Source organism: Mustela nivalis, assembly GCF_964662115.1.
Source record: "Mustela nivalis genome assembly, chromosome: 7".
NCBI lineage: Eukaryota > Metazoa > Chordata > Mammalia > Carnivora > Mustelidae > Mustela > Mustela nivalis.
Window position 1 is genome coordinate 73980199 of NC_139026.1, and position 288358 is coordinate 74268556.

At 38.6% G+C, this 288358-nt stretch overlaps 3 protein-coding genes across 4 annotated transcripts; 2 read left to right on the forward strand and 1 right to left on the reverse strand.

The window, feature by feature from the left end:
- The first annotated feature begins 32987 nt into the window (after positions 1-32987).
- Positions 32988-189132, forward strand: ST8SIA1 (ST8 alpha-N-acetyl-neuraminide alpha-2,8-sialyltransferase 1). Of its 2 annotated transcripts, XM_082738600.1 has the most exons (5): positions 32988-33224; positions 83807-83951; positions 124839-124948; positions 134800-134892; positions 180594-189132. In XM_082738600.1, the coding sequence occupies exons 1-5, from the start codon at positions 32989-32991 to the stop codon at positions 181078-181080; spliced, it is 1071 nt and encodes a 356-aa protein (XP_082594726.1). In that variant the 5' UTR covers position 32988; the 3' UTR covers positions 181081-189132. The 2 variants fall into 2 exon arrangements, with proteins under 2 accessions (XP_082594726.1, XP_082594727.1); XM_082738601.1 differs by lacking the exons at positions 32988-33224; positions 124839-124948 and having other exon boundaries at positions 83811-83951.
- A 26686-nt stretch (positions 189133-215818) lies between these two features.
- LOC309868612 (sulfotransferase 6B1-like) lies at positions 215819-231841 on the forward strand (the record flags this gene model as incomplete). Its single annotated transcript, XM_082738669.1, has 6 exons — positions 215819-215963; positions 218315-218499; positions 220899-221025; positions 226951-227045; positions 227190-227376; positions 231580-231841. The coding sequence occupies 6 exons, from the start codon at positions 215819-215821 to the stop codon at positions 231696-231698; spliced, it is 858 nt and encodes a 285-aa protein (XP_082594795.1). The 3' UTR covers positions 231699-231841.
- A 14082-nt stretch (positions 231842-245923) lies between these two features.
- On the reverse strand, positions 245924-264895 carry CMAS (cytidine monophosphate N-acetylneuraminic acid synthetase). Its single transcript, XM_082738603.1, has 8 exons — positions 264518-264895; positions 257191-257333; positions 256894-257049; positions 251816-251949; positions 251061-251155; positions 250512-250683; positions 249580-249733; positions 245924-246521 (listed from the first exon to the last, which is right to left on the reverse strand). The coding sequence occupies exons 1-8, from the start codon at positions 264775-264777 to the stop codon at positions 246331-246333; spliced, it is 1305 nt and encodes a 434-aa protein (XP_082594729.1). The 5' UTR covers positions 264778-264895; the 3' UTR covers positions 245924-246330.
- Between the last annotated feature and the right edge of the window lie 23463 nt (positions 264896-288358).

Consider the following 288358-nt stretch of genomic DNA (forward strand, 5'->3'; position numbering starts at 1 on the left):
TTCCATGTAAGATGTCAAACTAACCTAAGCCATATTATTTTTTTCCCTACTGCTTGAAATGTCAGGTCTAGGTATGATGCCAGTTTATTTGATCATAATTTATGAGAACCATCCTTAATAAAAAAGTAATAGAACTTAAATATTTAAAATAATGAGAGAGTAAAGTAATAGAGTCTTAATCCTCCAGTTGCTTTTTTTTAACAACATTTTCAAATTTAGTAAAATAGATTGCCTTGCAAATGGTAAAACTTATACATGTCTCAAAGACATTTAACCTGAATAGTATTCTATGTCTTTTGGCCTTGTATAAACAAAAATTTAAGAAGATATGATGTTATATATATTTTAGCAATGAAATTTTCAGGAATTGATTTAATATATAATTCAAATAAAGAAATATTTCTAAGGCTGTCTTTGAAGAACAGATTTTTCTTAGAATCTAATTTGTTTGTATAACTCTCAGTTACTCAGGCCAGGATTGTCACAAAGGAGAACAATTTTAATATACATTTAAAAAGATTTGTTGAAAATATGAATTTATGAACCAGCATTGGAAAGAAATGATTTCCCCCATAATTAGCCTTTTTCATGTATTTCATGTATTCTCAAATACATGATATATATTTATCGTTTAATATTTAAAAGTGGACAGACTAGAGACTGTTTTTATAGTAAGAGACAGTATGTCTCTTAGACACAGATTGCATGGTATGATCTGACCCTTTTCCTCACCTGCCATGTGTACCCCTTGGGTACGTCATTTAGCTTTCTTGTGTCTTGATTCCCTGTCAACAAATTGCGTTAAAGAACAGTAATCCATTTCATAGTATTAATGTGAATGTTAGGAAAGTTAATATATGTAAAGAATTTAGCACAGCCTTTTGTGCATAGTAAGCATTAAGTGTTACCTGTTACAATGATTGACATAAAGAACATTTTATTAAACTCATTGTTTCATATGAGCAAGTTATTATTACTGTAATAAAAGTAATTTTAAAGTTTTAAATTACTTTTAAAAAGTAATTTTAAAATGTTGTGTTCCTAGAACCATAGGTCTCAGGCTTTTTTATATAGTAACTTTTCTGCCACTCACCACCCCTCCCAACCTGGGTAAGCTACTAAACCTCTTACTGTATTATCTTTTCCATTCACAAAGATGGACATCACAGTAGTATGCACTTAGAAAGTTGCTTGGAGGACCAGTTGAATGGGTATGTCAAACTGCCAGAAAAGGGTGTGGTACACATATGTACATGACAAATGTGAACCATTCCCACATCTTTGTCACCACCTTTGTAAGAGTCAGTATGTCTCCTTTCATCTAAATCTTATCGCTCTTGGACCCATTTGAGTACTAAAAGGAACTCAGAGATATATCTTGTGTTTTATTTTCAACCCTGTAAATTTTTGTATTTATGAAATACAGAAATATAACAGAATATTTTACTAAAAGTAACTGCATTTTTTTTTTTCAGTTTGGTGAAGTCAATGATTAATTTCAAAAAATTTTGACCAGTATCCCTTCTGATATTCAGGACTGGGTCTCTATTATATTAAAACAAAAACAAAAACAAAAACATTGGCTATGGAGAACAAACTGATGGTTACCAGAGGGGAGGTAGTGGGGGGAATGGGTTAAATAGGTGATGGGGATTAAGGAGCATGGGGTGATGTATGGAAGTGTTGAGTCACTATATTGTACATGGGAATCTAATATAACACTGTATGTTAACTAACTGGGATTCAAATAAAAACTTTCGAAAATTTAAAAAGAAATGTAAAACAACCAAATCCAAACCAACAAACCAAAAACAAAACAAAACAAAACAAAAACCCCTGCCTATTCTAGAATATAGAGAGAATGGTTTCAGTGTTTAGAGTAATATAATAAATTTTCTGTCTTTCATATATTATGCCAAGTTGTTAAAAGTGTTGTATGTCTCACTTACTCCTTATAATTACGCTATAGGGTAGGTACTGTTGTTATTCCCATTTATTAATGGATATACTGAATCAGAAAATGATTAAGGAAGTTAAATAATTTGCCCGAGGTAACACCACTGTTAAATGGCTAAGGCACAGAAATTGAATCCAGGAAGTTTGGTTCTCAAACATGGACTCTTAAACAAAATGCTATGATTTGGAGGGAAAAGGATTTTATTTTATTTGTTTATTTTTAAAAGAATTCAACGTGGTGTGTGTGTGTGTGTGTGTGTGTGTGTATGCAAATATTTACATAAATTTTTAAAAAATTTAAATTGTTCTACCCAACACGGAGCTTGAATTAACAACCCAATGATCAAGAGTTGTGTGTTCTACCAACTGAACCAACTAAGGACCCTGGGAGAAGAATTTTATAATCCTACTTTGAACTTCTTTGACAATTGCTTTCTCTATGGATTCTTTCTTTTCTTAGGACAATATAATCAGATAGACCTAAAGTAGGCGCAGACTCTATCTGATATTCTGTAAAGCAAGCAGTTTTCTGGAGGTTTTTTTTTTTTTTTAAGATTTTATTTATTTACTTGACAGAGTGAGATCACAAGTAGGCAGAGAGGCCTGCAGAGAGAGAGGGGGAAGCAGACTCTTTGCTGAGAGCAGAGAGCCAGATGCAGGACTCGATCTCAGGACCCTGAGATCATAAACTGAGCTGAAGGCCGAGGCTTAAACCACTGAGCCACCCTGGTGCCCCTCTGGAGGGTTTTTTAATGTGTGTAGAGGAATCCTCATTTTTATTTGTATGTCAGTTCATATCTGTTTAAGCCTTAATACAAATTTATGAAAATATTCACAGATTCTTTATACAACCACAAATAAAAACTTATTTGTGTAGCCGATTAAAATTTCCAAATATTTAAACAGAGATTATAATCAGTTTCATGTCTAACAGAGCAAATTTTCTTAAATACTTTAGTGTTTTAAAAATGAACATAAACACAATTACAAATTTTTCTTTACTCTTATAAACAAACCAGTTTAAAAAATTTTTTAAAGATTTTATATATTTATTTGAGAAAGAGAGCTTGAACTGGGCATTGCACAAGTGGGGGGTGGGGAAGGGCAGAGGGAGAGGAAGAAGTGCTTGAGCAGGGAGCTGACGTGATGCTCTGTCCCTGGACACTGAGATCATGACCCGAGCCAAAGCCAGACACTCAATGAACTGACCCACCCAGGCGCCCCACAAACCAGTTTTTCAAGAATGAATATCATGACTCAAAATTGAGCATCATCTTTTTTCTGTTACAGAGAGGGCCGGGAGAATTTTTCACCTTCATTCTCCCTCATCTATTTGAATAACTTTTGTCAGAGTAAGATTTTCACTCATTTAGATTTCCTTAGCTTTAAAAAATAGTTTTCTGTTTTATTTCGTATATAAATTATCTATCCACTTAACAAGGTGAACCCAAGATTGTACGTTCTGTACCTCTCAAAGGTGAACAATATTACCTTAGTCTAGAGATCTATTAAAAATTAAATTCAACTTACTAACTTACTATTATTGCAGGTAAAGGATTACCAATTTTTTAGGTATTTGAAAATATAATTCTGTTGGTATTTCACACTTTGAACTGGTTCCCCCCTTTCTTTCTTACTTTTTTTTTTTTTAAGATTTTTATTTATTTGACAGAGATCACAAGTAGGCAGAAAAGCAGACAGAGAGAGAGGAGGAAGCAGGCTCCCCGCTGGGCAGAAAGCCTGACTCGGGACTCGATCCCAGGACCCTGAGATCATGACTTGAGCCGAAGGCAGAGGCTTAACCCACTGAGCCACCCAGGTGCCCCCCTTTCTTTTGCTATTATTTTTAATAAGTACCACAGGAATATTACTACTTCCCAGTGGAGACTGGTGTGCAATCCTTAGAGAACTGTGGAAGTTCCCATTCCTACTCACAGGGTCTATTCCTCTTCAGAGCTGATGTGGCTGCATAAACCAGGGTTCTGCAGCTGGAGTCAGAAACAGGCTGCAATGCTCAATATTACTAAAAACATCTTTCTTAGGTCTCTGAAGAATCTGCTAATGGAGTCTGTGGTCTCTTACACAGAAACAAGCATCCTTATCAGAAAACCCCAAATATCAAAACTTCAAAAAAACAAGCACAAACCTCAAATAAGTACTTGATATAAAAATAGGTACAGATAAGGAAGTGGATATTAAGAGTTACAGATACCAGTTTTCCAACTTTGGCACTCTTGATATTTTGGACTGGACAATTTGTTGTGGAAGGTGGTCTTTTGCATTGCCTGGCGCCTACCCACTAGATGCTAGTAGCAGCCTTCCACCAGTTATCATAGCCAAAAATGTCTCCAAGGGTCACCTGGAGAACAAAATCTCCTTGGTTGAAAACCCCTGATATGTCATACCATAATCCAAATTATGCTGCTATACAGAGAATCAGACCCAAGTAGAAGCTTTTTGAAAAGCTTCTCTTACTTTGATATTGCTGACTAGAGGTAGAGAGTGGCCTCTTTTTTGCCTCTTTCCCTACTTTTGCAATTAACTACCACATGTACTGGCCCTTCACTCTTAATTGCTTTTTTTTTTTTTAACAGTTTGATTGATTAATGTAGAGAATGACTAGCTTATAAATTTTATTAGCCTGGATGCTTTCCATTAGATTTGGCAGAATCCTTAACTCAAATGGTCTAATAAACATAGTGAATTTATTCACTCAAAAACTGAAAAGTTCAAAGGTAGATCTATAGAAATAGATCCAGAGACTTAATTAGGATACCATAAGGATGCAGTCTCTACACACATTTCTAAGCTCTGCATTCTCTGTGCGTCTTCTTTCTCGGCTCTGTCCAAGTGGTAGTAACACTAATATCTTTGATGTACACTCTACTAGTTCAACTTTGGTACAAAAATATTTTCCTTTTACTAATAATTTTTTAAAATCCTAAAATAGAATCTCATTGGCTCTGATTGGCCTGGGTTGGGTCAGGTGCCCATACCCGAATCAATCAGTGTAGTAAGGGAGCCACAGTGTTCTAATGGTCCATACTTATTTCACAGGATACTAATCCTGGAATGGGGTGGAGTCAACTTCATTTGCATTGTGTGGACAGATGCTAAAAAAGGGTTTGCTGTCACTGGGTTAGGCCCAAAAGAAGGGGATTAGAGTCTGGGACAGGAAAAACCTAAGATGTCCATTCTAGTGTGTTCATTGGGAAAGCCAGGAAGAAGACTCGGCCATGCATTGCTTCATAGGTTGGAAAATAAGATGTACAGTTCAAGACTCAGTAGACAATGAAATTCATGGAAATTCTCCAATTTTGATATAGTTTCTTCTCTTAGCTTTAATTTATAGTGTACTTGGAAGTCTCTGTGTATTTTCATTGGCATTTTAATAAATACAATTTGATTGGAAGGGTTTGGTGTTTTATTTTCACGAAAGAAGTTACTTCTTTATGTCATGAAGATCTCCATGCCACATTATACTGTTAGAAATGTTGAAGCACCCCATAGTTCCTGATAACTTTATGGTAACATTTCTCTGGCTGGTAAAGTTTATTTCAGTGTTATTTTATACTTAGCATCTACGGAAAAAGTAGTTTTGCTACATTTACAGGATATGAGAACCAGCATCAGACATACTCAGAAGAGAACATTGAGATAATTTCATTTTCTGAGATAGTTGGCGATGTTTTGTATGCCAGCTCTCCGGGGAAATAATTGACAGTATTTTGGTAAGGAAGAAGACTTTAAAAAAATCTGTTTCAGTGTGTGAGAAAGTTAACGTGGCTTTGTAAAAGGCAGTGACATTTAGTACCCAGTTGTACTGTATTTGTTTTTGCTTTTATATCTACATTATGGGAAATGAATGCTACATAAGAAACATATAAAAATTTTGTACACTCTCTTTCTTCCATTGTATTTTTTCTCTATCTTGTCTTTCCTTTACAACCCTCTTTCCTTTCCCTTTTTGCACTATATTCTTTTATCCTGTCTTTTACTATTCCTTTCTTTTCAATCTGGTCACTTTGGATTAGCGACCTTTAAGCTCTTATAGTTTAGACTTTTAGACCTTTAGCTCTTTGTAGTTTTTTGAACAACTTCAATGGTTTTATGTGGATGAGAGAGTGCTACAATTTTTAAAATTCTATCACTTGAAAATTTTTAATCTTTTCATCATTTCTCTGTATAGAAAGATTTTTTACTAGTGAATAATCCCATGCATCATAAACTTTCTATGGTGGTGACTAATGATTGTCTACAAGAGTCTGTTCTCTCACTTAAAACAATTATTGCTGGAGGCAAGGCTGAAGCACTCTGGCGTAATAAAAAGCATACAGACATAGATAGGATCTAAAATAAGATTTTATTTTAAAACTTACTTTTGTTAGAATATTTTAATTTTACATACACTTAATTTTAAACTTTTGGGTGTCCAGTTCTATGAGTTGTGAGACACGCATAGAGTCATATAATCACCATAGCCATAGTCAAGATATGTAACATTTTCATCATCTGAAAAAAGTTTCTCATGCTACCTGTTTGTAATCAACCCCTCTCCTGTCCCAACTTCTGGCAACCACTTCTGTGTTCTCTATTCCTATAGTTCTGGCTTTCCTATGATGCCATTTATTTGGAATGGCTTGGTATTAGCTTCTCGAATATGGCTTTTTAAACTTAACATGATACATTTGAGATACATTTCTGTTGTATATCTGTAGCTCTTTTTAAAAAAAAAATTTAAAAGATTTATTTATTTATTTGACAGAGAGAGAGAGAGCACAAGCAGGCAGAGAGGCAGGCGGAGAGATGAGGGGAGGCAGGCTCCCCACTGAGCAGAGAGCTGGGTGTGGGGCTCAATCCCCAAACCCTGAGACCATGACCCAAAGCAGAGGCTTAACCAACTGAGCCACTCAGGCACCCCTAGCTCTTTTTTTAAAAAAAATTACTGAGTAATATTTCTTTTTATGTATGTATCAGAATTTATCACACACCAGTTAAAAGAGATTTGGATTATTTCTAGTTTCTGGCAATTATAAGTTAATACTATAAACATCCAGGTACACATTTTGAATGAACATTAGTTTTCATTTGTCTTGAGTAAATACGTAGGAATGGGATTGCTGATTCATAGAGTGAGTGTATATTTAGTTTTATAAAAAATTGCAAACTGCTTTCCCAAGTGACAGTACCATTTCGTGTTCCCATTAGTCATGTATGAAAGTTTTAGTTGGTTTGCATCCTCATCAGCATTTAAGATTGTTAATGGCTTTAAATCTAATTATGCCATTTTAATTGTTGTCTAGTGATACTCACTGTAGTTTTAAATAATTATGCATTATTCATAATGAATAAAGATGAAAAGCATCTATTTAGGTGCTTATTTCTCATTTGCATATCTATTTTGTTAAAGTGTCCATTGATATATTTTTTTTTTACTGAGCTATTAATTTGCTTATTGCTGAGTTTTGAGAGTTCTTTATTCTAGATACAAGTTCTTTGTCGTTAACGTGATTTGTAAATATTTTCTCCAACTCTGTGGTTTCTATTTTTTTTTTCCAAGTCTGTGCTTCTAATTTCATTTTCTTTCTTCCTTTTTTTAATTCCATTTATTTATTTGACAGAGAAAGAGATCACAAGTAGGCAAAGAGGCAGGCAGAGAGAGAGGGGGAAGCAGGCTCCCTGCTGAGCAGAGAGCCTGATGTGGGGCTCAATCCAGGGACCCTGAGATCATGACTTGAGCCCAAGACAGAGGCTTTACCCACTGAGCCACACAGGCCCCCCTAATTTCATTTTCTTAACAGTGTCTTTCAAAGGCCAAAATATTTTAAACTCAATGAAATCCAGTTCATCAACGGAAATTTTTTTTTTTTTTTATGGCTTGTGCTTTTGATGTCACTTCTAAGAAATCTTTGCTTAACTTGAGGTCAGAAAGATTTTTTGCTGTATTTTGAAATTTGTATACTTTTATAATTCATATTTAGGCCTAACTTGAGCTAGTTTTTAAGTGTAAGTTATGTGCTGAGGTTCTTTTTTTTTTTTTTTAGCATATGGATGTTCAATTGTTCCAGTACTATTGTTGGAACTGCAGTTTTTGCTAAATTAAATTTTCATTATACCTTTGTAAAAAGTTATCATCTGTATTTTCTTTGGTCTACTTCTGAGCTCCCTATTCTCTTCCATTGATAGATATGTCTATTTTTTCATCAATACCACACAATTTTCATTACTGTAGCCTTGCATTAGATCTTGAAATCAGGTAGTATGAATCCCTAATTTTTTTTTTCAAAATCCTTTGTGTTTCCATATACATTTTAGAATCAATTTTTTATATTTATACAAAATGCTTCTGGAATTTTGGGGGGATTACTTTAAATTTGTAAATAACTTTTGGGGGAATTAGCAATTTAGCAATATTGATCCTTACAATCTAAGGACATAGAATATCTCTCCATTTATTTGGGTCTTTTTTTATTTCTTTGACCAATATTTAATATTTTTCAGAATACTGATCCTGCACATATCTCCTTAGGTTTGTATTTACTTCGTTTATTTTTTTGTGTTATTTTAAATGGTACTTTTTCCTCTTCAATTTTGATTTATAATTGTCTGTTGTTCATATATAGAAATATAATTACTTTTTATATATTGACCTTTTAGCTTATTACTATGCTACATTCATTTATTAATTCTAGAAACTTTTTTATTTTTATTTTTATTTTTTTTATTAAAGATTTTATTTATTTATTTGACAGACAGAGATCACAAGTAGGCAGAGAGGCAGGCAGAGAGAGAGAGAGGAGGAAGCAGACTCCCTGCTGAGCAGAGAGCCGATGCGGGACTCGATCCCAGGACCCTGAGATCATGACCTGAGCCGAAGGCAGCGGCTTAACCCACTGAGCCACCCAGGCGCCCTCTAGAAACTTTTTTAAACTTTCCTTTGGATTTTCTATATAGATAGTGATGTGGGAAACAGACAGAAGGAAAATTATTAAATTTCCTTACTGCCTACAGCCCACTGACAAGTCCTTGAAACAGGCAGAGTGACATTCCTCTAGGGACTCAACTGCCTCCATGTTAATACTTTACTTAAAGGACAAAAGGCAATCTTAGCCCAGCCCCCAGGGTCCTATAAGTCTGCTTTAACATATAAAAATTCCTTTAGAAATTTCCTTTATCTCTAAACCCCCCAAGATACCTGTTGACAAACATCCCCTAAGCATATGGCCTGTTGATATACACCTGAAGGATCTCATGACTAAGGTGTTACTAGACGGTAATAAATAACCTTTTCCTAACAATAACTAGTCCCCCTCAAGGTCCTGGAAACCTTTTTTCCAAAATTCCTTAGGACTTATGCTACCCTAAAGCTCCTTCCAATTTGTAGGTATATAATCACCACCCCTTATGACCCCACTGCTAGTTTTTTTACCCACAGGTCCTGTTCCCATGCTTTAATAAAACCACTTTTTTGCACTAAAGACATCTCAAGAATTCTTTCTTGGATGTTGGCTTCGAACCCTAATGTCTTTCCTACATAATCTGGAAATAGAGACAGTTTTATTCGTTCCTTTCCAATCTGTAGACTACTTATTCTTTTCTTCCTTTATTACACTAGCTAAGACTTCCAGTATGATACTGAGTAGGAGCGGTGGAAGCAGACACTCTGGCTTTATTATTGATCTTAGCAGCAAAGTCTTCAGTATTTTATTAGCAAGTCTTAGGTAGAATGTAGGGTTTGGGGAGCTATTTTGGTAGATTTCATTATGGGAAAAGCATTCAATCTTTCATTTTATTTCTAGTTTGCTAAAAATTTGTATCATGAATAGCTATTGAATTTTGTAAATTACTTTTTTTTTTGCATCTATTGAGATGACTAATCTAGTTTTTCTTCTGTTAGTATTGTGCGATCTGAAATACCCTGGAATTCCTAGGAAAATACCCACTTGGTCATGATTACTGTTGTTTTAACATGTTACAAATTCTATTTGTTAATGTTTTATTGAAAAAAAATTATGATCATATTCATGAAGGATAGTTTTCCATAGTTTTTATTTCTTGTAATATTTGTGTTCTGGTATTGGTGTCAGAGTAATGTTGGTCTCATAAAATAAGTTGAGAAGTGTTCCTTTCTATTCTATTTTTTGAAGAGATTATGTAGAATTGGTATTATTTCTTCTTTCAGTGTTGGTTGAATCTTGTTAGGGCATGGGGTTTTTAGTTTATCTGTTTCTTCTTAAGTGAATTTTGGTAATTCCTTCAAAGAATTATTCAGATTCATTTGAAGGATTATTCTATTTTATCCACACTTTTATATTATAGGCATAGAGAAATAAGTAGCATTCTCTTATTACCTTTTTTTTTCTTTTTAAAAGATTTTATTTATTTATTTGACAGAGACACCGAGAGAGGGAACACAAGTAGGGGGAGTAGCAGCCAGAGGGAGAAGCAGTCTTTCCACTGAGCAGGGAGCCTGATGCAGGGCTGGATCCAAGGACCCTGGGATCAGGACCTGAGCCAAAATCAAGAGCCAGCTGCTTAACCATCTGAGTCACCCAGGTACCCCTCTGACAAGGAATTCAGAGCAGCCATCATAAAAAGCCTTTAACAAACAAATATATTTGAAATAAATGAAAAAGTAGAAAGTCTCAGAGAAAATAGATAGCATAAATAAAAGCCTATTTTTCTGGTCCTCTAGCCAGAAAAAGAGGATTTCTCTTTGAGTTGTTGTTATCTGTGCCTACTGTGCAGTAGGCTATTTTCTGTTAAAGTCGGATGATAAAGGAGGGAAAAAATCAGAAAACTTACTGCATTACTGGTCATCATAAGTTTTAATTTCTTTTCCTAATCTGCCTGCTGTTATTTAATTTTCAGAGCTCTCAGGTAGTTGCTTTTTGTATCATTCAGAGTTGTAATTAGGTGATAGTAGATTTACTCTATCTTGGCCAGCATGGTATTTTTGAATTCCTAACATTTTGAAGTTAGGGTTGTTGCTGACCCACTCTGGGTTCAAAGTTGTGGAAGGTGGGTGACAAATTACCAGGAACAATTCTTTTTTTTTTTTTTTTTAATTTCTTTTCAGTGTAACAGTATTCCTTGTTTTTGCACCACACCCAGTGCTCCATGCAATCCGTGCCCTCTCTGATACCCACCACCTGGTTCCCCCAACCTCCCACGCCCCGCCACTTCAAACCCCTCAGATTGTTTTTCAGAGTCCATAGTCTCTCATGGTTCACCTCCCCTTCCAATTTCCCTCAACTCCCTCTCCTCTCCATCTCCCCTTGTCCTCAATGCTATTTGTTATGCTCCACAAATAAGTGAAACCATATGATAATTGACTCTCTCTGCTTGACTTATTTCACTCAGCATAATCTCTTCCAGTCCTGTCCATGTTGCTACAAAAGTTGGGTATTCATTCTTTCTGATGGAGGCATAATACTCCATAGTGTATATGGACCACATCTTCCTTATCCATTCGTCCGTTGAAGGGCATCTTGGTTCTTTCCACAGTTTGGCGACCGTGGCCATTGTTATAAACATTGGGGTACAGATGTCTCTTCTTTTCACGACATCTGTATCTTTGGGGTAAATACCCAGTAGTGCAATTGCAGGGTCATAGGGAAGCTCTATTTTTAATTTATTGAGGAAACTCCACACTGTTTTCCAAAGTGGCTGCACCATCTTGCATTCCCACCAACAGTGTAAGAGGGTTCCCCTTTCTCCACATCCTCTCCAACACATGTTGTTTCCTGTCTTGCTAATTTTGGCCATTCTAACTGGAGTAAAGTGGTATCTCAATGTGGTTTTAATTTGAATCTCCCTAATGGCTAGTGATGATGAACATTTTTTCATGTGTCTGATAGCCATTTGTATGTCTTCATTGGAGAAGTGTCTGTTAATATCTTCTGCCCATTTTTTTAATATGGTTGTCTGTTTTGTATGTGTTGAGTTTGAGAAGTTCTTTATAGATTTTAGATATCAACCTTTTGTCTGTATTGTCATTTGCAAATATCTTCTCCCATTCCGTGGGTTGCCTCTTTGTTTTATTGACTGTTTCCTTTGCTGTGCAGAAGCTTTTGATCTTGATGAATCAGTGGCTTTCTTAATCATTAACAATGAAAATACAGAAAGGGAAATTAGAGAATTTATTCCATTTACTATAGCACCAAGAACCATAAGATACCTGGGAATAAACCTAACCAAAGAGGTAAAGGAACTGTACTCGAGGAACTACAGAACACTCATGAAAGAAATTGAAGAAGACCCAAAAAGATGGAAGACCATTCCGTGCTCTTGGATCAGAAGAATAAACATTGTTAAAATGTCTATACTGCCTAGAGCAATCTATACTTTTAATGCCATTCCGATCAAATTTCCACCAGTATTTTTCAAAGAGCTGGAGCAAATAATCCAAAAATTTGTATGGAATCAGAAGAGACCCCGAATCGCTAAGGAAATGTTGAAAAACAAAAATAAAACTGGGGGCATCACGTTACCTGATTTCAAGCTTTACTACAAAGCTGTGATCACCAAGACAGCATGGTACTGGCATAAAAACGGACACATAGACCAGTGGAACAGAGTAGAGAGCCCAGATATGGACCCTCAACTCTATGGGCACATAATCTTTGACAAAACGGGAAAAAATATACAGTGGAAAAAAGACAGTCTCTTCAATAAATGGTGCTGGGAAAACTGGACAGCTATATGTAGAAGAATGAAACTCAACCATTCTCTTACACCGTACACAAAGATAAACTCAAAATGGATAAAAGACCTCAACGTGAGACAGGAATCCATCAGAATCCTAGAGGAGAACATAGGCAGTAACCTCTTCGATATCAGCCACAGCAACTTCTTTCAAGATATGTCTCCAAAAGCAAAGGAACAATTCTCATCAATGCGATTTGGATGTTAAAACTTTGACTCTTAAAGAATTGGGAAAATGCATGAAGAAGGAGAAACAAATGAGGAAGAAATGGCTAGAAATACAACCCCTGGGACACCTGGGTTGCTCAGTTGTTAGGCGTCTGCCTTGAGCTCAGGTCATGATCCCAGGAACCTGGGATCAAGCCCTGCACTGGGCTCCCTCTGCCACTCCCCCTGCTGGTATTCACTCTCTCACTGTCTTTTTCTCTCTGTGAAATAAATAAATAAAATCTTTAAAACAACAACAACAACAACAAAAAAACCACCTCAAAAAATACCCTGGTTATAACAAACTGCTTTAGTAAAAGTTTAATCACTGATGGGACTAGGGAAAAATTCAGGTGAGAAAACATGAAGTTAAAGCAGGTATTTGGAAACAAAAGAAAAAAAAAACATGTCAACTTTGCACATTGCTGGGTTGCACAGTATTGCTGGCTAGAAGAAAGAAGAACTACTTCAGCACACGTGAGCACCTGCCTAAAGGGTCTTGTTAAATTCGCTCTATTTACTGCAGCATGAATGAATTGAAAGTTCATAACACTGATAAGGAGGGGAAGAAGAATGTGGTAGAGCCCAGTGCTGAGTTTGCTCCATCTGTTAAGATGGTGAAAGCAAAGATGATTGACTTGAATCCCAACAGGGAGTTACAAGGCTGTATGCTGTGTTTAAATTGCATAGCCTTGGAGTGATGGAATTACAGCACACTGGTGGTGCACAATGGACTTCATTCAGTACCTGATACAGGGTAGTAGGAAACCGTCAGGAGGCTAAAGGCGAGTCTTTAGGGGTATGGTAAAGTGGTGTTATATACTAGACTTATGGCAAAAACCATTGTTTTGGAAAGTGAGAGAGTAAACAACAATCACAACAAAACTAATGAAAAAAAAAAAAAAAGTAAAAGCTTGCTGTGGCTTTCTCTATACCCAAGTGCACAAGTGGAATCATTGTGTTTGTGAATGGAGGCTTTGCTCTTGCCGGCAGTTCTCCTTTTTGCTTGATTTTAATTGGCCATGTTAAGTGGGAATTTTTAGATTTGCCTAAACCCTCCTTGGTCTCTGGTCTGTGAAAAAAAATGAGTGACTCCTGGAAACTAGCTGCTGTTTATTGTGCTTAAATCAAGTAGTTCTACTGGTAAGTTCCAGCATGTTAGACATGGGGAAAGTTGTTCAGGAAATCCAAGAGGCTAAGATGACTGGGATACTGTGGTTGTCTTGGTGAATTCTTTCTTCTCCCTCGCAGTCTTAGATGCAAGTCAGGCAAAGTCACTCTTTCATGAGAATGACTGATACATATTCACCATCCTTTCCTAAGGGTAGCTGAATTCGTCTATATGTTTTGACAACCTGGCAAGGTTAGGTTTAGATTCAGTCACAGTCAAATGCAAGTTAATAGCTGCATTAATGATAGCATGAAAGCCTCCCTCTCAGAGAAGGAAGCCCAGAGAGAAATACTTGAGAATAACACTGGTACACTGACTACTAGAAGATGACTAATCTGTTTGGCTAAAATACAAGGTTGAATTCAATTAGCTAAACATAGAGAATGACTTGGGTTAAAGGCTACAAGAGACAATTCACACAAGGCCGGGGTTACACTGATATATTTGTGAGGCCCTGCTAATAAGAAAGAGACTCAGTACTTTGTGGGGTATTTGACTGTGGGGAATACTATACACTATTCCTGGGCATCTTGCTAACCCTAATATATTGAGTGGCAAGAAAAAAAATGAATTTGAATGGGATCTAAATCAAACAAACAAACAAACAAAAAAAAAATCAGGCTTTGAGAAATTTGCAGAGGGCTTTAGCCCCAAACAGTACCATTTGGGTTGGCCTAATGCACAAATTGTTTTGGAGACTTTTACCATCTAGACACTTGCACACTGGAGTGACTTGCAGAAGTCTTTAACACTATCCATTCCTCCCCAAATAGCAACTTCTGGAATATTGGATTCATAGTTACGTGATGCCAAGAAGACATACGGCCCTTTTGAGTAACAATTACTGGCTTCTCACTGGGATTTAGTGGAGGTTGCTCCCACTAGTCAGGGATTCAAATGATTCTCAGATCCCAAACACCATTCTGTCTTGGCAACACCATTCTCAGATTCACTTGCCATAAGGAAGGAGCATCTCAGAGGAGCTCAGTGTTAAAGTGGAAATGGTATATGGATATAGGAGTACCCTATCACGTACTCATCCATATACCATATAGTCCCCACTGGCCGTGGCCCTGGGGATTATAGTGTATCTGTAACCATATTGCTGTCCTGCCCTTAGAACTAACAATAGGAGCTTCCAAAAGTGGCAGCTCTTAGTGCTGAATGGTTTGAATTATAGGTTTCTCTCCTTGTTTTTTTCTGTCTTGCTTTTTTTTTTTTAAGATTTTATTTAAATTCAAGTTGGTTAATATATAGTATATTATTAGTTTCAGAGGTAGAATTTAGTAATTCATCACTTGCATATAATACCCAGTGCTTATTACATCAAGTGCCCTTCTTAATGCCCATTACCTAATTACCTCATGCACCCATCCACCTCCCCTCCAGCATCTCTTATCGTTTTTCTCTCTTTTTACCTCATTTTAGTTTTCCTTCCTTCCCCTATACTCATCAGTTTTGTTTTTTAAACTCCACATATGAGTGAAATCATACAGTATTTGTCTTTGTCTGATTGATTTATTTCTCTTAACATAATACCCTCTAGTTCCAACCATGTCATTGCAAATGGCAAGATTTCATTCTTTTTGATGGCTGAGTAATATTCCATTGTATATATCTGTCTGTCTATCTATCTATCCACCACATATTCTTTACCAATTCATCAGTTGGTGGACATCTGTGCATATTTTGGCTATTGTAGACATTGCTACTAAAAGGCTTCTCTTCTTGTTAAAGCAAAGTGAATTTCCTGGTTTACTGATAAAAGTTATCAAATTGAGAATGAAGTACAATCTAGAAGTTTGCCCCATTTGATCACTGGCTCATAAAACCTTGGTTAAAGACGCAAAGATAAGTTTTAATAATGGGTCAAAATTGAGGGTGGTGTATACATAGTATTGCAAGAACTTGACCTTGCCAAGGTCTTGATGTATAGTCACTCAATGCTTTATGGAGAATTCAATTATAGAAATACCTGTAGGAATTCCATTGGTGAATTGAAGTGGGCAGTGGAGATGCCAACCAGAAAGGCCCAGCTGATGGCTCAGAAGGGGATTAGAATGTAGAGGTTGTCCTTATTCAGCCCCTGAAATTACTGCCTAGTTACTCAAACTGGGCAGCATGAAGATGCTCGTGTTATGAAATATTGGGTAGAAAAATGACAAAGTCCTTTGCTTCCTGCTGAAGCTTCTAATAATGTAAAAGATTGTATAAATGTCAATAAGTAAAGAATTGCCTGAAGATGGGTAAGTCTCTGGGGTGCCTGAATGGCTCAGTGGGTTAAACCTCTGCCTTCTGCTCAGGTCATGATCTGGCCCCACATTGGGCTCGCTGCTCCGCGGAGAGCTGCTTCTCTCTCTCTCTCTGCCTGCCTCTCTGCCTACTTGTGATCTCTGTCTGTCAAATAAATAAATAAAATCTTAAAAAAAAAAAAAAAGATGGGTAAGTCTCTGAAGAGCCAGCGTTTAGCCGGCAAGTGAATATATGGGTATCTCAGTAGTAGTCCCAGCTGGTTTCAAATGGGTCCTGCTTGGAGTAGACATGTAATCTACTTTGGTCGGTGCTCACCCAGTGGCCTAAACAGTGGCTGAGAATACCATTTATGGGTATGGTGCCAGGTTATACATTAATTGGTTCCCTAGACTTCACTGGATCAAGGTATGCATTTATCGACTGGCAACGTACAGAAATGGACTATAGAGATTAATAATGAATGGATGTATCATTGACTATACACAAAGTAAAAGTTTGTTTGAGATCTGGGATGAGTAATTAAAACACCTATTAGTAATCTGGGGGATAGTATGACAGGAAAAGATGCCTGACTAACTTTGATGAATGTATCTTTCATATGATTACTTGGGTAGTGAAGGGGAGATACTTTCGGACAGGTTTCTGGAATGTGGAATTGGGACAAAAGGAGTGGGCCTCAATGCAATCACAACGATCCTGCATTCTTCCTATCTCACAAAATTTTTCTTTCTTTTCCTGTATCCAGGTTTGCTGTCTGGGACTGCCCTTGTATGTCTGGAAGAAAGAGATAGTATTCAGAACACTATTTTAATTTCTCTGAATTTGACTCAGTGCTGTCTCACTGGTTAGTGGTAGAAATTCTCTCATCATTCTTAACCTTTCTTAGCCTAGTCCTGTTTTCCTGGGCAAACTCTGGCAAGGCTGTGCCTACTGCCTGTGCTGTGGTTGGGCACAGCCTCCTACCCAGGAAGGCTGAAACAAGGTAATAAATGGAAACTGTGGGAAAGGAGTATGTAACGGAGTAATGATGCTAGGAAAGGGCATCATCACTTTTTGAGAGAACATGTTAGAACCAGAGAATCCAGAAGTGGTGTTGAATCATAGGCAATGCTAGGCATGGCCCCCCAGATTTGTTTTCTCCTGAAAAAGAGAACTAGATTAAAGGCCATACTACAAGTGTGGAGGCCGAAAAAAATCAACGCCATCCCACCTCAGGTTTAGCCTTAGCATAAGTACAGCCATCTTAGCTCTGGCAGCCATCTCAGACCCCTGTGCCCAAGGGCTGAACTTTGCCCCGCCCTGCCTTAGTAAGCCCCACCCGGCTTTGGTTCCAGAGACCCCCACCCTGCTTTGGTTCCAGGAATCCCCACCCTGCTTTAGTAACAGGAACCCTGCCTTAACTAAGGTCGGGGTCCAAGTCCCTACTCAGCTGTGTCGAGTATACTTGGGCCTAAGCTTAAGCTTGTCAAATAAACCGTGGTGTGATTGCATCGGTGCTTGGCTCCTTGCTGGTTTCTTGGATGCGAAAACTCGGGCATAACCTGAGATTCACCCAAAGAATGTACTTGGGAAATTTAGAGAAAAGATATTAATCGGCGTCTCATGATGACTAATTTGAATAAGAGCAGTTTGCAATTGCCACTATGGGTAATGTTACGTCAGTTGTGTTTATTGTACCTGTTCTTTTGCAGTTTCTAGAGAAGACCTATCATTGAATGGGTGCATACGTTGCAGATTTGCCATCAGTAGCTTAATCGGTGCCTTGGTGAGCTGAGTTGATAGTGTGTTAAGGCAGTTGGGCATAATAGATTATTTGAGGCATCACTGCCTTCCTTGTGTGTCAGGGTCTCCTTTACTCTTTTTGACAATACCAGGTGTGAACACAAATAGAGTGCTATACAAGTTTGTTTTGATAGAATCAAGATGATGCCCCAAAAGGTGAATATTGGCTTGATAAGATTATCATATATCACTGATAGTTCATTCCTGGAACTTCAAGAAGAAAAATTGCACACAGTGGTGACATTTGTTGTGCCTTAAATAATATTGGCCAAGATGTACTAAGAGGGACTTGTGAGTTTTGAGAGGTGGACTTGGCATGTGAAGACAAGTGGAGATAGCTCTTGTGGAGGCTTATCATCAGGATAGGAACGACCTGTTAATTCAGATGAAGATAAGTAATGGGACCACTGCAGTCTTGACAGTTGATCTGAAAAGATGATGAAGCAATATGAGAATAGGCTTATTTATTACTAAATTGATGGAGGATCAGGTTTGCTAACATCTCTGTGGGAAGGCATGAACCTTGACACATCGTATCAGTAGCATCTGATATACTTAAAAGGGCAGTGGCCAGGAGTAATGGAAGCTCAGTCTGGAAGGGTCCATTAGTGGGAAAACTATGGCCAGCCTTAACTGGCAAGATGTCGCTAGGAAGTGTGATCTTTATTTTGGTTCCATCAAACCCACAGTGCCACCAATTTCAAAACGTATTTATATTCCCCATAATTGGCTGGGTTTTGACAAATTAAAGATCATTGCTTACCATACAGAATAGCCTAAATCTTCTGCACTTAACGACTGAGCCACCCAGGTGCCCCCAAATCTTCTGAATCAGAATCTGAATTTTAAGAGACACTTGCCCCCCGCCATGAATCACAAGTACATCAAAATTTGAGAAACACTGAAATAGGTTTTCTCTATCCTACTCATATTGTAGGATTTCCTCTATTTCTTTCAGTAGATTTGGAAGAGTCATTAGGAACCTTACCCAGTTTTTTATATTTTCCAAATATATTATCCTGCGTAAGAGAGATTTTTCAAATGCCATATACTTACCTAGAACTGCTAGGCTACATTTTTGTTGCTCCATTTGTACCCAAACATTTCTAACAGTATGTGGTAGGGCGTTGGTCTTAGTAGATATAATTGGAGTTACATCAAAATCCTTATTCTGGCATCTTTGACCTTACCATCCCCAATCTCATTGGTATTTTACAACTTATATTAGAGTTTTCCTGCAAAACAGAACCAGTAATGTGTACACACACACACACACACACACACACACATTATAAGAAATTGGCTCAAATCATTATGGAAGCTGAGAAGTCTTCCAACTGCAGGCTGGGGAGTTGGGAAAGTCAGTGGTATAATTCCAGTCCAAGCCGCAAGTCTTGAGACTAAAGAGAGGTGATGGTGTAAATTCCAGTCCAAGGGCAGGAGAAGACCAGTGTTTCAGCGTAAGCAGGCATACAGGAAGAAAAGGGGCACATTTCTTCTTCCTCTGCTTTTTGTTCTGTTCAGGCTCCAGGATTGCTGATACCTACCCACATGGGGGAGGGTTATTTACTGAGTCCACTGATTGAAATGCTAGTCTCGTCCTGAAACACCATCACAGACACACCCACAAATCACGTTTAATCTGGGCACCCTGTGATGCAGTCAAGCTGACAAATAAAATGAACCATTACACACCTAAAGAAATTTTTTCTTTGTTTCTTGTCCTTACTATTCTAATACTCTTATTACAAGTCTAGGTGGTATGTGTATAACTGTAGAATTCTGTAACTGGAAAGAACTTCAACATTCTCAAGCATAATTGTTTGATTTTAGAAGAGAGAAACCTGTGGCCTAGAAGGATGAGGTGACTTTGTGGTCACTATGGGTAGAATTTGATATGGTGTTCATGATGACATTTGGAAAGAAATGAATATATTATGCCAGGTAAAGTGGGCATTTAGTCTCCACCAGGTCCCATAAAATAGATTAGTTTATGAAGTGCACAAAGAGTTTTTTGAAGATGACCCTGTTCAAAGAATTTGTTTGAATGTGACCTTGCTTCTGTATATTCTTACTGTCAAGAACAAAGATATTTGGGTATGGAAGAGCAGGGAATTTCTTTGCTTTAGGCTATGAGTTTGGGAATACAGACTTGTGTTGATAATTTTTTTTTCATGTTCCATGGGCCCTCTGTATAATGTTAAAATCTGTTTCATGCTACACTAGTAGGAATCATGGGTAGGCATAGTCACCAATACAGCTTTATCTCCACTAAGACAGCTTTATCTGTGGAGCTGAAAGGGGTGAAGACTGCAAACGCTGTGTGAATAAAGATTGTCTGTCTTGTTTCATAGCTTCATTTTTATACCCACCACAGTGGTGTGGCTGTCAAAGATGGTCTTTTTTTTTTTTCTTTGTATTTGCTTGGTGCCCGCTCTTGAGAAGGCAAATCATGTAAATCTAATAGGCAGATAAGAAAAAGGGTGAACAGTCAAGCCAGCTTGCAAGAGCTCTTGGTGCAGTGCTACATGAAGTTTGTGGACACGGGCATAAAATCACGAGGGGAAAGATGACTGGCCTGGAATGTTGTGGAGGAAAAATAAACATTTATGAAAAGGTTGAGATTTTGAAGTTGGGCAGGATCTGGAGAGGCAAAGGCAGTGACAGAATTTCAAACTGTTGGAGCAGAAGGCAAGCTGAGGACAAGCTGAATTGACACCCCACAACCTCCCTGGCAACTCCTCCACCCCAACTCCTGGGCAGGTTATGTGGGACATTCCTTGGTATCTTAATACTTTGCTAAAATGAAAAACAAAGTTAGCTTGATAATTACAAGGCTTCCAGTATCCGGAGGGTCTTCTTTAACATACGAAAATCCTTTTGCACACCTCCCTCTTTACCTCCCCTAACCCCATTGTATATAATCAGTTGCTCCTCAGTACCGCAGTGCAGCTTTAATAAATCCACCTTTTTACACCAAAGATGTCTTAAGAATTCCTCTTGGCCTTCAGCTTTCAACCTTACCTACATTCAAAAACTACATCAAAACAAAGGGACTTAACATGAAGAAAGCAAGCACAAGAAAGTTAGGGGACACAAAGTAATAGGATGACTTAGGCAACAGATGTATGTAACCGGGAGTTCTTTTTTGATGCAATTACAAGTTTCTTTGGGGCACCTGGGTGGCTCAGTGGGCTAAAGCCTCTGCCTTCAGCTCGAGTCGTGATGCTGGGGTCTTGGGATAGAGCCCCTTGTCGGGCTCTCTGCTCAGCAGGGAGCCTGCTTCCCTCCCTCTCTCCTCCTGCCTCTGCCTACTTGTGATCTCTGTCTGTCAAATAAATAAAATCTTTTAAAAAAAAAAAGTTTCTTTGATTAATATTTCCATGGTACACGGGATGGATGAGTGAGACGATTGCAGGAAAAGGGAATGACGGGACCAAAAAAAAAAAAAAAAATCACAAGCAGAATTGACATGGTAACAGGATAGGAAATTGGATCCTGAAGACACACAGAGAAAAAATTGGCAGACTTTAGTACTAATTAGATGTTATAAATTCACTAATGCATCATGACAATGATGAATCCTAGAAGCTAGGATTTTCTTAAAGATGAATATTTTTGACGCATAACTTTATTTTTAAAAGATTTTATTTATTTATTTGACAAGACAGAGAGCAGAAGAAGGGGGAGCAGCAAAAGGAGAGCAAGAAGCAGGCTCCCTGATGAGCAGGGAGACTGATGTGGGGCTCCAACCCAGGACTCTGAACTCATGACCTGAGTGGAAGGCAGACTCAACTGACTGAGAGACCTAGGCACCCCTATCATGCATAAATTTAATAATTATTCTTTTCAGGGTAAAAATGTTAACCCACTTTTACCAAGCAATCTCTGAATGTATATGGGAAGTATAATACCTCAAGTCTCTCCAGTTTGGTTGCTTAGGCTTACACCTAACCATTTTTTAAAAAGTTTGTTAAGGTGTCTCTAGGCAGACTTTGAATAAAGACAAAATGATGTAAATTATTTAGCTTCTACATCTTCCAATTGCACCTTTGAAAAATGGGGATAGTAGTATGTAGTAAATCAGAGAACTGTTGTGAGGGTTAAATGAGTGAAAATGTATTTAAGTGCCATATTTAGTATCTCAGTAAATGTTACCCCTTTTCCTATTCTTTCTCCACCTTATATTTAACGCATCTGAAATACCTTGTTTTGAAATTATGGAAACTGTTCCTGTATACCAATATGACCATTTCTTTTCAAAATTATATTTTTATTTTATTTTGGTGTGGAGCAGAGGGAGAGAGAGAATCTCAAGCAGGTTCCACCTGCCCAACGTGTTATTCTGATGCAGGGCTCAATTTCACAACCCTGAGATCATGACATGAGCTGCTATCAGGAGTCAGAGGCTTAACCAACGGAGACTCCCAGGTGTTCCTAAAACTGTGTTTTTGAAATGATTTCATATCAACACCATCAGGCCTTGAGCAGCTCTCCTTGAATCAACTCCAAAATACATTCCAGTTGAATGGAGATACATTCTTTTTTCTTCTTTCCTTTTATTTATTTATTTATTTATTTATTTATTTATTTATTTATTTATTTATTTTAAAGATCTATTTATTTGAGAGAGAGCACGAACGAGTGCAGGGAGGGGCAGAGGGAGAGAGAGGCTTTGGCGGACTCCTCATTGAGCTCAGAGGCACCCCCCGCCCCCCGCCCAGGGTCTCTGCTCAGTCTCACCACCTGAGATCTCAACCTAGAGATCACCACCCTGAGATCTACCTGAGCCAAAACTAAGGGTCGGATGCTTAACCGACTGCGCCACCCAGGGGCGCCAAAGGGAGATACAGTCTTACGCACCATTGACCATGTCTTTATTCAATTCTTTATTCCTTTGCCTTCAGTGATACTCTTTAGATTTTCATTCCACCTATTAGGCCAAGCCTTTTCCAACTCTTTTACATACTCCTTCTCTTCTATCTGCCCCCTGCAGCCGGATAATCATAGCTCATTCCTATGCATTGTTCTCTCCTTCCTGTTTTTCTCCACTAAGCTATTTCATCTTTGTCACCATTTGTGACTTACAAATAAATACCATGCCCAAATCTCTCCAGTGCGTTTAAGATACAGATAGATAGGTCCCTGTCTAGATGATAACTCTATCTGGATGCCTCAAAGGCACCTTAAATCTACACATCTGAAACAAAACTCAGGTCCGCAGACCCAAATTGCTCTGCTTCTAGTGTTTGCTGTCTTTTTAAAAAAGATTTTGTTTTTTATTTATTTGGCAGACAGAGATCACAAGTAGGCAGAGAGGCAGGCAGAGAGAGAGAGAATGGAGGAAGCAGGCTCCCTGTTGAACAGAGAACCCGACTCGGGCCTTGATCCCAAGACCCTGAGACCAGGACCTGAGCCAAAGGCAGAGGCCTTAACCCACTGAGCCATCCAGTTGCCCCACTCCTATCTTTTTCAAATTAATCTCCAACTCCTGTAAATTGTATCCCCTAAATGTTTCTTTAATCGACTTTATTTCCTTAATCTCTACTGCAAGCATCCACACTTAATGATCTTTCTGAATAGACTTTGGCTCCCCCAATTTTCTTTCTTTTTAAAAGTTATTTTTCATTTTATAGATTGAATAAACATATTTCCAAAAGTCAGGTAGTAGCTTAAAACAGTAAGTAAATAAACAGATACATAAAACGTTCTCCCTGCTCCATCTTCTGTTCCCCATTCCACAGAAAGAGTCACTTTCAGTTCTTTCTGTTTTTTCTTTTGGTAGTTACCCCATCGTTGGGTCCGTTACCCAAGGAACGAGACTGAGACAAAGTTACGCAAAGCCTTATTCTATACCAAGTATTAGAAGTTAGACTGACCGGCCAGGGAAATGAGGCTGAGACAAAGGGAAAGTTATGTAAAGCTTTATTCTATGCCAAGCATTAGAAGTCAGACTCCAAAGAGAGCGATGCCCCTTGGTCTTACAGGCTAGTTTTTATAGGGCACAATCGCAGACATCTGCATTTGTTGACCATTTGTGGCTTTGGCTGATTGGATGTCTCTTACCTGTGTGTTTTAGTAATGGTTACCAATGGCCTTGTTTTAGGTATGTGTTTTAGTAATAGTTACCTGGAACTGGCCTTGTTTTAGGTGTGTGTTTTAGTAACAGTTACCTGGAACTGAGAGCAGTAACTTTTCTAGACAACAAAATGTCTACCTAGGCAACATGGAGTCACTATGGCTAAGTAGGCCCAGGCAGGCCCTAGGGGGTTAACATGTTTTAACGTGGAATCGACCCCAACACCATAATTCCAAATAATGTGCTCATGTTGCCTTTTCTTGATATTTAAAGATTTTATTTATGTATCTGACAGAGAGAACACAAGCAGGCAGAGCAGCAAGCAGAGACAGAGGGGGAAGCAGGCTCCCCGCTGAGCAGGGAGCCCAATTCGGGGCTCAATCTCAGGACCCTGGGATCATGACCTGAACTGAAGGCAGATGTTTAACCGACTGAGCCACCTAGGTGCCCCTACCTTTTCTTGATCTTTAAAAAAACATTGTGTATTTTATTCTTTCTAAGGAAAATGAAGATTTTGCTATCTTATACCCTCATCTTATCCCACCTTTACCCAATATAATTTATCCATTTTTAATTAAACTAGCATCTATTATTATTTTATTAAGAATATGGATTTTAATATATAAAATGTTTATTTTTAAAAAAGGTTTTATTTCTTTATTTGAGAGAGAGAGAGAGAAGAGGGGGGGAGGGGCAGAGGGAGACCGAGAGAGATCATCCTAAACAGACTCCACAGAGCGCATAACCTGAGCTGAAATTAGGAGTTGGATGCTTAACCAACTGAGCCATTCAAGTGCCCCAAAATGTTTCTTTTCTTGTACAGTGTTTTGTTTTATTTGGAGTTTATTATTGCCTCAGTTTTATATTGATTTACTCTTCTATACATTTACTAGTACTGCATTCCAACCTAACACAAGTGTCTATTCTCAACACACTCAAACATTCTGGATACAATATCTGTTCTTCCAATCCATAAGCATGAAATGTTTTTCCATTTTCTTCAGTTTCTTTCATATGTGTTCTATAGCTTCCAGTGTTCAAATCTTTCACCTCTTTGGTTAGGTTTATTCCTACGTGTCTCAAGAGTTTTTGGTGCAATTGTAAATGGGTTTCATTCCTTGATTTCTCTTTCAGCTGCTTCATTATTAGTGTATAGAAAGGCAACAGGTTTCTGGACGTTGATTTTGTATCCTGCAACTTTGCTGAATTCCTGTATCAGTTCTAGGAATTTTTTGGTGGAATCTTTTCAGGTTTTCTTTTTGAGTATCATATGTCATCTGAGAAGAGTGAAAGGTTTACTGCTTCCTTGACAATTTGGATGCCTTTTATTTCTTTTTGTTTGATTGCTGAGGCTAGGACTTCCAGTGCTGTGTTGACAACAGTGGTGAAAGTGGACATCTGTGTCATATTCCTGACTGTAGGGAATAATTCAATATCATTTATCTATTGAAATGTAATTTTTCATTTACTTGTTTTATTTGTTTTTTATCATTTAACCATTGAAATGTAGTTTTCATTTACTTGTTTTATTTATTTATTTAATTTATTTTTTTATCATTTAACCATTGAAATGTAGTTTTCCTCCCAATGAGGATGATATCATCAGCTATTATTACTTTAAATATTTTTTCTCTTCATTTCTCTCATTCTTTTCTTTCTGATATTCCAGTTACATGTATATTACCTTTTGAAATTGTCCCACACCTTAATTTGGGACATTTCTATTGACATATATTCAAGCATGCTGACATATCCCATCACTAGTGAACTCTTCACAGTGGTTCATTAACATTATAGTGAATTTTTTCTTAGTAATTTAAATTTGATTTTTTATTAGAACTCCCATCTCTCTGCTTATTAACAGTCTGTTCTTACACATTGTCCAGTTTTTTCATTAAAGCCTTTACATCCTAGTCATAGTGACTTTAAATTCCCTGTCTGATAATTCTAACACCTAGATCATATGGTCTATGCTGTGTCTGATTCTGATGCTTGCTTTGTCTCTTCAGACTTTTTCCCCCCCTTGTCTTGTAGTATGCCTTCCCATTTTTTGGTTGAAAGCCAGATGTGATGTATTTAACAATAGAAAAAGAAATAAGTAGGTTTTGATATGAATTTTTATGCTAATTTGGCTGGGAGTTCATCTGTGTTTTATGTTTGGTGTATCTAAAAGTGCTGGAGGCTTCAGATTTCTGTAATGTCATTGGTTTTGTCGTCTTATTGAATTTGGGCTTTCATAAGTACTTATGAAGGTAAGAGAGAGAATCTGTGTCTTTTAACTCATTTAGATGCAAACTACAGATGTTCTGTTGGAGCCCTCATAGTGTGGTGGTAAGGTGTGGGAGAGGAAAGGTGTTCTGTTCTATTTTCTTATGAAATTTCAGTCTTTCAGTAGGGCTGTGTCCCTGGGCAACGCACCTCACAAATATATCATAGTTTGTTTTTTTCTTTTTCCAGCTTAAGTGAAACAGGAAGGCTATTGGGGATTGAAGTGAGAGAAGTGGCATTCCTTCAGGTAGGATAAGGTTATGATAAGGTCTTTTTCCCTGGAAAGTAGGACTTTGTTATGGAGAATCCTTTGGGCATATTTCACAATGAGAGCCTGTTTTCTCTATCCCTGACAGAGCACCAAGAGGATCTTTCTCAGGTTTTCACCCTGAAAACCTAGTGGGATTCCTGGAGGTAAAACTCATAGTAGTGTGGAGGCCCACCTGACTCCCGAGAGTTTCTCATCCCTGTGCTAGTTCACCCTCAGCTTCTAGCAATTCCACTTTTACTAACTCCAAACTATTGTTGAGCTATTCCCACCAATGTATGACTCCAGGATTTCTTGCTCTAGACAAACAGACCTCAGTTCTGACATGGATTTGCCTGTTTCTCCAGACTGGAGCTGGTAGTTTGCTTTATGACCTCAGTTCTTTGATGAATACAAGAAAAGCTGTTGATTTTCAGCTTGTTCAGCTTTCTTGTAAGGATGGGAGTTACAACTTCCAAGTTATGTCTGAGTTGAAACGGAAAGTAATTAATTGCTCTTTTGATCAGAGGCACAGCTATCTCTCTAAGGATTGCCTTTGTCTCTCCCGCATGAGAGCCCTGGATCTCTGAATCCTAGCTCCCTCTTTTTGGTAAACCTGTTATTTTACCGGAGGATCTCCAATATCTTCCCAGTGGATGGGAGTGAAGTTCGTCAGACTTTGCATTTAAAAAAATGTCTTTACGTGCTCGCTTCGGCAGCACATATACTAAAAAACTGTCTTTACAATTATCATATGGTTTCACTCATATGTGGAATATAAGAAATAGCACAGAGGATCATAGGGGAGGGGAGGGAAAACTGAATGGGAAGAAATCAGAGAGAATGACAAATTGTGAGAGACTCCTATTAATCATAGGAAACAAACTGAGGGTTGTTGGAGGGAGAAGGGTGGAGAGATGGGGTAACTGGGTGATGGGATTAAGGAGGGTGGGTGATGTGATGAGCACTAGGGGTTACATACAACTAATGAATCATTGAATACTATTATCAAAAATTAATGATGAGCTATATGTTGGCTAATTGAACTTAAATAAATAAAAATATTTTTTTAAAAGTATTTTACCTTCATATTTGAGTCATACTTGGGCTGGGTATAGAATTCAGGTTTGGGAAGAATTTTCGCTAAAAATTTTGATGGCCTAACCCTATTTTCTTCTAGTTTCCAATGTTGCTTTTGATGAGGCCCAACATCATTAGGGGTGTGTGTGTGTTTAAAAAAAAAACTTCCACAATGTTTTTTTCTAAAATCTCATCACTATATTATTGTTAGTGGCCTTCTGAATTCATTTTATTGAATCCTTAGTGGACTCTTTAATTTTAGGATTTTTTTTTTTAAAGTATGACTTTGAAAATTTTCCCCTTTCTGTCTTTTTCCCTTATTGGATTCCTTTTAATTGGATTTTTATTTTTCTGTTTGAGTCTATAATTTATTATCTTTAAAAAACCCTCTTTTAGGGGAACCCTCCTCCACTGTTGGTGGGAATGCAAGCTGGTGCAGCCACTCTGGAAAACAGCATGGAGGTTCCTCAAAATGTTGAAAATAGAACTGCCCTATGACCCAGCAATTGCACTACTGGGTATTTACCCTAAAGATACAAACGTAGTGATCCAAAGGGGCACATGCACCCGAATGTTTATAGCAGCAATGTCCACAATAGCCAAACTATGGAAAGAACCTAGATGTCCATCAACAGATGAATGGATCAAGAAGATGTGGTATATATACACAATGGAATACTATGCAGCCATCAAAAGAAATGAAATCTTGCCATTTGCGACAACATGGATGGAACTAGAGCGTATCATGCTTAGCAAAATAAGTCAAGCAGAGAAAGACAACTATCATATGATCTCCCTGATATGAGGAAGTGGTGATGCAACACGGGGGCTTAAGTGGGAGAAGAAAAATCAATGAAACAAGATGGAATTGGGAGGGAGACAAACCATAAGTGACTCTTAATCTCACAAAACAAACTGAGGGTTGCTGGGGGGAGGGGGTTTGGGAGAAGGGGGTGGGACTATGGACATTGGGGAGGGTATGTGCTTTGGTGAGTGCTGTGAAGTGTGTAAATCTGGTGATTCACAGACCTGTACCCCTGGGGATAAAATATATATGTTTATAAAAAATAAAAAATTAAAAAAAAAACCCTCTTTTATCTTATTCGCCTGCTTTCTGGGATACTTCTTCAATTTTGTATTTCGACTCTTCCATGAATTGTGTATTTGTGTGTTTACCATTTTTTTAATTTTAAAGGACTTTATTTTTGGTTATCTGAGTATTCTTTTTGTTCTTCATGGATTGTCTCTTATTTCTGTTAAAGTATTAATTACAGCTTTTATTGAAGATTCCTTCTGTATTCTGCATAATCTTTCTCTCTTCTGGGTTATCTTGTGTGTGTTTCTTATTTATTTTGTCTCTCTGGTCATGTTGGAGATTCCCTTCAAATGTCTGGAGATCCTGGCTGTCCTCTCATGTCTAAGAATGAAGCTCAGAAAAGAGGGTAGAAGTTCTGTGAATAGAGCTTATCTCTAAGTGGTGGGCTTCCCCATTGGGTGTTGGTCAGGGATATAGCTGTCCGATTAGAGAGCTGCACATAGCAGAATCTGTAGGTCTCCTTACTGGTGCTGTTCAATTTCTCTAGAGAGGTAACCTTGTGTTTTAAGCTAATTTGGAGAACAAGATCGAGAGGCTTCACTGCTCCTTTTAAAGACCTTCTAACAAATCTCTTATTTGGTTTCATCTATCACGTCTGCCTCAGGAGTACTAGGTTCCTCTAACTTCTAAGCCTTTCAAGATTACTATATAGCAAATTAGCTTGATTCTTGTTAACTTCTGTCCATACCCCCCCACCCCCATTCTGTGCCAGCATACAAACACACACACACACACACACCATCACTTGAAGGCTCAGAGCTTTCTATATGTTTTTCTTTCTTTCTTTTTTTTTTTTTAGATTTCATTTATTTATTTGACAGAGAGAGAGAGCACACACAAGTAGGGGGAGCAGTGGGCAGAGGGAGAGGGAGAAGCAGGTCCCCTCTAAGCAGGGAGCCCTATGTGGGGCTCGATCCCAAGACCCTGAGATCATGACCTGAGCCAAAGGCAGATGCTTAACCAAATAGGCCATGCAGGGGCCGCATTTTACTTAGTCTTTTAATGAAAGATTTCTATGTGACTATTAATATTTGTCTTCACACCCATTAGCATCACGCTGCCTTGTAAATTGTGTCCCATTTACTCTGATCATCTTTCTACATCTTGTTCTCTCTTGATTTCTCAATGAGAGTTTCTCTTTTTCCTCTTTTCTCCACAGCTTCAATTCTGTAGTGGTTTTGTCCCTTATACTGGCTTCTACTATAATGCTGATGTCACAAAATTGTCCCCCATCAAGTTTACTTATGGCATAAAATAGCTTTGCATATCAGGTTTACTGGTTCAATAAACAAACATTTATAGAATTTTAAAAGTTGTTTAGTTCCTGAGCAAAAACCCTATTGTGTACTCAGATGCAGACATAGAAAATAATACATAAGCTACCTACTAAAAGTTGTTTGGATCAAAAGCCCAGGCTTACCATTTGATATACAAGACCAAATACTCCTATTGCCCAGTTGCTATGACAAAGTTACATATGAAAAATGCCAACAAAACAACACAACACATCTGAGTGTCTTATTTGTTGGAGTCAGCAAATACTGTAGACATTCAGAGCAGGAAGTCAAAGGGAATAGGAGGAAAACCCACAAACATTTATTGAATTCCTATCCCTGTATTTTAGGTGGTTTGGGAATACATTGAAGGAGGAATTTCTAGACACTTGGGTTGGCCTTTAATGATGCATTGGATTTGTATGGAGGGAGAAAAAAATACATCCCATGCAAGATGAAGGTGGACCCCAAAAATACAGTGCCAAAATGATGCCTGTGTGACTTGGAAAGGTGAGGACAAAGACTGTCTAGATTTGATGTGCATCCTAAGGAAAAGCAGGGAATGAGGTTGGATTGTAGGGTGAGGCAAGAGCCAAAAAAAGTAAAAGAGCCTTAGTTTTCAGAAGAAGAAAAAACAGCACATTGAATTTGAGAAGTCTCTCAATATAAGATACGACTTTGATGCATTTTTATGATGTTATATGTGGATACATTTACATAGCCCCTTCAGAACTGCAGTGTCTTATTTTCGGTTGATGGTTTATTTATTTGCTATTTGCTCTGCAAGTATCTCTTTTACTTGGGGAAGAAAAGAGAAATTGGAATGGTTTTTGTTCTATTTATATTGTAAGGAAAAGGATGGCAGGTGATTTATTCACTGCTCTGGCAACTATGGGAGAGATCCCTGGCCTTTCCACAACAGGAGAGGGTGGGTTGGTTACTTTGCAGGGCTTCAGGTGATCTTCATTTCAAACATCTTTACTAGGCTCAACTGTGCTAAGATATAACTTTGGAATTTCACAGTTCCTGTTTCCAAGGATTTACCTAAATAGGAGAGATTTCTGGGGCATGACTGGTCATGGAGTGCAGTGGGTCATTCTCCTAAGAGGTCTTAACAGTGTTGGAGCATTGAGACTATGGTGGTCCTTCCAGTCATTTGGTAAATAACTTTCCATCAAGTTCTCAAGTTTCACCTGTCAGTGAAGAAAGATGCTGGAGAAAGATACCAGGCCTCTTAGCAGTCCGCAGAGATGGCGCTGGGACGCTGCAGACTGGTCAGCTGAGCAGATGGAGCTATGGCTCTGGATCTTGGTTTCGTGATGACTAAGCTAACCCGGTTAGTAGGCTGCTGGGTTTCTTTGTCCCTGCACACTTTCTGCTTGATGAGATGCTTAAGCACATGGAAGAGGCAACCGCTAGGAGGTACCCGAGCTTTGCGTCGACCGCGGGGCGAGCAGAAATGGCTAACTGTGGGTCCCTCAGCTCCGCGGGTACAGGCTGGTGGCGCTTTTCCAAGGTCGGGGTTGCGATTAGCTTGTGTGTGTAGCGAGGAAGAGGTATAAGAACAAACGGCCCTTTAATTGGAAGGGCGGAGGAGGTGAAGGCGCCTCCAAGCCATTATCTCGTCCGGAGGTCTGGGAGCTTGGGCACCAGCTGGCTGCACATCTGGATGCAGCGGCGTCTTTCCCCGCAGGGCGGAGTCGAAGCGGACGATCCCGGTGTGCACGCACCTTCTCGTGCGCGCGCGTGCGGGTCCGTGAGCTTCCGAATGTGTGTATCTGTGTGCGCGTGCGCGCTCACGAGTGTCGGCTGGAGCCGCGGCTCCGGGATCGGGTAATGGGGGTGGGGGCCCAGGAAAGAATAAATCTCCGCTGGCCTCCTCGCGCCTCATTGCGGGTTAATAACCAACCAGTTATAGAGAGGCGGGGGTGACGGCGGCAGGGTGACAGTCCCGGCACGCCGGTTGCGTGTGGAAGGCTCAGGTTATCAAGCCGGTCTCTGCCACACTCCAATATATACAACCATTGGGAGTGGGAGGTTATTTTTTATTGTTTGCCTCTATCTCCAGAGAACAAGGGCGGGAGGGAGAGGCGCGCGCTCCAGGCGAGCGTCGCGGATCTGAACGGGTCGAAGGAGGCAAATTTGCGGGTGGGGGAGGGCGGGGGAGACCTTGATTTCCACCAATCCCCGGGCGTTTGTCTGCGAAGTCCGGGGCGCAGCGGAAGGCTGCGGCGCGCCGCTGAATTAACTGATGAGAGCGAGTTCTTTTCTTCTCCGGGAGGGGTGGGGAGCGAGGGTCCTGGCGGGCAAGGAGGAGAAGCCCGGGGCAGGATAGCGGTCCCGGGCCGCTGTGGAAATTTCCAAGGACTTGGCGCGGCGCGGAGAGCGCGTCTGGGGGTGCCTGGCGGTGCAGCAGCGCGGGAGGCGGGGAGAGGCGGCGAAGGGCGCAGGAGCATCTCTCGGAAGGGGACGCCGCGGACCAGTTGTCTGGGAGGGAGCCGAGCCTCTCCCCGGACCGTGCGGAGGGCGACAGTGATGCTGCAGAACCGGCGGGAGCGACTCGCCGCGGCCGCTCTCTGCGCTCTCGGAGACCCCAGCGCCTGCCCTCTGCAGGGGAAGCGACCATGACCAGAGCCCGTGACTTGCCCCCCGGCCACTTCCCCTAGAAAGAAACCCTTGAAAAAGTTGCATTAAAAAAAACATCCTTGCGCTGACCTTTGGGGCCGTAGGGGCTGAAGAAACGTGCGTGCCAGTGCAAACAAGAAAGCGAAAGGTGTGTGTGCATGGGGGGCCGGCGGTGGGGGGACCCTCCGCTGCCACTCTGCCTAACGCTGTGCTGAGGCCGCCCCCCGGGACTCCGGGGCTGTGATGAGCCCCTGCAGGCGGGCCCGGCGACACACGTCCAGAGGGGCCATGGCAGTCCTGGCGTGGAAGTTCCCGCGGACCCGGCTACCAGTGGGAGCCAGTGCCCTTTGCGTCGTGGTCCTCTGTTGGCTCTACATCTTCCCGGTCTACCGGCTACCCAACGAGAAGGAGATCGTGCAAGGGGTGCTGCAACAGGGCACGGCGTGGAGAAGGAACCAGACAGCGGCGAGAGTCTTCAGGTACTCCTCCCCTCGCGGCTCCTCCCAGCTCGTGTCCTTTACTCCCGGTGCGCCGAGGACAGGGTCACTGGCTAGGTCCGCCTTGCAGAGACATCTCTTTCTTGCAGTGCTTCTTGTCCTGCTTCCTTTCTCTGCCATTTCTAAACCTGAAGACTTTAGTCGGGGGTCCTTCCCCACCCCTTACACCAAGAGATGTGCAGACACCTGCTTTACCCACCTAAAGCCTGTAAGCATTTCTTCCCCAGCCTGAGTGACAGTCCGTGATTCGTTAATAACTGGTGGGAAGGAGAATCCAGGCTAACTTTGTCCTTTTCACAGAATGAGAATTTATCTCTTGGGCTCTGCAGATGTTTGAAGCTATAGAGAACTAGAAGAAGGTCAGAGGCATCTTCCTGAGGTTAGGTGAGTGGTTGGTAACATAAATCACTAGTGATGGAGTGATGGGCTAATCTTGGGCAGGAAAAACATGGACACCTAGCTAGGACCCCGCTGCTTTGTGCAGTGTGTCCATGACAAAACACAGAGCACTTAACTGGTCCCCTCAGAGCTGGGTACTGTGTGATTTTTATTGAAGACTCGACAACTTTCCAATAACAGATATTATTCCCATCTTACCAACCACAAACTGAGTCTCCAGAAGGAGGAATTATTTTCCTGAGGTCATGACATGTCCCTTTGAAGTGTGGGAGCTGACACTGTCATCATGTAAAGCTCCCAGCTTTTTTTTTTTTTTTTTTTTTGCTTAGACTGTGGATGCCTTCTGGAGGATGGGAGATGGGCTTTAGGTAGAGACTTGAAATCGGAAAACAAACAAACAAACGAAAACTCAAGTCAGGTTGGATATTAGAATGCTGAGGATAGCTCAGAGATTGTAGTTTCCTTTCCTTTCCGGGAATTTCAGCTTAAGTGTCTAAAAATAAGTTCTTGGCAGCAGGGGTTGTGTAGTTAGATTGGAGGGAATGCAGTGCTGCTTCCCCTTCCTCTCCACTTTCCTGGGCATGTTCAGGGGGGACACACGTTCAGGGCTTCCATGAGGGCCAGGTGTCCTTTTCCCCTTCAGTCCCTGGGGCTAAAGATGCTGCATTTGGCCCTTCCTGAGATTGTAGTGTTTTCCTTTGCTCTGCTAGGATCTTTCCAAGCAGTATATATGGGCAGCTGAGACCCAGCCTAAACATTTTCACTACTGTTGGTTACAGATGTTCAGATGTATAGATGTTCATCTGTAAATTTCAAAAAACTTTTTAAACATATGTGTTCCTTCTCCTCCCTGGGCCTGCTTTTGGGAAGATGGTCAAAGAGAGATAATACCAGTTCTTGCAGGGGAGAGCAGATGAATTCTTTGAACTAGGAGGGGAGACTTTCCTTCTCTCTTTTTCTTTCAAATTCAGCTATCATTAAGTTTAAAAATAATCCCACACCCCTTAAAAGTATATAAGGGCTAATTTTCTCTCACCTTCATAGTATTGATTATTGGACTCAAAAGCACTCAAAAGGCATAGCATCCAGCAATTCTTTTCTCTAAAGGCAGAAAGCACTTTTATCCCAAGTAATATAAGGAAATGAGTTAAGAACGTCTCTTTGGTTATGATGAAAGAGTCCCCCCCCCCCTTTTTTTTTTTTTGTATAGGAGGAGGACTAAGAAAGTTCCTTTAGAGCATCAATTTCTTTTGCAGGACATAATCAAGTGGAAAATGCTTCATATTCAGAGAAACACAGGCTGATCATTTCTGAGACACATTTGTCCCTTGCTATCTGTAGCATGGAGTAATCTTCAGTTTGTTTGGCTGTTGCTTGGTTTAGTCTCTATGTGTAGAGAATTACCACTTAAAATCCACACACTATAAAAAACTGCCTACACACATATCCCTCAAAGTTAGTGTCTGTATAATTGTGTAAGATGAACTTGTTGAAGAGTTTGGACTTTGGAGTAGAATTTTAGACTAGTAGACTTTCTAGGCTGTGTGCGTCATGACTAGATAGATAAGCAGCAGAATATCTTTGGCAATCCATGCTATCTCTTTGAGTTTTAGTTTGCTTATTTCTCTCTCTCTCTCTCTCTCTCTCTATATATATATATATATATACACACATACATATATATAATATATATTTATTTTTAATCTAAATTCAATTAATATATAATATATTATTTGTTTTACGGGTACATGTCTGTGACTCACCAGTCTTATATAATACCCAGCGCTCATTATAACACAGACCCTCCCCAGTGTCTATCACCCAGTTGCCCATCCCCCTACCCCTCTCCCCTCCAGCAACCCTCAGTTTTTATCCTGAGATTAAGAGTCTCTTATGGTTTGTCTCCCTCTCTGATTTCACCTTATTTCACTTTTCCCTCTTTTCTTAGGGATAATAGTATTTACCTTGCAAGGTTGGTATAGATTTAAATTAAAAAAAAATGATGCCAGGTGTTTGACACATTTATTCAGTCAATGGTGTTATTATAATTGTCATGAATTATAATTTCCTGTATGTGTTACAGCTTAAATAAGGACTTCGAGCCAGCCCATAAGAATTTGGAACATTTTGCCTGCCAAATTTGCAGAGCAACATGACTGGTCAATATACTAGTCCCCCACCTCCCAGCTTCTTATACTGTACCTGATAAATAAGGATGAGGAGTTTTAAAAGACGAAAGTATCATGCTTTATTGAGTCTGCAGGTGTAATAAAATCTGTTGTTTTACACATGTGGATTGTTAGTATGTGGGTAGTACTGTATGTTTTAAAAATATTAGACAGGTCAGCCAGAGGTCTATATTATGTTAAGAAGGCACAACTTTTGCAAACAGATGGCTGTGTTTTCCATTATTAAATATCTTCTGCACAAATAGAAATATATGTACACTAATATACAATATGCACTTATGGGTGGAGATAAGTGTACATTTATTCATAAACTGTGGAATGATGCCATGTATATGTGTAAATTTATACACATATTAATATATACACACATACAAATTACAATCAGTTAATCAATTTTTTAATAATCCTATTTATTTTAGTGTTCCAAGATTCATTGTTTATACACCACACCCAGTGCTCCATGCAATACCTGCCCTCTTTAATACTCACAACCAGGCTCATCTAACCCCCCACTCCCATCCTCTCCACAACCCTCAGTTTGTTTCTCAGAGTCCACAGTCTCTCATGTTTCAACTCCCCCTCTGATTTCCCCCAGTTCACTTTTTCTTTCCTTCTCCTAATGTCTTCCATGTTATTCCTTATGCTCCACAAGTAAATGAAACCATATGATAAGTAACTCTCTTTGCTTGACTTTCACTCAGCATAATTTCCTCCAGTCCCGTCTATGCTGATACAAAAGTTGGGTATTCATCCTTTCTGATGGTGGCATAATATTCCATAGTATATATGGACTATATCTTCTTTATCCATTTGTCTGTTGAAGGGCATCTTGGCTCTTTCCACAGTTTGGCTATTGTGGACAATGTGGCTATGAACATTGGGGTACAGATGGCCCTTCTTTTCACTACATCTGTATCTTTGGGGTAAATACCCAGTAGTGCAATTGCAGGGTTATAGGGTAACTCTATTTTTAATTTCTTAAGGAATCTCCACACTGTTTTTCAGAGTGGCTGCACCAACTTGCATTCCCACCAGCAGTGTAAGAGGGTTCCCCTTTCTCCACATCCTCTCTAACACTTGTTGTTTCTTGTCTTGTTAATTTGGGCCATTCTAATCGGTGTAAGGTGGTATCTCCATGTGGTTTTGATTTGAATTTCCCTGATGGCTAATGGTGATGAACATTTTTTTCATGTGTCTGTGCCTGACTTGGGTCTGGTGTATAATAGTCATTCATTAACCAATATTTAAAGACTAACTATTATACACTAGACACAAGTTAGGCCCTGGGAGATAGCAGTGAACGGTTCGGTTCGGACAGATTGCTTTCTCTGAGACAGCTTACCTCCTACTGGGGAGTGACTGACGAAAACAAAGGAGTAAAGCAATAAGAAGATTTAAATGCCGTTAAGTGCTATGAAGACAAAGGAAAGTGTTTCGTTATGTGGATAACCATTAGAATTTCAGATTACATTTTGCCCTCTGTGCTTTCATTTACTTTTGTGATTTTCTCCTTCTCTTGGCTCAGACCTAAAGACAACTTCTCAGAGGGGAACCTTGACCAATTGCATAGGAGAAGCAGCAAGAATGTCACAGAGCTGCAAGAGTTTTGAACTAGAGGAGGTTTTTGTAACATCCACATGGCAATAGGAAGATAAAAGAATCAATTGACCGTATCACAGAAGTACTGGAGAGTTTCTGTGCAACTCTTGTTCTTCTGAATGAGTAGTCAAGTAGTGTGGGAAAATGCCGAACCAGAGTGGTATGGGCCTTACTCTCTTCCACCAGGGCCTTAGCCAGTTCATTTGCTTCTTTGAAAGAAACTTCAGCTCCCAGTTTATGCTCAAGGCTTTATCCTTTGCAGCAGACATAGTAACAACGACAACAATAACAACAACAAAACTGACAAATGATTAGGAGCTTATAATGTGCGTGACACTGTGCTAAATGCTTTACATGTACTGTCTCATGTAATTCTCCTAACAACCTCGTATAAGTGGACACATTATCACCCACATTTGTAAAGAGGAACATACCCAGATCCCTGCCATCAAGGGATGTACTATAATCCCAGGGACAGGCATATGTGTGTATAATTAACTAATCACCTGGACCTCGGGCCATCAAAGAGAGGAGCATAGCAGAAAGAAGAACTTATGGACTCAGGATCTGTCAGAACATGGTTGGAATCCCAGCTGTATCCCTTTCTGGTTGTATGATCATTACTAAGTTCAACCCTCAGAGCTTTGGTCCCCCCATTTGTAAAACGGGGTGTGTAATAATTTCTTACAAGTTATAGTACAAAGTACATGCACTATACATTTCTGCATGTAGAAAGTACCTAGAACGATGCTTGCCACATACTTCTGTTTAAAGCATGTCATTATAACGAAAGAAACACAAGCAAAGTGCCAGGGAAGTTCCCAGAACATGGCTTTTAATTCTGCTGGAAGGAGAGAAATCAGAGAGGAGGTAGTATTTGCACTAAGCCTTGAAAGATGGTAAAATTGGGTGGTAATAAGAGGTAAGGGCAGAAGGATATTCTGCAGGGAGAATAGAAAAGGCAAAAACAGGGAGGTGTAGAAATTCTTGATGTGCCTCCTGTGTGGAAAGGTATTAATTCTCCCTTAGAGAAGGTAGTAGAAGGCAGACTGGGAGAGAGATGGAGGCCAGGTCACCATCTCTGAATGGGCTTGGGGTATTGTTTGTGAAAAATGAACAAACATCAAGTATCAAAGGGTACCGGCCATGTGTCAGTGGTTATCAGTGTTGGCACATCACTGTTAACTGAATTAGGGGGTAGAAGATAGCATACCAAAGTGCTTGGAAAATTCTCTTTATTCACTGGGTGCTAACCATTACTCTAAGCCATGATGTTCCTCCTTCCTTTCCCAAATTCTGAATGAAATACTACTCTAAGCATTGCTAGCTTTATGTGCCTTTGTTTCTGTCCATATTTTTGAATCTGTGGATCCCGGAAACTTCAGATATTTCCACAGTTGCCCTGGTAGCTGCAAAAGGGCTCTTAGAGGGGGTGGCAGGGAAGGCAGGTGCAGGCCCTCTGTATCTATGGAATGTAAGGCTTAATGTTTGGTGAGGTGGAGATTTATGGGATTCACTTTAAAAGTAGTTTGGGAAAAAGTTTAATACATTTTGGTGCTTAAGAAAATAAGCTTCAATTATGTTGTGTATTTACAAATGTGAAAAAACTTCATAAGCAATAATCACAGTAGCAAGAATAAATCATTAACACTGATTGGGTACATACAATGTACCAGTCCTCCTTCTCAGTGCTTCTGTTTCTTATCTCTTGTTCTCATAGCTACTTCACAAATTAGGTATTTGTATGTTCTTTGTTTTATGGATGAGGAAATGGAGATTCAGAGAGATCCATTAACGAAATGATGGGTCACTTTTCCAACCCAGAGCTCTTTGGGAATAAGCCTTATGCTTATTCCCTGATAATCTTAGATAAATGAGGTACAGCTGTCTAGATCCTTATGATCTGGCCATGAATACTTCTCCAACATCATCTTTCATCAGTATTCCTCTTTTGGTATAGTCATACTGTTCTAGTTGCTGAAACAAGCCAGGCTGTGTTGGTTTGGCTTGGGTCATTCCGTCTGCCTGAAATGCCTTTTCTTCAAGGCTGCAACCCCTTGCCATTCACCTGGCCAGTTCTTACTCATCTCTTGACAATGCATTTACTAGTTAAGAGCAAAGGTCCCAAAGTTAGTTGTGATTCTACCATTTGCTATGTTCTTGAGCAAGTCAGCCTTCACTGTCTGTTTCTTCATCTGTAAAATGTGACTGCTGTTTCTTTTTATTTTTAATGTGGCGTCTTGTAGGATTGTTGTGCGCATTAGAATAGATAATGCACTGAAAAATCTTCTGGCATATAATAGTGCTTAATCCATGTTATCTCTCTTCAAGGCAGCCTCCCTTACTCCTTTCTTCCTTCCCAGGCTGTGTTAGAAGCTTCTCCTCTCTCTCTCTCTCTCATGTGCATATTATTGCATTTCTTTAATTATCAAAAAACAATTACCTCTATGTGTCTACCACTATTACCATAGAAGATGCTAAAACTATAGCAGTTAACTTAAAATTTACTTTCTTGAAGTTCTTGGGCTAATGAATGGAGACATAATAAATAGATAAATATATAAATACAAATACCTGGTCGTGACAGGTGCATTTTTCATGATGCTGTATTAAAAATATCATTTTATTTGTCTGCCCTTTTTGCTGGCTCATTCATATTTGCATTCTCAGAGCTGAGCGCAATTCCTGGCACAGTCATTTTTGTTGAGTTATTGTGTGAGAGCGTTTTGGCAAGGTATGGGACCAGATAGCTAATCAGTCCGTCAACAAATACTTAATGAGGTCCAATATTCTGCTTGGCTGTGTGGGCATCAAAGGAGGAAATGACATCCTTTCTATTTTGAAAGAGTTCTAACTTTAGGGCAGAGTTTTTCATCTCAGCACTACTAACATTTCGGGTTGGAAAATTCTTTGTTGTGGAGGGCTGTCTGTACATTTTAGAATATTTAGCAATATCCATGGCCTCCATCCACTAAATGAAACAAATAGATATGTCTCCAGATTTAGCAAAATGTCTCCTAGGGGGCAAAATTGCTCCCCAGTAGAGAACCACTGCTTTAGAGAAACAAAACCAACCCAATTGATGGGGTTTAAGAAATAAAAAAATCCCAGAAAATATGCCATGAAGAGCTAAATCTGGAAACTACAAACCATAAATGCTTTGACTACTGGAAGAGGAGTGGATGAATTATACCTTGGTAGATGGCCAGGTCTTGGTTAAAGAGAAGTAGCAAGAGGAGATGCATTTGGGGAAATTTACTTTAAGCAACTGTCTCTGTTGAAAGCTTGTGTGAGAGCTGGCTAGGGTTCTCACCAGTGCCCCACTTAGACCTTGGCAAAAGGATCTAGGGGGCCCTCACTCTGTTTCTCCCTTGGTCTCAGCTCTTTGCAAAGGGACAGGGCACTACTGGGACCTTTGTAGACCCTGGAATTCCCTGCCCAAATGACCCCGCCCACTTCCACAGCCTGCCTGCCTGCATGGGGAGTTTGCCCCCAACCTCCATTCCCAGAGTGGCTTCTCCTATTGCTGTGTGCACTCCTCAGCCAAGGGATAGCCAGGGAACAGCTCTCTGTGGGAGACAGAGGCTGTGGAAAGAACTTGGATATGGGACTGAGGGTTCACATGGACACATGGGGGTGTTCTCTCCGTGTTGCCCTGTTCCTGTATCAAACTTCCTGAAGTTTGAGAAGCCTTAATTTGAACATGGCATCCCAGTTTGTTATGCAGATATATTTGTTCAGGGACAAGGGTAGGAGGTTGGAACATATTTTTTTTTTATCTGTTTGTTGATTTGATTGTAGCTTTTAAATATTTAGATACATTTCTGCTTTTGTCCTCTGCCTTGCAAATTGAGGTGGTTTTTTTGCAACTTGGAATTCTATTAGTCTTCATTTTGGAGAGAACTATTTAAGGAGCTCATTGGATTAGTTGAATAATTTTATACCTTTGTGTAGAATATGGCCAGTTTGTCTGTTGATAAAGTTGTGTTAGGAAGCCAGAGCTGGTGAATTAAGAACATACAGAGTATAACCCACTGAATGAGAAGGTACAAGCTGCTCACGCAGATGTGGGATGGTGGGTGGGTGGGGGGGAGCAGGTGGTTCCCTCAGCATTGGAGCTCTCACTTTGGGGAGGGAAACCATATGGGGTCATTTTGATTGAGGACGCTGTTTTCAGTAAACCCCCACAAAGGAAGTAGAGTCCCAAGATTTATCAGATCCTAGAATTGAGGGCATGCAATGAGCTGGAGGAAGGTCAGGCCTCTGCCTCAGAGTCAAGAATGAACAGGTGTTCGAGAGGAGGGTAGGAAGCACCTATTATTGTAAGGTGGTTGGAGCAGAGGTCACTAATGTTTTTTTGTGCTTGTCTGTAAGTGGTTATTTTAAAAGGTTTCCCGGGAAGAGTACAGCAGGAAGTTAAGGTGGAAATCCTAAACTTAAGTCCTTGTCTAAAATGTCCAGACTGTGGGTGTGAGCAGGGTTATCACACTGTAAAATGTTTAGGCAGCAACTCAGAAAAACAAAAGTAATTTTTTCTTAAAAATTGTTTTTCTCATCACAGTTATAAATCATCTTGGAACTGATGCTGACTATGTGTAATTAATACAGTTTCTTTGATGGAGTTAATAGATTTCTAGTAAAATATAGTACTTTTTAGCTTTTCATTCTACTTTGGCTCTGTTGGGAGTTGTGTGATCTTGTGCAAACTGTTTAACCTCTCTAGTCCTTTGTTTGGTTATCCGAAATATGGTCTATAGTATGCTAACCCACTTCATATGTTTGTGATGATAATTGAACTAAATATTGTAGAATCATAACCGTCCTCACCTGGCGTGAGATGACAGGATGCTTGTCTCCACCTAGAAAAAGTGTAGACTCTGGGGCCTCAGCGAGTCAGGTTTTGATTCTGGTTGTGTCATTTATTAACTTTGTGACCTTAAAAATTTTTCCTGGCCTCTCTGATCCTTAGCTGTGGGTGGCAGTACTTACCTTAAGAGGATTAGGTGTTGAATTATTGCTGATGATTAAGCCGTAATGATGGGAAAAGCCGCTTCTTGGGACACATCTGATGCCTATTACTCGTACTTTCAGTAATGGAATAGCTAATGAACTGTGACCTTATGACACACCCTCTTCTTCCCTAGTGCTAGTACTAAAGTTGGGTAAAATGGCCAGTGGAATTTTAAGGAAGAGGACAGAGCCCAGCCATAAGTCACCTGTTCATTCATTCACATTGACTAACTGCCTCTTTGCACCAGGGAGGAGCTGGGAAACAGCAGTGAAAGTTAAGACATGGCTCCTGATTTCATAAAATTTAGAGTCTGGTGTAGTGTCATTAGGTAACTTAGTAAGAAATTGAGTAATGTAGTGTTCCAAGGGCTACGGTTGGTCTGTTTCAGATAATTGTGCTGAGTTTCAGAGTGATTGATTTTCTCCTTCTCTGCTGGACTGTCTTCTCGCTATAGCATTGCATGCAAGGGAAGCAGCCAAGACCAGAGGAGCTGTGTCACTCTTTTAATTAGGTGTCAGGAGGAAGCTGAAGTGAATTCAGAGTTACACATTCTCTGTTATTCAGGGCTTAAGTAACAGGGTACGCTACCAGAGCTTTCTAAGTGAGTATAATGAGAACGGGCTTCTGGGAAAAAATTGCTTGTTTCAGTTACTGATACAATAAATATATGCATGATTTCATGTCCCTTGTACTTATTTTAAAAATCTATAGTGTTCATTATTTGTCTGATTTTGGAAGTAATAGATGCTGTAGAAAAAACTTAAGTGTAGTAAAAAGGAGAAAAAAAACATGCATAATTCTATCCCTCAGAAGTATTTCATTGTGAACACTGTTTCTTTTGTGCATATTGGTTTGCACCTGTGTATTCCTAAGTTGTGCATATTGGTATATTTAGTTTTATATTCTCTTTTATCCACTCAGTGTTATATCTTTAACATTTTTTCATATAAATAAATAATTTTTAACTGCCAAGCTTGTGATAAAATGCTTTACGATTTTCATTTTGGAAAAATGTGATTTACTGTGAATTTTTAAAATGTTATCACTTTGGAGCCAATTACTTTCTTCCAAAGGATCCTTATAAAGGATATCATATTTGCACATTAGATTTTTTCTTTAAATATTTCTTCATATATTTGGTAAATACTGAGCATGGGAAGTCAAAAAGCTTCTTGAAAGAGTTCTGCTTTCTCAAATTTGGCATTTAAATGGTAAGAGCAGTACTTTGTAAAAGTACTTGACGTTTAATCATCTAGAGACAAACATTGCTAATATTTTGGCATATAGTTTTCCAGAGCATTCAGTGCTTCCTCTATGTGTGTTTATAAAATAAAAATATAATGAATTTGACAGTATATTGTAAAATTTTTAGTAACGATACATGTAAACCTGTATCATCCCTACTTAATTTAATTTTTTAAAAATCCCTATTTAAATTCAGTGTCGTTAACATATACTGTGTTAGTAGTTTCAGGGGTAGTATTTTAGTGATTCATCACTTACATACAACACCCAGTGCTCATTACATCAGGTGCCCTCCCTAATGCCGATTGCCCCATGCTCTCACCCACCACCCCTCCAGCAACCCTCAGTTTGTTTCCTAGAGTTCAGTGTCTCTTATGGTTTGCCTCTGTCTCTATTTTCATCTTGTTTTATTTTTCCTTCCCTTCCCCTATGTTCATCTGTTTTGTTTATTAAATTCCACATGTAAGCGAAATGATACGCTCTTTGTCTTTATCCGACTTATTTCACTTAGCATAATACCCTCTAGCTCCATCCACATTGTTGTAAATGGCAAGTTTTCTTTTTTTGATGGTTGCATAATATTCCATTATATATATATATGCCACATCTTCTTTATCCATTCATCTGTCGATGGCTGTCTGGGCTCTTTCCTTAGTTTGGCTATTGTGAACATTGCTGCTATATACATTGGGGAGCAGGTGCCCCTTCAGATCACTACATTTGTATCTTTGGGGTAAATACCCAGTAGTGTGATTGCTGCGTTGTACGTAGGGTAGCTCTATTTTCAACTTTTTGAGGAACCTCCATGCTGTTTTCCAGAGTGACTGCACCAGCTTGCATTCCTATCAACAGTGTAGGAGGGTTCCCCTTTCTCCAGATCCTTTCCAACACCTGTTTTTTCTTGAGTTATTAATTATAGGCATTCTGACTGGTGTGAGGTGGTATCTCATTGTGGTTTTGATTTGTATTTCCCTGATGCTGAGTGATGTTGAGCATTTTTTCATGTGTCTTTTAGCCTTTTGTATACCTCAGCCCCTTTTAATGGCTATAGGGTTTTTCTTTGTTAAGATAGTTAATGATTCATTTAACTAATCCGCTATTATTCTGTATTCATGTTGTTGCAGTTTCTCACCTTTGTAAATGATGCTGTGATGAACATCTTTGTGTATACATCTTAAACATTTAATCTGTTTATTTTCTTAGTATAAATTTCTAAAAGTAGTTTCTTGACATTTTTTCCCCCTCTACCATCAATTCTTATAACTGGCTTCTTTGGTTGTTCATAGAAAATCTTCAACTTTGGCTAAGGGCAGATTTGAGTTTTTCTTCATTTCAGTGTAGAAAGTGATTGCATAAATAGAAAACATACAGTGATTGTTAACATTAAATGATAAAATTCTCCTTTGGGAATTTTCAAGAGGTGGAAGCAACTAGGAAAGATTCCCATACAATGGCATGTGTAAGGCAGGAGTCCCCTCATTGAGCATTGTGGAGACCTTTCTATGAGGAATTTATTTAGTTCCCTGGAAGATGTGCCTTTGTCTGTCATGATTATCCTCTTCATTACAGAACAGTTCATAATTGTTTCATTCTTATTTAAAAATGTAATCAAACACATTAAAAGTGTTTCTTTCTTATTTAAAAAGAAATGCCTTTTTGGGACCATTTGTACTATTTTCTAGGATTTAAGCAATTAAAAACTGTAATTTAAAAAGAAGTTTACTTTTCCTCATGACAGGGTCCTAAATTAAAAAAAAAATATGTGATGATTGTTATTTTAAGAGTCACTTTCCTATATACTAAAATTGAAAATCTTGGGGGATCATTCTGGGTGGCTCAGTCAGTTGAGCTTCTGCCTTCAACTTAGGTCTAGGTCTCAGGGTCCTGGTTTCGAGCCCCATCTTGGCTCTGGGCTCAGTGGGGAGTCTGCTTTTCCTTCTGCCCTTCCCCCCTGCTTGTGCTCTTTCTCTCTCCCTCTCTCAAATGGATGAATAAAATCTTTGAAAAAAAAATAGAATTGGAAATCTTGGGCTTGAAACTAGAACAGATCATGTCCACTTGTGTGGAGGATGAGAGTACAGCAGAAAGGCACAAAAATCCCATGATGATATTTTGTTGGGTTGGCTTTTTGGAAGTTGGGTGTTGGTGATTGATTGTGTTAACACTGGGTTAATCATCTCTATCCTGTGTCCTTCTCCTTTGCACCTGTTTGAAGCAGCCATACAAACTGTTGCTTGGGTGCTTTAGCGTTCGGCGTTGAGTCTTGTTTCTATTTGTCTGCCTCTGATCCTTCATCACAGTCTTACTAACAAGTACTTGTTTTACTAATGAAAACATTCCATTTTCTGCAAGGCCTGTAGAAAGTTGTCTGAGTACCTTTCAGGGATAGATTAATTTATTACCTAATATTGAGACTCCATGCTATTAATACTCACTACCAATTCATTTGTTCACTCCTTCACTCATTCCTTTTTTCAGCATCTAACTGTTCAGTGCCTTCTGTATGCTGGGCATCTTGCTTGGTGCTGAGAATCAAGTAGTTAGCCAAGAAGACTTGCCACCCCAAAAAGATTTTTATAGCCCACCACCTCCCCATCTCTTTCCATTTGTTTCTTTTTTCTAGCATTGCCCTTAAAAATAAAAGTTACTTTACTAGCAAAAAATGGAAAATTGCAAGGGATGGCTAATACCACAGGCTAGGCCAATGAAGGAGAGGAACATTATTTTATGGAGAAGAAGGAGGTGAGAGGGGTTGTTCTAAAGGAAAATCCATTGGAGAAAGGCAAGAGTTCAGGGTGATGATGGTTTCCCATTGGCTGAGTTGCAGGGGTAGTCAATTTTTTGTAAGAGATGCAATGTACATCTCACAGAACGGATAAGCACACAGCTTACATTATAAAAAGAACAGCAATATTCTCCAAGAAAATCTCTCAACTCCTTTTTGTGGAGGAAAACCAAGTCCAGGTTTAATTAATTTCACTTTTAGAATTTTGCTGTGTCTGTGTTTGGGCCAAAATCTATCCTCTGACCCTGTCTGGTTTTGTCCTGCATTGTGATCATGAGGCCAGAGGCATTTGTACAATTTAGTGGTGTGATATCTTTTGATTCTGGTTAACCTATGCAACATATGCAACATGTGAAATATTGAGGGAAAAGGCCTCCAAAAAATTGCTAAAAGATACACAAGTCCATGGGGGAAAGCAAAGCCCAATTACCGGTAGAATGAAAGAGACCTAGAGGCAGGCTGGCATGGATGGGGATTATTTACTTTGTATGCAGCCAATCTGTTTTAAAGATTTTTTTTTAAAAGATTGTATTTATTTATTTGAGAGAGAGAGCACAAGAGGGGGAAGGTCAGAGGGAGAAGCAGACTCCCTGCTGAGCAGGAAGCCCTGTGTGGGACTTGATCCTGGGACTCCAGGATCATGACCTGAGCCAAAGGCAGACCTGAGCCACCCAGGCGTCCTAAAGATTTTTATTTATTTATTTTTTTAAAAAATTGACAGAGAGAGAGCATGAGTGGTGGGGAGAGGCAAAGGGAGAGGGAGAAGCAGAATCCCTACTCAGCAAGGAGCCCAATGTGGAGCTTGATCTCATGACCCTGAGATCACGACCTGAGCTAAAATGCAGACGTGGGAGTTCAACCAACTGTGCCACCAGGTGCCCCTCAGATTTAGTTTATTTTAAAGCACAATGAAAACTCCTGTGGCTACCATCTCTGCCTGCTTTGGCTCTACCTGAACCTCTAGGAGCATGGAGGAAGGGCCTTTTCTGAGGTTCTTTCTCCCTCTAGGAACTACCTCTTACCCCCATGGGCAGGGAGGACATGAATATTCAGTCCTTTTTCTCTGTTAATGATTGTGGCTTCTCAGGTGAATCCTAATGGGCTGCCCAGCTCTTCTAAGGGCAAACTGGCCTGATGAGCAGCCTTCTTGGTTGGAATACTAGTAGGCAATCCATCCACAGGCAGCTCCCCATTCTTGCCACCCCAAAAAGATTTTTATAGCCCACCACCTCCCCATCTCTTTCCATTTGTTTCTTTTTTCTAGCATTGCCCTTAAAAATAAAAGTTACTTTACTAGCAAAAAATGGAAAATTGCAAGGGATGGCTAATACCACAGGCTAGGCCAATGAAGGAGAGGAACATTATTTTATGGAGAAGAAGGAGGTGAGAGGGGTTGTTCTAAAGGAAAATCCATTGGAGAAAGGCAAGAGTTCAGGGTGATGATGGTTTCCCATTGGCTGAGTTGCAGGGGTAGTCAATTTTTTGTAAGAGATGCAATGTACATCTACTCTTGTTGGGAACTGTAACTGATGACTCTTCCCTGTTGGTTCTTCTGTTGGGGGAGGGGGGTAGTCTATAATTAAATTTCTTGAGGTAGAGTGGTACAGTGTGAGGGCTCCCCCTTCTGGCCTCCCAACTCCATCGTAGTGAGGTTTTCCTTGGTTCATTTTCACAGGAGACAGCACAGGCCCTCACAGCAAACAGCCCAAGCAAAAAAATGCCCATTTCTCTTTACTGTGGACCCTCATTGTCTTTACAAGTGATTATATCGGAACATCCCCCAACCCTCTTCTTCCTTTGTTGGCAGGGAGGGCAGGGACTCGCTCTACAGGGGTGGAGAGGTAAGAACCTCGTGAGAAAACATGGCACTCTCAAGTCTGTGCCTATCTCCTGGTCCTGCTCCATGTGGATCAGCTGTATGGAGATGGGACTGCGTCACCACTTACAGAACCTGTGGAGACGTGGCTGGCTCCAACCCTGACAGCTCTCTGAACCTAAGAAATAGGGTAATTTGCATATATTGGTCTTAGTTTTGGCTTCCGACCATAACTCCCAGATAAGAGAGAAAAACTTCTTATTTTGTTATCTTTATTTCCTGGGTACATTTGTGTACTCTCACAAAATTCAGTCATACTGTTTCTTTCTTTCTTTTTTTTTTTTTTAAGATTTTATTTATTTATTTGACAGAGAGAGATCACAAGTAGGCAGAGAGGCAGGCAGAGAGAGAGAGAGAGAGAGGAGGAAGCAGGCTCCCTGCTGAGGAGAGAGCCCGATGCGGGACTGGATCCCAGAACCCTGAGATCATGACCTGAGCCGAAGGCAGCGGCCTAACCCACTGAGCCACCCAGGCGCCCCAGTCATACTGTTTCTTAAACGATCACTGTGGGCCCCAGAAATAGAGAAATGTTCAACTCGGTCAGTTCACTTTCATATTGAGCAGGTTGATCAAGGTTTCTTATCACAAACAAGGCGTTCAAGACCCTCATGCCCTCATTTTAGGGGGCTTACCACAAATGTCTCCAATTGTCACCATGCCTTTTAGAGTCACTCTTATACTGCCAGTTGTTCCTCATTTCCTTTCCTTTCTGCTCAGGAAGCTTGGGGGCAGACCGCCAAGTATGCTGGCTAAGCAGACTGCAACTGGGGAATATTATCCCCTTGGGCACACGCTCCCAGTCTTGGTTTTCTTGGGTGATCCCTCTTCAGGAAAGGGAGGAAAGGCCACTCCTCAACAGGTTCCTTTCACTCCTAATTTCCGTTTATGTTGACCACAGTTGGGGGGTGGTTGTGTGGTGGGGCTGGATTCAGAGCACCCCCCCACCAAACTCAGCTAAGGGGCTTGCTACATAGCCAGTTGCCTGCTCAACTCCATAAAGGGTACTTAGCAGCTGTGTCTCCAGCTTTGGACTTAAACCATGACTCCAGCATAAATTCCCACTGAACATCCGGTTACAAGAGGAAAGCACCAATAAAGAAGCCAGAATATTGCTCCTAGAGTATCACATTTCAGGATTGAAAACTTCTAAGCCGTCAAAGAAAAAAATTCTCTTTGGGCTTTTAGAGTAGAGATGATCTGTGGAAACCTAAGTTTATATATAGTGAATATTTGAACACCAGTTGTGTGCAAGTACTATGCTAGATGCTTTCATGTGCAAAATATAAGTCCATCTAACTCTTGGTTTTAAAATCAGCTCCATTTTTAAGGCAATAATGATGATATTTTTAGTAGTATAGTTGTTATTTATTTTGTATCTGCCATATGCCAGGCACTATTTTAAGCACTTTACACAGTGTTATCATTTGGCATTCACAAATACTCTGTGAGGGAGATATTATTATCCCTGTTTTACAAAGAATCAGGCTGTGAGTAATTATTTCTTTAAGGCCATTTAGATTGTAGGTGGTGCTGACAGCTAGCATTTAGTGAGTGCTTACTATGTGTCAGCCCTCTTTTAAATACTTTATGTATGTTAATGTCATGATAACAGCCCTATAAGATAATGTCTCCCCTTCCCCCATGCCTGCTGAAACCACGCAAATTTATTATTTTATCTTTTTGTAGGATAGAAGTTTAACACGAGTCTCAGTGGGTGAAAAATCAGTGTCAGCAAGCTGCATTTCTTTCTGGAGGCTCTAGAAGAGGATCCATTTTCTTCCTCATCCCGCTTGTTGGCAGAATTTACTTCCTTGTGGTTGTACAATGGATGTGACCATCTTCTGGTTGGCTGCTAACTGAAGGCTGGTCTCAGCTTCTAGAGGCCATCCTATTCTCTTGGCTCATGAATCCTTTCCTCCTTCTAAAAAGCCTTCAAAGGCAAGTAGGGTCTTTTTTTTTAAAGACCTAGTTTTTCTAGAGCAGGTTTAGGTTCACAGCAAAACTAAGAGGTACAGGGATTTCCTGTATACCCCCAGCCTCACATATGCATAGCCACCCCTCGAAAGCTAACTCAATTGATGAACCTACATTGACATAGTACAATCACCCAAAGTCTATAGTTCATCTGTTTGCTCTCGTTGTCGGTCATTCTGAGGGTTTGGACAAATATGTAAGGACATGTATCTGTCATTATAGTAGCATACAAAATGGTTGCATTGCCCTGAAAATCCACTGTGTTTCACCTATTCATTCCCTCCTTTCTTCCCCAACCCTGGGCAATCACTGATCTTGTTAGTGTTTCCAGGGTTTTGCCTTTTCCAGAATGCCATATATTTGGAATCATATAGTAGGTAGCCTTTTCAGATTGGCCTTTTTTCTCTCAGTAATAAGCATTTATGTTTCTTCTGTGTCTTTTCATGGCTTGATGACTCACTTCTTTTTAGAGTGGAAGAGTAACCCACAGTCTCCTTATCCATTCACCTACTGAAGGATGTCTTGGTTGCTTCCAAAGTCGGCCTCACAGACTTAAGGCATTGCACATACTGTCTCAATAAATGTTTGAGAGCTGGATGTCTATCTAAGTAAATATATAAGTAAATAACCTCCTGTAAGTAAATACTGAGAAGCATGGTCATGGGTTGTATGTAATGGTGTCTTTAAGTTTGTAAGCAGCTGCCCAACTGTCTTCCATAGTGACTGTACCATTTTGCATTTCCACCAGCAATGAATGAGAGTTCCTGTTGCTCCCCATCCTTGCCAGTATTTGGTGTCAGTGTTCTTGATTCTGGTCACTCTAATAGATATGTAGTGGTATCTTAGTGTTTTAATTTGCATTTCCCTGATGGCATATGATGTGGAGCATGTTTTCACAGCTGATTTGCTTTCTGGTGAGGTATCTGTTAAAGTCTTTAGCCCGTTAAAAAATTTGAGATGTAATTGTCATATAAATGTTATCTTATTTTCAGATGTACAACATAATGACTTGATATTTACATATCTTGCAAAATGATCACGACAGTAAGTCCAGTTATTATCCATCACCACACAGTTATAATTTTTTTTTACTTGTGATGAAAACCTTTCAGATTTACTCTTTAAGCAACTATAATATACAATGCATTATTATGAACTACAGTTACGGTGTTGTACATTACATCCCCAGGATTAATTTATTTGATGACTGGAAGATTGTTCCTTTTTATCATCCCCACCCATTTTTCATACCCCTCACTTCTGGCAACCACCAGCCTGTTCTCTATATGTATGTTTAGGGGCTTTTTTGGAGGGGGACATTTTTAAATTGGGTTGTTTTCTTATTATGGGATCTCGAGTGTTCTTTTTCTGTTTTTTGGTTTTTTTTTTTTTTCCAGATCTTATTTTTTTATTTGACAGAGAGAGAACAAGCAGGGGGAGCGGCAGGCAGAGGCAGAGGGAGAAGCAGACTCCCCACTGAGCAGGGAGCCTGGGACAGAGCTTGAACCCCGGACCCTGGGATCATGACCTGAGCCAAAGTCAGACACTCAGCTGACTGAGTCACCTAGGAGCCCCTTCTTTGTAGATTTTGAAAAACAATTCTTTATCAGCTCTGTCTTTGCAGATATTTTCTCCCAGTCTGTGATTTGTCTTCTTGTTCTCTAGATAATGTCTTTCACAAAGCAGGAGTTTTAAATTTTAATGGAGTCTAGTATAGCTATATAACTTAGATTATGCCTTTGGTGTTGTATCTAAAATATCATTGCCATACCCAAGGTCATTTAGGTTTTCTCCTATGTTATCATTTGGGAGTTTTGTAGTTCTGCATTTTACCTTAGGTCTGTGATCCATTTTGAGTTAATTTTTGTGAAGGTGTAAGGTCTATGTCTAGATTAATTTTTTTTTTTTTTTTTTTTTTTGCATGTGGATATCCAGTTGTTTTAACACTATTTATTGAAAAGACTAAGATAGTCCTATTTTATTGATGGAGAAACTAAAACAAAAGGAGCTTTAGGACCTCACTCAAAGTTATGCAGTTAGGAAATGGGTTTTAGAGCTCTAGGGCCCCTTACTATGCCAGACTGCTCCTTTGAAGTAAGGTCAACATTGACATTCAGGGCTTCAAGTTAAATCCTGACACCTCCTTATATTGTGTTATTACAGAGGAAGGACTCTCAAATGGAAAAATTTAAGTCTATGAAGGTGAATTAATTCTTGTGGTATTTGACTATTGTTAATATCCAAGACTGTTTTTGCTATTTACTCCTCAAGGATTCTACAAATAAAGCAGTGGGCTCAAGTCGTGGGCAAGGTGTCTCTTTCCTTGTTCTTTTTGCCCGATATCTTGGATTCATCCCAGTAGCTTAATTTTAGGTAGGTTTTTTTTTTTTTTTTTTTTTTTTTGGTGCTCTCCTATCTAGCTGTCATAGCCCACTTGGTTATTTCCCATTTATATCTATGAGATGGATGCCAAGAAATCATACAAACTATGCTGTAGTCAGGGGGACTAAAAACTTACACAACTGTGAGAAACAGAAGTGGAACAGCCACTGTTTAGAAACTTTTTCTGTGTTACCTAAAAGAGGAAATTATTCTTTGTCTTCTCTCCATTGTTGAAATCCCCGGAAACTTTTCTTTCGAACTCAGTCACTGTCTCTGAAATGGAATGTATGTGACAATATTTTAAGTTATTCCGAAAGAGAATCTAGAGGTCTAATTTCTGTGAGAAGTGCAATTTTTGTCTTTTGAAAATTCTTTATAAGGTAATGTATTTTTATTGTAAACATTAAAACTTTATACAGGTATATATTAAGCAAGCATAAAAGTCTTCTCAGTCTCTTTCCCAAGAAGTGAACAGTGTTAATGTTTGATACTATCATTATTCCAGGACAGTAGATGTAAACTAGGACTATTTCAGTCTAACCAGGATATATAATTCCCCTCCTGTATATATGAGTTCTTAAAAATCCCTATCTATAGAAACATCTAGTTATACTCCATATATATATTACATATAGTGATAGCTTCTAAAATGGCTCCTAATGATACCCACCTTCTGGTGTTCATGTGTCTTCCCTTCTTTTGAGTGTGGGCTTGATTCATTGTCTTACTTCTAGAATGGAATGGAATACTGTGGAAGTGATGGTTTGGCAGTTCTGAGATTAGTTATATAAAGATGGTGGCTTCTATTTTGCATGCTCGCTTTCTCTGTTGAGTCACTTGTTCTGGGAGAAGCCAGCTGCCATGTTGTGAGGACACTCAGGCAATTTGGAGCTGAGGTAAGGCACTGGTCTAGAACATGTGGTAAGAAACTAATGTATTTGGTCAAGAGCCAGCAAGGAACCAAGGCCACCAATAGCCACATGAATGAACTGAGAGGTAGACCCTCCAGCTTTCGTTGACTGCAGCTGCCAGCCTATAGCCTCACTGCAAGTTCACGAGAGATCCTGAGCTAGAACTAGCTAAGACATTCCTGACCCTCAGCAACTGTTAGAAAGTAAATCTTTGTTGTTTGAAGCTGCTGAGTTTTGGAGTAATTTGTTGTATAGCAATGGATAACTGACATATTAAGTAATAATTAAATCATATAAAATCGTTTTTGACAATATCCTCTTTTTGCTATCCACAACATATGGGTCAGTGGATACCTCATTTAGTATGTGTGGCACAAAGCAACATTATCTCATTTTTTAAAAAAAGATGGAGAGAATACGAAATTCCATTTTAGGGTTGACTGTGGTATTTTTCTTTCTTTCCTTTTTTTTTTGTAAATGAGAAATGGCTTTACAAACATCCTGTAATATGTTTTTCTGCTTCTGTAATTATCTCTATAGGATAGCTTCTTAAAGCGAAGATGGGTCATGAAACAACACATTTAATTTTAAAATTCATGCTTAATGAATTATCTTCCAGTTGAAGTCATCTGTTTTGTGACCAAGAGCTGTTGGTCATTCCAATATGGAAAATAATTAACCTTAAAATGTTTTGCTAATATATTGGTGAAAAATTATAATTTTAATTAATGAGACTGAGCCTCATTTTACTTTTTTATGATTATTCTTGAAGAGTTCCTTTCCTGTGGAGGGAGGGCACTTTTAGGTCTTTTGACTATTTCCTTCTCAAGCTGTTCATCTCTTCCTTTTTGATACCCAAAGTGTTCTTTGTTAAAGGACTATAGCTCTTTGTTATATCTGTGGTATATATTTTTCCCAGTTTGTTTTTTGTCCTATGTTTATGTTTTAATTTTTTGTGTGTGAAGACTTTAAAAATAATTAGCAATCAACTTCATCAGTTTTTTCTTTTATGACTTTTGAACCTTTGTGTCATCATTCCTGCAGCCCAGGATATTTTCATCTAGTTTTTTAATGATTTAATTTTTTACATTAAAATTTCTGACCTATGATTTATTTTAGTGTAATGAGGAAGATATGTTTTGCCTATGTTTTCCACCATTATTACCCAACAAGAAAAACAAAAATTTTACCTCCTTCCACTCATCTGAAATGCCAGGTTCATCCATGCTAGATAATCTAATCTGTGTGGGTGATTTTGGAAGCCCTACTTTTCTTCCATAGCTTTATCTGATTAGTTCTATTCTACAGCCATAGTGTATCAATTACTGTAGCTTTACCATATATTTTAATATCTCATAAGGCCAGCCACTGTTTTTTTTTTTTTCCTAGAATTTTCTTTGTAATTCTTTCATATTTTTCTCCTAGGTAGAGTTGAGATTGCTTTCCAAGTTCAAATGATTTCTGTTGATATTTTTATTTGAGTTTCATTATTTGATACATCATTACAAAATTGAGACTTTCTATTCAAGAATAGATATATTTACTTATATATCCAATCCTTATTTTATTTCCCTAAGTAGAGTATATAATTTTTTTTTAGATCTGCTCATTTCTCATTGAGATTATTCCGAGATACTTTGTTTCTTATGCTTCTACTTTCATACTAAGAAATATCTTGTTTTTATAATTATTTCTGCGATTATATATAAGAAAGTTACTAAAATTTATTTATGGGAAGCCACCTTATTTAAGTTTCTTAGTTTGGTTTTTTTTCAGTTTATCCTCTTGGGTTTTCCAAATATGTACTTCTATTTTTATCTAACTTATATATAATGATAATCTGTTCTCTTTTCTAGTATTTACTTCTTGTGTCTTGTGTTATTTAATGCACATGCTTTCAGCATTTTTTTCAACGAATTCAGTATTGCATTTCTTTTGCCTTCCTCTTCTCTGTCTCTCTTTTTTTGACTCTTACTTCTCATCAGTTTCTAGTTCTGTGACTTAGACAAGTTACTGACATGATGTAAAGTGGAGCTTAGAGAACTAGGGAGTGGCTGAGCCAGGATGCAAACTCAGGAGTCTCTGGCTTCAGAGCTCATACTCATCCACTTTGTTTATTCCCTTCCTCCTTCCTTCCCCTCCCCCTTCCTTTCTCTCCCTCTTCCTTCCCCTCCTCTCCCCTCTCCCTCCCCCCCCTCCTGCCCTTTCCTTTCCCCCCACTTCCCTCCTCTTCTTCCTTCTGTTTCTCTTTCTCCTTCCCTCCTTACCCCTTCCCTGTCTCTCCTCCTTTCTCTGCTTATTGTTTATGGATCCTCTAAATCTAGTCACCAAATCTCATCCCAGACTGCATCCTGTTTTAGTAGTTGTGTTGGAAATTTGCTTCTAGATATACCATTATGGTGACTGGAAGCACGGCATGATGTATGTCTGACCTTCAGAACAGAAGATATTATCATATAACATTGCCTATCTATGAGAGGGTTTAGTTTTTGGAGGTGAAGGGGCTTCCTGAATTGATTTATTTGTTTGCCCTAGCCACTTTCATCTTTTCCAAATTGTTCACACTTCATAATTTCTTCCCTATTTCAAGAATTCTTGCTGCACGTTTCTTATCCTTCACTACCATGAGGTCCTCAGTTTGACAGGAAACACAGCTCACTGTGAGAGGCTTAAATCAAATGACTCTGGTTTCTGGAAATGTCATTACTTTAGCAAGGAGCACAGGAGGGAGGGAAGGAAAATAGTTTAAATTTCTGTGGAAAAAAGGAAAGCAAAATGCAAAATAGAAGTTCTCTTCAGAAGAGAGGAAATAGTGATAGGTTTAAAAAGTTGGTATGTGTTAAATTTTCTATATTTTCTTTGCATGAATCTTACTTCAGAGGAAGATTGGTTGCTCTAAACTAAGTCTCTTGTTAGTGAGGTACAGGTCTGTGTTGGGTGGTTGGGATGGGGATGGATAAGGAGTAGAAGAAATGACAAAAATAGGAACGTTTTACTTGTAAGTGATAGATTTACAACTCTACTTAGTACATATTTTTTATTCAACAGATCATTGTTGAATTTCTACTATGATGATAGCTTTGAGGGGAGGATACAAAGAAAAGATAAGACACTGTCCCTGATCTCTAGGTGCTTTTAGCCAGTGGGTCAGACAACTAAGTAATGGTACTTGTGAGTAAAGAAGAGTGCTGAACTTATTCCTGAAGGATGAATGGTGTTTGAATCAGCAGAGAAATAGTAACGGCACATTCTGAGCCTGGGAGAGACAGCATGAGAAATGGTTTTGTTTGTGGGTTAGTGCTGAATGGCTGGCTTCAGCAGAATTATGTGGGTGTGAGAATGAAAGAAAATCTTGAGCAGTTAGGATGAGGTTCAAGAAAAGTTTGTGAGCTACTGGAAGTTCTTTGGTATGAAAGTAACTGGATAACTGTGATTAGAAGCCCAGATCTGGTATGGTAGTGGCATGGGGCAGACCGGCAGAGCAGAGACAGGAGTTCAGAGGCAGTCATGCCAAGAGCCCATGGAGAGTGCAGACCATGGGACTAGCACAGAATGGGCAGATCTAAGAGACTTAGCAGAAAACCCTGTAGATTAAAAAATGATTTAGTAGAATTAATGGCAAAGAGGAAGATACACAATAAATATGGCTTGAGCCTCAACTGCTATTATTCAAAACTGGCCAGGCAAAGTTGACGTTATCTATATACTCTCATCCTGAATACATCCATCATTCATGGAATCTGGGCTTAAATTTTTTTTTTTTCCTGTCAGTTGAGACAGTTACCATTTTATTTTTTTATCCTTAAAGTTTTTCTCAGTTGTTAGGTGGGATTCTTGGTGTGTTCCCATAACACATTTGTCAGATATGTTGAGTTATCTTCAAGCAGTCCTCCAGTAGATGCTCCGGTGAGTGAAAAGCATGATGGCATAAATAGAGGAAGAAGTTAAAAGCCTGTTAGAAAAATACTGGCTGGCTTCCTTCTCTTTAACAGGAGATAACTCTATTTGAGATTTTTTTTTGGTGACTAAAGATCTGTAATGAATGCTGGTACTAATGAGCATGGTGGAGGGAAAGGGAGGGTGTAAAGCTAGGCTGCTTCGTCAGTTCCTCTGTTTTAGCCCATTTTGCAGTGAATGTTTGTGCACCTGCTAGGTCTGAACTAGCAGGGGTCTGGATAGCTGGGAGAGGCATACTCCTGGACATGCATATTCTCTTCATTTATTCTTCCTCAAATAAACCAACGCAATGCATTAAGGACCACAAAGGGCTTATTCCAGATGTCCCCCTTGCCCTGCAACACACCAAAACATAGACACAACACACATGGAGCAAATACAACCAAAATACTTTCTCAACAAACAAACATTTAAAAAATGAAAACCTCTAAATTTGCATTATGAGCAACTACCAAGGTGTAAACATAGCATATCTACTTGTGCCAGGTATCTGACCACCAACTGGTGAGCCCATATGGCCCAAGATACCTTCCCACTGGCACCACATGCCTTTGGCTCCATGGACATCCCAGCATATTCCAGATCTAAAAGCACCTGTGTGAGAAGTTTAAAGTGTACTTACCATAAAAATGAACAAATTGAGCTTATGCATCAACTAATCAATTAATTAATCAAGCTATACACAAAATCAATTTTGTGTATAGTCCAGTGATTCTGTTTTGTTGTCAAACATCAGGGGTGTTTGGCTTAGTTGTCCAGGCTCACTGAAATAGGGTGACATTTATGGGCAAGTGGTTACCCAAACCCTTTGGCACAGGCAAGAATTCTCTTGCTTCTTATTTTCAGCTCCCTTGGATATTATCCCATTGCTATCCCCGATGCTTTATGTGCAGAAATAACTCCTTCAGCATGTGTTCTGTGCTTTTCTTATTTTCTTTGTTGGCAAACTCAAGTGTGTTTATTTGGTGACTTTAATGCACTGAGTTTTGTTGTCCTTCTATATCACCTAGTATTACTTTATGTTGAAAGATGAATTCAAGCAATAATGATGATGATGGCTAACTTTGAGCAATGTGGCACATTCCATGCAAAGGGACTTAAATGCATGATCTTATTTAGTTTTCTCTGCTAACCTTGAGACAGATACTATTTTACTCTTATTTCCAGTTGAGAGAACTGAGGCTTAGAGAGTTTATGGGAATGTATCCAAGTTCTCTTATGTATTAAGAGGTAGCACCAGAATTTAAATTCAGGTTAGCTTGCTTTCAAATCTTACTAACCATGGGCTCTTACTATATGAACACATTTATGGGTGAGTCATATTGGAATTGTCATACAGATAAGATAGGTCTCAAATTAAATTTTTCAAAAATTATGGCATTAAAATATTGTCATGTAAATACTGATGTCTACCTGCCAACTGGTTTGTCCAAGAATGCAGTACAAACTAAAGTTGATTGCTAAATTAATCAAAAGTTCTGATTAAGACTTTAAGAGAACAGAAGCATTGCAAAGAATATGGAATGCTTAGTTTAGTCGAGTTTTTTGAATTTGCCCATATTGACTACAATGCTTTTGAGAAATTCAAATATCAAATTATTTTTTAAAAATGTGCTTCTTTTCCCCATTTCTGTGATCCCCTTACTTGTTTGGCATATGCCAAATACAAACGTAGTCTGCCTTTTGGTTAATTCTGCAATGACTAATTGCAGGTAATTTATATTTACAAACAAGAGCAGTGGCAATTGAAAATTACAGCCAATTCCCCACAACACTGATGATACACTGATAAAGCATGTCTTTTCTAACAATTGTGGGAATTTCAAAACTGCATGTGTCGGGCACAAAGGAAGCATTGTTACACGGCCAAGTGTTGCACAGCGGCCAGGCTTCTTTGTAGAATGTTGAGTGACATCCTTGGTAAACTCTAAAAATGTGATGATTCTAATTCTTGAATACTAATTTTTAATAACTGTTTAAAACTGAACTTTGTAGATTGTTCAGAGGTGGTCCTTTATCCCAAATCAAAATCAAAGTCTAAGAGATGTGCTGTTCATCTGTTATAACTCAAGAAGCATCATCCCTTCATGTCTCGTTAGTAGGACCTGTCTGTCGGTCCAGTATTCCTGCCCAGAAGCGATCAGGGAAATAGAGGAGGAGGGGAGATTTTAAAGTGGGTTGGTTTGTATTTAGAGGAAAGGGAGGATCTTATTAACATTAACCTTTGGAGTGTATAGTGTAATTTATGGAGTGTTTCAACTCATCTTGATTTTCATTTAAGTACTCAGAAGTAGATGTGGGGGTCTTTATCAGCATCAGCATTTTACGAACAAGTACCAGAGAAAGAGAGTAAGTGACTTGCCCAGCATCATACTGGGTAATTCCTCACTTTTTAAAATGTTACTCTCTGCCTTTTCGCCTATGGGATAAAGCCTAAACTTCTTCTTCTTCTTCTTCTTCTTTTTTTTTAAAATAGATTTTACTTATCTATTTGCGGGGGGGGGGGGGGGCGGCACACTCATACAAGCAGGGGAAGGGGCAGAGGGAGAAGCAGGCTCCCTGCTCCAGTGCAGGACTTGATCCTGGGATCCAGGGATCATGACCTGAGCTGAAGGCAGACACTTTAACCAACTGAACCACCCAGGTGACCCTAAAGTCTAAACTTCTTAACTAGCCACGTAAAGCCCTTCATAATCTGGTCCTTGCCTACTTTCCAAACTTAATCTCCTGTGTAAAATATGACATTTTTTTTTTGCCACATGTGTTCTGCCTTTCTAATCATGCCAAGTACTTGTGGTTCTGTTAATTGTGTTCAGGATTACCCAGATTCAGGATTTAATGGGTTAGAAAATCATCAATTAACTTAATAAATGGACAGTTCTGATCATTTTATATTTTGGCAAATAAAGAAATAAAATACCAACTTTTTACTGAAGATTTTCTATGTTCCCTTAAAATGTAGAAAGCACACAGGCTCACAGAAAAAAATGGGCTGCTAATTAAAAATAAAATATAAAGCCCTCATTCATTGCCTATATTTTCCTCATTTTGCCAGAGACTGTTGAAAAAATGGTTCTGGACTGGCACTGGCCTCTGGTGTTTGGGAACTTTGTGCCTTTGTACACACTGTTTTCTCTGTCAGGGTTTCTCTGCTTTTTCCCATGCCACTAGCCTTTGGCCTGTCTGCCTAAATCCTCTTAGGCCTTCAATTCTCAGTTTACATGTTGACCTTAGAAAATCTTTTCCCATCTCCCTCCACCTGTTCTCTCCCACCCTACTCATCCCTCTAGTTATCTCAGCGGCGTTCTGTACAGCTTCTTCCATGGCCTGATAAACTGTGCTGGGGTTTATTTACTGCGCCACAAGACCCAAGATTCTAGAAGACAGAAACTGCATCTTATTCGCCCCCTTTCCTAAAGTTTAGCACATGGTCTTTTGCATACAGTGTGTAATGAATATTTAACAGATGAATTAATGAGTAAGTGAGTGAATGAGTAATACCTGTGTACCCTTCATGGCATTTTTTGTGTTTCGTATAACTCCCATGACCTTCAGATTTAAACGCAGAGGATCCCTTCGAACAAACACAAACACTCATTGAATTGAATTAATTTATGGGTTTCGACCTCATCAGTCCTTTTATTTTTCTTTGTCAGGAAAACTAATTATGTTCTCCATTATCAGAGTGACTGGGAACAGCCTGCAGCTGTCGTCTGAAGTATCTTCAGGGGTGTTAACGCGTCTTTCTGCCCTTCCGGTCAGGTTGTGTTTTTCTTTCCATCTGTTCACTTTTGATTTACCGTGTGGATGATCACATTTTAATTTATTATTATGGCAAAAGCAATGTTGTGTCATGCTATAAAGTACGTATGGAGAATAGTCAGGAATTTTGTAGTCTGATCTAAATCTACAGAGGCTTAAAGCCCTCACATTTTTGTTATTGTTCTTTTTTTTAAGGTTTTATTTACTTATTTGAGAGACAGAGAGGGTGAGTGCACACAAGCAGCGGGGAGGTCAAAGAGGAGAGGAAGAAGCAGACTCCCTGCTGAGAAGGGAGCCCCATATGCCCCTCCCTTCCTAGGTCATGACCTGAGCTGAAGGTAGATGCTCAAATGAATAAGCCACCAAGGTGCCCCTTCTTCTTCTTCTTCTTCTTCTTCTTCTTTTTTTTAAGTAATCTCTACACCCAACGTGGGGCTCAAATTCACAAGCCCAAGATCAGGTGTCACATGCTCTACTGACTGAGCCGGCCAAGTGCCACTCTATTATTGTTCTTTTTAAACAGTTTTATCAAAACAACTTTTTTGGTACCTTTTTTAAAAAAAACGTATTTATTTGAGAGTGAGAGAGAGAGAGAGAGCACACAAGCAGGAGGGGTAGAAGGGGAGGGAGAGAGAATCTTAAGCAGACTCCATGCTAAGTTCAGAGCCCAGTGTAGGGTTCAGTCTCACGACCCTAAGATCATGACCCTGAGATTATGACCTGAACCAAAACCAAGAGTTGGACACTTAACTGACTGTACCACCCAGATACCCTACTTTTTTTTTTTCCCTTTTAAAAATTTTTGTCAAAACAACTTATCCAGAAAAGCTAGCCGTAGCTTCTCATAAGATTCAGTAGTGATACAAACACTTTCATTGGGGGACATATGATCTCTAGGCAATATAAGTTACTGGATTGAACATTATACCAGATCAAAAGATGACTGTGGGGGTGCCTGGGTGGCTCAGTGGGTTGGGCCACTACCTTTGGTTTGGGTCATGATCTCAGGGTCTTGGGATCAGGCCCCGTGTCAGGCTCTCTACTCAGCAGGGAGCCTGCTTCCCCCTGCCTCTCTGTCTACTTGTGATCTCTCTCTCTGTGAAATAAATAAATAAAATCTTTAAAAAAAAAAAAAGATGACTGTGATTTGCATTTTTCTCGCTGACTCTTACTCAGTCAGAGGGGTACTGGTTCTTTGCCTTTCTCGTAGACATACCTCCTGTAGATAGGAAATTGCTGGGATCTCTTCTCTAAGGTTGCACAGCCATGAGAAGCCCAGGCTTCAGTCTGAGCTTGGATCTATACCTTGGAAGAAACATTAGCTCCTTTTTTTGAAAACTTTTCCTTTGCCTTCCTTAGCATTCCCTTTTGTTATAAAAATAACTCATATTTATAGATTCATAATAATACGGACAAGTCCTTATGAGCACCTCCTGTTTATGAGGTACTCTATACACCTTATTTACGATTCTGTCAACTAATTTTGTCACCATTTAATATATGAGAAAGCTGAACAGCAGAAGGTTAAGTGGTTTGGCTGAAACCATGAAGCAGCAAATGGCAGAGTTAAAGCTGTATAACCTTAAAGTCTCTGTTCTTTTCATTTTGCCATGCTGCCTTCCTTGTCAGGTGACCTAGATCATAGTTATGTGGTTTTGTGCTGTTGCTTATTAACTCCTGTGAAGAGAAATAAAATAGCCAACTCTTGAAACTGTTTTGAGAACTAAATGGGGTAGCACACATATGAAAGGACCTGGGATAGTGTCTTGTGCATAGTAAGAACTGAGTATTTTTCCTAATTTCCTTTTTTCCCTCTGTGTTGTCCTTTCTCCATCACCAAACCCTATTCTCCAACCTCAAATTTAGACATCGCCTGATGGTCCATCCTACATCTATTCTCTTTTGTATTTCTTTAGGACATAATGTTAGTTCTCTAGGGTTGAGTATGTGGCTATGACTCAATCTTCCATTATTCTTAGAATAAAAAATGTTGGGAGCCAAAGTTTGAGCCTTGGGATATAACCACATTTAGGTGAGGAGAAGAAGTACTATTTTGTCAGGAAAAGAGAGAAAAAAAAAATAGGGGTTGTTGGATATATTGATAAACTGCTGTAGATATCCAGGGAAGAGGGGCTTGTTGGAAGAAAGGATTTGGCCAACAATGTAAAATGCCAGAGTGGTCAAGATGAATAAGAAGTAAGAAAAGACCATTTGATATGATTTGATCATTTGGATATATTTGAAGATCTTGGAGAGGGCAGTTTCAGGACAGGTGATGGGCAAGTGTAAAGGCTGATGAAGAAATAAAGGTAATAGTGCTTTGATGTGTTTGGTTTGTAAGAATTCTCAGAATTTAGCATATCTTAAAGATGTAGCATATTTCAGGGGATTTTTCCTTAACTTAGGACAAATATAAGTATTCTTTTTTTTTAAAAGATTTTATTTATTTATTTGACAGAGAGAAATCACAAGTAGATGGAGAGGCAGGCAGAGAGAGAGAGAGAGGGAAGCAGGCTCCCTGCTGAGCAGAGAGCCCAATGCGGGACTCGATCCCAGGACCCTGAGATCATGACCTGAGCCGAAGGCAGCGGCTTAACCCACTGGGCCACCCAGGCGCCCCGACAAATATAAGTATTCTTATGGACAGAAGTTAATTATTTACGAAGGAGACTTTGGGGTACCTGGGTGGCTCAGTCAGTTAAGCCTTCTCCGCTTTCAGCTCAGATCATGATTCCAGAGTCCTGGGATCGAGTCCTGCATCAGGCTCCCTGCTTGGCAGGGAGTCTGCTTCTCCCTCACCCTCTCCCCTCACCCTGCTTGTGCTTTCTCTCTCAGATAAATAACTAACATCTTAAAAAAAAGAGAATTTGAGGACTCCCTCTCTTCTTCTTCTGAGGCACTCTTCATAATTCCCTTAAACTCCCATCTCTGCTTCTAGGAAACCCAACTTAAGACAATTGATGCAAAAGGATCCATCTTTTCATTCTGATTTCTTGGTTTCCAAATATGGCAATGTAGGAACTTACCTTTTCAGTTTCCAAAGATGGCAGTGTAAGAACACACCAAATCTACAGCTATGTATGGATCATTTCTCCCTGAAAAAGATGATCTGAAAACAGGTGAACTGTTTATCCACAACAAAAGATAAAAAGACATCAAGACGGGTCCTGACACACCCTCAAAATGGGGACATATTAAGAATGTCAGGTGGTTTAGACTATCATAGAAGTTCGATGGACAACCAAGAGCTAGGGCAAGGTTAATAAGAAAGTTCATCACCTACCAAAAGTCACTTCAAGACTGAGAGAGGTGGCTGTTTCACTTAATACATAGAAATAAACACAGAGGGTCAAGCAAAATGAAGAAACAGAGAAATGCATTCTTAGAGAAAGAAGATCAAAACTTCAGAAGAAGACCTTAATGATGTGGAGGTAAGTAATCTACCTGATAAAGAATTCAAAGTAATGGTCATAAAGATGCTCACTGACCTCAGGAGAATGTATAAACACAGTGAAAATATCAACAAAGATAGGAAAATATAAGAAAATACCAAACGTAAGACTTAGAGCTTAGGAATAAAGTAACTAAAATGAAAAAATACCCTTGAGAGTTTCAACAGCAAACTGGACAAGCAGAAGAATGGGTTAGTGAGCTAGAAGACAAAACCATGGAACTCATCCAGACAGAGGAGCAAAAAGAAAAAGTATTTTATTTATTTAAATAAATTAAAAAAAAATTTTATTAACATATAATGTATTTTTAGCCCCAGGGGTACAGGTCTATGAATTGCCAGGTTTACACATTCATAGCACTCACCATAGCACAGTGCTATGTCCATAATCCCACCACCCTCTCCTTACCTGCCCCCCAGCAACCCTCAAGGAAAAAGAATTTTAAAAAATGAATCTAACTTAAGGGACATCAGGGATAATATCAAGTGGAATAATATTCACATTTTAGGGGTCCTGAAGGAGAAGAAAGAGAAAAAAGAACAGAAAACTTATTTGAAGAAATAATGGATGAAAACTTCTCTAGCCTACGAAAGGAAATAGATGTCTAGATCCAGGAATACCAGAGAATACCAAATAAGATGAAACCAAAGAAATCCACACCAAGACACATGATAATTAAAATGTCAAAAGTTAAAGATAAAAAGAGAACCTCAAAAGGAGCAAGAGAAAAATAAATTATTACTTATGAGGGGAGCCCCATAAGATTATAAGACATAAATTAGCCCCATAAGAGCTATTATTCAGCAGAAATTTTGCAGGCCAGAGGAAAGTGGCATGCCATTCAAATTGCTGCAATGAAGAAATGTCTAACCAAGAATACTCAATCCAGCAAAGTTATCATTCAGAATGGAAGTATAGATAAAGAGTTTTTCTGACAGGAAAAAGGAGTTTATAACCACTAGACCAACCTTATGAGAAATGTTGGCACACCCACAGCTAACATCATACTCAATGGTGAAAAGCCAAAAGATTTTCCTCTAAGATCAAAAACAAGACAAGGATGTTCATGTTTGTCACTTTTATTCAACATAGTTTTGGAAGTTCTGGCCAAAGTAATTAGGCAAGAAAAGAAAAAGGCAACTAAAACAAACAAACAAACAAACAAACCCAGGAAAATAAAAAGGTATTCAGTTTAGAAAGGAAGTAAAACTGTTGCTATTTGCAAATGACATGGTAGTATATTTAGAAAACCCTGAAGATTTCACCATAAAACTGTTAGAACTAATAAATGAATTCAGAAAAATCTCAGGATTAAAAAATTAATCTACAAAAATCTGTTGTATCTGTATCGCTAATAATAAACTACCAGAGAAATCAACAAAACAAACCTATTTCCAGTGACTTAAAAAAAATTAAATACCTAAGCATAAAATTTAACCAAAGAGGTGAAAGGCCTATATATTGAAAGCCCTAAGACATTGATGAAAGAAATTGAAGAAGGCACAAATAAATGGAAAGATATTTCATGCTCATTGATTAAAAGAATTACTATTATTAAAATATATATACTATTCAAAGCAAGCTACAGATTAAATGCAATCCATATCAAAATTCCAATGGCATTGTTTCTTCACAGAAATAGAACAGAATATTCTAAGTTTACATGGAACAACTAAAGACCCTAAACAGCCCCCGCAAAAAAAAAAAAATTGAGAGAGAAGAACAAAGCCAAAGTTACCATGCTCCCTGATTTCAAAGTGTATTGTAAAGCTCCAGTAATCAAAACAATATGGTATAGGCATAACAGACACAACAGACACATAAATCAGTGGAACAGAGTAGGGAACTCAAATAAACCACACATTTTTGTCCAACTAAATTTAAGACAAAGAAGGCAAGAATGTAGAATGGGGAAAGGACAGTCTCCAATAAGTGATGCTGGGAAAACTGGACAGCTACATGCAGAAGAATGAAACCGGACTACTATCTTACACCATATACAAAAATTAACTCAAAATGGATTAAAAATTTGAATGTAGGGCCTGAAACCATAAAATTCCTAGAAAAAAACATAGGTGGTAAGCTCCTTAACATGTCTTAACAGTGCTTTTTGGCTCTGACTTCAAAGGCAAGAGTAATAAGAGTAAAAATCACTAAATGGGACTACATCAAATTAAAAAGCTCTTGCACAGTGAAGGAAACCATCAACAAAATGAGAAGGCAGCCTACTGAATGGGAGAAGATATTTTCAAATCACATATCCAACACGTGATTAATATCTAAAATATGAAGAATGCATACAACATAGTAAAAAGAAGAAAAACAAAAACAAAAAAACTAACCCGATTTTAAAAAAGCAGAGGATCTGAATAGACATTTTCTCAAAGAATATATAGAGAGAACCAACAGGCACATGAAAAGATGCTCAACATCACTAATTATCAGGGAAATGCAAATCAAACTATAATGAGCTATCACCTTACACTTGTCAGAATGGCAATTGTCAATAAGACCAGAAATAACAAGTGTCAGTGAGGACATAGAGAAAAGGGAACCTTAATGCGTTGTTAGTGGGAATGTAAATTGGTATAGCTAGCTACTCTGGAAAACAGTCTGGAGGTTCCTCAAAAAATCAAAAATGGAACTATAATATGATCTAGCCATTTACAGAGTATCTTTTGGAAGAAATGCAAACATGAGTTCAAAATGCACTCCTTTGTTCATTGCAACATTATTCCCAATAACCAAGATATGGAAATAACCTAACTGTCCATTAATGGATGAGTGGATAAAGAAGATGTGGTATATATTTACATTGGAATACAACTCAGGCCATAAAAAAGGATGAAATCTTGCCATTTGTGACAACATGGATGGACCTTGAGGGTATATGCTAAGTGAAATGAGTCAGACAGAGAAAAGCAACTGCACGATTTCCCTAATATGTAGAAATAAAGAAACAAAACAAAACCTAGACTTGTAGATGCAGAGAACAGATTGGTGGTTGCCAGAGTGTGGGGTGGTTCGAGGTGGGGGTGTAAAATGGGTAAAGGGGATTCAGAAGTGCAAATTTCTGGATATAAAAAAAATAAGCCATAGGATATAATATACAGCATGGGGAATATAATCAATAATATTGTATTCCGCATGGTGACAGATGGTAACTAGACTTACTATGTTGATCATATCACAATGTATATGAATGTCAAATCCCTATGTTGTACAACTGAAGCTAATATAATATTGGATGTCAGTTATAACTCAGTAGAAGAGAAGAAGAAGGAGACTTGAAGATGCTGGAGAGCAGAAATAACTGGTTGGTTAATCTATGTAAATTTTGAAGAAATCCTGAGACAATAACATCAAGATAAGAGAGAAAAATCAAGTTAATCATATTTTCTCCATGTGGTTGTATTATTTCTTAACTTTCAATTTCTTCTTTACCCTTTTTAACATTTCCAGATTTTCTATATCAATCACCTGTTAGTTTTTATTTTTAATAGCTTCTAAAAATCAGATTTAAAATGATAAAGTAATATAAGTTCACAATGCTAAAAAGGTATAGAAACACATAAGATGAAAATTAGAAGGCCCCACATAAAATTCCATTTTTATTTTTTTAAAGCAACCACCATCAAAATTATTCTTGGTAACACACGTATGTTTTAGAATCAGAAAACAATATTGAAAAATCACAATTAAAGAAGTTAAACTTGAAAAGGATAATACAGCCTGGCTTCTGATTTCCTGACCCCTCTTGAAAGACTAATAAAATTATAAGAGAGGAATATAAATAGGAGTAAACTTTTAAAAATGAAGAGAATGGAAGAGGAGACAATAGCAAAGAAAAGACATCAACAAAATTTTAGGAGATGAAAAGCAGATGGCTCAGTGTTATCTGACCAAGAGAGGACAGAAATCTAAAATTTGAGGGCTCGCAGCTGGGAAGCCAGCAAGAAAAAAGCCTGTTCATGTTGCAGAATTCCCGAAAGTTTCAACAATTAGAGGTGAGTGCTGATGACACTAAAAACAGGAGGATTGGTTGGAAGTGTTCCAGATCTCCCCTTACGCACAAACATAAGAAGTTGCCCTTACACATGTGTTAGAAGACTGGGGGATGTAACAGAGACTCTGGATATGGGACATCAGATGAAAACAGAGGGATTAAGAGAAAGGTTGTGTTATGAAGAGTGAGATCTCAGCTCCACCTTTTTACCTAGGTCCTGGAATGTTATCAACTAGGCTTATATCTTATCAAGAAATTGGGAAGTTCCTCTCTGGGGAAACTGACTCACATAAGAGAAAAAGCTGTGGATACTGACATTTGGGGATGCTCCCATGAAATGCCTGGGTCCCTGCTGGATCACACTCTGATAAGGCCCAGCAGTTGGTAATCACTACCCAACATAAAGAACTTCCATTCAGTTGTTTGGTATCTCATTCTTAAATGTAAACAGGCAGCTCTGGATCTATAAATATTTCTCGAAAGCCTCTAACATAAAAGACAGAGAGCAAAATGAACCAATAGAAAAAACATACACCAAACAGACAATGCAGGAAGAAAAAGAACACATAAAAAATGTTCTGACTGTGACTCCCTCACACACTCAAAATAAATTGCATTCACAAAGACTAAAAAGCTACGAAGTAAAACTTTCTGAAGATAAAAAAGAACTCTTTGATATTAAAAATGTGGTATTGGAAATTAAAAGGTCAGTAGATGGATTTGTTCGATAAGTTTAGGAAATCATTTCCCCAAAAGTAGAAAAGAAAAAGAAGTGAAAAATGGCGGGGCGGGGGGAGAAAAGATGAGAAGTCTGGCTAATAGGAATGAATTCCAGGAAGAGAAATTATAAAAGAAAGGGAGGGTAGAAGTTATTAAAGAAATAGTAGAAAGCTGTTCCAGATTGGAAGGACCTATTTCCTGGTTGCAAAAGACCAATAAGTGTCCAGCAAAAGGAATGCAAAAAGACCCACATAATGCATATTATTGGTAAAATTTCAGAATCCCTTGTTTAAGATTTAAGAATTTTCAAAGCTGAAAAATGATTACAGTATAATCTTTAGATGTGAATGATGCTAGATTTCTCAACTAAAACATTGGAAGCTAGGAAACAATGGGTAACGACCTTCAAGTCTGGAAAAAGAATTATTTCAAGATTAGGATTTTGTACCCAGCCAAACTAAGAAGCATTTTCAATATTCAAAGACGTACAAGATGTATTTTGCTTTCACTCTTTCTCAAGAAGGAAATAGAGTGTATGTTACACCTCGGTGAGGAAGTAACAACAAAGGGGGACAAATGGATGGAGGAGACCAGGTAATCCGAGGCAGGAAAGAGGTGAAAGCAATTCCCAAGGTGACAGGTGTTTATTGAAGTTGGAGAGGAAATAGCCCAAATTAGAGCAGACCAGAGGCTTGAGAAGACATGTTTCCAGGAAAAAAAAAAAAAAATTGAGCAGAATGATTTTCTGATATATTTGTCCACATCAACAAAATGTTTTAGTTCTTTGAAGAATTAAAAGAAGAATTATTGAAAGGTACATAATACATGAAGCAAATGAAAAAAGTTAGGCAATAACTAACTCCAGGAGAGCAGATTTTAAAAAGCCTACAAAAAAGAAAATAGAGTGATAATATACACTGCATGACTCAGCTCTTAAATTATACTTAGAGACTCATGACACTGTAATAATCATGCTTTAACTAAACATTTTTAAAAAGATTTTATTTATTTGAGAGAGAGAATGAGCAAGAGGAGGAGCAGAGGGAGAAGTAGACTCCCCACTGAGTGGGGAGCCTGATGTGCGGCCCAGTCCCAGGACTCCAGGATTATGACCCAAGCCAAAGGTAGATGCTTAACTGAGCCACCCAGATACCCCTTAACTAAACATTTTAATATAATTCTATAGAGAATGTGAGTGAAGAAAGTCTGTGTATGTCTGTTTGGGGTAAGATTAGAAAATGATATCTTTATCTTCCGTAGTAGTAAGTCAATAGATAGTATAAAAAAATGGAAAATAAAAACAGCAGTATTTGATAATCAAAATATGAAAACTATTGCCTTTTTGATCCAGATGCAGTAGTAGGGACTATGAAAGAGATCTCTTATTTTTGTTGATTTAGGATACTTTAAACACTGTGCATACTTTGCTTTGCTAAAAATAAAAAAAAAATTACTTATTTTTAAAATTTAAAAAATTTTTAAAATTATGTTTTTTAAAGATTTTAATTATTTATTTGTCAGAGAGAGAGCTCACAAGTTGGCAGAGAAGCAGGTAGAGAGAACAGGGGAAACAGGCTCCCTGTTGAGCAAAGCCCAATGCAGGGCTCGATTCCATGACCCTGAGATCATGACCTGAGCCGAAGGCAGAGGCTTAACCCACTGAGCCACCCAGGTGCCCCTAAATTACTTTATTTTATTTTATTTATTTGTCAGAAAGAGAGAGTGAGCACAAGCAGGAGAGCAGCAGGCAGAGGGGGAGAAGCAGGCTTTCCACAGAGTGGGAAGCCTGATGCAGGGCTTGATCTCAGGACTCTGGGATCATGACCTGAGCCAAAGTCAGATGCTTAACTGAGCCACCCAGGCACCCTAAAAATAAAAAATTTTTAAAAGATTATATAACATCTTATTTGAGGCAAGGGGTACCTTAGTACATAGACTTTAGTTCAGGAAATACTTTTAAAAAACTTATCCTAGGAAAATAATTTTGGGTGTGTTCACAAATCTAAGCACGAGAATGTGTACCACAGAGTTGTTTGTAGCATCAGTAAACTGTAAATATCAAATTCCCATTTCAAGAGGGCATGCACTGATCTCATCTTGCTTAGTGCTATATCTTATTTAGTATCTTGGGTCTCTGGAATTGTATCTGACACATACTAGATACTCAATAAGTATTTGTTGAATATTTACTCAGAGAATATTTGAATTAATTCATTGGAAAAAATGCACAAAAAACAATCCATTGACGGTGGTTTTCTCTGTCTGGAGGGATTATCTGTGATAAATTAATTTTGCCTACTTTTCTAATTTTATTTTTGAAAATTTCTAAAATTAACAGTTTGAAGTTATAAATTTCTAAAATTTAGGAAGTGGTACATTAAAAATTTAAAAGCAACCAGTAATAAAGAGAAGAGAGTTGGCCATCCATGGAGGTGAGGCTGAGATTATCTTATAATTATACTGTATTTTCTTCTGAACTTTCTGATAACTCAGACCAAAGGACCAGTAAGATAGCTCTCATTGTTTGATAAGTGGAAGCATACATTTTTATGTAATCAGAAAAAAATCTTCCTGACAAATTCAAGGAAGAAGTTATATAGAAAACAAGACCACAGAAACATAATAGACATTATCTACAACTTCAGTTTTATAGGAAATTAAATGCTATTCCTGATGTAGCTCCTATACTGACCCTCAAAAAAAAAAAGCACATATTTGCAATGTAGCTTGGTGAAGGCATTTAGACCGGATAATTAGTTAATTCAGAGACTTCTCAATTTTTATATAGGTTACAGTTCCAAACGATTTTTTAAAGTCCAAAATGACCAATTTTTAACCTTTTGTACCTCAGTACATTTCTACCAAATAGAGTGTGGGTTTGTCCTTCTACTTTTTGTTGTATATAGCTGATTTGGTACATTTTCTCCAAATGGTTAGGTAGGTGCTGTATTCATTGAAGGATTTTGGGGCAACTAAACCATTTCCTTCATGATCTCATGTCCAGGATTTTTTAGCAGGTCATCCCTCAACACTTGCCACGAACCCTCTGATGGGTGGGTCTGCAGTGGTCTTCAACACAGGCAAGCATCTGGCTCATAGCTCTTTTGCATCAGTAGTAGTTAAACCATCGCCTTCGAGTTTTTTCAGAATGCCCTATCATTACCCTAAACTGTCACTGGGTTAACAGACATTTGGCATATGTGCTGCTTCTTTAGCAATAAATGTCATCATTTCTCACTTCTCCAGTTGTATGCAGTCTTGTTAACCCCTGAGCCCTGAATACATCATAGTACGTTTATATGGTCTCTAATTTTCAGCCTCTGCTTATCCTTTATATACAAAAAAAAAGTCCATTTTATCTATTATTTCTTTCTCTTCTGCCAATTGTTGTTTCTTTATTCGCTCTTTGTCAAATGACTCATTTCATCTATACTTGTAATATCCTGTATTTTTTCAATGTTTCAGTTTTAAAAAAAATCATCTCTACTCTTGTTTCCATTTCCAAGCCTACGCTTCTCCTGACCTGTTGCCATCAACTCTCTCAATACTTCTGTACTTTTCTGTCATGATGGAGGTCAATGATATTCACAAAACCATTCAAAACTAAGTACAAGTGCAGTGAATGTAGCATCGAGGTGAGGGAAAATGGGTGGGTGTGATGAGAATGCCTGCTTGATTGTTTTCACAGTATGTTGGTGGTAGGCTAAGTTGACACGTTTGACCTGGAAAATATTTGGCTCCATTTGTGACAGGTTATAGGATGGATATTTGAAAATAGTTGCCATATATTTTTAAAAAGATTTTATTCATTTATTTGAGAGAGAGATAGAGAGAGCACAATCAGGGTAAGGGAAAGGAGAGGGAGAAACAGGCTCCCTACTCAGCAGGGAGCCCAGTGTGGGACTCGATCCCAGGACCCTGGGATCATGATCTGAGCTGAAGGTGGTTGCTTAACCAACTGAGCCACCCAGACGCCCTGAAAATAGTTGCTTTATATAATGTGAATAGCTGACTTGCTCATTGCTTGACTTGATGTAAAGAATCTAGCTCCAAGTAGCAAATGAGTTAACAAACACATCCTTTCATCTCTCTCAAATACCTGTTTCTTAACCACACATTTAATGGGAACTAGATGACAGTCAAAGGTTGTTGGCAACCTGAAATGCTGATCCTGTGTGCTGAGTAAAGAGAGACCCATATGTTTTAGAGATGCAGGTGGCACAGTTAATATTCTGTTTAGAAAATTGAGAATCCCTGGCTGTGTTGTGTTGTGACACAAACTTCCATCCTGTGGAAATGGGTCATAGAGCAAAGCCAGAATTTTTCTCAGAAAAATAACTTTGAGGGGCACCTGGGTGCCTCAGGGGGTTAAGCCTCTGCCTTCGGCTCAGGCCATGATCTCAGGGTCCTGGGATCGAGCCCCACATGGGGCTCTCTGCTCAGCGAGGAGCCTGCTTCCCCATGCCCTCCCCCACCTCTCTCTGCCTGCCCCTCTGCCTACTTGTGATCTCATTCTCTGTCAAATAAATAAATAAATAAAAATTTGAATCTCTTCCAATACCGGAACCGTTACTCACAGAAATAAAAGAAGCGTGAGCCCTAAATCATAGAAAAGATAATTGGGGTCTTGAAAACTTTCAGGACAAGTGCTCCTGTCCTGCATCTAATAGGCAACAGACCTGAGGTGAATTCAGGGAACTTGACTCCTGAACTTCACCCTCTAGAATTCACCACTCCCCTGGTTATCTTAATACTTGTTGATGGAGTTCCCATCTTTTAGAAAGGTCTGTGTAATTTGGAAAACCCACAATGCTTTTCTCGTACTTTCATCTCCTCCTTTCCATTTGCTTTGCCTTCCTATAGCGTCTGCTCATCTTTCACAGAAATAATCTCAGACTTAAGTGTCATTACAAAAAGAAAGGATGTTTCTGAAGAGAATTTTTATATATAATACATCATGTCTCGCTTCCTAGCACAATTGAGGAGCTCCATGGGCCATGATTACATAAAGAAATCCCTGCTGCTTCCATCCTGCTGTGTAAACCTGTACATTGGAGAAATAACCCAATTTTAAATCAGTGTAATTTGTAATTTGGAGCATTTGCCACTTGCACAAGTTTAAAACTCAGTGGAGTATGGGGGTTTATTTGTGGACTGGTGGCTCTGATCCTAACCTTATTTTCAGAGCCCCATGTTCTCCTGGACAGCTGGTCAGCTGCCATCCGGAGTGGACACACCTGCCCTTTCCTATGCTTCTACCCAAACCTGCCCAAGTGAATTCACTGCATTCCTCCTTTTAGATTTCAGGCCACTGAAAACGTACTCTCCAAATTTGGTGCATATCTGTTTAGCTGTTTTGCCACAATCCTGCTAATAGACTAAGAGAGAAACCATTTTATTTTTAAAGATTAAACATATATAACAGGAAAATTTTATTTGTCTTTCCAATCTCTATTTTTTTCAAAAGGGGGGAAAATCCAAAAACAGTATGTGTAATGGTTTTCCCATACCTAAGTATGATGGTAAGTAATTAGAGGGGAGTGCAGCTTGGAGAGCTGAGGTGTGAAATTGCTCTGGATAAGCGAGAGGAGATGTGATGGAGAGGGGATGGCTGGGGCTGATGAGAAGAAAGGATAGGCTTGTGTCTGGGCAGAGACAGGCATCCACCAGAAGATTTATGACGTTTTGGTGGTGTGCTGACCCTGCCCCCTCCACGACAACTGCTATAAAATCCAGCTGTGTTTGTTCGATTTTGGAATTGGATTTATTCTGGAGGATCTGTGTTTGATGCCACAAGAAGTTTGGTGGTGCAGGTAAAAACCACATTTACACTGCCCTGCATGATCCCCTCCAGCTGACGTGGCTCCCCCATGCTCTCTTTACTAGAACTTCACTGGTTTCCTCCATGGTTTTGAACACACCAGGTAGACTCCTGCCTGAGGGACTTCACACTTGCTGGTGACTCTACCTGAACGCTCTTCTCCTGTAGAACCACGTAGCTTACATCCTCCCCTCCTTCTGGTCTTCACTCAGTTGTCCACTAACACCATGAGGACTTACTTAGCCCCCTGTTGAAAACTACACCCCTTGCCCCCAAACCTCATCTTTTATCTTGTTTGTCTGGCTTCTCCATTAGAATTTAAGAGGGCAAGGTATTCCCCGTCCCCTTTCCCCAGTCTTTCTCTAGTGCCTAGAATAATATGGGACACATAGAAAGTGTTCAATGAATATTTATTGAGCGAATCAAATAATAACTGCTGTTCAAAGGAACCCAGTTACTTCCTGCTACCAAAACAGCCAACGGGCGATTCTCAAAGGATAATATTAGACTCCTTCTATCTATATAGACAGGTAAGCATAGATAGGAAGATTGAAGACAAGCATTCATTGAAATCCTTCCTAGAAAAAAATTTGGTGTTTTAATTCAAATAATGATGTGTAAATGTAGTGCATTACAAAGCAAACATGTACTAGGCAAAACTGCATCATCCTTGAAATATTTATGTTCTAAAAGTTCCTCCTTTAAGTCTGTTCTTCCTGTTTTAGAGAAATGCAAATTACACATGACAGTAATCTACCTTTCTTTGGAACACTTTTCTTAGGCAGTTATTTCAAATGGGAAGAATAAAATGCTGCTAAATAAAAGATTATTTGCTGTCTTGAGTAGTACACAAGAGCTGTTTTTCTCTGTTTTTGTCATCCTGGCAAATTGTCTAGAAGATTAATCTTTGAAGAGACTTTTTATTATATCCATAGAAAACATTATTTTAAGCAATAATCTAATGAAAGTACTTCTCCACACCATTCAAGACAATTTTATAGAAAAATAAGATGAATACAAATCTCTAAGTATTGAACTGTGTATTTTGAATCTCTTGGGTCAATGATGTCAGCTCTTACAGGGGCCCACACTGTGAACAGAAGGTATTGCCTTTGTCCCAGAGAAGGGCCTGTCACTGCTTGTTTTCCCTCTCCTGCTGTGGGTAGAGCTATGTTGCTGGTTCACAGCGACTGCTGCAAGTTCTCGTTCTATATCCTGGACACTGAGTCACAGTAACTCCCGACTTTTAAGCTTGCTTCAAAACCCATCATTTAAGGTCAAGATTCCTTTAAGTTAGGAGGAGAAATCACTATGTTGGCTCAAACCCTACCTCCCATAATCTTGGTGAACTCTTCCATAAGAAATATCTCTGATTTCTCTGTAGGCCGCCAAATTCTTCACTTAAAGAAAAGCCCTCTTTGATTTGAAGCTATCTATTTAGCTTCTAGTCTTTTTTTTTTTTTAAAGATTTTATTTATTTATTTGACAGAGATCACAAGCAGGTGGAGAGGCAGGCAGAGAGAGAGGGGAGGAAGCAGCCCTCCCCGCCCCCCGCTAAGCAGAGAGCCCGATGTGGGGCTCGATCCCAGGGCCCTGAGATCATGACCTGAGTCGAAGGCAGAGACTTTAACTCACTGAGCTACCCAGGCACCTCTAGCTTCTTAATAGAGTGAACGTGTATAGTTTATTACCCAAATAGTGACATGTTTAGAAATGAAAGGGAGGTGACTATTAATATATCTGGAAAACAATCATAGCCTAGGATTGTATGAGGCAAGCTGAGCATTGTGGTTCCTAACTATGAGGGAAAGTGAAATGAATACTTACTGCAACCATGATATGTGCTAAGTGCCCTTGCACATGTGCGTGCTCTCTCTCTATATATATATACATGTGAGATATATATATATATATATATCTCCATATATATATGTGAGATATTATACATATCTATACATGTATATATGCATATTTAATATACATATATGTATAATACCTGTAATATACATATATTACATATACATATACACATGTATAGATATGTATAATATCTCACTTTCTTTTTTTTTTAAAGATTTTATTTATTTATTTGACAGAGAGATCACAAGTAGGCAGAGAGGCAGGCAGAGAGAGAGAGAGAGAGAGAGAGAGGAGGAAGCAGGCTCCCCGCTGAGCAGAGAGCCCGACGTGGAACTCGATCCCAGGACCTTGAGATCATGACCTGAGCCAAAGGCAGCGGCTTAACCCACTGAGCCACCCAGGCACCCCTAATATCTCACTTTCAAAGCTATCCTCTGATGTGCATCTTGGGCACATTTTCAACTGTGGATCTGAGGCTCTGTGACATTAACTCAAAGAGTTAACATATAATAGTGTACAAGGAATTTTAGGAACTCGATTCAGGAGAGTTTCCAATAAGGACTATTGATTTAGTTGTCTGGAGGAGATGCATTAGATATATTTTTGGCCACAAGCCAGATGTTGAAATCAATAATTGACTGAAGTCAGATATCGCTAGAATAGAAAGAACTTTTCGAAGACAAGATTAAATCTGAAACCTTATCAAATATTTTAAAAGTCAGATTTTGAAAGTTTGATGCTATGGTGGAGGAAACAGACTCTATCAGCACCATCAACTGGTGGGCCACCCCTGTGGTGTCCATGCAGCGGATCAGTGATCACAAAGGGACACTTACTATAATCAGACTAACGTTTAGTGCACAGTATAAGGAACCTGGGATTCACCACTCAGCAAGTCTCTGAAATCTTGGACCTGTTGTTACTGAGAAATGTTTACCAGTCTACAGCAGTTATTTTGACAAGCTTTTGTGTTTGGGGTCTCCGTAGACTAAAACCATAAGGAATTGACTTCAGTTTGAATTTTGGTTAGTGAGAACAAAATGCACTTTGAGATTTTCTTTTTCTCTAACATTTTCTTCTTTTCTTCCTACTTGCTAATTTTTCATTCAGTCAATGTTTATTAAGCACCTGTTCAGTGTATCAGCCATTGTTTCAGGAGATGGAGACGCAGTAGTGACGAGAAGACAAAAGTCTCTCTCCTCATGGGGTTTACATTCTGGGACTTCAGGAGACAGACAATAAGCAAGACTTGAAACATACAGCATATAAATAGTGTTAAGTACTGTAGAGAAGCATAAAGCAGGTAAGGGAGATGTGAAGAATTCTCTACTATGACTGGGTCAGGATGATTTCTCATGATGTTAGTTTTGGGAATTTTTCTTTCTTATGGATTTTTTAAGGGGCAAATTTGGCATATAATTCCTCATGATAAGATATGAAGAGTTTCCAACTAAGACTTTTTTTCTTGAGCAACTCATTGTCTTAATGGAATTAAGTAACTGAAAATTATATGTAGTTCCCAAAGTTCAGCTTGTTTAATATTTCGAATGTTAACACATCAACTAATTCTACAAAGATTTAAATTATCATGTAATCTCAACCCTGTTATTCTGCCTTACATTATTATTTAAAACTTAATCAATATTTGTTGGCAGAAAAATGATATAGTATTTTTCCCAAAGTTGTCTTCCAAACTCACTCTTCTCTTAACATAGCCTTTTGCTGACAATTTGTTCTCCTATGCAGTCAATAATTCTTCATAATTCAAAAGTACATAAAATTAATAAATTTCACAATAAATTTATTATCAGCATTTTATTCTTCCAGAGATACATTTAAACTCCCTCTGACTGACAGAATTTCAATATATAAAACAGAAAATAAAGAGATTTTCACTCTGGTTATTTCTAAATTGCTCATCAGAATTTTATTTTGTTTTTACATTTTTATTTGAGTATAGTTGACATGCAGTGTTACATCAGATTGGTTTCAGGTGTACAAAATAGTGATTCAGCAACTCTAGAGTTAGGCTGTCCCCGTCACAAGTAGCTCTCCTCTGTCTCCATACAGTGTTGTTATGATACCATTGATTCTGTTCTCTGTGCTGTACCTTTTGCTTACAAGATTTTAAAGTTGCATATTTAGTTAAAACCCTAAACTCTGACGACATTCCCTGTGTGTGTTGCTCACAACAATACCCTGTTTAGATATGATGGTGATGTGAATTTTTACACAAGCTCTTGTCACGCACCCATTCAGGGACACCGAAGTGACATTGAATTGGCCGTTTGGCTATTCGACTCCTTAGCCTTCCAGTAGCTGGGTATGAAGCTGAAGTAGAATAGCAGCTTTTGGCCAAAGGTGAAACAGCAGTAGAGCTCCCCATCACCCCTGCTTTCCCAAATAGTCATTCCTTGGAAGCGGCCCAGTAGGCACAGCTATTGGAGCAACAGCTTCCCAGCCTTCTTCATCTCTGGTAACTAAAATGTTGAGCATGGAATCTGAGAGAGTCTCAGAAGGTTCATTTTGATACGGGACATTATTAACTGAATGGGTGGATTTTCATCCTTATTTGCCTGCTTAGTTTCCCAGAACCTTAGTCTTCCTTGTCGGTGGACACCATCAGTGCAGGTGGTTCTCTTGGCTTAGTTGGTATGCATGGCTTTCATTAGAAGGGGGTGATAACCTGAGTGAGTTTTTAGTAAGTAACTCCCAGGCTTCGTATTTACCTTTTCTGTGCAACTGTGGCATCATTTGATAGGAACTCTGCTGAAGCTTGAATTTGAATAATAAAAAGTATTTAAATTTTGGCTCCACTACTCAATTTACATTCATCTGAAACGTCATAATCTGCAAATTTAAACTTGAATAGAAAGGGATTTACTTTTGCTTTTTTGACTCTGCGATTTTATTGTCTGCTGCAAAGAAGCAAATAATAGGCGACATCAGGGTAAAGCATGAGAAAGGGGAGGGGGACCAAACTGACAAAAATGCTAAGAGCTGGTATATGTCATCTCTCCGGGATCCCCGACAGGTTGGATGGAGGTAATGTTCAATAGTCAGCTGTCAACAATTTCTTAGTATTTGTGTTGTGTATTCTGATGAAGGGATGAGTCTTCCTGTCTCATACCCCTGTAGCAGCTTCCCTGCCTCAGATGGCTTGTGTCCTTCTCTTTCCTGCCAGCTCCTCCCAGGCTGCAGACCTTAGAGCAGGAAACCCTTCCTGAAACCCGGAGTGTGACTTCATGCCCTCCTCTTTCTGAGCAACTGCAGCTGTCTGTGCACATCTGTCATGGCGCTGGCCCCACCCTCCAGCCTTCCTAAGTAGTGACTTGCTTGTTGGTTGCCCACCTCTTGAGCACGTTTTCTGAAGACAGGTCTGTTTAATTCAGTTTTCTATCCCAAGCACCTCACATAGTGTTCGGTGAGAACTCTGTGAAAATCATGACTGCTGCTTCTACTGTGGCTACTATGACTACTGCTGGTGGTACTATTCCTACCGCTGTTGTTCCTGTGGCCAGTGTAGCGGGTGAGCTAGCGGCACCCTCCCAGGTACTCCTCCTGAAAGGAGTGCACACATTTCACACTGTGATTCCTTTCTGATCCTCTTCTGGAGAAGGGCATGGCAAGAGATGAGGAGGAGACATTCTGGGAGGAGGGAAAGGTTTGAGAGTTATGATAGGAAAAGTACTCTCATCTTGCAAATGGTGATAAGATTATTACAAATTTGCTATAGTTCTTGGATTTAAAAAAAAATATTTGTACACATGGGACACTTTCATTTTCCGTTGAGTATTTGGCTTTCCCACTAAAGTCTGATTGCTCTGACCATGGTGATGCCATAGGAAGAGATGTAGATTTGAGTCCATCTAACACACATTTTATTAATAATTATACAAACACTTATTAACCTAATGAACTTGAGCAAGTCTCTTGGCCTGAGCTTCAGTTGCATTATAGGTTTATAATGTAATGAACTCAGTTTTTTGAGGATGAAAAGAAGAAATGAATGTGAAAGGATATATAAGCAGCCAGGCTCTATACAAAAGGAGGTGTCATTATATGGCCATGGCCAGTTTTTCCTCTGAATTTCCAGTAGCACTTTGTACTGAATGGCAAATTTAGCTTGGTTTGGAGGTGAGAGCTATGGTCTGGTTGGAAGTACCGACGTGAGATTTTTTTTAAAAAAGGCAAAAAACTGGGAGCAAAGCCATGCCCCACCACTTCAATAGCTATGTGACCCATGATAAGTTTCTGAAAAAAGAATCTTAAAGCAATTTAGCTCTAAGGTCTTTCACTGTGAAGATCAAGTGGAAAAATATCTCTAAAGGCACTGGGTACAGTGCAAGTGCTTGGCTATTGTTTAGAAAGCATTCCTTCAGGGCAGAGAATGGTAAAGGTGAATCAAAAAGGTTCTGAACAGGCAGCACGCAGAGGAAAAAGCCTAACTCGAACTGGTGTGACCTGAGTAAGTCCTGGAATGACCCTAATTCCATTTCCTCAGATACAAATCAGGGATAATAATAATAATTGTTTCTTAATTATATCTTAGGGTTATTGTAAAAACGAAAAGTGGTAAAATATCACCAGGCCTGTAATAGTGACTCAAAAATTTATTCATACCTATGATAATTCTCTTTATTTCTAAAGATAGTCTTTTTTAAATAATAGGTTTTATTTATTTATTTGACTGGCAGGGGGTGCATAAGCAGATGGAAGGGCAGAGGGAGAACCAGACTCCTTGCTGAGCAGGGAGCCCAATGCAGGACTTGATCTCCAGACTCCAGGATCATGACGTGAATGGAAGGTTGACGCTTAATGGACTGAACCACCCAAGCGCCTGCCCAGAGTGGTCTTAAGCCGTGTCTAATTTTATGTTATGGACTATAGTGTCTAGGATACTCTTTTGACAAAATGCAGGCAAGTCACTGTGTAACTTGACTGCCTCCATTTCAGGCCACCTATTAGGTGATGAAACACTGATGATTAACGAAGATGGAGGAGTAGAGGAAAGAGGCACAGCTGGTAAGAGATGGAATGAGGATGTCAGAGCAAGAAGTGATGAAAATTCTAAATTCTAGTAACTTCTTTTTTTTTTTGTAAGTAGGCTCCATGTCCAGCACAGAGCCCAATGCAGAGCTTGTACTCACAACCCTGAGATCAAGACCTGAGCTGAGATCCATAGTCAGATGCTTAACCAACTGAACCGTTTAGGCAACCCACAAATTCTAGAAAATTTGATAAGATGAAGGCTTTCTTCCTGAGCCCCTCTCCCCCGTCCTTTCTATGGAAACCCTTGTAAAGAGGAAGTGAACTAGAGCATGCTGGGAAAAGCACCGCGTGGTGGGGAGAGTGTCAGGGCCCTTGGCTGAGGGGGGGACCCCCGACACTGACACAGTGTATTCACTTCTACAGCAAAGTGGGACTATGTAGTAATGACATGTATTGAAATTGTACTGTGTGTGCCACCTGAACATTTTTAGTGAATTCTCAAAGACAATCTCTGAGGCCGGTTGTGAAGCTGGGATGTTCCCCAGTTATGGAGTTAGTAGGTGGCAGAGCCAGGATTTGAACTGAAGTACTCCCATCACCTTCCCCTTTCAGCTTTAAGCTTCTACACTATGGTGGCCAAAGATGTCTGAGCAAGCATGCTGGTCTGTGGGGGCACCACTCAGAAGTGGTTTACGTTAGCAGTGTATTTCATTGGTCCTTCTAAAGGTGGGGCTGGGGAATAAGCTCTTTTACTCCTGAGAGCACAGGGAATAAACAGAGTTGGTTTATGACAGATTTTTAAATTGAGAAGAATGTAAATATTGGCTTGTAGACTAGTGACAGGGCTTCCACTGAGGGTCAAGCAGAAGAGCCAGCTGCCTGCGAACTAGCCCAGAGGAGTGAGGTGACCCAGGAGACCCTGGTATGTCAGACGCTAAAGGACTGGGGATCCCTTCTCAGGGGTCATGGTGCTGAACTGTGCCCAGTACTGCTAAGAGGTCAGACCAAGTAAGAACCAAAAGCCCCATGAGATTTACCACTTAGAACACAGAAGGCTTCGCTGGTGTTTGAAATCACATCGCTCATCTCATTCTATTTCTATTTAGAAGGATTTTCCCCAGGTGTTGTTCCTTAATTTTGTCCCCAGTTTTGGGAGGCATGTCTTCTTTTGGGTCACTCTGTGCATCCCCTACTTCCTACATGTAAAAGTGCCTGGTCATTGAACTTATCCCCCTGATTGTTAAATCACCATAAAGATACATTTCTGCTGCAGCTGCATAGCTCAACGTCTCCAGAAGACTCTCCAATCTTTTCTGGGCCTGGCGGTTTCAGTCAATCAACAAATCTGCAATTATAATGATCATGTTTGCCTTCAGACACATTTTAGCTGCATCTGAGAGCTAAAGTATTTTTTTTAACTTTTTTTTTTTTATTATTAAAAAAGATTCTAGTCATGCATTTTGAGGAAGAGTGAATTAATAGTAGTTTAATAACCGTGGAGACACAGATGCTTGTGTGAGCCGGCACTGAGGTAAGGCTGCACATCTCGGTAGGAATGACAAGTGAATGAGTCTGCCGCTCCCTTAACCTGCTGTTCTTTTCTCTCTCTATTTTCTCTCCTAGGAAACAGATGGAAGACTGCTGTGACCCCGCCCATCTCTTTGCTATGACTAAAATGAATTCCCCCATGGGGAAGAGCATGTGGTATGACGGGGAGTTTTTATACTCATTCACCATTGACAATTCAACTTATTCTCTCTTCCCCCAGGTTAGTAGAGTTTGTTGTTGCCTTGCTGTATAGTTTCCCATGTATCTTGACATCATAGGGAAAAGATAATTGAGTTTGCCTAACAATTCAGATCTCCTCCTTTTCATCTCCTTTCTTCTCTTCTTCATTATAAATGTTTTTCTTTATAGCTGTCACCTTTTTTGAAGAAATCACATAATGTTTCCATGCAGGGGCCAAAGTAATAGTTTTCTTAGCACTTCTGATTATGAGACTGAAGGAAGCAAGGTCAGGAATTGTGGAATTCTAGTGTTTCAAGGTTGGCTATGGAATGATCTTGAAGATTTGCAGTACTGGAATGTTTTCTTAGGACGGGTGTTCTCGAGGATTGGGAACCATATGGTTAGAAGTTTGCTTCTTAGAGCTCTTGGATCTTAATCCTGTGGTCAGACACTGCTCTTAAGTTGTGGAGTGGCGAATATGGAGGGAATGAATTCCATCATTTTTGAAATGGTCTAAATGAAGCCTTGGTTACTTATAGTTTTTCTTCTGGGTTTCCTGAGCAATGAAATAAAATGTTTTACTAAAATATATGCAGTGAAAGGGAAAAATAGAGAAATTGTTATTTCTAGGGAGCCCAGGTTGGAGAGGGGGGTGGTTCTTAGGTGAAACTGCCCTTAGGAAGAAATGGAGAAATGAAGATTAGCCTCCCCAAGTCTTCAAGCCACTCCTGGTTTGGCCAGATGATTGGGCAGAAAGGGAATTCACAGTTAAGAGTTGGAAAACAGAGCCGGGCCTTTCGTGTGTCAGTGTTAATAGGCAGGGGGCTTCAAAGGAGGGACCTAATCAAGCTGAGGCACAGGCTCTGCCAAATCCAAAGACACACTCTGTGAACTAGCCCATCTCTGCTAGTTCATCTCTAGATATTTTAGTTGAACTTCATGATCTTAGTGTGTAATGATTTTTAAAAAAATTTATTTTATTTTTTAAAAAAGATTTTATTTATTTATTCGACAGAGAGAGAGAGATCACAAGTAGGCATTGAGGCAGGCAGAGAGAGAGGGGGAAGCAGGCTCCCCCCTGAGCAGAGAGCCCGATGCGGGGCTTGATCCCAGGACCCTGAGATTATGACCTGAGCCGAAGGCAGAGGCTTAACCCACTGAGCCACCCAAGCGCCCTCCAAAATTTTTTATTTTAAAGTAGTGAAATAGAAGGTTGAATTCCTGGCCATCATCCATGTGTTTTCTCTCTCTTCTCCATTTGCCCCTGAGAGGCTTCTCAGTGTCAAAGGAAATGACTAAGAGCCATAAAATGTGAGACTGAATTTCTTTTTCATTTCTTACTAACTGAATGCTAAGTCACCCAGCTCTTTTGAGACTCGGCTTTCTCATCTGTACAGTGGCAAGAGCAGTACTTGTCCTTCCACCTCACGGAGCAGTGGTCAGGATGGATGTGAATAATGCATGTCCATGGACTTTGAAGACATGAAGCATGTTGTAAATGTCGTGGTTCGTATATTGCATCTTCAGACTGAGGAATGAAGGAGATAATTGCAATAGGCAGGGTTTAAGGCAGGGAACAGAAATCTTCCTAGGTATTTTTAGAAGAAAGATACTTCTTATTGGGAATTAGGTACTTAAAAGAGCCTTAGAAGAATGGAGAAGTGAGAGTCAAGAGTGGCTCCTGGAATTACTAAGTTCAAGACTTTACTGCCATAACTGTGGTTAAGAGATTAGAAAGCCCCAGCTGCCACTGCCATTAACATGGTCACAACTGCCTGTGACAGGAACAGGGTTGGGAAGATGGGTTCCAATTTATCTTCTTCTAAATCACCCTCAAGTGCATCTAACGGCTAAGATTAATTTGCGTCTGGAACATTAGTTGCAGAGAAGTCCAGGAGAGGCAGTTTTTAAAACAATCAGGCTTCAGCAGGAAGCTAGAAAAGAGATGGAATGGAGGGTAAATAAGCCAATCCCCAGTATCCTTTATGTACAAAACCTGATGTCAACTTGCTATGAATGAAGAAGAGATAAGGAAGCAATCTTCTTTAAAGCTCATCAAATAGAAAAATTTTAAAAGAAATCCAAAATAGTCTTTTTATACATGAGGGTTTTCAGTCATCCCAACTGACTTCTAACGTCGTGCTAGCAAATAGATTTGAAGAAAAGAGATGATTAAAGAAATACAAACTAGCCTCCCATCTTATCTGTCAGTTGCAGCAGTAAGATAGCAGGAAACATTTCCTTTTTAAAGTGTGTGCACATGAATTCTGTACTTCTTTGTGCTGGTTGTAAGACCAAGGAACCATCCCTGAATAATAAGGAAAAATGGTTTTTCTTAGGAAGCAGAAGTCATTACATCATTGTGTGTGTGCACAGTCATGACAAAGAGCTAAACCAATTCAACGAATAGATTTTTTTTTTAAAGTTACACGTGTATTTTTCTGCTGAGATTCTGAAATGACTAATTTGTAGAAATCCCAGAAAACCAGTGTGCAATAAAAAGGATGGTATATATCCCTGTGCCCTCACTCCATTATTATTCCTTTGTGCAATATTCCTATTTTGATATCAGGAAGCTAAGTTTCCAGTTAATTGATATGCTTCGTTCAGATTCCTGTGGGAAGAAAGTTGTATGTGCTAGTGAGGCAGAAATGCAGCTGAATGGGTTAGGCTCAATGCTGTTGGTTGAACAAAGCATCCCTTCTTTCCCTGAATTTTAGCAAAATAATGCCAAATCACTCATGCTCTAACTCAGATGTATAATTCTATGCCCCATTTTAAATTATGTATTCTAACATCTTAATCTTGATTTTTATTACACGTTCCCCCTACATGCTCAATATATGTTAGCTATCATCATTATTGTTACTCCGTACCTTTATCCACTGTTTTTTTCTTGCTCCTGGAGTCGTTGCCAAGAAGCAATAAAAGATCCTCTATGTATTGTGGAAATGTAGCAGGCCCTGAATCAGGGCTGGAGGGTCCAAGGAGGGTCCTAACTGCATATCCACAGGTTACAGTTTTCCAAGAGTCATTATCTGCTGATCTCAATACCATCTTGTGAGCTTTTGAGGAACAAGGGTATTTTTTCTGTGTTGGGCCTAACGCAGGGCTTCCCACTTGATAGAGATACTAATTTTTAGCTGCTGGTGTTTGCCTAGGGCTTCCTATCTTTGTCCTCCCCAGGGGAATCCCCTGATGTGCCCTTGCTTGAACAGTTGGAGACCAAGCAGGATGTTTTGATGCAGCTATTTCCAAGTGGTGCTATACATATATTTTCGTTAAGTATTGGTTGAATATTATGAGGCTTAAAGGGCTGAAGTTTCACCTTTACATAGATTTTTCTAGAATATACAGTGTGTGTGTGTGTGTGAGTATGTGTGTGGAGGGGGTGTGACGGTGAGTGTTCCTGCTTTGAGAACACTCCCATCCTCTGCGTCCCCACTTCCTTCCTGCTTCGCCAAAGACTGTCCCTTTTAAGCTTGCCTGGTCCCATGTGTGCAGCTATTACCTAAATAAATACTATTTTGACCTAAAACATATCCGTGCCCAGAAAAAGCATAAATTTCCTTGGAAATGAGCAAGGGAGCAGCAGGAATGTTAGAAACCACAACTGTGCAGTTATAATCTGAAAAATATTTCCTTTTGGTGTAATAAAAACACGGTCAGCTCACTATTCACTTATGTTGTGCTGAATAGTCATGTGATATAAATCAGAAGCCAGACTAGCCCTTTTTTCTCCGAATATTCACCCAAGGCCATTTGTAAAGAATCACAAAGCATCATTAATGCACCGCAGACATATTTCCAGCTCCTCTGTTTGCCATAAGCTCTCTGACGTGTTCCACTTGGCCTAGACTCGCATTGCCCTTGGCCTGTGGGAAACCCAGAAAGACATTCTGAAGTAGTTTTGTCTAAATGGCTTTGTTAAAATGAAAATACACATTTTTTTTCCTTTCACAGTCATGTGCTTAATAGAATCTTCTGAGCCTCTGGATATCCCTGAGTCTCACAGCAATTTTTTTCTCCTTGCTAATGAAATTTGGATTATACTATATAATCTACAGCATTTGGTAACTTGTTTTTCTGCTTATCAATATTATTATGATAATTTTTCCAATCTTGTACCTTTTTGACTAGGAAGAAACTAAGGGGATGTTTGGTGGACATAGATCTTTGCCAAATCTGTGTTAGGTTCATGTTGTCAGGCTTATGTTTACCTCCTTTATAACAGAAACTTGGCACAGAGGCTTAATGGAATAGGCAGTTATTTATCTCCCAAAAGGGAGAACTAGCAGGTGGGTAGTTGAGGGTCAGGTGATGGCTACACAGTGCCATCAAGCTCCCAGGCTCCTATCTTGATGCTTGAATGCCCTTAGTTGATGGCCACAGGACCTTCCAGGTTCTGTCCAGGATCCCGTTGGGAGGAAGGAGGAAAGAGAAGAGGGAATATGGAATATATCCTGCTGATGTGTCAGTGGTCAGGATTCAGTCATATGGGCATGTCTAGGTGCAAAAGGAAGTTGTGAATTGCGGTATTTCAGCTCTCAGCAAATGCCCTCTATGTGCTGACCTGTCGATCTCAGCTTCTTCTCATGTTATCTTATGCTATCATTACAGCAACTCCATATGGATGTTCTTATTGTCTTCATTTCATGAATGAAACAGACCAAGAAGATTTAATAATCTTACTCAAGGTTCTAGAGCTGGCAACTGGAAGGGCTGTTATCTGAAACCTGGCCTGTCTGATATCAAAGCTTCCATTGTTTATTATCTTGCTTTTTTAAAAAATATTTTATTTATTTATTTGACAGAGAGAGAGATCACAAGTAGGCAGAGGCAGGCAGAGGGATGGGGGGGGAGGCAGGCTCCCTGCTGAGCAGAGAGCCTGATACCGGGCTAATCCGAAGGCAGAGGATTAACCCACTGAGTCACCCAGGTGCCCCTGTTTTTATTTTCTTAAAAAGACATTGGTTCTGGTGGAGTAGTTGTTCATTCTTATCACTCAGTCACCTTGAAAGGCATTTCACTTCCATTATAGGAGTATCCCTAGAAGAAATGGAGAAGTTTCGTTCACAGATATTTTGGAGAAAAAAAATGAAGTGTAGTTATGCAAGTTGTAAGATCCCATACCATACTGTAGCTTCCCTTTGAAACTGGTTTCCAGTATGGCGCTGTAGTTTCCCTTTGACTTTGAGCTCCCTAGCAGTCCATAATGAAAGAAGAAGTAAGACCAGTTACATTATATTGATTTCTATTAACTGGGTTCCTGGGCGCAATTTCAACTTGTGTGTGGAGGCTTCCCCACTTTACCAAGCAATTCTTAGACACCAGCTGGATGTCCTCCGATTCAACTCCATTCTGACGCTCTACCTGGTGATAGCATCATGTTCCATAGACAAAAGTCTCAGTCCCACAAGACCACCCTCTACTTCAGACCCTAGTTGCTAAGTCCAAGTTGTTAATCTGTGCTTCTGATTGAATCGCTACAGATCAGAGTGTCCCATGACCTCTCCTTCAGTTTGATTAATTTGTTAGAACAGTTCACAGAATTCAGAAAATCCACTTACTCATTATAGTACTGATTTACTACGAAGGATATTAAAGGGTACAATCAACTGCCACATGAAAACAGGGCGGTGTCCCAGACAAAGGGTCTTCTGTTCTTCTGACACTTGGGGCCCAACATGGTGGCAGGTGGAAGTGTTCGAGTCCATCAACATGAAAGCTCTCTGAACCCAATCCTTTTGGGGTTTCATGGAGGCTTCATTACACAGGCACGATGAGATGAAATGATTGACCACTGGTGATTGATCCAACCTCCAGCCCCTTTCCGCTTCCGGGAAATCAGGGGGTGGGACTGAAAGTTCCAGTCCTCTATTCATGGTTTGTTGTCTGGCAGCCACCCCCACCCTTAGGTGCTTTCCAAAAGTCACCTTATTAACACAAACCTCGTTGTGGTGGAAAGGGCCTTGTTATGAATAACAAGACTTCCATTTCATCTTTATAATTCTGAAGGGTTTTCAGGAACTGAGGGCAAGAGACCAAATATGATAATAGGGGCTATCAGGGCTCTTAGCGTTCAGGGGATTCCAAGGATTTGGGGAGGTGTGAGACAGGAACTGTGGACGAAGACCAGATATATGTGAGAAATGTTTTTTGGTCATCTGAATGATGAAATATATATATTTCTTATAAGTCACAATATTGCATCTCTAATAGAGAACTCCACATTCTCAAAGGGAAGCAAGTTATACTTTGCACATTGCTGCTTTATTATAGGAATCCAGAACATGATCCCACTACCATTAAATAATTCAGGTCATTTACTCTATTGCTCTTGGCCAAGTGCCAATGTTAGAGAACTGCGTAGGGAATGGAATTTAAAGATCGAGGTTTTAGACCTGTCCTTCGTATGATGACATTTGTGATTTCAGACAAGTCATATACCAGTTATCAGCCTGAATTTTATTCGAGTCAGGATTAACAATCCCTGGTCTGTGTATTTCAGTGTTATGATGAGAAACAGTTAAAATGAGATTATGGAAGTAAAAGTGCTTTGTAACGAAGGCGCTATATAGACATCTAATACTCTCACTGTTATTATCTGCTAAAGCTTTTATGGCATGCAAACGTCTCTTTCACATTTTGGTAGTACTAGAAACCAGTGGGGGGAAAACACTACTAGAAAAGGAATGAAGTTAATTTTCCAGTCCGTTGAGTAGTAAGAAGAGATAAATCTGTTGAGTCGGGGACTTAGGGAAACATAAAGCAGTAATGGAGAATGCTACAGACTCTGCCACTTGTACTTCATGTCATTATAGCTGGGTAATAATTATGATAAACTGAAAGTGTGAGAGAAGTTATTAATTTTTAGGGAATTAAGATCGTGTATCTAAATGAATTCATATCTGGTGTTCTTCAAATTGCTGTGTAACTGAGGAGATGAGGAGAGTGATGGCCACAGGATGTCACAGTATCTGTTACCTTCATAGGAAAGGAAAGCAAATGTTTAGAAGTGGGGTAGTACATGGAACTGCCCCACAGTGGAGCTGAAGGTAAATGCTAAGGTTTCTTCTTTTGCAAATAGAGAAATAATTACAAATTAAGACCTTTCTTTAATGAACATTCACAGGTTTTCTATGGTTGAGAACAAAATGAAAATTAAATGTAAGGAATGCTCTATTGTACCAAGATGCAGACCTTTCTAAAATATTTGACAGTGTGTAAAATTTAGTACAAAGACTGATTATGGCTCAGCCTTCTGGATTCCTGGGAACAATTGAAAAGGATGCATGATGCCAATTACCACTGAGTCCAATCTCATTCTGTAGTGTGATGGGAATGATAACTTTCTTCAGGAGGTGTTAATGTTCCATATAACATTTTCTTCTTAGGTTTGGTGACATGACAAGGTTTTCCTGTAGAAAAAGTTTGTATTTATTTTTTCTTTCTTTCTTTCTTTCTTTCTTTCTTTCTTTCTTTCTTTCTTTCTTTCTTTCTTTCTTTCTTTCCAATTGGTTTCTTCATCTTTGTTCTTATTATAGGCAAAGCTCCAGCTGTAGAAGGGAATTTCCAACGATTTTGCTTTAGTTTTGAGCATTTGCATGCCTGTAGGCTTCTGTTTCATTTCTGCTATTGATATGTTTATTTGCACTTCTTAATTATATTAGACGTCTTTTTTTCTTAGATTTTATTTACTTCTTTGAAAGAGAGAGAGAGCAAGCACAAGGAGGGGGAGTAGCAGAGGGAGAGGGAGAAGCAGGCTCCCCACTGAGCAGGGAGCCTGACTTGGGACTTGATCCCAGGACCCCAGGATCATGACCTGAGCCAAAGTCAGATGCTTAACCAACTTAGCTACCCAGACACCCTATATTAGACAGCTCTTAAATGCATAAAGATTTATTTGATTAACTTATGGGGAGGTATCGTATCAACACTGACTTTCTCTGACTTAATTAATGTGGTCAGGGAATGAGAAGATACAAGTGAGTACATTTGTATTTGTTTAGTTCACTGTCTCCTCTACTAATTGGCCTGTAATTTCCACACAGGAGATAGCACAGTATGCTTGCCATCCCTCATGGCCTGACTACTCATATCCTGTGATCTGCAGGGTTCTGAACTTCTGGGTCGACATGCCCAACAGGATGGGGGAATTAGTAGGGTGAAAATAGCAGTGGACTTCAAGTTCCCAGTCACCAGGCTGGAGATTTTAGTAACTGGCAGCTTCGAAGAGGTAATGGCCAGAAGAAGGCAGGACCACCCTTCTAGAGGCTTGGGAATGGATCATTTGGTCAAGGCAGCCACTCAAGGGAACAAGGTGGGAGTCCCCAGCATTGGGCTCATAATTAGGGACTGTTTTTGAGAACAGGCTGAAGCATAGTTTTAGGACTGCATGTGAGCTGGTCACTGATAATTTGGAAGGGCACCCTGGGGCTGTGTTTTAAAAATAAGATGGAAGACAAGTTCCCAGAGCCACACCTCAAAGTCTAGGCTAGAAGACCGCAGGCATAACTTGATGATGATTTCCACAGCTATGGCTGACCACTCGCCAAACCTTATTCCCCTAATAGCCAGGATTGATCCACATTTCCTGGACTCAGGCTGAGTGAATCTGCAGTGGCCCCAAATGTGGGTTTAGGATTGTGTATAGAGGCTGAGAATGAAGACTCAGAAAGCAGAATTTTTCAGACAGAAACATAAGGTTCTCTCCTAGGCCTAGCTCTGTGGAGCCTGACAGAATGGAGGGAGCAGCAGCTAAGTAAAGGAGAGAATCTGGGTGGATTGTTAATTAAGACATTGTATTGGCAGCTTGTCAGAAAAATAGAAGAGTGGATAAATGTGGTGGGGAAATGTAGGTAGTGAGAGGATGGGGGTGTGGGTCACTTCTGCTGACTTAAAAGGAAACTGTGCTTTTGGCGGATAATCAACATTTTATTTTATTTTAAAAGATTTTATTTATTTGTTTGACAGAGAAAGAGATCACAAGTAGAGAGACAGGTAGAGAGAGAGGGGAAGCAGGCTCCCTGCTGAGCAGAGAGCCCGATGCGGGGCTCAATCCCAGGACCCTGAGATCATGACCTGAGCCGAAGGCAGAGGCGTAACCCACTGAGCCACTCAGGCGTCCAGATAATCAACATTTTATATTCTGAAAACCCCTTTGCGGGGGGGGGGGGATTTATTTATTTTAGAGAGAGAGCATGTGTGAGTTGGGGAGAGAGGGAGAGAGAATCTCAGGCAGACTCCCACTGAGCACGAAGCCCCATGTGGGGTTTGCTGTCACGACCCCGAGATCATGACCACAGCTGAAATCAAGAGTCAAACGCTTAGCTGGCTGAGCCACCCAGGTGCCCCTATTCTGAAAACTCTTATGCATAGGATTTTTTTCCCCAAAATTTGTTTCTATCTACCCAGCCTCAGAGTTTTAGCTCTTTGCTAAGAAAAAAGAAAAGGTGCTGAGGAAAAGGCAATTGCATATCAAATTTATTCAGTAATCTTTTTGTCCGAGGTGTTCTGTTACTGGTTAACAGCTTCTTGTAAAATATACAAAATCTAATAATTTTGCTTAAATTTTCTTTTCTTAGGGTTCAGTCTATTCTGATATTATATACATTTTTGGGTCTAATCAACTATCCAGATAATAGCCTATATTCACAAAGTGTTGTTAATTCCAAAACCCTAACTTAAATTTGCAAATTACTGCTTTTTGTTAGAGCCTGATGTAGACTTTGACAGCAGCACAAAAGGTCAGCAAGAACCGAAAGGACTATGGTTCACAGGTCTTCTAGATGACTGACATGGGGGCTGTTGGAAGATTTCTTGAAATCCAAAGGCCTGTGATATTAGTGGACTCAGGAAAAAATCTAGTGCTTATCTATGGCCCATGAAATTTAGAGCAAGTCAGGAATCTACAAAATAAAGTCAGAGTTGGAACGAAATGTAAACTAGGGCTTTGAGGCATCCGAAATTCCCTTTCACATTTGCTAGACTTACTACCTACAGGGATATGCCCTGCTACCAGCAAAACTATGTTTTCCTAAAATTTTGATGATTCTATATAAAAGGAAAGTTTCACCATTCCTTCAGGTATTTATTGGACAACTAGTAGTAGGTGCTAGGTACTATGCTAGTTTCTGGGGAAATAATGGTAAAATGGAGTAAAAACAGACTCAGTCCCTTCTCCCATTGGGTACTATCTTTAGTGGCCTATAGGTTCCCTACCTTTCACATGTTCAGAATTTAACTCCTGCCCTCCCCGTCCTACTTCTTTTCTTTATTCTCTGTCCCAGATCATGACCCACTCAATCACCTAATCTGGACACCTGGATCTTAATGTTTGAACCCATCGGCCCTACTAACCACTATCCAAATCCAGTTTTATTTTGTAACTATCTCTTGAATTTATCCCCTCTTTTCTTACTTCTCTACCACTGTTAGTTCAACACTTACCAGCATGAGGTGGACTAATTCAAGAACTCTCTAATAATTTCACGACCATCACCTTGCCTCCCTGCAGATCCTTCAGCCTGCTGCCAGTGTTGCTGTTATAGAATGTAAATCTGTTTTCTTGTCTCCTCTCTGCCCACCCTGGAAGCAAGAGGAAATGGCCACACAGCACACTCACCAAGCTTGTGGGAGCAGTTTTCACTGGAGAAGACTCAGGGAGAAGGGCAAGTAGCAGTTAGTAGACACCCTGTTATCTGATACATCAGATACTCTCTGCCTTTTTGTCATTAGAAATAATGAAATTCTAGATGTTCTAGATCCTAGGAAAGGGAACCTGAAACTGAGCTGGGCTGTTTAGTTGTCTAATGAGGAATAGATGCACTAGTGCCTTTACTGATGTGATTCAAAGACTGATGTGATATAATAGTACTGGAATAGAATAGAACCTTGTCCTGGCCTGACTTACCAGCTCAGTGTCCATAAGTAATGGAAAGCCCTCGGTAGCCATGATTGGTAGCTAGGGGACAAGCCTTGCAGATGCAGGTGAATGACCCACCTTGACCAGTCAGCTCATGGTTAGACAAGAACTATCCTCTTTCTTGGCATGAAGTGCTGGGATCCCAGCCTTGCCACTGGGCAGGACTGGGGGCCATCAGCACTGGGCCACTGCTGGTTTCCATAGAACTTTACTGGAGGCCACTTCCTTTTTTGGACTACAGCCAATCAGTCTTAGACAAGTTAGCCCTTCTTCTTTACCATGTAGAGGATAAAGTTCAAACTTTGTAGGACAGCACATTGGGCCTTCATGAGGCAGGCTAAAGCATCTTATGTCTGTAAAACTTTCCCGGTTCCCTCTCCTAAATCTCTGCTGTCCTGCTGTCTTAATTTAATTTAAAATCTTTCTTTTTCACCCCCATAATTTGTATATCTGTTACTGTCCTGTTGAATAACAACTATTTGTTCACATGCTTTCTGCTTAGCAGACTGTGAGGCCCTCAAGAGCAGAACCTTGACAGGGCCTGGCACATAGCATAGCAGGTGGTAATTGAAAAGTATGCTGAGTGAGCAATAGGAGGGATGTCCAATCTTTCAAAACCTTTGCAACCACATGCGTGAACCTTATTCTTTTGGAAGGAGGTGTTCCTCACTAAAATGACCCAGGATCAGTTGTTCATAGACAACAGCATTGGAAGAAGGGGAGGGTCTGGTGATAACAGTAATGCAGAGTGTTGGATGGTGTGTCCACAGTCACCCTGTTGGTGCTCAGAACTTCATCTTAGGGGAACCTGGGTGGCTCAGTGGGTTAAAGCCTCTGCCTTCGGCTCAGGTCATGATCCCATGGTCCTGTGATCGAGCCCTGCATCGGGCTCTCTGCTCGGCAGGGAGCCTGCTTCCACCTCTCTCTCTGCCTGCCTCTGCCTACTTATGATCTCTGCCTCTCAAATAAATAAATAAAATCTTAAAAAAAAAAAAGAACTTCATCTTACTCTTAAGCTGATGTATTCATACAACTTTAAAGTTAAGCCACAGCTTTGGTGCTGGATGGGTAGTTACTTTGCTTTTGTTTTGCTGTTCTTACTCACTTTTTTTTTTTTTTTAAGAGACTCTTAATTTTTTATTTTTTATAAACATATATTTTTATCCCCAGGGGTACAGTTCTGTGAATCACCAGGTTTACACACTTCACAGCACTCACCAAAGCACATACCCTCCCCAATGTCCATAATCCCACCCCCTTCTCCCAAACCCCCTCCCCCCAGCAACCCTCAGTTTGTTTTGTGAGATTAAGAGTCACTTATGGTTTGTCTCCCTCCCAATCCCATCTTGTTTCATTTATTCTTCTCCTACCCACTTAAGCCTCCATGTTGCATCACCACTTCCTCATATCAGGGAGATCATATGATAGTTGTCTTTCTCTGCTTGACTTATTTCACTAAGCATGATACGCTCTAGTTCCATCCATGTTGTTGCAAATGGCAAGATTTCATTTCTTTTGATGGCTGCATAGTATTCCATTGTGTATATATACCACATCTTCTTGATCCATTCATCTGTTGATGGACATCTAGGTTCTTTCCATAGTTTGGCTATTGTGGACATTGCTGCTATAAACATTCGGGTGCATGTGCCCCTTTGGATCACTACGTTTGTATCTTTAGGGTAAATACCCAATAGTGCAATTGCTGGGTCATAGGGCAGTTCTATTTTCAACATTTTGAGGAACCTCCATGCTGTTTTCCAGTGTGGCTGCACCAGCTTGCATTCCCACCAACAGTGTAGGAGGGTTCCCCTTTCTCCGCATCCTCGCCAGCATCTGTCATTTCCTGACTTGTTGATTTTAGCCATTCTGACTGGTGTGAGGTGATATCGCATTGTGGTTTTGATTTGTATTTCCCTGATGCCGAGTGATATGGAGCACTTTTTCATGTGTCTGTTCGCCATCTGGATGTCTTCTTTGCAGAAATGTCTGTTCATGTCCTCTGCCCATTTCTTGATTGGATTATTTGTTCTTTGGGTGTTGAGTTTGCTAAGTTCTTTATAGATTCTGGACACTAGTCCTTTATCTAATATGTCGTTTGCAAATATCTTCTCTCATTCTGTCAGTTGTCTTTTGATTTTGTTAACTGTTTCCTTTGCTGTGCAAAAGCTTTTGATCTTGATGAAATCCCAATAGTTCATACTCACTTTTAAAACATATTTTTTAAAATTTTTTATTTTATTTACTTATTTTTTTGATGTGGGTTTAAAATTTTTTTTATTATTTGTATTCTAAGTTTTTATTTAAATTCCAATTAGTTAACACATAGTGTAATATTGGTTTTAGGAGTAGGATTTAGTGATACCCGGTACTCAATCACAAGTTCCCTCCTTAATCCCCATCACTCATTTAACCCATTCCCCTGCCCACCTCCCTCCAGCAACCCTCAGTTTCTTCTCTATAGTTAGGAGTGTCTTATGGTTTGCCTCTTTCTTTTCTTGTTTCCCTGTGTTTATCCATTTCATTTCTTGAATTTCACATATGAGTGAAATCATATGGTATTTGTCTTTCTCTCACTGACTTATTTTGCTTAACGTAATACACTCTAGCTCCATCCATGTTATTGCAAATGGCAAGATTTCATTATTTTTTAGGGTTGAATAATATTCCATTCTTCTTTATTCATCAGTTGATGGACATTTGGGCTCTTCTCATAATTTGGCTATTGTTGATAATGCTGCTATAAACACTGGGGTGCATGTGTCCCTTCAAATCAGTATTTTTGTATCCTTTGGGTAAATACCTAGTAGTGCAATTGCAGGATCGTGTATTATTAAGAAGTTGTTATTGAGGGACGCCTGAGTTGCTCAGTCAGTTAAGTGTCTGCCTTCAGCTCAGGTCATGATCCTGGGATGCTGGGTTTGAGTCCTGCATCAGGTTACTTGCTCAGCAGGAGCCTGCTCCTCCCTCTGCCTGCCTGCTCTCCCTGCTTGTGTTCTCCCTCTTTCTCTCTCTGTCTCTAATAAATAAATAAAATCTTAAAAAAAAAAAGTTGTTATTGAATAGAGCTGAAGGGCATTTTGAAGTTTGTGAAGATCATTTTTCCCTCTTTCTTGTGTCTATTTCTTATTTCCCCCATTGCCTCTACCATCCTATTCTAGATAACAATGACTTCTTGCTTGGAATTTTGCAATAGTTTCTTATTGGCCTCCTTGTATCTAATCTGGCTTCTGCTCCAGTCCATTTCTACACTGTAGCCCGAGTTATTGTTTTAAAATGCAAATCAGTCAATGCCATCACTTTGTTTAAAACCCTTGATTAGCTTCGCATTGATTTCAGCATAAGACTAACTCCTTACCGCCCACAAGGCTCTTACTGATCTGGGTTCCTCCAGCATGCAATTCTACAACATTCCCTCCCACCTTGTACACTTCGTCTTACTTGCCTTCTCTCAGCTCCTCATAAACTCTAGACTCTCTCTTTCTCTAGAGGTTTTCAACACACCGTCTCTTTTTCTGGGAGACTCTTGTCTCCTTTTGCCTTGTTCACTTATGTTAATCCAGTAGATCCTGTTTGAGTATCATTTCCTCTGAGGGGTCTTCCTCCCAAGCACTAGGTACCTCTCGTTTGCAACTTTGTAGTCAGTTGTCTAAGTATTTGATTCAAGGTTCTGTCTCTTTCTCTCTCAGTAGCTGGAAAGCTCCCCAGGAACAGTATTTAATCTGGGAGCGTAGGGAGCTGTGGTATCTCAGTTATTAACATAATACCTGGGATATACAGAGATTCAGTAAATATTAGTGGAATGAATGAATGAATGAGTGAAAGGAAGGGAGGAAGAAAGAAGAGAAGGAAGGAAAAGGAATAGGAAAAGGAAAGAAAAGGAGAAAGAAAGGGAAAGGAAAGGAAGGAAAAAAAAGAAAGAAAAAGGAAAGACTGCTCGGTTTTGCTACAAAATCACTGGCTGTAAATCTGGTAGACCCCACAGCCTACGTTTTGGTATAAATAAAGAGAGACTTGGAGTGGAGGGGAAAACCCCCACAGTGGAAGCAGTCTGCTCGGGGAAACTTGAGAAGGACTGTCTCAGCCTGGGCCTTAAGAGAAGACGGTGGAGACGATCAAAAAGGGTTGCAGTGAGCTCCCGCTGTTCCTACAGCTGTGTTTTGCCCATTTGTGATTATTTATCAATACCAGTCCCAGGTACAGCAATGAAATCAGTCTTAGGAGACACTGCAGTGGAGAAATTGTTGCTCTTTCTGAAGACTTAGAATCACTATCCGAGATGTCAGCTTGGCCAGTCTCTGCCTTCTGTCCAACGAGAACTAAATGGCAGAAGCAGGCATGGAGCCAAGAGTGGGGCTGACTCCTAGGTCTCCCTCCTCCCTGTCGGGAGCTGGTTTCCCCAGGCTCCAGGCCCCTGTGTGGAGGCCAAGGTGCTCTCTGTTCTCCTCAGTCTTTCAACCATCAGCTACTCCTGCACCAATTTCCCCACAAAATGAATGTGTGGGATTTGTATTTTGAAATCATGGATATTATAATACTCCATCTTTTAAATTAACATACTGCTTTCCTGCTTGTTTTCAAGTTATCTTGGCTCAGCTACTGAAGGAAAACATTCTTTAGTCTGTAGCGCTGTGAGCCAATAGGCTTAGGAAACAAGCCAATCAATATGGCTTCCAAACAACCTCTTGCCAGAGGCAGTAATAATTTTTTAACCTCTTGGAAATTTAGAGAGGAAAAAAAATTTCAGCCAGATTATAGACAGTAGATTATAGTGTAGGGCAGTTGGAACAATCATCCTTTGATCTGAAAACTTCATGACTGTTCTTGAAATTAGTAAAGAACATAAATTAATCCTCTAAAACTTTTCTTTTTTTACATTGTACTCACATTTCATAGAAATGGTCTTGTAACAGAAGGAGTGAAATGGTCTGCAGTATTCAGAAGGAAGAATGGAACAGGTCAAAAATTAAAAGTAAATGACAATCATTAAATTCTTAAGGCATTTTATAATGTTCTTGACCTTTTCTATAATGAACAATTAGAGGCAAGGAAAGATTTAGAAGATGAAGATTTATGTTTAGGGAAATAAATAGTGGTAAGGATTTATAAGATGTGAGGTAGATAAAGTAAGGGCTAGGAAACTTTGTTGGAAAAAGGCAAACTATTATCCTTTAAATAAAAATAGTGGCAACAAAATGTCATGGATAATGTCATGTACTTAAAAAGAGAGTGTCTGAAGGAAACACAAATTTTGTGTTTTAGGTTGTATTATACCGTGGGAATCTTGGTGAATCACGTTTCTAGATGGTTCAGAGCCGCTGTAAGGAGAACAGTAGATGGGGGTACATAGTGAATGGGGGACAGGAGGGGCAGATGTGGGGAAGAGGGCACTGAAAAAATTATAGAAAACCAGGAAAGAGATCGAGCAGTATGGTTGTTGAAGCTTTCATACTTTAAAGTTATTAATAGCTAATATTAAGTACCCGGCTTAGCACTTTTTATAATTATCCCTTATTTAATTCTCTTAATGTTTCCATGGAGGTAGTTTCTTTTATTTACCCTCATTTTAGAAGATGAGAAAGCTGAGACTGTGGAAGGTTCAGTAACCATCGTAAGGTCACTTGGTCGGTAAGGACAGAATCTCTGACTATCTAATTTGTGTGCTTAAGCATACGGCCTCCATGACTTGAGAGCTGTTTTTATGACCCGGGTACTTAGAAGATGACTGACAAATGATTTGATATGTTATGTGTATAAATATGGAGTCCATATTGTTATTGTTCCATTTGCAAATTGTTCTTCAATTAAGATGTGCTTGAGAAGTGCTGAGGATTAGATTGGCCAACCCCGAACTTTCTATTGCCAGTGCTTCCTTGGGGCTTGGCATTATGTTTAGCACACTTGAAAGGAAATCATTCTAGTCTCGAAAATCACCCTGTGAATGTACATTTTTTTCTCACTGAGTCACTTAGGGAATATGTGAGCCAAATGGTCCATCAAAGCCACTGCTGTCGGAACAATGAAAGCTTCATTTACTTGAGAATCCTACTGGTATGTGTAAAAAAGAAAAAAGAAATCTCTGTATGCTTGGGAAATGTAGACATCATGGACTTACCCTATCCGTGAAAGATTGCCAAAATTCCAAGAGGGACAGGGTGACTAGGAAGAATGGATACAAGTGAATATGGCCAAATAAATTTGAAAAAGATATTTAAATTTTTTTTATTGAGTTTTTAATTCCAGTATAGTTACCATACAGTGTTATATTAGTTTCAGGTATATAATATAGTGATTCAGCAATTCTGTACATGACTCAGTGCTCATTATGTTAAGTCTACTTTTAATCCCATTCAGTTACTTCACTCATCCCCAACCCAGCCCCCCTTTGGTACCCATCTGTTTGTTCTCTAGAGTTAAGTCTGGTTTTTGATTTGTTTCTTTTTTACTTTTTTTAAAAAAGATTTTATTTATTTATTTGAGAGAGAGAGAGAGAGAATGAGAGAGAGAGCATGAGAAGGGGGAGGGTCAGAGGGAGAAGCAGACTCCCTGCCGAGCAGGGAGCCTGATGTGGGACTTGATCCTGGGACTCCAGGATCATGACCTGAACCAAAGGCAGTCTCTTAACCAACTGAGCCACCCAGGCACCTGACTTTTTTTTTTTTTTTTTTTTTAATATTGTGGGGAAAAAAAACAAATGCTAAAGGCTAGCACTGCTACAGAGGGGGGCTGTAACACCTGGGGGGGAGCTGGGCCCACCCTCCGAAGAGAGCAGGGTAGAGGGGGGCTGATCCACCCTCCCCACTGGCCTTCCCAGCTATCCTGGAATGAGTCATGGCACACTGCCGTCTTTTTTACTTTTTTTCCTTTGTTTCTTTAATTTGTTTCTTAAATTCCACATAAGAGTGAAATCATATGGTATTTGTCTTTCTCTAACTGACTCATTTCACTCAGCATTATACTCTCTAGCTCCATCAGTGTTGTTGCAAATAGCAAGATTTCATTCTTTTTTATGGCTGAGTAATATTCCATGATGTACTTATACCATATCTTCTCTATCCATTCATCTATCGATGGACACTTGGACTGCTTCCATAATTTGGCTACTGTAAACAATGCTACAATAAATACAGGGAGGCCTATATCCTTTCGAATTAGTGTTTTTTTTTTTTTTTTTTCTGTGTCCTCTTTTTTTTTTTTTTTTTTTTTAACTTTTTATTTTTTATAAACATATATTTTTATCCCCAGGGGTACAGGTCTGTGAATCACCAGGTTTACACACTTCACAGCACTCACCAAAGCACATACCCTCCCCAATGTCCATAATCCCACCCCCTTCTCCCAAACCCCCTCCCCCCAGCAAACCTCAGTTTGTTTTGTGAGATCAAGAGTCACTTATGGTTTGTCTCCCAATCCCATCCTGTTTCATTTATTCTTCTCCTACCCACTTAAGCCTCCATGTGGCATCACCACTTCCTCATATCAGGGAGATCATATGATAGTTGTCTTTCTCTGCTTGACTTATTTCACTAAGCATGATACGCTCTAGTTCCATCCATGTTGTTGCAAATGGCAAGATTTCATTTCTTTTGATGGCTGCATAGTATTCCATTGTGTATATATACCACATCTTCCCGATCCATTCATCTGTGGATGGACATCTAGGTTCTTTCCATAGTTTGGCCATTGTGGACATTGCTGCTATAAACATTTGGGTGCATGTGCCCCTTTGGATCACTACATTTGTATCTTTAGGGTAAATACCCAATAGTGCAATTGCTGGGTCATAGGGCAGTTCTATTTTCAACATTCTGAGGAACCTCCATGCTGTTTTCCAGAGTGGCTGCACCAGCTTGCATTCCCACCAACAGTGTGGGAGGGTTCCCCTTTCTCCACATCCTCGCCAGCATCTGTCATTTCCTGACTTGTTGATTTTAGCCATTCTGACTGGTGTGAGATGATATCTCATTGTGGTTTTGATTTGTATTTCCCTGATGCCGAGTGATATGGAGCACTTTTTCATGTGTCTGTTGGCCATCTGGATGTCTTCTTTGCAGAAATGTCTGTTCATGTCCTCTGCCCATTTCTTGATTGGATTATTTGTTCTTTGGGTGTTGAGTTTGCTAAGTTCTTTATAGATTCTGGACACTAGTCCTTTATCTGATATGTCATTTGCAAATATCTTCTCCCATTCTGTCAGTTGTCTTTTGATTTTGTTAACTGTTTCCTTTGCTGTGCAAAAGCTTTTGATCTTGATGAAATCCCAATAGTTCATTTTTTCCCTTGCTTCCCTTGCCTTTTGCGTTGTTCCTAGGAAGATGTTGCTGCGGCAGAGGTCGAAGAGGTTGCTGCCTGTGTTCTCCTCAAGGATTTTGATGGATTCCTTTCGCACATTGAGGTCCTTCATCCATTTTGAGTCTATTTTTGTGTGTGGTGTAAGGAAATGGTCCAATTTCATTTTTCTACATGTGGCTGTCCAATTTTCCCAGCACCATTTATTGAAGAGGCTGTCTTTTTTCCATTGGACATTCTTTCCTGCTTTGTCGAAGATGAGTTGACCATAGATTTGAGGGTCTATTTCTGGGCTCTCTATTCTGTTCCATTGATCTATGTGTCTGTTTTTGTGCCAGTACCATGCTGTCTTGATGATGACAGCTTTGTAATAGAGCTTGAAGTCCGGAATTGTGATGCCACCAACGTTGGCTTTCTTTTTCAATATCCCTTTGGCTATTCGAGGTCTTTTCTGGTTCCATATAAATTTTAGCATTATTTGTTCCATTTCTTTGAAAAAGATGGATGGTACTTTGATAGGAATTGCATTAAATGTGTAGATTGCTTTAGGTAGCATAGACATTTTCACAATATTTATTCTTCCAATCCAGGAGCATGGAACATTTTTCCATTTCTTTGTGTCTTCCTCAATTTCTTTCATGAGTACTTTATAGTTTTCTGAGTATAGATTCTGTGTCTCTTTGGTTAGGTTTATTCCTAGGTATCTTATGGTTTTGGATGCAATTGTAAATGGGATTGACTCCTTAATATCTCTTTCTTCTGTCTTGCTGTTGGTGTAGAGAAATGCAACTGATTTCTGTGCATTGATTTTATATCCTGACACTTTACTGAATTCCTGTATAAGTTCTAGCAGTTTTGGAGTGGAGTCTTTTGGGTTTTCCACATATAGTATCATATCATCTGCGAAGAGTGATAATTTGACTTCTTCTTTGCCGATTTGGATGCCTTTAATTTCCTTTTGTTGTCTGATTGCTGAGGCTAGGACCTCTAGTACTATGTTGAATAGCAGTGGTGATAATGGACATCCCTGCCGTGTTCCTGACCTTAGTGGAAAAGCTTTCAGTTTTTCTCCATTGAGAATGATATTTGCGGTGGGTTTTTCATAGATGGCTTTGATGATATTGAGGTATGTGCCCTCTATCCCTACACTTTGAAGAGTTTTGATCAGGAAGGGATGCTGTACTTTGTCAAATGCTTTTTCAGCATCTATTGAGAGTATCATATGGTTCTTGTTCTTTCTTTTATTGATGTGTTGTATCACATTGACTGATTTGCGGATGTTGAACCAACCTTGCAGCCCTGGAATAAATCCCACTTGGTCGTGGTGAATAATCTTTTTAATGTACTGTTGAATCCTATTGGCTAGTATTTTGTTGAGTATTTTCGCATCTGTGTTCATCAAGGATATCGGTCTATAGCTCTCTTTTTTGGTGGGATCCTTGTCTGGTTTTGGGATCAAGGTGATGCTGGCCTCATAAAATGAGTTTGGAAGTTTTCCTTCCATTTCTATTTTTTGGAACAGTTTCAGGAGAATAGGAATTAGTTCTTCTTTAAATGTTTGGTAGAATTCCCCCGGGAAGCCATCTGGCCCTGGGCTTTTGTTTGTTTGGAGATTTTTAATGACTGTTTCAATCTCCTTACTGGTTATGGGTCTGTTCAGGCTTTCTATTTCTTCCTGGTTCAGTTGTGGTAGTTTATATGTTTCTAGGAATGCATCCATTTCTTCCAGATTGTCAAATTTATTGCCGTAGAGTTGCTCATAGTATGTTCTTATAATAGTTTGTATTTCTTTGGTGTTAGTTGTGATCTCTCCTCTTTCATTCATGATTTTATTTATTTGGGTCCTTTCTCTTTTCTTTTTGATAAGTCGGGCCAGGGGTTTATCAATTTTATTAATTCTTTCAAAGAACCAGCTCCTACTTTCGTTGATTTTTTCTATTGTTTTTTTGGTTTCTATTTCATTGATTTCTGCTCTGATCTTTATGATTTCTCTTCTCCTGCTGGGCTTAGGGTTTCTTTCTTGTTCTTTCTCCAGCTCCTTTAGGTGTAGGGTTAGGTTGTGTACCTGAGACCTTTCTTGTTTCTTGAGAAAGGCTTGTACCGCTATATATTTTCCTCTCAGGACTGCCTTTATTGTGTCCCACAGATTTTGAACCGTTGTATTTTCATTATCATTTGTTTCCATGATTTTTTTCAATTCTTCTTTAATTTCCCGGTTGACCCATTCATTCTTTAGAAGGATACTGTTTAGTCTCCATGTATTTGGGTTCTTTCCAAACTTCCTTTTGTGGTTGAGTTCTAGCTTTAGAGCATTGTGGTCTGAAAATATGCAGGGAATGATCCCAATCTTTTGATACCGGTTGAGTCCTGATTTAGGACCGAGGATGTGATCTATTCTGGAGAATGTTCCATGTGCACTAGAGAAGAATGTGTATTCTGTTGCTTTGGGATGAAATATTCTGAATATATCTGTGATGTCCATCTGGTCCAGTGTGTCGTTTAAGGCCTTTATTTCCTTGCTGATCTTTTGCTTGGATGACCTGTCCATTTCAGTGAGGGGAGTGTTAAAGTCCCCTACTATTATTGTATTGTTGTTGATGTGTTTCTTTGATTTTGTTATTAATTGGTTTATATAGTTGGCTGCTCCCACGTTGGGGGCATAGATATTTAAAATTGTTAAATCTTCTTGTTGGACAGACCCTTTGAGTATGATATAGTGTCCTTCCTCATCTCTTATTATAGTCTTTGGCTTAAAATCTAATTGATCTGATATAAGGATTGCCACTCCTGCTTTCTTCTGATGTCCATTAGCATGGTAAATTCTTTTCCACCCCCTCACTTTAAATCTGGAGGTGTCTTCGGGCTTAAAATGAGTTTCTTGGAGGCAACATATAGATGGGTTTTGTTTTTTTATCCATTCTGATACCCTGTGTCTTTTGACAGGGGCATTTAGCCCATTCACATTCAGGGTAACTATTGAGAGATATGAATTTAGTGCCATTGTATTGCCTGTAAGGTGACTGTTATTGTATATGGTCTCTGTTCCTTTCTGATCTACCACTTGTAGGCTCTCTCTTTGCTTAGAGGACCCCTTTCAATATTTCCTGTAGAGCTGGTTTGGTATTTGCAAATTCTTTTAGTTGTTGTTTGTCCTGGAAGCTTTTAATCTCTCCTTCTATTTTCAATGATAGCCTAGCTGGATATAGTATTCTGGGCTGCATGTTTTTCTCGTTTAGTGCTCTAAAAATATCATGCCAGCTCTTTCTGGCCTGCCAGGTCTCTGTGGATAAGTCAGCTGCCAATCTAATATTTTTACCATTGTATGTTACAGACTTCTTTTCCCGGGCTGCTCTCAGGATTTTCTCTTTGTCACTGAGACTTGTAAATTTTACTATTAGGTGACGGGGTGTGGGCCTATTCTTATTGATTTTGAGGGGCGTTCTCTGAACCTCCTGAATTTTGATGCTCGTTCCCTTTGCCATATTGGGGAAATTCTCCCCAATAATTCTCTCCAGTATACCTTCTGCTCCCCTCTCTCTTTCTTCTTCTTCTGGAATCCCAATTATTCTAATGTTGTTTCTTCTTATGGTGTCACTTAATTCTCGAATTCTCCCCTCGTGGTCCAGTAGCTGTTTGTCCCTCTTTTGCTCAGCTTCTTTATTCTCTGTCATTTGGTCTTCTATATCACTAATTCTTTCTTCTGCCTCATTTATCCTAGCAGTTAGAGCCTCCATTTTTGATTGCACCTCATTAATAGCTTTTTTGATTTCAACTTGGTTAGATTTTAGTTCTTTTATTTCTCCAGAAAGGGCTTTTATATCTCTCGAGAGGGTTTCTCTAATATCTTCCATGCCTTTTTCGAGCCCGGCTAGAACCTTGAGAATTGTCATTCTGAACTCTAGATCTGACATATTACCGATGTCTGTATTGATTAGGTCCCTAGCCTTCGGTACTGCCTCTTGTTCTTTTTTTTGCGTTGAATTTTTACGTCTTGTCATTTTGTCTAGATAAGAGTAAATGAAGGGGCAAGTAAAATACTAAAAGGGTGGCAACAACCCCAGAAAAATATGCTTTAACTAAATTAGAAGAGATCCAAAATCGTGAGTGGGGAGAAAGGGGATAAAAAGAGGTTCAAAAAGAAAGAAAGAAAAAAAAAAGAAAAGAAAAAAAAATTTTTTAAAAAAAGAAAACACCTGAGAAAAATGTAAAAAAGAAAAAATATATATATTAGATAAACTAGTAAAAAATCATTAAAAAAGAAAAAGGTAACAGTTAAAAAAAAAAATTTTACCCGAAGGCGAGAAGAAAAAGAAAAAAAAAAAATGAAAAAGAAAAAATTAAATTAACTGCAAGACTAAAAAAAAATCACAGGAAAAAAGCCATGAGTTCCGTGCTTGGCTTTCTCCTCCTCTGGAATTCTGCTGCTCTCCTTGGTCTTGAAACCGCACTCCTTGGTAGGTGAACTTGGTCTCGGCTGGATTTCTTGTTGATCTTCTGGGGGAGGGGCCTGTTGTAGTGATTCTCAAGTGTCTTTGCCCTAGGCGGAATTACACCTCCCTTACCCGGGGCCGGGGTGAGTAATCCGCTCGGGTTTGCTTTCAGGAGCTTTTGTTCCCTGAGCGCTTTCCGTAGAGTTCCGGAGGATGGGAACACAAATGGCGGCCTCCTGGTCTCCGGCCGGAGGAGCCGAGAGCCCAGGGCCCCACTCCTCAGTGCGCCCTCAGAGAACAGCGCCCAGTTATGTGTTTTTGTGTTCTTGGTAAACACCTGGTAATGGGAGTCCTGGATTTAGGGTAGTTCTATTTCTATTTTTTTGAGAACCCTCCATACTGTTTTCCAGTGAGGCTGCCCCATTTTGCATTCCCACCAATAGTGCATGAGGATTCATATTCTCCACATCCTCACCAACACTTGTTTCTTGTGTTTTTGATTTTGCCATTCTGGCAGGTATAAGGTGATATCTCATTGTGGTTTTAATTTGTATTTCCCTGATAATGAGTGATGATGAGCATCTTTTCATGTGTCTATTGGCCAAATGAATGTCTTCTTTGGAAATATGTCTAATCATGTCTTCTGCCCATTTTTCAACTGGACTATTTGTTTTTTGGTGTTCAGTTGTATAAGTTCTTTACATATTTTGGATTCTGACCTTTTATTGGATATGTGATTTGTAAATATCTTCCCCTATTCAGTAGATTATATTTTAGTTTTGTTGAGTGTTTCCTTCACTGTGCAGAGGCTGTTTATTTTGATGTAGTCCCAATAGTTTATTTTTGCTTCTATTTCCCTTGCCTCAGGAGACATATTTAGAGAAATGTTGCTATGGTTGATGTCAGAGAAATTACTGCCTGTCCTCTCTTCCAGGGTTTTTATGGCTTCAGGTCTCACATTTAGGTCCTTAATCCATTTTGAGTTTATTTTTGTGTATGGTGTAAGAGAGTGGTCCAGTTTCATTCTTTTGCATGTAGCTGTCCAGTTTCTAGCTCTGTTTGTCAAAGAGACTGTCTTTTTTTCCATTGCATATTCCTGCCTCTTTTGTCAAAGGAAAAGAGTTAATTTAATGACCTCTCAGAGATGTTTCAATTCATTAATTATTATCCTATGACAAACACACATGCAAATAAAGCAATAAATATAAACTGCTTAAAACTATTATGCTCTGCGAAGTCAGTCAGAGAAAGACAAATGCCATATGACTTCATTCATGGAATTCAAGAAAAAAGCATTTTTATTTTGAAGTGGAAATAATGAAGTTTGTTTAATTAATTAAGTCTCAAAATATGTAACATTATAGGTACAATGTCTAAGCAATATTAATGAAAATCAAATATAGTAGAGAAGATAAAATATTAAAGATTGGGTTCATTATATTTTTGTAATTTGATAAGGTTTTGTGGGTACATTCTAAAGCTATTGTTCGCTAAGATCTTACTGTGTACCAGACTTCTTGCTATGTGTTTTGTATGTATTATCATACAAAGCTTATTTTATTGTCTCCATTTTACATGTAGAAACTGAGGCTATGACATGTTAAGTGGTCTGTTCAGATCACCCAGCTAGCAGCTGGTTCCAAGCTGAGATTCCAAACTGAGTCTGAATTTGCACTCGAACCTGTTGAACCAAACTCTGAATTTACTCACTTAAGCCAAACTGCCTTTCCTCTTGGATTAAGTACAACATCATAGAATGATTACAGCACAATAAAGTTTCTCCTCTGCTATGTCTGAAATAGCTGTCATAGTACCTAAGGAGATTCCCATTGTGTTTGTCTTATGAAAATGGATGAATGTGTTCTCAGCTGCTTTTATTGAGGGGACCTAAGTTGTTTCAAGGTCGCTAGATAGGGAGGTTGAGACATAGGTGCTCTTAGGCACAAGTGGTGCCTGAACTGGGTACAGTTTTCTGGTAAGTAATTTAGCAATGTGGACCAAAGGCCTTAAGTATATCCTTATTATCTGACCTGGCAATTCCACATCTAAGGGTTAACTGTAAGGATATAACTGGACAAGTGCTCAAGATTACAGGTGGTGGGCCAATGACAGCATGAGGAATACTATGTGGATGGATTAGGGACAGCAATCTTGTTGAGAGGCGGTCTTTTTTTAAAAAAATATTTTGTTTATTTGGGAGAGAGAGCACAAGCAGGGGAAGCAGTAGGCAGAAGGAGAAGGGGAAACAGGCTCCCCACTGAGTTGGGAGTCTGATGCCGGACTCTATCCCAGGACCCTGGGATCATAACCTGAACTGAAGGCAGACGCTTAACCCACTGAGCCTCCCAGGTGCCTGAGAGGTGGTCTTGAAGAGGCTCTCGCATGGTGCTTTACATAAAATTAAGCAAGCTCTATTGTCAGCCAAAGGGAAAAATAGAATGTGTTGGTCCTTCCTTCTCTATTCACCTTCCTGGATTTGCCACAATTCAAAGATGTTTATAGCAGCTTTGTTTAACATAGTGAAAAATTGGGAACAACCTAAAATATTAACAGTAGGGAATTAGTTAAATTTTGAATCACCTATCCATGAAATATACATTGGTTTAAATCATGAGGGAAAGATGCCCATAATATCTTGTTTAAAAGTATAGTAAGATGATCTCATTTTGGTCAGAAACTAACAAACAGCTGTTTAGGATGAGAGGTCTCAGTCATCAAGGGCTGAGAAATCACTGTCGGGAATATCTGAGTATCTCTCTATGTTATTTTGAGCTGAGATTAGGGAGACTTCAGAAATCCTGTGGTCTGTATTCTGTTTCTTAGAATCATGAATTTTTACAAACTGTCTTAAAAAAAAATGGTCTATTATTTCATCTGGACCTGGCAAGAAGAAGAGACTCTTTCCCATCTTTGGCTAAAAATTCCTTTAAGCATGTATTTTCCTGAATAAGATGTATATTTCTCTTTAACCTCCCACCCTGAATAAATAGAAGATGGCTAGGACCCTTTCTGGGCTCTGGAGTTTAAAATGGAAACTGGCTACCAGCAAGCCAAGTGTGGCCCTCAAATGTATTTTATTCAGCCTTTACAATTAAAACAATTATTTGAAGTAATATTGTCAATGTTAAAAACTAGGAGATTTCACATGGAATTTATTATCAGTTGGACAAAAAATTAGAATATATGGCAGCACCTGGGCCCTATGCCCACCAGCATGGTCTGAATAGCTCCTGATCTTTTGGGTTTTGTCATGTGTCCCTTGTTTACCACAGTCCTTAGTACTCCCTATTGCCTTCCGTCCACTCCTCTTATGTTCCTTGCCTGGATTCTGTAGGCATTCGATTATGGAACTCCTGTGTGCTAGACTGGGTTAGCTCATCAGTGTATCCTTAACCTTTATACCAGTAGTCTGAAATTGTTAACAGTTTTGCTGTATTTGCTTATATTCCTGGCATTTCTGGATCAATCAATCAATTAATCAAAACATCTCTGTGCTTACTGAGGCTACTACATAATGTCAGAGGTTAATATTTACAAGACATGATTTATAACTTTGAACAACGTATTCTCCACCTGTGGAGGAATGAGTGTATATACACAAAATGGGTAGCAAATAGTACTAAATGCTAAGAGTCTAGAGTGTCAGTTAAAGGGAGTGATGTTGCTGTAGGATTCTTTTTGTGACAGCGGGTAGGATTGTGGATGCTGATAATTGAAGATAAGGTTGGTCAGGGAAAGTTCTGAAGAAGAAAGGCATTAGGTTGTACTTGAGAGTTGGTGGGATCAGGGCAGGTCACAGACTTTATTGTGCACATGAATCGTGTAGGGGAACTTCGGCTTCTCCAACTCTACCCAGAGCTGAAGTGAGACCAAGAATATGTATCTTCACTGTGCATTTCTGGGTGATTCTGGTATATGTGGGCCACACTATAAAAAAAAAGAGGGAGAAGCCAAGAGGGTTAAATAAGCAGAGGTAAGAGTGTGAGTGAAGGATTTAGAAGCTATAAAATTCAGTTGATCCGAGGCTTGTATGTGTGAGCACTGGGAGATGATTAATGGGAAAATGGTGGGAAGAAAGGAATGCTCTAGAAACAACTTCTTTTTCTTTTTCTCATAAGAAAGAATGACATACTTTTTGTTTCTGAGGGAGAGAGAGATAGAGACAGAGTGTACACATGAGTGGAGATGGGGGAAGGGGCACAGAGAGAGACCAACCCAGGCTTGATCTTACCACCCTGAGATCATGACCTGTGCAGAAATCAAAAGTGAGTTATGTAACAGACTGAGCCACCCAGGCGCCCTGACAGATACTTTCTTTATAAAAGGGGTGTGAGGGGGAGGGGCGTGGGGAGAAAGCAGAAGGAGCCAGTTAGTCTCAAAGAAAATATTCTCTGCTTGATTTCTTCATTTTGTCATGGAATAGTTGTATGTGAGACAATACTAGGCTTGCTTTTTAAAGAAATTAATAATTTAATAGTTAATTAGCCAGCGATTGATCCTGGTATTATTGTTAAGGTGCTTAATCAGTTAAATTGGATTAACAGTTTAACAGTCTGCTGCATTACTGTGTAATTGCACACTCTATGGTTAAAAGCAAAATAGATATTAATTCACACCACATTTTAGTGCAGGAGACATTAAGCTGGAGGTCAGGGGTTTTGCCCCAGTACTTCATTAAAGGGCTAGGATATGGTTGGTTAGAACTCAATAAATACCTGCCAAACATCTTTAACTGAAATGTGCTTGATATTTGTAGTTCTTAATTTCCAGGTGGGCGGAAGTCTGATTAGGTTAGTAGTTTTCTGCACCATCAAATTCCTTGGGGTGTCTAAGTGTCACTTTCAGAAATAAGAGAGACCAGGAGAGGTGCCTACCTGCTCTCAAACAGCATCTTCTGTTTTTCTATTTTTGTTTTTTAATGGAGATTTTCTACATAAGATCTTATTTGAAAAACAACAGAAGACTTCCATTGTGAAACAAACAAAATAACGTCATCAACAATAATAAGTTTGAAAGTCTCTAAAGTATTGGAGAAATGATTTGATTCAATTTCACATATATTTACAAGCTCCTGTGCACAGATTTAACACATAATACTCACGACTCATTGAGCATAAATGAATTCTAATGTTTCTCTAATCTATTTCAATTTTTGAGCAATCCTTGAACTTGTAGAGGATCTTTTTTTAATTTTATTTTATTTAAAAATTATTTTTATTTTTTTTTTTACTTGTAGAGGATCTTATTAGACATAATACCTGCAGACATTTCATGGGTCTTAATGGTGAAAAATGACTTGGTAGGTAGATAATAGGGTAGGGAGTGTGGGAGTAGGTAAGAGAGGAAGCATTATAGCAGCCTCAGCAAATTTAGGGAAACAAGAAATTCAGGCTAGTTTTTTTTTCTTTTTTTAAGAATTTATTTATTTGACAGACACAGCAAGAGAGGGAACACAAGCAGAGGGGTGGGAGAGGGAGAAGCAGATTCCCTGCTGAGCAGGGAGCCCCATGTGGGACTCTGTCCCAGGACCCTGGGATCATGACCTGAGCCAAGGGCAGATGCTTAACGACTGAGCCAGCCAGGCACCCAAATTCAGACTGTTTTGGAGGAGAAGCCCAGTAAGTAAAATGGTATGGAGGGAATATGGAGCGTGAGCATAGATGATGTGGTGTGAAACAAGAAAGAACAGGGAGTTTGGGGTACTGGGTTCTGAGTGCTACAATGAAGATCTTAAATGTTTTTGTCTATGGATGATGGGACAAAAATGGTACATTTTGTACATTCTTTGTAGGGGAGTGACTTGCACTAGATTGAAAAATTTACTGATAGATAAGCAATATAGAAAGAACTGTGAATTTTGAATGTGCATAATTTTATGTGTTTGGACATAATGCAAACAGTTGTGATAACATCACTTTTGTTTTGGAAGAAAACCAAGTACGTCAGAGTGAAGGTTAGATGGTGGGCAAGAACTAGAAGCTGACTAATAGTAGTAAGCCATTATAAAGTTTTTGCAATGAGGTGAGGCACCAGGGTGGCTCAGTGGGTTAGGAGTCTGACTCTTGGTTTTGGCTAAGGTCATGATCTCATGGGTCATGACCTCATAGGTCATGGGATCAAGCCCTGCTCAACAGGGAGTCTGCCCCCATGTATGCAGGAGCTCTCTCAGTGTCTCTCTAAAATAAAATAAATCTTTAAAAAAAATTTGCAATGAAGATGGAAAGAGGAGACTCGGCAGAGGTAGGTGATAGGGTGATATTGAGAGAAAATGACTCCAAGGTTTCCAGGCCATGTTGCTGAGAAAATGTCGGTCCATTAAAAGTAAGATAACAGTATTGATCATTTACTTTGTACAAGATGGAACTCATTTAATCCTTACAACAGCTGTCTGAGGTGGGTACTATTATTACAGAGGAGAACACTAAGGCCCTGAGATTAAATAAGTAGCCTGTGGTCATAGAAGAAACGTTCAGTCAGGACTCAGATAGGGTCAGGCAGGGCTGGAGGGCAGCGGTCCTCAATTGGAAGACGCACTGTGTTTGCAGAGAAGGGTTCTTGCAGTGGTACTTCTACCTCAGGAGTTGAGAATGCAGAGTCTAGCAATGAATGGCATGAAGCTTGGTTCCTGCTGCTGCCGCCGCCATTTTGTGCTCAACTTCTAAGAATCACTGGACACTACTTTGAAATGTTGTACATGGCCTTCATACCCCTTTTCTTTCCACCATGAAAAATCTCCCCAGTCTGAGAACTTTTGAAATGTGCCATCCTCTGGCCTGAAATAGAGGTACGGCCTTCCTTATTGCTTTGGCATTTGTGGGTCAGAAGCAACGTCAGTAACTAATTTCAGTCAAACGGGAATTGATTATAAAACATCTAATGAATCTCTCAGTGGTGCCATGAACTGATGTCATATTTGGCTTCCAGGGGTTGCGTCCCGACTGTAGGTTATATACGAAAAATACATAATACTCCTTGGAATGCTTATGTACTATTTTTTATAATGGATTGAATCAAGCATTTTAATGGATAAATAGTACCCAACACATAAATATATCACATTATTCAATTTCCAGAGATGCATCCTGTGTAGAAAGAATATTAACACTGAGTTTGTCTTTTTTAAATCACAATTTTATTAGTGGAATGTGGAATACAAATCTTAGCAGCTGCTTTCTGGAAATTCACTTTCATATGATTGAAGGACAGTGAAACTTCTTTGAATCGTATGGATGGGCAAATATTCTTTAATTAATACTTGTATATCCCTAGGCAAAGTTTTGGGTAATGCTTTTTAAGGGTTCAATAATTAAATATCTGTAATGAGAAGCATTAGTCTCTGAAATAAATTAACTAACTACTAGATATTTTCATCATAAAAATGCTTACACATGCAAAGTAAGAAGACAGCAGAAATTTTAATTTGTATTTCCAAGGGGCTAGTTAAATAACTGAAAAAGCAAATACATATTTGCTTATTTACCGTAAAGGACCAAAGCTGCTTTTGATTCAGCTGCTTCTTGTCATCATTTTGCCTGTTAGCTGGATGCCATGCTTACTAGGAATTTGCTTGTGGGAAGTTGTCAATCCTTAGTGGAAATAATAAAGTGGGGTACAGAGATAAAGAGATGTGCATCTGAAGAATATTGTTGGAGGGTTGGGGGCTTAATTGATGCACTGGTTAGAATGTAATTAGGTCCTTGAGCGGGCAGTGCAATTAAATATGCCAAGGAGGGCATAATTAGATGGGTGGCTGAATGGTGTAATTACATTCATAAGAGGGGGGCTGTAATTAGATGTGAGACAGGGGGTGTATTTAGATGCCTAAGTTGAGGATATAATTAACATATGGGTGAGAAATTAAATTATGTGTGTGGGTGAAGCATAATTATGTGTGGGAGTGCATGTGGATATGTGGGTGAGGGTACATAGAAATGAATGGGTTGGGCTATAATTAGAAGTGCAAGTTCATATTCTTATGGACAAAAACTTGAGATTTTCATCAATAAGTGCAAGCATATGTTTTGACATCATGAGTAATAGCAGCTGGCATATAGTGACAGCCTTTCAAGCCCCTTCAAGGGTTGCAAATCAAAATCTGCTTTTCTATTAAGACTTGAGACCCACATCTAACGTTGATAGTGATTCCTCTTCTAAATAGTGGCACTTGGTAGTGTTCTGAATACTGAGTGGTTTGGTAATTTTTCTAGCTTTAAAACACAACTGCATAGCATGGAAGACTTGCTCCCCCTTCCTATCAAAGGGAAGAGTTTGGAGGGAGTAATAGAGTGAAACAGACAAAGAATTTTCCTTTGAATTGTGAAGTGTGAAATTAAAGTCCAACTCTTTTAGTGAAAAGAGTATCAGCATAAATTACATGTGTAACAAAATAAGGAAAATTTAGCTTGTTAGCTTCACTTATTTTTTTTTAGTTACAGAAAATATTTATTCAGAAATATTTATTGCATTCTCCCTTCCTTCCCCCGTTCCCCCAGTATGGACACCACCAAGCAGGAAATGTAGGTTACAGGAAGTGGTAGAAGGAGGCTAGAGAAAGAAGGATCTAGAACAAGATAGGTGCAAAAGCCATTTGGTGCATCTGGAAAATTACACTGAAGCAGTGAGAGTTATAATTGTCATTAACACTGAGTTTGTCTTTTTTTATCTGAGATATCCTGTATTAAGTTTAAACCAGTGGACTATTTTATCATCATCTTCAAAAGCAAGAGAATATTTTAAAATGCTACTTTGTTGCTTAGATAAAGTCTTGAAATTAAAGATATTTCATTGGTCGTTTAGTTTGCTTAACCTGACTCAGTCTGTTACATAGTTCTTACAAGTCTGGGCACTGGAGAGCCTCCTCCTGTTTGGTCAGAGCTCAGATCGTTTCTAGCCGTGCTCCACTATGGATAGAATTGTCAGCCTTAAAAATAAAGTAGCCAGTTATTTTACCAGCAAAATGAGTTTATTTGGGAATAGCAGAGCAATTGCAGTTTGGGACATGCAAACTATAATCAACCATAAACAAGTCTGGAGAGCAAAGGAGAGAGGTTTGCTTTTAGAGAGGAAAGGTAGGAGTTGAGAGGGGTGGTTTTAAATGAAAGTTCATTGGAGGAAAGCAAGAGTTCAGGGTTGTGGGGACTTCTTTTTGTCTGGGCTGTTGCTGGGCTAGGACAAAATCTCTTTCCTCCTGCTAGTGTGGTAAAAGAAGCTCCCTCCTGTCCAGGTAGGTAAAGTAAGCTGCAAGTAGTGGTACAGGCTTGCGAACTCCTTCCTCAGGACGTCTCAACTCCAATTTGAATGAGGTTTTCCTTTACTCATTTTCACAGAATACCAGGGGGGTCACTTCTGGGATTTTAAACTTTTTGGCTTCCTGATGCTCCCAAGAAGGCTAGATATAAGGTTAGTTATTTTTTATAACTTGGATGTAGGGACCTCACAGCCTGCCCCCGATATCTGGTTTTGCCCTGTGGTGGTTCTGTGGAACATTTTTTATTCTTCAATTTTTATTTCACGTCAATGCATGATGCTCATTTTTTACATTGTAGGCATACCTCAAAGACTTGTAAATTAATTTGTGTTAGAGGTGTTTTTACTAAAATGTTGTGTATTCCTGTAAAAATAGTTACTACAGCATTGCTTAATCCATTCTCTATCTACTAAGTAGTTGACATTTTTTCTTTCTCCATATACTCTTCCCTCCCCACAAGACAAGCTCAGACTCCAAAAGGGTTAGTGATTGATGGTGGTTAACTCACTTCCTCGTAGAGATAGTGTAATTATTCACTCAAGACATCTAGTTACATCTATGGGATAGAAGATGAGTGGGCACAGACTGTCCACATGTTAGTAATTGAAGTCACTGGTCCTTAGTGCTTTGTTGTCTTGTGTGGTTGCATATAAAGAGGAAGAAGTGAGGCATCTTGTTTTGGAAATGATTTTGGTAAATAATGCTTCATGCACTTAATTGTAAAAACCATTCTGGGATGCTCAAGAACTACTTACATAAGGCACAAAAATCATGGTTTAAATGTTTCAGATTTTAATAGCATTCTCCAGAAGTCATATTGTAAGCCAGGAATAATTCTATCAGGTGGCATTTGTAATTTGCTTCTGAAAAAGTCTTCTAGCCTGTAGTCTTTTCACCTTCATTTATGCCGTAAAACACTAAAAACCCTAATTTTGTCTTTTTTCTTTCAACTCTTCTAAGACTATTCAATAGACCAGAAATCTCAACTACTCTTCTTTTCTTTCTTTCCTTCCTTCCTTCTTTTCTTCCTTCCTCCCTTCCTTTCATTTTAAGAGATTTTATTTATTTGACAGAGAGACAGCCAGAGAGGGAACATTAGCAAGGGGAGTGGGAGAGGGAGAAGCAGGCTTCACGCTGCGCACAGAGCCTGATGTGGGGCTCAATCCCAGGATCATAACCTGAGCTGAAGGCAGACACTTAAAGACTGAGCCACCTAGTCACTCCTCAACTACTTTTCTTATGCCTAAAAATGTGAGATCTCAGGTCTCAGGGTTACTTCCTCATAAAGATGTCCTGTAACTATAGAGCACTCCACACTTTCCTATCATATTTATTAGATTCTGTTTTTCCTGTTAGCATGTTAGGTCCATGAATGGGGTACATGCCCATTTTGTTCACCAGCACATTCTCAGCATACACGACAGCTTCTGAATGATCAGAGATGCTCAACAAATAGTTGTTGAGTGAAAAGGTAAGTTGGACCTCAGGCTATTTAAGGAGAGGCCCAGGCAATGTAGGTTGTGAGCCATGTTAAGGATAAGGGATAACTCAAAAAACAAAATTGGCAATGGCTTCATTCACTGGCTATTATTTAGAGAAGGGTGAGGCTCATGTTTGTTCTTGCAGTTTGGAGATTAAATTATATATCAATTGTGACATTAAGAAAATTCCACTTTAGGTAAGGTACTGGCGAAAACAGATGAGATGTTCAACAAAAATCTGATTAAATAATTACATATTAAACAAATTGTTGATTATCCGCTCTGTGCTTACTTGGGATATAGAGTGTTGAGCAAAAAAAAGATAGGCTTCTTACAATGATTCACACAAAAAATGTACATTTAAAAATTCATTAAATCCGTTGATTTATAGAAGTAGTTAATATGTTCTCAAAGACCAATGATAAAAAATATTTTTCTCAAGACCTAAATAATTCTTTGAAGTTGGAAGTATCTCACCCAAAGATAAACTACATATTATACTAGTCTAAGCAATATACTGACACATTTTTTTCTCTAGAGAATTGAATTTTTTAGTATACAATAATGTACTAATACCATATATAGGACTTCAGAGTTTCTGATGATGTTCAATGGTTTACCTTATTTTAATTCTCATAATCATACTGGGAGACAGATGGGATAGTTATTATCATGCCTGACTTCCCATGGGGCACTGAGAGTTTGAGGGGATTGGCAATCCAGAATCTGAATTCCAGATGGTTAGTATAATATAGTCATTAAGAAGATTGCCATTAATAGATGGGACAGTGATAGGCAAAAAATTTGAACAAAGATCCATTAGGTGAATTAGTGGTCCAGCAATATTTTGAGCTCCTCCATATGGCTGATCTGCCTAATCCATTCTTTCATTTAGAGAATATTTGTTTTTGTTTTTTAATTGAAGTGCAGTTGACACACAGTGTTACATTAGTTTCAGGTGCACAAAACAGTGATTTCACAAGTTTGTCCATTGTGCTATAAGCCTACCACATGTGTAGCTACCATCTGTCTGTCCCTATATAATGCTATTACAATACCATACCAATATACAATACCAGTAGAACCACTGTTATATTCCCTATTTTGTACCTTTTATTCTCATGACTTAATCATTCCATTATTGGGAGCCTGTATCCCGATCCCTTTACCCATTTTACTTATTCCCCCAGCTTCCTTCCTTCTGGCAAACATCAGTTTGTTCTCTGTACTTAGGGATCTGTTTCTGCTTTCTGTTTGTTTGTTTATTCATTTGTTTTGTTGTGTTTTAGATTCCACATATAAGTGAAATCATAGGGTAATTGTCTTTCTCTGTCTAACGCATTTGCACTTAGCATAATACCCTCTAGGTCCATCCATGTCACAAATGACAAGATCTTATTCTTTTTTTATTATGGCTAAGTAATATTCTGTTGTGTATGTATATGTGTGCGTGTGTGTGTGTGCGCGCACGCGTGCACGCCATGATTTCTTTATCCATTCATAAACTGATGGACATAGAGTAGTATTTTTTAAGGTTAGCAGGAAGAGTTTTATGGTATACTGTATTCTCAGAATCATTAGACATTTTCTGGCAGGGATGCAAGGAGAGACATTTGAAAAGAAAGAATCCAATGCCTTAATTAAAAAAAAAAACTTTTGGCCAAAATAATAATATTCATGTGGAAACAGATGACCAAAAGTTCTGTCTAGGTACTGTACCCCAGAAGGAGAACTTTGTGTTCACATATCACTGACCATTGCTAAGTTGAGATATTCTGTGTTTAAAATACCACAATGATAGTATTATCTCAATTAGTTAAAATTCCACAGTATTTTCTCAGTTAAGTTTTTCCATTCTGTAAAGCTTTGATGAGCTGTTATTGTGCCCAGAACAGTGTGCATGTAGGCACTTGACAATTATTTATTGAAATGAAATTGCTTGTGTGAGGGCTAGCCATTGACCAAATGGAGAAGTAGCAAGAAAATATTAACAGCAAAAAAAGAAATGACTCCCCCATCCCTGACCTTTGGTTCAAGAGCTTCTAAAAAAATTTTATAGTATATGAAAATAATAGTTACATTTTACAATTGTTAAGGTAGAATTAGATAAATCACTGTTTTATCGTGTTTCCCCAAACCCATGGAATCTCAGTATTTTGTGGCTTGAACAAGTCAGTGAATTGTGCTAGAAGGAGGAAAGGGATGAAAGAAAAAGGAAAAGAAGAAAGAAGAAGGCAAGGAACACCATACCAGGCACCCAATGAGATGTATGTATATCAGCTCACATAATCTCATATAATCCTGTGATATTAGCCCTCTTTAGGGACAGAAAGTAGAACACTGAGGGGTTGGACAGCCTGTGCTATAATTCCACAGTCCTACAACCCAGAAGTTAGGAGGTAGGAGGCTCCTAGCTTTTTTTTTTCTTTTTTTAAGATTTTGATTTTGATTTTTGATTTTTTGATTTTGATTTTTCCTTTTTTAAGATTTTGATTTTGATTTTTTTAAGATTTTTAAGATTTATTTTAGAGAAAGAGTGCATGAGTGGAGGGAGGAGCAGAAGGAGAGGTAGAGGAAGGAAATCTCAAGCAGACTCCTTCCTGAGCGCAGAGCTTGACACTGGGCGTGATTCCACAACCTGGAGATCGTGACCTGACCGACATCAAGAGCCCGTTGCCCAACCGAGTGAGCCACCTTGGTGCCCCTGGAGATACCTGGCTTTACATTGCTGATGCTACTTCTGCCCTTTTCAGATACGTTGTTTCTGTGCCCAGATTTGTGCAGGAAGCCTGGGGTTGCCAGTCAACCTGGTTCAAGAACTCTCTCTCTCTCTTTTTTTTTTTTTTAAAGGTTTAAAAAACCTTAAAAAAGTGGGCGAGGGGCACAGGATGAGGGAGAGAATTCTCAAGTAGATTCTCTGCTGTGGATAGAGCCCAGTACAGGGCTCAGTCTAATGACCCTAAAATCATGATCTGAGCTGAAACCAAGAGTTGGATGCTTAACCAACTGAGCCACCCAGGCACCCCTCAAGGACTCAAACAGCAGTGAGGGAGGGTTTAAATTGGCTTTTACAATGCAAATTAATTATTATTACTATGAGTGTTATTATTTTATTACCTGGGGAGAGGCGGAGGGACAGGGAGAATCCCAAGCAGGCAGAGGTCAGTGTAGGGCTTGATCTCACAACCCTGAGACCATGACTTGAGCTGATCTCAAGAGTCCTATGCTAAACTGATGGAGCCACACAGGTGTCCCAAGACAAACTAAATATTAGTTGAACATGAATGAGCCCACACTTTTAAAATAAACGATGTAAAAATAGATATGCAACATTATAACTCACTGAGCTCAGATCAGGCTTCTGTCTATGCTGTGAACCACATCTATCCTTGTTAAGGTTACCAGGGGATCTTCATGTTGCTAAATCCAGGGGACAATTTTTAGCTGTTATTTTATTTATTAATCTATTATTGCAAATCTATTGCATTTGCTGCCATTTCCCCCCTTCTTTTTTGAGAAACTCTCATTCTCTCTCTCTCTCTCTCTCTCTCTTTTTTTTTTCAACTTATCTTCCAGGACTCCACACTTTTCTGTGTCTACTCCTAAGTCTCCTTAGTGTCCTGACTTCTTGTTCGAATGTCCCAGGATTCAAGTCTTTGACCTCTTCTCTTTTCTGTCAACACCCATTCACTATTGAGTCTCCTAACGTTAGTTACCTATTGTATGCTGATCACTCAGCATACTGATTACCTCAGTAAATGGCAGGTCCATCTTTGCAGCTATGTTAGCCAAAACCCTTGGTATCATTCTCAATACCTCTTTTTATTTTACTCTATTTCCATTACATCGGCAAATCCTTTCAGCTTTTCCTTCAAAGTATCTCCAGAATCTGCTCACTTCTCACCATCCTCACTACCATTGTCCTCGTCCAAGCCACTAGAATCTCTAGTCCCCTGTTATAGGAGACTCCTGACTGGTCACTTTCTTTCTACCCATGACATCTTGTAGCCTGTTCACACAGAGGCAGAGTGGTGGTTCCAAAATATGGCATAATGTCAGTCCTTTCCTCATCTTACCTTGACTTGATGTACATCTCAGAACAAAACCCAAAGTCTTTATCATACCCTTCAGGGCCCTACAGACTTTATTCTCTAATCTCTCCACAGGTTAACTCTGCTTTCCTCTTCTACGTCTCAGTCCCCTGTTTACTCATCTTCACACACAGTGGGGTCTTTTGCTCTTCCTTTCCTACCCCAGGGATATTCCTTCCTCAAGGTCAGTGAGAGCAGTTCCCCCCAGATGTCCATAATGTTCACCATCTCATGTTCAAGGATTTGCTCACATGTCTCCTTTGAGGTCCTCCCCAACCACCCTATTTGAATTGCAGTTCTTTAAAAGCCATTTCCTGATTGTCTCCTGCCAATGATTTATTTCTCTCCACAGCCCATATTGCCATCTGACATACTATTCATTTCACCCATTTGTCTTTACTCATGAGATTGTAAGCTCCACAAGAACAGGGATAATTACTTATGTCCCTGTCACCCAGAACAGTGCCTGGAACATAGTAGGCACTTAGTAAATACTTGTGGAATAAATTAATAACTAATTTGAGCATATAAACTTAAATATACATCTAACATATTATAGATCTAACCAATGTATTTCCTTTTTTGCACTTTTTTTATATACAAATATATTTTCCTTTTTAAATTTAAATTCAATTAATTAATATATAATATATTATTTGTTCCAGGGGTACAGGTCTGTGATTCATCAGTCTTATATAATACTCAGCGCTCATTGTAACACAGACCCTCCCCAGTGTCCATCACCCTGTTCCCCCATCCCCTCACCCCCGTCTCCTCCAGCAATCGTCAGTTTGTTTCCTAAGATTAAGAATCTCTTATGGTTTGTCTCCATCTCTGGTTTCATCTTACTTCATTTCTTCCTCTCTTCCCCTATTATCCTCTGCCTTGTTTCGGTAGATCTAATCTATGTATTTCTAATGCTGACTTCAAACCCTCCTTAGCACTGATTAAGGAAATTGCCACATGTCATCCTGGATCAATCTGGACATGTCAGAGTGCTGGCCTTTGCCTGTCTGTCTTCTCTGTATCCCACTCTGAAGTTCACTGGACTGTTCTCTGTTGCAGTCATGCAGGGAATTCTTAATTGTCTGCTGGCCAATGCTTAGACTTTACGGTTTAAGTACTGTATCTTTATCAATTATATTTTCTTAGCACTGTCTTTTTCTTGTGCTGCCTTAAGTGCCAACCTCAGCTACTAGTTATCACACAGACTCTTGGAATTTTATTTTTCTGGTTTCATTACTTTGTGCCTATGTGAATTTCTTATAGTATATATTCATATATTCCATTTATTCTGCTGGTAAAATCTGTCTTGCTTCAAACTCATGCAGAATGGCCTACTTAATATCAGAATAGTTATTTTATGTACCAGTTCTGTAGATGCAAATTCTTTCCCCGAAGAACTGCCACCAGTAAGCATTGTTTCAGCAAGCAGGAGATTCTGTACCTGGTGGTTCTTGCTGACCCAGCTAAAAGATACTGAATGACGTATTTCACTTCCAGCGCCTATTGCTAGGTTTTGATAGTCAGTCCCTGGTACTATAAATAGCAGTTCAGGGAACACTCGGGTACACTGAACATTTTCTTTGCAGTCCAGCTCAATGTTTGCAGAAAGAAAGTCACATGCTGTCTGGTTTGCACAAGTCACTTGCCTGTTAGCACCTCCCAGGTTCTAGACAGACCCACCCAGAGTGTACATTTTCTCATAAACACAGCATTTGCTTTCAGCATACTTTGTGCCTTTGTTTATACTGCTTCTCTGCCTGGCAATATCCTATTCATCCTTTAAGATTCATCTCAAGTGAGAAAGCGTTCCCTGAGTTGGCTTGGCAGAAATTTGCCCTTTTTCTCCTGCGTGGGATTCTCCACAGCATTTAGAGCATACCTCTTCTACAACAATTTCAGCATTACATTAGAGTTCTATGTTCACAGTCCCCCCTACATCTCAAACTGAGTCCTGAGGTCTGTGACTTTTTGTAACTTTTTGTATTTACCTCTAGCAGTTAGCATAGGAAACACTCAGCTACTGTTTGTTGAGTGAATTGCAGACTTTATGAATGAATGAAATTGCATTCAGATAGGGAGATAGAATTCATTTGCGCTTGTTTCCGTTTAATGCCTTTAAAACTAATCCAATGTTTAGTATGGAATTTTTCTCTTTTCTCTAGTAGGCGCTTTCTCCAATGTACGTGGTCAATTTGTTACAAAATATGTTATACTTAGATGCACTTCAGGGAGTTAATTTTTTTAATTTTTATTTGTTTATTCATTTATTTATTTTTAGTGTCAAAGAAGCAGTCTAGTTCATTCCTTATAAACTTCTTGGCATCTTTCTTTCTCCATGCGCTTTTGGTCTGCCCAGTCTTCAGTCAAATTCCTCCAAGGGGTCTGCTGTAAACAATGATTTTGTGAGTGGTTGTGTGTTCTCTGCAGTGAAAACCCGCCTTGTTTTCTGTTGCTAGGCAACCCCATTCCAGCTGCCCTTGAAGAAATGCGCGGTGGTGGGAAATGGTGGGATTCTGAAGAAGAGTGGCTGTGGCCGTCAAATAGATGAAGCAAATTTTGTCATGCGGTAAGAGAGAGCACCCACAGCATGGCCTCTGCCTTCTCTCCTTTCCCCCACCCCTTCACAAGCCCTGGGGCCTTTCAAAGCTAGTCACTTGGGATTAATCAGTTGTAACTGCTCTTTAGCTTCCCTTCAAGTTCAGATATAAGTGAATGCAGGAGAGGCCCAGGGAGCAAGGGAACATGCCCCAAGAAAGTACAAAGCCAAGGAGGGCTTAGAGGTCGTGGGGGGACCCAAAAGTAGAAACACTAAGATTTTGCTTTAGAGCATACAGTCGGGTGATAAAAACTTCAAAGATTGCCTCTAAATGAACGTTTTCATTTATTGATTTCTACTCTACACCCTTGTCATCTTTGTTTTTCACAAAAGCATTTGTGAGTAGCAAGTGGGATTTGAAGACGGGTCTGATCTGTGTATGGCTGGGACAGCTGGAAGGAGCGAGGGGGCATAACTTTGGAGCAGTGAGGAGGTTTGGTTAAGGGATTGAGCAGAGTGGTGACGTGTGTCCCTTGGACGGGAACACAGGAGGCTTCTGCAGGGGTGTGTAAAAACCTGCTAAGACGGATCCAGTCAGGGGTAGAGGCCTTCCACCTGTCAGGGCACCAGCCTGCACTGGTGGGTGATTTTCACCAGAAGTGAAGACAACAAGTGATTGGACTGACATGGGTTTGGGATTGTCTGGGTGAGAGGGAGGGAGGAGGAGGAGTAACGACACGGAGGGAAGATCCTGGCTAGAGAGAGTGTGAGGTGACATGCCTTGAGGTCTGGGCTGGACAGGAAGTAGGTGCTGAGACTCAAGAACAAGAGAGGAGGGTGCCCAAATGGGGCCCAAGGACAGGGTCATTCTGAGCCCACAGGCAGTGGGTGCTGGGAAAGATAAGAGAGAAATGGGATGATAAGAACTAATGTCAAAGATTGGCCCAGTGGAGTTTATGATTTCAGCCAAGTTCTTGCTCAGTATGTCTGGGGGCTGATCTGCCGTGTGACAGAAAAAGAAGACATGTGTAGCTGAAGAAGCATAGGAACTTTGAAGCTATGTTGTAGAGATTCTTTCAGATGGGCCCCAAAGCCTCACTGACATGGGGACGACGGAGATGTGGGTGGCAAAGGCTCCAGGGCCAGGAAGACTAAGGCCTGTAGCACCACAAAGGGAAGAAGCCTGAGCGTAGGAAGGGAGTTGGGGCTTGGGATTTGCATTTTGTGATCATTTTTAAGGATAAGTAGAATAGTCTAGAAGTGGTCAAAGGTGGCTAAGAGAGCACTAAACCACCTGGGAGCTCTGAGCGCAGTGGGGTAAGGAGGCTGAAGACACTAGGTGAGAGTGTTTTGGCGGAAGCCATGGACTTGAGGGAGAGCCAAGTTCTTGCTCAGAGAATGAGACCTGGGTTTCTTCAGCAGACTTTTTATCTTGCTCGTGAAGCCTGTAGCAGAGGGGGATGTCTTTCTATATCCATCTTTCCCTCATGGAAATGCCCTGCCATAGTATTTCCAGGATAGAAATGTGGTTTTCTCTCCATTGCAATTATTATTATTGCTGCAGTATATACAAAGAAAAGGAAAATGTAGAAAATAAAAATGTAGTTATTCTCTTACGTCAGTACAACATCTGTTTATTGAGTTGCTACTAGGTATTGGTGTTAGCTGGGCCAAGGAATGGTACGTGAACCATTTCTGTCTGTATGTTGTACCTGGAGTGCTCTGATAGAGGGAATTCAGAGACAGATGGTGAGGGGTCAGGGACCTTCTAAGAAGTGGTGTGTGGGGTGAGCCATCTCTACATTTCACTCTTGGCATAGGAATAGTCTTTCTGAGGCTCTGAAGTGGGAAAGACACCAAGTGCTGCCACAGTACATTGAGATGAGCCTGGAAAGGTAGTTCAGCTATGGGAGGGGCCACCATCACCTGTAGAGTTGAGGTAGATGGGAAGAACAAAGGCCCTGGACCAAATCCAAGCATCCATTCCAATACTGGCATTAGGTAGAGGCTGAAGAGCCAGCAGAGAACACAGAGGGACAGAAGACAAGCTATTGCCACAAACCAGCTCTGTGATCTACAGCATGTCGTTTTACCCTTGCTGGGGCTCAGCATGTGAGGGAGTGGGAGCAGACAGTTCCTCAGGCCTTTCCATTGTGGAAACTTCTATATAACTATATAATCATAACAGCTCATGTAGTCTACTTTATATTTGCAAGCTTGCATTCAAGGATGTTTATTTGATCTTTCCAAAAACTATGTAAGGAGGAAGGAGGTGTGATTATTATACTTATAAATTCAAGGAATTTAAGTGATTTTAAAAGGTCTTAATACAGTCTGGCAGGAGACAGGACAATGTATTTTTATATTATTCCTAAGTTTATATATCTATGTGTGTCACTATATTTAGGAAGGTACATGTTTTAAACTTAACATGTTGAAGACTAGGGCTAAGCATTTTTGAGGGGTTATCTATATTTATTTATTGCAAATAAAAAAGACTAAGTTTGTGTTATATACAATCAACATTGCTCTATTCAAATTCAGAATTAATGAGTAAACATAAATGTTCCCAGAATACTGAGAGAGGTGAAGATTGAAAATTCAGAGAACTAGAGTTATTTGTGCATGGACCATTAATTTAATTTCAAAAATAGCACCATTTTCTTTTTTTTTTAAATTGAAGTGTAACATTTCAACATAATTGAAATGTAACATTTTATTAGCTTCAGGGGTACAGCATCATGATTTGATATTTGTATACACTGACATGATCACAGTGAATCTCGTTTCCCCATTACCATAGAAGTTACATAATATGCAGTAGGGTATTTGCTGACGGTAGTCACGTGCTATATGTTACCCATGACTTACTTGTTTTATGACTGGAATTTTGTATTTCCCGACTCCCTGTTCACATTACTCTTGCTCCCACCTCATCCCTTCTGGCAACCACCAATCTTTGCTCTCTATCTATGCATTTTGTTCTGTTTGTTTTGTGTTTTAGATTCCACATATAAGTGAAATCACAGAGTATTTGTCTTTCTCTGTGATTTATTTCACTTACTCTAATACCCTCAAAGGCCATCTTTATTGTGCCAAATGGTGAGATTTCATTCTTTTTTATGACAGTAATATTCCATTGCCTATATACTTCATCTTCTTTATCCATTCATCCATTGATGGACATTCCATGTCATTTGATTGGAGAATTTAGCCCACTTATGTTTAAAGTAGTTCTAGCTAGGGATGTACTTTTGCCATTTAGTTCATTGTTCTCTGGCTGTTTTGTAGTTGCTCCTTGTTTCTTCTTCTTTTGCTCTCTTCCCTTATGGTTTGATGTCTTTCTTCAGTCTTATGTTTAGATGCCATTCTCATTATTTTTTTGTGTATCTACTGTAGGTTTTTGCTTTGTGGTTACCATGAGACTTACATGTCTCAGCCTATATATACACACTAGTCTATTTTAAGTTGATAGCAAGTTATGTTTGAACACTTACTAAAACCCTACATTTTAACTCTCCCATCCATGTTTTGTTTTTGATGTCATGTTTTATATCTTTTTATTTTGTGTATCCTCTAACTAATAATTGTAATTATAGTTATTTTTCCTATTTTTATATTTTAACCTTCATGTGAACTTTGTAAATGATTGGTCCATTACTTTTATTAGGTATTTTCCTTTATCGATGACATTTTTACTTTTATATATTTTCATGTTACTAATAAGTACCCTTTCCCTTCAGCTTAAGGAAGTCCCTTTAACAATTCTTGTAAGGCCAGTTTAGTGGAAGTCCTTTAGTTTTTGCTTGTCTGGAAAGCTCTCTTATCCTCTCCTTCAGTTAAATGATAACCTTGCTAAGTAGAGTCTTCTTGAATGGCAGTTTTTTGCTTTTAGCTCTTTGAATATATCATGCACTCCCTTCTGATCTTCAAGGTTTCTTTTGAAAATCTGTATGTGGTCTTATGGGGGTCCCCTTATATGTAACACATTGATTATCTCTTGCTGCTTTAAGATTCTATCTTTAACTTTTGACATTTTAATTATAACGTGTTTTAGTGTGGGTCTCATTAGGTGGGCTTCCTAAACTTGAATGTTTATTTCCTCCTTTTCCAGATTAGGGAAGTTTTCAGCAATTATTTCTTAAAATAAGTTTTCTGTCCCTTTTTATTCTCCTTCTGGTACCCCTATTATGCAGATGTTCATCTTTTGATACTGTCTCAGAGGTTCCTTAAGCTATCTTCACTTAAATGTTTGTTTGTTTTTCTTCCTGCTGCTCTGTTTTGGTGAGTTCCACTGTCCTGTCTTCCAAGTCAGTGATCCTTCCTTCTGTTTTATCTAGTCTGCTATTGAACACTTTTGGTATATTTTTCAGTTCAGTTAATATATTCTTCAGCTCTGTCACTTCTGTTTGGTACTTTCTTATATTTCATATCTCTTCATTGAAGTTCTTTCTGTGTTTATCCACTCTCCTGAGATTGGTGAGCATCTATTTGATCATTACTTTGAACTCTATCAGGAAAATTACTTATCTTTCATTAAGGTTTTTTGGGGGGGGGGTTGTATCTTGTTCTTTCAATTGAAGAACGTGCCTCTTTTCCTCATTTTGTTTGATTCTCTGTGTTTGTTTCTTTGTATTATGTCAAACAACTGTGTCTCCCAGTCTTGAAGGAATGGTCACAGGAAGATGGGTGAGTGTTTTAGTCTGCTGCCTACATTTGACCTGGGAGTGATAACCTGCCGGGAACTGTTTCTCTAATTCTTTCAGACCTGTGGGGCCCAGATATATAAGTTCCCCTTGGCTCAGAGACAGGGCATCCCTTGTATGCTCTGAATGCACCTACTGTGTTTGGCGGCATGGATCCACAGTAGAGTGCCAGACTGGGACATGCCCTTCCATAGGCTTTGGCAGGGAAGACAAGTGCTGGCATATTGGCACATACACCTGACCAGTTTGACATTTTACATCTTTTAAAGGGGGGAATGGGAGCACCATCCCAGGGCAAGCAGAAATGTAGGAGAGTGCAAAAATGACATGCACCAGCACCTCCATCCCTGGAGAGAGTGCCAGCAGACCCCTGCCCTTCTGGCAGATGCTTTAAGATTAGACAATGCATTTCTTTCACATATGGTCTACGTGCTTTTCAGCTTGCTGTTTTTGCACTGGTACCCAGGAGAATGAGCCTATGCATGAGCCCTTTTAAGATGGGAGTCCTCATTTTCTATAGTCCTTTGGGTCTTCTAGGTATAAGCCATGCTGGTTTTCAAAGCCAGATGTTTTGGGACCTCTCTGGTTCAGGTCCCAAGTGTTGGGATACATGATATGGAGATCAAATAGTTGCTCCTTAGGGATATGCTCTATATTTGTGAGATCCCTCTCACTTGTGGCTTACCATGCCAGGAGAGGGATTTTTGACAAGACCGTGTCTCTGCCTCTCCTACCTTTCCTGATTTGGTCCTTTTATCTTTTGTTGTGGAGTTGCCATTTAGCTTATTTTCAGGTCTTTTTCAGGGAGAATTATTCTAGAGGTAGCTGTAGATTTGGTGTACCAATGGGAGGAAGTCAGTTCAGGGTCTTCCAATGCCACCGTCTTGAACCCCTGTGAAGAAAAACGGCCATTTTCATAACATACTTGAATTTTCTAAAAGCCTAGTTTATGGTTTACAATATGGGAGTAATTGAGTGTTATAAATTGTTTATAAATTATTCTCATTTGACCACTAACAGATCTACTTATAAATGGTTGCTTCGCACACATTTTTTGAGACAATTGAGGTAGTGTCATAATTCAAAATTAAACATTTAGTGAGTACATATGATTAGAAAACACATAGTATGTCTGATCTTAGACTGTAGGATGCATGGAGAGTTACAGTGAGAGAAAAGATCCAAAAATAGCCTTACCTGCATACAGGGATACACCACATTACAGTTCAAAATGTTTTCCAGTATTAGGATAAAACAGTATTGTACTTTTCTTTGCTTAGACATTTTCAAATACATTTTCTTATCTTTTTTTTTTTTTTTTAAGATTTTATTTTCTTGAGAGAGAGAGAGAATGAGGGGGGAGGAAGAGGAGGGCAGAGGAAAAGGGAGAAGCAGACTCTGAGATGAGCAGGGAGCCCAACATGGGGCTCGATTCCAAGGACCCAGGATCGTGACCTGAGCTGAAGGCAAATGCTTAACCACCTAAGCCACCCAGGTGCCACTCAACTACACTTCCTAATGTTAAACATCTACTTCTTGTTTTTCTATTTTCTTGTTTTTCAAAGTAAACATTTGCTCTAACCCCCAAAACACTTAAAAAATAATATTATTGAATACAATTTATCTGGAAGGTCTGCAAGACAAAGGTAACATGATTGCATCTTGGAGATGATTTGGGTGGCTCAGGGATACAAGTGAGGGCAACATCATTTTGGTGCCATGGAATTATCATGTGTGTTTTGCATACTTAAATATGCATAACACTTTTAAAGTTTTTATTTAAATTCCAGTTAGTTAACATGCAGTGTAATACTAGTTTCAGGTGTACAATATAGAAATTCAACACTTCCACAAACACCTGCTGCTCATCACAACAAGTTCATCCTTTAGTCCCCATTACCTATTCAGTTCATCCCCCCACCTGCCTCCTCTCTGGTAACCATCAGTTTGTTCTCTGTACTTAGAATCTGTTTCCTGGTTTGCCTCACTCTCCTTCTCTCTTTTTTCCCCTATGCTCATTTGCTCTGTCTTCTAAATTCCATATAAGAGGAAATCATATGGTATTTCTCTTTCTTTAACTGATATATTTCACCTAGCACAATACTCTCTAGCTCCATTCATGTCACTACAAATGGCAAGATTTTATTCTTTTTGATGGGTGAGATATATATATATACATATATATATGTATATATATACATACACAAATATGTATGTATGTATGTATCTCACTATGGACAGTTGGTCTGCTCTCCTATTTTGGCTATTGTAAATAATGCTACTATAAACATCAGGGTGCATGTATTCCTTTGAATTTGTGTTCTTGTATTCTTTGGGTAAATACCTAGTAGTGAAATTGCTGGGTCATAGGGTAGTTCTATTTTTAACTTTTTTTTGCTTTGTTTTTTTAAAAAATTTTAAAAATATTTTATTTATTTATTTGAGAGGGGTGAGAGAGAGGACACAAACTGGGGTGGGGAGAGTGCTAAAGGGAGAGGGAGAAGCAGACTCCCTGCTGAGCAAGAAACCTGATGCAGGACTCAGTTCCAGGACCCTGGGATCATGACCTGAGCTGAAGGCTGATACTTTACCCACTGAGCCAACCCGGCATCCCAAAAGAATGCAGTTCTGTGACAACATCTTTTAGGGTCATGAGCACAGTTACTAAGACACATTAGCCATTAATATCTGTTAGTCGTGCCAATGAGCAATAATGCAAAGTTTGAAACACTTTTACAGAATTATGCCTTATTAGAAACAATTTGTATTAAATGTGCCTCTTATGTAAATCTATGTAATTATCAGTTTAGGAATTGAAGAGCTAAAATTACAGTGTGCTTTTTCTAAGAAAAGAACTACAAGGAAGTGTCATAGACATTTGCATTTGAAGAACTTAAGACAGATATTTACACCAAAATGCAGTGTCATTATTTTCCAGAAATGCATTTATAAAACATTATCTTGTTATAAACAATTTCCTTGTGTTGTAGGACTTAACAATCAGTATCCAAAAGTTTTTCTTGAGCTTTGTCTGTGCGATAGAAGGTATGAAGGAACCCAGACGAATGAGCCGTGGATCAACCTACAAGGAACACACAGAAAAACAGACTATTCATTAAAACTGACATGTTTCATTAATGACAAAATAGGTTAACTGTACTCTCCAGCAGTTTTTAGAGGTTATAGTTTTGATATAATGTGTTTGATTCTCAAAGTTATGAAGGACCATTAAGATCAAAGCTTCATAAGACATAAATGCTCAGGGGCACCTAGGTGGCTCAGTCAGTTAAGCGTCTGCCTTTGGCTCAGGTCATGATCCCAGGGTCCTGGGATCGAGCCCATGTTGGGCTTTCTGCGTGGTGGGAAGTCTACTTCTCCTCTCCCACTCTTTCTGTCCCCCTCCGCATCACTGTTCTCTCTCTGTCTCTCTAATAAATAATTAAAGCTTTAAAAAAAAGATGTAAATGCTCAAATTTTAGCTTATGTTTTACCCTGCAAGTCACCTTCATCAAGTGATCAAAGATCAGTTCAATCACACGACCATAGTCAGTACCCGTGCTGGATGAGCCTGGCTGGTAATGCTGAAGTTCACTCCCTCACAAGGGTCCTCAGAAACCACACTGGATATGGTGTGACCACTAAAGTATAGACACCTCAAGAGGAGGCCCTGTGACTTGGCTTCCCCCCATGCCCCTTACAATGACCACTGTGTTTTTCTCAATGGGCACTCAGCAAAAGTCATCAACTGGCTGGCTAAGTAATCTGTGGGTAGCTGCCTGAAGGGCCAGCATCTTTTTACTGTTGAGCAGATGAAAGGAAGATTCCAAATCAACTGAGACAAGTTCCGCCCAAGATGCCCTGATGTGGTAGGAGTCACAGGACAAATACAAGACAACATCAAGGAACTTGAGCTAATCAGCTGAGTGGCTGCCTGGACAATTCCATGTCCTGGGGAAATTTGTAGGGTAAATTTAATAGTTAGGGGAATGGCAGAGACTTTAATGTTTACATCTCTTTACCTGCAAATAAATGATGTTTTAGTTTGTTGAAGAGTCAAAGTTAGAGATGCTCTGATGTGGTAGGAGTCAAGTTGGAGCTAGGGGTGACTAGGAGAAATTAGGACAAAATAATAAAACCTAATGGAAACTATGGATTCATTTAGGGTCTTCAAAAAAATAAATATATTTAATTATAAATATATTTCTGATACACAATATTTTTGAGTTTTTACTATGGAGGAGGTATCAAGGTAGGGACCTCTTATACATTTCTTACTATAATCCTTACAACAAGCTCATTGGAGAAGAAAAGTCATTATCCTCATTTTGTGTAATGAGGTAACAAAGACCAGGCAGATGAATTAACTTGCCTGAAGTTCCACTGGCAGAAAGCCATGGGGTTGGGATTTGTAGTTGCCCTATTTTCCACTGTAAACATTCATAAGACATTGTGGCCAAGGAAAGCAATAAAGACTGGGGTGGTTGTGTGTGTATGTATTTGTGTGTGTGTGTGTGTATGTGTATATATGTGTGAGAGAGAGACCGGGGGGAGGGTATTTTTGTCGCTAAGAAAATATCACCTGTACGCTTTTCCTCGGCTGAACTGGGACAGTGGAAAATCATTGCATTTCTTTAGATAACAAATCACCCTGTTCCACCAGTAGTCAACCCATACATTGGTCATGTACACAGAAGTTGGACATGCATTGATTTAGGTGGCAGAGTTTGCTGTGAATGTACTGTTATAATTTAGGATTTGGAAATAGAAAGAAAATCACAAGCAAATACAATTCTTCCCTGTGTCTTGAGGTTTCTGGGTAGACAGAGAACACTGCCAGCCCTGTGTCGTAGTATACCACACCCTCCTGAGCTCTAGTTTCAAGCCCAATACTTCCTGTCCTACCAACTCAAAAATATTTTGAATGGAATAAATTCATCCTAGTTAATGTCTCTTTTTTAATAGACTACTTAACTCTCTAGCGGACATTTTCTTTTAAAACAGGACTCACTTTTATGACTGCATTTTGAAGATGGTAATAGTCATCTAATGACTGTTTAAAGGGAGAGGTGATAAAATTGATTATTTGTGGATGAGCTAGATCTAGGAAAATTCCCATTTGTCATGATAATTGATTTAAAAGTTTGTAAATCATTCTAAAATGTTTTGTTTCTCTAGGTGCAATCTTCCTCCTTTGTCAAGTGAATACACTAAAGATGTTGGATCCAAAAGTCATTTAGTGACCGCTAACCCCAGCATAATTCGGCAAAGGTAAGCGTTTATGACTTCTGTTTGTGAGGAACTGAAGAGGAAGGCCTTTGAAGTATGTAACATCTTAAGGCAGTGAACATAATTCCGTTTGAAAAACAAAGAAGAAAACCATCTGGACAAGCAGGAAGGATGAAGGAGGGAATTGTAAATAAACTAAGCAGGATTATGGGAATCCAAACACTATTTATGCCTCTTCTGGGATTCTGTTTCTTGCCTTTAGAGATGGTAGAAATACCATGCGATTCCGTTGTTTCACTCAGAGAAGCGATACAATCACCTGCTTACTCATTTCTACTTTCTAACTTGCTGGCTTTATTCCCAACTCCTTGATTGGCACTACTATTAATAGTAGTTTTGTTAAAGAATAGAAACAAAAATGGCCCATCCGCTGCATATATATGCTTGAAAATAGCAAAATTGTTCAGAATATACAGGAATATATAATCATGACAATATTACGTTACATTATATTGCGTTCAATCAGATTTGGGAGAGCAGATGGAAAATTCTTGCTCCCAGGTCAATTCTGGAGATCTTAGACAGCTGCTGTGGGAGCCTTTGGGGGTTGGTCTCTAGTTGACAGAGCCCATCAGTAAACTATGGGCTGTTTCTCCAAGGATTGCTCAGTGTAGAGAATGACTCAATCTCTGTGAAAAGAGAAGTCAAACGTTGCCTTAACACTCTCCTGCCTAGCTCGCAGTTAGGACTGCAATCTCAGATGTGGTGAGCTCAGGCTCTTGTCATCCCAGGGAGTCGTACCCAGGTGACTGCACATGTGTGTCACCTCATAAGCAATGCTGCACTGGTTTGGTTCACAAGTAAGCATTCCCATATAAAAGATGTCCAGAAATGCAACCAAAAATTTTTTTAATTTTGGGAGATACTATGAAATCACCTCTCCAAAATGTACCATTTACTTTCTCTTTTGTAAAGGATAGGACTGCCTGTTTCCCAGTCCTAAAAACAACATTGTATAGTATTCATTTTTTAAATTTTTGGCAATTTATTGGGTGAGAGATGATATATTATTTTTTATTTACTATACATTTTTTTCTGACTATAGCAAGGGTTGAGTGACTATTGACTGTTAATATTTTCTCTGTGAATTGCCTTCTTGTATTTTTTGCTCATTTTGTGCTATTTTTCTTTTTAAAAAATATCTTCCTGTTGGTTTATAAGAACTCTTTATATTATAGGTGTTAACTGTTTATGTTATAGATATGTTTGCTGTATTTGTAGCAAATATTTTCTTCCAGCCTATCATTGATGTTTTAACTGCTGTCCTTTCCAAATTTAATGTGTTTTATGTAATGAAATTTGTTAATATTTTCCTCTATGGCTTCTTTTTAAAAAAATCTTTCTTTGATCTTACTAACCCACATCCCTTCCATTGAAAAAAATGTTGTCCTGTATTTTTCTAGTGCATTTATAGTTTCAATTTTCTTATTTAAGAAATTTAATCCAGGGGTGCCTGGGTGGCTCAGTCAGTTGAACGTCCAATTCTTGATTTTGGCTCAGGTCATGATTTTGAGGTTGTGAGGTAGAGCCCTGCACATCAGACTCTGCACTCATCATGGGGCCTGCTTGAGATTCTCTCTCTCTCCCTCTGCTCCATCCCCTGCTTGCACACTCTTTCTCTCAAAATAAAGAAATAAAATCTTTAAAAAAATTTTTTTAAATCCATCATTATTTCCTTGACCATTTTTAAGTTATCTAAATCTTTTGGCATAAGCTTAAATTGTCACCAAGTATGTACTTTCAGTGTATTCTGTGTTGTGCATATGCTTTAAATATATATTGCCAAAATCTCAAAAGTGCAGATTTAGCTCTTTGGATGTTACATGTCCTCAGTGTACATTGTCGGAATAATTCATAAGTTGAGCTTTCTGTCAGAAAAAAGGCTGATCACTTTTTAATTCAAGTATAAGTATTAAAATCTAACCCATATAATCATCTTACCTCTGAATTCTAATTATCCAACATATAAACAAAGTATGGGAATTGCCAAGAGTTTATCCCCCGGATAAAATGAGGTATGACCTCTTGTAGTTCTTATAAGGATCTTTTTGCTTTTTCTCAAGGGACACTCCTTCAGACACTGTGTATCTTGGAAAAATTTTTTTTTTTTTCTGGCCTGAGTGGTTTTTATACTCTGGGACAATGTGTCATTATAACATTTGGGTGGTAGGAGGTATGCCTTTTGTGAAGTGGAGGAGGGAAAATTATGGACATAGAGTCTGGGTAAGAGATAGTCGCCTAGATTGTCAGGTTAGGCTTGAGCAAGTAAGTTTTAGAAAAGTATGTAAGTCGAAGTTGAGGATTTGGAAGTTTGGGGGGAAGAGGGAGATGATCATGGAGGCTTCTCGAGGACAGTGTTGCCAAGGTACTCACTCAACAGTATTTTTTGAAATCTGCTCGGGGACAAGAAGTACTAACTTGAATGAGACGTGACTGAATTTGCACCCCGAGGTTGCTCACAGTCAGCAGACATTACCATGGTTCTATTGAATGGTCTGTAGCAGGACCTAAGGGGTGCCCTGAACCACTTCTGAAATGTATACAAAAATTTCATACATGTGCATTTTTTCATCCGATTTTCTATGGGTTCCATTACTCACAAATGTTTAAAACTTACTGGCCAAAGTATAGGGATAGAGGGCATATACCTCAATATTATCAAAGCTATCTATGAAAAACCCACCACAAATATCATTCTCAATGGAGAAAAACTGAAAAGCTAAGGTCAGGAACATGGCAGGGATGTCCATTATCACCACTGCTATTCAACATAGTACTAGAGGTCCTAGCCTCAGCAATCAGACAACAAAAGGAAATTAAAGGCATCCAAATCGGCAAAGAAGTCAAACTATCACTCTTCGCAGATGATATGACACTATATGTGGAAAACCCAAAAGACTCCACTCCAAAACTGTTAGAACTTGTACAGGAATTCAGTAAAGTGTCAGGATATAAAATAAATACACAGAAATCAGTTGCATTTCTCTACATAAACAACAAGACAGAAGAAAGAGAAATTAAGGAGTCAATCCCATTTACAATTGCACCCCAAACCATAAGATACCTAGGAATAAACCTAACCAAAGAGGCAAAAAATCTATACTCAGAAAACTATAAAGTACTCATGAAAGAAATTGAGGAAGACACAAAGAAATGGAAAAATGTTCCATGCTCCTGGATTGGAAGAATAAATATTGTGAAAATGTCTATGCTATCTAAAGCAATCTACACATTTAATGCAATTCCTATCAAAGTACCATCCATCTTTTTCAAAGAAATGGAACAAATAATCCTAAAATTTATATGGAACCAGAAAAGACCTCGAATAGCCAAAGGAATATTGAAAAAGAAAGCCAAAGTTGGTAGCATCACAATTCCGGACTTCAAGCTCTATTACAAAGCTGTCATCATCAAGACAGCATGGTACTAGCACAAAAGCAGACACATAGATCAATAGAACAGAATAGAGAGCCCAGAAATAGACCCTCAACTCTACAGTCAACTAATCTTCGACAAAGCAGGAAAGAATGTCCAATGGAAAAAAGACAGCCTCTTCAATAAATGGTGCTGGGAAAATTGGACAGCCACATGCAGAAAAATGAAATTGGACCATTTCCTTACACCACACACGAAAATAGACTCAAAATGGATGAAGGACCTCAATGTGAGAAAGGAATCCATCAAAATCCTTGAGGAGGGCACCTGGGTGGCTCAGTGGGTTAAGCCGCTGCCTTCAGCTCAGGTCATGATCTCAGGGTCCTGGGATCGATTTCCGCATCGGGCTCTCTGCTCATCAGGGAGCCTGCTTCCTCCTCTCTCTCTCTGCCTGCCTCTCTGCCCACTTGTGATCTCTCTCTGTCAAATAAATAAATAAAACCTTAAAAAAAAAAAACCTTGCGAACACAGGCAGCAACCTCTTCGACCTCAGCCGCAGCAACATCTTCCTAGGAACATCGCCAATGGCAAGGGAAGCAAGGGCAAAAATAAACTATTGGGATTTTATCAAGATCAAAAGCTTTTCCACAGCAAAGGAAACAGTTAACAAAACCAAAAGACAACTGACAGAATGGAAGAATATATTTGCAAACGACATATCAAATAAAGGGCCAGTGTCCAAAATCTATAAAGAACTTAGCAAACTCAACACCCAAAGAACAAATAATCCAATCAAGAAATGGGCAGAGGACATGAACAGACATTTCTGCAAAGAAGACATCCAGATGGCTAATAGACACAGGAAAAAGTGCTCTGTATCACTCGGCATCAGGGAAATACAAATTAAAACCACAATGCGATATCACCTTTCACCAGTCAGAATGGCTAAAATTAATAAGTCAGGAAATGACAGATGCTGGCGAGGATGTGGAGAAAGGGGAACCCTCCTACACTGTTGGTGGGAATGCAAGCTGGTACAGCCACTCTGGAAAACAGCATGGAGGTTCCTCAAAATGTTGAAAATAGAACTGCCCTATGACCCAGCAATTGCACTACTGGGTATTTACCCTAAAGATACAAACGTAGTGATCCGAAGGGGCACATGCACCCGAATGTTTATAGCAGCAGTGTCCACAATAGCCAAACTATGGAAAGAACCTAGATGTCCATCAACAGATGAATGGATAAAGAAGAGGTGGTATATATATATACAATGGAATACTATGCAGCCATGAAAAGAAATGAAATCTTGCCATTTGCAATGACGTGGATAGAACTAGAGGGTATCATGCTTAGTGAAATAAGTCAAGCGGAGAATGACAACTATCATATAATCTCCCTGATAGGAGGAAGTGGAGATGCAACAGGGGGGGTTAAGGGGGTAGGAGAAGAATAAATGAAACAAGATGGGATTGGCAGGGAGACAAACCATAAGTGACTCTTAATCTCACAAAACAAACTGAGGGTTGCTGGGGGGAGGGGGGTTGGGGGAAGGGAGGTTGGGTTATGGACATTGGGGAGGGTATGTGCTATGGTGAGTGCTGTGACGTGTGTAAACCTGGCAATTTACAGACCTGTACCCCAGGGGATGAAAATATATTATATGTTTATAAAAAATAAAAAATACAAAAACAAAAACCAAAAAACAAAAAAACCTTCCTGGCCGAGCCTGAGTCATTCTACAGTAGCATGATGTAAAAATAGAGATGAGAGTTCTCAAAGCTTTTTTTAAAATGGTTTTTCAGTAGAGCTGAAAATTCAGTTAGCCATTTGTCCATAGCAGGAGTCCAGTATATATTGTTAAAGATAAAAACTGAAACTTAATAGATTGTCCGATTATGAAATTAAGAATTCATTTTTAAACTCTGAAGCTCCAACTTAGGAAATGATTATTTGCTACAACTAGCAAAGAGCAGCAGGATCTGTGTGTGTTTCCATGTAAGCGTATCAGCGTGCTATTAGAACAGGTGTGAGTAGCTTGGGGTCAGAAATCTTTCATCTGTGTTCCCGAGCCCCCGGCATGTTGTTTGGCATACAAGATATGCAGATCAAATATGTATGGAATGAATGAATAGTGAATAAATAGCCAAATTTTACAAACCAAATTTGAATGATGTAGTTTGAATTGTCTCATAAAAGGAGATTTTTTTTTTCCTTTGGTGTAAGTTAAAATATTTATGGTCTTAGAATGAGGAGATGACTTTTTTCGTAACAGATATTTCAAAACTGTATTAATGGAATATTTAGGTGGGAAGATTTATTTACTCTTTTTTTTTTAAGCTGACATGAATTAGGAAACCAAGTTTTCAGAATAAATGGAGTCTAAGTCAGTGGTGGAGTTAACATTTTAAAATTTGCAAAGGCATAACTTTTAATTCATTAGCAGGACTTGATATGAGACCCCAGTATTTATGTTGAGGTTCCTAATATCAAATATCAAATATGGGTGATCTCTTCCCATACAACTGGAACAGACTTCATCCAATGTAGTGATATTAGCAGGGAGAACAATTATTTATTTTATTTATGTATTTTAAAAAATAGTTCGAGAATTGAGGAAAGTATTTGCTCTAAAGAAGATTATAGCAGTTTCTCTTTAAAATTCTATATGACTCACATCTCAGACTATGTTCCTAAACTTCCATATCTGTTCTGCTGGATGACTTCTTTTTCCTTTTCTCTCCAAAATCGGAGCAGCTTATCAGTGTTTGCATCAAGGCTTGGCAGCCACCGATAGCCGTTCAGTCTAACGTCTGTCATGATAGAAGAGAATTAAAAAGCAGATACTAAAATTGGAACTGGAGAGAGCAAGTAGAAGACAGGGAAGAGATGCCTCTGGAAAGGTACAGATCTTCATGAATTTATGTCTGAGAGACAATATTACGTAGCGGTGAGGAACCCAAGTCTGGCTGTAGATGGATTGGTGTTCAAGTTCTGGTGCCAGTACTAATGTGTGCTTCTACTTACTGGCTATGTAACGTTAGTTTCTTAACTTCCCGTCTCTCAAGTAAGAATGAAGTTGTCTTGAGGATTGCTGAGTGGTGTAAATGAGATCATGTTAGTGTGTCCAGTAGATTCTGACTGATACCCAGCAGAGCTACTCAAGAGGACTCTCCTTTTGGAATACATTTTGTTCTTGGATAAAACACATTTTCAAATATATTATTGGGCTCACCAAATTTAGGAGCTCTCCCCTCTACACAATTCTCCCCCAAACTAAAAAGCTCTACAAAACAGAAAATCGAGAACTAAAGCCAACCATGAGATGCAAAACTCTGATGTCAATGCTAAGAGCTGGAAACCAAGCCCAGGACCTACCATACTAATGTGTGTCCCACTTTAAGCCCTGATAAGGGACCTAATGTGGTCCCATGTCATTAGCAGCCCCTGGTTTCCAACAGAAGCACAGATTGCTTCTGAGGAATACTCTCAGAATTCCCATGTATCACTTTCAAACAAATTCTAAGCTGATAAGCAAACACCGAAATGCACACAAACCATTAACCCCGAGAGTCCTTGGAGTCAAAAAGCAAATGAAAAATTACAGATATAAATGCCTGAGAATGTACTGGAAATGTGCGATGCAGTACCTAAGTAAGTATGAAATCTTTATAGAAAAAAGTAAGTAGAATAAGTCAATAAGAGAGTATCAAAATCAACTAGGTAACCTTGAACAAGAACCAAGTAGAACTTTTAGAAATGAAAAAGATGTGATTGTTGAAATGAACACACATCAGATTCGATATAGCTGAAGGAGAATTGGTGAGCTGGAATAGAAGATACAGAAAATATGGAAGCAAGATAACAAACATGGGTGATAGGATGAGAAGGACTACATTAAAGTAGAATTGTGGAATTATAAAATAGAGGTAAAAGTTGGGACTTTTTACAATTAAATAATGACAGAATCCATAGATACAGGAAACATGAAGCATCAAACATTGTCAGCTAAATTTAAAAAAATGCAAACCTAAAGATAATAAGAAGCTGTAAAAAGCAGCCAGATAGAAAAGACAGATCACTTGCAAAAGAATAATTAATTGAAAAGCAGACTTCCTCCAACAGTAAAAGTGGAAGTCCGAAAGCAGTGGAAAAGTACCTTCAAAGTACTGAGAGAAAAAATGATCAACACAGAGAGGTGTACTCAGCAAACTGTTTTTCAAAATAAAAAACCTTTTTGAAAAACAGATGTGGAGAGTATTTACCACCAATAGATGTTCACTGAAAGAAATCCCGAAGAGTGTATTTCAGGAGAAAAAAAAAATGTTACTTCAGAAGGAAAAGCTGGAAGCAAAGAAATTGGTAAGCATGTAAGCAAATCTAAACATACCTCACGTGCATGAAATAATAGTTCCTTATCTTTACATATGATTTTGACTTGTAGTGTCAGAACAAGAGCCACAACTGAAGTACTGGAAAACATCATCACATAAATTGAGAGCGTTGAAGTGTTTTACACATAGCTGAAGTGTTTTAGTAAATAGATAGTGTTTAGTAAATAGATATCAGAGTAGCCTAAATTCTCCTGGTTATTTCATGCTGGCCCATTGAGAATGGGTAGCATCCCAGTGTTAAAAAACTAGGGCATGGACTCAGCAAGAGGACCAGTTTAGGAATCGTTATACAGGACTTATATTGGCACCACCGTACTTAAAATCTCTAACCACTCCTCTTCAACCTTCTTTTTAATATGTACTTCAGTGGTACAGTTTTCAAAATCAGCAGAATGTCAGGGAGTTTCAGTTAGAGGGGAAGGAAAGGAAAAAGTGAAGGCAGATTTCTGGAAGCCAGTAGGTTGGCATTGGCTGTGTGCTCTCAGATAGGTTACTCAACCACTCTCTGCACAGAGCATGGCAGGAAAAATGTTGTTAACAGTTGGCACCAGAATTTTGTTTAGCAATTATGCTGTCTGCATGTGGAACTCTTTCCTGCTGCGAGTTAGCGAGAGACTTGGGGGCATGGTGCTGATTCCAGAATTGAATGTGAGTAGCAGAAAAGTAGAAAACCACTGGGATGAGCCAAATGAGAGGAGATAAGGAATGGATACTGAAGGGCTGGAGGAGGGAGAGGTGGTGCAGGAGCAGGAGAGACATCTTTGGGAACCTTAGGCAGATTGGTAGAAAAGAACTGAAATGTCTAAAATCAGTTGTAAATGGTTTTCCGGAAACTACATGTTCTAATATTATTTCCCATGACCTCTCTCTCACTTTCTCTTACTACTCAGATTTCTAATCTGTCCAGACATTTTTATGTATGTGTGTGTATGTGTGTAAATGGTGGAGGGACTGTTTCATCTGGGATCCATATGGCCTGTGCTCTGAATCATGGTACTTAAGGGCAGAGAGGGCCTTGGAAATGTAATTCTACCAGGAATATTCAATTGAAATCCTGGCAGGTACTACCCTTGTACTGACTGCATGCCCCTTTGGAAAGTGGAGACACCCTCTCAGCTCACAAAGACACTTCATTAGAGCCCAGGCATTTGTGCTCAAGCTTAACTGTGGGAGGCAACCTTAAATGTGAAGTCTGAAACTGGCTAATTATCTTACCAAACTCCACATGTGCTAAGAGCTTCTTTGGGCAAGATGGTGGGGGTCCATCTGTGAACAGTTCCATTTTGTGGAGTTCATTATGTGTGCAGTAATTTCAGATTGTTCAGCTATTCACGAACTTCATTAATTATCCTCACAAAAAAGGGTAAGATGGTAGTAATTATGAGTATGTATATGAATATTTCTATACTCTCTGTGAAAATTACTTTATTGTGAAATTTATATTTGTAATTAATCTTACTAGAGCACATGAACCATTGTGGATTAAATAGAATATAGTTTTGAAATTATTAATTTTACTTGTATTTGATTATATATTGCTTAAAATAATGTTATATATTCTTATTGAAAAAATGTTTGCTTTTCAACTTGAATTATAAGAACACACCTCTAGAAGTTTCTATTAGTAAATTGCCTTAATTTGTTTGACTGAAGGATTTTTCCTTAAATCAGAGTTTTAGCGTTTGGCTGTTCTCTGAATCGTGATCTGCATTTTGACGTAAGTTTCCATTATTAGCTCTCATATCTGGATCTCTGTGTGACACCTGCACACACAGCAACAACCGAGAAGGAAAGCGTCTGAAAAACCAGAGCTGTGGTGTAAATGATGGACATGGGCAGAATATAAATTGATAGGGTAGATGGCATATTTAATAAATGACTCTTACAGGTGCTAGTGAAGGGGAAAGCAAAGGAGGGATGCCCACAAAATAAAACACTGCATTTTATTGATTTTGAGATGTACCCTTTTTTTTAAAATATATTTTAGTATCTGTGAGACTGAGCTGCCTTTTAGAGCTTTTGTTGAGCTCCTAGGAACTGAAGCAGAGTTGACACTGCCTAAGTGAGGAGGACCTTGGCCAGAGCCGCTCCTGTCCTGTCATCTTCATTGATATTTGTATGTCATTGGTACTGCACAGATCAAGTTTGATTGGCATTTAAAATATCCCTGAAAAGTTGGAATATCTATTGGGTATTAAAAAAGACATGGAAACAGAACAGTAAGGGTGGCCAGCTTGATTTATAGGCAGACGATTATTTCAGGGAAATGATGGAAACCATTCTGTATTTTCTTGAAAAGCAGCAAAATGAGAAGGAATAAAATTACCCATAAAGGGGGGCAACTGTTTTTATCAGAAGTGGTTGCAAAGCTGGATGCGTAGCGATGCTCTATATCACGTGCCAAAGGCTGCAAGTGAAAGAAGACAAAAATCTCTCAGTTCCTCCGCGTGGATGAAGGAGGTGCAAACAAGTGGAGGGTTCTGCAGGGCAATCCAGAGTACTTCTGTGAAAACACCAAGTCCCAGTTTCTCCGGCTGTGTTCTTTGTTGTTGTATTACTGGAAGATAATATGGTAGCATCTTCTATGTGATGAAATATAATGTCTTTTAAATAAACGATACCTGCTAGTTACTCAGAAATTTAAATAATCAGACAGAAGAGAAAGGAGCCAGCCTTTGGAGGAAGAGAGCCCTGTAAGAGAGAGGATGGGAAGCCGCACGTTATCTGTGAGGCACGGGGGACTAGCTCGAGGAAAGCCAAGTGGGGCAGGGGTTCACGTCGTCTTGATCTTTCAGGGAGAGCTTTGGTGACAGACAGTTGAAAGATTCACTTCAGTCAGACATGAAGTGGCTGACTTGGCCTGAATCAAGGCCTTTGGACTCTCTTTTCTTGGGAAGTAGTGGGAGATGCCACCTAGGGGCAACTCAGAGAGTTCTGAAGAGGAAGGAGAGAAGAGAAAACTCTAAGAGGCCTGTAAATGACTTGACCGTTTATTAAAAGGGAAAGGGAGGATTTATTGATTTAAAAATAATTGGGTGAAACTCCGTGGGAGGCAAAAAAAAAAAAGTGATTTCTGACTTTGTGACATTATGTTACGATATTCTGCTGGCAACAGGAGATACAAAAGAGTAGAAGAATACACGTTCAATAAATATAAAAAAAACACCACAGGAAGCCACAAGATTACTACTTACACATGATGAACCAGCAGGAAAAAGACCACAGGCCACTCTAAGTTAATACAAGAAGCCTTTTTATGAAGATGTAATTCACAGTATCTCTTATTTCCAGTTGTTTTTCAGAGCTGTGCAAAACAGAAGCAGCCCATCACAAAATAATTGCTTGTAGTGGTAGCTTTAACTAACCCCTAACCAATTCCCATCTGGATAAAAAAGCAATTACTTCTTTTCAAGATAAATTGTGATTACCCCTTACCAGGTTCTCTGCTTCTGTTTTCTTCTATGCTTTTTACAGTCAATTCTCACAACTAAATTATCTCATATTTTAACTGTGAGGTATTCTTCCTTAAATTCTTCCAATTACTTTCGTTCAAATGAGGCCAACTCATTGCCCTCTGTTTCAAGCCACCTCTCCAGCACCAGGGGTCCCCTCCTCTGGCCCCCTTCTGCCATTTCTCTGCTAGCGTGGACCTTCTCTTCATAGTGACCACGCGAGACTCATGAGCCACACTCTCTGCTTGGTGTCCTTTTTTCTCATATTGGAATAGTTCCTGGTCTTCACTGCTTTCATCACCTCCTGTTAGATGTATTTAGAATCCAAAGAGGGGGCAGTTAGTTAGTTCTTTCACACACGTCCAAGAATTGCCCATCAGTAGATGGGCTCTCCCACAGCATTTCTCAAGTGCCTTCACTTGCCCGCTTCCAGATGACTGTACCATATCTTCCCCTTCATCAAACCCCAACACCTCCTCCTCCTTCATCTCCTTCAGGTAATAACCTTGCTTTCTACTTACCTGAGAAAACAGAAATGATAAGAAGGAAGCCTGCTCTCACCTTAGAATCCAAGGCTCCCTTTGAATACAAGTTCGCGTCTTGTTTCTTCTTTTCCTTGTCTTTAAAATGTATCTCTTCGTATTAAAACTTTCCAAACCTTAGCCAGCTGTTTAAATGGCATTCAGCAGTATCAACAATGAATTTAAGTCCTGGAATCTTATATGTTCTAAGAATTACCTGATGCAAGGTTGTTAACCTAGAATCCTCCTTCACCATCATTTTAAGAATTCCCTTTACCTTTTATCTTTATTGGATTTCCTAATTCACATAACCTGTATCGTCTTTTTTGGATTATTTTTTCATGTTGGTGGTGCTCATTCTCCCATAGCTTCCCAGGTACAAGGAACTAAAAGTTTTGGGACCTTGCATGTCTGGAATTATATTTATTCTTCTCTCATACTTGATTGGTATTTTTGCTAGGATTTTATTTCTACTTTGGAAATCCTTTTCCTTTAGCATTTTGAAGGCATTCCTCCAGTGTTTTCTAGAACCAGTGTGGATGTCCTTTTCATTCCTGGTCTTTCATATATGACTTGGATTTCTATTTCTTCCTGCATTCCAAACTGGCCTTCTCTTTATTCCCGCTCCCATACCCTTTCCCCCAGGCCCCCACCTCAGAAATTTGAAATTTCATAAGGGTGTGCCTTATGATTGGCCTGATTTATTCACTGTGCTGGTACTCAGTAGATCTTTTCAGTCTGCAAGTTCATGTCCTTCTACTTTGGAAAAAGTACTTAAGCTATTTATTTAACTCCACATTGTCAACTGCAGTGTCAACTGTCTATTCTCACCTCACTTTGCCTTTTAGTCCCACATGATAGATCTGATCCTTCTTTCTTTCTGAATTCACGTTGCTCACTTCGCTCCCAAGTCAATACTTTTGATTCTCCTGCTATTTCAAAAACCACTACTTCTTCATAGATTTGCTGACTTCTTCTCATCTGTAATCCTGTAAACATTGGAGTGAAGGAATTGATCCGTTAACTTCTCTTTTTCTCTCTTATTCATTCCCTACAGGATTTCTTCCAGTCTCACGGCTTTAAATGCTATCCATACTCTAACGACTCCTAAATGCCTACGGCACCTAGGATCTATTTCTTGATCTCCAGACTCCCAGCTTGGCTATCCTATTTGGATATCTAGCATGAGTATCAAACTTAATGAGTACAGAACTCCTAATTTCCCTCCTCTAAAGCCCATGTAGTCTACCGTTTTTCCCATCTCAAAAATGGAAACTTGATTTTTCCAGTTGCTCAGTTCAAAAACCTTGGAGTCTTCCTTGGCTTATCTCTTTCTCTCACACCTCACTTTGATTAAATCCAAGACCAAATTACGAGGAACCTCCTTTCAAGCATTGTAACTGTTTCCCACTTTCTCCACTGCCTCCACCCTGGTCCCAGCCACCATGATTTCTCTTCTGAATTATGGCAGTAGGCTCCCAACAATTTTTTTTTTTCTTCCACCCTTACCACTTGTGCCATTTAATAGCTTATTATTTCTCGGCTACAACCCACTTTCCTATACCCCATTTTGTGATGCTAGACCAAGACTCTACAAAATCACATTTTTCCTTTGCCAGCTCATTCCCCATGAGGCTTTCCAGTAGTGCCGGTGGAGCACTAGACAAAGACTGGAGAAGGAAGAGGGGCCTTTTATCTTCCTGTTGGCATCCTGTAGGTTTCCTGTCTCTTTGTGGTTCGTGTGTCTAGCCCTAGCAGCAGCTCCTTTCCATAGCAGTAGCTTATTCCAATAAGCAGATTTTTTCACTGCTTTCAAACCAGTCAACACTGACAAAAGATTCTTATTCCTGACTTTTAATCATTTGACATTTGGAATACCACAACAAACCAGTCGGAACACTGTAGCCCATTACACTGGCATAAAGTAGAAGAATTAATTTCAATGTGGCCATCCCAGATTTTTACGCTTCCTTCCTCTCTTTTCAGGCATTTTCTTCCTACATGGGCTTATTTTTCTACCTTGAATTTCTGTTTCAGTCTGTAACAACTATTTTTTGGTGATGCTCTTTCAGCTCAGGGGGGAAAAAATGGCTTATATTAATTAATTTGATCAGTTGTTTGCCTCTTACCTGTTCTGGTGTGAAGGTGTTCGTGAAAGTGGTGATGATGGTGAAGCAGTTGGAATGTCAGGGCAGGATATCCAGCACGGCCTGTGGTCTTTGGGAAAGCATATGCAGTATTATAATCTAATTATATATTTAAATATTTATATTTGGGAAAATTTAAGGAATTTTCCTATTATGTTCACCATTCAAATTATAGGAAGCCAAGCTCAGCAATCTTTTTGTTTGTTTGTTCTTTTTTTTTTTGTATTTTGGGGTTGTTTAGGATTTGTGGGAGATCTGTGATTCTTAGAGAAGGTCACACCCACCTTGACAAGAACATCAGAATCTGGAAAGGCAATGACCCAAGAGATCTTAATGGTTGCTAAAGAGGTTAAAGGGTTTAAAAAAAAAAAAAGAAGTCTGAGAAATTCTGCTTTACATTGGCCTTTTTACCCATTTTGGTATCCTCCTCCTCCTGTTTTGGGTGATATGATGTTTCTTGGTTCCTAGGCCCTCCAGATTCATACTCTTCAATCCCCAGTGTTTATCTTTTCTTCTTAAGATGGTAGTAAGTCATTTGATGAGCAGTTCTTTGTTGAAGTATTCATGGTTGATAGTGTGGTAATGTGCCCCCCTCAACAGTGGTTTTACTGGTATTACCTGAAGGAAATGAAGTCCTTTGGCAAATTAGGATAATTTTTGAAGTGCTTAGCATATTAAAATAATTCTCTACCTAAGGAACTGCAGACACCTTGACTATCTTGGTGGTGTTGGGGAGGCATTTTAAGCAAAGGATTAGAAAGGAATCTTTATTTTTTTTAAAGATTTTATTTATTTGAGAGAGAGAGAGAGTGAGAGAGAAAACAAGCACGAGCAGCGGGGAGGGAGAGAGGGAGAAGCAGATCCTCCCACTGAGCAGGGAGCCCATGTGGGGCTTGATCCCAGCACCCTGGGATCATGACCTGAGCTGAAGCCTGACACTTAACCGACGGAGCCACCCAGGCACTCCTAAAAAGCAATCTTTCGTATTGTTTCTGTCACACCATTTGTATGCCTAGATGCCACAATAATGACAGTTTTTGCAAAACTAATGGGAAACAGACTCTATTTTTCTGAATTGCAAAGCCCTAACTCCTTCTGTCCTCTAAGACCAGAGGCTCTTAGGAAGTTGTCTCCTTCTGGGGTTCCATCTCAGCTCATCATTGCAGCAAATTTTGTGAAATGAAAAAAACTGCACTTTTTCAAATATTTGCTAGATAATACCTGTGCCTGATAGCAGTAAAAAGCCCAGAAGGCAAAGGTTTCATAATACAATTTCTCATTAGATGAAAAAGTTTTCTGATTAGAAGCATTGTGCTACCGTGCAAGGGCTTTCCGTTATTATTTGTTCGAACATAATTCTTAAAAGAAATGTTTGCACATAGAGGCTTAAAGCCCTAGAATTGAAACTAGTGGTTATTAGTATTTATATTACTTGACCTCTGCTGCACTTAATCCTGGCCTGTGGTTTTCTGCTTCCCTGAAATTCTTTTCTCCCTTGTGTCCCAATCTTTGTTACGAGCTTCCTTTGGTGGTTTTCCTTTCATCTATCCCCTTAATGTTGGTGTTCCCCACTGTTGCCTCTCGGCTCTCTTTATTCTTGCTTTGGCCTTCCCTTGGGGAAAAACAAGCATGGTTTTTGGCATTTGTAATACCAGAACAACCCAGTCTGAACAATGTAGCCTGCTACATTAGCATAAAGTAGAAGATTCAGTTTCTATATGGCCATGCCAAGTTTTTATACTTCACCCTCAGCTGGAACAACCTCTAGTACAGATCTGTCCTGGGCCTTGGTCCTCTTCTGTGCTTCAGACAACCAGGTGTCTACTGGCTGTCTCTAGAAGCTCCTCACATTCAATATGTCCCCAAAGCGAATTAATCAGATCTTCCTTGTCCCTGTAGCAGTGATTAGCACCACCCATGCAGGCAGGGGCTACTGACCTTTAAGTCACCCTCGCGCCCCCTCAGCTGTCGCTATTACTTTCACGTTATTCATGAACTCTGTCTTGTTTCATTATTTCCACTGTCACTGGGCCTCACTCAGGCCCTGATGTAACAGTTCCTTGCCAGAGCTCAAATGGGGTCCCAAGATCTTCCTTCAATCCATTTTCTCCCCTACCATACATATTTGTCTTCAAAAATCCAACATTAGAATTTTGTCTGGCTCCTTATTACTTTCTTAATAAGTAACGGCTAAGCACCACCGCCCCACTGCTCCCCCCCCATTTGCCTCAAACTCCACCATCACTTCCCAAAGACCGTGCTCACCACGGCCTCTGCATACATGTGATGCCTTCTGCCTAAATTGTCCTCCTCATAGTTTCTTACAAGGCTTAGCTTTCAAAAGGCTGGACTCTGCTTTTTTTTTTTTTCTCTTTTTGTTTGACACAGAGTCAGTCTTCAGCAAGTAACTGGGTTCTTATGTGCCATTCTGGTAAAATGCTCTATTATAACTTAAATTAAATCACCATAAATTAAAAAAAATAGACCAAAGATTCATAAGAGAACTGAAAAATAAGGATAAGAGAAAATCAGATGCTAGAATCTGCAGGGAATTTCCACTAACTGCAGTGAGGAGGGAATTGCGTCGAGAGTCATAATCCTAAACTAAGACTGCTGAACCAGAATAGCACAGAAATCTGGGAAGAAGATGGGAAAAGACTATGAGTCAACCCCACTCTATCTACGAGCAAAGAAACACAGAAAATCCCAAAGTCATGTGACCCCTTCTTGGCTCGATAGTGTCATGCCAGCCCTTCTCCCCAGCACTTCTTTTCTTCCTTCATCCACTTGGGAGCCATACTCCACAAGATACACAACTGCCATGCGTAGAGAGTGACAGGGAGATGCAGTGGTACTTTGCACACTGTGATGTGTAAGAGTTTTAGGAAGATGTTCAAGCAGGAAGGATATAAGGAAGAAGCAGGAAGGATATAAGGAAGAAGTCTAAGAATAGTCCAGCCGGAGATGTCATTTTTACCTCCATCATTGGCTGGAGAAGAACTGAAGCCTGTGTATGACTCCCTAGCAGTCAGAACAGTTGGGAGTAAAAGATCCTTCCCTGATCCAGCAGAACCATGCGGTGAATGCTTGCAAGACACTGAAAACCAGGCTCAAAGCTCACCAGCCAGGCTCAGAACTCAACAGTTTGGTGTTCTCTGTAAGTCTCGATCCAAGAAAGAAAATGTAGAAATACCTGAATGATCAGTAACTGTGGGTTAGAAGACACCATGCACCCATTCTGTAGTCAGATATTGCTCTGGGTCAGGTTTTATGATTCTCTCTCTCTCTGTTTACTGTTTAAGAAAAATAAGTTTGAATGTTAAAAAAGTTTGGTCTAGATCTCCCTGAAACATTCTGCAACATGAGGGAAAGCAATTTAAAGACCTAGAGGGGAAAAAAACAAATTTTCCAAAGGGAATAAAAGAAGAACTTCCAAAGTCTTAGCTTGATATACTCAATATGAATTTACCTACTCAGGGCAAGGAGCATTTAGGAGAACTGAGAATGAACTGAAAAGGGAAATAGCTGGGAGCAGGCAGAATTGCAAAGAAAGCAATAAATTTCACATTGGACACAGCAAAGAGCAGAGTTACAGTGCGGAAAGTAAAGTTTATAATATTTCAACTTTAAGAATGTAGAGAAAAAAAAAACCCAAAGATGAATATAATAAAACAAAAGATGGAGGAAAAAGAAAGGAGACCCAACAGGTAGGTTACAGGTTTTCCTAAGAAAAATCAAGAAAGAAAAAAATGAAGCCCCCATCAGACCCAATTTATTTATTTATTTTAAGGATTTTATTTATTTGAGAGAGTGGTGAGAGAGCATGGGGAGAGGGAGGTGCAGGCAGAGAAGCAGACTTCCTGCTGAGCAGGGAGCCTGAAGTGGGGCTCGATCCCTTGTCCCTGCAATGATGACTGGGCCAAAGGCAGCTGCTTAACTGACGGAGCCACCCAGGTGCTCCTGTCAAATACCCTTCTGGAATTACTTGGATATTAACATGTTATATGTGTATCTGTACTGCAGTTAAACGGCAACTACAAAAGAATAAGAAATTTGTAGTATAAAGAATAATAATTCAAAAGTAATTAAAAATGCAGAGAGTTTGAAGCAGTACATGTTTTAAAACCAGCTCTAGGGGTAGAGAGGAAAGACCTGAGTTGTAGTTCGATGACTTCTGTGGTATGAGTACTGCCGTCGTGGCTAATTTTGGACTACCAATGTGATGTCAAATGTGCAGTCGGAAAGAAAGGTGTGCATTTGACTCTGACATGCCTTTAGGGGCTGGCTTTGGTTGGACCAGTTAGTTCACAATCTGGGGGAAAAAAGACTGTTAAATTTCATCTCAGACCATGTACCAAAATGAAATCTATACTCTTTTTATTAGCTTCTTAGGGCTACCACAACAAAGTATGCAATCTGGGTGGCTTAAATCAAGAGAAATTTACTCTTACAACTCTGGAGGCTAGCAGATGGGGAACAAGGTATGGGCAAGGCTATGCTCTTTCTGTGTTTCTAGAGAAGGGTTTTTCCTTGCCTCTTCCTCGCATCTGGTGGGGGCCCGCAATCCTTGGCATTTCTTGGTTTGTACACTCATCACTTCTATCTCCGTCTCCATTGTTATGTGGCATTCCCCCTGTGTGTGTCTGTATGTGTTTCTGTTTTCTCTTCTTATAAGGGTAACAGTCATCAGATTAGGCCACATCCTGATCTACTGTGACCTAATTTCAATTTAATTAATTACATCACAAAAACCCTATTTTCAAATAAGGTCGCTCTCTGAGGTTGTGGGTAGACATGGATTTGGGGGAGGGGTCAACATTATTCAACCCAGTATAAGGATTAACATAAAACATAACAAGCAAACCACACAAAAAATAGCATTGATGTGAATACTTAGTTTTTTCTGAGGGTGCATGCAGTACTTTCTGCTGGAAGAAATCATACAAGGATGTTTTATACATTTGAATCCAAAAATTTTTAATTTCTTCTGGTCAAAACATGAACAAAATTGAAAACCCGACAATAATTTGGTAAAATACTCATCAGGTATAAAAATAAAAAGGGTAAATCTCTTTCATATATAAAGATAGTGTGTAACTAGAAAAAGCACAGTCTCAGGAGATTATTGGATTTGAAGGTGGAAAAGTCACAGAGGAGTAAATACAGATAGATGGCTTACGAAGTTAGAAGTGTTCAACCATATTAATAATGAAGTACATTTACATTAAAACAGCAGCACGCTATTTTTAACTCTTGAAGTAGCAAAAATAAAGAGAAAAGGTAACAGTGATGGTGTATCTTCATGTGGGAGAATAATGGGAGAGTGAATTAGTCAACCTTTCTTCTAGGAAAACAAAAGAATTGACATGTATCAAGAACCTTAATGATGTTCCTCCCTTTTGAATTCGTAATAACACTTCTAAAAGTCAATCCCAAAGTAATAATCTTCAAATGTATAAAGCATAAAGAAGTAGAAATCAAAAAAAGTATCAAAGAATTAAGTATTATCTTGAGCAATTAGAAGCGCTCTATTGTTGAGGATTTATTGCCGAGAATGTAATCCATTCTAGCTCGTTTAAGCATAAAGGGATTTATTTCAAAAGATTTTTGAGTTGTCAGGAGGATGGTGAGACACAAGGGAGTGAAGAAGAGCTCCAAAGCCCCGTGGTTGAACTTGCTGTGCTCAGGCAGAGTGCAGAGTCAGGAAGCCTCCTGCCACAGCTCCAGCAGCCCCAGCGCCAGCGGCTGGCTCCAGACTCCTGCTACTTGAGCCACAACCTCACTTGAAACACGGACCCCCATCTCTGTCCTCCCTGAACTCCGTTCAGAATTCAAGACCCACAGGTGCCTCCTTGGCTGAGCCTACATCACAACTAGAACCCTGGCTGTAAGGAAGTCCGGGAAATGAATTTTAGCTTTCCAGCTGCTGAGTAGAGGAAGATACCCAGAAGGAGGCTGGAATGGATACTCTGTGACCCAGTCTGTACATTTGCCACACTCTAAACACCAAAATACATGAAATGCATCCAGTGACTTTAAATGACTTTGGAGGGTCACTTAAATGAACCTGGGTGGTTCAGTCGGTTGAGTGTCTGCCTTCCATTCGGGTCAGGATCCCAGGATTCTGGGATCGAGCCCCGCTCCTCGCTAGGTGGAAGGCCTACTTCTCTCTCTACTACTCCCCCTTCTGTTCCTCTTTCTCAGTCTGTCAAATAAATAAATAAATAATAACATATTTAAATGACTTTGGAAATATTTCTACTTATTTTTTTTATTTAAAAAAGCATGAAATAGAAGCATATTTAATGTATCATCTCAATTATGTAAAAAATATTTGGGGACAAAGCACTCTAGAGAAATACATCAATGCCTTAAAACTTGTGTGAGACAATGGGCGATTTTTACTTAAGTATACATTTTAAGTTTTCTACAGTGATCTTAAAGTAATTTTATAGGCCTCATTCTCCATTAAAACAAGCAAACAAATGTTTAACTAAGTGTAGGAGTCAGTGACATGAATGGACAGAAAATAAATTTCTATTGTTATTTATTATGTGGTCTTAAGGTTTAAGGAAATCCAGAAAAAGATTGTTATGTTCCCTTTAGACTTGACTGTTTTACAGCAGTCATGAGTTGTGGTGCTGGTAGGACAGTACAGATAGCACAGTTTAAATATAAATTTAGATATAAATTTAGGTGTGTATGTGTTTGTCTATGTAATAAATAAATAAGTAAATAGATAAACATATATTTTATATATATAGTATGTCAGTATTTATGTTCAAGTACATAACTTCTGTATTTGAGTTCTCTAGAGGAACAGAACCAGTAGAAATTATAGATATATTTTTATAATTTTTATTTGAAGAGATTTATTATAAAGAATTGGCGCTTGCAGTTATGGGAGGTAGAAAGTCCCAGCATCTGCCATCTGCAAACTGGAGACCCAGGCAAGCTGGTGGTGTAGTTCTAGTTCAAGTCGGAAGGACTAAGAACCAGGAAAGCTGATGGTGTAAGATCAAATTCAAACCCGAGGGCCTGAGAACTAATGGAGTAGTACATCATAGTGTGAGAGCAGAAGACTGATGTCTGTGCTCAGGTAGTCAGGCAGAGCCATGTTCTCCCTTCCTCTGACTTTTTTATTCTATTCAGGCCCTTGACAGGTGCCCACCCACACTGGAGCTGGCAACCCGCTTTACTCAGTGTACCATTTCAGATGCTGAGCTCATCTGGAAACACCTCCACAGACACACCAGAAATAATTATTTTATTATATATATATTTTTTTAGAAATAATATTTTATAAATACCTGGGCATCCTGTGACCCAGTCAAGTTGACATATAAAATAAATTACCATAACTATATAGAATCTTTTTTCATATTAATATAGAAAGAAACTAATTTTATTTATCAATAATAAGTAAATCAGTAAGTATAACAATTGCTTGCAAAAAAAAGTAAGACTTGGACATGCAGTACATATGGTCTTTTCCTAGGTAACCAGCAATAATACTACTTTTCTTTCACATTAAGAGCTACTTTAAGTTAAAATTCCATTGGCATTTTGAATGAATAACTTTTACTGTTCATCAAGTGTAACAAAAATCATTTAAGTTTTTCAATGTCTTTTCTTTCTTTTCCTTAAATATTAGAGGTTTGTTTTGTTTTGTTTTGTTTTAGAGAACTAAAGCTTTTCTAATGTAAATCCGTTTCTGAAATAAAACTACCCAAGTAGAACAAAAAGGTTTTTTTGGTACAAGTTTCCCTTGTGAGGAAGCGTCTCTTAATGAAATATCTATTTAGACCCTGCTTTCCAGCTCAGCATATGACCTAGCACAAGACTTTCCTCAGAGATTATGACTTAGCTGCCTCCCCTCGTTACAGGACACATCTTTCCGGGTGATGCTAAAAGATACAGACTAACATGTGAAAATAAAATTTACCCAGTTACAGATGTATACTAAACTAACTTTTTCCTCCAAATTAGTTGACACATCTTTCCAGGTGATGCTAAAAGATACAGACTAACATGTGAAAATAAAATTAACTCAGTTACAGATGTATACTAAACTAACTTTTTCCTCCAAATTAGTCCTTATTGTAAATATATTTGGTCTCATATCCTAACACATTGTGATTATAAGACCTGCTATTAATGATTCCACTTTACACACTGTTCTGTTTTTGTTTTTGTTTTTTTACTTTCTTTCCCATTTTTTAATGGTGGATGAAGAATGATGGTATTAGCTATATTTTAGAGAGGTAGGAGAACGGCTGCTAAAAATTTTTTACTCAGAATACTTTGTTAGCACAGGCAGTGACTGAAGACAGAACTGGAAGAAATTGCTCTTCGTCCTGCATCTAATATAGGTGTAAGTAGGGGGAATGGTTTACTTTAAAAGCTGATGCAATTCACTAACACGAGAATCACAACATAAAATGAAAATAGATGTTCTCTTTTCAACAACTTGTAATATAATTAACTCTTAGGCTCTGTTTTTACCTAGCCACAGAATCAACTGTTTTTGCAATGTACTGAGAGGTTTTGTTTAGGGCTGTTTGCGGTTCATGACTTGAAAGAATTTGGAGGTGAGATGTGATGAGTGTATAATTAGGTCTTGAAGTTGGGGAGAGCATGTGAGGCACACCTTCTCACCTCCTCTTCTTTCTTATTTTCTTCACCTTGCTATTTCTCTCTCCATCTCTGTTTAACATGAGCAGATAAATAATGGGATCGGTACTAGGGAGGGAAGAGATTTTTGTTCCTTTTCTCCTTTTGTATCTCAAACACTATGTCACACTAGCTCTTGATTACCTGATCTTATCTTTCCATTTGTTTTTGGAAATATTTTTTATTCCCCTCCTTCTCTTGTCTGGTTGTTTCCCATTCTTCTCTTCACTGTTTTTTTTCTTTATTCCACATCTGCCCTCTTGCCTCATCTTCTCTTTTCCCAGCGATGGTATAAATTTCAGAGCATAGTAGCAAGGATGAGCAGGGTGTGTGTCTGAAAGGACTGTGTGCTTCTCCAGGAAGACTGGCATCCCGAGCGAAGTCCAGCTTGATGCTAGGAGGTAAATTTAAAAATGGCTGAATATAGTTGTACCTGCATGTGATATTTTGGGAATCATGCCATTTCCATATTTCCAGTAGGAAGATCCAGTACACTAAAGGTACTAAGAGAAGAAGGGGTCCAAGGTTGGGAAAAGGCTATTATTAATAACTGGGACATGAGAAGGAATCACAGACTTGAGTATTGGTGGCCAGCTTGGTGTCCAAAAAACCAGAAATACCAGACTGAACCCCAAGAACCAGACAAAGATCAACCATACCACCTTAGAGACAGCTGAAGGACCCATCACTTCTGTGAGGATCCAGAAGGGAGAGGCCTTCTGAAAGGGCAGAAACCAGCTCTGAAGGAATTTTGCATTTTAAATGGGTGGAATACTTACCCCCAAAGACTGTTTTACTTCCAAAGATACTTAATTACTTTTAATGATAAATATAAGGTTTTCTCTTGTCATTAATAAGAGTGGGAGCCTCAGAATAAGGTGAAGGCAAGATGAGGGTGGGTTGGGGGATGGGAGGGAAGCCAGACCTTCTGCATTGTGTGCAGATTTTATCCTGCTGTTAGAGGTGTATGTGGAAGATGGAAATCGTTATGTTAATACAGCTCAACTCAGAATGGTGAAATGATTGTGAGATTATTGTTTTATTTTTTCTTCTCTATCATTTAACGTGTATGTACTGAACATGTACTTTATATCAAACACATACTGCTCATCTTTTTGTTCATCTGTATTTCCTAATTTATCTAGATTACACAATTATACAGTTTTGCTTTTGTAAAGAGAAAAAAATAATTAAACACTATTGTAAAATAAGTCTATCTGATTGACCCGTTATGGCACTTGAATGATATACATCCCACCATGTGAGTTGTAAATCAGGTCTTGGAGTTGACTCTTCTGTTTCTGAATATACGCTTTGAGGTTGGTTAATTGTAAATTCCAGGCTTTTCACAACTCATCTTGTAGAGCTTATGCAGAGCTTAATTCCCATGCAGATCTTTCATTCACAATTTTAAATCTACCATGCTTTGATTAGATACAAGTCAGCATTCTGTTTTGATCTTCAGAGGTAGAACAAGTTTGCGAATAGCATGATACCCTAGTACTCAAATGATCATACCCAATCTGGTTGTTGATTCTGTTTTTGAGATGATAATCTCTCTATATACGATGGATGTTCACCACCCAAAAACAGTGGGTGTTCTTTGCAAATGAATGATGCACATATTGACATGACTCTGGCAGCCTGCAAAGGTAGCCTTTGCAAGGTACAAGGAACAAGTGATGCATTAATAGTGAGATACTTTCATTTGCTTTCCCAGAACTATCAGAGTCCAGAGTGCTAACCATTACACCATGGAACCCGCTCCCAGAACTATCAAATACACTGTCTAGCAGCTCTTGGAATTTGTAAATGATTAGTTAGTGATTATTTCATTTTTTAAAATTCTCATTAAGAAGACTGCCCGGAGATGCCTGGGTGGCTCAGGTGGTTGGGCTTCTGCCTTCAGCTCAGGTCGTGATCCCAAAGTCCTGGTAGCAAGTCCCACACTGGGCTCCTTGCTCAGCAGGGAGTCTGCTTGTCTCTCTGCCTTCTGTTCCCCCTGCTTCTGCGTTCTCTCTTTATCTCTCTCTCTTTCCCTGACAAATAAATAAATAAAATCTTAAAAAAAAAAAAAAGATACCCCGAATTAGTTGCATTATTTGGCTTGGGATAGCCAAATATTCAATCTGCCAGATCACCCACCTAAAGACTGGGTGGGTGAAACACTAAGCCATCTTTTGTTTCTTCAGACTTAGTCATGGCTGTACAGTGATATCAAATGTCTGTCCTGGCTGTTAAGTGTAGCTGACCACCCCCTCACTCCCACAGATCCTGTGGGAGAAGGATCTGCACCTTCATACCCTTCTTGCATTTTCGGTTTAGTTTATTGTCAGAAAAGAGAAATTTGATTTATTTTCTAATATTTGAATTAAGAAATAATCAAAGAAATAGACTTTAACTCTAGAAATACAGTAAAATTAGTACATGATTTAGATTTATGATGATTTTATAGGCAAAAATTTTTTAATTAAATAATAATTGAATAATGGAATCTACCATTAATTAAATGTGATAGCTGGAACAAATGTGTAGTATATTAAAAATGTTTATGCAAATGTATTAGTTCTATTAATTGCTTTAAAATTACATTATGGAGGACCTAAATTCTTTATGATTAAACAGAGATGATGCATTTTATAATATTTTGGAGAAATCTCATTCTCTTATATTTAGCTTTTTTCTTTTTGACTATAGAAAAAAGATATTCTTTTATATTCTTTCTACTCTAAATAGATCTCTGATAAACTACATGAAAGGGATCATTTTTACTGACTTGACGTTTATTCTTTCCTTATTTCTGAGTGTTTACTGACATTTTGGAATATCAGTAACATTTAGATTTTCTTCACAAAATAATGACAAATGACAAGTGAATATACAATTACATGCACCTCAGTATTCCAGAAATGTCTGGGCAAATGCATGTGAGGCATATCCTGCCTAGCAAGTAGCTAACTTGCTTCCCTGGAGATCGTGTTCATTTTTCTAGAGGTTCTTTAGGAACTGGTTTCTCATCACTTGTTCTTGCAAAGAGAGGAAGAAGGATGATGATGATTATATGATGATGGTGGTGGTGATGATGAGAATGATGGTGATGGTGATGTTGGTCACCATGATGGTGACAGTGCTTGTGATGATGATGAAGATAACAATAAGGGTGACGATGGTGATGATCTTGGTGATAACGATGATGATGGTAATGATGAAGATGATGATGATGGTGTGGTGATGGGGATCATGGTATTGATGGTGTTGATGATAGTGGTAATAATGATGATAGTAGGGATGGTGAAAGCTAAAAATTTTAAGAATTTTTATGTGCCAGCTACTCTTCTAAGTGTATCACACGTATGAACTCACATGGTCCTCACTGTGATCCTGTAACTATGTGCTCTTATTTTCTCCATTTTTTTTTCAGATGAGAAAATTGAGGCACATAGGGATGAAGTAACTTGTTTAAGATTATAAAGTTTACCTGTGGAAGAGACTGAACATGCAGTCTTCTCAAAGTACCTTCTCTATAATTGGAAGTCACATTTGAGACTATCATCTATATCAGAGATTTTTGTAAGATACAATTATAGCAAAATCAGTGGGCTTCTAAAATGCAATCTTTTTTTTTAAAATACAAGATTATTGCTTTGTGCCAATGTTGCCATAATTTTTTTACTTAAATGTATGATATTCCACAAACTAGAATGTAACTCAGTTAATTTTATATGTCTCAAAATGAGTCAATATCTGTTTTTAAAGTTCAGTGTAGCTTTAACTTGACACTAAAATTTAGAGAAATAAATATAATTGCTATTTAAGAACTACAAAAGGGAGAAATCATAAAAGGACACATGGTCCGGAAAATGAGTATAATTTTATTTTTCTGGAAAAAATGAGATTTTTCTAAATGATTCCTGAGATTAAAAATGATTATATGATTTTTGGAGGGTTGAAGCTTGTCAGAAATTACCATATTCTATTTACAAGAGAATGAACTAGTGTCTAATGAGGGATGTATAGTTAAGAATGTTATTCAGTTCCTAATTATCCATTTTCTGATCTAAGGCAGGGTAATAGTTTGCATAAAAACCAGTGAAAGAAAATGTTAATGAATATAAACACAATCAGAAGTTTCTTTTATATTATCTTAGGATTCTTGAAAGAAAAAGCATTTTGTGTTTTTTTTTTTCTATAGTGTGTTTTAGAGTGAATTAAATGCATTTTGTGACAGAGATGCAAAAATGCTTAGAAATTTACTCATCCCTTTATGTATTTATTCATTAAACAATGAATGCCTACACTTGTCAGGCATAATATTAGGGAACCCAAAGATAAAGGGCATTTGCCTTTTTTGAAAGAATTCAGTTAAAGGAGCCATGAAAATTAAAGAGATAATTTCATGACAAGTTGATAAGTACCTTGATAAAAATGAAGTGCTTAAAGAATGTAAGTTAAGTACCTAATCCAGGCTTGGTGCCACAGAAAGCTTTCTATAGCAGATGCCTTGAGTTGAGTACCAGAAGATTAATGAATTAGGGTAAAGGGGTGTTCACATCAAACAGAGAAAGTAGCATGTGGAATGCTTTAGAAGCATGGGTGGGCATGACCTGTTTGAGGAACATGAAGTGGTTAGGTGGAAAAAGGGTAGAGAATAACGATGAGCAATAGCAAAAAGAGAAGCTGGGGTTGTAGGACCAGGATTCTATCACAAGCTGAGGACAGGCCATTGAAGAACGGCCCTTTGATGTGTAGTAACATTATCAAATTGGGGCTTGAAACAGTTATGTGGGAGTCTTGAGAAGAATGTTTTGGAAATTAAGAGATCAGTTTGGATGCTGTTGGTATGATCAGAGGAAAGATGATGATCTGAAATAAAACTGTGGCACTGAAGATATGTAGTAGGGTGGGCTAACTGTTGTAACAAACTATGAAGTATTCTCACTCAAGTACAATGAGGGTGTACAGGGAAGGCGAAGAGTTTGCTCCACGCTGTCTTCCATCCTGTGGTTCCACCACTCTTCTAGAACCAAAGAATCCTGGACTGTACCCTCTTTATTTTCTGTTACTGTCAGGGTAATGACTAGAGCAAATTTGGATTTGGGGAAGAGATTGTAAGGTCCAGGCTGAAAGTGTCCTACTGAGGTTCTGCCCAGAATTTAGTCACATGAGAGAGTCTGGGAAGTAGTCCTTCTGCATGCCCTGGAAGAAAACAGACTGGGTTTGGTAAGCACACGCCAATAGTTAACTCTTTCTGACCTGTAGAATGGCTATTTCGTGTAGCTTAACCTATAAGTAATAGGGTTAGAGAAATGGGAAAGTAGAGTCAAGATGTTATAAAAGGGTAAGTAATGAACTGGGTATAGAAGCAGCAAGAAAGGGAAGACTTGTAGCTGGGTTGAGTCATTGGTGGAGGGTTGTCCTATTTGTTCAGATAAGGAATGTGGTTGTTACAAAAGGTACTGGAGGGAGATGCTTCCCACAGTTCTCCACAGTCCTTGCTCCCTTGTTTTCATAAGACTTCTGCTAAAATGTAACTATAAGTAGCAATATCACAACCCTCTTATTTCCTGTTACTCTACTTTATCTCTTCATGACCTTCCCCATATATTGTCCTTTTCTGTTTGTTTGCTTATTGGCTGTCTCTTCTCCCCTGCATGAAAGCTCTAAGAGGACACAGACTCCGTCTATATTGTTCTCTTGCTACATCCCACAGTGCGTAGAGCAATGCCTGTCACGTAACAGGTACTCAGTAAATAGTTGTTGAGTGTGTAAATGAATCAAAATGGAAGTTGCCAGCAATCTGTTGGTTATAGTAAGTGTTAATATTTATTGCATGCTTACAGTGGAACAGACACTGTTCTGAATACTTTTTAAAAAATATTTATTTATTTGAGAGAGAGAGTGGGAGGCGGGGCACCGGGAGAGGGACACTGAGTCTGAAGCACACCGTGTGCTGTGCACGGAGCCCTCCTTGGGGCTTGAGCTCATGACCCTGCGATCAAATACAACACAATCAAAATGGAATGAGCCATTTTGACCTGAGCCAAAACCAAGAGTTGGAGGCTTAACCAACTATGCTACCCAAGTGCCCCTTGAATACTTTTCAAGTATTAATTATATAATAAAACATTCCCATGAACTAGATACAACTAATAACTCCATTTTACAGATGAGGAAATTGAGTACACACAACTTAAAAAACTTGACCAAACGCACATCAGTAAATTAGAGGTGATATTCAAATCTAGGTATTAAAAGGCTTCAGTTTTAACTGTGGTGCTTTTCTGCCATGTAATTTTGGTGTTTTTTTTTTTTTTTTGTTAAGATTTTATTTATTTACTTGACAGACAGAGATCACAGGTAGTCTGCCATGGAATTTTGGGATGTGAAACAGCTAGACTGGACATGGAGACTAGGAAGTCATCAATATGAATTTAGTTGTGAACAGAGGTTAGCCTGCCTCTTAAATTAATTTGGAACTCCTATTCTGTATCTGCCATAGAGTATAGTGTTCTTTACACTCTTTTGGGAATTTCCGTTAGCTTAAGTTTATTTATTTAACAGAGATCACAAGCAGACAGAGAGGCAGGCAGAGGAGAGAGGGAGAAGCATGCTCCCCGCTGAGCAGAGGACCCCCCCACCGCACCCCTGATGCAGGGCTCCATCCCAAGACCCTGAGATCATGACCTGAGCTGAAGGCAGAGGCTTAACCCACCGAGCCACCCAGGTGCCCCCAGAATACCAATTTCTAAAGGCATTATGTATAGGTAGCAAAATTTATAGAAGGTTTGAAGTGGGAGGAGAGTGCCTAAAAACCATCAAGCAAAGAGCATAAATACTACATATCAGGCATATCTTTTCTTTCTTTCTTTCTTTCTTTCTTTCTTTCTTTCTTTCTTTCTTTCTTTCTTTCTTTCTTTCTTTCTCCTTTCTTTCTTTTTTAAGAGTCTACGTATTTGAGAGAAAGAGAGAGAGTACTAAGCAGGGGCAGAGGGAGAGGGAGAAGCAGGGCTCAATCCCAGGACCCTGAGATCATGACCTGAGCTAAAAGCAGACACTTAACCGGCTGAGCCCCCCAGGCACCCTTAGGCATCTGTTTTCTTAAAAATGTTTTCACTGCCCCATCACCAAGAATCACCGAGTCCCACCTGTGTTCGTCTAGTTTCTAACCTCCCAGGACGTCATTACCCCTTCTCCCTTCATCCCACCCTTCCCTGCTCCCTGCCCTCAAATTCCTCTTAACTACTTACGCAGAAGAACTTGGTTATCACTCACTTCCTTTTCTGCTATTGGGACATGCTCTTGGGACTCCCCAGCCCACACCCAAAGCAACCACTATACCTAAACAAAGAGAATTCTTTTTCCACAAGGGATTCTAGTGTGTGTCATTAAAATATTTTCTACCCATTACCAGTTTGAGTCCTAGTTTAGGTAATGAACGTGACAAATCTCCCAGAATGTATGGGAGATTTAAGAAGAGTCCAACTGTGGATGGAAAGAAAGAGATCAGAAAGTAGCTATAGAAAGATGGAATTTTTGAGGGAATTTTTGCTTGTTGTTAGTTTTTTGTTTCCAGTTAAGGAGACTCAGGCAAGAGCCTGAGGGAAGGGCCAGTGAAAAAGAATGAATGAAGGTAAAGGTGATAAAAGAAGGATAATGTGGGACACCTGGGTGGTTCAGTTGGTTAAGCAGCTGCCTTCAGCTCAGGTCATGATACCAGCATCTGGGGATCGAGTCCCACATCGGTCTCCATGCTCAGCAGGGAGCTTGCTTCTCCCTCTGCCTCTGCCTGCCTTTCTGTCTGCCTGTGCTCACTCTCTCTCCCTCTCTCTCTCTGATAAATAAATAAAATCTTAAAAAAAAAAAAAAAAAAGGTATGTGTTTCGGTGAGTGCTGTGAAGTGTGTAAACCTGGTGATTCGCAGACCTGTACCCCTGGGGATAAAAATATATGTTTAGAAAAAATAAAAAATTATATTAAAAAAAATAATTATAAGCTTTGAACATGTATAACTCAAATATAAAAGGCTGGTTTACTGGTAAAAAAAAAAAAAAAAAAAAAAAAAGAAGAAGGATATTGTGGCCAGAGAAGGTGCAAAGGGTCAGAACCCAGATCACAGGTAAATTAATTTATATAAGACAGGAGAGATCTGTCTCCCCCTCATTGTGCTGAGCTGGAATCCAGAATCTGCATTCAGCATCGTAACTGTGAAACTTCACTTGAGTGCAGATCCACTCTTACCCTCCGTTTCCTCAACGTCAGAAAAGGCATAACACCCTCTTCACAGAGTTACTACAAGGCTTAAATAAGATAACCTGTGTTAAGCAAGAATCTTATAATAGAATGTATTGATTATTCCTGTGATTTGATTATAGGTTTTCTGGGTTTTATCTCCCACTCTCACTAGTGTCATAAATAAACATATCTACTACATATTTTTTCTTTATCTGCTTCGAAGGGATTTGTGATTCCATGGTCTCATCTTCACTTGGAGTTTGGAGTAAGTCTGACATCAGACTTTTGCCAGTAGGCCAAACCTGGCTAGAATTGTTTTGCTTGGCTATTACCTTGTTTCATTTTTACTCTGAAATTCTTTAGATGAGACATGTACATTCCATTTTCAGATCCACACTCTCTCGTCTTAGGCCTGGTCCCTTCACATATTATCCCAATCTGCTGGGCCCCTGTGCACAACTGAGTTTTTAACCCATGATCTAGACCAATTTCCACAGAAGTAGCACATGCCACTGAAAATTTCCATGTTACTAAATGTTCCAGGAGTATCTTCTGTCTTCACTTCCCTTGTTCTCTCCTCATGATTTCTCACTATTGATAAACTTTGGTAACTCTTTACTCCTGTTATTGAAGATTCTTCTGGTTTTTCTCTCACCTCTCTGCCAACCTACCCTTTGCTACAACTCTGCCTCCTTTGCCCACCATTTCAATGCTATAATTTGTCAATAGTTTGCATGTTGGCACATGGCTTTTCTGGGTGATCTCATGTCTGGGGTTCAGCATGTCCAAAACTGGGTAATAATATTTCCTTCAAACTACCTTCTCCTATTGTATTACACATCATCATGAAAGAAGCCACCAGAAGTCCAAGCCACCTGGGCCCCCAAACTAAAATCACTTTCACACCTAGATGGGATACATATTTAACAACTAGTACAGAATTCACAGCAAACCAGAATGGACACTGCCCTATATTCCTCACCATTGCTTTCCAGCTAAAGATCAGCCCTGCTTATCCCCATCACCATAGTCCGTTTTTTCTTCCTCCCCAATAGCCTGAGTGGTGAGACACTCCCTAACCGTTTCTTTCAAGGACTAATGAATGTTAATTAGTTTCCCTTTTCCCATGTGGGTAAAATATCAACCTTGATTAGCAGTAGATCATTCTTTTATCCTGTCTTGTCCCTCATCTCTAACTATTCCCAAGGCTCTAAATCTTCACAGTATTAAATTGTTTACATTTCCCCGAATACCACCTTTCTCACCTCCGTGCCTTTGCCTACAATACTCTGTCAGACAAGCATACTTTCCCCCTCAACTCTGTTTACACAGCTAATTCTACTCATTCTTCAAAATTCAGTTCAGATTATATCCATCTCTGAAAGGCCTGTCTTAATTTCTCTCCTCTTAGCAATGTACTCAATCTTGGTTTGGAAACCCCACTCTGAAAATATTTTAAAACTTTGCATTCTTAGGGCATATTTTAATATGTACTATGTACAAATGGAATAGCTTGGTATAATGTGTTGTTTGCAATCTGGTAAAGTATTTTCCTGTAGAAGAGCCACCCCCATAGGATGAGAAGGTACAGGGGAGGAAGGTACTGTGGACCAACACAAAATTTTCATTGACAAAGGAAAAGGAAGCAACAGCTGGGTAAACAAACAGCTGCACAAAGGGACAGAAAAATGACAGTAAGTGACCATGAATATGGCAAATGGTCCAAAATTTTAGAAAAGCAAGTAAATAACATGCGGAAATGAGTTGACATACTGGAAAATTGCTGAAACATTTGAACAGGAAATAAATAATAAGGAAAGTGTTCAAATAAAATTATTATAGAGGAAAAACATTAGAACAAATATTCTATGTAAGAGAAATGAACTTTTAATGAAATAAACTTAACAGAAATTAATTTGACATTTGTGCCTTTATTAATAAATGTGTTTTATACTGCAAAGAGTATATTATAATATTATTTAAACTTAATGAATTAAGTAACCCACTCCTAACTTTTTGTTGTGTTGGAAAGAGTGAACTAGAAATTCACGATTGTTTTATTTCGCATTTATGTGAAAACTAAGGAGACTGACCTTTCAAAAGGAAATATTTAATAACTCAAGTAGCAACATAAATATATCACCCTCTAAAGAATGAGAGCATTCCAGACACGGTTCAAGTTTTCCTTGACCCTCTACATGCACCCCCATACCCAGTGCTCTGCCTAGAGATAACCATTGTTTTCAGCTTAATGTGTATCCTTCCAATATTTTCCCTTGCATTTACACACGTACATGTAAGTATAGAAAATATATATCTTTATCTTGAGTGATAATACACTATGTAATTTCAGTATTAATTCCAAAACTTTTTTGTTTTTTATATAACATTTTGTTTTGGAAATATTTCCATGTCAATACAAATGAAACTGTGTTGTTAAAAGAATTGCCATAAATTATAGTATAGATGTAACACTACTGGTGATGGACATTGAGGTTGTTTTGAATTTTCTGTACATTTCAGCAAACATTCATGAGTATTTACTTAGTGCCGTGTTCCAGGCACCATTCTTGATGTTGTGGATCTATCAATAAACAAAGTCTTCCTTGTAGACATTCAAAAAGATACAAGCAATTAAAAAAAAGACATGCATGTATGATAAAATGTCATGTAGTGATAGGTAGGATGAAAAAATGCAACAAAGGTGAGAGATGGGGTGGTCAGAAAAGGCTTATCTGAAGTCAAATATAGTAGCCAAGATCAATGAGAAGTGAGAGGTTATTCTGTAAATATCCAAGAGACCTGCTAAGAAACGGAAGTGCTGAGTCAATCAGTGTTCATATTGAAAATGCCAAAATATCTTCTGAGCTGTTTGAAATAATTCCTGCTCCAATTTGAAGCATAAAAGTACTTACTTCTTACACTCTACTATGTATTTTCATGTTCTTTAATTTCTACCAATTGGATATGTGGAAAACTGTAATTTTCCTGTAGCTTTAATTGGTATGATTTAAAAAACTATTATAAATTTATAATGTTAATGCTGGTGATATTGTACACATTTTAATATGTACGTTTGCCTTTTAAATTTCTTCATCTCAGACTTGACAATTCTATGTCATTGTCTATTTTTCTCTTTCGTTATTTGCTTTTATTTTTAAAAAATATTTATTCATTTGAGAGAGAGAGAAAAAATAGAGAGCATGAGCAGGGGGTAGGGGTAGAAGGAGAGGGAAAAGCAGACTCCCCACTGAGCAGGGAGCCCGATGTGGGGCTCTATCTCAAGACCCTGAATCAAAGACAGACGCTTAACCGACTGAGCCACCCAGGCTCTTATGTTATTTGTATATTACTATTTTTTGGTGGTATTATTTACTTTAATCATGCTAGAAAAGAGAATGGTACTTAATAACCACCTCGCTTTCTTTTGTGTGTGAGTGTCTGTGCTGTATGTTTTAGACATAATTGACTTTTTAAAACATTTTTCTTTACTTTTACTGTTGTCCAAACGTTTTATTTAAATTCCAGTTAGTAAACATGCAGTGTAACATCAGTTTCTGGTGTAGAATTTAGTGACTGGTTACTTCCAACACCCAGTACTCATCACAATAAGTGCACTCCTTAATGCCCACTCCTTCCAACTAGCCCGTCCTCTACTCATCTCCCCATCTCACTTTCCGTATTTGTACCTACTTTACATTGGATCTATCAATATACATTTGTTCTCTGAATATTGCTTTTCTCCCATTCACTCTGTTTTCTTCTTTGGGAACTCTTCCTACACATGTTTTGGATCTTTTTAGTCTATCTTCTCTGTCTCTTAATAACTCTTATGTTTTCTACCCAGGTGTCATTCTGAATAATGTCTTTAGATTTATCTTTCAGTGCATTAATTCTCTTTTTTATTCTATCAAATCTACTGTTTAATCTTTTTGTAAAATATTTATTTTTAAAGGCTGTCTTTTTCAGTTTCAGAATTTCCTCTTGGTTCTTTACCAAATCTGCCTGGTCTTTTTGTATGGTGTTTTGTTTTATGATTCTGATTTATTTATGTTGTCAGTTTTAAAACATTTTTATTCAACTTCCTTAAAATAAAAACAAACAAACCAGCAAACAAAACACTTCTTCCATCCCTGACCACTCCCCTCTTGCAACCACCAATCTGTTCTCTGTATCTATGAGCTTGAGTTTTTTGCTTTTCCTTAGATTCCACATATAAGATCATACGATATTTGTCTTTCTTTGTCTGACTTATTTCACTTAGTGTAATGCCCTCGGGTCTCTCCTTGTCTCAAATAGCAAGATCTTATTTTTTTTAATGGCTGAATTTATATACATTATTATATGTAATATGATTACACAATAATTTTATCCATTTATCCATTGATGGACACTTAGGTTATTTTCATATCTTGGCTACTCTAAATAATGCCACAGTGGTCATGGGTGCACATATATCTTTTTAATAGGTTGGTCGTTCTATTTTTTTTTTTTTTTTTTAGGAACCTCCATACACTCTTCCATAGTGGTTTCACCAATTTATACTCCCACCAACAGTGCACAAGAATTTTATTTCCTCCACATTCTTACCAACACTTGTTATCTCTTGTATTTTTGATAATGGTCATTCTAAGTGTGAAGTGATATCTCATTCTTGTTTTGATTTCATTTCCCTAATGATTAATGTTGTTGAATATCTTTTCAGGTACCTGTTGGCCATCTGTAAGTCTACTTTGAAAAATGTATATTCGGATCTTCTGCATATTTTAAAATCAGATTTTGGTTTTTTTCTACCGAAGTTATAAGTTCTTTATATATTTTGGATATTAGCCCATATCAGATAAATGATTTGCAAATATGCTCTCCCGTTCAGTAGATTGCTTTTCATTTTGTTGATGGCTTCTTTTGTTGTGCAGAACCTTTTTAGTTTGATGTAGTTCCGCTAGTTTATTTTTGCTTTTGTTGATTTTGCTTTAGGTGACAGATTCAAAAAATCATCAACTAGACCTATGTCAAAGAGCTTATTTCATGTGTTCTTTTAGGAGTTTTATGGATTCAGGTTTTAAGTTCAAGTCTTTATTTCATTATCTTACTAATTTTATGTATGATGGAAGATAGTGGTCCAGTTTTATTCTTTTGCATGTAGCTATCCAGTTTTCCCAATAGCATTTATTGTAGAGACTGTTCTTTCCCTATTATATGTTCTTGAGTCCTTTGTTGTAAATTAATTGACCATGTATGCATGGGTTTATTTTGAGGCTCTTTATTCTGCTTCATTGATCTCTGTGTCTGTTTTTTTGCCAGTACTATATTGTTTTAATTGCTGTGGCTTTTCTTTGAAATCAGAGCATGATGCATCCAGCCTTATTTTTCTTCCTCAAGATTACATGGCTATTTGGGGTCTTTGATGCTTCTGTACAAATTTTAGGATTACTTGTTCTTTTCCTGTAAAAAATACCATTAGAATTTGATAGAGATTGCATTGAATCTGTATGTTGTTTTGGATAGTGTAGATATTTAAACAATATTAATTCTTCCAGTCCATGGGCATGGAATATTTTTCCAGTTATTTGTGTCTTCTTCAGTTTCCCTCATAAATGTCTTGTAGTTTTCCATAGATCAGTCTTCCACTTTTTTGGATAAATTTATGCCTAGGTATTTTCTTCTTTTTGATGTGCTTGTAAATAGGATTGTTTTTAATATTTTTCTTTTAAATGGTTTTTGTTAGTGTAAGGAAATGCAATGGATTGTTGTATATGGATTTTGTATCCTGCAACTTCACTGAATTTATTTGTTTCTAACAGTTATTTGGTGGAATATTTAGGGTTTATGTAGTTTCATGTCATTTCAAATAGTAATAGTTTTTCTTCTTTCTTTCCAATTTTGATGCCTTTAATTTCTTTTTCTTACCTAATTGCTCTGGCCAGGACTTCCAATGCTAATTTGAACAAAAATGGTGAGACTGGGCATCCAGTCTTGTTCCTGGTTTTAGAGATCAGGATTATTGGATTATTGAGAATGACATTGGCAGGGAGTGTCTCATAATGGCCTTTATTATGTTGAAGTACACTCCCTCTATACCTTCCTTTTTGAGTTTTTATCATAAATGGATGTTGAATTTTGTCAAATGCTTTTTCCTTCATCTATTGAGATGATCATCATATGATTTTTATTATTCATTTTATTAATCTGATATATCATATTGATTGACTTGCAAATGTTGAACCATCCTTGCATCTTCCACTCAGTGATATGCATTTAAGGTTCCTCTGTGTCTTTTCATGGCTTGATAAGTCATTTCTTTTTAGTGCTGAATAATATTCCATTATATGGATATAATACATTTTCTTTATCCATTCACCTTAGCAAATCATCTTGGTTTCTTCCAAGTTTTGGCAGTTTTGAATACAGCAGCTATAAACATGTTTGTGCAGGTTTCTGCGTGGATGTAAGTTTTTGATGCCTTTGGGAAGATACAAAGGAGCAGGATTGCTAGATCACAGGAGTGTTTAATTTTGTGAGAACCACTAAACTGTCTCCCATAGTGACTGTACCATTTTGCGTTCCCACCAGCAATGAATGAGAGTTTCTGTTGCTCCACTTCCTTACAGGCATTCAGTTTTGGCAGAGCTCTAGATTTTGGCCATTGTCATAGATGTCTAGTAATGGCACCTCATTGTTGTTTTAATTTGCATTTCCCTGATGATATACAATGTGAAGCATCTTTCATAGACTTACTTGACATCTGGTGAGGTGTCTGTTGAAGTCTTTAGCCCATTTTTAAATTGAGTTATTTGTTTTCTTATCATTGAATTTAAAGAGTTCTTTGTATAGTTTGGATAATAGTTCTTTATCAGCTGTGTCTTTTGGGTACATAATTCTCCCAGGATGCAGTTTGCCTTCTTGTTCTCTTGATATTGTCTTTCACAGAAATGTTTTTAATTTTAATGGATTTCAGTTTATCAATTGTATAGTTCATGGATTATACCTTTGATTGTATATATAAAATATTATTGCCACAGTCAAGGTCACCTAGGTTCTCTCATTATTTATATTATGGGAGTTTTATAGTTTTGCATTTTACATTTATGATCCATTTTGAGTTAATTTTTGTGAAGGCTATCAATTCTCTGCCTAGATTCAACTTTTTTCCTGTGGATATCCACTTGTTTCAACACCCATTTTTTAAAAACATTATCTTTGTTCCATTGTATTGCCTTTGCTCCTTGGTCAAAGATGAACTGACTATATTTATGTGGGTCATTTCTGGGTTTTCTATTCTCTTCCACTGATGTGTCTATTCTCTTGCCAATACCACATTATCTTGATTACTCTAGCTTTATAGTAAATCTTAAAGTTGGGTAGAGCCAGTCCTTCAAGTTTGTTCTTCTCCTTCAATATTATATTGGCCATTCTACATCTTTTTCTTCTCCACGTGAATTTCAGAATTAGTTTGTTGACATACATAAAATAAACTTCTATGATTTTGAATGGGGTTGCATTGAATCTATAGATCATGTTGGGAAGACCTAGCATCTTAACAATATTGAGGTTTTCTGTCCATGAACATGTAGTATCTCTCAAAATCTCATTTATTTAGTTCCTTGATTTCATTCTTCAGAGTTTTCTAATGTTCCTCACATAGGTCTTGTACATATTTTGTTAGATTTATAGCTAAGTATTTCATATTTGAGGTTTGCTAATATAAATGACATTTTATTTATTTTCTTTTTTTTAAAAGATTTTATTTATTTGACACAGAGAGAGTGTGCACACAAGCAGGGGAAGAAGCAGAAGGAGAGGGAGAAGCAGGTTCCCCCACTGAGCATGGAGCCCAATGTGGGATTCGATCCCAGGACCTGGGATCATGACCTGAGCCAAAGGCAGATGCTTAACCAACTGAGCCACCCAAGCACCTTGTATTTTTTATTTCAAAATCTACTTGCTTATTGCTTATATTTAGGAAAGCAATTGACTTGATATAGTAATCTTATATCCTACCACCTTGCTGTAATTGCTTACTAGTTCCAGAAAACTTTTTTTAAAATTCTTTCAGATTTTCTACATAGATATTGTGTGACAATGACTATATTTGCAAAGACAGTTTTATGTATTCCTTTCCAAACTTTATTTCATTTTCTTGTCTAGTTGTATTAGCAGTGACTTCCAGTATAATGTTGAAAAGTAGTTGTGAGAGGGAATATCCTTGACTTATTACTGATCATAATAGGTAAGTTTCAAGTTTCTCACCATAAAGTATGATGCTTGGTGTAGATTTTTTGGTAACTATTCTTTATCAAGTTGAGGAAGTTCTTATCTATGTCTGGTTTAGCTATGGATTTTTAAAAACTATGCTTTTCTATGTCATTATTAGTTCCAACAAATCATTTTCCAATTGCTTCTCTTATACATATTCTAGACAGGTAATTATATCATCTGCAAATACTGAGAGATTCCCCCTTAACAACGTACTTGAAATACACTTAAAATATTTTTTTTCAGGACACCTGGGTGGCTCAGTTGGTTAAGCATCTGCCTTCTAGTCAGGTCACGATCCCAGGGTCCTGGGATTGAGTCCCACATTGGGCTTCCTGGTCAGCAGGGAGTCTGCTTCTCCCTCTGCTCTCTCTCTCTTCTCTCTCTCTCCCCCCGCTCTCTTTCCTTCAAAAATAAAGAAGTAAAATCTTTAAAAAAAATTTTCATTGCCACGTGTGTATCTTTGGGTTGTTGACTTTTCATTTTAGATCAGGTGTTATGACCTGTATAATTGTTCTAATACATTATTTATATATATACATATATATTTATAAATAATATATATATGTATTTTGTGATGTGTGACCCTTTTTAGAAATTTTTGTGTTTAAAAATAATAAACTTTTTATTTGAAGACTCTCTATGACTATGGATTTATGAATATCTAAATTTTAATCAGTTTTTGCTATATATACTTTGAAAATCAAGTAGTTTGGCAAAGCTTAAAATGGCAAGAAGCAAACTCTTATCTCACATTCCCCCAAGTAATGTTCCAAAATGTTCAAATTCTCTAGATGACTTTTCTCTTGTTGCATTGTAAAGCAGCATGCTTAATTACAGTTTTAAACTTTTCAGTTTATCTATTGATTTCTTACAGAAATATAAAGGTTTTTTTCTCTTAAAGTGCCACTCAGCACTCCTCCATACACACTTACCCTTTCGTAGCTTCTCAATTAAGATATATCACAATTAAATTAATAGTTCTTACCTTATTGTCTACATAATAATTCACATCTAAGACAAAAAAAATCTATTTTTGAGTATTTGATATCCTGTTCAAACTCAATTTTTTCCCCTCTTCATTTTTGCCCAGAGCAAATACAGGCTTTCCATGCAATAGTCACTAATTCATCTCCAGACTCCAGTTAGAGCTGTGAATTTTCTTTCATTGCTGTCAACATCTATCAGAGGCGTCTATCAGAGGCACTTTTTGTTGTTGTTGAGACAACTCTCCAGGAAGCGCCCTTGCCCTTTCACTAAAATCTGCTTGATAGGTTTCTAGGCATGTTTTGCAGCTCTTTTCCTGGAGATTTCCTTTACCAGAATCCATCAATTATCTTAAATCGCCAAGAGCTGTTTCTTGTTACCTAAATGTTCTTTTTCTTTTTATGGCATCCTAGTTTTATCAATGGATCCAGTAAACTATTAATATTTCTAAACAAGCTAATTACAGAATTTAAGAGTTTTCTTCTGGCCCTTGAATAACATTGAGTTCTTTATTCTTCAATTTTGTTCTCTGACTCTCCTGGTAGAGGCTTTCCTTTGGTATCTTCTGATCTTGGCTCTCTGTTCTTGTTTACCAACTGGAAGCTCTGTGCAGACTAGGCTTTAATTTTGGTTGAGAAGGTAACAAGTGGCTTTCTTTTGGGTGGCCCCCAAATGTCATTATCTATATGGTGTCTTTTCTCTTGGGCCAGTGTCAGTATTGTACTTGGGAATTATAAGCTTGGCTCCCAATATTGTGCAAGTTGAAAAGAATCTCAGTTTCCCTACAGCTGGGCCACTTCTGGGCACACAGTCACTGTTCCTTTGTAGAAGCTGATACTCTCTCCCTGCTAACCAGAGTGATAATTGACAAGTGCAGGATTTTAGGGTTCAGTCCACTTGGATGTCTCTCCTGACGCATAATGTAAGCAATTGCCTTGTTGATAGTTACAAGACGACTAGCTTCTCAGTATCCTCTGCCTTTAGGCATACGGCACTGCTACATTCTAGAGCAGTGCTCAGCAAATTAGCTTATATTCTGGTTTCTTTCTGAAAGCATTCAGTTTTTCAGAGGTAAACAGAGTTGGGGATTCATTGAGGGTTTCCCTTCTTTTCTTTTTTTTAGGGTAGATGTAGATCTTTAAAAATATTTTTTCTTTCACTTCTAGACATTTGCTGGAAGAGGGGAGAACTGAACTGTTACCTTTCTTTTTTCTGTTCCATTTGCATCTTGAATGGCATTCTGAAAACAAACATTTAACATTTTTTATTACTTGCATCTGTTTTTGTCCCTTATCTGTGTCTTTTGTCCATTTTCATATCATTATATCAATATATTTAGACTCTTTAATGTTATCAGTATTGAGCTTCTATTTTTATATTTGTTGAGAATACTTTTCAGAGTCATTCCCTTTTTATTTTAGTTTTCTTATTTTCATGGCAATGAAATTTTGTATCTTCATGTAATCAATTTTGGCAGTATTTTCCTTTATAGAAAGACAATTTGCAAGTGACTGATAAATTTGCAGTTGTTTTCTTTAGTTTTTCTTGTAATATAGACTATAAGTATTTATCTTATTTATCTTGAAATTATTTTGAAATTTTCTTGTTAAATATAAATTTATTCCCCTTCCAATTTTCAAATTGTTAGTTAGCTTGATAGTAACTGTTTAAAATTTCAATGATTTTCCCTTTATTATCATGTATGTAATTTGTAGTGTGCTTTATTTCTGTGATTTCTATTTTTATTGGTATATTTTCCTATTTCATGCCCATATTCATTATGTATTAATCGTTTCTATTTTTAATAATTCATTGGCTGATCTCATTTCATTTTTTTTTCAGTTGAATAAAGTTTTCCATTTGTATAGCATACAACTATTCTGAGCTAAGTTGTAAAAATCAGAAGACAAATAAGACTTGTCCCTTGTCTTCAAGGAAGACACAGTCTTGGAGGGTAGAATCAGTTCATCCCAAGAAGTTCCAAGAAGCCTCCTTTGAAAGGTTAAGTTGAAAGGAAGGAATGAGCTTTAGAAGGAGAAGCTTGAGTCTTGATGTTTAGGCAGAATTTCACCAGGGCCATGAATAGATAAGCCAAAAAGAAACCACCAGTGCAAAAAGATGTGGACAGATGCACATACAGAGGTGGCTGGAATAGTGGGTGAGAGTATAAGGAGTATCTGGGAATGAGGCAGGAGAGATAAGGGGGGGAGCACTACTCTTATAGTTCTAGTTGAATTCAAACCACCTCTAGTAAGCTCTTGATCAGACTAACATTAGATCTATCAGGGGTGCCATAAATAAGCACCGAATTGATTAAAGTTCTTAAACAATGTCATTTGGTGAAAAATGGGGTAGGTAAAAATAATAAAATGTTATACACAGGCTGGTTCAAAAAATCAAGGCTATGGTAAATCCAAGGTGTATGTTCCTTTTCAAAGTTAAAACTCAAGGAAGAAAGACTGCCCTCTTCAAGGATAATCAGTCAGCTTTAAGACAGGGAACATAAAATCAATTTCCTTGATTTTACTGGAACTGTCTTTAATTCTCATTAGTATGTAGTCCACTACAAAAATCGGAGTAAGTTCCATTAACCAGCAGAGTGCTGTGGAATAGGAGCCATTCTGCACAGCAGTGAGAAGGAAATGGAAACAAGAAAGGGAACAGATAGAAGTAGACCAGTTGCTCTAGAATGTTGATAGTGAAATGAAAAAACTAGAATGTAGCTCAGGGACTGGTATGAGCATGTAAAGAATTGCATCATACCAAGTTCTAACCGTGCTTAGAAGACAGAAGGGAGAAATTTGGTATAGAGGGAGAGGTCAAATGTTTGTGTTTTTAAAAAGATTTTATTTATTTTTGTGGGAAAGAAAAAAACACATAAGCAGGAGCTGGGGAGGGGCAGAGAGAGAGGGAGAAGCAGACTCCCCACTGAGCAGAGATTCCCAGTGTGGGACTTAATCCCAGGATCCTGGGATCACTGAGCCAACCAGGCACCCTGCGGTTAAGTGTTTGATAGAAGCAAGATCCACTTTAGAACATGAATTTTTTTTAGAAAATATGAAATGATTTGTTCCAAAACACAGAGGGGAAGAGGGAGCACTTCTTCCTACTAGAATTACAACAAAGATAAAATAAGAAGATGTAAAGAAAGAGATGTTGAGGGATAGATGGTAGAGAGCTAGACAACTTACATGGATGGCTTTGATCTTCTAAATAAGTCTATCCACAGGACCCCTGCACCAGAATCACCAGGGAGTACTGGATTACGCATTCAGCAGGATTACTCATTGAAACCCAGGAAGCTGTAATATCAGGATTTCTAACTGGAGTTTGAGACCCATGGTTTAAAAGAAGTAGGAGGTTACCTGCAGGGTATGTTCATATTATTGGGAAAGTATTCATGTTTTAAGGAGGACAGCAGAAGATCGGGATGGGCAACAGAGAGACTAGAATTATTAAGCATGGGCTAGTGGAGTTAGAGGGAGAAGTTTGTGTTGGCGAGGCTGGTCTAGCCCCGGAATATGGTTAAATGTGTTTCCATGACTTCTTCTAGAATAAAGTGATCCCACTTACAAACCCTGTCAAACCCTGTTATCTTTTTTTTTTTTTTTTTTTTTTTTTTTTGTCAGGGCCCAGAGAAAATTGCTAAAGTAGGCTTTTGAGTCAAGGACATGAAGAAACCTGGAGCAGTTTTCCCTCTGTGGGGCTTAAGGACCATACCTTTCTTGGCAGGCAGAATTAAGGACTCTAATTGCTACAGAAAACCCTGCGGATTTGTTTATTCAGAGTTTGAGTTTCACATATTTATGATGAATGATGCCAACGTGTCAGGCCACACTTTCCCCTGCAAGTTTTGGCTCCGTTCCATTCTTCTATGCATTATTCTCCATCTGTACGTAACATGAGACAGGTGACAGCCCGGTGTGAAAGAGAATAAAAGTTGCTAGAGCCTAAATGTAGTTCCTTGGGTTTTTTTTTTCCTTTTTATACTTGATCTGTCTCAGCAACCTCCTCACTGGTCTCCAAGCTACCAGCCTCTTCCTTCCCCAGATCACCAGTTACCTTTTCGACACAGACTGACCACTAAACAGATGAGGAAATATTTGTAATGCAAATAGCGTCTGTGAGTTTCCCCTATCACCGCTGACTGAAGCCCACAAACAAATTAGAGAAACTCTACCCTTTTTGCAACATGTCACTGCCTCCACCCATCCTGCCTCCCGTGGCCCAGGAAAACAGGCTCTTCTTCGCGAATGTTCCAGGACACCGTGCACGCCAGCCTGTGACCAGTGTTTCTTCTCATTTAGTTGCTGTGTGTCCCCCCAGAGGAGCTGTATTTAAATGTCATCCCCTCTCTGAAGCTTTTTCAGGCTCCACTCTTCTCCTAAGGCAGGGTTATTTTTTCATCTGTATTCCCACAATACTGTATACAGATATCAACTGTTGCGTTTAGAACATTATGTGGTACTCATTTACAATTTTGTTTCCACACTTGGACCTGAATTTCTTCAGAACAAAAATTGGGTCATTACATTTTTAATTCCCCTGTGCCTGACACGGAGGATGTATACCACAAATTTCAGTTGAATACATTGAAGCGGAGATCCTCTTTTTATGGAATCCAAACTGCAAGAACATAGGGAAGTAGAGTTCTTTGGAGCGAGCAAAGTGGGCAACTCTGTCAGCGTCATTTTATAATAGTAACAAGTGCTTCTTTTTCCATGTAATATTATAGTTAGAATATAGTATCAGATAATCTGAATACTTCTAGGATCATACAATTTCAATGGGAAGAAGTGTTTTCCAGGTGGTTCCTTTGATTTGCAGATGAAGAAACCAGTCCTGTGCTTATATCAGACTGCACAAAGTTTTTTTTTTTTTTAGATTTTATTTATTTATTTGATAGACAGAGATCACAATTAGGGAGAGAGGCAGGCAGAGAGAGAGGAGGAAGCAGGCTCCCTGTTGAGCAGAGAGCCTGATGCGGGACTCAATCCCAGGACCCTGAGATCATGACCTGAGCTGAAGGCAGAGGCTTTAACCCACTGAGCCACCCAGGTGCCCCTGCACAAGTAGTTTTTAACAAAATACTCTCCAATGGGGCATCTGGATAGCTCAGTCAGTTAAGGGTCTGCCTTCAGCTCAGGTCATGATCCTGGGGTCCAGTGATCAAGCCCCACATTGAGCTCCCAGCTCCGTGGAGAGCCTGCTTCTCCCTCTCCCTCTGCTACTAGCCCCCCTGCTCATGCTCTCACTGTCTCAGATGAATAAATTTTTAAAAATCTTTAAAAAAAAAATCCAAACCAACAATCAGCAACCTTTGTGAATTCATGAGTATTAAACCATTTTTACATTCCAGGCAAATAATTCTGGGAGAATAAAATGTACAGTACATTTTAGTTCAAAGGGAATTTCATTAAGGACTCTTAACCTGAATTTAAGACTGTTGGGGTTGGGGAAAGCCAAGCTACTTGATGAGAAATAATTGGTAAGTTCAAGGAAGATTTTAAATATAAGTGAAGCATCTTTCACATTTTTTCCCCCTGACATAATGTGAACTATCAGGGCCATCAGACGAACAAAGGAGTGGAATGTGATGAGTTCCTTTTCTCAGGGTTTAGCTGAGCCTCTTCTTCTCTATAATAGGTTTCAGAATCTGCTGTGGTCCAGGAAGACTTTTGTGGACAACATGAAGATCTATAACCACAGTTACATCTACATGCCTGCCTTCTCTATGAAGACGGGAACAGAGCCATCTCTCCGGGTTTATTACACACTGTCAGATGTTGGTGCCAATCAAACAGTGCTCTTTGCCAACCCCAACTTTCTGCGTAGCATTGGAAAGTTCTGGAAAAGTAGGGGAATCCATGCCAAGCGCCTGTCCACAGGACTCTTTCTGGTGAGTGCGGCTCTGGGCCTCTGTGAAGAGGTCGCTATCTATGGTTTCTGGCCCTTCTCTGTGAATATGCATGAGCAGCCCATCAGCCACCACTATTACGATAACGTCTTGCCCTTCTCTGGCTTCCATGCCATGCCAGAGGAATTTCTCCAGCTCTGGTATCTTCATAAAATCGGTGCACTGAGAATGCAGCTAGACCCATGTGAAGACACTTCACTCCAGCCCACTTCCTAGGGACCATGGAAAAAGAAAGAACCGAGACAGGGTATTTTTGTTAGGTTTTCTACATGACTCCAAAAGGTCAAGTCATTCCATGGATTCACATGGGCCACTTGGAAAAATAAGACAAAACAAAAACAAAACAACTAGAAAAAACCCAAGAGAAACTCTACTTTGGATGTTGTCTTGGAGGACAAATAAGAAATGAAACATCCTGTGAAATATTTTGTAGCACATTGTGGATTTTCAACCAGTAACATGCTGATGAGGTGATGTTGGTGAAGCACATTTTGGTGGTTCAAATCTAGAAGATGCAGTTCACAAGACAGAGCTCTAATTGCTGCAGTTGAGGAATTAATCAAGGGAGAATAAAGGAAATGCCAGGCAAAGTGTTACTGATTATCAACACAATCTGGCTTTAGGGGAAACAAACAAACAATCAAACCTATCTTATATCTTAGAAGAATAGGTTTTTAAATAATGATTATTTATTTTTGCCCTATTTAGGGGCAGTGAGTGGGTGATGAGGTAGATTTAAAAAAATCCCTTACTGAGTAATAAAGATATAAAACACTACAGCTAATTATTGTGATTTGTTGAACCAAGTCTATGTTAACTCTAGTCTCCTTCCATTTAAAAAATGTTAAGAATTGCTTCCTCCCCTTCTGTCAAGTCTACTTAGACAATGTGAAACATTGTTGAATTTAGACTGTGTTGATTCATAGTCTGGATAACATGAGCCACTTTCCCTCCTCAGAATTGAGGGCATAAACTCAATTTTAGGTCTGCGCTACTTAATGCTGTTTGTATTATTATGTTATTTTAGTGCAAAAGGACTACAAATGTGAGTGCATTATTTATTTGCAAATTGGCATAATTGTCTTCATAATTTAATACTCAGATAAAGTAAAGCACAATGATGTAAAGTTTAGTCACAAAACAGACTGGAAGGCACATCCCTTTTCTGTCTACCATGGTATACTCACTCCAGGATACATGCACACAAATAAAACGTATATATTCATGTACACACATACTCACACATACACACAATTAAACAAAACTCATTCCTACGCAACTCCAAAAGCTGTACCCGCATGACTGAGTCTGGAAAAATCTGTCATCATTGTTGAAAAGCTACAGTTGAATTACCCACTACCCAATACTCACTACCCCTTGACATAGGACAAGCCAGCTCACCTGTTGTTGCATATAAAGCTCACAGCAGCATGACCCCCACATGCTTACCCCAAATGAATGGAATTGTTTTGCTCATTCTGACTCTCCCTAACATCTCAATGGACCTTGTGTTGAGCATGGTCACACACATGTGGTTCATACAAGTAAAGGGATGTGAATTCACAGATGTGGATTTCCTGGTAGTAGTAGGTAAGGCCACTTAGAAAGCTTTTATATAAGCTTCGACAAACTGCAAACAAACTCCCCTGACAGATTATAAACAGTTAAGTGTGTTTATGTGTGCAAGGAAGGTAAAGGATACCTTTCACTGTCTTTGTTCTTTGGAATGCCTTAATCTAAAAGGAGACACTAGAAATCACTATTTTTATTTGTTTAAATGTCACCAAAATGTAGGAAAACTATGCCAAAAAGTTCTGCTCATTTTTAATGGTAGAAACTTAGTCTACCACATCAATTAAAACAGGTGGCAGTTTTTGGTGGGTTCATTTAAAAGCATTGAGACAACAGAGCCCTTGGAAAAATTCTGTATCACCACCAGAATGAGCAATTTCTAAGTAAGACTAAATTTTGAGGTTCTTATAGAAATCAGCAGTTTAAAAATGACTGGTTGACATGACACATATTATACAGATGCTTGAAGAGTTAAGAATTTGAGAATACTGATTCTGTACAGGACTGATTTGTTATTTTGATCTATATGGCAGCAAAAATGTAATGAGAATGTACTAGGAGTGAACTCTGTTGAATACAGGATAGATATGAAACCCTAAACCTATTTCCTTTTTAAAGCCATTGTTATTAGTTAATAATTACCATAAAAAGGAATATATTTTTACCTATACACTTCATCAAAAATGTAAAAGTGCTAATGAAGAACATGTGTCCTGCAAAATAGCATTTTAACTGATGAAGTTGTTAAAATGTAACTAAAGAGCTCCATCAAGCCCATGCATCCCAGTTCCACTGAAGCTGCCCTTTGGAAATTGAACATCTTGTTATGATTTCTGGGATAGATTTACACAATGAATTGTGCAATTTTCAGACTATAAATTTGTGGCTTCCGAAAGGCAGAACAGAAATCGCCTAAGATGATAATATTGAATTAGACCAGTACTTCTCAGCTGGGGTGGTTCCCCTTCCCTATCCGGTGACATTCGGCAGTGTGTAGAGACATTTTTTATTTTTGTGATTTGGAGAATGCTCCTGGCATCTAGGGGACAGAGGCTAGGGATCCCACTAAACACCCTACACTGGAGAGGTCAGCCCCTCACAGGGAAGGAATATTTAATTAATATTAAAATATTAATAGAGTCAAGGTTGATAAACCCTGGATTAGACCAAAAGAATGCTTTGATTCCTCCAAATTGTCTTCACTTAGGGACACCTATACATGCTCACATCATTTGGAATATGACTACAGTTGAATGAGAATGGTTTCTTAGAGTAGATTACAGATGACATTATTTTATATTGACTCAAAGATATGCCATACATATTCCTTTTTCATGGTTAGATAGAGGTATCTAAACTAGGAGGGTGACTATCCTTGTGTGTGTATGTGTGTGTGTGTGTATGTGTGTGTTTACGCACATGTGTGTTGTAGCATAAAGTCATACATATCTATCCTTATTGAAATATATGTTTTCTAAGTGACACTCTCTCCAGGATTATCTTGCAGAAGAGACTGGAATACTCTGTTACTGTTAATTATTTGAACTCAAAGCACCTGTTATTTTATTCTGTTTATCTGGAATGGGGCCTCATACTTTGCCAAATTTGGTCAATGACATGTTAATACTAATGATCCATACGATTAGATCAGAAGATATTCAGGTGATGCTAGACATACTCAGTAAGAAAATTTTTCATTGTCTTCAATGCATCTGCCAAGAAAGTGTGTCACCCTCTAATATCGGTCTAATTTTGAAATTGCTTTTTATTGGCAAAAATTAGTTTGCTCCCTGGGGACAAAAGAGGGAGTGACGAAACTGGCATGGGTACCTGACTTGATTTTTACCTTTTATCAGTTCCCTCAGTCCCAGTTTGAGAATTGCTTTGACGCTCAGGACCATAAGTAAGGGTGACCTCTGTTTAATTTAGTTACATTAGAGTAAAATTAATATAGGTGAAGGATTAGGTCATTCTCTAAGACAGAAAAGTGATTTTTTGTATGAAAGATTTTTGTATGGAAGAGAACAATGGATACATATACTTTAAGTAGAGTATTTGATCAACAGTTTATATAAACATCTAAACTGCAACCAAGACATGAAGTTAAAGAGGGCCCATGGGATTTTGTTTCTATATAGTTCACTTCTAATTTAAAAAGGTAAATATTCCAAAATGATACAAAGGACCCCAAATGATAGATACCCAGACAACACCTGTTTGGCTTTGTGATGTCTGATGCCCTTGGCTACAAGACTAATTTTAGGTTATACGTAACTTGTACCTGAAGCAGTGGGCAACATAACTTCACAATCTATGTGGAAAACAATGGAAGAAATCCCAGGATTCTGAATTTGACAAATATATTCTTAAATTATTCAGAAGCTTTACAGAAGTGTTAGAGTTGATTCTGAAATAGAAAAAAATATCAAGAACATTTCTTCTGGTCAGCAACTGTCACAGTTTTTATAATGTATTATATACAGCTTTTTATTTCTTTGAAAAATAAGACTCCATAATTTTAATTTTTATGTTTAAAAATAGTGGCTTTGTGAAATTTTTAATGGACAAATCCTTGTTAGGAAGGACCTAATACGTAAAAAACAGCACAGTCCACCAAAAACTTTAGGGAATTCTGATTGTGTTGTACAAAAATGTTCCCACCAGAACCAGGTAATAGTTTCTGCTCCCTTTATAGAGTCCCAGGGATCAAGAGCTGTAAAGACTTTTGTGAGAACCCAAGGACAGATATGCAGAGGCATAAGAACTGAGAGCATCACTATGCTTTTTATATTTTTATCTTCCCAGTGTGGAGGTCAACTCTCAGTTGATGACTTTTAGTGAGCGCACATCAGGAAGTCAGTAAACAACTACAAGATACCTAGAACTTAGGTCGAGCCTCTGGCAAAATCTGTAGTAACTAACTAAATATAGTCAGCCACTTGGGTCTCTGTGCCAGGGAGAGGATGAGGCAAGTGGAAAGGAAGAGAAAACCCTACTCCCAAGCTCTCAGAGTACAGAAGGATCAGAGAAGTCTCTGCCCTTGACTTAACTTTCCAGCACTATCTATTTCTAACTCTACCAGGAGGCTGGGCTCTCTGTGGGGTCAAGCTAGTAGCCTTGTGACTGGGGGCTTGGTGTGAAAACTTGCTGAGAAGCTTAAAATTTTACACTGCCTTAAACAGTATTTTTTTCCCCTTAAATTTGTGCTCTCTAAATTTGGGTGTCCTGTGCCAGAATTCTGGTCACCCTGACCTAATTATGGCCCCGTCAGTGATGATTAAAAATGGAACTTTTTTCCCCATTCAGATGAATTTTCTGAGTTCTTGAAGCTAGGGAGATAGCAAATATAGTTGACCCTTGAAGGACACAGATGAGAACTACACGGGTCTACTTACATATGGATTTTTTTTTAAATAAATGTAGTGAAGTACTGTAAATGTGTTTTCCTTATGATTTTCTTTTTTTAATTTTTAATTTTTTTAACATATAATGTATTATTAGTCCCAGGGGTACAGGTCTGTGAATCGCCAGGTTCACAGCACATACCTTCCCCAATGTCCATAACCCAGCCACCCCATCCCTACCCCCGACCCCCTGGCAACCCTCAGTTTGTTTTGTGACAGTAAGAGTCTCTTATGGTTTGTCTCCTTCCTGATCCCATCTTGTTTCATTTATTCCTTTCCTAACCCCCAAACCCCCCACGTTGCCTCTCAACTTCCTCATATGCCTTATGATTTTCTCAATAACATTTTCTTTTCTCTGACTTTCTTCATTGTAAGAATACAGTATATAATACAAATAACATACAAAGTATGTGTTAATTGACTGTTGATGTTCATAAGACTTCCCATCAAAATTAGACATGGTAGTTAGGGACTAGTTATGTTTTGGGGGAGTCAAAGTTTGCAAACAGATTTTTGACTGCATGGCAGGGTTGACCTCATCCCCACATTGGAGCGGACTGTGTTCCATCAGTTTTTATATAGTCTCTTTAAAAGCTGGGAGACTGATCCAAAACAATCTGGAAGCCTAGAATATTTGTTTTTGATTCCTAAATATGAGGGCAGAATATTTAGGTTGAACACTGTAAGAGTCCTATCTTGTAAGTGGAAAGAGACTTACATGAAACTACAATTGCTATAGCCTTTTTTTTTCCATATCATCAGAAAATGGTTACTGTTGACTCTAACCTCAGCCAAGGCGTCTCTTGCATTTTTTACATACCTCCTAGTGGTGAAAGATCGAAACAAGTCAGGAAAGGAAACCTCATTCAAACATAAGACAGCCCCTGCTCATCATCACAATAAGGAAAAATGACATCTTTCTGTCTCCTTCTGATTTTCTTCTTTCTGGTGCCAACATTACTGATTTCTTCTCTAACAAATAAGGAATAAATAACTTATAAATTGACATATAATTCCTGTGAACATTTATGCAATAATCAAAGCCCACAGCTGTAACTTTTTTAAAGCACAGGAGAGGAATTATATTTTGTTCATGGTCATTTCTGTGCCTACCTCCTCTGTGTTCTTACTGATCTCTGCATTGTGCTAAAATCCTTTCTCATTTTGCTTTCCTATTAAAACTGTAGGATATAATCAATGATGCAAAGCTGTTTGGGAGTTTTATAAAATAATATTCAAATATATTGATCATGTCTCTTTCTCCTTCTATATAATTAGATTTTCCCCCAGTTATTTGTCATTTTAAAAGCATATGTTTCACATGATACCAATGAACATCTAAGGGGTATGAGTTTATCCAGGGCAGAGAAAATTGGGAGCCAGATATGTCTGTTTTTCTCTGTACCATAAGCAAAATGGAAAATTGTAATAAAAAAGGGTTTAAGCAAAATGAAAAAGAGAAAGATAAAATTAGGATTTTAATTGTGAAGGACCCCTGGGAGGGATCTGAGTATGAAGCTAAGCACAGAGCACAGGGGCTGTTGTCCTTGAGTGCAGCCCCAAGAATAGAACCTTTCAAAACATTTTAAAGGAAATAAATTGTTATGCCGTTGTTATGGCTCATGATGAAAAGACACTAGAGGAAGCAATGTGAGAGCCAGATGATGAGATACTTAGGGAAGAAAATGGAAGAGCCGCACCAGTTTACCTACTTGGCCCTTCTGCCCCAACTCCGAGTCATGCTTTCCTTGGTGTCTGAGCTGGGATATGCAAACGCTGCCATTTCCATGGCCCCTTTTTATCTCTACTTTGACGCATGCACAAGGTTATTATTTAGATCTGGCATGGTGAGGCAGCGATAGTAGGAAGTGTCACTTTGAACTTGATCCTTTGAAACATGGTCACCATATGCTATGCCAAAGCATAGCAACAAAGATTTAGTTGCATTTTCTCCCCTCTGTTCTAGTGCAAACACACACACACACACACACACACACACACACACACCTTGCATTATTTATGCCCACTGAAAAGAGAAAAATGGCTGAGCAGGTGGAGGTGGCAGAGGGTACCTTAACTTTTTCCAGCTTGGGTCCCACTTGCTTCTGTATTTCCTTCCTGTGCCCCAGTCACTTTAGAGGCATAGCTGTGTCTGTTCCAAGTTGTATCTTTACCAACAGCAAGAACTCTTATAAATGTAGAGAATGTGACTCTTTTATATAAATGCACAATAGTATATAGGCCTTGGAGATGTCTGATAAAGGTATGTAAATATCCTTTGTTGAAGTAGTAGAACTTTCTTATAGAGAGCTCCTTAGATAGCTACAGGAAAACTAAAAATGATTATATTAAAAATGTTTGTTTTTCCAGCAAACACTAGCATTCATGGAAGCAAGGAAACAATTTGTTTCTATTTCCACTCTTAAGCCCCAATTCTTTGTGCTTTCCTATCTATAAGTTACTACAGACATCCCTCTCGACATACAGGATTCCACAGTTTGTGGAGATTGATGGCCGCAGGGGTACATCAGAGTCAGAAACACTAGAGGGAAGGGGAGAGAGGGGAGAGACAGACAAGGAGCAGCTCCACTGAAAAGCTTCTTTAATTTTTTTAAAAGTCTGGAACATCATTAGAACTCTAGATACCACACAGCAAAGTTGGTCTGAAAAGCTTTGAGGAATGAAAAGTTTCCCATTGTTCTCTTTAGCTGGATGATTGCACCTTCTGTATCATTCCACATGTGTGCAAACTGTTTCTCAGCCAATTCGCAGATGGGAGGTAAGAGAAAAATAGAGAAATTCAAATATTCTTTCTCATACAGTGTAGTTTGACTACCAGTCCCATAATGCAATAATTCTGGAAAAGATTTTTTAGATTAGACTATAAAATTGAAATCGCCTTTGAAGTATATATGGAGTTACTTTTTCCTAATAAGGCTAAATTCCACTGGCAGGCGGTGTGGGGGATAATCAATACTCTTCATTTGTTCTTCTATTTTTTTTTTTGAAGTTTCATGTAAAATGTAGCAGGTAAGAAAAAAACCTTAATTGATACTTTTTATAGTGTGACTTGAAAAAAGAGTATCTATGTTGGTTCTGCTGAGTTGGTTTCTACAGTATCTAAATGCAATGTCATAGGAGGAGATTTGCTGTAAAAACATGTCTTTTTCTTTGGTGTGTTCATTGTAATTATGGCTGGTAGTGAGAAGGTTCAGTAAGTCTCAATTTCTCTACCTCCCTTACTTGGAGAAAATTTGGAAATGTACCCTGTGAATAAAATGACTTTTTTATAGCTTGCGAAGTCTTTTTATTTCCCAGAAGCGTATGGGTAATTCTGTTTCCTTTTCTATTCCTCTGTTTTGTATCCATATCAGCTACACTGATTTTTTTTTCCTTCTGGATGAAAGCTCATGCTGCTGGGTGAGAAAATTATTTTAGAAATACAGAACTCTAAGTGCTATGAATAGAATACAAGAACACTATTGTTACTCTTGTGCAGGTAAAAGGCCTTATCTATTGGGCAAAGTAGAAAGAAAATTGAGTGCTTCTTTAATGTGATATATGTACATAAGCCTATTTTTTCCAGCGATAAAATTTTCCCTTTATGCAATGGGTTGGGATCAGTGTGTGTGTATCCTAGAGATACTTTAACAAATTCCTAACAGGATTCAAAATATTTAGATTCCCCTTCTGTTCATATGGGTGACTTTGACAAGCCCGAATGTGCCTTCTTGTCTAAATTATTTAGATAATTGCTTTGAACTCCCATTTCCCTTGGGATCTAGTGACCCAATTCTGCCATACACTCTCTCAGCAGGAGGGACATTAGGCAAAGTGACCTTGGTCCATTCTTTATCATACATTTCACCTCAGAAATTGATCAAGATGCTTTGTACAGATCTCCTTATTAATTCTCTGCGTTCGCTCTCACACAACAGCCTTTTGGGTTACAGCTATTTTAAGAAGGTCATTCTGTTACCTAATGTTAAGACTTCACTTTAGGTATTTAGCTGAATCATTCAGGGGTAAAAAAGGCAGAACTCTAGTATAAATGTGGGTTACCCTAACCTATTCTCAGACCATATGGAGAAAACAGATTTAACTTGTTTTTACCAACTATCATTAAGTTAAAAAAAATCTAGATATTACTGAGCTCAAGAACATTCAAAAACAGATATTAAGAATCCAAAAGCATTAATTACTCAAGAATCTCTAAACCAAAAAAGAAGGTAATTACAGTCACAGACTAGATTTTTGCTTGAAAACTTATTATTTTGGATGTACAGATTCTTGATGACATGAAGAACCAAAGATGTAGGATTATTGAATTGAATTTTGTGGGGTTCGTTGTGAATGAGCTGGAGAACATGGGATGAAGTTGAGACTGTATCTGACTATGCTTAACATGTATAATTCTAAGACATATCTAGTTTCTAGGATTTTGAAAAGATGGGAAAACAAAAACCCTTTATGTTTTCTTTTATATCAATAGAATTAAAGTTGTTTCTTTACCACATAAGAGTCATGGTTTCCAGGCATGAATTTAAAAATCAGTATTTGGGAATTTTTTTTTTAATAATCACAGTCAAAAGTTATAAGGCAATTGAGAGTGTGTTGATCTCAGGATTTAATCAGGAAGATTTCAGCTTTTGCATGTGGAGGAGGGGTGAAAAGTAAGAATAGGAATGTTCGTTTGGTGGGTCACTTTCATCAACCTCCCACCAGTTGGATTACCAATCTGCTGGGACATGGTTTTCTAACTGAATGTTCAACGTTGGCCTTTGCTATTATTGGCGGGGCCCTCGACAGATGTTAGAAGCCAGGTTATCGATTCCATGAATAAACTTCTATACCTGCTACCAAAGCCACTTCGTATAGAAGCCCACCGGCAAAGTAGTGCGGTAATTGAGAAAAGAGATTAACTGGTATCCATTTAGCACCCTGTTTTGTCTGGACCTCTTACAAAGGTAGGGTAGTTAATCCCTGCAGAGGCCAAGAATGATTACCAGTACTTTCCATCATGGAGCATGTGACAGTTTGTTCTCGCTGAAATAGATATTTATTTTGGATTTGCATTTCCCATCCTCAGTGCTTCTGCCAATACCCCACCTACGAACCTACATAATGAATTATTTATCATATTGGTATTGTATACAACATGGAGCATCCTTTTGGCCAAGAAGCACATTTTACAGCAAAAGAGCATAGAAAGGAGCTTATGCCCGTGGAATTAATGGGTATTCTCTACCATATTATATAGAACATTCATTCTCAGTGAGAGGAATATTGCCTCCACAAGAGGAAAGAGTTGGTTCTAAAGGGAAAAAAACCCTTAGATATTACAATGACTAGAGGGGAAAAAAAATCTTATAAGCTTCCTTGGGGGGGCAGAGATGGGGATTTAAAAAAAAAGGTTAGAGAAATGCTGATCTAGAAGCACTTGCCCTACAGAACGTTGGTAGGGCCTAATAGAGACTCATTTTAAGAACCATCTGAGAGACAATATCTTAGGGGTGTGGCACCATCTTGTAAGATGTGGTGTGTGTTTTGCATAGTGACCAGTTTTTCCTGTATTTAGATACTTGGATCACATTTAGAGCATTTGGATCTGGTGACTAAGGGATGGAAGTAGGAGTGAATTCCACAAATTGTAGTATATTGTGCTTCCGTCATGGTTTAATTCAAAATACTTCCCAGTATTTTAATTCAAAATACTTTCCAGTTACCTTCTTTCACCCATGAGCTTTTAGAATTATATATTCTAACTCCCAGTATAAGGGGGGAGGGCAGTTAATGGTATCTTTTAAATCTTTTTTAACTTTAATTTTTTCATGATCAAAGGATACTCTATGTGTGATTTTAACTTCTTAAAAATGTATTAAGACTTGTTTTATGGCTCAGCTTCCACAATTACTTTGAAAGTCTGTACATTGTACAGTTGCTCTCAGGAGTATAATAAACATGTTTATTAGGTCGAGTGTATCTTCACTGACATTTTATCTATTTGCTCTATCAATGACAGAAAAAGAAGTCCTAAATTCTTCCAATATGATATGCCCACGTCTCCTTTCATTCTATAAATTTTAGCTTTATGTGCTTTGCCGTTCCGTCATAAACTATATAAAGTGAAGAGTATGACTCCATGCCAAACAACTATGCTGCTCCTTCATACCCAACTATATGCAATTATAAGGCTTGGCCTAGCAGGCTTCCCGTGGAGAAGCTGTCCTGCCCACACCATGTTTGTACGCAGCCAATATGCTGGTCTACTGGAGTGGATTGCAGTCAAGGACTCAGGAACCCGGAGACAGCTACTGTCAGATGGGTGTCTGCATTCCTAGCCTAACACCTCAATTTGAAGGCCTCATCAGGGGTCTATGCAAAGCAACTTTTCTCCACTTTGACTCAATACTTTCCCACGCCTAGTTCTTCCCTCTGTCCCTGCTGGGAGAAACCTTTTGTGCTCCTTGGTGTGAGACCGTTCCCCCACCTGCACAGCATCTCCTGACTCCCTCTCCGCACCCCCGCCAGTGCTATTTCATGAGGAAAAATGAAACCCTTGGGAACTGGGACCTGTTTTTGCTTCTCGTTTGCAATGTCACAATAAGTGAATAAAGGCTTGATTATTACTTTTAATTTGGCTCGTTATCTTAATTGGCCACCTCAATACCTGATGACTTGAAAGATGCATTTATAACTATTATATTTTCTTCAAGAATTGACCCTTTCTTGTTATACTTATAACAACACAAAATATTATGCTATGAATAAATATCAAGATAAATGAGTAAATTTCATTTGTTAATTCTGGTAACCCTCCTTGTTTTGAAGTCTACTTTGACATCAAAAAGGCCTTACAAGATTTCTTATGCTTAATGTTTTTATGATATATCTTTTTCTATCCTTTTACTTTTATCCTAGTATATTTTTAAAATGCATTTCTTGTAAAAAACATGTAATTGGGTCTTGGTTAGCTTTGTATGTATTTTGACTGTCTCTCCCCTTTAACTGGAATGTCTAACCCCTTTATATTTAACATAGTTGCTGATTTGGGTGGGCTTAAGTATATCATCTTGCTCTATGTTTTCTCTTTATTCACTGTGTTCCTTTTTCCTTTCAGGCCATGGTCTTGCTTTCTTTTAAATTAATTGTGTATTTTATCAGTATCCTACTTTATCTCCTGTATTAGCTTTTAACCTATGCTTTTATTGCAGTTCTTGCTCTAAAGATTATAATATGCTTTTTTAATCACAGTCTAACTTGAAATAATATTATGCCACCTCACATAAAATAAAACAAGTTTACAACAGGATAAGCCACTTTACTCTGCCCTTCCTGTCCTTTTTTCCTATTGTCATATATTTTGGACTGAATGTTTGTGTCCCCTACCCTGACTTCATATGTTGAGACCCTAACCCCCAATGTATGATATTGAAAGGTGGGGCTTTTGGGAGAGAATTAGGATTAGAGGAAGGTCATGAAGGTGGAGCCCTTATGAATGGGTTGAGTGCCCTTTTAAGAGTGACAAGAGAGCTTGGTTCCTCTCTCTGCTCTCTTCCCTGGGAGGATACAAGAAGTCAGAAGTTTGGAACCTTGAAGAAAGTCTTCACCATACTTGACCATGCCAGTACCCCGATCTTGGACTTACAACCTACAGAAAGGAGTGAAATAAGCTTTTGTTCTTTATAAGCCATCCACTCTATGGAACTTTGCCAAGCTGCCCAAACTGACATGAAGACATCATGTATATTACTACCATGCATGTTATAAACCCCATGATATACTGTTGTTTTTGCTTGAAGTAGGTGGTTATCTTACAAAAATTAGGATAGTATGATGTACTTTTTCATGTTTACCCCATGTCCTAATTTCATGCTTTACAATCCTCCCTGTAAAACTGGTATCATTTCTTGACAGCCTGATGAAATTCTTTTAGCTTTCCTTGTAGTGCTGATAGTAAATTCTCTCAGGCTTTGTTTGTCTGAAAATCTCTATAATTCATCTTTATTTTTGAAATATATTTTACTGGATATAGACTTCTAGCTTGACAGTTTTTTACTGTTAGCATTTTAAATATGTCATTTCATTATTTTCTGGTTTGTCTAGTGTTTGATGAGAATTTTGCTAAAATTGCCATTGTATTATATTGTTATATTTGCTTTATTTTCACTAACTTCTTTTAGGATTTTTTTTTCTACATCTAACACTTTGACAGAGGTCTCACCTTTGGACTTAGCAGTATCAGAGTCCCTAGTTCTAATTATCACCAAAATGTACAAATCTACGTGAGTTCTTATGTTTTTCAAGTCCAGACTTACTAACCTTTTCCCATCAAAGTTGTTGTTGGTGGTGGCTTAGTAGGGAGGGGAATGTCAGGTCAAGTAGATTACTAATGCACCTGAGGATTTTCCTGTCCTTTGTGCTCCCATTACCAGCAGCTTGAATGGATTATTATTATTATTACTTATTTTTATTATTTAATGAACAAGTTACCCAATAGCTGTGTGGGAGATGAACAATATACTTTAATTAAAATATAATTGGGAAGTTAGTAAATTTTTAACAACTTTATTTAGGAATAGTCTATGTCCCATACAATTCACCTATTGTAAATGTATAGTTTGATTATTTTTAGTAAAATTTATGGTTGTGAATCCATTACAAGAGTCCAATTTTATAACTATTCTGTTATACCCCCAAAGTTCCCTAGTTCTACTTTATGGAAAACCCCTGCTCTCAGCCCAACAAATCTGGATCTGCTTATAGTTTTGTCTTTTCTGGAAACTATGTAATTGAAATAATAATACATAGTCGTTTGTCTCTGGCTTCGTTCACTAAGCAAATGTTTTTGAAGTTCATCTATGTCATTGCATGCATCAGTAGTTTGTTCCTTTTTATTGGTGAATAGTATTCCATTGTTGAATATTATTCCGTTGTATGCATTTAACACATCTAGCTTATTAATTCAGCAGTGAATGGGCATTTGCATTTAAGTGATTGCCTATTTTGAATAATGTTTCTTTAAACATTTGTGTGTAGATTGCTAATTCATATGGTAAGGTTTTCCTTTTAAGGAACTGCTAAATTGTTTTGCAAAAAAGCTATACCATTTTATACCACCCAGTGTAAATGTATGTTTGTTTCTTTACATCCTCAACAATACTTGGTATTGTTGGGTTTTTAAAATATATATCCATTTTAGAGAGTATGTAATGTCTCTTTGTAGACTTAATGTTCACTTCCTTAATGACTAATGATGTTGACTGCATTTTTGGTGCTTATTAGCCATTTATATATCTCCTTTAATGGAATATCTATTAAAATCTTCTGCACTGCAGAGACACCTAGTGGCTCAGTCAGTTGGGCCGCTGCCTTTGGCTCAGGTCATGATCCCAGAGTCCTGGGATCGAGTCCTGCATCGGGCTCCTTGCTCAGTGGGGAGCCTGCTTCTCTCTTTGCCTCTGCCTGCTTGTGCTTTCAATCTCTCTCTCTAACAAAAAAAAAAAAAAAAAAAAAAAAAAAAAAAAAGGTCTTCTTCATTGCCTTTTTGGGAGGGTTCCTTTTATTATTGAGTTCTTAGATTTAAAAAAATAATACCTTTATACATGTCTTTTCTCGGGTATAATATTTACAATTATTTTTTCCTTGTCTATGCATTGTTTCTTAATTTTCTTGATTTTCTCTTGAAAATCAAAAGTTTTTCATTTTGATGTTCATTTTACGCTTTTCCATGAAGATAATGTTACTGATGTTATCTGAAAATAAAAACACATGTATTTCTTTCTTTTAAATAAGTATGCCTTTCACTTCTTATTCTTATTAAACTGACTAAAACTTCAAACACAATGTTAAATAGAAATGCTAAGAATGAACATCTTTGCCTTATTCCTGATCTGATATGAAAATGTTTTATTTTTCTGGATCAGTATAATTCTAGCTGTAATTTATTTTTGTATATGCCCTTTATCCAAGTGAGAAATTTGATTTCTATCCCTAGTTTATTGAGAGTTGTTAACATGAATGTTTGTTATTTACAAATTCATTTCTGTGAATTTATTGAGATGATCATCTTTGGTTTCTTTATTCTGTTAATGTGTTGTATTAAAGTAATCAATTTAAAGATATTAAACCAACCTTGCATTTTTGTAATAACCTGATTTCTCATGTTGTTTAAAATTTTTTATGTATTTCAGGATTTGGTCTGCTAATACATTGGTAAGGATTTTGTATCCGTGTTCATGAGGGATATTGGTCTGTTTGCTTTCCTTGTGATATTTTTGGCTTTAAGGTAATACTGACTTCATAAAATGGGCGGGATATGTCTCCTTCTCTACTTCTATAAGAGTCTGCCTGAGATTCATATTATTTCTTCACCAAATTGTTGACAGAATGCACTAGTAAAACCATCTGGACCTTAGTGTTTTTTGATGGGAAAAAAATTCAATTATTTATTCAATCATTTATATTTCTTCCCGGAATATAGGTATTCAGAATTTCCACAAGTTTGCTTTGTTAATTTTGGTAATTTGTCTCATCTTTTGGCATAAACCTCTAGATGATATTCTGTTATTATCCTTTTAATTTCTCTAAGTCTGGGGTGAAATCTCCACTTTTACTTCTACATGTATAGTTTAGGTCTTTCTTTTTTCTTCAGCTTAATCTAGTTAAAGTTTAGCAATTGTTTTTGTCTTTGTAAAAAAGAAATTTGAGGTTTCATTCATTCTTTTTTAAAATTTCATTTCAGACACTTGAGTGGTTCGGTTGGTTAAACATTTGCCTTTTGCTCAGGTCATGATCCCAAGATCCTGGCATCGAGCCCCACATGGGGCTCCTCCTGTTCAGTGGGGATTTTGCTTCTCCCTCTGTCCTCTGTTCCTCCCCCTGCTTGTGCTTGCTTTCTCTCTTTCCCACTCTCAAATAAATAAATAAATAAAATATTTTTAAAAAATAAGATTTCATTTGATTTTTGCTTCAACTGTGTTACATTCTTCTTTCTACCTTTCTTTACTTTGATTTGTTCCTGGAGGGATAAAGATAAAGTGCTATGGTAGTTTAAACAATGATTACTTCTCAATCTTGAGTCTGGGAATCGTTGAGGAGACAGTGGAATTCAGGCTGGATCTTGAAGAGGAATAGTACCTCATGATTATGTATAGATTAAAAAAAAATAATAAGAGGTGATGGGGAAAGACATTTCAGGAAGATGGAATAACACAAGGAATCCAGGCAAGTGAAAAGTATATAGGAAACAATGGATAGTTCACATTGTGAAATATACCAAAAAAAACAAATATACCAACTAAAACCTTTAATTTAAATGTACTAAAGTCTCCTGCTAAAAGACAAATGTCCTGCCTTTGTGTTGTGTTTGTCAAATTGGAGTTTTGTCTAATTTGTCTATATTTAATATATTTTGAAGCTATGTTATTAGGTACAGTTTTAGAACTGTTTAATCTTTCTGATGACTGAATATGTTGAATTTATTCCAGAATACAAGAAGACTTTAATATTAGACAATAATATAATGAATCACATTAACTTGATTAAATCATGAAATGTCATGATTGTATCAGTAGTTTAAGAAAAATCATGAGGGGAGCACCTGGGTGGCTCAGTGGGTTAAGCCTCTGCCTTTGGCTCAGGAATGCCTCAGGATTTTGAGAAATGCCAAGGTCCTGGGATGGAGCCCCATATCAGGCTCTCTGCTCAGCAGGGCGCCTGCTTCCTCCTCTCTCTCTGCCTGCCTCTCTGCCTACTTGTGATCTCTGTCAAATAAATAAATAAAATCTTAAAAAAAAATCACGAGGAGAAATTTAATAATGATTCCTGATTTTTAAATTTTTTTTGGTCAGTTTAGGAATAGAAGATATGGGACACCTGGGTGGCTCAGTCAAATAAGTGTCTGACTGGATTTCAGCTCAAGTCATGATCTCAGGGTTGTAAGATTGAGTCTCCCCCCACCCCCCCGCACTGGGCTCCACACTAGGCATGGGGTCTGCTTAAGAGTCTCTCCCTCTTTCTCTCTATACCACCCCCATCCTCTCTCCCTCTCAAAAAAAAAAAAAAAAAAAAGAAGAAGATAATTTTCTTAACTTTATAATGGTAGCTACCCAAGAAAAGCATAGCAAAAGTCATTCTTAGTGGTGAAACATTAGAAACATGCCTTTAAGAATAAAGAATGAGAGTAGGATGTCATATTATTCAATATTGTCCTTGGGATCTAGTGGCACAATAAGAAAATAAAAAGAAATAAACACAAAAGAACTTGAAAGGTAAATGCAAAGTTCTTCTTTATGAAAATGATAAGAAACCCAAAATTATCATCTAATTCACCTATCAAAGTTTGCTAAATCTGTAAAATTAATGCACAAATTTATCAAAGTCACCAGACATAAGATCAACATATGAAAGTATATTTCATTTTGTATCACCAGTAATAGTTATAAAATACTAAATGAAACCATTTATGATCCTAACAAGAATAATGATGTATCAGTCCATAATAAACACAAGATGCACAGATCTTTTATGGAGTAATTATAAAATGTATTGAAAGACAGTAAAAAAAGTACGTTAATTGGATAAATGCACTATACTCATGAACAGAAAGATTCTTAAAGATGTCATAGCTCTTAACATCGATCTAGGCCTATAGAGTTTGTTGTGTAAATTAACTTGTAACTTGCATGGAAAAGAAAAGAGCCAAGAATAGCCAAGACACCCCAAGTTACTATAGTTTCAGTGAGCTTCTCCTTTACTGTTAAGGTACATTGTTAAGGTGCAATGTTAAGGTACATTGAAAATCAAATTACAGTGTACGTTATGTGACACTATTGGATACCAATTCCAAGTGACTTTCAGCCAGTCCACCATTAACTCAACCATGATCATTCAATTATTTTGCCATGTACACACAGTGGCATTTTTAGAGCCGAACTCATTCTTAGGTTTCATGTTGTAGCTAAAATTGATATATGGAGATAATTTTCAGTTATCAGTAATTATGTGTATTATCAGACTGATAAGCTAATTTTTATCACTTGTGCTCACTATCATGATCTCTTTAACACCATTAACATTGTCAATATGATTTTGAGGAATGTTTCTAACTTAACGGTTTCACAAGGATTTTCAATTTACCATTATTACCGTTTCTGCTTTTTCCTCAAATGAATCATGTAGCATTGCAGGTAAACAACTTCTATTTCAAATTATCCTGAAGGAACTGACAATGTAAATCTTACCGATTGTCTTGTACAATGCATGAACAGATTACACCATTCTCTCATTACTTTAAAGTTTCTGCTATCTATTCAAAGGGGTGCCGGCAAATTTTCTCTGGTTGCATTTCTTGATACATGATAAGCAATCTGTTTGTATTAATCTCAGTAATAAACTATGACATAGCTCTATCGACCTTTGCAGTTCTCATAGAAAACTTAGTTGTTTTACAGCACAATCTGGGAATACAATCATTCTTCCAAAAATTATTCAGTTCAGACTAATCAATGTACAAATTCACTGCATAAATTTCCTGCCTTTTGGCATACATAATAGCTGTCTGTTTTTATGCCAAATTATGGCTCTCTATTTATACCTGTAGATATGCAATTGTTAGTGTATTTTAATATATATCTTTTTATATTGAAATGGCAATTAAATTTAACAAAAGTGGGACAAGCAAAGCCCGTAGTTGAACTGATGTGAACCTGAGAGGTGCCCTAACCAAGTTTGCACCTTTGTGGACAATGACGAGGTCAGGAACACCACACAGCTAGGAGTGATATGGAGACACATCACATGTAAGATGTGGTTTGATTTCAGAAGTGTTAAAATATGAAAAGATGTATTTTGGAACCAATAAACCACTCTATCCTCCATTCCTGGGGTGAAAGAGAAGGCAGTTTGGAAGGAGGCAGAAGCACAAGTCAATGCTGCAGCCGAGAATTAATGAGTTCTCATATCCTGCAGCTGGTCTTTCTCCTCAGAAGAATAAATTAGAGAAATAAGAAAAGGACCGTGAATTAATAGTCAGAAATCATTCCCTTGAAAGGTTGTTCCACAAATTCTTGTTCATCTGGGCTCCCTCCAAAGGCTGGTTTTGCACACTAGGGGGCTCTAACACACAACATGTCAAATGAAATACTGGTAGCCTGTTCTTTAAAAAAAAAAAAAAAGTTTTCTCAACAAATATTTACTGAGCATGAATTGTTAGGCTCAGAGTGAGGAAAATAAAAACGAGTACGTTCTATACTCAGCCTATAGGAGACTGACAGTTTGGTATAGGAAATGACATACGAAAGTTAAAATGAAGGGAGGCATGAAACAGTGTTAGAAAACAGAAACGAAGAATTATAAACTGTCAAAAGAACAGTGAATCCTTCCTTAGATCAGCTTAAAAATCTTTGACTTGGTAAAAAGAAAATTAAACATCTCCCTAAGTGAAATGGTCAGACCCTGTATTTCAAGGGACCATCCTGACTGGGGTGTGGGAAGGATGGGACCTGAGACCCTGGGCTCCGGAGAGCACCCTCGAGGGGCTGCCCTTGTTCAACCACTGACACCGGCTCTTCTCTCCTGCCTTTCTCTCTCCTTCCCTTCTCTTCCTAGACATCCCTTCTTTCGTCGTCTTCTTTCTTGGAAGATTCCAGACTCTAATGACCTGGCAGCAACTCTACTATATGACCTTAATCTCATGGGCAAGGCAAATTCTGGGACGTCTTCTTTTCCCAGAAAATTTGACAACTATCAAGACCCCTAACTAATATGACTGCACTTTCTTTCTTTCTTTTTTTTTAAGATTTTATTTATTTATTTGACAGAGATTGAGATCACAAGTAGGCAGAGAGGCAGGCAGAGATGGTGGGGGAAGAAGGCTCCCTGCCGAGCAGAGAGCCCGATGCAGGTCTTGATCCTAGGACTCCGGGTTCATGACCCGAGCTGAAGGCAGAGGCTTTAACCCACTGAGCCACCCAGGCGCCCCAATATGACTGCATTTTCTATTGCGGCCAAATTGCGATAGGATGCTCAGAGCCCTCTGAATTAGGGAGGCAAATTTGTAGACCAGGAGCAGAAACAGGACTGCAGAAATACTGACCTCTAACCTTTACCATCACACATACACATTTTTGCTCACTTCCTTCCTGGGGCTTCTTTCCTGTTTCATTTTCTGTACTCCTAGACCACCCAAAATTACAATCTTGGGAACCTTTTGAAATTTCTTTCAACAATCTGAGAGGTCTACTCTGTTATAGGAGGTCGAGGTAAAAAAATTATTGGCTTTCTCATTTTTCGTTTACCTTCTTAATGGAGAAACAGCTATTTGAATGAAGATTTATCTTATTTATTCAAAATTTTTAACTTAAAAGAACCATCAGACTTAAAAAGCTGTAAAAATTGTATTCCCGTAGAATCTTTACTCAGAGCCAACAATCATTGATATATATATTTTAAAGATTTTACTTATTTATTTGACAGAGAGAGAGAGATAGCAAGAGCAGGAACACAAGCAAGCTTCCCACTTAGTAGGGATCCCGATGCGGGACTTGATCACAGGACCCTGAGATCACGACCTGAGCGGAAACCAAGAGTCTGAGGCTTAACTGACTGAGCCCAGCAGGTGCCCCAATCCTTTACTCTTAAAATCTTCAGCATTGGGGCACCTGGGTGGCTCAGTGGGTTAAGCCGCTGTCTTCGGCTCAGGTCATGATCTCAGGGTCCTGGGATCGAGCCCCACATCGGGTTCTCTGCTCAGCAGGGAGCCTGCTTCCCCCTCTCTCTCTGCCTGCCTCTCTGCCTACTTGTGATCTGTCTATCGAATAAATAAAATCTTTAAAAAAAAAAAATCTTCAGCATCCATCTCCTAACAGCAAGGACTTTTTTCTATAAAACCATAGTACAAAAATAATTTCAGAAATTTAATGTTGATATAATAGTATAATCCAATATAAGTTTATATTCAAATTTCACCAATTGTCCCAGTAATGTCCTTTATAACTTTTTTCCCCCTTGTTCTAAGATCCCATCTAGGATCATTTTGAATTTAACGTCATGTCTTTTTAGTCTCTTTCAACCTGGAACTATTCCTCTACCTTTATCTTTAATGTTGAAATTTAAGAGTTCTGGTCAAATTAATGTCTCTGAATTTGGATTTGTCTGATATAGTCGCATGATTAGATTTGGTTAATAGATTTTTGTCAGGAATGCTACAGATTCTGAGACATTATATCAGAAGGCATAAGATTCCCCTCCTTAGGGATTGAATTTTTTTTAATCCTCAAGCAATGCCAGTGGGCATTTCCCCACTGCCTGCCCAACAGAGTGTGTAGTCAAGCTTTTAAATTTTTAAATCAATGTGATAGGTGTAAATGATCTTAATATCGTTCTTAAAAATGTTTATTAAAGTAGAATTCAAGAAGAATAACATGAATCCATTTTAAGTGCATAATGTGATGAATTTGACAAACCATGTAAGATCTAGACGATGCCTGTGGTTCTAAAAAGTTTCTTATTACCCTTTTCAGTAAATCTCCCCAAATTCCAGTCCCAGGCAATTACTGATCTGCTTCCTGACACAATATATTAATTTTTTGTACTCTAGAATTTCATATAAATGGAATCACATAGTGTGTACACATTTGTGTCGGGAAGGAAGGGGATACTGGTGGTATTCTTATGATAGATTAGACAAAGGAAATGATTTATTATTTTGAATATAGTCCCATTTGTATATACAGGCTAGATAGTCTATGCATGCAAATAGATTATAAATTTAGATTATAAACAAAGCTGAATTTTTCTAATTAAAAAAAAAAATACAGTCTCTATTCTAAATTTTCTCTTTGGTCTTACTATGCCAATATCCTAAGCCCAGAAAGAATGTTAGAAATATAGTATCTCTAAAAATCCCCAGAGATCATTTGAACAAGCTCCAACCTTATTATTAAATGACATTTTATAAACCTCTGTGACAAAGATTCTGCATCTTCCAAAGGAGTTACTCTCCATTTTAGAGAAAACTTCTTTCTCCTTGGGAAACTATAGCGGAATCAATGGTTCGTTCTTAACTTTTCCCTGTGTAATAGGTGTCCATTCCAAGGCTCATGAGAAACAAAAATTGTATCTATGATGCTATATTTATTGCTGACTTGACTTGGTGTTAGTGCTGCTTTTCACAAATTAGGTGTGAAGCGCCCCTCCCAAATCAATCTCTATGTATTTCATATTCAGAGCTAAGCTTCTTGGCAATGATAATCAATACATGTGCGGGGCTCAAAAGGAGAAAAGCAATTACTCTTCATACTTCAGAGAAACACCCACACTGTGGGTACAAAATAGTTCCCCAAACTGAACTTCATCTGCATAAACCATGTCTCTGAATCAACAGCTAAGTGAAAAAAAAAACCCTGGTATTTAAAGGCAGTAATACTTTGGTTCAGTGGCCTTTTGATTAGACAGACTTGGGGGTTGCTTGGAAAGGACACACTGAGAAGAGAGAGGGTGCATGTGTGATTGGCAGGCAGTGAGGGTGGAGAAGACGATGGCGTGTTTCACTACCAAAACGATAAACCTACAGCATAAATGACCTTAGCAAGAAAGACACAAACATAATTACATGATATTTCCCTTAGTTTTTTTTTTAAAAGATTTTTTTTTTAATTTTTAAAGGTTTATTTATTTATTTTGCTGAGAGAGAGAGTGAGAGCGGGGGGTCGGGGGGGGGCAGAGAGAGAGGGAGAGAATCTTAAAGCAGGCTCCCTGCTGAGCATGGAGCCCCTCACAGGGCTCAATCCCTCAATGCTGAGATCGTAACCTGAGCTGAAACCAAGAGTGGGATGTTAACAGATGCCACCCAGGCACCTGGGTATTTCCAACAATTTTAGATTATTAATTGAAAAGCAACAGGGGGGCCTGGGTGGCTCTGCTGGTTAAGCATTTGCCTTCGGCTCAGGTCATGATCCTGGGGGCCTGGAATGAAGCCCCAAATCAGGTTCCTGCTCCGCAGGGAATCTGCTTCTCCCTCTTCCTCTGCCCCTCCCCCTGCTTGTTCTCTCTCCCTCTCTCTCTAATAAATAAATAAAATCTTAAAAAAAAAAAGAAAAGAAAAACTATGAATTGAAAAGACTTCTAACAATTTATAAAGAAAGATAAACGATTTATCAGATAATTTCAGTAGCAACATTCAAGACCCACCTCATATTGAACACACACAAACACAGTAAATAGCAAAGAGTGTTGCAAAAGTCTTTGTTCATCAGGTTCTGGGTACTGAAATATTTTCCTCAATAATTTTAACAGCTTCACTGAGGTATATTTGGTATACAAGCAACTGCACATATTGAAAGAACAGAACACAGTGGGCATAGGGACACACCTGCAAAGTCATCACCACAACCAGCACAATGAGCACATCAGTCACACCTGGAAGATTCCTGGCGCCCCTTCATGGTTCTCCCTCCTGCCCCTCCCCACCATTTTTGAACCTCGCGCAACCCCAGCCATATTCCGTCATCACAGACACATTTACATTGTTCAGAATGTTATATAAGTAAAGTCATGCAGTATATACTCTTTGTTGTCTGGCTTTTTTTATTAAGCAAAACTCTTTTGAGATGCACGCACGCGGTGGCTTGTTCAGTCCGTTTTATTGAGTAGTACTCTGTCACACAGATGCACACATTTTTTATCCACTTACCTCCTGATGGACATTTATTGTAGTTGTCTTCACTTTTGGGCTATTACAAGTCAAATTGCTATGAGCTGTTGCTTTTCTTAGCATGGAGAGATTTTTTTTTTTTATCCTCATCTCTCTCTCAAACAGGAAAATGAAAGATAGCCTGAGAAGCTACGTATTTAAATGATAAATGAAAGGCAACATGTTTGCTTAGGGAAGTCAAGTTAATTTCTAAATGTTTAGTATAAAAAAGAAGGCATATGTCTGTGCCTTCTCCGTGGCTCTCTTCACTCATTTACATCACATCCCCAGCCTCTGTGGGTGTGACTCGATCTTGTAATGACCCCAGATGAGAAACGGACCCCTCACTCTGGCCCCCAGGACTCTCCAGCGCAGAGACCCAAGCTGATCTTTTAACCTCACCTTCTGCTGCTCCTAGTCTATCTTTAACCTAGGTTGTCGCTGAACTCTTCAGGCACTGTCCTTGAGGTGTACAGTTTCTCTCCTGCAGAACCCCCACACCATTTTTAGAAATGGCAACGCACCTCCACTTTGTGAAAATCTTCCTGTCTTCAAATCCTTTGTCAAAGGCCACCTCTCCATGGAGCCATTACCAGTCTGTTCCTCTGACAAGCTTTTTCTTTCCTCAACTAACACAGCCCTGTACTTCCACCAAACGCGACCCTGGATTCTGCTCTAGGTTTTTATTTCCCACTGGGGATTATGCCTAAGTTTCTGGAAGACCTCAAAGATGCAAATAAAGTTTTTAGGAGCAGAAGAGAGGAAAGAGAACATATTTATTAGGACAATAAATAGCAGATATAAACTTCTGATATTTAAAGATTTATTACCGGGACATTTTACTCACACATGTGTACACACTCACACACACACACACACACACATGCTCTTGCACAGATACAACTCAGAGGATACCGCCTAGTGATTAAGAACTGGGGCTTTCAAGTTAATATTTAACACTGACCGTAGTAGTCTAGCTAAGTATATTCTTTTTGTTTTATATATATATATATTTTAATTTTTTATAAACATATATTTTTATCCCCAGGGGAACAGGTCTGTTAATCACCAAGTTTACACACTTCACAGCACTCACCAAAGCACATACCCTCCCCAATGTCCATAATCCCACCCCCTTCTCCCAAACCCCCTCCCCCCAGCAACCCTCAGTTTGTGAGATTAAGAGTCACTTATGGTTTGTCTCCCTACCAATCCCATCTTGTTTCATTTATTCTTCTCCTACCCACTTAAGTCTCCATGTTGCATCACCACTTCCTCATATCAGGGAGATCATATGATAGTTGTCTTTCTCTGCTTGACTTATTTCGCTAAGCATGATACGCTCTAGAGCGTGTCTAGCTAAGTATATTCTTAAGTAAATTGTAATCCCACTGAGTCTGTTTTTATCACTAAAGAAATATGAGTTTAATAGTATTTCTTTGATAGTGTTGTGGGGAGTATTAAGTAAAGATAGGCAATAGAACACTTAGCACAATGGCTGACATGTAGTAAGTACACCATAGATGGTACCTCTTGTGAGAGTGGCAATATTTTCAACATAATTAATATACTTTCTTCTTTTGAATTTCCAAGCACATGAACTATACCTCAGAACCCCTAGAGATTGGGAAAGGGAATGAACAATTATACAAAAGAAAAGCAAATAGGAGTCATTTTCCATATTGAAAGTAGAATTACCCAACAAGACATGTTCTTATAAACCAAATTATCATTTTGAAGGAGGATTTAAATACTTCCTTGAACATTCGCTCCCCTCCCCTTCTAATTTTTCTTAGCACGTCAAGGCTAGTCTCTTTGCCATCCTAACCAGGGCTTCATGGTTAGTTACTCTTATGGGAGTCTGGACAGTAAGATCAATGTGGAGAGTCTGCCCCTTTCTGGCCCCAGGGGATTATGGGAAGAAGCGAGTGAGGAGATCTGGATTTTCATGACTTGCTGATTGCAGTTGTCGTTTCTCAGTCACCCCTGGGACACCCCTTGGTTGTCACACCATGAGGGGTCCCCAGCTCTCTCTCAGAGAGGAGAAAAGCACTCCTTGGAAGGGGAGCTGAAAGGGGTTTCCTGGCCCATACAAGTAGAACAATTTGGGCCACCATTCAGTTTTTGAGCTACCAAGTGTCTCTCACAGGACCATCCAGTGTTACCTCTAAACACATTTCTTTCTTTCTTGATCAGGCATCCTTTCACGGCCTTCCTCCATCTCAGGATGGGTTTCCTCGAAAAGTGTATCTAGCCCTCATCTCCCCTATCCATTTTCTATAATGAAAATAATTTCATATTTGAGGATATGAATAATATATGTTCCCAGTAGAAAAAATTCAAGTCATCATTATTATGTATATAAACAAGAAACTGATACTTGAAATCCTTTCATCCTGAGATAACCACCATTAAAATTTAATGCTTTTCCTTTCATATATCTCTTTATGCATATAGACATGTATAGGCATTTATTATATGTATATGTAATTTCGCCTAGTTTATATCATATCATGCTTGCTGTTTTGTGAGGAAAACTCTACTTGTTCTATGTTTTTTTGTCTCTTTCTTCCTTTCCTTCTTTGCATACTTCTATAGCTATTCACACGTGATAACTAGCCCTACCTTTCTCTTACTGTATTATCATTTGCACACAAATACATCGTGTGCCATACATAACTAGAGAGAAATTGAGGCTTGAGGGCTACTGTTTCCTTTGTAAAAACAGGACCGAATGGTGTACATTTTCTTTGTATACTGCTTACACCTTCAATGCATCTTTTTAATGGTAACATAATATTTCCCAGCATGGCTGGATCCAAATTCATAAAACCATTTGTTTACCGACAGGAGTAAGATGTGTGAGTAAGACATTGTCTCCAACTTAGGAGGGTTCAACTTACGAGTTTTCAACTTCATGTTTGTAAGAAAGCAATATGCATCTAACAGAAACCATACTTGGAATTTCAAAATTTGGTCTTTTCCTTAGCTAGTGATATGCAGTATAAGACTTGTGACGCTGGGCGACGGCTGTAAGCAGAGTTCCTGTTCAGCCGCGCCATCACGAGGGGAAACAGTCAGTGCTGACCACCATTCTGTGTTCCCTTTAGGTATAGTATTCAGTAAATTTCATGTCATGTTCAACACTTTTTAGAAAACAGGTTTGTGTTACATGATTTTGCCCAAGTGTAGGCTAATATAAGTGTTCTGAGCATAAACTGTTTAAGGGAGACTAGGTTAAGCTGTGATGGTTGGTAGATTAGGTATAGTAAGTGCGTTTTCAACTTCTGATATTTTCAATTTATCATGAGTTTATAGGGACAGAAGCCCATCATAAGTTGAGGAAAATCCTGTGTACTTATATGCCATTTGGATCTGTAGTTTGTCTCAAACTTTTTGTCATTTAAATTTTTTTTTAAATCAGTTTTTAAATCTTTTTCTTATAGATGATAATGTCATACATTTGGAAATATTTTCACAATCTTTATTTATCTTTTGATTTGTGATATCTATTCCCACTAAATACTTATATTGTATCCTGTCAAAAATGTCTTTTTTTAATGTCTTATATTCAAATGTTAAACCTCCTGGAGCCGCCTTCCATTTTTATTATTTTTATTTTTATTTTTACCTTATTTCTTTAATTTTTGCTCTGTGTTTTATCATTTTTCCTTCAGTAGTTTTTCTAGGCTACCTATTGCGTATTTATCTGTAACCAATTTCTCCTTTGATTCATCTTCTGAATTTTGAATCCTAAATATTTCATTTTAAAAGGTCTTTTTTAAAGGTTTTAATAGACTCTCCTTAATGTTCTTATTATTTATTTTCTAAACTTACATTGTCACTTATCTCTTCCAGCAATTCTAATTCACCAAATCCTTCCAGGTCTGGGTGTTTTGTTCATAGTTTTTCTTTCCAGCTGCTCGCTTGTAATTATCAGTCACTTGCTCATGGTTTTCCACCCTTAGACCTCCATTCTGTTAGGTACCCCATGTTGGCAGCAAACCTATCAGTGGTGGGAGATACAGCATGCTCTGCTCCTATGGACCAGAAATGCACCGCCTGACCAAACGAATACACCTGATCCAGATACCAAGCCAAGGGCTGTCTCTTCACTACAAAGCATCACAGGGAAAGAATGAAGAAAAGGAAGAAAGGAAGTAAAGAAGGGAGAAAGGAAGACAGAAAGACCGACAAAGAAAGATAGCAGAAGGAAGGAAAGAGCAAAATGGTAGAAAGGTTATTTGGTAGAGGGCTCTAGCCAACATTCAGCATCGTCTCCTCCTCACCGTAAGTCAGTCATCTTGGAACACCAGCTCAGTCTTCACATTCCTCCAGCCCTCGTTATCATGAGAAGACTCTAAATGAGAATTTCCCAGTGAAATCATAAACTATGACAGACAATACACTGTTGTCTGAAGATACTATGTTTTAGGAGTGGTTGATTAGAGGCGCCTGGGTGGCTCAGTTGGTTAAGTGCCTGCCTTTGGTTCAGATCATGATCCCAGGATCCTGGGATCAAGCTCCGTCTCAAGCCCCCCATTAAGCCCCACATCTGGCTCCCTGCTCAGCAGGGACTCTGCTTTCCGCCCCCCCCCCCGCCCTTCCCTCCCAGCTTGTGCTCTCTCTCTTGCTTGCTCACACTCTCGCTCTCAGATAAATGAACAAAATCCTTTTTTTTTTTTTAAAGGAGTGGTTTGTTATTCAGCAAATAGATGATAAAATGGAGATGGGTACTTGCATATGAAGTGTTTTTATAACAAAATCCTACAGCATGTAACATTGACTTGGGGACCAGACAGTGAGAAGAAACCTGACAAGCCACCAGAAACTTAACAAATTCTTGGTAAGACAGTGATTAAGAGAGTCATATGGGTGGCTTAGTGGGTTAAAGCCTCTGCATTTGGCTCAGGTCACAATCTTGGGATCCTGGGATTGAGCCCCACATCGGGCTCTCTGATCAGCGGGGAGCCTGCTTCTCCCTCTCTCTCTGCCTGCCTCTGTGTGCCTACTTGTGATCTCTCTCTCTCTGTCAAATAAATAAATAAAGTCTTTTTTTTTTTTTAAAGACAGTGACTAAGATAATGATAAAGTGATTATTGGAGGCTGAATGAAAGAGGATATGAATCATATATTGAAGAACAATTAGCAACACTCTTCCCTGCAAAATAGGAAGAGTACTTGACACACATGTGGCTTTGTGAAGGAGATTATCAGGAAAAATGCTGAAAGAGATAACTGGTATCTTCTATTGCCTATAATAAAAATAGGAAGGGAGTTGAACTAAAGAAGAAACTGCCCAGGTTTTAATTAGAATCTAGTGGAAACAGAGGGGGGCCCATGACAGTCTTTCTAGTGAGCAAGATGGTCTCAAAGTAAGGAATGACACCAGAACAAAAATCACATCCATAACACCACCAGCAAAACACATTCTCAAGGTGAAAATGAGGTTAAGGATGTGGTCATAAGATCCTTTAATGACACCTCAGAGAGATTAAAACATGTTTGTGCCTCACAGACTTCATAGGTAGGCAACAAGCTTTTAAGAATCTTAAGGGCTTAATTGAATTTCAATAAAATAAGATTTTAAAAAAGACTCTTAAGGGCACATGTGTCAAATATTACCTGCTAGACAAATATTACCTTAAGGTTTCTAAGAACCTTAAAGACATAATCTCCAAGCACTCCCATGCTCATCCCAAAGGAGAATGCAGCCTATTTGTGGATGTGGCTTTTGTCTCACAGAGGGAGCACCAACAGTAGCCACAGAAAACCTAGATACTGTTTTTTAAGCAAATGAACAAACAAACTAACACCGTACGTGGAATTAAAGGGACAGAGACAACTCTACAGGAAAAGAGCTATAGGCCCTCAACCTTCCAGAAGCATGAGTCAGCCTGAGAAATCAGCTCAGCTGTTGAAGTGTTATTTCTTTTTTTTTTTTAATTTTTTATTTTTTTATAAACATGTATTTTTATCCCCAGGGGTACAGGTCTGTGAATCGCCAGGTTTACACACTTCACAGCACTCACCAAAGCACATACCCTCCCCAATGTCCATAACCCCACCCCCCTTATGAAGTGTTATTTCTGATGGAAAAGGAAGATGTCTCAAAACCTAGAGCTTAGATCACAAAGCCTAGAGCCATCCAGAATCACGGATAGGGAGAACTGGACTCCATGAAATTTCTAGCATCCTCCAACAGTTATGGGCTTCCTGTACTTTGCCTTTTTAAATGAACGTGTCTCATACCCTTGTTCCTGTTGTATGGTGGGGTGTAGGAGAAGATAACCGGTCTCTTTAATTCATAAGTCTAAAGATTGAGAGAATTGTATTGCAGAAGCTGCACTCAAGGAGCTTCCACAAAGGGAATGGCCCCAAGACCCATTGATATCTGGACCTGATTTAGGAAATGAGATCACAGACAGGAAGCCTGACCCTGACAACTGACCGAGTGGGACCTTGGAGGCCTTGCGAAGGTTGTGAGAGCATTTTGCTGCCAGGAGGGAAATGAGACATTGGAAGTCAGAGAACCCTGTAACAGCTGGTTTCCACCAATGGCTCTGTGAACTACACTTCCCAGTGTTCATCCGCATGTGGTCCTCTCCCGGCAACGAGTCTGGCCTGATCCTGTATCATCGGTAGAATATTGCTGAAGTGATGTCACACGACTCCCAAGACTAGGTCATGAGAAACCTTGCAGTTTCTGCTTTGGTCTTTTGGAGCACTCCCTCTAGGAATGCTCCCATTCAAAATCTAGCCACCATGCTGTAAAAAGCCCAAGCCACGTGGAAAAGCCACGCATAAGCTCTCTGACAGAGAGCCCCATCTAACCTCCCAGTAAACAGCCGGAATCCACCGCCAGGCGTGTGATCAAGCTGTCTTCTTTGACGAGCCCAGTCAGGTCTTCAGAAAAATCCAGTACTTAACTACAATTTGAAAGCAACTGCCTGACAGCAACTGGCTTGTTGTTAAGGATTTTATTTATTTATTTGAGAGAGAGAGAGAGAGAGAGCAAACGAGAGAGAGTGCCCAAGTTGGGGTAAGGGGGAGGAACAGAGGCAGGGGGACAAGCAGACTCTGCACTGAGCAGGAAGACCCACTCAGGGCTTGATCTCCGGAACTTGGGATCATGAACTGAGCCCAAAGCAGATGCTTGACAGACTGAGCCACCCAGGTGCCCCTGCCTGAGAGGTCTGAAGCAAGAACTGTTAAACTGAACATGGTCAATCCACAGGATTGTAAAAGATAACAAATCAGTTGCTTTGAAGTCATTACATTTTATGGTGGTTTGTAGCAAGCTGCAGACAGATAGAATACTGTCATACACCTTTATGATATGACTGTAGCCAATTTCTACTCCTACCATGACATATGTCAATATCATATGTAGGCAAAGATATGACTCAACTATAATTCTTATTAATTTTGCTGGTCAGGGATTCTGGTGAATATACTGTTACTCTGAATGTACCTGTGAATCTCTCATAAAAGTAAATGAGGGCTATAAAAAAAAAAGTCAAATGCTTAGGAAAAGGATAAGACCATGCTTTATGATCCTTTATTTTTAAGAAACTTCAACGCAGTATTCTAAAGCATATTGGCCACCCGGCTTACTTAAACTGCCTCAGTTTACACATCTGTAAAGTAAAAGCAATCCTAGATTCCTGCAGTGTCACAATAAGCATTAGAAATCTGACAGGGAATTTAGTAGATGCATATTATAACTTCCCGAGCTTTTCAAGGCATCTATGAGAGAAAAAGTTTAGATTCTTCCACTTTTCTTGATTTTCCTGCAGAAAATCCAATAGAGGTCGGTAAAAGATGGATGTTGGGGAGTGGGTAGGGATTGGAGATGGTAGCAGAGCCAGTGTTAGAGGGAGGAATGAAGTCACCTTGCCTCACTCTTCCTTAACCCTTCCTCACCCATGTGCCGCCTCACAAATACAGAATAAGCAAACGTTAAAAAAAAAAAAAAAAAAAAAAAAAAAGACTGTCTAGAAAAGTCATTCCTTCAGAAATCAGGCAGGTAAAGCCCAACAGGGCTACAGGGAATAGGGAATGGTGAGGACTAAAGCAAACAGGATTGGCCAAGCCAATGCAGTTCAAATGTAATTTTTCGAATGGCAAAATAAACACAAAATATGCAACCTGAATCCGGCCTATGGGATTGTCGCTTTAGGGACTTGACTTGCCCCTTCATCCACTGTGTCTAATTGGCCACTAACTCCTAGAGATTCTACCTTGGAGGCACTGTCAGCTCTGCTCATCTTTCCTCATCCCCATCTGCATCTGCTTGAGTTGCCATCTTCAGTCTGAATTAACTGCAACCCACCTCCATCCTGCTGGCAGATGGGTCTTTTTAGGATGTAATCTGAGCTCTTCCCTCCATGCTTAAGGGCTTTGCTGGCTCCCATAGCTCTCTGGACAATGTCCAGACTTCTTGGTTTAGTGCAAAGGCCTTCCAAGATACAGCCTATTTCTCTACCTTTTCAGCCTTTCCCTGGGTCTGTGCTATACCCACACTCAACAGTATAGACTTGGCCCATTTTTTTTTTTAAAGATTTTATTTATTTGACAGAGAGAGATCACAAGTAGGCAGAGAGGCAGGCATAGAGAGAGAGGAGGAAGCAGGCTCCCTGCTGAGCAGAGAGCCCGATGCGGGACTCGATCCCAGGACTCTGAGATCATGACCTGAGCCGAAGGCAGCGGCTTAACCCACTGAGCCACCCAGGCGCCCCATTTGGCCCATTTTTTAATGGGGTTGTTTTGTTACTGAATAGTAAATGTTCTTGACATGTTCTGGACTCAAATCCCTTACTGGATATATGACTTGCAAAAATTTTCTTGAATAAATATATCATAATTTCCTTCCTAATTTTGAATCATTACTAGAGATTTTAAATGTTTATTTTATTTTTATTTTTTAATTTTTAAAAAGACTTTATTTATTTATTTGAGAGAGAGCAAGAGCAGGATGAAGGGCAGAAGGAGAAGCAGACCACCTGCTGAGTAGGATGCCCAATGCGGTGCTCTATCCCAGGATCCAGTGTCACGACCTAAGCTGAAGGCAGATGCTTAACCTACGGAGCAATCCAGGTGCTCCTAAACATTTATTTTATTTTTAAAATAATTGTCATTATTTATGGCTGTTTCATCAGGGAATGGGTCCACAGAGTTTATCATGCCAATGTTGTGGGAGTAGATCTTCCCATAATGCTAATTTTAATTTCCATTTCCTCAATAACTGCTGATGTTAAACACTTTTCCAAAGGCTTATTCAGGGGTATGCTCTTTTGTTGTTGTTGTTGTTGTTGAGTTGTTTGATTTTTATGTTATTGATTATTAGGAGTAATTTAAAGAGTCTGGAAGTGAGTGTAATGTTGAATATATGTAATTACAGTATTTTCTTCCTAGTCTGTGTCTTGCCTTTTACTTTCTTAATGGTGTCTTTTAATTGACAAAGGCTCTTAATTTAATCAGTCCCAACTATAATTTTTTTTCTTTAATAATTAGTGCTTTTGTGTATCATATTTAAAAACAATTTACCTGCCAAAAGCTCATGAAATATTCTGTTTTCCCCCTGGAAACTTTTTTTCAATTTAATTCTATGATCCAGCTTGAATTTTTCTTTGCATATGATGTAAGATAAGATTTTTTTTTTCTCCATATGAATCTAACTGAACAAAACAACATTTATTCAAATGACCATCTTTTTTTTTTTTTTTTTTTTTACTGAATTAAACCTTTGTCATGAATCAACTGACCTTTTAAATGTGGGTCTTTTTCTGTACTCTTTATTCCATTCCATTGATCTATATATGTATCTTTGAGCTCAGGCCACTCTGTCTTAATTAGTGTTGCTTTATGCTAAAGCTTAAAATTGGATAATCTAAGTCTTACAAGTTTGATCTTTAAGATTTCTTTGGCTCTTCTGCTTTTGCATTTTCATATAAATACTTGTCAATTTACACACGTACACATGGACACACACACACACACCTGTTGAGATTTTGATCAAACAGAATTGACTTTGTAGATCAATAAGGAGAATTTTGACATTTGAATAATATTGAGTCTTCTGGTCCATGGACATGGTATATTTCTCTTTTTACTTAGGTCTTCTTTAACTAGTTTCAGTAATAGTTTGTGATTTTCAATGCCTTGCATATCTTTTCTTAGATTTATTTCTAGACATTTGATCTTTTTCATATTATTGTAAATAGTAGTGTTTTTCAAATTTTATTTTTCAGTTGGGTTGGCTAGAATGTAGAAATACAATTTGTTTTCATCATCTAGCAACCACGCCCAATTTACATGTTTATTCTAATTGTAGCTTCTTTAGAATTTCCTATGTATATGATTATTCTGAATGTCATTTCTGCCACTATCATGAATATCTTTCTTCTTTAATTATTTCTTCCACAGTAGACCTCTACTTTTTTATGCTCAATAAAATGCTGATCATTTCCTGGTTGACATACATTTCTTTTGATGGTTAGACAAGCAAACAAAAAAATTCACTGTGGTTCACTGAAGTTATTGGGCACTTTGTTGCCATATGTCCTTGAATCCAGAATATAACAATATTAGTGAGAAAACCAAAGAATGACTCAGACAAGAATTTTGCTTAATTCAGTCATAAACTTCTATACAACAAAACTCAAGATACCTATTTTCTGGCTTGGGTTTCCTGAGTCCCGTGTTATCTTTCTTAAAGTATTTCCCATGAAGTTTATCTTTAGTCTCAAGTTTATCTGTGAATTCTGAGAAAAATTTTTATTTTCTCACTCCCTTCTCTCCTCATCCAGCAATGCAATACATATTAGCTACTTCCTCACTATGTGTTAATATTAACATGACATTCAACTTTTCTTGTCCTTTCCAAAGTGACATAATCCCTTATCGCCACTAATTCTTTTCTTTTTAAGGCCAAAGGATTTGATTAACTCTGGTCCTTTCAGATAATAATTACATTCTGATAGCTTGATAGCCTTATATGTAAACTATTTTGAATGTCAAGTTGGAGGAAATATTTTGTAATGTGTTATCAAGAAAGTGACATCATTTTCACAGTAGACTTTGACTTAGTTATGGTTTAAAAATTACTCCTGTGAAGAATTGCAAAACGTATATATATACATATTCCTCTAGCTGAAAGACCAGTTTAGTAATTCCAAGATTATCCTGCCACTGAGCTAGGATTAACATCAAGGAATTTACTCATTCTGTGCCTTGTGTAAAGTTAGTGTTTAGTAATACTTTTTAGTTCATTTGACGAAAGATGTCGTTCCAGAACCAGTCAAGTGTTCTTCATAAATTCAAGGGGATTCTCTTTTCTACTATGTCTTCAGAAGAACTTCTAAATTCCCTGGATTTTTTCAATGCAAGAGAAGATGATGTGTTTCTGGTGTCCTATCCAAAATCTGGTAAAGTTTATTTTAATGTATTTTTAAATGTATAAATACATTTTAAAATGTGTGAAATATAAGAAATAAGTATAATATAATATTCTACTCTATCAAAATATAATAATAATATAATAATATAGTAGACTACTCTATAGAAATATAATAATTTTTACAAAACATTTATTTTTCAGAATTTATCCATAGGAAATTTAAGTATCCTAAATGCTCATTTTAATGAAAAAGTTTGACAGTAGAAAGCTGAAAACTGTTTTTCGAGAAAATCCAACTAGAGCTTTTACTACAGTTTTGTTTCTCTTTTATTCCTTAAAGTATACAAATGTTGGTATACATAATAGGCATATTGTCTGTAACATTATGAAGTTCTCTTCATACTTGTACCAGGCATGGCCATAAGCAGATTTGTTCAATTCATACTTTAATGATTGATTTGTAAATGAATAATTTCTTTCCTGGGCTAATAAAAAACCATAAGTATTTTTAGTGTTCATTTTTTAAAAGATTTTATTTATTTATTTGAGAGACAGTGATAGAGCAGGAGCAGGGGGCAAGGGCAGAGGGAGAGGAGAAGCAGACTCCCCACTGATGGGGGCTCCATTCGAGGACCCTGAAATGATGATCTGCATTGAAGGCACACACTTTACGAACGGAGTCACCCAGGTGCCACTTTAATGTTCAATTTTATGCCTTCTTATGCAAAGTTTATTTCCATATATAGTTATACACTCATGAAAGGACCATTATGAATAATGGCATCCTGGGGATAATCTAAATTAATTATATATTCTTTTTAATTTTGAGAGGTGGCCAGAATATGTAATATCTACCTGCCTGTTGTGATTTCCAGAAAAGTGGACACGTGTGAATGGGCATATGCTTGTCAGCATGATTCAGCAACTAAGAGTTTAGCTCTTTCAAATCATGTCTGCATTTTAGTCCTTTTATCTGACTGTGAATCAGGCCCAAGAAGCCCTCTCCTTTAGAAGACACAGAGTTCACATAGACCTTCTAGGGTGTTTTTGGAGAATAAATGTAAATCACATATGTAATTATTTTATTGGAAAATGGTGTTGCAGATGGAAATTAAGTGATTGCTTCTAGAATACCTCAGTATTTTCTCTATGTGGTAGGTCACTCTGTGAATAAACATACCTTACCCTAAATTGATATGTTAGTTTAGAAAGTAATTTATGATACTTTTAAAGTTCTTTGAGCAGGTGCCTAGTTTATACCTTATATAAACAACCATACATAAAGTTTCCACTGCACATATTGATGCCTATAAACTGATATCACCCGCCAGCTCTGGAAGTCCTCTGAATACAATCCAAAACTGTATTCTGTCTTCTTCACCAGAATAAATCAATACATCCTGTGAAAATAATAGAAATGTCATTAGTTATATTAGTCATGTTTATATGAATATTAGAGTTGACTTTTGAGCATTACTATCTTAAAGTCTTACATTTAAAACACATCATGCAGATAAGAGCACCATTTAAATATTTATTCAGCTATAAATTAGTGAATATTACAACAGATTTCGAATTGGAATTACAAATGAGTTCAATGGAAAGGAAATAGGCCTGATTTAAACTTTTTAGGAACATTGCTTTCAAATCAGCAAAGCATCCTCCCCATCCAAACTTTTACTTCCCTGCTCCAGTTTACTATTGTCTGCAATACTGGAGCATACCCACATTTGCTTTATGTATTTCTTCCAGACTTCATGGTAGCATAGGATTGTATCTTTATGATGTTTGAATGTAGCATTTATTCATTGTTCAAGGGCTTCGTTTGCATGGCTACTCTGTTTGCACACAAACAAAAATAAGATCCAGGGGCTATCTTCCAGGGGAAAATGGGGAAGTATACATGAATACAAGCAGTAGCAACTAAACTCTGGTATGTTCTACCTGGGAGGGACAGAAAGGGTAAACAGTTATGCCAGGGGACGGGAGACTCGGAAGATAGTTTAAAAAAGAGCAAGATGCATGAGTTTGCAGGACCGGTGAGGAACTGTGTGTGGCAAGATCTGCGTATTTGTGGATTAGAGAAGGTGCTAGAGATCAGTGTAGCACAGGAGAATATTTCAAGCTGAGAAAAAGGCATAGACAGTTCTCAGTCTCTTCATGCTTTAAAGTGTGACTCTTCCTGTCAAATGAATTAATGCCTCTGGTGTTTCAACAAGTGTCTCAGGTTTCAATGGGTGTCAAGAGGTAATAGTAACTATTTATAACAAAATTAATGTGCTTCTTGCTATTATAACTTCATGCTAATTTTCTATGTTTATTTCATCAAGAGTTTCAATTAATTTTAAAAAATGTGTTTTGTTTTATTTTTATGTGAAGGTACTCACTGGATTGCAGAGGTCATTGGGAACATTCCCAATGCTCGAATTAATCTAACGTCTCCTATCGAGTTGGGAGACATTTCTAAACTTGACGAGCTAAAAATGAACTGTAAGAGAAGAGTTATTCCCACACATTTGAGCTACAACATGCTACCGGTGAATATTAAGCAAAAACAATGCAAGGTGAGTGCAGTGGTTAAAGGCAAAGGCTTGGGAAAACCTGGCTTGGGTTCTTGCTCTGCCACTCTTGGGAAATTGCTAATGCTCTCCTAGCTTTGGTTTCCTCCTTTGAAACAGAAATAACAGTATTCATCTCATACAATGTGGCAAAGATTAAGCTATGTTTTGTAAACACATTACAACAAAGGTAACAGTAGATTTTTCCTTTCATCTGCAAAGAAACTGAAGCTCAGAAAGGGTGGGCGGCTTCTTAAAACCACCACAGTAAAGACAGAGTTGTAAGGTACAAACCTAATGGGAAATGAGATTCTCTGGTTGCACTTGGTTTCCCAAGAGGATGATCTGTCCTCTGTTGCCCCCTGCCTAGCCCTCAGAGCTTACAAGCTACTGGAAGCTTTCCTGCTCCAGCAGGCCTGTCAGATGATCAGTTCCTCTTGTGGCCCTCAACCCTAGTTAACCTCCTATGTTTTCTTCCTAATCTTTGTCTCCCCATCTTTTTTTCTGCTTCCAAACTCTCTTACATGAAATGTCTGTTTTCAGCTCATTTCCTGATATTTAGTTAACATTTAATTTTTTTCTCAGAGTACTATTCTGCCTTCTCTTCATGTCTTCCAACCATCCCCTAATATTTCTCAGAATATTGTATGTGTGTGTTTATTGAGTATCTAATTGACATACAACATTGTATTAGTTTCGGATGTACCACTTAACGACTCGATATTAGTATATATTGTGACATGATCTCCACAGTAAGTCTACTTACCATGTCACTACACATAATTACAGAATACTTCTTTTAAGCTCTTTTATCAAAATACGTATTAATGTGTTAGTAGTTTGCATTGTCCTTCCCACTGGATACCGACGTGTAATGTCAGGTGTTCTCCAAAGGTCCTGATGCATGCTTCTGTCTACCAAAACAAACAGACAAAAAACTCCAACTAGATGGCTAAGGCTTCCCATCCCACCACTTTATCCCTTTTTGTTAAAACTATGAGGGGAGGGGTGCCTGGGTGGCTCAGTCTGTCTTTGGCTCAGGTCATGATCCCAGGGTCCTGGGATCGAGTCCTGCACTGGGCTCCCTGCTTGGCAGGAAGCCAGCTTCTCCCTCTCCCAGTTCCTCTGCTTGTGTTCCTACTCTTGCTGTATCTCTCTCTGTCAGATAAATAAATAAAATCTTTAAAACAGCTTTAAAAAAAAATAAGAGTGAGTGGATTTTTAAATGGCTTTCAGAGCTTTGGGTTTCTGTGAATCTGCTCCAGAAGCAGAGAGCAGTGAGAGTAAGCCTGAAATGTTGAGTTACTCCATAATTTTCTCTGGAGAGGAAGAGAAGATAATGGGGACACAACAGGGGCTAAAGGTGGCTTTTCGCCTCAGTGCATAGTGGCCTTTACACATCTCTAAGAGGGGCGGGTGTTGTTCATGTGGGTTACACACACCACTCCTGGACTATGAGCATAGCACAGAACGATAGTTAGGTATCAAGCATGACTCAGTAAACGCTTTCTTACCTACGTAAAATGTGTCCACCTGATTATCGATCTAAGAGCAAGTGGAACATCTGGTCCTCATGCAACACGGACACTGATGGAAAATAGTTCAGCTCCTCACCCTGGTTTTCTGAGATTTTTTAATAGGCACGTTCCTGCAGTCCCAACGTCCCTGTTATAACCTTCATAACTCCGCGCTCCTGCACCTGACTGTTTTGAGGGAGCTGGTCATGTTTCTGCCCTATTGCTCCTATTTCTCCGACCGGGAACACTCCACTCTGCCTAGTCCATAGTCCATACTAAACAGAAATGCATTAAACTGAATCCGATTACAGGGGCAGTGTTTGTGTAAATTAGGAGGGTGGTTCAGATTTCCTGCTCTGTGGAGGATTCAATTGTAGAAAATGAAATTTGAAAATATCATTCTTCCTATAAATAATAGTAGACAATTTACAAGAAATCTGAGTGTATTTAAATCATGTGTTATAACATTAAAGTTGTTTAAATGTTATGTTAAAAAAATTTATATTAAGAAAGCAATTGTGTCCTACAAATGGATAGATGGGTTCTCAAATCCACTGCTAAAATGATGGGGCCACAGTTAGTGCCTAAATTGAAAAAGCGTGGTCAGTGGACTGGCATTACCAACCTCTCCTGGGAGCTTATTAGAAACGCAGAATGCTGGCCGCATGCTGGACTCCCTGTGTCAGAATCTGCATTTTAGCAAGATTCTTGAATAATTCTTGCACACATTAACTTTTGAGAAACACTGGCCTGAGTCTGTGCTTAATAATCAGTGTAAGCTGTCAAAAAATCCTGGCATGGACAGGTTAAGTCCAGTTGCTTTTTTTGAGAACATGTTTTGCATGGGGGCTGTTTCCATCTAAAAATAAACTGATTTTTTTTTAACAGATTATCTACATCGTTAGGAATCCAAAAGACACGGCTGTTTCTTTATTCCACTACTACAGAGATAACCCGAATCTCCCTGGCATTGAAACCTGGGCTGCATTTTTCGAGCTTTTCCTAAGAGGAGATGGTAAATATAACAATGATTTCTATTCATCATATACAGTTCCCCTCCAAATGAAAGCATTTTCTAAAAGTTTAACTGGATCCTAGCGACCCATTTTCAGGAATACATTGGAATAGTTTTGGGGTTTTTTTACTTCTAAGCCATTCTTTCTCACTTTGTTTCTTTATGGACTTTCTTATCACCTGTAAGTAGTCCGGATTTGCAATTACTTATTGAGCCGATAGTAATGTTTGTAAAACAGAGATTAATTCTGATCAAGCATCACTTTTTTTTTTCATATACCATCAGTTTTGCCAGTGAAATAATTATGCATTGATTGGAGTTGAGCAAGATACAGTTGAAACCTTCACAGGCAGCCTGAAACATGTCTTATGTTTGCCTAAATGGAAAATAACACCAACAAATGATACACACACACACACACACACATTCTCCCTCTTCCTCTCCAAAAAAAGGAATAAAATTCCCCAAATAAAAGAAATGAGAGTATTAGTTATCTTGACACTTGCTTTATAAAGATGAACAAAAAGCGATTTCTCCTGAAAATACTAAACTGATACATCATTTGATTGAGTTGTGCAATGCATATTGATCTTGCCTAACCATGCATGACCTTTGAATTTATTAATTTCTCTCTGACTCATGGGTATATGGAACACTTAAAAACAAAAACGAAAAACAGTTCCCAAACCTGAGTTCCCAACCCTTTCATTAAATAAAAATAATGTACCAAGACGATGCAGAATTTAGAAGAGGCAGGATTTCAAAATGGTTTGTACCCACAGGATCTTCCTTTTCCCTGGGGTTAGAGGTGGACCTGCTTAATTGTTAGTTTTCCTATTTCACTTGCCAATGATTAAGCTTTTACTTGTTAATTTCAGAGGGGCCACAGCAAGTGTAACTTGAACAGGAGGGTATTGATAACAGCGTTAAACACTTTCTTTTGCCCTGTTTCCTATGGAAGAATATGCTATGCTCACAATAGTTGAGCTCCTCTTTGGCAAACATTTAGTAGTCACAAAGTTTCAGGATCGAAACTTTCAGGTCAAAGTTTCAGGTCTATTGAAGACTGTCTGGTTAAAATCACCGAACTCATGTTTGAATTGCCTTTATAAAATTCTCAAGGATTGTACTAGCTAAACTTGAACTTCCTAATTTGGACAACAGGTTCACACCCCAGCTCCTGCCCCCAAATGACTAGTTCCATCTCGGTACTGTAAAGATGTTTAAAAAAATCTTACTATGTAATATAGTCACTTAGCTAAGTGCTATGCAAACAGAATCTCCTATCATCCTCACTAGAACACAAGAGCCAGGTATCATTCTTATTTTGTAGGTGAGGGAAATGCAGATGTTGGCAGGCCAGACAATTGTATAACTCATAAAGAGCCAAGGTTTAAATTCAGGTGTCAGTCTCCCAGATCCTTGCTGTTAGCACTGTGGCATAGCTTGCCTAGAGAGGAAGCTGTTCCTCTGATCACTAATTCCTCTTCCCCACGATAGCCTTCTAAATATTTGAACATAGTTAACATGCTTCACTCTGCCTTCATTCCATTTTTGGAGTGAACAGAGTTTAAATACATACATTATTTAAAAAAAAAAAAAAAACAGATCTTGAGTCTGCTTTTCCTCAAGAAAAGAAAAGCCACGTTTGTCTCCAATTATTACACCCTGGGGGTCACTACCCCTCCCGCTGCTGCACAAGCTCTAATTTGGCTCCATCTCTACCGTTTTGGAGGGCCCAGAAGACAAGTTGCCCAGAATAAGTGCTCTGGGTATGACCTGAGGACAGTATAAAGTAGGCCTGTTAGCGCTCGTGTTCTAGAGATTATTTTTCTATGAGTGTAGACACAAAAAGGGCAACTCAGTCCATACGCAGGGAGGCAAACTAGCTGTCCGAGGACATCCACCACCCCATTATCTGACGTCAAAGCAGAGTATCTGGGAAGGACAGTTAGTTGGAGAAAATATTCCAGATGATTCTTTTATACCTTCTAGGTGCGTTAATAGATTTTTAATTGCAAAGAGATCTGCTGTGTATTATATAATCGGGTAATCTAGCCTGGGCAAATCGTGCTGACACCAGAGTAAGCAGTGAATTGCTAAAGCTTTTTAAAATTTAAAATTGAGTGGAACAGTATTTATAATATAAGGTTGCTTGTTCTCCTGTCAAAGGTAGGTGACTATATTTCAGGGATGTCCTTCATTGACTACTCTTTGAGGAGAGGATTCTTTCTTCTGCCAATGATAACATGATACAATAGAACGGTCTGTGGAGACAGAAGAAGAAGGATCAAGTCTTAACTCTAATTTATCCCCTGTATAACTGTGGACAAGTTGTTTAATCATTTTGAGGCCCAGACTTGGATTATGTAGGACTATTTAGATGTTCAAATGAAGTCATGACTAGAAATTTACTGTAGAAATCTGCTCATTCTATTGGACGTAGACTTTTAAAAAAATATATTTTATTTATTTATTTGACAGAGAGAGAGAGAGAGAGAGAGGTAGCGAAAGAAGGAACATAAGCAAGGGGAGTGGAAGAGGAAGAAGCAGGCTTCCCACAGAGCAGGGAGCCTGATGCAGGGCTTGATCTCAGGAGCCCAGGATCATGACCTGAGCCGAAGGGAGATGCTTAACAGCTGAGCCACCCAAGTGCCCCTAGACATAGACTTTTAAAGGCAGGCAAAGACTTTTTAAATAGTTTCACTTTCGGGTGGAAAGTTTCCATGTAGGTATTTATCTAGAAAGATTATTTTACACTGAAACATCATGATATCCTATACCCGTTTCCACAACATAAGTATATACACATTGTATGAGGAGACTGTACCATAAAGACATAGATAGCCACACATTTGTCTAATCATCTGATTTACCTTTCAGACAGTTTACAAATACATTTTAGCTTTTCAAATTAAATAGTAACTGTAAATTGTGTTTTGGCAATATTCTGACAGATTAGTATCTAGTGAAATATTTTAGCACCATACTTTTTTTTCCCACTAGCCCCCTCTCCAGTCTTTTGTAAGAACTCCACATTTCCTAAGCACTTCGTCCTCATGAATTTCTGCACAATCATCAGAGTGCTTTCTGGAAACTAGAAATTAAGATGTTCTTGAAACTGGATAGGAGTGGGACAAAGGGTTTGCAGAAAGTGTGGGAGGTTTGAAATCGCTGATGTGGAAAATAGGAGAAAGTGTTAATGCAGGACAAATAAGTTTGCTAGGCAGCCTCAGACCCTTAAGGCTGGAGAAATGAATTTGCAATGGTGTCAGTATAGAGTTGTATAAATTTCTTCAGCAGAGCTCAGGAGAAGAGAAGGTAAAGTGCTTTGATTCAATACTGAGTGTTTTTTCAGGCGGTTGAAATAAACAATAAAGGAAAAAGGGAAGTTGAAGGTTTTAGCTAGAAAAAGGTTGGGGAGAAGAACAAGGGGAAGAAAATGAGGATTGAAAAGGACATAAGTGGTCTAAGTAGGGTATTTGCAGAAGCTGTCCATCAACAGGTGGGTGACAAGACATGAGTTGCCCCAGGAGGTTGTGTCCTAAGATCAGAGTTTTCCATGACCGCTGGGAACAGATCAAAAAGTCCACTTCTGACAGAGATGAGGCTAAGAAGAGTGATATATTTAAAGGACACGAGTCCTGTAGGAGTCTGGATTATCTCAGAGGGAGGAGTTCTGGAAGTTGATAGGAAGCCGTGAGATTGCCGATGCACAGTCCAGACCCTAACACACTTGGGTTGGCCGAGTAAGAGCAACTTTTCTGGTTAGGGCATTTCGGGGAGAATAAGTTATTCTGGATAGCAGAAGGAAGGCCATGCAGGAGGTAGTAGAAAATTCTGACTTTAAGTGAAGGATGTGGAGAAAAGCATTTCCCAGGGGAAAAAAAAAAAAAAATTATGTCTCTGTTTTGGAAGCTGTATTTTCTTTAAAGCCCTAGGTCTGGACAATGAGGATTTGGATTAAAAAAATGACCCAGAGTATAATTCTCTACATGGGTAAGGAAGACCCAGGCAGCCAATTTCTTTAGATTCTTCTGTCTTTTTGGAACAAGACGTAGTATAAATTAATTAATTAATAATAGAATATCTGGCTGTCAAATGATAGCAGGCTATGATCCAAAAGATTTTTCCTACATTTATTTGGGGTATGTTGGAATATATTTCCTGCCAATGTATGTGATTTCCAGCGATTTCCTGTGATTTCCAGTCAATCACAGGTAGCCACCGGCCATGACCCTGGGACTCGGGGTCTCTTTTCCTGCCCAGGCTCAGGGGGGCGGAGGCACAGAAGCCTGGGCTCCCTGACAGTATGGAGGGTGCTGATGTTTTCCACCAGGCTGGGCTGCAGCTACCCAGGGGTGGGGGTGATGCAGGTGGCAACTGCCAGCATAGTCTGAGTCAACAGAGACCAGTTCACTGCCTACACTCCTAAGAGAAAAATCAGTGCTCTATCTCACCCTGTGATTGTTCTTGGCAATAGGCTGGCAGTTCTTAGGTCAACTCCTTATCACTGATAGGGTAATTTGGGTCCTTCCAAGATAAAGTATTTTGTAAGTCACTGAACTGGCAAGTGAGAATGCTGGGAACTGGAGACCTATTAGTCCTTCCAAACACCTGTTCTTGCTTTACAACCCTCTGGGCCCCTGGGGGTGGAAAATCAGGCTCTGTGATGATACCATCCCAGTCCGGGAAGTCTGGTCTTTTACAAATGCCTTCTGGTTATTTTCTTGCCCTTTACTTCCCCAGGGGCTGAAAATGTAAACAATTGCAGTTAGCTAGGAGTTAATGACACATCAATTTATTCAAAAGTTTCGTGTTTAAAAGCAATATGGCACAGTATCTGATAGACACTAATGGCTTCATAAATGCTTATTAAATGAATCAATAGTCAGCAGATCTTCAGAACATTGTGGGTGGAGGAACTCTTTTATAATTTGGGCATTAGCTAGTATTACATCTATGGATAATAAGGATGCATGGAAAGATGTATACCCAGTATTTTAAATTACTCTATTATATACTTTAGATTATCAAGCTAGTCAACTTTCTGTGGTACAAGAAATTGCTCACTTTTTGTTTTTTATCATCACAGTTGATGATTTATTTTGCACGGTAACATTTTACTTCCAGCCCTGGACATTTTTGAGATCTGCCAAATTAACAAAACAATAAAGAGATAATATCAACTACTCTTAAAGCCCTTACACCGTATTTTGCAAACTTGAACTAAGATAAATGAATAGACTTCTTTTCTCTCCCACCACTTTTTTGAGAAAGTTTATAAACTTTTTATGCTAAGAACTTATACAAAGCATGCCATTTACAGGAAGAAAGTAATAAATTCTCAATGTTTCTCTATTTCTTCCAAGATCCAAAGTAGTTATTGGAACAAAATTATTGAGAAAATGTGTATCTCTGTATTTCTGCTGTAACTTCTGATGATGATAAAAAGATATTTACCAAAATAAGAAAAAAAAAAAAAACACCCCACAGCCTTATTAAAAGATACAGCCATCCAGCTTCATTTCTTAATATTTCATTTAGTTGAAACAGTAGTGTTTTATAATTGGGTTCTTCTAAGGAAACTTTTTAAAAAAATATTTAAGATCTTATTTAATTTTTAATTATTGAACTTTATTAAACCTAATTATAAGTTTCTTCATAGATAGTGAATGACATGGTATTAACATATGTAATTAACATTTTCTTTTTTTTTTCATTTTAAACCCAGTATAGTTAACATACAGTGTTATATTAGTTTCAGATGTACACTATAGTGATTCAACAATTCTTAAGTAAAACCCCTTCACTCCAGAATCTAATATGTGTGTGCCTTATTTTGCCTTCTTTGGTGAAGTGGGAAGAATCCTGGGATGCCAACTCGTGATCTTGAATATTCACACAATTCATTTTTCCTTCTAGTTGTTTATGGATCCTGGTTTGATCACGTTTTAAGCTGGGAAGAGCACAAAAATGACGAAAACATTCTAATTATATTCTATGAAGAAATGAAGAAAGTAAGTCCTTCCTAACATTCAACAATCGAAATTTAAGTCAAATGAAAACAGAAAATCAATAAATTCTGTTTTCAGGGTTGAGGGAATGAATTTGGTGTTTTGTTGAGTTACACATTTTTAAAAATAATTTTTCTTATGGCTTAGGATCTTTCTAAAAGCATCAAGAAAATAACTACTTTCCTTGGTATAAATGTGAGCGACAGTGAAATTAATAAGATTGCTCAGAAAACGTCATTCAGTGAAATGAAAAATAATGCAGCCAAAGAAAACTGTGATCCAAATCATACCATCTGCGCCCTCACATCTAACAGGAACCTGGTATTTAGAAAAGGTAAGTAAGAAAGGGATGTGGTACTCTGGCTGGAAGTACTGCCATTTAATAATTTTTAACTCTCATTTTACCATCATACACCCTACCTCTTGCACAATGGATTGCTCATTGTCATCCCTGAGTGAATGTTTATTAAACAAATTTCTTAAGGCACATTATTTCCAGAAATTGAGATTTCCATACCCAGTTATGAACCAATTGAGAGAAAGACACAGGTGTCAAACAGATGGAAATGATAAAACTCCCTGAAGAATGGGCCTCGGGTGTGCAGCCTTGCGTGTTTGCTAATAACTTACCCTAAATTTTGCAAACATGCTTGCTCAGTCACAATCAAATGCAGTCCTGTCCCTGCACTGAGGCCTCCCACAGAGAGCACGGTAGAGAGTGGTACATGACATGTGCTTTTTTTCAGAAGAGAGAAGGGAGCTGATGAATGTGGACAGTGCACTTTCCCAAACTCACCAAATAACTCACCCCACAGAAGTACGGGGCAGAGAGAGAAGCTGGCTGTGTTATCCAACGTACTTCTCTGCATGAAAACCCAAAGAGAAGGAAGTAAATCTTCTCTACTACTTCCTAACATGTAACTTAGAAGTAGTTTGGGTTCATGCAGATATAGAATCATTTTGATACCCGTGTGAATTTTAATCCAGACCCCAGGGAGAAATATTTGAACATTCTTCAAATTTTTCATAACTTACAATGACAAAATTTTCTACATTTAGGTACTCAGGTTTCCTACTAGAAAACACACCTTTGTTTCCATTTTTTAGCTCATCTGAATAGAATTCCTCCCAAAGCAAATATTGGCTAACTCATATGCATCAGATAGTCCCTTAATTTTGCAAGTCACTTTTTGTCTTTTTTGGTGGTTCATTTTTCATTTTCTTATAGTTGCAAAACCCAGGACTGGGAGGGAGGAGAGAACTCAATTCAGCAAACATTGATTAATAAACTATTTTCTAATAACTAAGATTCAAAAATTAAGTAAAATAGTCTTGTCCTTCAGAAGATCATAATGTAGGCAATAATACAAGGTGACTGACAACTTTATTAGTAGTATGAGCAGCTGTGAATAGCAACATGAATAAGGGTGAGATAAATTTTCCTCGGCAAAGTAGGTGAGGAGGTGACATTGGATCTGGGACTGGAAGCATAAGCAGAAAGCATTTACCAGCAAAATGACAGGGAAGAAATATATTCCAGCAAGAGCTAACAGCAAGAACAAAAGTCCAGAACCACCATGGGATTGGACTGGATTTTCTTTTAAAAAGAGCAGTTAGTCTCCTGTTCTAGAAGGGTATATGACATGTGGAGCAGAGTGAGGGAGATAAAAATTGGGGCCAGAGACCAAAAGCTCTCTGTATATTATGAGGGGGTCTTTTTCTCTCTGTTTGCTGTTTTAAGAAGGGAACTAAAAATAATAGAGTCAGGTGGGAAGTTTAGAAGAGTTGTTTAGAAACCAGAGGCAGAAAGTCCAGTAAGCGGTTATTGTAATAGTCCAGATAGGAAACATGGAGGGTCATAATTGGGTAGTGGCAGGGAGCCAGTGTTTGGTGGACCTCAGCTCAGAAGTCAGTTTAGGAGCCATTGGCAATTTGTGGAATTAAGTAAAATTCTTCAGCGTGGGTGGGAAGGACTAGCAGGGAAAGGATTAGAAAGGGAAGCCCTAGAGACCGTAGCATCAACGGGGATGAAAGAGCTAAGACGAGCCAGGAAAGGAAATCAGCCAGAATTTCGAAGAAAGCTAGGGTCAGACGTGGCCATTTATCATTCATGAATCCTGAGGGTGATTTCCATAGTGGTGGCGCCAGGCAAATGGAGGGGATTAAAAAGATGCAAGAGAACGAAGGGATGGAGCAGATAAGGACCGCTCTTCCACGAAGTTTGAAAACGGAGGACTAGAGCAAGATGACATGGGGGGGTCAAGAAAAAGATTAGGCTGAGTGGGAGAGAGGAGACAGGGGAGACAGGGAGGATTTAGAACAGGATGCATGAAAGCAGGTAAAACAAGCAAAGACGCCCGAAACAGAGATTGGGAAGGATTATGGTAAAGAGAATGATGAGAAATGCCGAAGTTCTGATGTTTCGTGGAATCCAGTGCTTCTGTTGATATCTTTTATCACTGACCTTTGAGATCGGATTAGCAAAATACACAGTTTTCACCTGTGTTATCCTACTAACTTGGGAAATTTCACTCTAATGAAAACAGAGGTAGTAACCCTACAAATATCCCCAGGTGAAACCCTATCAATATAACTGTAGACAACAAACATTAATTTTAATGCATTTATTTCTAGCAGAAAGTGGTTTCCTTATATAGGATCAGACAAAACACAGAAGGTTAACCCTGATCCTGGTCCCCATGACTGCCTATTGCTAAATTTGGACTATACGAGGCATTAAACACAGGATGGGTCCATTCACTTTATTCCTTCTATTGGCTGGACGAGGTGGGAGTAAGGATCCATCCTCTGAAAATAATCATGTTAAGTAAATGACTGAAGTGGGTGATTCAGACTCCTTGGTGCAAGAGATATTCCTCACCGTACAGAGGAGGGTTAATGCCTGCAGTTGGCTTTAAAGTCGGAAAAGGAGCTGATATTCTAGAAACTGTCTATGGAGATAAGGTGGTAGGCATAGATACAGAATGGTCCATGTCAGTGTCAGAAGTCCCAGGGCCCCTATGTACTAAAATTTAGGGAGGATATTACAGGACTAGGGAAAGATGTATGGACAGGGTGCATGTTGTAATATTGTCCATGACATTGAAAACCTGAAATGCACTCAATTGGCCTCTAATCAGAAAGCGTTAAATGTACTACATCACATCCATACATCACATGTGTGTATGTGATCCACACATCACATCCATACTATGTAGCTAGGAAGACTGTGGAGTGCAAATAGCCAGCATTTACTATGGGCTGACTATGTGCCGGGCACATTACTGGAGTTATCTTACACTTGACAGCAGACTTCTGAGGGTGGTGTTCATAGTGTTACATTTTACTAAGATGCCAAGCACCTCAACAAAGTTGTGCAACTAGTTGCTGGTAGAGTGAAAATTTGAATCCCAGCCGTCTTACCCTCCTTCCCGTAACTTTCATTGCTGAGAAGGAAGTACTGATATGGGAAGATGATGAGCAACAGCATCTATACGCTGAGGTCCCGGGAATGAAGCCTGGGGCCAGAAGTGACTAAAGGCCATGATGGGCAAGATCCAGGGTTGGGGCTTGGTAGAGGCAAGAAGAGTGGTCCTGCAGGGTTGGCGCTGTGGCCAAGGCTGAGGGTGACCTGTAGGATCAGGAGATGGACCGAGCTGATGGACCGAAGGAAGGATAGATCTGATTTTGCTCTCCAAACACCTCGTTCAAAGATGAGGACATCACACAACTAAGTGCTGATATTTTCAACGGTTATCAATGTTGTAAAGTACATTTCCTTACAGTGAGACCCATTAAGGTGGAACAGGTGAAAGGGTTTCAGAGTACACTTATCATGATCAGCATTGAGTAACACACAGAACTGCTGAAATTATTGTAACACACTGTGTGCTAATTATACTTGAATCAAGAAGAGAGACTGATTGCCCAGGCCAGTGATAGGGTCATTGCTTCATAGGTGCACAGGCAGGGAAATAAGTGACATTATGTCTACTTTGTCTGCTTTCATGTTTTTTTTTTTCTTTTTTAAGATGTATTTATTTATTAGGGAGAGAGAGAGATTGAGAGACAGAGAGGGAGCACAAGTAGGAAGGGCAGGGAGAGGGAGAGAGAATATCAAGTAGACTCCACACTCAAAAGCCCCAAACAGGGTTTGACCTTAGAACCGTGAGATCTCAACCTGCACCAAAACCAAGAGTCGGGGCCTTAATCGACTGAGCCACCCAGGCACCCCGGCTTTTATGCTTTAACTAAGGTTAGCTGAGACATTTCTTTGCCTGCTATCATAAAACCTAGAACCTTTATATATCTGAATCTTGTTTTCTTTTTAAGAATTAACTTTTTACACTGTATATATTAATATGCAACCATTACTGAGGAGATTGGAAACAACAAATACGCAAACGTGGAAAAGAATAACCCCACATCATCTTATCAGCAAGAAATGAAATCATTCACATTTTATTGCAAATCTGACAGATTTCTTTTGTGCATACTGGATATTTAAATGGATTCTTGTCTGTTCCAATTTTTCCAGGAGCGGTGGGTGATTGGATAAACTACTTTACTTCAAAGCAGAGGAGAGTATTTGATGAACTATTCACGGAGAAAATGAAACACAGTGAACTAGCAAGACACTTTGAAGATTACTCTTAATATAAATGGGAAATGAAACCACTTTCCAGGGGCACCTGGGTGGCTCAGTGGGTTAATCATCTCCCTTCAGATCAGGTCCTGAACCCGGGGGTCCCCTCGGGGAGCCTGCTTCTCCTTCCCCCCCTGCCTTTCCCTCCACTCATGCTTCCTCTCTCAAAAACATAAATAAATAAAATATTTATTTTTTAAAAAAAGACCGCTTTGCATTTTGTGGGATGCAGTACTTGGGGGATAAATAAATATATTTTTTTACCAGTATGAAAAGCAGATATTTCTTTAAGTGAGAAATGGACACTTCATGAATGTGTCAAAAGTGTCACGTATGAGAGACTGTTATTACTATATTTGGTGGTAGCAGAGAATTATTAGTAAAAGAAAATAATATGCGATTTTGAAATGGCCGAGTTATACATGTGCTTTCAGGATATTCTTAAGGGAAGGAGATTATTTCTATTCAGAGGGAGCGTCACTGCGGGGGTTCTTATAAACTGCATTAATGTACAGCAAAAGGGGCGAGGGATTATCTAAAATAGCCAATGTCTGAGAAGAATTTATTTTCGGCCTCTTTGGACACAATGACCTCTAAACAAACACTTTCATTTCAGCATTCTCTGGTGTCTGTGTAGAAGTGTTCTCCATTGTCCATTATCAGAACAATGACAAACAAACAGTCTTACTGAGGTGGAACACCGAACAGGCAGATTATATCAAATGATCACAATTGGTGAAAAGAAAGAATGAAAAGGTACTCTTTCATGTTAAAGTAACACTGGCATGACATGCTAGTCAGGAAAGCCTGCTCTGATAACTCTGTCCCCTATCCCCTTTGCTCTCCATTGTCCCTCACTGGCCCCCCAGGGACCCTTCCCTTCCCACTCTTACTCATTCAGGTCTTGTATTATGAAGTAAATGTCTGTCTCTTAGTCTAGCCTGTAAGGTCCTTGCCAGTTAGAGCTCATGTTCTCTTCATTTGGGATCTTCCGCCACAACAGCCCCGGACAGCCCTCCCCATGGGTGCTTCACAAACGGCTGCGAACCGAGTTCACAGACAGTGGAATCCTACACGTTCCAGAACACTCAGTTCCAGGACTGTTCCCCACTTTGCCCTAATTTCTGTATCCTGCTAGTGCTTCATGTCTGCATTAGTCAGTTCTTTTTTCAACCTGATCCTATATTTTCATCTATTATTGCTTTACTCTTCACAGGATAGTGAGTCTTTCCCTCCCAATTTTATCATATCCTTACAGAGAGGCCCTGGGTGGCTTCTCCAGTGACTGACACAGTGTATCGCCCCCAGAAATTGTTCAACAAAACTGTGTTGAATGGAAGAATGAATGAGTGGATGAATGATTTAAAGAAGGAAGGGACTCATTTCTGCATCTCTACCTGCTCAACTTCTTGGTCCTACAGGCAGGAACGCTTACAGTCATATTTAATTCCTTGTTTTCTCTCCACTTTCCGAATCAAAACAGTCCCAACATACTACTGAGTCTTGCTTTTTAATATCTCTTAATTCATTCAGTGTGTAATGAAAGACCTTATCCATCTTCCTTCAAACATAAAGGTAAAACAAAGATGAATTATAAATGGTAAGGATAGCCTGTAACTGTCCCCCACCTCTAAGGTAAATAAATCTGGTGGAGAAGTCTGTGGGGGGTTGCATGTCTGTGTGCTTTTAACCTTTCTTTACTTCATTATAATTTTTCCTTGTAATGTGTAAGATTATAAAACAGAGATGCTTTTTTTTTGTATTTAAGCAGTTCATTCACACGTTTATGAAATATTAATTATCAGAGTCAAAGAGGAATAACGCAACATTTAAATAACATTCACATTGGTTTTATTTATTTTTAATTTAGTTGAATGAAATAATTATCGGTCCTTTCTCTAAATACACAGACATAGATGGAATTTTCTAAGGAGTTAGCAGGGGAAGAAGTGGGAAACTGTCTTTTGGGCTATTTTGAGAATGAAAAGGCGCAGGAAACAGGAATAAGTAAGGACGCATCTATCCACCTAGCCGCCCAGTTGATAATTAAGAAACTAATTTCAGAGAAATACCATGTATCTAAACACCATTTAGGTAAGGACATTTTGGGTTATTATCCTTTCAAAGCTCCAGGAGCATAATCTTAAGCTGTAACTAAGCAGATCTGGGTAAATAAATTGGGACATTTTGTTGTTGTTGTTGTTTGTTTGTAATATAATCATTAGTAGCTTAAAATGTTCATGACAACTGGGTTTCCTCATCCTTAATTGTTGACTGGCTGGGTTACCCTTAATCCTGGCATGATAAGGAATATCTCAAACTATAATTCCTAAGAGGCGTACAAATCTGAGCCAGTGTATGCCCATGATATACATGTATATATGTAAACAGGTACAGTTCTGAACACGTAATTCTGTTCAGTTCGAACGTGCTCTTTATTTCAAAGGCTTATATTCATTTGTAGGATCAAGTCTTCTCAACTGGAGATGAGAAAATACAGGTCTTTCGCCATTGTCAGTAGTTCAATCTCTCCTTCATTTCGTGAACGTCTGGTAGTCCACGGGATCTGGACAAATGACAACTGAAGAGAGAGGCAGTCGTTCCAAACCATCCTTGCGACAACTGGCCAGGGGTGCGGGACAGAGGGCACATTTCTGGGGCATTGACCCGAAGAGAATTTAATTAAAATAAATTAGTGAAACCAGCTAAGTTCCACTAGCTAGTATGGAAATATATAGTTGAACTAGAAAAGGGTCCTGAAAAGTTCTGTTTTTGTTTTTTGGTGGTGGTTGTTGTTTTTTTTTTTTTTTTTCTCCAGCAAAAGTATTTTTTAAATACTTTAAATACTTCGGCTAAATACACAAGTGAATAACCTTGATAGTAATTTTGCCCCAAAATGTTGGTCTAGCCAATCCAATAACTATCCCATTTTGTTCTTCCTTTGCTCCCGCCTGTCCCCTGTTTGGTGAGTGTTTAGCTTCTGATTTATAACTGAGGGTATAAGCTTCTGCCGCCCAAGGGGCGAAGTCACGTTTCTCCTCTGAGATTCATGCAACCTGAGGAGGGATGCCCTGGGCCCTGGAGGGAATACAAGCAAACTGAAGCCCAAGGGTGATGAGGCTGCGGTGACAAGCTTCATTACCATGCTCTTTCTGGGGTGTCGGCCCAGCAAAGGGCCCATTATGCAAGAAGGACAAGCAGCCAGGGCGTTTGACAGGCCTCATTGAGCAACACCACGAGGGACAGTGGTCTTCTGGCTCAGGGAAGCTCCTGGCTTCTCTCAGAGATGCAGGCTCTCTAAAGTCTGGCCTCGGCCCCGTCTCTGCTATGAGGGAAACAATCCGAAATTCAAAGAGAACGTGGCCAGTATCACTTATTTCTATAAAATGAGGAGAATGCACAAAATGACCCCTGAGGGCCCCTGTAAGCCAGACCTTTCCCTTGCTTTGAAGTGCTTCCCTCGGGGGCACTGAGCCTGAGATCTGGGAAGGCTGAGGGGCTGAGGGTGTGGGTGCAGGGAGTGGGTAGAGGATGGAAGGAATAGGACTCAGACACGGGGTGTTGTTCCCCTGGTCACACTGGACCCTGTTTTCACTTGGATTCCTTATCTCTGTTGCTCTCCTCCCGCCAGGACTGTAGGCTTTCTGCTAAGCGAGGGTGGTGAGAGAGAGAGAGAGAGAGAGAGAGAGAGAGAGAGAGAACACAAGCGGGGGAGTGGCATAGAGAGAGAGAGAGAGAGAGAGAATCTCAAGCAGATTCTGCACTGAGCATGGAGGCTGACACAGGGGTCAATCCCACGACCCTGAGATCATGATCTGAAATGAAATTGAGAGTCGGAAGCCTAACCGACCTACCCAGGCACCCCAGCCCACTACTTTCCTACTGATGGAAGAGGGTAGGAAATCCCTTAGAATGGACTCCTGGTGCTGTCTCATACCCTGAAAACACTGAGGAACAAGCCAGAAGGTGTTGCTTCTTCAGAAGTTACGTCCCCAAGTGGAGGGTGATATTTCCACAAGAGAAGTGCAATGGCAGAGCTCTCGGGGCCTACGTCTCGGCGTAAAGTCAGGAATGGGGTCCATAAAGGAGCTCTGGGGACTGCCACTGGGAGACAGCGGTCCCTCCTACATGAAGGATCCACCTGCCTCGCGGTGGATCCATCACCGCACAGCAGGGAACCTGGAGGGCCCACATGGTCGTCTGGCTGCGTGGTCAGGCAGGAGGGGAGAGACACTGTGGCTCAGCTCAAGGGCCCTTGACAGACCCCTCCTGTTCAGTCTCTCACATGGGGTTTAAGACTGCTGCTGGATGCCCCAGGTCAATCATGCTTTAATGCTGCCTGGAAGGGTCTCAGTCTAACGGAAAAAAATTTTTCCCTTGGGATTCTTTCCCCTGCCCTACCTTCATATTATTTAAGACAGTGTCTCAAAGAGTATTTTGCAGAATTTGCATGAGAATCACCCCTCAGTTACTTGCTTAAGATTCTGTTTGAGAACTGCTGCTCAAAGACAGGAGTTATTGACTCTGCATATGACAATAATCTAAAACAAAACAAACAAAAAAAAACCTTTAAAAAAAAAATCTCTCTTCTCTGGGCCCCATATCCGGAGCTTAGGATTTGATTGGTCTGGTTTAGTTCCAGGCGTCTGTTTGATATTAAGGTTTCCCTCGGTGACTTGAGTGTGTAGTCAAGGTTGAGAAGCCCTGAGTTCAGGGGGGCCTCCACCCTGTTTGGGTGGAGGGGTGCTGCATGGGGCAGGAACATTGAGGCTTGCAGGTAATCAGGAAGAAGGCCTCCAGCATGTGTGAAGTGTCTGTTAAAGAGGTATGGGTTAGTTCCTGAACTCAGACTCCATCCCTACTACACTTTCTGAGGCTCAGTCTCTCTCTTCCCTTCCAGGGAAGGTGGGCTTCCCAATGTCACTTTTCTCAAGGATTCTCAAAATTTAGTGTGCACAAAAGTCACCTGACAGAATTTTACTGAAATGCAGATTGCCAGACCTTATCCCAGAGGTCCCGATTCAGTAGCTCTGGCATGGGGCTAGAATATCTATGTTAACAACTATTATATTTAATGATGATTATATAGAATTTTGATGAAGGTGGTCAAGGGACCATCACACTTTGATTAACACTGTCTCGTCCTTCACACCAAAGGTATAATCTGCTACTCTTTTTAAATTTTTTTTTTTATTTTTTAAAGATTTTATTTATTTATTTGACATATAGAGATCACAAGTAGACACAGAGGCAGACAGAGAGAGGAGGAAGCAGGCCCCCTGCTGAGCAGAGAGCCCGATGCGGGGCTTGATCCCAGGACCCTGGGATCATGACCTGAGCTGAAGGCAGAGGCTTTAACCCACTGAGCCACCCAAGTGCCCCATAATCTGCTACTCTTGGGGAATTCTCTGTCTCGAATTCTGTCTCTCTGCCAACTTGTGTCTGACCTCTCTGTGCCTCAGTTTCTCCATCTGGCAAAATGGAGGAGATAAAAGTCCTTGCTCTATGGAGGTTGTGAGGATTCAAAGAAGTTAAAACAGAGGTCAAGTTTATGGCCTGAGGTAACCAGATGACCGAATTGGATAGCTTTGAGAATATGTCCATTTACTTAGCTCCGGACCTCTAACACAGCAGTAATCCAGCCAGTTCCAGATCCTCATTAGGCCTTAGCCTGCCTTCCCCATTTCTCCACCCACTCTAGATACCCCAAACATTGTTAGAAGAAACTTTATTTCTATATGACTTGTGAAGAAAGACTGAAGCATACTGAAATTGTACTTTACAAAGAATTTCCTCCAGAGGATATTAATGTTCTAAATATGGTTGAATGGTGACAATTTGTTATTGAATCTTATTAGACTCCATTAGTCACTTCCAATCTTCTGGTTAAACCTCCATCTTTTTTTAAAGTTAGCTCTGTGATGACACCCAGTGGCCAAAATGTTAACTAACCACTGAATATTGTTTTGTTTTTAAATACATGAAGTACTTTTTTCTCAGTATACAAATTTTTAATACTGCATCTAATTTGTCTTTAAAACTTCAAAAGCATGGGGCACCTGGGTGGTTCAGTGGGTTAAAGCCTCTGCCTTCGGCTCAGGTCGTGATCCCAGGGTCCTGGGATCGAGCCCCACATTGGGCTCTCTGCTCTGCAGGGAGCCTGCTTCCTCCTCTCTCTCTGCCTGCCTCTCTGCCTACTTATGATCTCTGTCTGTCCAATGAATAAATAAAATCTTAAAAAAAAAAACAACCAAACTTCAAAAGCATGAAACAGTTCTGTATTAGGAATATCATCGATGAAGTGTGGGCAAACCAAAACATTTTAGTAGTATTTTTAGTAGTAGGACTTACCCAGCCAGTTCAGGCAGACACAGCACAGCAGGTCGGGGATGGTGACATTCCTAACCAGAACTCTCAGACTTGGAGAAAGGGATTTGTAGCAGTACGTCTTCATAAACAAACAAAAGTCACAGGAGAATTTAACGGAGACTGTTAAGATGTCACCATAGTCCCACCTGGCACTTTAAAATGAGGAAATGATGAACCATTCAGGTAACAGTAGTTACTTTACTAGTCTTCATTCCACACTGGCATAGGATGTGTTCTGTTTATTCATTCATTGATTCACTCAGGAAATATTTCACAGAGAGGCAGACTCTCAGAGGGAGACCAGTGCCCGGGAGGTTTATGAGGGGGTGCTCTGGGATAATGCCTGTAGGAGGGAAAAGGAGAAGGGAGGAGTGGGCAGAGGGAGAGAGGGGCTGCCATGCAGTCTCAGCAAAGGCTTCAGCTGACCCAGCAGGGAATTCTGAGGCCAGCGTGGCCCTTCAGTGTCGCCTCTTATTGGGGCATCATCGCCTTTGTCTAGCTGCTACTAGGATATGGGCTATCCCTGGGGAGCAGGTACCTGTGGCTGAAAGAGCTTTTAGCAGAAGCAGTGCTGCCACCGCAGTCTGACAGCTGAGGCTTGTCTGCTAACCGTCCTCCCGGCAGTGGGGGGACTTAGTCCTCCAGGCTCCAGGGGCATCTGCACGACCCATCACAACCCCCACGACGCTGAAGCCGCACAATGCCAACAAGACAGCTAGGCTTTCTGTCTTTGGGGAACTTACAGACACACATTAAACCAATGAACGAACCGATAAATCCCAAGAAAGCCTGGGCTTTAAGAGAATACCTAGCAGGGCCGGACTTAAGAGAGAAAGGCCAGTGCCTGGCTCTCTGCTAGTTTCCTCCGGGCAGTAGAGGTGTGGGGAGGGTCCAAAGGAGAGTGAAGACGCTTGAACCGGAAGCCACTACCTTAGCCCGTGAGCAGTTTGGCGTCCCTGTAAGTTTTTACAAAGGGAAGAGTGAGCACAAAGTAGACAAGTAAGCTGTGCATATAACAAACTGGATTCAAAAGACATTGTGAGGTTCAAAGTGGACACGGGATCAAAATTTTTTTTGAGAAGTCACTCCTCATTTGGTCCTAAATTTCTGGTCTCATTTCTCGCTGTCTTGCTCTGGATCCTGTAGGTCCTGTGCACCATGGATCTCTCCATTCTCGGAACACCCTATGCTAATCCCACTTCTCCGCTATTATCCTTTGACACCAATGATATTTTCTGGAGTCCTTCAGGCCCAGCTCGAGCGAGTTTCACCTCCTCTTGAAAAGCTTCTCCTGTTTCAAGCCCTTTAAAGGTCTCTCTCTCTCTCTCCCTCCCTTTATTCTGAGAATAAAGTTAAAATCCTCAATGTAAGCCGCAAGACCGTACATGACCTGATTTCTGTTTACTTACCTCTCATCCTATTCCCTTGTATTTGTCTGCCAGCCTAGGGGGTGAGCTGGGACTTGTTTAACCTTTTTCTTCAGGGACTATCACCCCGTGTCTTTAACACAATAGATCCTTCCTTCATTGCTGAGTTGAAAAGATGTAAATCATCCTCGCAGATGAAGTTACTTTATTGATAGCTGTTCTCTTTCTAAGAACTGTAGAGTCTAATGAAGAGGATTGACTTCTCGGGCGCCTGGGTGGCTCAGTGGGTTAAGAGGATTGACTTCTCAAGCTCATCGATGTACAAAGAAATTTAAAAGACTTCTGCATTATGATTTTGTAGCCAAATTTTCCCAGAGCCCTAAATACCTGTGTTTATCACAAATCAGGCATATATGTCTTCTATGTGAAATATTTCTTCTTCTAAGTTAAACATCAGTACATCTGGCCGCTAAAGAGTTAGAAGAACCATAGAGGCAATCTATTATAATCCCCTTAGTTCATAGTCAAGTAAATTAGCTTGGCAGTGTCAAATGATTTGAAAATGTTACTTAGCTAGTTTGTGACAAAGTTGAAGCTAAAACACAAATGTCTTAATTTCTAAATCAATCGTCGTCATCATCATGAACAACATTTAGAAATCTTGCATTAGTCAGGTACTTCTCTAAATATGCTACTTATATTAGCTGTTTTAATCTTCACAATACTCCCAGCAATAAAGAAGCTAAGGCACAGAGAGGTTGGCTAACTTGCCCACAGTGCAAAATGCATAATAACACCCTCAAACAGATCTTTTTCTAGCTTCTCCAAATCCCAAGTCCAGACATATGGACAGTTACAGTAGAATAAAAACAGAATTCCTTCAGAGCTCCTGGGTGGTGCAGTGGTTAATGTCAGACTCCTGGTTTTGGCTTGGGTCCTGATCTCAGGGTCACGAGATCGAGCCCCATATTGGGTTCCACACTGAGCACAGAATCTGCTTGGGATTCTTTTCCCATCTGCCCTCACCCCCTTGCGTGCACTCTCTCTCTTTCTTTCTCAAGTAAATAAGTAAATCTTAAAAAAAAAAAAAAATAGAGGGCAACTGCGTGGCTCAGTTGGTTAAGCATTTAACTTTGGCTCTGGTTATAAGCCTTGGGTCCTGGGATTGAGCCCTGCTTTGGGTTTCCCGATCAGCAGGGAGTCTGCTTCTCCCTCTTCCTCTGCCCTCACCCCACTTGTGCTCTCTCTCTCTCTCAAATAAATAAATAATATCTTTAAAAAAAAATAGAATTCTTTCTACCAGGAAGTAGACTCTTATCTCCTGATGGCTTGATCTGGGTTTAATGGTCAGCAACTTGCCTCACTTTGACCATAATCACTATGGATAGATCATCCAAACACAAAATCAATAAGGAGACAGCAGACCTGAATAAAGCTATAGAACAAATGGACCTAACAAACATATGCAGAATAGTCTATCCAGCAGCACAGGGCGCACACGGCGCACATTCTTCTAAAGCACACACGGAACATTCTTCAGGAGAGAGAATATGTTTGGCCACAAAGCCATCATTAACAAGTTTAGAAATATGGAAATCCTATCAAGTTTTTTTTTCTGACTATGATGGTATGAAAGTAGAAATCAGTAACATAAAGAAAACTAGAAAATTCACAAATACTTGAAAATTAAGCAACACCTTCCTGAGCAACTGAGTTAAAAAAGAAATAAATATCTTAAGACAAATGAAAATGGAAATATAAAATACCAAAACTTATGCAACTTATGCATTGCAGCAAAAGCAGCTCTAAGAGGGGATGGGTATAACATATAGTGCTTAAAGTGTTTCTTACTGCCTACATTAAGAAAGATCTCAAATAAACAAACTAACTTAGGCTTCGAAGAATTAGAAAAAGGAGAACAAACAAAACACAAAGTTAGTGGACAGAAATAATAAACATTAGAGCAGAAATAAGTGAAATAGAGATTAGAAAGACAGTAGAAAAAAATCAACAAAACTAAGAGTCAGTTCTTTGAAAACAAACAAAATTGACAAACCTTTAACTAGTCTAACCAAGAAAAAAAAAGAGAGGACTCAAGTAGAATTATAAATGGAAGAAGAGACTTTACAGTTGACACTACAGAAACATAAAAGATTATCAGAGACTGCTCTGAACAACTACATGGTAACAAATTGGTCAACCTGGATGAAAGGGACACATTCCCAGAAACATACCTTGTAAGAGTGGATGCTCAGACAGCAGCATATAATATGTCTTCTAGGGAGAAATTGTGGGGTGGGCTATTTTGGCTGGATCCTCTGCACTGAGTCCTGGGGAGATACCCAGGACAGGTGTTTGTATGCCTATGAACAGCTGTTTCTTTGCTTGCTGTATGTAGTCTTTTAGGTCTCATGTATATCAGCCTCATTGGCTTTCAGAATTCAGTGTTTTGGGGACCTTTCCCTTGGTTATAAGTCTTAAAAATTGGGGTAGTTAAATATGGGGTCCAAATCCTTTTCTCCTAGGGAGAAGTTGGGAGTTTTTGTTTGTATGACACTGTATTGGTGATGCGGTTTATGGTTGGGCTGGGGGGACTCAACCTAATTTCCCAATGTTTTCAGTGACAAGATGTTCTCATTTGCCTGATGTCTAGGAGTTGCTCACTAGTTTCTGGACTTATATAAAAAGGAATTGCTCCATGTGTAGCTGTACATTTGATTTGATAATGGAATATTATATATAATGGAGTATTACTCAGTCATAAAAAAGAGAGGAAATACTGCTGTTTGTGATCACATGGCTAGAGCTTGAGAGCATTATGTTAACTGAAATTGGTAAGACAGAAAAAACAAATACTATATGAACTCATATATATGTGGGCTCTGCAATAACAGGGAGTACACTGGTTGTTACCAAAGGCTAAGGGATGGGGAAGATAGTTGATGGTGACTAAAGGGTCCAAAGTCCCAGTTATGAGTCTGTTCCACATACGGCATGGTGACTATAGTTAATGACACAGTGAAACTGTATACTTAAAGGCTGCTGAGAGAATACATCTTAAACGTTGTCAGAACAAAATCTGGGTGGCTCGGTCGTTTAAGCCTCTGCCTTCGGCTCAGGTCATGATCCCAGGGTCCTGGGACTGAGCCTCGCATCAGATTCCCTGCTGAGCAGGGAGCTTCTCTTTCTCCCTCTCCCTCTGCCTCTCCCCTCTGCTTGTGCTCTTTCTCTCAAATAAATTAAAAAAAATCTTTTTAAAAAATGAAAAAAAAAACAAAACAAAGAATAGGAAGAGAGAAAGGAATGGAGGCTGAATGAGGTCATGGGCTATATGAGGTCACAATAAACTTTATTGTGGTGCTCATTTCCCAATGTATACATATTTTAAATTATCATGTTGTATTTCTTAAACTTACACAATGTTTTATGTTGACTCTGATTTTCATAAAGCTAGGGAAAAAAGTAACACATGTAATTCAGATGTATAGAGAAAAAAATAAAATGAAATAGGCCAATACTGAAGCTCACCCATTCTTTCCTCATTTGTTTCAAATCTGCTGATTCAGCCATCAAAAGTATTCTTCATTTCTGTCACTGTGTCTTATTTCTAGCATTTCATTCTGATTCTTTCTTACAGTTTACATCTCTCTATGGGCATTACCTATTTGGTCTCTCATGTTATAGGCTTTTTCCATCACATCCCTTTACATGTTAGTCACAGCTTTTTAAATTCTGATGATATTAACAGCTATGTCATGTCGGAGTCCAGATCTGATGAATACTCTGTCTTCTTGGGCACTGCTTTTTCTTGCCTTTTGGTATGCCATATACTTTTTTTCTTTTTGAAAGCCAGATATATTGTCAAGTAATAGGTGCCAAGACAAACAGGTCTTTAGAGCGAAGATTTATGTTAATATTGCTGGGAGTTGGACTGTATTTAATGCTTCTTCTAGCTGTATGTACGAGACTTCAAATTCCTTCAGAGTCCTTGTTTTGGCTTTGGGACTTCTTGTGGTACTTCTTCTCAGGCAGTCTGGGATCTGCAGCCTACTCATCTATATTAAACTGGGGACTTATCGGTGTGTTGTAGCATGTGAAAGAAGGGAAGCATTCTAAAATCTTCTAAGTCTTGGTCTTTTAGTGGGCTTGTCTTGAGCGTATGGCTTTCACCAATGTTTCTGGGTCTCATCGATGGGTCCAGTTCTCCTAATGCTCCTGTTCCTCCTGCCTGCAGTGTACATGATCTATTTCCTTCACATCCTCTCCCTTGTTGACTATGGAGTTTTTCCCCTTTGTAGGTGACACAGGAAGGCTGAAGGGAGCTAGAGTGAAGTGGGATTCCCTTCTCCCAGTTGCGGTAAGCTTGTATTATACCAAAGCCTTCTACTGCAGAGTAGGAGTAGGGACAAGGATCTGGAAGCGCTAGAATAGTAGAAGTATGAGAATTTTAGAAGTAGTAGAATATTCTTCCATTCCTATTGGGGCCCGGGGGTATCTTTCTTGGATCCTCAGATCCATCCTGAGAGAACCTGCTGGCATTCCTGGAGGGAAAGTGTGGCCCACTCCCACCTCAGCTCATGACTCATGACCCCAGCTCATGACTTCGACCCCAGCTCATGACTTTGACCTGCAGAAGTTTCTCACTCTAACAGTAGTCCATACTCAACGTCCAGCAATCCATCAAAATTACCAGGTAAGTGTTCTTGCTCATTTAAGGCATCCAGCAGCTTCTGCTCCAGGTATCAGGTGCTGTATCTCTGGTCATGTCCATCCCTGCAGGCTTTGGAGAGGTTGCTTTTTGACCCCAGTTCTCTGAGAGGTCCAAGAGTAGTCACTGGTTTTCAATTTTTCTCTCTGTAAGGAAGGGATTGGTAATTTCTGTTCTTTACATGTCAGAGCTGAACATGTATTTTCTTGACTAAGATTCCCTACTATTGAGAACACAGGAAAGTAGTTCAGTGAGGACTGAATTGTCTTTACACTTGGCTTTGGTCACAAAATGAAAGGATTCCAGTGTAATCATAGTATTATACCCAAACACTATGGTGTAATAGTCATGCATAGCATTTACTGTGGGTAGAGGCATTTTGACAGGAGTTTTTTGTGGAATGAATGATTAGCATAGGGATTAAGGGAAGAATTTAAGAAGAGGCTAATCAAGGAATTGCTGGAGAATTATAGAGAGTAATTTGATTGGGGTGGAGGGATCCACAAGAATCCGTAGGAACTGAGGCTGGAAATATTAGGCTATGTCCAAAGTACATATGGACTAGAAAATGTTTTATCAAATTCTGTGGTCAGCATGGAGTCACTAAAATATTTCATAAAGGGTAACAATGAATGTCAACAGTTAATCTAGCAAAAGTATTAGATAAGCTGAAAGGACACTGGAGTAATAGTATCAAGCTCAAGATTTGGTATTGGATGAGAAATGAAAAGGTAAAGTTGAGCAGGCTGTGATCTCAAAGGTCAGATCAGACACTTGAGAGGTCAAGTCCAAGAACCCAGCTTACAACATGAAAAATCTGAGATGCAGTCAGAGTTTACAACAGAGACTAGATTCTGGAGTCACTGCATGGAGGCTACAGCTTAAACTTTGAATATAGATGTGGTTCTGGGAAGGATAAGAACTGGGATTAGAACCTTTGGGAACGGGTACAATTAAGGGGTAGGAGAAAATGAATTTAGCAGTGGAAAAGCCAGAAAGGTGGGAGAAAAACTAGGATGAGATACAAAGCAAACTAAGGTAGAAGATGTTCCTTTTTTTTTTCCCCCCCCAAAGATTTTATTTATTTATTTGAGAGAGATAAGTGGGAAGGAAGGGAAGAAACAGGCTCCCTGCTGAGCCGGGAGCAGGATACAGGTCTCGATCCCAGGACCCTAAGATCATGAACTGAGCCGAAGGCAGACACTTAAGTGACTGAGTCACCCAGGTGCCCTGAAGAAGTTTCTTTTTTCTTCTAGCAATGTCTGGCCTATATGGTCAGATGCTGAACTGGACAGACACACCCAATCCTGACAGAGGAAAAGAGCTTCCTGTATGACTTGGCTTGAATGACTTACTTCTTGCCAGAACTGAATTCTTTTTACAGTGGAAATAGATGTAAATGTTTCATAAGAAGTGGTTAGTGTTTATTAGGTAAAAGTCCACATTTATGAGATAAATATCCGTTCTTGGAATTCACCCAGATAGGAGAGTGCTTTGTGGTGGATATGAAATTGTGGTGGTAGTCAAATTTGGTATATAAAATTGCCATGCTCTCGGAGGTAACTGCAAATGATTTACTCCAATGTACAGTCTTCACAATATATGAATTTCTTTGCAGCTCTGTATTTGTATGGAGTGGCCGCTATATGTATACATACCTAAAACACAAGCAGATGCTCTATGCCAGGTCCTGACTGGCTTGTTCCTCCTGCTGACCATGTGGTCGGTGTTTAAAGGAAAACAGGAATCTTTGGTAAATCCCTGCTATAGCAACAAGACAGTTTTCATCAAGTTTGTGAAATGTAATTTTATTAATTAATAGAAGGGCATGTCTGACCAGACACATTGTTCTCAAATAAATAAAATCTCAGCATCATTAAAAGCACACAAACACGCAGTTTAACAGGGTACAATACAAAGTCAATTGAGATGATGTTCTTACTTGCATTTACTAAAAATCTGAGAAAGACTGTATTAATCTCTAAATAATTATCTTGCATAAAGAGAAAAGTAGAGCACAATTATTTTGTAGAAGTTTTGGGGAGTGACAATTTGAGAAGACTTCGTTTAAAATATATTAAGGTACATCACAGGTCAAATCACATTCTGTTAACATTACAACATGGAATTGTACTTAATCAAAAATAAAAGTGGCTAAAGAAGGCTGTATACTTTCTTCTTCTAACATTACGCTAATTTCTATTTTTGGCATGAGTTAATAACTTTTTCCATTAGTAGGAAAATGTGCTCTGCAAACTCTCGGAGGGCACCACGGCCACCATTGCATTTGCAAATATATCCAACAGCTTTCTGGGCAGTAGAGCAGGCATCAGCAGGCACACCACTTAGGCCCACTTTCTTCAAGCACTCCTCGTCAGATACTTCATTTCCTACCAAGTGAAAGAAACACTGGGTGAGAATTTAAGGAGACAAAGAATACTCAGTTCTAATAAGGCAAAACAGGTAAGTAATTCTGGTGGCTTCAGTAAGACCTCAAGCACAGCATTTAAGAATACCCCAGATTATTGGGTTATGGACTTTGGAGAGGGTATGTGCTATGGTGAGTGCTGTGAAGTGTACGAACCTGACGATTCACAGACCTGTACCCCTAGGGTTAATAAAACCTTATATGTTAATTAAAAAATAAAAGATTATTTAAAAAAAAAGAAGCATTTACTGAGGTCTAGGATTCTCTGTAAGCAATTCAAAATCAACTCTTATCAGTTAAAGAAGGAGAATGGATTATAATTTCTGATTGCTATGCATATTAGAATTATGAGAAATTCTGTAAGTAAAATGTGAATTATCTAAACTTTTCATTTAAAAAATCCCAAACAAGGGAGACAAACCATAAGTGACTCTTAATCTCACAAAACAAACTGAGGGTTGCTGGGGGGAGGGGGTTTGGGAGAAGGGGGTGGGATTATGGACATTGGGGAGGGTATGTGCTTTGGTGAGTGCTGTGAAGTGTGTAAACCTGGTGATTCACAGACCTGTACCCCTGGGGATAAAAATATATGTTTATAAAAAATAAAAAATTAAACATGCAAAAAAAAAAAATCCCAAACACATGCAAGAACCCCAAGTTTATGTGGAATGATTATCAATGTTTTCGATCATTTATCAGTGTTTTTCTCTTTGCTCCACCCCTTAGTTTTTTAGAGGGCTAGGAAGGAATTCTTAGACATCATGTTTTTACCCCAAAGCTCTTCAGCATCTACCTCTAACACATACCTATCTCTAATAGGTACATCTTTTTTTTTTTTTTTTTAAGTGAGACAGTATCATCAAATTAACAATACCCACAATTCCTTAATATCATCTTGGGGCACGTGGCTGGCTCAGTTGGTTAAGCATCTGCCTTTGGCTCAGGTCATGATCCTGGGGTCCTGGGATTGAGCCCCATGCTGGGCTCCCTACTTAGTTGGGGGTCTGCTTCTCCCTCTCCTGCTTGTGCTCTCTCCCCGCTCCTCTCTCAAATAAGTAAATAAATAAATCTTAAAAAAAAATAATCATCTAGTAACTTAGTGTGTGCTCAAATATCCCATTGTCTCAAAAAAAAATTTTTTTTATAGTTGATCTGTTTGCATCAGAAGCCAAAGTCCACAACTGGATTCTATTGCTCTATATCTTAAGTACTTTTAATGTGTGACAGTTCTCTTTGATTATTCGTTGAAGAATTACCATCAGACTGACAAAACTATACCCTTTCTCCACCTGCCCTGCTATGCTCTCCCCCTTTCTGTTTTGTGTTGATAGGATGAATTTCAGAAGCACCCAGTACCTCAGATTCTCCATTCCGAGTAGAATTATTAGTATACCATAGACCAACTACTACTAATAAAATGCTTGTTAAAAAAAGTTTCAAATCTGTTCCATATTAATCTAATGAAAATTTCTAAATGATTAAATGTATTGAAATCTGAATTTTTTCACTGAAAGGTGATGAAAATTCAAGTATTTATTTTGAATAATCTACCTCTGAAACTAAGCTATGTTTTGTAAAACTTACCTATATAAGTGTTGATATTTTTAAGGAACAAATTTTCATATGTTTGTTTGACCCATGCAAAGTAGTGTTCTGATCTTAAATTAAAATTTGGAGTCTTCTCCTATTTTCTTGTTTTCTAGCCTCTTATTTTTATAGTTTTTTAAAAAAAATTTATATAAGTAATGCATATTTTTGGTAGAAACATTTTTTTAAATCAAGGCAAAAAAAAAATCACTATCATCTTAATTACCACTATTTCTGGATCATCACTATATTTTGGCATATGCAATTACATGATTTTACCAACATAAGTGATACACACTATTATTACTACCTTCAGGCACTATATTAGGCATCCTATATTATTTCTAATTTTCTTTCCAATAGCTTTATAAAGTTTGCTTTGCATTTATACTATAAATAGGAAAACCAAGGTTTGGAGAAGCTCGCTGAGGGTCGCATGATACTTAGTACACCTGGAATTTGTTGTATGTGCCACTAAAATTGTTTTCTCCTTACAAAAACTATATCATTTTCTGTCAAGGGCTCTGTCGTCTTCTCCACTGAATCTGCACATGCGGTTCAAAGGCTATTCCTGAAGTCCTCAGATGACCTGCTCCCAAAGCATTCCCGTGCTGCTTCTTTTGAGGCCCATGTACCCTTGTAACTACCTATCTCACACATGGCTTATGTCATATGTATTTCAATAACTTGTCATCTTTAATATCTAAAATGTAGACATGAGACTGCAAGCTTGGGAGGCAGTCTCAGCAACCGCCCCTAAGCCTGCACACAGCGTATCTGCTAAATGCCACCCGTGAAAACCTTGACACATGACCCTCTTAGTACAGATTACATGGTTGCAGAGCGTTCCACTTTGTGGATGTTTTATGCTTGCAGGGTATTTAAGTGGGCCCTTTTTCTTTTTTTCTCCATTATTCACTCATTTGTCTAATTTCCTTCTGGAATTGGAACTGAAGAGTTAAAACTTGGAGCATTTTAATAAAGCAAATACCATCCAAAGTGTACTTCCTATATGTTAGGGATCTGCTAAGTGCTTTACCCAGATTACCTCATTGCTTCCTATGACAGTCTTATGACACAGGTACTCTTGACATTTCCAGTTTACAGAGGAGGAAATGAAGGCTCACCTTACCAAACCTGACCAGTCAGGTGTGGTCTGACTCCAAAGCCATGTGTCAGTAATCATTCTATTAGGATACAACGGATATAGTACTGATACAGTACTAATATAGTACTGATATGTACTATCAAACTAACCCCCAGAAAGCCCATCCCAATTTAGCACTTTCCTCAGTGGTGCAGAGAGTTTCTATTTCTCTACAATTATGCCAATCTTGGAAATTTTCTTTATTTCTCTATTTCTTTAAAAAAGAAAGAAAGAAAAAAGAAAAATCCTGGTCCACTTTATGATGACTGAATAATAAGATACCAACCAAGATATGCCACTTCTTTCCAGCACAGGCCCATTTCTTTTCTCCACTCGTCCAGAACTGCCAGCTTGTCTGGCACATTGACTTCCATTTTGCAATCCAGTTTTAAGGAAGAGAGTGTCTGCTTTGAACATGCCCTTTCTGAGATTAACCTCACCTTAAAAAATAAAAAAAGAAGAGAAAAGAAAGAAGGGCAAAATGAATAAATAAACAAGTATTTCCTAATAAAATAAAACCTGGTAAATAATATGAGTCACAAATGAGTGAAGGACCAATTAAGTAAAATCAAATGCTATTTTAAAATGATGAATTTTTACAACATTTTCTAATAGTCCAATAAAGGTAAAAGACACTGTTTTTTTATAGTGGGAAGGAACCTATATCTGCAGTTTAAAAAGTATACATTGTCTGATACTAACCTAAAATTCTCCTATAATTCAATTTATCCAGAGGAAAGTCTACAACTTGTCTCTTGTGCTGCTTAGGTACGTACACATATTTAAGATTTCTAGGGAATTATAAGAAATTATCTTAGCTTTCATTTTTGAAAGTATATTAAGTTATTTTGAGTTAAAATTTTCAATCATAAGAATAAGCTAATCTTAAAAAATCCACAAGATATTTGCTTTTTTCCCCTAAATCCTGATACCTATTTTTTATGAAATTTTTCTTATTGAAAGATCCTATAGGAATTACTAGACAATTACCATTTAAAAATAATATGTTTACTGAATAAACAAGAAATATTTGTTGATTGACAAATTCCTAATTTTATTCATCTAAGAGTAAAGGTATGACAGTTTTCTAGCCATGTGAAGGCTAAATTTCAGATATTTTAATAGAGAATACTAAAAATTTAAATCTATTTCCCTCACATGTTCTTTGACCCTGAATCATCACCTTGAAAAACATCACTATATTCAGGGGGCACATACCTCAATACCACTTTTCTTTAATAAACTTATCCCAATAGCATCTTTTACATCATAAGATATTATTTCTTTTTGGTCTCCTGATACATAAATGTGGCCATTGGTGAGACATCCATCAATATTGCAAACCAAAAGTTTTATTTCCTTAAGCTTCTCTTTGCCAAAATAGCCATATCTAAAAGAAACCAAAATAGACCTCTGAGTACAAATGCAATACTAATCACTCTCTCTCGACGGGCTAACACCAGTAAACTTAATAACCATTCCCACTCAGTTACTCAAACATTACCCTTCACATTTACGTCACATATACACTTCAACTTCCAGTGCAAGACCTTGAGTAGAGTGGTCTAACCAGACTATGTGTTTCTCAAGTTACTGAATAAGCCATCTATAGGCATGTTTTATGTGTCTGTCTTCCTCACGTGAACAGACTATTTACAAAGATCCTAAAATGTCTGGAGTATCAAAAATTAGTGTCTAGAAAACTGAACATATCTACTAAAAGTATGTCAGGGTCCAGTGCAAAGGCTGTGCAAGTCTTGTTTTTACCTTAATACTCTTTGTTCTGCAATAGGCCAATCAATATCCACATCTATATCCACACTGTGCTCAGCTCGCATTTCGTAGTATGCCATTTTTCCACCCTAAAGATGGTATAAATGCCATGAGTACTGTTTTTAACATTTATTCACAATTCCAAAAGTTTATAATAATACAGAACAATGAATTCATTTCATTTCTACAATACTGAGAAAAAAAATAACCGAGAAAAATGACATTTAACAAATAATTTTTTGAGGGAAAACCTTTTTGTTTCCTACATCTTCAAACCATAGGCCATAATATTTTGACCCTGAATCATCAGGGTAGAGGTAGAGAACTATAATCTGGCTTTCCTGACACCCAGGTTGGTGATCTTCCACATCTACTATGTTATTTTGTCTCTTTTTAAAAGCAATAGATTTTTATTCAACTGTACAACCACAACCTGATGGTAAAAAACCATGGATTAAAAAGAGAATTTTGAATGGAATAAAATGAAAATCAGGACATGTGTACAACATTCAGTATCTGATTCATTTCTTAGTTGTAGCGGAATTCCTTGCTTATTCATTGAATGGATTCCAAAGATTAGTTTATTGTAAGCCTACAGGATAAAGGCCTCAGATGATAAATCTTATCAGTTATTGCCTTTCCTCCAGAAACTGATATTTTCCTTTATGAACTGTGCCATACGTCTTCCTTAGAACTGAGTTATACACATAAAAAGGTTTAAAAGATTTTTGCAGAATGAAGGCACAAACCTGTAAATAACCCATCTCTATCAAATGTCTCTTAGCAAAATAAAATGAGCCATTTTCATATAATTCTCCATCCCAGTCTTGTCGACGAGGTCGTTTAGCTGGATTCAAATTCAGAGGCTCAGTCACTTCACGAACTAAAAGCAAAAAGCTATAGTAAGTCTCTGTTGCTTTGAATACTGAGTATTCATTTAGTAGTTTTAAAAAATAAACTGAAACTGTAAAATAGATTTTTTAAAGGAATAAAATCTCTAATGATGCTGAAGATTTATCTTTGGTAATATTATTTAATAATTATTATCTAATCATAGAAAAATAAAGTATTTTACAGAGGAATTCTGAATAATTGAGATTTTGAGGCATTTCTAAAAATACAAGGTTCTGGGAGGACATCAAGGCAACCTTAAGGCAGCTTCAAAAGGACTGAATGTGGGCGCCTGGGTGGCTCAGAGCATTGGTCCTCTGCCTTCAACTTAGGTCATGATCTCAGGGTCCTGGGATAGAGCCCCGCATTGGGCTCTCTGCTCGGCAGGGAGCCTGCTTCTCCCTCTCTCTGCCTGCCTCTCTGCCTACTTCTGATCTCTGTCAAATAAATAAATAAAATCTTTAAAAGAAAAAAAAGGACTGAACTTGTCATATAATATCCTTACTTGAATATTTTAATATAGTTCTCATTATTAAGTATTTACTTCTATAGAAATACAGTGTACATGTTTATACAAGATAGCTGAGAAATTACTTGCAGAGAGTTATTACAGAAAACTGAAGATTTCCTCATTGAATTATTGAAACTTTTATATTGATAAAAATGTTTGTATATTACATATTCTTACCAGTAATTTAAAAATATACTAAGCATAATAATAAATAATATTAACTTATTACTATCCATGGTAATGAAGGCTCAGTGATATCAGCATTAGTGATTACAACATGATATAACAAACGAAGCTCTCAGTACTGGTAAATAGCGATCCTCTTGCCTTTTCACTGTATTTTTTCCAAACTGTGTTTATGGGTGTGTATTAACATGCATACATGATTCTGTGCGTGTGTGTGTGTTTGTGCATGTGTGTTTAAAGCTGGTGATTATTCAGAATCTTTTTTATTCAAATTTTGGTTGTCAATTCTAGAAGCAATGGCTTCTAGAAATAACTTTACTTACTTTGCTAACTAAACTATCCTTTTTTCAATCCTAGTCCATCAGTGCTTGATATAACCTAGGAAAAATATTCAGCAAATATACACTGATTAGCTACATAGGGTATAGTTTTAAAGGCACTGGATACATAGCAGTGAATACAACTCTTTCCACTTTAACAGAATGTGCAATCTAGTGGTGCAGATAGGCAATAAACAAACTAATTCAAGTGGTGCTTTGAAAGAAAGGAATGAGGGGGCAAGTCTTTCCTAAGTGAACAAGGATCAGTGGCTGCTTTCTCTTTGGGGATATTTGCTGCATCTGAGGAAGAAGTAAAAGAAAGATCAAACTTGGCATAAGCAGAAGGACTTTGCTGGGGTAAAGAGAAACCAGAAGAGTATTTAATGGGCCCTGCAGACTAGAATCACAGATTGGCTTCTATAAGAGCCCACCCACTTTTCCCCCTGCAGGACGTTTCCTGAGTGAGCTGAGGCACAAGAAGCTAGAATGGGCTGGAAGGCAGGAGAGATCATTAGAGTTTTGTGGGGCTTAGATCCCAAAGTCCTGGTGGCTTGGGGTTTTCAGGAATACATACAAGATCATGTCCTGGCCAGACATCTGCACTAAGAGGTAAAGTGAGACTAAAGCTCAAACCCATTAGCAGAACTCCTAACTGGATCAAAGTGAGTAGCTCCATATCCTATCTGCCTGATAGAAGAAAGGGTGTGCCCCCCCTAGAGGAAAATAATATATACAGACCCTTGAACAACGCTGGGGTTGGGGTGCCAACCACTGACATGGTCAAAAATCCACATGTAACTTTTGATTCTCCCAAACCTTAACTACTAAGAGCTTACTGTTGACCAGAAACCTTACCAACAACATAGTCAGTCACTAACACATATTTTGTGTATTTTATGTATTGTGCTGTTGCAATAAAATAAGCTAGAGAAAAAAATTCTACTAAGAAAATCATAAGGAAGAGAAAATACATTTACAGTACTGTACTGTATTTACTGAAAAACACTGTGTACAAGTGGACCCGTGCAGCCCAAATCTGTGTTGTTCAAGGGTCAACGGTACTCCAGTCTCTATATCAGGCAGATGACAAAATACGAGTCATTCTGAAGAAGCAGAAATACATTACCCATAACTAGAGAAAAACAAACAGTTGTAGAAACAGAACTACAAATGACCCAGATATCGGAACCCACAATCAAGGATTTTCAATTAACTATCATAAATATGCTAAAGATATTAGAGAAAAAGATTTTAAAAAGATAAAAAGATGGAGAATTTCAGCAGAGAACAGAATGTCTAAAAATTACTCCAATGTACATTCCACAATGGAAAACACACGTATCTGAAATAATTCACTGGACAGGATTTATGTTGCTCTGGACAAGTCAAAGGAAATGATCAATGAACTCAAATATGTCAAATGAAATTACTCAACATGAAGGACAAAGAGAAAATCATCAAAAAATACAGAACAGACTGTGAAAGACATGTGGACCCCATAAAACTGTTTAATAAGACACACTTAAATCTGCATCCCAAGAAAAGAGAAGAGAGAAAATGTGGCAAAAGAAATATTTGGAGATAATGGCACAGAATTTTTGGAAACTAATGACAGATATCAACCTACAGATATGAGACGTTCAGAGAATTCTAAATAGGATAAATACAACAAAACGACAGCAATACAAATTGGAGTCCACTATGAAAAGTTAAAATAAACGGAAAAATCTTAAAAGCAGCCTGAGGGAAAAAAGACATCATATTTAGAGAAACAATGATCAGAGTAATAGCTGATTTCTTTTAAGAAACAATGGATGGCAGAACATATTGAAATGATGTGTTAATGATGCATCTTCAAAAGAGTAACATCTTAAAGATGCGATCTGAAAATCCTGAAAGAAAGAAAAGGCAAACCAAAATTTTATATTCAATGAAAATGCCCTTTACAAATAAGGGCAAATTATAGACATTTTTAGACAGACAAAAGCTGAGAGGAGCGGTTACTAACAGTTTGTACACTATAAGACAGAAGCACATGTTAAGTGGTAAGAAATGAAGAATAACTAAAAAGGATAAATATGCAGGTGAAGATAAGTGACTATTTTAAAATAAGTTAAAGTACCATTAACTATTTAAAATAAATAGAACAACGTATCATGGCTCATAATATATATAGAAATAGATTATGTGACAATAGAACAAAAGGCAGGGGCTAAATTTACTATTGTAAGGCTCTTAGTTATTTGTGAATACAGTTATCTGTAGTTATTTGTAACTACAAATTAGTTATTTGCAGACAATAACAAACTAAGGGTGCAGAGTATAATCTCTTGAGCAGTGCTGTCCAAAAAAATATAATGTTTATATATTTATATAATATAATTTTAAGTTTTCTAATGGCTACAATTTTTAAAAAGTACAAAGAAGTGAAGTTAGTTGTAATAATAGATTTTATTTAGATTTTATTTTGTATCTAAAATGTTTTTAACATGTAATAAATATAAGAATTATTAATGAGATATTGCATATACTTCTTTCATACTAATCTTAGAAATACAATGTATATTTTATGCTTAATGCATATCTCAATTTGGACTAACTACATTTCAAAGGCTTACACTGCTAGTGGCTACTATATTAGATGGTAAGGTTCTAGTGTGATGACAAAAAAAAAAATACAAAAGTTATACAGTATAAAATGGAACAATTTTTCAAGTATTGATTAATCCAGTAGCACTCTTAGTGATTTTATAAACAAGGAACATAAGAATAGACTCACAAGAAATACCATTCTGGGTTAGAACCACTGTTCATCAATAGCATTCTGTTTCATAGACTAGTAGAAAATTTATGACAAGACAAAGGTCTTATCCCTAATATTCACTTCTTGATGTTAAAAGACATTTATTTGAACATACCTAATTTTCTTAAAAATACTTACAGATCTAATTTTTATGGCTTTGGCTTTGTCATCTATTTAACATACATATTTCTTGGACTTCTTGAACTTCCATCATATACCATATAAAGCTCAATATTCAGTTTAACACTGGGCTTCCTTGATTTGCTTCAAAAATTTGTTTCTTAAGCTTTAATAAGAAACTGGTAAGTTCAACGTTAAAATGTATAGCTTTTAACATGGCACAAAGAACATGGCACAAAGAAGACAATATTCACTAAATGTAATGAATTTGTAAGTGTATTTACTGATGTATTTCATTGGTTTGGGTAACGTTCAGATTTCGAGACTGGAGAATCTTATTGTCAGCCTTTCCATCCTCTTACTTGCTCTTTTTTGTGCTGTCTCCAGTTTCATTGCTCCAGTTTCACTCATATTTCACTGTCTTCTTGAAGTCACAATAAGGCAGCTCTCCTATACTCAACAAATGCCAGGGCACCTAACAGAAATCAAACTGCCTTTCCTTACATATGCTACATTTACCTACTTGTTGGTCATCCTATTCTTTACTCCATATTTTACTAGCTTACCTAGCTAGAAATCAGACTCCTGCGTCTTCTTACATTGGACAATCTAACAAATTTTGGGATGCAATTCCAGAATTCATTCTTGAGGTCCTCCAGAACTTTTTGATAGACTTCTATCCCCACAATCCTATTATGACTTATATGGAGTTTGCCAAGCAAGTCTAGAACCAACACAGAAGTATTTCACATCTAGAAAAAGGACACGCCTGCCTCAAAAGGCAAATCGAGTGTTAAAATGTCCATTTGTAAAAAGTAAAGCAGGGAATTTGGTTTGTCTTGTCTCAATAATCACAAGACTTAGAACTGATTATAAATGTCATTACCTACTACAGTTAATAATCACGTGTTGCTCCCTTCACTCCTAAAGAATATTTACATATGAAAAAGCGGGTTCTCCATAAAAGCTAAAATCAATACCGATATAACAGATTACCTCCTTTCTGAATTTCACTCCATCGAAACTGATGGCGTCTCACAACAGAGAAAACGGAATCATATCCTTCCTCTCGAATCATTTCTGCAACTTTTTGAAGGTCAGTAGGATGTAAACATGGAGAAGTTGCTTGAATATTTCCTACAATGTCAACCTCTTAAAAAGAGAAAACAAATGAAGGACATCAAAGTTCTTTGCAAGGAATACAAAGATCTTAAATTCAAATGTGAAAACAAGTCTTATGAAATAATAAATTAGAAATTACATAAAATTTTGAATAAACTATCAAATTCATACCATTGTGATAATTAAGAAATTCTATGATGGCATCTAGTGAGGTAGAACTGTCTTTTGAAACTTCAGAACTTCTTCGATGAACTTGGGCACCAAATTGTTTGGCCACATTCTCAATTTCATCATGGTCTGTTGAAACCCACACACTGGATAGATAGTAAAAAATAAATATAACAAGTCAAATCATTAAAAGAAACCACTAAAGATAAAAAGGAGCTCTGCAACACCAAAATACACCTTACATGATGTTAGAATAGTTTTTATACCATCAAAAAAATTACAGATCTAACATAAAATTTAAAGAATTATATTTTGTATAATATATAATAATAAATAACACTTTATTAACTGTCTGAATAAAAATATAGTAACAAATAGACTTTTTGTTTACATACAAAAATATTTGTATTCGTATTGTCTTATGTCATTTATTTATATAAGTATTATTTCTGTAGCCCTAGATACAGTTTTATAAAAACAGAAAAAAATGACACTTGGTATATTTAAGGCTACTGGTATATTAAGTAAAATAGAAGTTCAAATCTAAAGGCAATTAAGAAGATCTTGCTTCTTATTCCTCATTCAATCCAAATTAGTGTGTGAAGAATTTTAATATACTTGCCAAGAAAAAAAACGGATTTGTATTAGTTAAACCATGAAGCTGAAAGAATTTCAAGCTTAGAAGCAACGTAATGCCTAGACTGGGCTCAAAATATCAGCTAATCCAACTCTTCTGCTTTGCCAATAATGGGTATACTATAAATATATGACACAGAACTGACGGAGTTTTAGCCATTGATAATTACAGACATGGAGAATGTGAGTTGACTGCCTCTGGGACATTTAACTTAACTGCACCTTTCACCACATCTTATGTGGTTCATCGTTTAGACTTTCTAAGATGATGACTATGAGTAGAATGCTACTTCGGGGAAGTGTGCCAGTATCTACTGAAGTTAAGTTTCCTGGACCTTCACAGATTCCCTTTGCTAGAAAAAAAAGATGTGAATATTCTAGCCACAATGTTTTATTAGTGATATTACACAAAGACAATTTAATGACTTGTAGTCTTTGGCATATGCATTTTTCTTTTAGCACCTTTATTCAACATCTACTGGGAGTAAGAGGAACTGCATGTTTTGGATGTCTATGCTCAATTGTCAAGAATGAAAAGAAAGTGAGAAACTATAGGAATTTTTTTTTAGGAGATAGAAGTTTACTGAACACCAAAAAAAAAAAGTAAAAAAAAAAAAATTCTAACATCGCCAGATTTTACTTACTGATTTCCATTCTTCTCTTTAATATTTGCAGAAGAAAGATTTAAATCTAAAGATAAAGTCAATAACCTCCCTAATTTTTTTCTTTTTTTAAAGCCTACTAAACACGATGAGTCACTGGCTAGGGATCAGATATCTCATATTTACTAAAAGTCTGTGTGAGGCAGAACACAGAAGTCCCCAGAAATATTTGGGGGCTGATATTCTACTGGAGAAATGTCACAGTCAAAGGTGTAAAACAAAGGGAAGTACCAAGAAAACCTAGTTTTAAAATAGAGAAAATGAAGGGAGGATGGTTAAATGGTAAATACAGTAAGGAGTGAACAGGAAAAGCAAAAGAAATGGTCTTTTGACATCTAATTTATGTCACCAATTGAAATTACTGATGTCACTTATTATCCTGATTTTCTATAATGAAAACTCAACACCACAGGATTCAGTGACATTTCTGAAATGCTTAAAAGGCAAATAAAAAATAACAGAGGTTTTGGAAGAGATTTGTTTTTCCTTCCTTCCTTTGATCAGTCATTCATTTTTTCATTCATGAAACGTTTATTGAGTGCCTATTATGTTTCAGGTTCTACTGCGGACATGTAGTCCATTTTCTTGAGAAACTTTCAGTTCTTAGCCCATTGGTAGAGACAGAGGCCAACACAGTTCTGAAATACTCCTTAAACCAACAAGGGAACAGAGGTAAGGAAGGAACGACTAACCTCTCTACAATGCTTTATTTTTACAAAGTATTTTTATAGTGCCTGCTCCAAAACATGCTCAATCTATATGTGTTAATAAATGAAACATTAAATGGTTAACAGCATGGAATCTGAAGGAATGAGTCCAAATCCTAGCTCTGCCACATGTTAGCTATATGACCGTAGGCAAAATCCATCATCTCCCTAGGCCTCGATTTTTAGTAAAGTGTGGATGATTTAAAAAAAAAAAAATACCAGTGATAGTAACAGTACCTCATACCATTGTTAGAAGGATTTAATACAAACCACAAGCTATTCAAAATAATAAAATAGGAATGGTAATAAAGGCATACATACATGGTCTCATTTAATCCTCACACTGATTCTGTTGGAAGGAAAACTGAAGTTCTGAAAGTCCAAATGCCTAATTTATATGTATGAAAATAGCATCCCATATGTAGACTTAAAATACAGTGAACATCATTTATTAAAGGGGTTATGTAAGTAGATCATTTTCCTTTGATTTAGGGGAATCAGAAGAGAGAGGGCAAAAACAAAGAGTCAGCAAGTGAATAAACAGGTCAATAAAATGTAAAATCAAGTACAAAGTAAATGTCAAAGCCTAATGCTAATGACTTTAGCCTCAAATGAAGTCATATTTCATCTAACAGGATGAACAGGAATATCAACCCTGATGCCTGTGAATATTATTTCAAATCACAAAATGCCATTCTGGGAATAACACAGCATAGGCTTATTATTTAATCACAAATCCACACCCTACGAATGAAACTAAAGTTCCAGGTTTATTATTAATCATAAATCCACACCCTACAAATGAAACTAAAGTTCATTTTTCCCCCCACAGTATGTTAAGTAACATTCACAAAATCAATTTGTTCTGAGGTTTACTAACACAGCATCGAACCACTGCTGAAATCAAGCTCTTACAAACTAACCTCCAATGATAACTTTTTACTAAATGAAAATAATTGTCTTAGCATTCTTCTCAACTGCTATCCAAAGTAGTATGCAAAGTTAGCAATCCTGGAAGCATTGTTAGCTTTGACTCTGGGCAGGCCAGAACAATCTGCCTCAATGAACAAATCATGGTTTTGAACAAAATAATCTCCTAAGCATCTTCTAGCCCTGAAAAACACAATTGGGCAGCTGCAAGTTTCTTCAATTCCTTCCTAGGGTAAATATTTATCAAAGAAAGAAAACAGAAGGTGAGAGGCAGCAAGGTTGCTCCAAACTTGGACCATAGCTTCAGAATAAATCAATTAAATCCAAATCAACACATTTTAATTGAGGCTCCAATACATGAAGCATACCAAGGTAAGTAAGAGTACCTGCTCACAAGAACCTCTTCAACCCAGTAGAGCAAGGGTCATCCCAGGCCAAATCTGGCTCCCAGGCTGCCTATTCTCATAAATAAACTTTCAGTGGAATACAGCTATACTCATTCACTTACGTATTGTTATGGCTACTTTCACAACATACAACAGAGCTAAGCAACAGAGACAAAGTTTGAAATATTTAATATTTAGCCCTTTATAGAAAAGTTGATGGACCCTTGAAATAGAGAGTAAAGACACAGTTCCATTAACTCTTCAAGGTCAAAGTGTGTCAGCATTAGAAAGAATTCTGAAGATCATTACAACTTTCCCATTTTACAAGTCAGGAAACTGTGGCCCATGGAAGAGATGAAGATTGTAAAAACCTTCAACAAGGGGGGAAAATGTCAAGGACAGATCACACGCTAGACACATTCTAATGGCCGTATATATACTACTTCACTTAATCCTCTCAGCAACCCTATGAGGTGGATACTTAAGTTCATTCTGCAGACGAGGAAACTGAGGCACAGACCTTAAGTGATTTACCCAAAGTTGCAGTTAACATATGGTGAAGCTAGAAACTCAAATCCACAGTTTAACTCCAGGGTCTATGACCTTACTTCACTGCATAATGCGTGCACTAAAAGAAGGTCTGAATACTGCTGCTCTGTGAGGAAAACAAAGACACCGTTACTTTCCACTGAGGAGACCAGGAAGAACTTCACTGAGGAAATAGTGCTAGTCCCCTTTTTTACCTTTTTAGTTGAACTTTCCAGATCCCTAGAAAGGATGCAACATAGCAAACAGCTATGCAACCTAAACAGAGGAAAATCACTTTGTTACACAGTATTCTAAGTTTGAGAAGGCAGAGTCAGACCAATTATGCTCATTTTGCTGGTTAAGGAAAATACTGGTTTTATTTCTTCTAATTACTATTATTAGTATAGTAACAGATACCATAGGTGGCCTGAAGTATACAATATCCTTCCAATTGTCAAGATGCTTTCTCTCATCTAGATATGCTAAATAAAAGAATAGCAAAAATAGCAATGATAATAGCAAAAATTTAAAAATAGCAAAAGAATTGGCATAGAAAAAGGTTCTTAGGAATCATTTATTCTTTTTTTTTTTTTTAAAGATTTTATTTATTTATTTGAGAGAGAGACAGTGAGAGAGAGCATGAGCGAGGAGAAGGTCAGAGGGAGAAGCAGACTCCCCATGGGGCTGGGAGCCCGATCCTGGGACTCCGGGATCATGACCTGAGCCGAAGGCAGTCGTCCAACCAACTGAGCCACCCAGGCGTCCCAGGAATCATTTATTCTTTCATGGAGTTCTGTATAAATGCATTTTAATAAATGGAAACAGGAAAATTACTGCTTAATATATAACATATATTTTCCAATCATTTTGTAGCAAAATCTCCTAGGTCTGCTATAAGGGTATTTGTCTGGTTTTGACTCCCAGCATTTACTCCCCTTTGGTAAGCATATTCCAATTTTTCTCTTGATGCAACTGTCTCATTGAGCCTCAGGGGACGCTCCATCACTGGCTCCAACACCAGAAGAGGCAGCTAAACTCTACCAACATAAGCACTGGGGGACCCAAAGAAACTCTTTGGTTAGACTTAAGCCTGTAAGGAGTAAAATAAGAGGGTAAACAAAGCTGGAGAGCAAAGCAGAAAGGACAGCTTTGATTTGTTAACTATGGCAGTAGGGAAAGACTAGTAGAAACTGAACTCAAATCCCCAAAACAAAGGCTGGAGACTTCTTAAAGGCTAGAGTGTGTTAAGAAAAAGGTATTGCAAGGGTGATAGAGGGGGTTAGTCCCTGTGACTAGGCCATCTGGGTACTTATCCAGAGAAGAAACACACTCAACTTTATGATAGAGGCAAGGTGCAAGCTGAAGCAAGATGCCCATGGAATTTAGACCCTTAATTTTCCCACAGGGACTAAGAATGAATGAGGGTTATCTACTAAGATGTTTCCATTTCAGAGAGACAGTTTTGGGTGGTAGATTTACATTCCAAAGGCTAGAGAAGGGGTTTATAATGATAAGTTTTCAAAAGTAGTTGTTCTGAGATAGGGTTCAGAGGCTACCTGCCAGTCACCAGGTTGTACCTGAAACAAACAGTAAATTATCCTGGCAGCACTGACCTTTCTCAGCCATTTTAAGGGGTGGCTAGAATCATCCTAGAAGCATTGCCTGACACTCCTGGAAACCATACTAGAGTTTGGACAAGTCATTAGGTGCTGAGAGTTTTGCAGTTCTCAGCACAATCACTTGACAGCATAAAGGGAGAGCCTATCTAGAAGAACTAAGAAATGGAGGATTCTGGTGACAGAGGGCATAATTTCCTTACCCTGCTTTATTTTTCTCAAAAATACTGTCACCACCAAATATAGTATACACAGTTTGTTTATTACTTGTCTCTCAAAATGCAAGCTCCATGAGACTAAGGAATGACTCTTGCTACTGCTATCACCTCTGGTTAAAGACACAGTACAGTGCCAGTCACACAATAGATGGTCAACAAATACTTGCTGAATGAATGAATCATTTTGCTTTTGAATCTCACTGTACCTGAAACAAGCCTTACCCTTTTTTGTGAAGCCAGGCTGAAAGGAGGTTCCTGACATGTAACCAGAGTTGTAAGTGAGTTTTGCTCTTAATTTACTGTGACAGTGATTTTTGAGCTCTACTTCATTTCACAAAAATGGCATATCCCTGTGGCCTGGATGCACTTCTCTAAGTCTTTTTTTTCCCCCCAGTGTGCACTCTTTATAAAGGTGAAAAAATTTCCAAAAGGCAGTAAGCTCCAGGGACAAGAACCATGTCATTTCATCTTGGTTATTTCCTTGGATGTGCATGGCAGAAATTAGGGCTCAGTAAATGTTAACTGAATTGAACCAAATTCTCAAGGCTTTCCCTATCTCTCCTTTGCACACTTCCTATTACATTGCTACATCAGTGTTATCTTCTGGGTGCCTACCCTACTTACCGCGTTCCACCCAGGGCTTCCCTTAGATTAAAACATTAAGAAAATTAGTAAATTCATACTTTTGGAGTATCTTTCTTTAAACAAGACTAGTTAAATGAAAATCATATACCCATAAATTAATGTGGGCAATTAAGATGCTCCAAAAACAATCATCTCTTCAAGAACCAAAGCCCAATCAAAAAGTTAAAATAATTTACTTCCCACAGTAACAGATTCAAGCATAATTAGAGTGAAGTTTCTATGTGTAAACTCATTCCTGGCACAAAATTTTATCTCTGTTCTTTTATGAATGATATCAGCTTGTCCCTCCTGACCAAAATGGCATATGGGCAATGTCTCTGAATGATGCACAATTGAAACAGTCTCTGGGCGGACGAAGTTCCAAAGACACAATAAAAGCATTTATATGCATATCATAAAGCAGCCTGCTGTACGTTTCCTCACGATCTCTTACCTATGGACAAATGCAAGGGGTTTTCTAGATTGTGCTGACTCACAGGCAGATAGCTTGGAGTATTTTGCAAAGGTCAGAAAGCGATCTCCAAGCTGAGCTTGAAACTAGAAAGCCTTGACACCTCACTCCATTCAGGAACCTGATGCCTCCCTAATCGATCGGCACCAAGTGGTTATCACAGGCTGAGCAACAGGGGAACCCCAACGGCCTCTGCCTGCTGGAGTTCACATGTCGCCACAGACGTTTCATAGGGGTGGCCTCCTTTCCTTTACCCGATGAGGTCAACCAGGGCGGCGGAGACGGCTGAAAAAGGGGCAATCTCCCCTCCGACGGACGGCATGCTCAAGGGCAGGCACAGGCACCGTCCCAGGTCAAGACTACGAGCAGCGACGGAACAAGGAAGAAGCTGGAGCACTTCCTCCCTGCGCTCTCACGCGGGGCCCCCACACCCCGGATCTTGCACACCCCTTCCAAGAGCAATTGCCCAGGGAGTCCCAGCCCTTCCAGCGGCCCGGCTCCCTCGCCCGACCCCCGCCCAGACCGCGCCGCCCACTCTCGCACATGCGCACCTCTGGAAGACCCCCGAGTCCAGGGCCGCACGCAGGACCCAGCCAATAAGCGGGACCCCCGCCAGGTGCTTAATGTTCTTCAGGGGGATGCCCTTGCTGCCGCCCCGGGCCAGAATTAGGGCCGCCAGGTGCGGGGGCTTCTCCACGCCTCGGCCCTGGCCTCCGCGGGAGTTGCGCTGCAGCTTCGGCGGCCGGCCCCGGGAGGGCCGCCCCCGCGGGTTGGACACGGAGGTGGCGGCCCCCTTCTCCACCGAGTCCATCTTCCTCCCACGCCTTCTCCCCAGCTTCTCCACATCCGGGAGTTCTTCTCTCGCCACCTCAGCTCGGCGCCGCCCGATCTCCCCGCCCGAGCACTCGCGGGGGTGGCTGTTCCAGCTCCTGGCCCCGCCCCCGCCACGGCCCGCCTCTCCGCGGGGCACGCCGGGAATTGTAGTCCGCGGGCGTGTCGCCGGGGTCCCCTAGGCGGAGTAGCCTGGGGTAGGGGGGACCCCAAACCCACGCCAGGCACTGAGAGTCCAGGGATTACTGGAAAGAAGTGCAGCTTCTGGGGGACACTATACGGAGATTTCTCAACTAGGCAGCATACATTATAGATTTTTTGGTAAGGAACTTCACCACTTAATAAAGATAGTGGGTTTCCCACTGCACACTCAGATGCACCCTAACACGATTCAATCTTATATTTAAAAATTATAATTGTATATTTTTCTGCTGTGTTCCTGACTCTATTTCCAAGAGATTACCTCATTTAAATGTCTTACAGGCACCTTAGATTCAACATTTAAAAACCTCAATTCTCTATATGGGCTCAAAATGCTCCTACATCCGCATTTTCTATCAACATCACTGAAAATCTAGGATTGAAAACTTGGAAGTCAACCTTGACTATTCCCCTATAGTGCAGTAATCACCTGTTCTTGTTTTTTGTGGTTGTTATTTTATTCTATGCTATAAATCTTTTCCTTTTATAAATTGTTACCTCTATTATCTGGTGGAGCTTTCACTCACATCCTCTGCATTGCGGAGGTGGGTGGGTGACTCAAGTGGTGTATATAGTATCTCATCTTCCTGAACACAGTTGTGGTCTAGGGACAGCCAGGTGACCAAGCAGAGCCCATTGGAAACCCTCCCTGAGACTGGGGAAGAAAGGATCTTTCTCTTGTTGAGTTTTTGGGTATTAAGAACACTGTAAGTCTGATTCCTTATGGCAGGATGAGGGAAGGGGAATAGGAGGGTTTGCTGTTCTGAAATGGGCTGGGAGACAAAAAAAAAAAAAAAAAAAAAAAAAAAGCGGTGTCAAGACATGCGGGGAGAAGAGAGAAAGAGCCCTGATGGTATCCTTTAAACCTCTTGATCCGCCAAGAAGTTCAAAGGCATGTATCCACATGCACACACAATCTCTTTTTTATAGATATTTGAGAAAGTGTCTCTGAGCTAACACACATTTTGTCTTCACCACTTTTGCAAGCCTGTATCTAGAAATATCCTTGTCTAGTAGAGGCTAACATATCCAGAAGGCATGGGACATGGTATTGTCATTCCTTTTCAAGGAGGGTAAAAAGGCCTTTGTGCTTCTCAGGTCTTGACCTTTTTGGAAAGGAAGAGAAAAAGCCTCTCACGTTTTTGGTGTTAGGAGAGCCACTAGAAACTTTACATCCCCTTGCCTGTGAGGTAGCTGATGGACCAGCTCTTGCTGGGACTGGATCAGAGAAAGCTCAGGCTGGCAGTAATGGGGAAGGACGGCTGCAAACAGATATCAGTGCAGGCCTGGAGGAGGGAGATCTGTTCCAAGAACCATTGCAGAGCTCTAGGCCAAATGGTCAGTTTGTGCCCCTTCACCCTATGGGCTCTTTGAATAGAAATCTTGCATTTACTGTACTTCAGAGACACCAACACTGATTTTTTTGTGGCAACCATGTAAGAAGGACATCTACTGCTTCTTACACACCAAATCTTTTTTCCTCTCTACCTCAGTAACAGCCTTAGTTCTCCCTAATAATACAGTTGCCATTCTCCACAGTGATTCCCTAGAGACCCATAAACTCTATTGGGTCACCAATACTTCAGTGGAGGGACTCCGGGGCACAATGGTGTCCTTCAAGCTGGGGACAGAGCAAGTGCTACCAATGTTACTTATCAAAGAGATTATAGTGATTTGCGTAAATGCTGTGAGATCTGCTCCAGAAGTACTGTTCCTTCTTTGTAATCGCTTCTAGAACAATGTGTGGGTCAGAGTATGTGTTCAGTAAATGTCAGTGAGCTGCATTTTTTATTACTTTTCCTGTCTCTACCCACACATATTTTTGTTTGTAGTTGCAATCTTATGATAATAAAGCATTTTGTATTCTTTGCACAATTTTGGTTTGACTTAAGAACTGGCTGATTTCAATCTGGAGAGAGAGAGAGAGACACTGAGAGACAGAGAGAGAGAGCATAGTAATAAAAGTGGAAAATAATCCATCTAGTTCCAAATATGGCACATGAAATTTTGATAAATGTTCTTTCAGTAAAATCAGAGTATACTTATTTAATGTATTCTTCTTCACTGTAATCAATGAGCATAAAGTCTCAGTTAAGCAAAATGAATTAACTCTAGGGATCTGCTGTACAACATTGTACCTATAGTCAACAATAATCACACACTTAAAATTTTAAGACAATACACCTCATGTTAAGTGTTCTTATCACAATAATTTTTTTTTTTTTTTTTTTAGAGAGAAAGAATGACTGTGCCAAGAAAAAAAAAATGTTAGCTTGTCTTTGGATTAGTTTGAAGGAATAAAAATAAACCGCCCTCAAAGCAAATATTCAGATTCATCCTTCCTTTAGAAATGAGTGTGAAGTGTTGCTGCCAAATAATAATTCATTCGTATTTATAGTGAGAGACTATATTTTCACATTAAGTCTTGTTTCATGATTCTGTATATGAATATAGTCAACGCATAGAGGAGTCCTTTCATTCATTCGCATGTTCTGTTCATTGCATTCCATACGCTGGGGGCTGTGGTACACGTTCGGGATACCAGGAGATGACCAAGATGCAAGGTATAGAATTCTGAGGGGAAAACAGGCAAACTCCATGGAGCGTGGTTTGTGCCAGGATGCAAGTGCACGTGCTGAGGTAGACCAGCACAAGGGAGAAGTCTATAGGCGAGAATGATATTTCTCTTGGCTGAGATAATGCTTGAAATACTGTTAAAGTGTAAGAATGTTCTAGGCTGAGGGAACAGCATTGTGGGAGGCACAGAGGAATGAAGCAGCACGATAAACCCAGAACACTTGAAGTGGGCCGCTATAATTGGGCACATGATACTTGTTGGTTAGTGGCAAACCATGAGAATAGAGAGGAACAGGTAGACCAGATTACAGCACGGAAAGGTGTTATGGGCCAAACTTTGTCAAGGAAGTTATACAGAGCAGGAATACGACATAATTGACTTCTTTCATTCTTTCAACAAATCATTAGTGTATGATGACTGTGCACCAGGTTCTTTTCTGGGAACTGGAAAGATACACTGAAGATGATGAAAGTGCTCAATATCTGGATACATTTTGAAAGTATAACTAATAGGATTTGCTGACAGACAACAGGAAGTTTGGCGTGACCCTTAGCAGAAGAGAGCTGCCATTAACTGAGATGGAAAAGACTACAAAAGGAACAGTTTAGGGGCACCTGGGTGGCTCAGTGGTTTAAGCCTCTGCCTTCCGCTCAGGTCATGATCTCAGGGTTCTGGATCGAGCCCCGCATCAGGCTCTCTGCTCAGCAGTGAGCCTGCTTCCCTTCCTCTCTCTGCCTGCCTCTCTGCCTACGTATGATCTCTCTCTGTCAAATAAATAAATTCTTAAAAAAAAAAAAAAAGAAACAGTTTACAGGACCGAACTAGGAATTCTATTTAGCACATGTCATGTATGAAACACATATCAGACATTCAAGAGATATAAAAGTGGGCTTTGAATAAATGGCCTGAAGTTCACAGGAGAGGTCTAAGAGATAGTATAACTTTGGAATCATCAGCATACAGATAATATACAAAGCAATAATAGTAGATGACATATGGCAGGTGATAGTAGACAGAAAAGAGGAGGATCTAGAGGAACCAAAGGATATCAGCTAAAATGGAAAGTTGGTGGACAGGAAGTCCAAAGACTCAACATGGAAGACTTCTACCATGTAGGGATTCAGACCTGAAGAGGAGACAATAAAAGAGACAGAATGGGGGCACTGGGTGGCTCAGTCATTAAGCAGCTGCCTTTAGCTCAGGTCATGATCCCAGGGTCCTGGGATCGAGCCCCGCATCAGGCTCCCTGCTCAGAGGGAAGCCTGCTTCTCCCTCTGCCCGCTCCCCCTGCTTGTGTTCCCTCTCTCACTGTCTCTCTCTCTGTCAAATAAATAAATAAAATCTAAAAAAAAAAAAAAAAAAAAAAAAAAAGTTACAGAATGGCTCAAATTGGAAGGGAAACCCATGTGGAAGCCTGAAGTCAGTTGTATCAAATGCTGTAATGGCCATATAAGCAGAGACTGTTTTGTTTAGCAATGTGGCATCATTAGTAATGTTAAGATCAGCAAGCCTTTTTTTTTTTTTTTTTCCGAGAGATCATGAGAGATGAGGCCAGTAAAAGAGAGTAGAGTTGTGGGGGGGGCGGGTGGGACATGCCTTGACAGTCAGGTGGGTGATGCGGAACCGCTTTTTCTTTTCACAGAAGTGTTGGGTGGAGTTCTGTCGTTGTTAGCAAAGAACCATTCAGGGGAATTGAGCCTGCACTAGGGATCGACTGTGTCCCAAGTGCTCCATCAATGAAGGAAGGTACACGGCAGCTGTGCTGAGCACACCTGTGTAACTACAAGGATTGGAAGGCTTTGGTGTTTGGGTTTGGAAGGTAGTGGAGCATGGGGTTAGAAGCAGAGGCTCAGGGGCTGGTTCTGCCCCACCCCCCCACCCCTGCCCTGTACACTGCATGTGACCCTGGGCAAGGCACTTGAGCCTGCTGAGACTTAGTTTCCTTGTCTGTAAAGTGAGAGTATACTAATACCCTGCCTCCTAAAGTTGCTGTGAGAATTACGGGCAGTAAAGGATGTCCCGCACTTTTATGGGGGCTGGGACATCAGGCTCCACAACTGGGAGCTGACAGTCTTATTTGAAGCCACCAGTCCCCTGGACTGGGCCTTTAGTGCAGCTCATCCCTGAAACAGGAGAGGGTGTCTCTTGTCGTCTGGTTCTTTTCTTCCTTGGACACCCTGGCTCTTTGGCATCCTCTTATCTGTTGGTCGGTGTCAGGATGGTCGCTTCCTTGTAGCTGAGCTGATAATGCTAACTGCAAGGAGTTCATGACCTCTCTGTCTACCGTGTCTCAATCTTCACTCTTACGTCCTGGGGTCCCTCATCCTGCTTCGTCACCTGAATTCCCAGCTGCCGTGGCATACTCCAGGGGGTCCTCCTGGCGCAAATGCAGATACCCACAGCAGATCCGTGCAGAGCTGCTCCTTCCGCCCCAAACCCTGGTCCCGTGGCTTGGTGGTGGCAAACCCCCGAGGGGAGTGGATGAAAGAGGGCATGGGAGGAGGGAAGGTGGAGATTGTGAGTATAGGCAACTAAAGAGATTTGACCTAAGGACGAAAGAGGAAAGGGCCAGGAATGGAAAGGTTAAACAGAACCAAAAAAGGATTTTATTTCTTAAATTAAGAGGTGGGAAGTAATAGCATCATTGTATGGTGATAAGGAGAGTTGGAAAAAGAGAAACTGTTGATGCAAGAGGAAAGACTTGTTGCCTTTCCTTTACTAGACCACAGGGGATGTAATCTAACTTCAGGTGGCAGGATTGGCTTTGGCCAGTAACAGAACAGAAGATGAGCTTCATGGACACAGGTTCAGGTGTGTGACTTAATGTGATCCCCAAACCAGACAAGATTATCATAAGAAAATTACAGAGCAATATCCCATATGAATATAGACACAAAAGTCTTTAACAAAACCAGCATATCAGTATTCTGTGGCTGCTATAATAAATTACCACTAACCTGGTAGCTGCAAGCAACCGAAATTTATTCTCACACAATTCTAGAGTCCCAGCATCTGAAGTCAGTATCTCTGGGCTATAAACATGGTGTCAGCAGGACAAGGCTCCCTCTGGAAGCTCAAGGAGAAAAACAATTCTTTGCTTTTTCTAATTTGTGAAGGCAGCTTGCTTTTTTTTTTTTTTTAAATAAAGAGTTCTGTTTATTGTTCTTTTTTTTTTACATAGGAATGAAAAATGTCTTTACGTCAAAATTTACTAGTATACACAAAACAGATCCTAAAGTTTATTGTTTTTTGTATTTATTTATGTTTTATTGTTTATTATTTTTATTTTTGGGGGGGGGGTTCTGTTCTAAAAGGAAGGAATAGCTTTACTTGAAGATTTGTAGCCAAGCTCTGCCGATTAACAATCCAAATATTTGCCCTAATAACTTGTATCCTTTAATCAAAAAGTAAAGCCTGTATCATGGGATTGGTTGACAGCTTGAATTCTTTGTCTTGTGGCTGCATCACTCCAAATTCTGCCTCCTGGTTGTACTGTCTTCTCCTCTCCTCTTTGTAATCTCTTTGTAATCTCTCTCTGCCTCCTTCTTATCAGAATACTTGTGATTGAAATTTGGGTCCCTGAGATAATCCTTGATAATCTCCTTATCTCCACAGTCTAATTTAATCACACCTGCAAAGTCTTTGCCACGTAAGGTAGCATTTCATGGGGACTGTACAAGAATCCAAGGTCTTGTTTCAAGATGGAATTGGGAGGGAGACAAACCATAAGTGACTCTTAATCTCACAAAACAAACTGAGGGTTGCTGGGGGGAGGGGGGTTGGGAGAAGGGGGTGGGATTATGGACATTGGGGAGGGTATGTGCTTTGGTGAGTGCTGTGAAGTGTGTAAACCTGGTGATTCACAGACCTGTACCCCTGGGAATAAAAATATATGTTTATAAAAAATAAAAAATTAAAAAAAAATTATTAGGAATATAATCATAGAAGTTGAAGTATTTAAAATATTGAACCCAAAATATTTTATTAGGTAAATTCATGAATGCTAAGCATTCACTGTTAAAATATACTAATACTATTGATAGACTGGTAGAAGCCTAAAATCAAATATTTATTAAATATTTATATCCATTAAAAAAAAAAAAAAGAATCCAAGGTCTTCAATCCAGACTTCTTCTTTCCTTCTGTTAAATTTTGTTTCAGGGGCCCTACTATCCTGAGTGTTAGTCAGCTCTTGGCAGGACCTCTCAGGCCCAGGGAGGTGTTTGTAACTTAACCCCCATCTCAGACACTGGTTGAGTTCATTTAGCAGATGCTTCCTTCTGTCACTATGTAGGTTAGTTTAACCTAAATAAAAGAAGTAAAAAAAAAAAGGGGGGGGTGGGTATTGTGTGGCACCATCTGACAGCCACGTATAAATTTCAGTTCTGGCTTAGGTGGGACCATTTTTTTAATGCTGGAATTAATTGAGATACTATAAATGTGCCTAGCCCAGAATCTAGCCAATAATAGAAGAGTGGTGAATGGTAACATACACCATCACAATTTTTTAGTGTTGTTTAATCTCGCCAGCAAGTGGATAGGAATGAACTCATACCAACGTCTGAATCTAGCAGTCTGTCCGTCTCCAGGCAGGGTTGCAAGAATCCCAGTCCAGGATGAATTCCTCTTTCCTTTTGTACTTCTTTGAGTCAAAAGGGGTGACTTACATGTGCCCATGAAAATGAAAGTCCTGGCTGGCACTTACATTTGCAGTTGTTAAAGACCTACACCCCTGGAAGACTTTACCTCTATTGCTGGAACAAAGATAACACTTTGTAGCTTGATTTTTAAAGTATAGACTTCTATAGAGTTATAATTACAATATAAATACAACTTTATATTCTTTTTTGTTTATATTGCATTACAAACTCTTGAAACTTACTGTTAAACATTGTTAAAAATCACTTTTTTAAAGATTTATTTATTTGAGAGAGAGAGTGTGTGTGTGCAAGAGGGGAGAGGGGCAGAAAGAATCCTGAAGCAGATTCCCCGCTGAGCCCAGGGCCTCAGGTGGGGCTCCATCCCAGGACCCTGAGACCATGACCTGAGCTGAAATCAAGAGTTGCCGCTTAACCAACAGAGCCATCCAGGAACCCCTAAAATTACTTTAAATTGACAGAATATAATTTATTTCACAATTCTCATAGCTGAACAGTTTATATAAGGTAACAATCCCTAATATCTTTGCATATAAATTTTTAATTATGTAGCTGATAGCTCCTGAAACAGAATTCTAGAAATGTAATTACTTGATCAAAATGTACTGATTATTTTCTTTAAATCCAAATTAAATTTCTGTGCTATCTGGGTATGCTGACAATATTTACTAGTTATGTTTAAGTAATCTCTTGCTGTATAATAAATTACCCTACGGTGCCTGGGTGGCTCAGTCATTAAGCGTCTACTTTTAGTGCAGGTCATAATCCCAGGGTCCTGGGATCGAGTCTCACATTGGGCTCCCTGCTCCCTTGGAAGCCTGCTTCTCTCTCTCCCACTCCCCCTGCTTGTGTTCCCTCTCTCACTCTTTCTCTCTCTGTCAAATAAGTAAATAAAACCTTTTTAAATGAATAAATAAATAAAATACCCTAAAATATAGCAGCTCAAAACTACAAATACTTATATCTCACAGTTTCTGAGGATCAAAGAGCACTGGTGGTTCTGGATCCAAGTTTCTCATGAGGTTTCTGTTAAGATCTCAGATGGAGCCACAGTCATCTCAAGGTTTGATAAGAACTAGAGAATCCAATTCCAAGATGCTTCACCACCATGGCTGTTGACAGATCTCAATTTTGTGTGGCTATTGGACCAAAGGCCTCAGGTCTTTGTTGGCTATTGACCAAAGACCTCCCTCAGTTCCTTGCCATATGGGTCTCTCCATGGCACAGCTCACAGTATGGCAACCAGGTTCCCCAGTGCAAGTGATTTAAGAGAGAGTGAGAAGCAGAGCAGCCAAGATGGAAACCAGTGTCAATATTGCACACTGTGACTTTTGTTCCATTCTATTTGTTAAAAATGAGCCACTAAGTCCAGCCCACAATCAAGGAGAAAGAAATTGGGCTCTACTTTTGGGGGGTGTAGCACATCAAAGAATTTATGGCCATAACTTTAAAATCACTGTAATCTCAGAGTTGGGCCTTCCTTCGTCCTTTTAAAAGTCTTCATTATGGGGTGCCTGGGTGGCTCAGTGTGTTAAGCTGCTGCCTTTGGCTCAGGTCATGATCTCAGGGTCCTGGGATCGAGTCCCAAATCGGGCTCTCTGCTCAGCAGGGAGCCTGCTTCCCTTCCTCTCTCTCTCTGCCTGCCTCTCTGCCTACTTGTGATCTCTCTCTGTCAAATAAATAAACAAAATCTTAAAAAAAAAAAAATAAAACAACATGTATTTGTTAATGCTAGAGAAATTAATCCAGAAAGCAGGGAGGAAAGGAACTGCAGAAAATAAACCCAAAAACCCCAGTGGAGCAAGTGAGAAAAAGGTTAATCTTCAGGGAAATGTCACCGTGGAACCTTAGATTATTATAATTTGTAAGACTTGAAGGACTCACTGGACCCTTATTGGCCTCACCTTGTCAAATTCTAACTGATAATGATTTAGGAGGAAAAAGAAAGGGAGGTGTCTCAGAATACTGAGCTCAGAGCTGGGAGGGCCTTTAGCTACTTCAGTCTTAGAACTCTGTGGCAAGGGGGGCCTGGGTGGCTCAGTCGTTAAGTGTCTGCCTTCAGCTCAGGTCATGATCCCAGGGTCCTGGAGTCGAGCCCCACACTGGGCTCCCTGCTCAGTGGGAAGCCTGCTTCTTCCCTTACCACTCCCACATCTCAAGTTCCCTCTCTCGCTCTGTATCTTCCTGTCAAGTAAATAAAATCTGAAAAAAAGAAAAAAAAACACACACCTCTGTCAGAAGAGTTGACAGGGTGTGGCCTGGAGACAGTACAGCTACTGGGGTATTAAAAAAATCTGATAAAGACCTGTTCACAATTAGAGAACCCCTGGGCAGGTTTTATAGGCACACACAACCATTGTTCTGTGACTGGCATAGAACTAAATGTGGGGGAAGCAAATTCAACTGTAACTGACAAGGGTGCCATCTTCTGTTAGGAGCATGTCAGGGTGGGTCAGGAAGTTACCAGGATTTAGTGTTCTATAAAGTTGTGGAACTGGCCCTTCAAAGACCAGATTTAAGTCCAACAAAACAAAGCAAGTTTCCATCTAGCACTGGAAGGAGAATCTTCTAGAACAATATTCTGCAGTGTGGTGAATTAAAAATGCCCACCACTTTGATGTTAGTGGAAAATGGCCATTTTCTACAGGAATGTATTCATAATCATAGTTAACATTTATTGAGAACTTGTGCGTCATGAAGACTGCTGAGTCTTTGCATGCATTATTTTATTTTCATCTTTATTGACCCTTGACCACTTAACATCACTTCTGATTGAAGCTCATAAAACTGATCCTTACTTAGTTCTCCAAGTAACTGTAACTTCTGTTCAAAGTCCTACAGCTGGCAAGTGGACAAGGGGAGATTTGAATGTAGAATCTCAAATGCTCCAAGCTGGATTCAAACCCCTAAGCTGTGAGAACCAGTCTGGAATGAGATATATATCTCAATCATAAATATATGATTGAGTAGTTAAACTCTGATTTAGTAGTTAAAGTCTGACTTGCTGGGGAAAGGAAAGAACGGAGAGGACACCGGGACTCAAAATAGATAGCATCTAGCTACAAATATTTCTACAACACGGTCACCTCTTTTATATAGAGGAGTTCCTAGGAAAAAGAACCAGCCTATAGGTCCAGTCCCATTCCTGCAGTAGTCCATGATGGGGTAAAGGAGGCTATTGATAAAGCTGAGTAATTTACAGGGGATGTCACAAAGTTGCCCAGAGTCCTGGTCATGTGCACTGCTTCTGTTCTGCATGGACAGGGGACTGAGCAGCACATTTCTTTCAAGCATATAAGAGTCTCCAACCCTGGAAGGAAGCCAGAAATACCAGAATGCTCAGGTTAACACATTGCCTATTTCTCCAGCTACTACATTGTGATGTGAGGGCAGGGTGCAGAAGATACTTGCACAAGATTGAAAGATTTTTCAGAGAACACCTTGTCATATTTTGTGCTCTGGGTCTGTGTGTTCAGATCTTCCCTTTACCACTTATTAAATGGACCTTGGGAAATTACTTACCTTCTATGAGGCTAAATTTTCTCATCTGTCTCATATTTTTTTTTTACAGTTTATTTATTTATTTATTTATTTATTTTTATGAACATATAATATATTTTTATCCCCCGGGGTAGAGGTCTGTGAATCGCCCCGTTTACACACTTCACAGCACTCACCAAAGCACATATCCTCCCCAATGTCCATAATCCCACCCCCCCTTCTCCCAACCCCCCTCCCCCCAGCAACCCTCAGTTTGTTTTGTGAGATTAAGAGTCACTTATGGTTTGTCTCCCTGTCTCATATGTTTGATCATAATAATGACCACATCATAAGATTATTTTGAGGACTAAGTCACAATGTATAAAAAGCATTTAGTATAGAGGATATAGCACATAGTAAAGGGCCAATAAGTGGAGTTATTGAAATACTTATGTATCAGAGAAAAAAGTTATGAGCTGGCACAGTTTTTCATATTTTATAAGAAGATTACTAGTACTTTTTTTTTTTAATGCACAATGCCTCAAGAGGTTCGTTGAGTAGAAACTCGTTGGGTAGAAAACGTGAATAGCATGGGCTGGATGAGCTAAAGTTAGAGCATATTTAAGATATTTAAGCATATTTAGAGCATATTTAAGATGTGCTCTCTGTGCTCCACTGTAAACACCTTCTGCACCTTCAAATATAAGCTTGCCAAAGCCAAGCCCTAATCCCCAAAACTATGACTATGATACATGAGGAAAAGAGGCTTTGCAGGTACAATTAATCACAAGGGTTGGGGCCAATATAATCACAAGGGTTCTAAGGAGAGGGAGGCATGTGTTAGAGTCAGAAAGAGAAGATAAAAGAATAGAAGGAGAAGTCAGAGGGAAAATGCTGCACTGCTTTCTTTGGAGACAGAGCAAGGGTCCATGGGCCAAGGAAAGCAGGCAACTTCTAGAATATGAGAAAGTCAAGGAAACGATTCTCCCCTAGAGCCTCCAAAAGGAATGAACAATTCCTCCAAAAGGAATCAGGGCAGATGCCTTGATTTTAACACAATAAGACTGATTTTAGATTTTTGATGACTAGAAATGTCAGATAATAAATTCGAGTTATCTTAAGCCATTAAATCTGAAGTTATTTTGTTATAGTGGCAATAGGAAATTTACATAGTGAGTAAATTTTGAGTATTTGGGCAAGAGTGGGAAAGTGGAAATAACAATGTGCTGTCTTCTGCCAGGCCCTATGGGAGGCACCTGAGTCCTCTAAAAGGAGTTATTAAAGGAAGCTGAAAGGGCTGCCATCATGAGGGAGATTGTGAAGGTTGAGGGAAGAAACAGCAATGCTTGAGGCTCTGGGTGAGAAAGTATGACACAGAGCAGGGGATGTAGAGGACTAGCCCTGCTTCTAGGTTAAGAGCTTCCTACTAGATTTGTTAGTGGCTATTCTGGGTACAACAGAGAGAACCTACAGAGTCCATGATGGGGGCTTAGTTGGTGGGGGGCATGGTGCCAGGAGAACCAGCAACGTCACTGATGGGATAGGACTTGTTTGGAGAAATAGTGGACATTTCTGAAGACTCCTAGAAAGACCCAAGGGGAGGATATAATAATAAAAGGGGAGTCCAACAAGAAGATCTAACAATTGTAAATATTTATGTATCCAACATGGGAGTACCCAAATATATAAAACAACTAATAACAAACATAAAGGAACTAATTGATAATAATACAATAATAGTAGGAGACTTTCATACCCCACTTATATCAATGGACAAATCACTTAAGCAGAACAAGGAAACGATGGCTCTGAGGCACACAGTGGACCAGATGAACTTAACAGATATATTCAGAACATTTCATTATAAGGCAGCAGAATAACATTCTTTTCAAGTGCATGTGGGACATTCTCCAGAATAGATCATATATTAGGCCGCAAAACAGGCCACAACAAATTCAAGAACATCGAAGTCACACCATGAACTTTTTCTGACTAAAATGCCATGAAACTAGAAGTCAACCACAAGAAAAAATCTGCAAAGGTCACAAATACATGGAGGTTAAATAACATGCTACTAAACAATGAATAATAATAAGAATAAACAAACAAACAAATAAATAAATAAATAAATTTATAATATATATATTTATTTATTATTTTATTTATTTTATAATAAATTAAATAATTAATAAATAAATAAAATGAAATATATAAAATAGATATATAATATATAAATAAATTAAATAAATTTTAAAATAAATAATATATTTATTTATTTTAATTAATTTATAAATAAATAAATGAAGAAATTAAGAAATTATATGGAAACAAATGAAAATGAGAACACAATGGTCCAAAACTTTTGAGATACACTGAAAGTTGTCCTAGGAGGGAAGTACATAGCAATACAGGACTACTTAATGAAGAAGCTCCTTACACCTAAAGGAGATAGATAAAGAACCACAAATAAAGCCTAAAGACAGCAGAAGAAGGGAAATAATAAAGATTAGAGTGGAAATAAATAATACAGAAACTAAAAATACAATAAAACAGGTCAATGAAAGCAGGAGATTGTTTTTTGAAAAAATTAATAAAATTGATAAACAATTAGCCAGACATATCCAAAAAAAAGGAGAAAGGACCCAAATGAGTAAAATCACAAATTAAAGAGGAGAAATAACTGACATGCAAAGAATTATGAAAGAATATTGTGAAAAACTATAGGCCAACAAATTGGAAAACCTGGAAGAAATAGATAAATTCTTAGAAACATATGAACTATGAAAACTGAAACAGGAAGAAATAGAAAATTTGAACGAGCTGATAACCAGCAAAGAAATTGAATCAGTGGTAAATAATCTCCCAATAAACAAAAGTCCATGACCAGACGGCTTCACAGGTGATGTCTACCAAACATTTAAGAAAGAGTTACTACCTATTCTTCTCAAACTATTCTAAAAAATTCATTCTATAAGGCCAACACTACCCTCATATGAAAACCAGATAAAGACTCCACTAAAAAAGAGAACTACAGGCTAATATCCTTGATAAATATGGATACAAAAGTTCTCTATAAAATACTAGCAAATAAAATCCAACAGTACATTAAAAGAATCATTTGCCACGAACAAGTGGGATTTATTCTTAGGTTGCGAGTGTGGTTCAATATTCACAAATTAATCAATGTGACACACCACATTAATAAAGAAAAGCATAAGAACCATATGATCATTTCAATAGATGCAGAAAAAACATTTGATAAAATAACAACATCCATTCATAATAAAAACCATCAACAAAATAGGTTTAGGAGGAATGTGCTTCAACATAATAAAGGCCATTTTCCAAAGACCCGGAGCTAATATCATCCTCAATGGGGAAAACTTTAGAGCTTTTCCTTAGGATCTAGACAGGGATGTCCACTCTTCACCACTTCTATTCACCATAGTACTGGAAGTTCTAGCCACAACACTCAGACAACAAAAGAAATAAAACGCATCCAAATCAGCAAGGAAGAAGTCAAACTTTCACTATTTGCAGATGACATGGTACTCTATATAGAAAACCCAAAAGACTCCACCAAAAAACTGCTAGAACTGATACATGAATTTAATAAAGTTGCAGGATACAAAATCAATGTACAGAAATCAGTTGCATTTCTATACACCAATAATGAAGCAGCAGATAAAGAAATTAAGGAATCAGTGCCATTATAATTGTACCAAAAATAATAATATACCTAGGAATAAACCTAACCAAGAGGGGAAAGACTTGTACTCTGAAAACTATAAAACACTGATGAAAGAAATTGAAGATGACACAAAGAAATGGAAAGACATTCTATGTTGATAGATTGGAAAAACAAATACTTGAAAAATGTCTATACTGAGAATTATTAAAAACAGCTTTGTGTGCCATATATAATTCTCTAAAAAGTCAGTTAAAACCCATGTCCAAATCTAAAACATGGAGCAATTTAAATTTATATCCAAGCAATAAGCTCAATACCATGATTAATAAAAGCAATGAAATAACAAGTCATTTTGAATTTCTTTTTTTTGTTTGTTTTTTACAGACTTGTATTTTTATTTTTCAAGTTTTTAAGGGAATTTTATCTTAAAAATTTTTTTTTTAATTTCTTTTCAGGGTAACAGTATTTTTAATAATTCTCAGAAAATCTGAATGTAAGACCTTTTAATTATTTTTATGATAATACCTACTAAAAATACAAATGGATTAACTATTGTGTTAACAATCACTATCAGCCAACCTACTAGAAATCTTAAAATAATTGTTACCATAACATTTCTTTTTTAAAAATTTAGAACATAATTATCTCTAAGTTATTTTCAAGACAAGTCTCTTTCAATTAACTTTGTTCAAATTTATAAATAGAATTATTTTTTAAAAGAAGAAATTTAATTGAGGACATGGTAAAGAAAAAAATAAAAAATAAACATTTTGAACTTCAAAATAAAAAAGTCTATACTATACCTAAAGCAATCTACACATTTAATGCAATCCATTATCAAAATAAGCCCAGCATTTTTCACAGAGTTAGAACAAGCAATTCTAAAACTTGTATGGAACCACAGAGGATCTTAAATACTCAAAGCAATCTTGAAAAAGAAAAGCAAAGTGGAAGGCATCACAATTCCAGGCTTCAAGTTATACTACAAAGCTGTAGTAATCAAAACAGCATGATACTAGACAAAGGTAAGTAGGACAGAATAGAAAACCCAGAAATGAATCCACAATTATATGATCAACTAATCTTCAACAAAGCAGGAAAGAATATGCAATGGGAAAAAGACAGTCTCTTCTACCAAATAGTTTTGAGAAAACAAGATAACAACATGCAAAAGAATGGAAGTGAACCATTCTCTTTCACCATGCACAAAAATAAACTCAAATGGATTAAAGACCAAAATGTGAGATCTGAAACCATAAAAGTCCTTGAAGAAATCACAGGCAGTAATTTCTCTAAGACCAGCCATACCAAATTTTTTTCTAGATAGGTCTTCTGAGGCAAGGGAAACAAAAGCAAAATAAACTATTTGGACTACATCAAAACAGAAAGCTTCCACACAGCAAAGGAAACAATCAACAGACCTAAAAGAGCAATCTACAGAATGGGAGAAGATATTTTCAAATGGCCTACCCAATAAAGGATCAGTATCCAAAATATATAAAGACCTTATAAAATTCAATACTCCCAAAATGAATAATCCAGTTAAAAAATATGCAATAGACATTTTTCCAAAGAAGACATCCAGATGAACAAACATATAACGAGATGCTCAACATCACTCATCATTAGGGAAATGCAAATCAAAACTACAGTGAAGGGTGCCTGGCTGGCTCAGTGGGTTAAGCCGCTGCCTTCAGCTCAGGTCATGATCTCAGGGTCCTGGGATCGAGTCCCACATCGGGCTCTCTGCTCGGCAGGGAGCCTGCTTCCTCCTCTCTCTCTGCCTGCCTCTCTTCCTGCCTCTCTGCCTACTTGTGATCTCTCTCTGTCAAATAAATAAATAAATCTTAAAAAAAAAAAAAAAACTACAGTGAAATATTACCTCACACCTGTCAGAATGGCTAAAATTAACAACCCAAGAAACAAACTGTGTTGGTGAGGATAGAAAAAAGCGGAGCCCTCTTGCATTGTTGGTGAGAATGCAAACCGGTGCAGCCACTCTGGAAAACAGTATGGAGGTTCTTCAAAACCTTAAAAATAGAACTACTGTATGATGCAGGTATTGCATTACTAGGTATTTACCGAAAGAATACAAAAATATTAATTCAAAGGGATATATGCACCCCAATGTTTGTAGCAGCGTTATCTATAGTAGCCAAATGATAGAAACCGCCCAAGTGTCCACATGGGTGCTTGTAGTCTCTATATTTGTTTGTTTGTTTTATGTGGTTATATTAATCTAGGAACTCCTTTTTTCTACTCTCCCTGTTACTTACAAGTGTTCTGTCACCTGCACCATGAAGTGGGCCTTCTTATTTGTGAAATCAAACAGTTCTGTGTTACCTAGTGGCTTGAGATACAGATGAGAACAGGAGAATGACACTGAAATTCTCCTTTTTCAAAGATTTAATTCCTTTCTCCTTTTGATAAGGATGTGGCGGGGTGTGTGTGTGTGCAGAATATACAGAATATACAAGGACTACTTCTTTCACTTTTATGGCTTTGGCCATAATATAGTTATACAGTCATCCATCTCTTCACCAACAAACATTTATTGAGGGCCTTTTCTGAGTAAAATAAATTTCCTGGGTTACATAAATTATGTATGGGTTACATAAATTAACACACACACACACACACACACACACACCCCTCCAACTGTAAAGAAATTTGACATTTCATGGAGGAGAACCTATATGTAAATTATTAAATATGATATATGGAGAATAAAATGGATAATGTATACTGTCCTCAATCTTCATACATTTTCATGCATTTACTTTTCACACATGATGTATTGGCATTTCCTTTCACTAACACTTATATTATACTAGGAAAATGTGTTTGAGTTTCTAACAACTGACAAAAAATGAAATCTTAAAACATAGCCATTTTAACTCAGTATTCATATCTTCAAACATAAAGAGAAATGACAAGTTTCCATAAAATTGATCTGAAATGCATTAGAAAGTCCAGAAAATGGGGAAAATGGAGAGTTTTACAGTGCACTTTTTAAAAAAAAAAAAAGTAATCTCTGTAGCCAACATGGGTCTTGAACTTAAAACCACAAGATCAGGAGTTTCATGCTCTACGGACAGAGCCAGCCACTTGTCCTTTACAGTATCCTCTTAATGACCTATATTGTCAGTAGACGAGCAAAACACCAGCTAAGCCTGAAGACTTTGAAAGCAGAAAGGATCAGAGTGGGGAATTGGGGAGATGTTGTTCAAGGACACAAACTTATAAACAGAATATGAGTAAATTCTGGAGATACAGTGCCCAGCTTAGTGATTACAGTCAACAACACTGCATTATATCCTTAAATTTTTAAGAGATGAGATCTTAAATATTCTCACCACAAAAAAAGAAGTGATGATTATGTAACATCTTGGAGGCATTAGATAAAGCTACAGTGAGAGTCATATTGCAATATATAAATGTATCAAGTCAACATGTACATTATATACCTTAAGCTCACACAATATTATATGTCAGTTATAGTTCAATTAAAGATAAATAAATAAACTGATAAGGCCTCACCAAGTTTCCAGTGTGTCCAGAGAGGAAGCACAGAAATGACAAAGAGAAAGATTGTATGTGTCAGATGTAGCCAGGCTCGTAGCCCATCGTTCTCCTAGTCATGACCGGGGACACAGTTGTGACCTACACAGAGATGCAACTAAAGACCAGACTGAAATGAAAATTGTGGCAGAAGCTAATAAAATATATTGACAGTGACAAGGAAGACCAAATGCTTCACCCTTATTTTGACATTACATAAGGCTCCCAGAATGTTGACATTATCCCAAGGATGGAGGAGGCCATGCAATTGACTGAGACTTTCTTCTTTATACCCTGTGGCTGCAGAAGATAGTACATGAGCAGCTGTGAAAACATGCATGATGGAACTAGTATAAGAAAATTCCCTTGAACTGAATCTGAGTTCTTCCTCTTGAAGAGCAGCACAAGGTTATAGCACCTGAAAGAATTACATCTAAACTTCAGAGGAAAGGGGTGATCTTAACATTCAAGCAAGCTTACTCATCTATCAGCTATACTAGTTTTTTAATGGATTCATTTGGATTTTCTAAATTCAAGGTTCTATCATCTGCTAACAGTTTTACTACTCCCTTTCCAATCTGGATGGCTTTTCTTTCCTTACTTGCCTAATTGCCCTCAACCTCCAGGTTGATCAGAAGTGGTGACAGTGGACATTCTTGTCTGATTTCAGTGGGAAAACTATCACTCTTTCATCATGAAGTATGCTATTAGCTGCTTCTTTTTTATAGATGTCCTTTATTTATCAGGTATAAAAATCCTTTTCTATTCCTAGTTTGCAGAGTGTTTTTATCATAAAAGGGTGCTAGATTTTCTTCAAACATCTTTTCTGCATCCATTGAAATGATCATGTGCTTTTTTTGGATATTTTATACTATTAATATAGTATGTTACATTGATTGAATTTGGGGGATGTCAAACCAACCTTGCATATCTGAGATAAATCCCACAGATTGTGGTATACATTTTTATTATTCTTTTTATGTTGTTATATTTGGTGTCCTAATTATAGTAGGTTGAATAATAGCCTTCCAAAAGATATACATGTCATAATTTCTGGATGAAACCTATGATTGTTACCTTACAGGACAAAGACTTTTCTTGTAATTAAGTTGAGGATCTTGAGATGGAAAGATTATCCTGGATTAGCTAGATGTGCTCTACATATAATCACAAGTGTCCTTAAAAGAGGATTGCAGAGGGAAATTAAAGATGGAATAGGAGAACGCACTGTGAGTGACCACGGAGAAAGAGATTGGAGTGATATGGCCACCTTACTTGTCCTCCAGAACCCTGGAAGAATAAATCACTGTTGTTTTAAATCACTAAGTTTGTGGTATTTGTTATAGCAACCTCGGGAAACTAATGTGCTAGCATTTTGTTTATATTCATAAGGTATGTTGGTCTCTAGTTTTCTCGGTCTGGTTATGGTTTCAGAGTCATGTTGGTGACATACAGTGGTTTGGGAAGTGTTCCTTTTTCCTAATTTTTTTTTGAAGTGCTTTTGCAGAACTGGTATAAATTTGGTAGAATTTACTAATGAAACCACCTGGGCCTTGTCTTGTATTGTGCAAACTTTCTCTTTAAATTCCAGTTAATTAATATACAGTGTGATGTTAGTTTCAGGAGTATTGTGATTCTACACTTCCGTACATCACGTGGGGCTCATCACAACAGCACCCTCCCTCATCCCCATCACCTATTTAACCCATTTCCCCACCCACCTCCCCTTTGGTAACCATCAGTTGGCTCTCTAGAGTTAAGAGTCTGTTTATTCATTTTTCACTTCATTTTGTACATTCCCCTTATTTTTATCTTCTATGTCCTGAGCTGTATATTTAGCAGTACCTATTTTCTCTTGTGCTTCTTCCCAACTCATTTTTGTTTCTGTGCATGATTTTACCTTTTCTCTTCTTTTCTGATTTCTCCCAGCTTGTGTTCTATTGCTTTCTATTTCCTCACCAAATCTTTGTTTGAGATGTTCGATCTCTGCTTCTTATTCTTGTGTTGTAGAGGCAATTGCTTACCTAAGATTTGCTCATTTATATTAAATACCTAGTGGTAATTTTTTACTTAGTATTTGATAACATTATTCTAGTGTCCTTAACTTGTTGGTTGATTTTCCTGTCCATTTCTTCTTCTCCTTCCTCTCCTCCTTCTAGTATCTTTATGTGACTCCTGAGAACATTTCCTTTTTAAAATTCATCAGTGAAATGGAGAATTTCCCCAGTTACCTGCAGGAATGGTAGGGAGGTGGAGACGACCAAGGTTTTGTGGCAGAATAGCTGGATAGGAAACCACAGATTTGTTTATTTATTTGTTTAACAGTGGAAAATCTCTCTTCCACTGCTACAGAGACAGATTGCTTCGTTAAAAACTGCACCTTTGTGTGATTCCACATTTGGTGATGCCTGCCCCAATATTTGGAACCAAGCTGAATTCCTACAGTTAATGCATGTTCCTTCTGGTTATTGTTGCAGACTCGGGATATAAGGTTTTGTACCTCGGGATATGCACCTCTGTTTGGGGAAATGTACTTTTATTTGGAATCTTTTGAGCTCTGCAGCTGCAACGTTTGCTCCAGCCCCCTCTGGTTCTTTGTGAGCATTTGCCTACTTGATGATCCTCATTGCTTTTGAAAGCTCTTTCACCTATTTTATGGTTTGGAGTTTTAACTGTCTTCTAGTTTCGCCAAAAACAACTTCAGTGTTTTTGTTTCTTTTTTCCCTCATTGGCTTTGGAGGATTTCCAGGAAGGGAAAGCAGAAATGCCAATTTTATGCCACTGTTTTGAAACAAGTTATTTCTATCTTAAATTTAGACATTCCTTATCCTTCTTCCCCTCCCCCTTTTACATTCTTCCTCTTTATAGTTCATCTGTGCTCACAGTTTCATCTCAGTGAGTTACTATCAAATTGTCATCTTTATCTCTGGCTTCTCTTCTTTTGATTATTCTCTCCTCTGCCTATTGTCAACTTCACATGGATATTCCTAAGAAGCCCTTAATTACTGCCCTTTACACATTTATGTTCCTGATCTTGGTCAGTGGTATCACAGTTCTCTTGGGTCATCTAGCTGAAAAACCTAGAAGTATATTTGTGCTTCTTTTTGTCATTCTATATTCAAATTTTCTCCTACCTCATTGTTTCCTTTTTGTTTCCACTGTTATGCTAGTCTGGACCCCACACCTGGTTAATGCAGACTATTATTCCTGGATGTCTTATCTAATGCCAATTCAACTACTCAGTGGATCAGAGTTAAATTCCTTAAATACACCTCATTACGTTATTCCTTTCCTCAAAAACCTCCATGGGTTCACTGACACACGTAATAACCTCTTTGACCTTCCATAAATTGGCATCCTGACTCTCTACCCATGTAAAATTATTTGTTTCTTAAAAATACTCTTCTTTCCCTTATTACATAAAATTGTTTATCTTTTATCCTTTACCTGGTAGGTCTATTTCTTCATCCTCATTTGTTGATGTCTTGGCTGGCTTTCAAGGTTCTGCTTAATGAGGCCCTTTCAAAATATCCATTTTCATTTGATCTTTCCTTTCTCTACACTCTTAAGATTCTTCTATTTTAAAAATTTTTGCACGTATCAGTGCATGTCATGTACGTGTTTGCTTCCCCATTACTCTGTCTATTCACAAAATTGCCCCGTTACTCTGCCTGTGCCTCTTTCACCTTATATTATGCACATCACATAATACAATACTTACGTAATGAATGCATTCCTTGATTTAAATTTAAATGTTATGCTAACAGATATTTGTATCATATCCTAATGAATACAATACATATTTTAATATATTATATATAACATGCTATATATTATATACTATATAAGGTAGTAATATATACTACATATACTATAGTATATATAATAGTATGTATTTTAGATATATATTTTTTCCTTTCTTCTTGGATTCTACTTTATTTGGGAAAACTCAAAAATTAACAGCCAATTCACTTCTGCTCACCTCCTCTTTCTGAGAAGGCAGTTGACCAGAAACAAAAAGGCTGTTGTTTGGGGACCTTCCACCATCTCCAGGTTTTATACTCAGGCAATCCATTGCCTAGTGGTCAGGCCTCCAAACCCAAAGCTCTCAGAAGAAATAGAAGAAACAAAAAGAGAGCTCTCACCTTGAGGCAATGAAACTCTCTCAATCCTCTTTCACACACCCCAACCTTAAAAAAAAGGTAGTAGAAGACAAAGCCTGAGTGTGAGAGATAGACAGACAGATGGACAGACCCATACACATAAATTTCTTTCAGCCAAATCGCTGCAAAATCCCTCCCTGGAAGGAAGACAGTTGGCAACACCAGTCAAGGTTTGGTGGTTCAAGTTGATGTTTGGAATCATGTGAAACTGATAAAAATTAAGGGGGATAAACATTTTACCATCAGTTCATTTCCAGGTCTCCAGTGGACTTATTTTTGTTCTAAGAAATCTCCATTTCCTAAAGAAGTAGACTGTGGCATCTGGGGAAGCTGGCTTAGGGAAAGGTTTCCCATGATAGGGAAGACAATGGTGGGAAATGGAGAAGCAGGGCAGGAGGGCAAAACTTTTGGGGAAAGTGTAGGAAAGGGGATCTCCGCCCTTGGATATTTATAAATAAATAATGATACATAATGTATGATAAATTTATAAATATTTTTTATCATATTATATTATATAACATGTATTTAAAAGTCTTTTTTTTTAAAGATTTTTTATTTATTTGACAGATAGAGATCACAAGTAGGCAGAGAGGCAGGCAGAGAGAGAGAGAGGAGGAGGAAGCAGGCTCCCTGCTGAGCAGAGAGTCCGATGCGGGGCTCAATCCCAGGACCCCAGAACCCCAGGATCATGACCTGAGCCAAAGGCAGAGGCTTTAACCACTGAGCTACCCAGGCACTGTAAAGGTCTTTTTAGAGAGACTGTGGATTCTGAGAAACAAACTGAGGGTTTTGGAGGGGGAGAGGTGAGGAGTTGGTGAGATTGGTGTTGGGTATTATGGAGGGCATATATTGCATGGAGCACTGGGTGTGGTGCATAAACAATGAATTTTGAAACACTGAAAAAAAAAGAAAAGAAAAGGTCTTTTTAAAATTTTGATATACTAATACAATATCTTTAATATTCCTTTAAATTTCATTTTGCTATAATTTTTTGAAAAGCTCCTGAATCTACCTTTCTGAATGTTTGAAAAATTTGCATGGTGGGGTATATTTTTCCTGGTAACCAGGTTATAAGGAGATTTAACACTTTTTAGCTTGTTATGATGTTTACTGTCCTTTCTCTACAACATATGACTACTTAATAGGTATTCTTTCCTTTATTTCTCAAAGTTCCAATAGCACAAGATTTTTGTAGATTTCCTGAGTTTCGTTGCCAATTTGGGATTATA

Excerpts from the sequence above, each read along its gene's own strand:
- CMAS (XM_082738603.1), bottom strand. The coding sequence starts at position 264,777 with ATGGACTCGGTGGAGAAGGGGGCCGCCACCTCCGTGTCCAACCCGCGG. Across the intron at positions 257,050-257,190 it reads ATTTCTTAATTATCACAATG|AGGTTGACATTGTAGGAAAT; the intron begins GTATGAATTTGA and ends TCTCTTTTTAAG. Across the intron at positions 251,950-256,893 it reads GAGTGAAATTCAGAAAGGAG|TTCGTGAAGTGACTGAGCCT; the intron begins GTAATCTGTTAT and ends TTTTGCTTTTAG.
- ST8SIA1 (XM_082738600.1), top strand. The coding sequence starts at position 32,989 with ATGAGCCCCTGCAGGCGGGCCCGGCGACACACGTCCAGAGGGGCCATG. Across the intron at positions 83,952-124,838 it reads CTTATTCTCTCTTCCCCCAG|GCAACCCCATTCCAGCTGCC; the intron begins GTTAGTAGAGTT and ends TTCTGTTGCTAG. Across the intron at positions 134,893-180,593 it reads CCCAGCATAATTCGGCAAAG|GTTTCAGAATCTGCTGTGGT; the intron begins GTAAGCGTTTAT and ends TCTCTATAATAG.